The sequence below is a fragment of the Leptopilina heterotoma genome, unplaced genomic scaffold (genome assembly GCF_015476425.1).
Source record: "Leptopilina heterotoma isolate Lh14 unplaced genomic scaffold, ASM1547642v1 Lhet_253, whole genome shotgun sequence".
NCBI classification, from domain to species: Eukaryota; Metazoa; Arthropoda; class Insecta; order Hymenoptera; family Figitidae; genus Leptopilina; species Leptopilina heterotoma.
In genome coordinates, this window is record NW_025110966.1 from 1 (window position 1) to 205,138 (window position 205,138).

At 24.9% G+C, this 205,138-nt stretch overlaps 4 protein-coding genes and 1 long non-coding RNA gene across 6 annotated transcripts; 2 read left to right on the top strand and 3 right to left on the bottom strand.

The window, feature by feature from the left end:
• Positions 1-49,582: 49,582 nt before the first annotated feature.
• On the bottom strand, positions 49,583-75,014 carry LOC122503280 (nuclear factor 1-like). The gene is made up of 2 exons (XM_043613754.1): positions 74,043-75,014; positions 49,583-49,762 (listed from the first exon to the last, which is right to left on the bottom strand). The coding sequence occupies exons 1-2, from the start codon at positions 74,121-74,123 to the stop codon at positions 49,583-49,585; spliced, it is 261 nt and encodes an 86-aa protein (XP_043469689.1). The 5' UTR covers positions 74,124-75,014.
• A 5,958-nt stretch (positions 75,015-80,972) lies between these two features.
• On the bottom strand, positions 80,973-83,948 carry LOC122503276 (actin-related protein 2/3 complex subunit 4). Its single transcript, XM_043613749.1, has 4 exons — positions 83,746-83,948; positions 82,936-83,262; positions 82,319-82,489; positions 80,973-82,193 (listed from the first exon to the last, which is right to left on the bottom strand). Exons 1-4 carry the CDS (start codon positions 83,746-83,748, stop codon positions 82,188-82,190), a joined length of 507 nt encoding a protein of 168 aa, XP_043469684.1. The 5' UTR covers positions 83,749-83,948; the 3' UTR covers positions 80,973-82,187.
• Positions 83,949-84,047: 99 nt separating this feature from the next.
• LOC122503279 lies at positions 84,048-171,750 on the top strand. Its single transcript, XR_006301724.1, has 3 exons — positions 84,048-84,176; positions 107,256-107,401; positions 171,688-171,750. It is a non-coding gene; the product is annotated as an uncharacterized LOC122503279 (long non-coding RNA).
• Positions 85,500-88,487, bottom strand: LOC122503278 (transmembrane protein 45B-like). Its single transcript, XM_043613753.1, has 2 exons — positions 88,165-88,487; positions 85,500-86,467 (listed from the first exon to the last, which is right to left on the bottom strand). The coding sequence occupies exon 2, from the start codon at positions 86,453-86,455 to the stop codon at positions 85,697-85,699; it is 759 nt and encodes a 252-aa protein (XP_043469688.1). The 5' UTR covers positions 86,456-86,467; positions 88,165-88,487; the 3' UTR covers positions 85,500-85,696.
• Positions 108,230-155,908, top strand: LOC122503277 (fez family zinc finger protein 2-like). Of its 2 annotated transcripts, none has more exons than XM_043613752.1 (2): positions 108,230-108,997; positions 153,653-155,908. In XM_043613752.1, the coding sequence occupies exon 2, from the start codon at positions 153,660-153,662 to the stop codon at positions 154,872-154,874; it is 1,215 nt and encodes a 404-aa protein (XP_043469687.1). In that variant the 5' UTR covers positions 108,230-108,997; positions 153,653-153,659; the 3' UTR covers positions 154,875-155,908. The 2 variants fall into 2 exon arrangements, with proteins under 2 accessions (XP_043469687.1, XP_043469685.1); XM_043613750.1 differs by lacking the exon at positions 108,230-108,997 and adding an exon at positions 152,515-152,658.
• Positions 171,751-205,138: the final 33,388 nt, after the last annotated feature.

Here is a 205,138-nt window from a genome sequence, read left to right on the forward strand (position 1 = left end):
TCATCCTGAAAATTTACCATGAGTTCTGAGTAGGGGACCAAGCCCTAGCCAATCCTAAAAAATAGAGAATTTTATTTCAATTTTTAAGTAGTAGCACCACCACCCCGAATGGCTAATCAGACAATTGAAATTTGTTTTAAAATGAAAATAAAAATTTATTTCTTCCAAATTTAATATTTCTAATCATCTGAAAATTACCTGAGTTCTAGCAGGACCGAGCCCTACTCAATCCTGAAGAATAGAGAATTTTATTTCAATTTTTAAGTAGTAGCACCACCACCCGAATGCTATCAGACAATTGAAATTTGTTTAAAATGAAAATAAAAATTTATTTCTTCAAAATTTATTATTTCTAATCATCTGAAAATTACCTGAGTTCTAGTAGGGACCGAAGCCCTACTCAATCCTGAAGAATAGAGAATTTTATTTCATTTTTTAAGTAGTAGCACCACCACCCGAATGCTATCAGACAATTGAATTTGTTTAAAATGAAAATAAAAATTTATTTCTTCCAAATTTATATTTCTAATCATCTGAAATTACCTGAGTTCTAGTAGGGACCGAGCCCTACTCAATCCTGAAGAATAGAGAATTTTATTTCAATTTTTAAGTAGTAGCACCACCACCCGAATGCTATCAGACAATTGAAATTTGTTTAAAATAAAAATAAAAATTTATTTCTTCCAAATTTAATATTTCTAATCATCTGAAAATTACCTGAGTTCTAGTAGGGACCGAGCCCTACTCAATCCTGAAGAATAGAGAATTTTATTTCATTTTTTAAGTAGTAGCACCACCACCCGAATGCTATCAGACAATTGAAATTTGTTTAAAATGAAAATAAAAATTTATTTCTTCCAAATTTTATATTTCTAATCATCTGAAAATTACCTGAGTTCTAGTAGGGACCGAGCCCTACTCAATCCTGAAGAATAGAGAATTTTATTTCAATTTTTAAGTAGTAGCACCACCACCCGAATGCTATCAGACAATTGAAATTTGTTTAAAATGAAAATAAAAATTTATTTCTTCGAAATTTAATAATTCTAATCATCTGAAAATCACCTGAGTTCTAGTAGGGACCAAGCCCTAGCCAATCCTAAAAATAGAGAATTTTATTTCAATTTTTAAGTAGTAGCACCACCACCCGAATGCTATCAGACAATTGAAATTTGTTTAAAATGAAAATAAAAATTTATTTCTTCCAAATTTAATATTTCTAATCATCTGAAAATTACCTGAGTTCTAGTAGGGACCGAGCCCTACTCAATCCTGAAGAATAGAGAATTTTATTTCAATTTTTAAGTAGTAGCACCACCACCCGAATGCTATCAGACAATTGAAATTTGTTTAAAATGAAAATAAAAATTTATTTCTTCCAAATTTAATATTTCTAATCATCTGAAACTTACCTGAGTTCTAGTAGGGACCGAGCCCTACTCAATCCTAAAGAATAGAGAATTTTATTTCAATTTTTAAGTAGTAGCACCACCACCCGAATGCTATCAGACAATTGAAATTTGTTAAAATGAAAATAAAAATTTATTTCTTTAAAATTTAATATTTCTAATCATCTGAAAATTACCTGAGTTCTAGCAGGGACCGAGCCCTACTCAATCCTGAAGAATAGAGAATTTTATTTCATTTTTTAAGTAGTAGCACCACCACCCGAATGCTATCAGACAATTGAAATTTGTTTAAAATGAAAATAAAAATTTATTTCTTCCAAATTTAATATTTCTAATCATCTGAAAATTACCTGAGTTCTAGTAGGGACCAAGCCCTAGCCAATCCTAAAAAATAGAGAATTTTATTTCAATTTTTAAGTAGTAGCACCACCACCCGAATGCTATCAGACAATTAAAATTTGTTTAAAATGAAAATAAAAATTTATTTCTTTAAAATTTAATATTTCTAATCATCTGAAAATTACCTGAGTTCTAGTAGGGACCGAGCCCTACTCAATCCTGAAGAATAGAGAATTTTATTTCAATTTTTAAGTAGTAGCACCACCACCCGAATGCTATCAGACAATTGAAATTTGTTTAAAATGAAAATAAAAATTTATTTCTTCCAAATTTAATATTTCTAATCATCTGAAAATTACCTGAGTTCTAGTAGGGACCAAGCCCTAGCCAATCCCAAAAAATAGAGAATTTTATTTCAATTTTTAAGTAGTAGCACCACCACCCGAATGCTATCAGACAATTGAAATTTGTTTAAAATGAAAATAAAAATTTATTTCTTCAAATTTAATATTTCTAATCATCTGAAAATTACCTGAGTTCTAGTAGGGACCGAGCCCTACTCAATCCTGAAGAATAGAGAATTTTATTTCATTTTTTAAGTAGTAGCACCACCACCCGAATGCTATCAGACAATTGAAATTTGTTTAAAATGAAAATAAAAATTTATTTCTTCAAAATTTATATTTCTAATCATCTGAAAATTACCTGAGTTCTAGTAGGGACCAAGCCCTAGCCAATCCCAAAAATAGAGAATTTTATTTCAATTTTTAAGTAGTAGCACCACCACCCGAATGCTATCAGACAATTGAAATTTGTTTAAAATGAAAATAAAAATTTATTTCTTCCAAATTTAATATTTCTAATCATCTGAAAATTACCTGAGTTCTAGAAGGGACCAAGCCCTAGCCAATCCTAAAAATAGAGAATTTTATTTCAATTTTTAAGTAGTAGCACCACCACCCGAATGCTATCAGACAATTGAAATTTGTTTAAAATGAAAATAAAAATTTATTTCTTCAAAATTTATTATTTCTAATCATCTGAAAATTACCTGAGTTCTAGTAGGGACCGAGCCCTACTCAATCCTGAAGAATAGAGAATTTTATTTCAATTTTTAAGTAGTAGCACCACCACCCGAATGCTATCAGACAATTGAAATTTGTTTAAAATGAAAATAAAATTTATTTCTTCCAAATTTAATATTTCTAATCATCTGAAAATTACCTGAGTTCTAGTAGGGACCGAGCCCTACTCAATCCTGAAGAATAGAGAATTTTATTTCAATTTTTAAGTAGTAGCACCACCACCCGAATGCTATCAGACAATTGAAATTTGTTTAAAATGAAAATAAAAATTTATTTCTTCCAAATTTAATATTTCTAATCATCTGAAAATTACCTGAGTTCTAGTAGGGACCGAGCCCTACTCAATCCTGAAGAATAGAGAATTTTATTTCATTTTTTAAGTAGTAGCACCACCACCCGAATGCTATCAGACAATTGAAATTTGTTTAAAATGAAAATAAAAATTTATTTCTTCCAAATTTAATATTTCTAATCATCTGAAAATTACCTGAGTTTCTAGTAGGGACCTGAGCCCTACTCAATCCTGAAGAATAGAGAATTTTATTTCAATTTTTAAGTAGTAGCACCACCACCCGAATGCTATCAGACAATTGAAATTTGTTTAAAATGAAAATAAAAATTTATTTTTTCCAAATTTAATATTTCTAATCATCTGAAAATTACCTGAGTTTTAGTAGGGACTGAGCCTTACCCAATCCTGAAGAATACAGAATTTCATTTCAATTTTAAGTAGGAGCACCACCACACCCCAATGCTATCAGACAATTGAAATTTGTTTAAAATGAAAATAAAAATTCATTTCATCCAAAAATAAAAATTCTAATCATCTGAAAGTCACCTGGGTGCTAGTAGGGACTGAGCCCTACACAATCCTGAAGAATAGAGAATTTTATTTTAAGTTTCAAGTAGTAGCAGGTCCACCCGAACACTATCAGACAATCGACATTTGGGTAAAAACACATTAAAAATTTATTTCTTCGAAATTTAATAATTCTAATCATCTGAAAATCACCTGAGTTCTAGTAGGGACCAAGCCCTAGCCAATCCTAAAAAATAGAGAATTTTATTTCAATTTTTAAGTAGTAGCACCACCACCCGAATGCTATCAGACAATTAAAATTTGTTTAAAATGAAAATAAAAATTTATTTCTTCCAAATTTAATATTTCCAATCATCTGAAAATTACCTGAGTTCTAGTAGGGACCGAGCCCTACTCAATCCTGAAGAATAGAGAATTTTATTTCAATTTTTAAGTAGTAGCACCACCACCCGAATGCTATCAGACAATTGAAATTTGTTTAAAATGAAAATAAAAATTTATTTCTTCCAAATTTAATATTTCCAATCATCTGAAAATTACCTGAGTTCTAGTAGGGACCGAGCCCTACTCAATCCTGAAGAATAGAGAATTTTATTTCATTTTTTAAGTAGTAGCACCACCACCCGAATGCTATCAGACAATTGAAATTTGTTTAAAATGAAAATAAAAATTTATTTCTTCCAAATTTTATATTTCTAATCATCTGAAAATTACCTGAGTTCTAGTAGGGACCGAGCCCTACTCAATCCTGAAGAATAGAGAATTTTATTTCAATTTTTAAGTAGTAGCACCACCACCCGAATGCTATCAGACAATTGAAATTTGTTTAAAATAAAAATAAAAATTTATTTCTTCCAAATTTAATATTTCTAATCATCTGAAAATTACCTGAGTTCTAGTAGGGACCGAGCCCTACTCAATCCTGAAGAATAGAGAATTTTATTTCAATTTTTTAAGTAGTAGCACCACCACCCGAATGCTATCAGACAATTGAAATTTGTTTAAAATGAAAATAAAAATTTATTTCTTCCAAATTTATATTTCTAATCATCTGAAAATTACCTGAGTTCTAGTAGGGACCGAGCCCTACTCAATCCTGAAGAATAGAGAATTTTATTTCAATTTTTAAGTAGTAGCACCACCACCCGAATGCTATCAGACAATTGAAATTTGTTTAAAATGAAAATAAAAATTTATTTCTTCAAATTTAATATTTCTAATCATCTGAAAATTACCTGAGTTCTAGTAGGGACCGAGCCCTACTCAATCCTGAAGAATAGAGAATTTTATTTCAATTTTTAAGTAGTAGCACCACCACCCGAATGCTATCAGACAATTGAAATTTGTTTAAAATGAAAATAAAAATTTATTTCTTCCAAATTTAATATTTCTAATCATCTGAAAATTACCTGAGTTCTAGTAGGGACCGAGCCCTACTCAATCCTGAAGAATAGAGAATTTTATTTCAATTTTTAAGTAGTAGCACCACCACCCGAATGCTATCAGACAATTGAAATTTGTTTAAAATGAAAATAAAAATTTATTTCTTCAAAATTTAATAATTCTAATCATCTGAAAATTACCTGAGTTCTAGTAGGGACCGAGCCCTACTCAATCCTGAAGAATAGAGAATTTTATTTCAATTTTTAAGTAGTAGCACCACCACCCGAATGCTATCAGACAATTGAAATTTGTTTAAAATGAAAATAAAAATTTATTTCTTCCAAATTTAATATTTCTAATCATCTGAAAATTACCTGAGTTCTAGTAGGGACCGAGCCCTACTCAATCCTGAAGAATAGAGAATTTTATTTCAATTTTTAAGTAGTAGCACCACCACCCGAATGCTATCAGACAATTGAAATTTGTTTAAAATGAAAATAAAAATTTATTTCTTCCAAATTTAATATTTCTAATCATCTGAAAATTACCTGAGTTCTAGTAGGGACCGAGCCCTACTCAATCCTAAGAATAGAGAATTTTATTTCAATTTTTAAGTAGTAGCACCACCACCCGAATGCTATCAGACAATTGAAATTTGTTAAAATGAAAATAAAAATTTATTTCTTTAAAATTTAATATTTCTAATCATCTGAAAATTACCTGAGTTCTAGCAGGGACCGAGCCCTACTCAATCCTGAAGAATAGAGAATTTTATTTCATTTTTTAAGTAGTAGCACCACCACCCGAATGCTATCAGACAATTGAAATTTGTTTAAAATGAAAATAAAAATTTATTTCTTCCAAATTTAATATTTCTAATCATCTGAAAATTACCTGAGTTCTAGTAGGGACCAAGCCCTAGCCAATCCTAAAAAATAGAGAATTTTATTTCAATTTTTAAGTAGTAGCACCACCACCCGAATGCTATCAGACAATTAAATTTGTTTAAAATGAAAATAAAAATTTATTTCTTTAAAATTTAATATTTCTAATCATCTGAAAATTACCTGAGTTCTAGTAGGGACCGAGCCCTACTCAATCCTGAAGAATAGAGAATTTTATTTCAATTTTTAAGTAGTAGCACCACCACCCGAATGCTATCAGACAATTGAAATTTGTTTAAAATGAAAATAAAAATTTATTTCTTCCAAATTTAATATTTCTAATCATCTGAAAATTACCTGAGTTCTAGTAGGGACCAAGCCCTAGCCAATCCCAAAAAATAGAGAATTTTATTTCAATTTTTAAGTAGTAGCACCACCACCCGAATGCTATCAGACAATTGAAATTTGTTTAAAATGAAAATAAAAATTTATTTCTTCCAAATTTAATATTTCTAATCATCTGAAAATTACCTGAGTTCTAGTAGGGACCGAGCCCTACTCAATCCTGAAGAATAGAGAATTTTATTTCATTTTTTAAGTAGTAGCACCACCACCCGAATGCTATCAGACAATTGAAATTTGTTTAAAATGAAAATAAAAATTTATTTCTTCAAAATTTATTATTTCTAATCATCTGAAAATTACCTGAGTTCTAGTAGGGACCAAGCCCTAGCCAATCCCAAAAAATAGAGAATTTTATTTCAATTTTTAAGTAGTAGCACCACCACCCGAATGCTATCAGACAATTGAAATTTGTTTAAAATGAAAATAAAAATTTATTTCTTCCAAATTTAATATTTCTAATCATCTGAAAATTACCTGAGTTCTAGTAGGGACCAAGCCCTAGCCAATCCTAAAAAATAGAGAATTTTATTTCAATTTTTAAGTAGTAGCACCACCACCCGAATGCTATCAGACAATTGAAATTTGTTTAAAATGAAAATAAAAATTTATTTCTTCAAAATTTATTATTTCTAATCATCTGAAAATTACCTGAGTTCTAGTAGGGACCGAGCCCTACTCAATCCTGAAGAATAGAGAATTTTATTTCAATTTTTAAGTAGTAGCACCACCACCCGAATGCTATCAGACAATTGAAATTTGTTTAAAATGAAAATAAAAATTTATTTCTTCCAAATTTAATATTTCTAATCATCTGAAAATTACCTGAGTTCTAGTAGGGACCGAGCCCTACTCAATCCTGAAGAATAGAGAATTTTATTTCATTTTTTAAGTAGTAGCACCACCACCCGAATGCTATCAGACAATTGAAATTTGTTTAAAATGAAAATAAAAATTTATTTCTTCCAAATTTAATATTTCTAATCATCTGAAAATTACCTGAGTTTTAGTAGGGACTGAGCCCTACTCAATCCTGAAGAATAGAGAATTTTATTTCAATTTTTAAGTAGTAGCACCACCACCCGAATGCTATCAGACAATTGAAATTTGTTTAAAATGAAAATAAAAATTTATTTTTTCCAAATTTAATATTTCTAATCATCTGAAAATTACCTGAGTTTTAGTAGGGACTGAGCCTTACCCAATCCTGAAGAATACAGAATTTCATTTCAATTTTTAAGTAGGAGCACCACCACCCCAATGCTATCAGACAATTGAAATTTGTTTAAAATGAAAATAAAAATTCATTTCATCCAAAAATAAAAATTCTAATCATCTGAAAGTCACCTGGGTGCTAGTAGGGACTGAGCCCTACACAATCCTGAAGAATAGAGAATTTTATTTTAAGTTTCAAGTAGTAGCAGGTCCACCCGAACACTATCAGACAATCGACATTTGGGTAAAAACACATTAAAAATTTATTTCTTCGAAATTTAATAATTCTAATCATCTGAAAATCACCTGAGTTCTAGTAGGGACCAAGCCCTAGCCAATCCTAAAAAATAGAGAATTTTATTTCAATTTTTAAGTAGTAGCACCACCACCCGAATGCTATCAGACAATTAAAATTTGTTTAAAATGAAAATAAAAATTTATTTCTTCCAAATTTAATATTTCCAATCATCTGAAAATTACCTGAGTTCTAGTAGGGACCGAGCCCTACTCAATCCTGAAGAATAGAGAATTTTATTTCAATTTTTAAGTAGTAGCACCACCACCCGAATGCTATCAGACAATTGAAATTTGTTTAAAATGAAAATAAAAATTTATTTCTTCCAAATTTAATATTTCCAATCATCTGAAAATTACCTGAGTTCTAGTAGGGACCGAGCCCTACTCAATCCTGAAGAATAGAGAATTTTATTTCAATTTTTAAGTAGTAGCACCACCACCCGAATGCTATCAGACAATTGAAATTTGTTTAAAATGAAAATAAAAATTTATTTCTTCCAAATTTAATATTTCTAATCATCTGAAAATTACCTGAGTTCTAGTAGAAACCGAGCCCTACTCAATCCTGAAGAATAGAGAATTTTATTTTAAGTTTCAAGTAGTAGCAGGTCCACCCGAACACTATCAGACAATCGACATTTGGGTAAAAACACATTAAAAATTTATTTCTTCGAAATTTAATAATTCTAATCATCTGAAAATCACTTGAGTTCTAGTAGGGACTTAGCCTTACCCAATCCTGAAGAAAAGAAAATTTTATATTTAAACGCATTTAATTGATTTAAATTTCAAATAAAAATAATTTGGTTTAAGTAAATTTTTATTTGAGAATAGACAAGTAATCGGTCATCTGAGTTAAATAATTTTTTTTTAAAAAACTATTTATTAAAATAATAATAATATTATATTAGGTAAATATTATATTATATAATACACTGAAAAAAATTAAATTGATTTAAATAACCGATTAATTGACTATTATCAATTAAATATTTAATTGAATTAAATAATATTTATTGAAGTCGATAAAATGGTATTTGAATCAAATAAATTTTTTTTCTGTGTAATAATAATAATAATAATAATAATAATAATATTAAATTAAAAAAAAATTTTGAGCCGTCTCAAATGGAGAACAACAACAATAGAAACAAAATTCTTTATTTCGCCCATTTCAATAAAATACCCAAATTATTTATTATCCCTAAAAGATTTTTTACTTCCCACAATAACCATTATTCATATCGAGAGAGAAAAAAATGGTAGTTTGCAACTTTTTTTTCCACGAATAAGGTTCATTACGAAAAGGAGCTTTTATCTCACCGTTTAGAGGCCGTGGCAAAGAGGAAGAGAGGGGAAAAAAAGGGATCATAAAACCGTATCATCATATAGAGGCAATGTCCACAAAGAAGTAAAGAAAAAAAATAGAAAAAAAAAATGAAGAAGAATCGAAAAGACTGCGATAGTTCTTGGAATATATAACTCTTCGGTGTAGCTGAAGAGGACGAAAATGAGCTGACCGTCGCTCTTAGGCTAAAAATGCAGTCTGCGCTTTATTTCCCGCGCTTGAAAATAGCCCGTGAGGCTTTGGAGCTTGCGAGAGAGGAGGGGCAGGGAGGGGGGGGGGGGAACAAGACGGGTAATGACGTCGCATGGTCGGGAGAGAAGTTGCGGGGCGTGAATACTATGTCAGACTCTGTGGGATGCTGCGTACACAAATGCAATATTTCTCCCCCCCACCCCCTTTCTCACTCTTACTATATATATATAGATTATTATTATTATTACTGTATATATATATATATATATATATATATATATATATATATATATATATATATATATATATATATAATAATAGTAAAAGAGAAAGAGAGAGAGAGAGAGAAAAGAGAGTATATAGAGAGGGAGAGAAAATGCAGAGAGAGAGAGAAACATTTACGGGGTCATATACGTATACTTTGTGTACACATCAGTAAAAACTAATACGCAAACATAGACAGAAAATTTTTAGTGAGTGTATGTCTATGTGTGAGAGTGGAAAGACAAAAAGCACATGTAGATGAACTTTTTCTAATACAAACAAGCGTATAGTCACATATTCGCGAATGGTCCCCGCACGAACTAAACGAAATCCAAAATAAATCGGTGGCAGCTGTTGCGTTCGCGTTTTGCGTTAGTGTCAGAATCAGTGTCCACGGAACTGAGCAAACGCCATTGCTTTTTATCACTTTCTGCAAGACGTGCCCTCGTGTCTCTCTATATAGTGTATGCGGTACCTTGTCTCACATGACGATATTTCAGATTCTCACAGATATATAAACTTTGCAACGAGCGCAAGACGAAAATTTTCGAGAAAAAAAAAACAGATCTCTAATTTTAAATTATAGTAGTATTTTTACTAATTCGCAATCAGTACTATCTACTAAATTAGTATCAGATAAAACTAACTGATTTAGAAGAAAAAAGTCAGTCACTAATTCAAATAGTAATATTTCTACTGATCATTCAGTTAAAAGTAACTGATTGTTAGTAAAAAATAACTGATTATCAGTTAAAATGACTGATTATCAATTAAAATAACTGATTATTAGTTTAAATTTAAAATAATTTATTATTAATAATTTATTATTAGTTTAAATTAAATAACTGATTGACAGTCAAAAATAACTGAGGTTTCAGTAAATTTTTTTAAACTAATTCAATTATTCATAGTTTAACTAATTTTTTAGTAATTTTTCTTTTACTGAAAATCAGTCATTTTTTAACTAACAATCAGTTATTTTTAACTGATTCAGAAGCTGAAAGTCAGTCACTGATTGTCAGTTAAAACAATGATTTTTAATTAATTCAAATTTAGATAGAATATTTCTTTATGTTATGGGGAAAATTTTACTGAAATATTTTTCGGGAATTTTCTGCAAAAATTTTGAAAAATTCCACAAACAATGGTAATTCTTTTCTAACTTTTTTTTTTATAAATTTCCACGAAAATTTTGTGTAAATTAAGTATAAATATTGTTAATTAAATCCTACGAATTTTTGTGAATGTTCTACAAAATTTTGAGAAAGTTCTACAAAATTAGTATTAGAAATTTTTTTCCCAAAAATTTTTTGATGAATTTTCATTGAAATTTTGAGTCAAAAGTGAGATGAAATATGACGAATTTTCTAGGTTTAGGAAAGTTAAAAGAAAATTAAAGAAAACTTAAAGAATTTAAATTAAATAATAAAGACATTTAATTTTTTTAGCAGTTATATTTTGGTAATAAAATATATAATGAGTATTTTATTATTTCACATTTAGAGAGAGTGTCAATTTCCCTTTAAAGTTGTGATTTTTCTTTTAATTTTAAATTTAAATAATTTTTTTTTTTTTGAAATTACTTCTGGATTCTTGAATTAAAAACCGAATTTTCTGCAAGGAAAAAATTTTTTTGGTATTTTTTTATCAATTTTTACTTCACTAAGCCACTCATGATATTGTTTTAAAATTCAATAAATTTTCCTTAACCGTTCTCCAAAATTTAAATTAGTAAAAACTAAAAATATTTACTAATTTGAATTAGCGACTGAATTTTTGCCTTTCAATTTGTAAATTCTACTAATAAGTAATCATTTCTACTAATTTATTAGTAAAATTTACTAATTTAAAAGCAAAAAATCAGTTACTGCAACAATGTTTTTAAAAGTTTGAAAAAACTGAAAGAAACTAAAATAAAAAAAAATTGGGTATTAAAGTTCCAAAAAACCAAAGATTTTATATAAAATTAGCGTCCAGGTCAATTTTTTATTCTAAAAGCTTAAAACCAGTTGTATATGTTTCTTTTCAATTCGTTTTCTTTTCGAAAAAATCGTTTTCGACCCGCTCATCGTCGACTTTAATTTCAAGGATCTAAAATTTCTCTAAACCCTCTTTCAGGAAAAAATTTCTCTAAAAGTGACAATTTTTGTGAGTTTTTCTTGGAAAAAAACCAAAAAGGGCAGAAAATTCACGATTTTAAGTGTCTTCGGGAATTTAATTAATTTAAGGGGGAAAATAAGGGAAAATTGGGTAAAATTCGATAGATTTGGTAAATTTGGTAGATTTGATAAATTTTTCTATAGATTTGACAAAAAAGTGACCAACGATTCCTGGAATTCGGAGAAAGGGACAGAAAACGTATAATATTGAGAAAGAATGATTATTTTTTTTTTTTTTTTGAAAAATTTTTGTCACATTTTTGGTAATTTTTTTTTCTCTTTTTTTTATCTTTTATCGCAGCATCATGAGAACCAATATGTGAGCCAAACAAGCACGAGGCTCTTTGGCTTGTTGTCAATGCATTTAGATCAGAAGAATGTATGTCGTTAGACAAACATTATCGTGACCAGTGTCCTATGAAGGAACCTACTTTCTGCAGTTGAATCAATAATAAAGAATTTTATTTTTAACTTAATCATATATCTCCTGAAATGCAAAATGATGCTTCCGAATTTGTCAAATTGTTGGAAAATTAAAGAAACAAATAAAAAGAAGTAAAAAGAAAAGAGACAAAAAATCAGTTTTTCTTAAAGGTTATCAAATTGAGACGAAAAAAACGTATTAAAATCGACATTTTGATACGTTTTTTTTGTCTCAATTTGATAACGTAACAATTTTGTTATGATTTTTCAACACAATTTAATATCTTTCGAAAAATTATATTTTTTTTTTCTTACTTATTTTTACTCCTTTTTGTTTCCTTTTCTACCTATTTTTACTTCTTTTATTTCTTTTTGATACTTATTTCTAGTGCCTTTTATTTCTCTTTCTTACTTATTTTTACTCCTTTTTGTTTCCTTTTCTACCTAATTTTATTTCTTTTATTTCTTTTTGAAACTTTTTTTAGAGGCCTTTATTTCTTTTTTTTACTTCTTTTTGAACAGCAAAAAAAGAGATAGAAAGAATTAAAAAAAAGTTTAAAAAAAGTAAAGAGAAGTGAAAAAAGCAATAAAAGAGAAATAAAAAAGAAAAAACTGATTTTAATGTAGAAATTCTTCTCTAAATTTATGTATGGAAGAGCAAAAAGAAAAAAAAATGTAAATTTAACTCTATGGAAAAATTTCCAAATTTCTCTCTCTCTCTCTCTCTTTCCAACCCGGAAAGAATTTCAGAACATATTGCTTCGATGAGGCTCTAATTACAGTCCGCATTGCTCTCTCAAGTTTCTTCCCATTTCGTTGCAGTTTAGCGGTTGCATGAAGCTTTTTTATTGCCTCATTTGCCTTTTTCAGGCCGCAAAATGAGTACAGTCGAAAAATAACAACCCAAAAAAAAGAGAGAGAGAGAAAAAAACGAGCGAATGTAAAAAAAACAACCCTTTAACGCGCTAGAGAGTGCGAGACATCCCGTAATTTCAACGGTGTATAGCTTTAAACGATATTCCCACTGTTATATAGAAACGAGGCGTCGCGTCGGAAAAGTTTCTCGTTTCCCACCATTGTAGAGAGGGGGGGGGGGGGTGAGAGAAAGAGTGAAAAGAGTGCAGGAAGGTTGGCTGATAGAGAAAAGGCTTGTGAAATATAAGGGATGGGGTACAATAAGTAGCGGGAGGAAAAATCAAGAAAGTCGGCGCCAAAGCCAGCGGGAGTTTTAATATTTAGATTCAATTACGAAAAGAAAGGAGAAGACATCGTTATGCGGCAAATTGTCGCATTGAAAAAAGAGAGAAAAAAAAGTGGAGGAGGAAGAGGTGAGGAAAAAAATACCCTTTAACTTTCATTTTAGTGCCGTCGATTATCACACTTTAATCATAATTTTCAATTACTGTGTGAGGGGAATTTTTGCTTAATTTACGATTTTATTATACGTGAAAATAAAAGAGCGCTAGGATTTTTTTTCAATTTGAAGTTTTATTCCGAATGTCAATTTCGTTCCGATTTATTGAAACTAGAAACATTTTTCCGAAAAAATTTAATTAATTAAATATAATATTTGACAGGCTTCGCCCTCATCTACTAAAAGCTACTATTTACTATTTTTTACGTTAAGATAATATTTCTGTTTTTTTTTAGAATTTCTACTACTTTAAATTTGGTAATACTAGAAATCAAAAAACTAAAATTCACAAAAATTATAATCAAATTTTTTAAAACCATTTAATTATTTTCAAACAATATTGAAAATTCAATTATTTTCAAAAAATATTCGAAATTCAATTATTTTCAATATCAATATTTCAATAACTCAAATATTTTCATAAAATTTCACAAAAGAATTCAATTATTTAAAAAAAAATTGCCAAAATTTATCCAAAATTCAATTATTTTCACAAATAAAGTTTTTCACTAAAATTCATTTATTTAAAAATTTAAAATAAAATTTTCATAATAATTTATTATAATTCAAAAATATTAATTACTTAAACCAATGTTTATAAAATTGTTATAAAGAATTCAATTATTTTCAAAAATAATAAAATTTTTCACAAAAATTCAAATCTTTCTTTCTTTTGAAACATTTTAATAAAATTTTTCGCAATAATTCAATTATATTCATAAATAATAAAATTCTTCTCAGGAATTCAATTATTTTTAGGAATTTTAATCAAATTTTTTGCAAATATTTAAATATTTTCATAAATAATAAAATTATTAAAAAATGTAATTATTCTTAAAAATTTATTTCAATTTCTCGAAAAAATCAGTTATTTAAAAAAAATTTTTTCAAATTCTTTGGAAGAATTCAATTATTTCCAAATATTTTAATAAAATTGTTTGAAAGAAACTAATTATTTTAAATACAATTAATTTCAATTTCTTGAAATAATTCAATTATTCTTTTAAGATTTTATTAAAATTCTTCCCAAGAATTCAATTATTTACATAAATAATTCTTCGAAAGAATTCAATTATGTCGATAAATAACAAAAATTATTTTAATTATTTTGAGGCATTTTAATAAAATTTTTTACAAAATTAAATTATTTTCATAAACAACAATATTCATCACAAGAATTCAATTATTTTTAAAAGTAATAAATTTCTTCTCAGAGATTCAATTATTTTAAAAAATTCTAATAAAATCGTTTGCAAGAATTCAATTATTTTCATAAATAATAAAATTCATCGCAGGATTTTAATTATTTTTAATACAGTTTTACAGGAATTGCTGAAAAAATTTAATTATTCTTAAAAATTTAATTTCAATTCTTTGGAAGAATTCAATTATTTACAAAAATATTAGAATTTGTTACAGGAATTCAATTATTTCCAAATATTTTAATAAAATTGTTCGAAAGAAATCAATTATTTTACATACCTATAATTTATTTTAATTTTTTTGAAATAATTCAATTATTCTTTTAAGATTTTAATAAAATTCTTCCCAAGAATTCAATTATGTGGATAAATAACAAAATTATTCCCGAAAATTCAATTGTTTTCTGGCATTTTAATAAAATTCTTTGCAAAAATTCAATTATTTTCATAAACAATAATATTCATCACAAGAATTTAATTATTTTTAAAAGTAATAAATTTCTTCTTGTAAATTTAATTATTTAAAAAAATTCTAATAAAATCGTTCGCAAGAATTCAATTATTTTCATAAATAATAAAATGCTTTTTAAGAATTTAATTTTTTTTAAAAAAATTTAATAAAATACCACTTAGACATTCAATTATTGTCAAAAGTTTTAATAGAATTCTTTGTACCTAAAATTTGATTATTTTTAAAAACTTTTCGCAATTCAATTCGATAAAACAAAATTTTTCGGTTATCAAGTTATTATTATTATTTATTTTTTTACGATATTATAAAAGAATTTGTTACAGTTTTTAGAAACTACTTCAGAAAACTCTCGCGGCCATGAAAAATTTTGTTTCTCCACTTGAGAACGCCAAGGTCGCCACTAGGTGTCAGAAAAAATTCCAAGAAAAAACTAAACTGCCATCTAGCGGTGACCTTGGCGTTCTCAAGTGAAGACCAGCATCTCCATATTGAATCTCAAAACGTTCGTCAATATTCTTAATTCTATAATTATTTATAATCAAATTTAGAGAGATTGACAATTATCTGAAATGGGTCAATTTTATTTAGTTCATTGAATACTAACCAACAATTTTAACTTATTAATTTAACTCCTTTATTAGAAAAAGACCTTCAATTCGATGTAGTTTACCTGCTGACGGAAAATTTACGATAAAAAATTGTTAATTAAAAAATTTAATTCAAAATTATAATATTAATGATTATAAAATTTTTTTTTAATATATTTTTTAAGAACGTATACAGTAAAAAATAAAAGAAGAAGAAATAAGAAAATAAAGAAATGAAACATTAAGAGTTAAAGGAAAAATTAAAAAGTAAAATAAGGAGATATTAAAAAATAAAATGATGATAAAAAGGGAAATTAAAATTAAAATAATGAGAGAATGGAAAATAAAAAAAGGGAAATTAAAAAATGAAAGAATGAAAAATAAAAAAAGAAATAGTACGACAATTATTGCAGTTAATTTTTTTTTTGCGTTTCCTTCTTCTTCGTTTTTTTTTGGGTGCAACTAAAGTACCATTAGGTCATGTAGATAAAAGTAATATCATAAAAGAAATGAAGGAGAGGAAAATTTATTAGTCGTGAAAAAAAGGTGCTTGAAAATGTTTGAAAATTACAAAACATACAAGGCGCGCTCGATATATAAAGGGGGCGTAAAGTGCATTGATCGTAGAGCAGTCGCTTAAATCTGCGTTGAATGTGTACACCGACGCTTTTAGAGCCATTCAAGATCTCGAAAAGGAACATAAGCAAAGAGCACTTGGCTCTATACCATAAAAAGAAAATGCCATAAGGAACTCTTGGCATCATATCATAAATACACGAATACCGACATGATTCAAGACAATGTTATAATTTACAGAAACAAAAAAAAGCAAAAAAAAGAAAAAAGAAAAAAACGAAGAAGAAGAAGAAGAGAGAAACAAAACGAGCAAAAAATAAAGAGGAACATCGCATTTCTCATTCGGAAAGAAGAAAAAATTTATCCAACGCAAGCAAAAATGTGCAATCTGATTGTTTCTTGGTACTATATGTCTACTTCGTACTATATATCAACAAAAAAAAAGTGGTTTTGATAATAAATTTTCCGTCTGCAGGTAATCGAAAATTTAAAGTCTAGTTTGAAGAAAGATTTTTGATTTCTTTTTAAATAGAAAAATTTGTTTTCAAAGAAAGATTTCTTTTTACGAAAAAAAATATTAAATTTTCTAATAAGTATTTTACAACTTGGGGAGAAAATTCGACACAGCAAAATTTTAATACAAAAAATACTAAAGTTTAAATAAAACTTTCAATTAATTTTTTCTTTTTTAATTTTCGTATTTTCTAAATCAACATTTTTCTTTGTCGCATTTTCTCCTCAAATTGTAAAATACTTTTACAAAATTTAATATTTTTTTTCGTGTTGAAAAAAGATTTGTTTTCGAAAAGCAATAATTTTTTTGTGAAAGAAAATTTTCTTTTTCAGAGAAAAATTTATTTTTAAGAGAAAGATTTATTTTTGAGCAATTAAGTATTTGAATTGTTGTTCAAGACTAGAAAGTTTTTTTATTTTTAAATATAAAGGTAATGTTAGAAATGTAATAAAAAGAGTCTTAACAATCAATTTCGTCTGCCTGTATACTTTGAGTTAATATAGTTTTTGTCACGCGATGATATTTACAGTAATGCCAGTCTGGTGTGATCTATCGTCTGTCCATTATTCTTTACATTTTACATGAAAGATAAGTAAATTTGACTATAATAGGAAACAAATTATTACTGAAACTTTGAATCCTGGAGAAATAATTTTTCAATCTTTTCTCTTGTTATTTAAAAAACAAATTTATATTTTTTCTTTCTACTAAAATTTTTTTTTTTTTTATTGTTAGAAACTTTATTTTAGTGTTTACATTGATGGAAAATAATTAGCGGTTTTTTAAAAAGTATTTTTCAATTTAAAGACACATTCTTCAATTTAAAATTTGTCTTTTAAGTATTTTGCAATTTGAAAATGTATTTTTTAATATAAAAAAGTATTTTCTAAAATAAACCAGTGTTTTCCAGATTAAAAAAGTATTTTCCAATATAAACAAGTATTTTTCAATTTGAAAATGAAATTTTTATTTTAAAAACGTATTCTTCAAATTTAAAAACGCTTTTTTTATTAATAAACGTTCTTTAATTTAAAAAAAGTATTTTCTAGTTTGAAAACTTATTTTTCAATTCAGAAAATAATTTTTTTAACCTAAAAGTGTATTTTTAAATTTTAACAAATATTCTCCAGTATAAAAACATAATTGAATTGATAAAAGCATTTTTCAATTTAAAAAAGTATTTTCCACTTTGAAAACTTATTATTAAATGTAGAAAATTACTTTTTTAATCTAAAAATACATTTTTAAATTTAAACAAGTATTTCCTCCTTTGAAATTGTAGTTTTCAGATTCAATGCGTAATTTTTCAATTTAAAAAGTATTTTTCAATCATAAACGTATTTTTCAATTTAAAAATGAAATTTTTATTTCAAAAAAGTATTTTTTACATTTAAAAACGCTTTTTTCATTAATAAACGTTTTTTTAATTTAAAAAAGTATTTTCTACTTTGAAAACTTATTTTTCAATTTAGAAAATAATTTTTTTAATCTAAAAGTGTATTTTCAAATGTTAACAAATATTTTCAAGTATAAAATCATATTATTGAATTGAAAAAAGCATTTTTAAAAATTTAAAAACGTATTTTCCACTTTGAAAACTTATTATTAAATTTAGAAAATTACTTTTTTAATCTAAAAATATATTATTAAATTTAAACAAGTATTTTCCCCCTTTGAAATCGTATTTTTCAGATTCAAAGCGTAATTTTCCAATTTAAAAAAGTATTTTCCGTTTATAGACGTATTTTTCAATTTAAAATTTTTTTTTAACTTAAAAAATTATTTTTCAATTGAAATAAGTATTTTTTAATTTAAAAAAAAATTTCCCCTTTGAAAACTTATTTTTCAATTTAAAAAAGTATTTTCTAATTTAAAAAAGTATTTTTCCCTTTGAAAATATATTTTTCAGTTTCAAAATGTAATTTTTCAAACTAAAATCTTATTTTCAAATTTAAAAACGGAATTTTTAGTTTAAAAAAAGTATTTTTCAACTTACAAATTTTTTATAAATATTTTACAGATGAGATTTTGATATAAGAAATTCTATACGATTTAAAAGAAAAGTTTTATACAATTAAAATTTTCTTTTCAAAAAAAAAAAAATTTACAGTCTTTCTTTATCAACAATTTAGAAAAGAAAAAACTTTTTAATAGAAAATTATTGATTTCTGCGTAAAAATAATTTTGTTCTTCACTAATATTGATCATAATCGTGAATTTATTAATGTTCCTTGTTTTAATAATAAATAATGATAAAATAATAATAATAAATAATAATAAATAATAATGAATAATAATAGTAAATAATAATAAATAATAATAAATAATAATACAAATTTTTTTAAGCAGAAGCCAATAATATTTTTTGTTTAAAACTTTTTCTGTTTTAAATTGTTAATGAAGAAATACTAAAAATTGTTTTACACAACGATTTAATGTGAAGCGTTTTATTAAGTGCGCAATGGAGAAATAAATAGAGGATAATGAAGGATGAACATAAATTAAAAAAATTATAAATAAACTTGTTACTGATTCGTCTTTATTTAAATAATTATATTGAAACAATTGTTTATATAATTTGAACTAGACACAGAGAAATGTTGGCCAATTTTTTCTATTTTGTAGTAAACAATTTGAAAATTATAAGAGCGTTCTTTGATTTGAAAAAGACCACGTGTCTGATTCTTGGCGTTCGCCAAATCAACAAGGCTATCCTGCGTACGAATTACGGGTTTACGAATCTTTGGCAGCGAGCGCAAACCAAGGTTGTAATAGCCACGTGCACGCGAGAGATTCATTTTCAAAGCCACGTGTTTTGTTTCACATGAGAGAAATTTGTCATATTCCTCGTGTTCGCGCACAGAACTTTATTAAATAATATTTCATCCTCTATTTACAATAATACAAAAACAAAAATATTACAAAACATTCAAAAAGCACATAATTCAAAGTCGGGGAAAATATTTTGTCTTTTGTGTATTTTTATTTTTCTGTATTGAAAATCTAATTTCCATTCCATAATGAAATTGAATTTATTCCACAATTCTATTTCAAAATTTATAATTCCTAATATTCTGAAAATTACAATTATTATAAATATTTAAACTATTTGTAAAAAAAAACTATTGTAACCGAAATTTAATTTAATTCGCAAAAATTTTTCATTTATAAGTGTGCAGTTGTAAACAAGTTTTTGAGGGATAAAATTAATTTCTCCACTTGAGAACGTCAAGCTCGCCACTAGGTGGCGAGAAATTTGATTTTATCAACTGAACTGCCATCTAGCGGTGACCTTGGCGTTCTCAAGTGGAGAGTAGCGTCTTCATATTAAATCTCAAGATGTTGGTAATTATTTATTTGAATTAATTTAATTCATGAAAATTTTTCATTAATTTAATATTAACAATTTAACTGTAATACAGAAAAAGTACATTCACTAAAATGCACATCAGAAAAATGCATGCAAAAAAATTTTAATTGTGTAATTATTAAAATTAATTTGAAAACTGTACAAATTTAAACAGAATACGAGAAAAACGTACACGATTAAAAATTACTACCAAAAAAAATAAAAAAAGTTATAAATTTTAATATTTATAATTTTTTTTAATATTTGTAATAATTTAAATCAACAGAAAATTGCGGGAAATTATTTTAACATCAAAATTGGATTAAATATCTGCGACTCTTTAATCCAGCAGGGATTAAAATAATCTATCGAAGGATTATTTCTTCAAAATGGTTCCAAATGATTATATGAGTTTTTAGAGACGCATTTTTGTCACAGAAAAAATTAATCCAAAGATGGATTATTATTTTAATCTTCTTCGGTGTAAATTTAATCTACAAAGCTTTTTCTCACCTCATAATTTATTGTGATATACGTAATTATAATAATTAAAATACAATAATTAATTAATTTTAAGTTTTTAATTAAATTTTACTAACTTTATTGTGTAGTTTAAAATATTTTATTATTTTTCCCTAATAAATTACTACATCCGACTTCAAAGAAATTGTACTATTCTTTTACTAAAGTTGCCACACTAAAAATTGAGAATGATAAAATAATACTAAAACTTTAGATATAAATTGTACTGAAAATTAAAAGAATTTCTACTAAAAATTTAGAATATTTCTTCTTTTTTAGAGAATTATTAACTTGTTTTATAGTTTTAGAATTAAAATTAAAAAAGTTAGAAAACCTCCTAAATATTATATACTATAAATGTATTTGTAAAATTTAACTATATAAAATTTCCCACTAATTGTAGAACTTTCGCAGAATTTTGTAGAAAATTCACTAAACAATTTTAGGAATTAATTAACAATATTTATGGGAAATTAACACAAAATTTTATTGAAAATTCACTAAAATAATTGTTAGGAAAAAAAATTGTCAATGTTAGTAGAATTTTCCACAATATTTGGGGAAAATTCCCCAAAAATATTTCTGAATTACTATATTAATTTTCATATTCATGAAAAAAATTCCTACTTTCACTAAAAAAAATATTTACATAATATCACTCGAAAAATGTTCATATTTACTTAAAAAATTTTACTTTCCCTAAAAAATTCTCATTTTTGCTCAAATAATTTTCACATTCATTTAAAAAAAATTCTTACTTTCAGCAAAAAAAAAATTGACTTTCATTCATTTAATAAATTGTCACTTTCACTCAAAAAATTTTTAACATTCCTTAAAATCTCAAATTCTCACATTCACTAAAAAATTATTAACTTAGAGTAAAAATATTTTGACTTTACTAAAAAATATTTTCACTTTTATTAAAAAATTTTACATTCCCTAAAAAATTCTCATTTTTGCTCAAATAATTTTCACATTCATTTAAAAAAAATTCTTACTTTTATTCAAAGAACGTTTACTTTGACTCCAATTATTTTCACTTTCACTTGAAAAATTTTGAAATGAGAGCGAAAATTTATTGAGTGACAGTGAGAATTTTTTGGTGAAATTGAAAATATTTTGAGTGAAAGGGAAAATAAGAGATTTTAAGAAAAATTAATAGTGAACATTTTTGAGTGAAAGTCAAAGTTACGTAAACGCACCCCAGGGTTAAAATTTTCCCTAAAACTTAAGGAAATATTCTCTCTAAATTTGTATCAGTTAAAAATCATAGTTTTAACTGACAATCAGTTACTGACTTTTTGCTTCTGCATTAGTAAAAAATAACTGATTGTCAGTGACAAAAAAAATGACTGATTTTCAGCAAAAAGTAACTGAAAGAAAAATTAGTTATACTTGCTTAATTGAATCAGTTTAAAAAAATCTACTCAAACATCGGTTATTTTTAACTAAACGATCAGTAAAAATACTATTTGAATTAGTATTCGAATCAGTAATTGAATATTAATTTAAATTAAAATTAAAAATTATTAAAGACTGAAAAAAAAATTTATTTGATTCAAATAATCGACTACTTGACTATTATCAATTAAATATTTAATTGAATTAAATAATATTTATTGGAGTCAATTAAATTGGTATTGGCTTCAAATACTGAAATTATTGGTTCAAATACCATTTAATTGACTCAAATAAATTCAAGTAGACTCAAGTAGATTCAAGTAAATATTTAGTATTGATAATAGTAAATTAATCGGTTATTCGAATCAAATAAAATTTTTTTTTCCAGTATAAAAATTATTATTACCAAATTTTCATATTTTCGAAACAAAAGTACTTATATTTCCTTGTTTCTTCAATAATTTTTGATTGAATAACAAAACACTGCTCCGCCATAAAAGAAAGTCTAAAAGGAAAAGAAAAAAAGCGAGACCCGGAGAAAATGGGAAAAATACATTAAACAAAGAGAAATTCTTCTTTAACGGATGATAAATAAATAAAGAAGGTACGTTTTTCCCTCATAAAATCTGTTATGTGTTTCGAGCGTGTTCCGTTTGAAGAAGAAATAATTCAACTTAAGGGCTAATAAAAAAAAAAGAAATGAGAGGAGAGGAGAGGAGAAAAAAAGGAATAAGTTGTTTCTATGGAATTGAAGGTAATCCTTTAAGGCAAGAGGAAGTGGCCGTCGTTTGACTTCTATGCAATTTTTTCGTAAGTCTGAAGGCGGATTGCGAATGGGAAAAAATGTCTTTAACGGCGGGAGAGTTGTGCCTCCCTCCATCGTTCAAAGGAGACGAGAGTATGAGGCAGGAGGTTAAATTCAAGCCACCCCCGTAAGTATACAGTGTGTAATCTATAGCCACGCGGTTCGTATATGTAATGTATAGATATAGTGTATATCTATACTTTACAACTATAGATATAGTTACTATTACCTATTACTATATCTATATAGTTAACTATAACTATATCTATAGGCATAGATATAGGTATAGAAATAGGTTCATATATAGGTATATATAGATATAGGTAAAGATATAGATATAGATATAGGTAGAGACATAGGTATAGCTATAGATATAGAAATACGTAATGTATAGATATATGTATAGATATATGTACATATAGATCGTTCTGGTACATGCATGTCACACATACTTACAAGTATACATATATCTCGCGCTATGCGCCTATCGATTCGGTTTTTCGGGTGCAGGCCTCGTTTCGGCACTCGCGATGTACGTGACTCTCTCAATCGTCTCTGTCTCTCTCTCTCTCTCTCTCTGTGTGTGTCTCTGTCTATGAATGTGTGTGTCTATATCCTATCAAAATTATATACCTTGCCTCTTTGACTTTACGGGATAGCCGCTTATGCTAATTGGCGAAACATCCCTTCCTAAAACGATCCCATTTCCGTAATGAGACGCTAATCCTCCCTGATAATAATGGAAATTTCAAGACAGTTTATTGTTCACAGACACACTAAAAATTAGGAAATTAACACCGAGAAACATTTCAGATTTTGTTCTCTTCTCGAATATAGTCTTCGAGGAAGGAGCAAAAAAATAACTTTTTTTTTATACCAACTTGAGGAGTAGAGTCTAAATTGTCGCACTATTGTCAGGAATGGACATTTTTGTGTTTTTGGAATTTTTTGTTCTTCTGGGAAAAATTTACTAATATACTTAGAAAAATTTATTTGATTCAAGAGATTAATTACTTGTCGTCAAATAAATATTTACTGACTTGAATCGGATAATTTTTATTCTCCTACAAAAATTAGAGAAATTCTACTGAAAATTTACACTGAGAAAAATTTTTTTTTAATCCAAAAAAAATATGTTTGAATTAAACATATTTTTGAGTTAAATAAACGAATATCTGTCTCAGAAGAAACTAGATTATTTATTTGTTTTAAATAAAAATTTAACTCGACATAAATAAAATATATATTTGAGCCAAATAAAATTTTATTTAAACAAAATAAAATTCATTTGAGCCAAATAAAATTTTATTTAAACAAAATAAAATTTATTTCAGCCAACTAAAATTTTATTTAAACAAAATAAAATTTATTTGAGCCAAATAAAATTTTATTTAAACAAAATAGAATTTATTTGAAACAAATAAAAAGTCAAGTTCTTTCTGAGACAAATATACCTTTTCTCTGGGTGTACTTGTCGACAGATAAATATTTTCTTGAATCGGATAAATTTTATTCTCCTAAAAAATTAGAGAATTTCTACTGAGAAAAAATTCTTTTTAATACAAAAATATATAGCCAAAAAAATATATTTAAATTAAACATATTTTATAATTTAATTATCACCCAGAGAAAAATTTTATTTAAACCAAATATATTTTGCTTGAGTTAAATAAACGTATTTTTGTCTCAGAACCAACTAGAATAATTTTTTTTTTTTTAATAAAAATGTTATTCGATATAAATAAAACTTTTATTGTAACTAAATAAAATTTTATTGTAACCAAATAAAATTTTATTTAAATCAAATAAAGTTTATTTGAAACAAATAAAAAGTCTCGTTGGTTCTGAGTAAAAATCTTTTCTCTGGGTGTAAAAGTAATTTTTATTGAATCAAACTTGTTATGTTTAATTTAAAAATAACTTTTGAAATAATGAGAATAATTATGTCTAATTCAAAAATAATTTTTGGTACAATAAAGATAATTTTGTTTGATTCAAATACAATGTTTTCTCAGTGTAGTATTAGTATTCATTAAAATTTGAAAATAATTAAAAATTTCGATAATGTAGTGAAATTCTCTAGCTGATAAAGATAAAAAATTTTTTCCGTGTAACTAAATAAATATTTTATTTTAATTACCTTTTCTCTTTTCTTCAGTAAATTTTATGAATATTTGAACACAAAAAAAAAATTTCTGTCATTTTAGGAAAATTATAGTATTTTTTCTGTAAAGAAAATTTAAAAATAATAATTTATAGTAAGACTTGACTAATTTTATTTCTATATCCGGAAAAATGAATGAAAAATCCCTTTTACTACTTTCCGAGTAAAATCTAAATTGTTCAGGAATTTCTGCACATTTTTGTTTTGCAATTTTTACTATTTCCTATTGAGTAAATTTTACTTTCTTCAAAATAAATTTTTGTAAACTTTGCTAAAATGTACTTCGATTGTACAAGCGAAAATTTACTCTAAAAATAGTAAAAGTTTACCAAAAAAAGGGCAGAAGTTTCTGAAAGTTAAAATTTTACTTTGTTAGTCTAGTAAAAGTGACTTCATATTTTTTCTTTGTAAAAAAAACTCTTTAAATTTAAAAAAAAATCAAAATAATTTTTTGAAAATATTTTATTTTAATAAAATGAGACCTTCCCCTTTTTTCTAGACTATTGCAACAGAATTCCAAACATATTTTTGGTATAAAAGTTCAACTTATTTTGATATTCATAGGACGTTTGTCCTAAAAATGAATAATGAATGAATGAAATGAATAATAAATTCGCGAAAATAAATGTTAAAAATTTAGTTTTACATATTTTTCAAAACTTCCTTTTAAGTCTGATTGTTTTTCTTTATAAACTTTAGAATTTCTGTAAATCACAAATTTCTTTAGTTTATTAAATAGAGAAATTTTTTTCTTCAAACATTTTGGTTATATAAAATTAAAAACTTTTTCTGAAGTCGAAACATTTCCACATTTGTAGTAAAATTTTACTCATGCCATTGAGTAATTTTAATTTTTTACTCAAGTTTTACTGATGAATTATTAAATGAAAAACTTTGAAGAAATTTTACTACTTTAGACAAATTATCATAAAAAATTTAGTCTGATAAAGTTTTTGTATTACAAATTTTGATAATTTGTGCTAGAAATTTAAAGAATTTAAAATTCACTTCAAAAATAGTAAAAATTTCTGGAAAACGCAGAAACTAGAAATTCCATATAGTTTGTTTTACTTTTGAAAATAGTAAAAGATACTCTATATTTCCTCCCACGAATAATATAAAATTTTCTGCAGTTAATTTATAGTAAAAATTATTAAACGATCGTTTTACTAAAATCAAAGTAAAAATTCTACTAAATTCATAGTGAAACTTTTCCTATTTTATTTCCATACGGTGAAAACGAATAAAGTTACTTCTTCTGACAGGAATAATAAAAATTCCCCACAGGAATTTCTGCGCATTGCTGTCAATTTCTATAATTTCCGGATGAGTAAATTCTACCATTTCCGACGTAAATTCTCCTAAAAATTAGTAAAAAAAATCCGTTCAACTTCTTTTAAATTTATTTAAATTTCGAAAAATTTATATTTTTCGTATATTTCAAAAAATTGCGTAATAAAAAAATAAAATATTTATTTATAATTTTGGGAAAATTCCTTAAAATTTTGTTTTGGCTTTTTCCATTTCTCCTTTTTTTTGTATAAAAAAATTGATATTTTTGTTTAATTTTGTCAATTTCTTTATGTCAATATACAGATATATAAAGGTACTAACGTGCTAAACGATTGTCGCAATGGCGAAAGTCTCTTGTGACTAGCCCTCCAAGTTGATCGACCTCCTAGACGGAAACCCAAGAGAGTTACTTATCGAAAATTTCACACACGTAGAAACCACTCGAATAGAGACAAAAATAAAATCGTGCCTTTAAATAAAAGAATTTTCACAGCCTTCTTTTTTTTATTGTATTTCCCACAAGAACATGTTTCTCGAAAACAAAAAGTGGAGGAGAACAGGATTTTTATTTTATTGTACTTGTTCATTTATTTTTTACTCGGTAACTAACTTGACAAGTATTTACTGTAATTTTCTTTTTTACAATTTTCTCGAAAGTGACAAATTGATACCAAATCGAATCAAAATTTTAAACAAAAAATTTGGATTTGTTTTTGAAACAATTATAGTTCTAAATGAATAAAATTTTATTTTATTTATAAATTAAAAATTAAAATAAAAAATAAAACAAAAAAAAATGTTTGCTAATTTAATACTTTTAACCAAACAAATTAAAAACTTTCTTTTCGAAAATACGTTTTTTATTCTTCACTCGTAATTCAAAAAAATTATGTTCTTTTTTCTATGAATTCAATAAAATGTCAAAAACAGTGAAAAGTTCTGTTTTTGATCGTAAAAGTTTGTCCAGTCGATTTAAAGTTTAGAGATGAAAAATCAAAAGTGAGAAAAAATTTGGATTAATTTATCTAAAAGGGAATTTTTTGTGTCCCTTGTGAGAAAGAGTGAAAAAGAGTCGCAATTGTTGAACGAAAAAAATTCTTATTTTAATTTAAAGAAAAGTTTGATAATTCTAAGTATTCAACTTTTTGAAGTTAATTTCATTTTTTTTCCTTTTCTTTTAGAAAAAGTATTTGCTCAACTACGTTAAGTGAAAAAAGTTGTAAAAGTCAGACTTAAAGTCTCATTTTAAGTAGAACAAATCCCGCAAGACAGATTCTACGTTAAGTAGAAATAACCACAACACCAAGAAAGTTTTTCTATAAAATATTAAAGTTGTACCGAACTAAAGTCCTAATTTTACGAGGAAAAGAAAAATCGGAAACTGAAAAGAAAAGTGCAAAACTATAGAATTTTCGTATTTATAAACAAATGTTTTTTTATGTTTTTAAATTATTTTTTAAAAGCTTATTCTTATTGTACACAGAGAAAAGAAAAATTGTTGAGTCAGAGACATCTATTTTTATTTAGTTCAAATAAATTTTTTTTTGGTTAAACAACAATTTTTGTTGAGTCAAATACAATTTTTATTTGAAGCAAATGAATATTTTTTTTTAACTCAAATAAATTAAATTTGGTGCAAAAAAAATTTTTATTTGCACAAAGTAAATTTTTATTTTTTTTATTTTTAGTTTAAAAAAAATATTTTCAAATTTAAAGAAATAATTTTCAATTTGGAAACCTTTTTTCAATTTAAACAGTATTTTCAAATTTAAGAACTTTTTCAATTTAAAAAAGTATTTTCCACTTTGGAAACGTAGGTATTTTTCCATTTGGAAAATAATTTTTTTTTTGTAGAAATGTATTTTTCAATTTCGAAACGTAATTTTCAGTTTAAAAAGTACTTTCTAACTTGAAAACGTATTTTTTTATTTACAGAAGTATTTTTCAATATGAAAACGTATTTATTACCTTCAAAAATATATTTTTTAATTTACAAAAGTGTTTCTTAATTTTGAAACGTGGTTTTTAGTTAAAAAAATATTAATAAATTTTAAAAGAAATTTTTCAAATTAATAAAGTATTTTTAAATATAAAACGTAAGTTTTTAAGTTAAAAAATTATTTTTCAAATGATAAACGTGTTTTTCAATTAAAAAAATTATTTTCTACTTTAAAAACGTAGATATTTTAAAAATGAAAAATTAATTTTTTATTTAAAAAAGAATTTTACAAATTGAAAACTTATTTTTTAATTTACAGAAGTATTTTTTTTAAATGAAAACGTATTTATTAAGTTTAAAAATGTATTTCTCAAGTTGAAAACTTATTTTTTAATTTACAAAAATATTTTCTGATTTGGAAACGTATTTTTAAAGATAAAAAAATATTATTAAATTTTAAAACAAATTTTTCAAGTTAAGAACGTATTTTTCAGCCATGAAACGTATTTTTCGATTTATAAATTCTTTTCCAAATTTTACACGTATTTTTCAATTTAAAAAATTATTTTCCGCTTTGAAAATAGAGAACTTTTAAATTTAAAAAATTAATTTTTTATTTAGAAAAATATTTTACAATCTATAAATTTAATTATTAGCTTAACAAAGAATTTTTAATATGAAAACTTATTTATTTAGTTTAAAAATGTGTTTTCTAATTTGAAAACGTATTTTTTAATTTATAAAAATATTCTCCAATTTGAAAACAAATTTTTCAAGTTAACAACATATTTTTTAACTATGAAACGTATTTTTTGTTATAAAATTTTTTTTCCAAATTGTACACGTATTTCTCAATTTAAAAAATTATTTTTCACTTTGAGAACGTGAGAATTTTTTATATTAGGAAATTAAGTTTTAATTTAAAAAAATATTTTACAATCTGAATAGGTATTTTTCAGTTTAAAATATTATTTTCTAATTTTAAAACAAATTCTTCAATTAAAAAAGTATTTTAACTAGAAAACGTATACTTCAATTTAAAAAATCAGCTTTTAACTTTAAAATGTATTTTTTTATTTTAAAATATATTTTCGAATTCCAAATATAATAAATTATATATTTGACTCAAGTAAATTTTATTTTCTTGAAGTAAAAATGTTATTTGCATCGATTGAATTTTTATTTAAAACAAAGGAAATAATTTAATAGACTTTGTGACAAATTTACTTTTATTTGATTCAAATAAAATTTTTCTCTGAATGCATTTTTATTTAGTTCAATAATATTAGAATATAATAGACTTTAATTTGAAAAAATTTCACTGAATATACTTTTTGGATCACTTTCCAAATTTTTACTTTCAATTATTTTCTCTACACTTTACTAATTCACTGAAAAAGAATTTTTTGATTAAACTAACCTTATTACTTGTCTATTATCAAATAAATATTTACTTGAATCATATAATTTTTATTTGAGTCAATTAAATGACATTTGTTTCACATTTCCGAATTTATTGATTCAAATACTGACTTTATTGGTTCAAAAAAAAATTTATTTCATTTAAATAAAAATTTGATTCAAGTAAATATTTATTTGACAATACACAAATAATCGCTTATTTGAATAAAAAAATTTCCTCTTTCAGTGTAAAAGAAATTTGTTTGATTTACATAAAAATTTCTTGATTCAAGTAAATATTTATTTCACAACAGACAAGTAATCGCTTATTTATATAAAAAAATTTCCTCTTTGAGTGTAGAAATTTATTTGATTTTTATAAAAATTTCTTGATTCAAGTAAATATTTATACTTGAAAATCGCTTATTTGAATAAAAAATTAATCTCTTTCATTGTAGATATAAAACAATTATCAAAACCCGAAAAAAATTTGTCAATTTCCCTAAGAAAATATAATATATCATCGACATAAAATGATTAATCCATAAAATTGTAATTTATAGGAAAAATTTGAAAATATAGGAAATATATTATTAAAGAGAGAGAGAGGAAGGAAAAGATTATTACAGCGTGTGTAAAATGTCAATTTAAAATTTATAGCATAACCATAGAGAGAGAGAGAGAGAGAGAGAATGAGAGAGATGTAGTGAGGGTGAGAGATGAGAGAGAGAGGTAGGGTGGTTTTGGATATAGGTTTTGGAAGGAGTTAAGCATATAGAAGAGGGGGAGAGGATGAGGCCGGATAGACTGGAAATATATTTATTAATTTGGCAACGATCCCGAGTGTATAGCTGGTGGCCCCTTACGTTACAACGTTATGACGCGAACAAAGCGACTCCACGATTTCTTTATAGGCAATTCCGGGGTCTGCATAGAGTGTTGTAAATATTGCAGCCCCCTCACTCTATAGACACCCCTTTTTCTAGAAAATTTTCTTCGACTCTATGTGTATATATCTGTATATGTGTATGCCTCGAGAGTGCCGAACGCCGAATTCAAGACTTCACCTCAGTTCATTCCGCCTCTTTGACTCTCTTCACTCTCTTACGGATTTCCTTACTTTTTTCCACTTTATGGCCCCGCGCACATATCGTTACTTCCGGTTTTCTCAGGCTCGGGAAGTCCCGTAGTGAAAAGCCGTTCCGCAAGTGTGTTTCTTTTTGTATTTTTTTTTTTTGTACTACGTAATATAATAATAATAATTTTTTTCATTGTTGTGTAAATTTATTATTTTTTATTTCATTTGATTCATTGTTATTATTATTTATTTATTTATTTGTGAAAATAAACGGAACTATTATTACTAATACTATTCATACTATTTTCATAATTAATATTTTTATTATTAAAATTATTACTACTATTGTCACTATTAAAATTATTTTCATTTTTAAATGAACTTAAAGTTTTAAACGTTCAAATGAACAAAATTTATTTATTTCTTCTTCAAATTAAATTTTTTAAATTATAATTTTGCGTCACTATCGAACGAATTAATTAATTATAAATTAATTATAAACTTTCTAAATGTAAAATTTGAGTTTTTAATTTTAAATGTAATCAATAATCTATGGAAATATTTTTAATTAAAAATATTTCGTTCATTTGAACGTTCAACCAGAGAAAAGATATATTTGACTCAGAACCAACTAGACTTTCTATTTGATTCAAATAAATTTTATTTGGTTTAAATAAAATTTTTTGGGCTCAAATATATTATTTATTTATATTGTATAAAATTTTTATTTATAACAAATAAAAAGTCTAGTTGGTTCTGAGACAAATGTACGTTTATTTAACTCAAATAAAATATATTTTTGGTTTAGATAAAATTTTTCTCTGGGTGTGGTATCATTATTATTAAACTTATTAAAATTATTTTTAATAGTTATGTATTTATTTATTTATTTTATTTATTGTGTTTAGTTATTTATTTTTTTTAATAGTTCAATAATTTGCTTCCTGTTTCTTAATTTTTTGATAATTTTTCTTTTCAAATAAGATTTGACTTTTTAAAATTAATGTATTTGAAATAAATAAATTCTTATTAATAATTTTATCCAAATTTGTTAGAAATATTTCAATTTATTCGAGAAATTTTATGAAAATGCATTGAAAATAAATGAATTCCTGTGAAGACTTTTATTATTTATGAAAATATTTAAATTGTTTTTAAGGGTTTTATTAGTTTTTAAAAATAATTAAATTCCTTACAAGAATTTAAAAAAAAATTTTCTAAATAATTTCGTTGTTTCAATAATGTTAATTGAAAATTTTAAAAATAATTTTGTTTTTTAAGAAGGATATTTTTAAAGATTTATAAATAATCGTGTTTGTTAATAATTGTAATTAAAATTTTGATTGTTAGATTTTATTAAAATTTTTTAAATTAATGGAATTATTACCAGCATTTTATTGAAATTTTTGAAAATATTTTAATTCTTTGGAGAAATTATATAAAAATTGTATTAAAAATAATTAAATTCTGCAGTAGAATTTTATTAAAAATTTTATAAATAATTGAAGTCTTGCAAAAAACTGTATTAAAAGTTTTAAAAATAATTTTCAAGAAATTTTATTAAAATGTGTTGAAAATAATTGAATTTATTTGAAGAATTTTATTATTTATGGAAATATTCTAAGTTCTTTTTGAATTCATTAAATTTTTCAAAAATAATTAAATTATTTTGAAGAATTTTTTTGAATTTTTTGTAAATAATCAATAATGTACCTAGTTTTTTCAATAATATTAATTGAAAATTTTGAAAATAATTCAATTTACGAAGAATTTCTTTGAAGATTTAAAAATAATCGTGTTTGTTAATAATTATAATTAAAGATTAGATTACTATACTTTTTAAAAATTTTTTGAAAGTAATTGAATTCTTAACAATATAATTTATGAAAATTTCCAATGTAAAATTATCCAAAGACTGAAGTTGATATTTAATAATATAAAATTACAAAATTAAATATTGAAAATTAAAGAAATTATTAAAATCAAACTAATTTTTTTCAGAAAAGAAAAATGGATAAAGAGAGAGAGAGAGAGAGAGAGCTACGTTACTTTTACCATCCGACTCTGGTAAGTCTTTTTTTTAATCAAGATAAATTTTTCGATTCATAAAATGTAAGGAAACTATTTTAAATAATAATTATGTTTTAAAAAGTTTGTCCCTTTTATATTCTAAGTAAAATATTAAAATACTAAAGTAAAAAGTAATAGAAACAAAATAAAATAAAAAAATAATTATTCCGGTTACTACTTAAACACAAAAAAATAATTTATAAATATTAATACCTAAATTATAAATAAAATAATAAATAAAATAATAAATAATTTAAATAATAAAATAAATAATGAACAAAATTAATTAAACAATATTTAACAAACAAAAAATGCGTAAAAATAATCCGAGAAGAAATAACTAAAATGATCATCTGGAAATCCTGAAAGATCATAATATTTTTTTACCCCAGATAAAAATTCATCTTACGAAACTTTATCCTCATCGAGAGGAAGAATATGTTTCGACAGTTGTACTTTTTTCCATTTACCCGGTAAAATTTGTCTTATCAAACTTTATTTATTTCGAAAGGGCAGAAAAAAAGTCTGACTATTCTAGTTTTTTCTACTTAAGGGAATAAAATTTATCTTGCGCAAAATTTTTCACACTTGAGAGAGAGAGAGAGAGGGAGAGGAAAACTAATGTCTTGACTTTAACGTATCTTTCTACTTAAGTTAATGTTACAGAAATCTTATAGAATTTTTTCTTTTTTTTTTATCCGCACATATTCTCATCACATGAGAAAGTATTAGTTTTATACTTGAAACGAGAAACATGTGTCTGACTGTCGCGTGGCTTTTTCTACTTAATGTGAAACTGCGGTCTTGCAAGAATTGTTTTCCACTCTAAAGGAAAGTAGTTTTGTTTTTTTAAAAATAGTAGTTTTTTCCAAAGTTTTCCTCGTGATTTTCTTTTTATTTATGGCTGTACATCTGTCTTTTGGATATAAAAATTTTACGGTGTTTTATTTTTGACCAAGGTTTTTATTTTTCTAACGAAATTTTTTAAACGTAAGGTTTCTATATTTTAAACGAAATTTTTGACAGAAGTGTTTTTACAATTTTAGGAAATTTTTTACGCAATTTTTTGTGTAACTATTATATTTTATTTTATTTTTTTTTGAAACTCTTTTACGGAACATTTTTATTTTCTTCACGAATTTTTTCACAGAATATTTTTATTTTCTTTTTAGAAAAATTTTTACGGAAATTTTTACATTTTTATAAAACGTTTTTATTTTTTATGGAAATTTTTTACGGAAAGTTTTCATTTTTTTAATATGGAATTTTTTTGGAACAGTTTTTTTATGCAATATTTTACGGAGCATTTTTATTTTTTTATGAAACTTTTTACGGAACATTTTTATTTTTAATTTTTTATTAAACAATTTTAATTGAATTCCTCGAAAGAATTCAATTTTTTAAAAAAATTTTAACACATTTCGAAAAAATGAAATTTTTTTTTAAATTCTAATAAATCTTTCGAAAAAATTCAACTGTTTTTATAGATACTAAAATTCTTTGCAGGAATTAAATTATTTTCTTAACAATTTTAATTAAATTTCGCTAAAGAATTTAAGTTTTAAAAAATTTTTTAACACATTTCGAAAAAATTCAATTTTTATCAAAAATTTTAATAAATTCTTCGAAAAAATTAAACTATTTTTATAAATACCTACTAAAATTCTTTGCAGGAATTAAATTATTTTTAATCAAACTTAAATAAAATTACACGAAAGAATTTAATTATTTTGAAAAATTTCCATAAAATTCAATTTCAACAAGAATTTAAAATTCTCTAAAAAATAATTCAATTATTCTCAAAATATTTTTAAAAAATTCTATATAAAAATTAAATCACTTTTAATGTAATTTTTCAATGTAATCAAATTCTTGTGATGAATTCAATTATTTTGAATATAATTAATATTAATCAAATTCTTTAAAGAAATTCAATTATTTTCGAAACAACATTAATTGAATTTTGTCGAAAGAATTTAATTATTTTCAAATATTTCTATAAAATTCTTCATAACAATTTAATTATTTCTTGAAATTTTAATAAATTTTTCGAAACATTTCAATTATTTTTATAAATAGTAAAATTCTTCGCAAAAATTCAATTATTTAAAAAAAAATTTCACGAAAGAATTCAATTTTTTTTTAATTCGTTATAAAATCTTTGCAAAAATTCAATTATTTTTAAAAAAATTTCAATTCAATTTCTTGGATGAAATCAAACATTACCATAAATTTCAAGTATTTCCTAAAATTTTAATAAATTCTTCGAAACAATTCAACTATTTTTATAAATAGTAAAATTCTTCGCAAGAATTCAATTCTTTTCAATTCAATTTTAATAAAATTCTTCTTCATAAAATTCAATTGCTTTCAAAATTTTCAATCAAAATGATTAAAGAAACTCCATTAGTTTAAAAAAAAAATTGAAAGAAATTCTTTAAAAGAATTTAATCACGATTTTTAAAAATTTTAATAATTCGCGAGAATTCTGTTATTTTCCTGAATAATAAAATTCTTTGAAGGAATTCTATTAGTATTAAATTTTTTTAATAAAATTTTTTTGCAACAATTCGATGCTTTTTAATACATTAATTTTAAAATTGAAAATATTTGAATAGAAAAATTAGAAAAAAGTTAAGAAACAAAAAAGCAAACAACAACTAACTTCAAGCTTTATTATTATTAATTAATAATAATTAATAATAATTAATAATTATAAAAATTGAATTTAAAACATAAATTTTCGTTTATTTGAACGTTCAAAACTTTAGAGAAATTATCAATTAGTAATTGTAATTATTTGTATTAATTAATTGTTTATTTCAATAAAAATTCTTTTTGTTAATAATAATAATAAATAAACTTTTTCTACTTGTCAGCAATAATAATTATAATAAGAGTAATTAATCATCAATTATTAATAACAATACAGTTTTTCTAACGATGTCAAATTGAGACAAAAAACGAATCAAAATGTTGCTTCGCAACACTTTTGATTCGTTTTTTGTCTCAATTTGATATCCTTAGAAAAATTGTGTAATAATAATAATTATGATTTTTTGAAATAATTTTAATGTGTTTAATTATTATAATTATTATTATTAAAAACTATTTTTTTATGAATTTTTGAATTCTTGAATACTATTATTAATAAAAAAAATTAATGCCTATTAATTATATTATTACATACTATTAAATTTAATTAAATTTTTAGAATAAATTATTATTAATAATAATAATTAATAATTACAAAAATTGAATTTAAAACATAAATTTTCGATTATTGGAACGTTGAAAATTTAGAGAAATTATTAATTGATAATTGTAATTATTTGTATTTACTAGTTGTTTATTTCAATAAAAAAATTTTTTATTTAATAATAATAATAAATAAACTTTTTCTACTTGTCAGCAATAATAATTATAATAAGGGTAATTAATTATCACTTATTAATAACAATACAGTTTTTCTAACGATGTCAAATTGAGACTTTTGTTAATAATTTTAATGTGTTTAATTATTATTATTATTGAATATACTATTTTTTTTGAATTTTTGAATTTTTAATAATAATAATAATTTTTATTATTATAATTATTATTAATATAAAAATACTCAAAAGAATGGAAAAACGATTTTCACCGAAATTTACATTTTGTCAAGGACTGCAATTTGGGAAGTGAAAATTGTATAAATCAAAATTCTTTTAGCGCAGAACGAGTGAATAAATCAACAAATATCGCAAGTTCTATATATATAAAGAGAGAGAGAGAGAGAGAGGGAGATACAGTTGACTTTTGAGGGAGTTCCAATATTTTCAAAGCAATTGTGCGCGAGATGTCGTGTCATGCGATTGACCTCTTTAATGTTGTATATTTGGCAAGTTTTACGGCGGAAGAAATCGCTGCTTAGTTTCTGGCACTTGTCTCCTTTTCATTCAGCTATCTCACATTGATATATATACCAAGATAGATGTGTGTATACGATTTGTTTCTCGATTTTTTTTTCTTCATCTTCTGTTTTTTTTTTTTGTTATTGGAGGGGGAGTGAGGGAGGAAAACAAAAAGAAAAAGAAAGAATATAAAATATGTCCCTTTTTTTTCTCATTTTATGTATGACTGTAGAGAATTCATAGGACTCTTTCTCCCACTCTTTTTCTCTCTTTCTCCCCTCCCCTATTTCTCTCTCTGTTTCTCTCAGTGTTTCCCCCTCTCTTTCTGTCTTACTTTCAGCCTCTCTCTCTCTGTCTCTTTCTCTCGGTGCTCTTGGGAATTCTAACGATTTTACATAATACACAGATTGAACCCGCCTTTCGCGACTGGATGCTGGTGCTTCAGACAGACGGGATGAATTATATCTTCGAAGGAAAACCCCATCTCATTGGAAAGAATCTGCAGATTAGAAAACTCGGGAAACGCACGACTCAAGGCACTGGAAGAATTGTTTTTTCCGGGTACATCCTTTGCCCGTAATTCTTTATCGGAGACAAGAAGATTTTTCTTCTTCTACAATCTCTCCCTTTCTTTCTTTCTTTTTTTTATTCTTTTCCTTTTTTTTTTTTATTTTTACCTTTCTCGAGAGTTCTCTGCACAATTGTCTGGCTGTAAGTCCTAATTGCGTTCAAGTACTCGAGCTAGTCGCTATTGTAGTGGGATAACATTGCTGAGTTCTTCATTTGATGCTGTCTTTGTTGCAAGACAAGTCTAATTGGAAAGAAAAGCTAGAAAATTTCGACAAGATTTCAGTTCAATTTCCTTTCTTTTCATTTTTTTCGTCTTTTTTTTATTTTTATATCCAGAACTAGGTTTTAAGAAAAAAGTTTTGTAATTTCTTCTTTTCTTTTCATAAATTCGTTTATGAAAAAGAGATTCTTTTCGGGAGAGTGGAAAATTTATGGTTTTTGATGAAGTTGGGAATTTTTTCCTGAAAGAGAGTCACACGTGTCTGACTATTGTGGTTTTTTCTACTTAAGAAGAGGGTAAACCTATATTTCTCAACTATATGAAGAAAATATTTTAAATATTTAATAAAATTATTTTTATAGTAATTTTTTGTGAGGAATTTAATGGTCAGAAAATATTTTGACTCTTATTGACTTTTTACTTTTTCTAAAAATTGGTACATTTTGAAATCCATACGCAATTTTGCAGAAAATATGTTTTTGTATCCATAAAAAAATTGCTGAATGAAAAAATTAATATTTACAAAAGTTTTAGCATTTAGAAAAAAAAATATTTTTCAGGTTAAAAATTTAAAAAAATATGATTATTATTAAATTTTATTATACGAAAAATCATTTGTTTTTTTTTCTAACAAATTTCAGTACATAAACTTTTTCAAAAAACTATTATAAATTTATTCGATAAAACACTTTTTTGAAAAAGTTTATGTTCTAAAATTAGTTAGAAAAAAACCTAAAAAATATTTTTTTTTTTGAAAAAATGGTAAAACTTTTGTAAATATTAATTTTTTCGATCAGCAATTTTTTTATGGATACAAAAACATATTTTCTAGAAAATTACGTAAGGAATTCAAAATCTATCAATTTTTAGGAAAAATAAAAATTCAAAAATGGTCAAAATATTTTCTGACCATTGAATTGCTCTCAAAAAATTACTATAAATATAATTTTATTAAATATTTAAAATATTTTCTTCATATAGTTGAAAATATACGTTTAACCTTCCCTTAAATTTCAATTCAAAAAATTAGAAATTTTTTATTTTGGTTTTGGCAATTTTTTTGAAAAAAAGACACGTGTCTGACTATTGAGGTTATTTTTTAAGTTTCAATGAAAAAAAAATACAAATTTTTATAAAGCCAAACGTGTCTGACTATTTTGATTTTTTCCACTTAAGTTTTAATTCGAAAAATTCAAAATTTTTTGTTTTTTGTTGAGGATTTTTTTTTACAAAACGAAACGTGTCTGACTATTGCGATTTTTCTACTAAGATTACAATTCGTAAAAATTGGAGAGTTTTGGTTTTTGTTTTGGACACTTTTTTAAAAATAAAACACGTGTCTGACTATTATAATTTTTCTACTTAGATTTAAATTCGAAAAATTGTAAATTTTTGGATTTAAATTTAAATTTAAAATTTTTGGATTTTAAAAAATTTTGGAAATTTTTTTGAAACGAAGAGATTTAAAATTTTGGATTCAAAAAAATTTTGGAAATTTTGTTGATAAGTAAGAGACGTGTCTGACTATTGTGGTTATTTCTACTCAAGTTTTAATTCGTAAAATTGGAAATTTTTGGTTTTTCGGTTTGGAATTTTTTTGAAAAGAAGACACGTGTCTGACTATTGTGGTTTTTTCTCCTTGGAAATTTTTGATTTTGGTTTTCGAAAATTTTTTAAAAAGAAAACATGTGTCTGACTATTATGGTTTTTTCTACTTAAGGTTTCAATTTGTAAAATAAATTTTTGGTTTTGATTTTAAAAACATTCTTGAAATTGAGACACGTGTCTGACTATTGTGGTTTTTTCTACTTAGATTACAATTCGTTTTACCAAAATTTATTTTCTCTAAAAGGAAAAAAAAATTCTGGTTCTAATGACTTTGTCCCGCTAAAAGTAAAACTTATGTCTGACTTTGACGTCTTTTTTTTAACTTACAGTAAAATTTTCTTCACTAAACTTTTTTTAAGCAATTTTTTGTTTATTATTAAATAAATATTTACTTGAATCAAATAAATTTAATCTGATTTTTAGAAAAAATGAGAAAAGTCAAATGAAATTTATTTGAATCAGAATTTTCATTTTTTTCATTTAAGTCAAATGTCATTTAGTTAACTTAAATAAAAATTACTTTTTACAAATATTTATTTATTTAATAATAAATTTCAGAAAATGTTCAAAGTTGAAATAAACGAATTATTTTTCAAAAAAATGTTTTTGAATATTATTAAATGCATTAAAAATTAAAAACGTTTGTCTGACTCTAATGGCATTTTCTACTTAAAGTAAATTTTTTTATCCAACTTCGGAGTGTCTTTTACTTCATCTAAAAAAATTATCGAAACCTTTTCTTTTTGAGAAGATCAACATTTTTTTGACTTTAATTACATTCCGTAGTTAAATTTAAATTTAGTTTAAATTTAAACTTAAATTTAAAAAATTACCTTAAAAAATAATTTTTTTATTTAGAAAGTATAAGGGTTTGGGAAAAATCATAAAACAAATTTAAAAGAACGAGTTTTTAAAATTAAGATAAGTTCCATTATAGGAAAGTTTCTCAATGTAAAAAAGTGTCTGACAATTGTAGTTTTTGCTACTTAAGGTAATATTCGTTTTTCCAAACTTTTTTCCACTTGAAAGTAGTAATATGTCTTGCTCTAATGACTTTTTCTACTTAAATTTAATAAATTATGAAATTAAATTCAATTGAAAAGTAAATTGAAAGATTTAATTAAATAATAAATTAAAAGTAAGATACATATTTAAAAATAATATTAAATAGTAAATTATGTTCTTAAAGTTTCGAACATTTAAATAAATGACGACACTTTTTTATTTCCTTTAATTGTATTTTTTATCTAAGAAAACGATTTTCTATTTCTAAAAAGTAAATTCTTAACTAAAAAATGTTCAATTTTTAAATTTTTTAAATTTTTTACAGTTTTTAAAAAAATATTTGAACAGAAATTGATTTAAATGGAAAATTCAAACCAAAAATGTAATTTGAAAAATTAAATTAAAAAAATTACATTTAAAATATAAATTAAATAATCGAATGAAAGAATTAATAATTAAGTTTAAAAAAATTTTTTTTAAATGGTATTCTTTTACATGAGACAAGTTTCACCTTGCGGAAGTTTCTCAACATAAAAATAAATGTCTGACAATTGTAGTTTTTTCTACTTAGGGAAAAATTCGTTTTTCCGAAACTTTTCCCCACTTGAGAGGAATAATATGTCTTTGATGCCTTTTTCTACATAAAGTGAAACTTTTATTTGACTTTAAAGGTTTCTTTGACACACTGTGCAAAAAACTTTGTCGAAACTTTTTCTACTTGACAGCAAACAATTTGTCTGACTTTGACGATTTTTTTTTTCATTGAAGGCAAAATTTTTCTCCCACACCAAACTTTCTCAACGTACCATTTTTTTTTAATCGAAAATACTAAAACTAAAATCTTAAAATTAAAAATACTAACATTAAAATTTAATAAATATAAATAATTTTTTTTCCTCTATAATCTATAATCTTTCCTCTTTAAGGAAGCAACAGTTAAAAAATAATTTAATAATTAAAAACTAAAAAACTAATAAATGTAAAATTAATTTAAAAAAATCTGTAGTTTTTGCTCGTTAATTATTCTTTCATCGCAAAACATTTCCTTGTTGACAAAAAAACTGTCTGTTCTTGACGTCTCTTTCTACTTAAAATAAAAATATAATTTGAAAAAAAATTAATTTAATTTTAAAATTATAGTTTTTATTTTACATTTTTAATTTTATAATTATTTTACTAAATTTATACAAGGCATCATTTATATTAGTTTTGTTTTAGAGTTTTCCCTTCAAGTATTTTCCAGAAAGAAAAATTTACATTTGATAAGCAAAAATGCAGAAAATATTCCAAAAAAAAGCAGAAAAAAAATTCCCCCATTAATGAAAATATGGGAAAGATGAGAAATAAAATATTACCTTTCCTATCTTTTTAAAAGCAATGGAAATATTTAATATTTTTCCCGAAGGAAAAAAAAAGAGTCCCCCTCTCTCCAAATCGTAGAGAGGTTTTTCTCCTCCTCCTCCTCCTTCTCCTCTTGCACTTTTCTTTTTCCTTCTCTTTTCTCTTTTATCGTCACACTCTCCCGAAATTCATAAATTTCGCTTATCCCCCGAAAGCAATTACATCTCGTTCCCTATTAAATTTCTCTTAATTATGAAATCGAGATTCGTTTAAATGGACTTTATCGTTTGTTATTCTTTCTGACTTTTTCGTTCCATTTATTTTTCTCTCCCTCTCTTTGCAAAAAAAAAAAATATATATATAGTTATAAGAGTTATGAAAAGATAGGTGAGACAACGATAGTGATGGGGGTGTAGAGGTGGAATGGGAGGGAGGGGGGGTGAGGCTCGTTAGATGAATGGGGCCGACATACGTAGTAAGGGGGTGCTAGTTTGCATAAATTTAGGAAATACAGGGTGGAAAATCGATATCCGCATAGAGATTATAGATGGTGGTTGGTAGGCGCCGCGTAGCCGCAGCCTCCGTCGCGACGGCGTATGCGCTACATGTCTACACTCTCCCGCCTCTCTCTCTTTACTATCGCTGTACGTATATATATATTTTATATATATACACATATATAAATATATATATATATACATACATGTATATAAATATATACAATGCATACTTATATATAAATATATATACTATATACATACAATACATACATGTATATAATATATATAATATATATATATATACATATATATATATATATAAAATATATATATTCTCTCGACTGGTTGTACTTGTCTGCTCAAATATTTCACTAGGTGTTGGTAAAACTACTACACTCGTTTCGCTCTTAACCGTGTAAATATATATACATTCATTCGTTTCCGTGTCTTCTCGTCGTGCGCCGGAATTAAAGTAGTCGATATCATCCTGTGCGGCTTGTGTCTTGAAATTAAGGAAAACGAATCTAAAGGGCCCTCGCCACTTTGCGCTAAACTGCTTCAGACTCATCGTGCGTCTAAATCACAGTTACACCTCCTTTTATTTTTTGCTCTCTTCCGCAGAAGGTCTTTTCTCTTTTATTTTTTTCCTCGTAAGGATTTGTTAATTTTTATTTCCTTTATTTTTGTACTTCGTTTAGTCTTTATTTATTTTATTTACTTTTTTTCATTTTTATTTTCACTGACTACTTAATTTATTTTAACTTAATTAATTTAATTTATTTTCTTTTTTCTTTTTGCTATTTATTTATGAATATTTTAATTATCTTTAATTATTTTAATTACACAAAAAATTTTTTTTATTACACAAAAAATTTAAAAAAAAATTTTTTTATTACACAAAAAATTTTTAAAAAAATTTTTTTATTACACAAAAAATTTTTAAAAAAATTTTTTTATATTACAAAAAAAAATTTATTTGATTCAAATAACTGATTACTTGACTATTATCAATTAAATATTTACTTGAATCAAATAATATTTATTGGAGTCAATTAAATGGTTCAATTCATATTTGCTTCAAATACTGAAATTATTGGTTCAAATACCATTTAATTGACTCCAATAAATATTATTTGATTCAAATAAATATTTAATTGATAATAGTCAATTAATCGGTTATTTGAATCAAATAAATTTTTTTTTTAGTGTATTTATTTATGTATTTATTTTAATTATTTTATTACAATAATTGATAAGTATCTTTTTGTTAATAATTATAATAAAAATATTTATTATTTATTTATTTATTTTATTTATTTGTTTAATTTAATTACTTTATTATTAAGAATTGATAAGAAATCTGTTTATTACAATTATGATCAGTATGTTTATTATCTATTTAATTACATTATTTATTTATTTGAATTACTTTAATATTAAGAATTAATAATTTTTTTTCTATTATATCAGTATGACCAGTATATTTATTACTTATTTATTCTAATATTTTAAGCTAGAATAATAATTGATTGAATTGAATAATAATAATAATTGATAAGCACCTTCTTTTATCACTATGATCAGTATATTAATTATTTGTTTCTTTAAATTAAATATTTATTTACTTCAATTAAAGATAATTAACTATAATTAACTACAGTAATTTGAATGTTCTCTTTCATTCTTTCATTCATTCACTTTTTTTGACCCTCATAGTCTGAAGTTGTCTTTTGTTTATATACTTTTGTTTTTTGCTAACTTTAGATAGATTGTATATTTTATTATTGTTATAAATATTTTTATTTTACAATTAATTCAAAATTGTAATGACAAATAGAAATCATCAGAATTTTTTTTCACTTCTTTTCATTAAAAGACTAAAATTTTGTTAAATATTAGGTTTTGTCAAATTGAAATTGTGCAGATTTTTGTTCTTTACTTTTAAAGAAAATTAAAAAATTGTTAAACATCTGTGGAAATTTATTTTTTTTGCATTATTTTTGTTTATGAATCACAATTTTTTTAACAAAATTATTATTTTGTTTTAGAAAAAGAAGAAAATTATTTGCACAATTTCTATTTGTAATCTTATTTTTGGAACAGGATTTTCCACAGGAATTAAGACATTCAAAAATTTCAAATTCAAACCTTTTTTAAAATTAAAAAAATTTATAAAAGTATTGTTAGAAAACATGAAAATATTGATTGCTCCGAGTAGAAGACTCGGAGTGATCGATTTTTTCATGTTTTCTAATAATTAAAGATGATCGAGAGATAAAATCATTATTTTATATCATAAGAATATTGTTACTGTAACTTTATCAAAATTATTTTCATCATTTTAATTTAATTATTATTTTCTAGAATTTAAATTACTTTTTATGAAAATAATTGAATTCCTTAAAAAAAATTTATTATTTATAAAAATAATTGAATTCCTGCGAAATTTTTATTATTTATGAAAATAATTAAATGTTTGCATACAATTTTATTAAAAAATTTTTTAAATAATTGAATTCTTTTTGGGAAATTTTATTAAAATAGTAGATATTGAAAATCATTGAAATTAGAAAAATGCATTTTATTTTTGAAAATAATTGAAAATTAGGATAAGAATTTTTTTGACATTTATGAAAATAATTGAATTTTGGAGAAGAATTTTGTTATTTGTAAAGATAAAATTAGGATTTTTACGAGAATTTTTGTCAAATTTTGAACATAGTTGAATTTTATAAGAAGAATTTTTTTTTTTGAAAATAATTGAATTTCTGCAATTATTTATAATTTCTCCAAAATTGAATTTTTTCAGTGTTTTCAACAAAAATTTAAATTAGAAAAATTTTAAATTCTATTATTTTTAAAATTACTAATTTTATTTTAAAAAGGCAGTAAGAATTGTTGCTAGTTACTTTATTATTAATAATTGATACACTAAAAAAAAATAATGAATTCAAACGACAGATTACCCTAATAATAAAAAATTTACCTATCACACTGATAATAATAGAATACTAATCATTTGTTAGTAATAAAAAAATGTTAGGCCTATTAATAAAATAAATTATTAAGAATAAAAAATACTAATTATTCAGTATTAATAGAAAAATTAGTAAATTTAAGTAATAATAGTAATAATAATAATTAATAATTTAAATTTAAATTCTCGAAGGTATGACATTGGTACCAAATTGGATGAATTAAATAACAAAATTCGAAACAATTTATAATTTGATAATTGATAGAAATATCGGTTATGAATTTCGATCCAATATGGTATGCTGTCAAAGTAATAGTGATCTGTAAATGTGGTCCGAAATTTTGCAGAAAATTAGCAATATTTAACTAATTAGAATGTCTCTCGGAAAATATAAAATTTGTTAACTTAAAATTTAAAAAAAAATTAAAACTTAAGAAATTCTTCTTTTTCTAGATCTTTAAATGAAAAAAAACTAAAATGTTATAAATAAAGGTAAATTATTATAGGAGAAACTATTTTTTCGTCGCATTATTTATCTTGTTTATATAGGTAAATATATAAATTAATAAGTAAATAAACTAATTAATAAGTAAATAAATAAATGAATATATGAAATAAAATCCGAAAAACCCAAAAGAATTTATGTTTATAAATAATTATTTCGCTTTGAATTTTTTTTTTGGCTATTTTATTTCGACTATTTTGTTTTGACTAAAGATTTTTTTAAGTTAAATTGTAGTTAATTTTATTATTATATTTTTTTTTATTTTTTGAGTTTTCAAGTTCTAAAAGTGACTTTCTCCATAAGGAAACAGAAAGTGATTTGAAGGTTTATAGTTCATAAACACAATCATATCCTTTGCCAACTGTGATGCTAGTTCAGTTAAGGCAGTCAATATATCGCCTAATTTTAAATCACTGACACAGATATTAACACAAAACGATTCATTTCATAAACATGGAATTTGTAATTGTCAATAAATTCTCATCGCTCATGAATTACACATTTAATTATTAATAAATACTCAAATAAAAATTAATAACTCCCAACTAAAGAAGCAACAAACAGAAAAAGAAAACAAAAAAAAAGAAAAAAGAATAGAAAAAAATAAATACACAACTAGAAATTATTAATAATAATTAATAAATAAATGAATAAATAAATAAAAACATACAGAAAACTAAAAAAATAAAAAATAAACAAAAAATAGAAAAAAAGAAAAAAATTTAAGGAAAAAAATTTACATTACATATACGAAATAGTCCGCACGTGTATGCAGATTCGCGCAGCAAAAAAAGAAAAGAGAAAAACTAATATCGAGTAATTTAAAATATGAAAAATCCCCTCAAATATAAAGTATAACGAAAACCACAGATTATTTGATTAAAATATATAATCCAGAGAAATCGATCGATTTGGAAAGAAAAAATCCTTTTCCGCATAAGTGTGTAAATCCAACCGTCTACCCGCTAAATACCGCAGCATCGCGGGATTAAAATATTGATCGACCGGCGTCGCGAGGGAGAATGCGAATTGCGGTAGAGAGAAGAACTAGTGGTAGGGGGATTCGAAAAAAAGAAATAAAAATTCAGCCTATTTCGAAATCCTAAATCAACAACTTTTGAAACAAAATTTTGGTCAACGCTCTCTCTGAATTTATAACAATAAATTTTAACCAAGACTAATTGAAATTTTATCAAATTTTAAAAAAAGTACTGCAGCAAAGAAAAAATTCTCTTCGACTTTAAATTTCACTGAAATTTGTTAAACAAAATTTTTTCTTCTATATTAAACGTTTAATTAATTTTTAATTTCTTTATCAATTAATTTACTATTCTTTAATTTATTTATAAATTATTTCGATTCAGTTTTACTTCGTTCAAATAAATTTTATTTCATTTGAATTAATTTTATTTGGTTAAAAAAAATTCTATTTGTTGCAAAAAAATTTTCTTTGATTCAAAAAAATACTCAACATTCAACATTTACTTATTTAAAAATTAATTTTTTCTAATATACAATAAATAATATTTTTCAATAAAACAAAAAGTAGGGATAGAATTAAAAAATTTTTAAAATGAAAAAAAAAATATTTGAACGTACAAAATTTTAGCCGCATAACTTTAATCAGATCAGAATACAATTGATTCAATTTTTTCAACCAAATAGGGGACCATTCGAGTAGAGATAATTTTGATTGAAGGGAAAATAAATATCAAATGGACCTGTCAACCCTCGAATTATTTAGACTAATGTAATATTTGAACCAAAAAATTACTGTCTTCACAATATTCGAAAGATAAGAAGAAGGAGAAACGAGAAATTTATAAATATAATTTTAGAAATTTTTTTTGTGGAAATAAAAATTTAAATGGAGGATAACTTTTTCGAAAGTTCAAAATTATTGATATTTTTTTACTTTATGTAAAAATAAATCACAAAAGTGAATTATGTTTGGAGAATGTTAATAAATAATTTTATATTTATTTCTACTTGTTTCTACCTTTTTGTTACTATTTTCCACTTTTTTTCTACATTTCTTGCGACAGCAAATTGTAGAAATTTTTCTATTTTCTGTTTTTTTTTACTATTTTTACATTTTTACCAATTTTCTATTTTATCGCTGTCCCTACTTTTTTCTATACTTTGTTTTATTATTTTTCTGTTTGTTCTCCTTTTTTTAATTTCTATTTTTTCTATTTTTTCTACTTCTTGTGCTTTTTCCTACTTTTTTTACTTTTTTTAACTATTTTTCTAATTTTCCATCCTTTTTTCTATTTTGTTTAAATATTATTTTATTTTTTGGATTTTTTCTACTTTGTTTTACTATTTTTCTATTTTTTCTACGTTTTCCGATTTTTTTCTACTTTATTTTACTTTTTTTCCTCCTATTTCCCATTTCTTTCTACTTTGTTCCACTATTTTTCTATTTTTTCTCATTTTCCCCACGTTATATTTTTTAACTATTATTTTATTTTTTTCACTTTTTTTACTATTTTTTTACTTTTTTCTACGTTTTCCTACTTCTTTCTACTTTATTTTACTATTTTTTGTTCTATTTCCATCTTATTTGTTTTAGTATTTTTCTATTTTCTTCCTTGTCCCTACTTCTTTCTACTTTGTTTGATTGTTTTTCTATTTTTTCTCCTTTTTCCATTTTCTTTTTCTATTTTTTCTGTTTTTCTACTTCTTTTTTATATTTTACTATTTTTTTATTTTTTCTCATTTTTTTTCTTCTGTATATTTTTTAACTATTATTTTATTTTCTCTATTTTCTTCTACTTTGTTTCACTATTTTCCTATTTTTCTACTTTATTTTACTATTTTCCTATTTTTTCTACGTTTTCCGACTTCTTTCTATTTTATTTTACTATTTTTCTATATTTTTCCTATTTTCTTATTTTTTTCTACTTTTTTTTTACTTTTTTTCTAAACTCTAAATTTAAATTAGTAGTTTTCTACTAACTAAAGAGTGCGGATTCATTAATAAATTAAGGGCATTTGAACCATGATGACGTCACAGATTTAAAACTAATGCTTTGCACAAACTGTGACGTCATCAAGGTTCAAATCCCCTTAAATAGTAAAGAATTTTACTAATTTTTAGTACAAAATTTATATCTCAATTAAAACTACTAAACTTAATTAGTAGAATACTACTAATTTGATAATAGAAAACTACTAATTTTATAGTAAAAAAAATTATTAATTTCATAGTAAAATATCTATTAATTAATATAGTAAAACTTGGCTATTTCAATTAATAAATTTTTTTACTTTCAAATATGACATTTTCTACTTCAAAGTAGTATAATTCGTTCTATTTAATTGGTAAACGAATACGCACTCTTCAATTAGTAAAAAAAAAACAATGTAGACTTTGAGAGTAAAAAAAGTAGAAAAAAATAGAAAAATAGTAAAAAAAAAAGTGGAAAGAAGTAGAAAAAAGGGAGAAAAGATAGAAAAGTAGTGAAGAAAAGTAGAAAACAGAAGAAAAAAAAGAAAATAGTAGAAAACTAAAAAATAGTAAGAAATAGAAAAAATGGAAAATAGTAGAAAAATAGGGGATGGTAGAAAAATAGAAAATTGTACAAATAAAGTCTAAGGAAGTAGAAAAAAATGTATCAAGAAGGAGAAAAAATAGAGAAACATTTTTTTAAAAAAGTAGAAAGCTATAGAAATAGGGAGGAAAAATAGAAATTAGTAAAAAGTAGAAAACATCAGGAAAAATAAAAAATAGTAGAAAGTAGAAAACAGTAGGAAAAATAGAAAATAGTAAAATAATAGAAAATAGTAGTAAAAGTAGAAAATGGTAAAAAAATAGAAAATAATTAAAAAAATAGAAAGTAGTAACAAAATAGAAAATAGTAAAAAAAACATATGGTAGTAAAAAAATGAATAATTAAAATAAAGAGAGTTGTGGAAAAAGTAAAAAAAAAAAGTAGAAAATAGTAAATACATTAAAATAATTGAATATTACTCACTTGGAGTTCCTCTTTGCACTGTCGTTCCTCTTCGAGACTCATCCGTTTCTCGTGCTTCTTATAGTAACGCCTTTTTGCCGCTTGTAGGTTAAACCACGTGTAGGAGAATGACTTCACGAATGGTAGGAGGGCCTCAATGAATGGATGGAACTCATCCTGAAATCAAAGACGTCCATTTCACGTTCCACTTCACCGTCCACTTCATTTAACCATCGCTCTTAATGCCTCTCCACCTATTTAAAAACCATCAGACAATAGCTACTTTCGGTGTTACGGGCATAACAGTCACTATTTCCATGCATCTTTTTTTTTATTATTATTATCGTCATTTTTTTCCTTTCTTTTCTTTCTCTCTCAATTTTCTCTAAGTAAAAACAAAGAGGTGGGTTGGAGACAGTGTGGCTTTTTTTTGTCATAAGATCGAGAAGAAAAGGGGTGCCTTCAAGGAAGTGATTTTAGGTTTATTTCCCTCTTTTTCCGGAATAAGAAGCAATTTTTATAAATTGACGACAGCAATTTATAAATTGAAGGAAACTGATATTTTGTTTTTTCTTTTTTTTTTATAATTACGCAATTGGATATTTTATCAGACGGATAATTGGTAACAAAATACCAATTAGATAATTAGCTGTTAGTCGAGAATGGTAATTAGGAGTGAGTAATTAGAAGTAAATGAACTTGAGAGAAGGATTACGGAGGTGGAGGAGAGAAAGGGGAGAAGAATTTACTTTTTTTCTGGGGTAATTCGATGGAAATTTCACTTCGCAAGGGAATTTTACATTGAAAATAGTTTCACGCGTTTACTTGAAAATTTTACATCAAGTAAAGTTTACTCATAGAAAACTTTATCTGGAAAAAGTTTTTACTTTGTGGAACTTTACTTAAAGTACAATTTACTTTGGAAAAAGTTTACTTGAAGTATAATTTACTTTTGAAAAAGTTTACTTTAAGTACAATTTACTTTGGAAAAAGTTTACTTAAAGAAAACTTGAATTTAGGAAAATTTTACTCCAAAAGTTTTTACTGTAAGAAAAGATACTTTAAGAAACTTTTACTACAAATAAATTTTACTTTAAAAAGCTTTTACTTCAATTAAATTTTACTTTAAGAAACTTTAACTTCAAATAAATTTTACTTTAGGAAACGTTTGCTTCAAGTAAATTTTACTCAAAGAAAATTTTATCTGGAGAAAATTTTGACTTTAAGAAACATTTACTTCAAGTAAATTTTACTATGGAAAGAGTTTACTTAAAGAAATCTTCCCTTTGAGAAAAATTTACTCCAAAAGCTTTTACCGTAAGAAAAGTTTACTTTAAGAAAATTTGTCTTTAAGAAACTTTTACTACAAATAAATTTTTACTCCAAAAAAATTTTACTTTAAGTAAATTTTAAGTAAAATATCACTTTAGAAAAGTTTTACTTGCAAGAAATGTTACATTCAAAAACTTTTATTATTAGAAAATTTCCAGAAAGTAAAATTTATTTAAAGTAAATAGTTTCAAGAAGAATTTACATTAAAATTTTTCCGGAAAAATTAGTATTTTTATAAAAGGTCCGTAAAGTCCGTAAAGTTCGTAATTTGATTAAAAAAGGAAAAAAGTTCGTAAATTGTACGATATAAATTGGAAAATTTTGGAGAAATTACAAATGATTGCAAAATTCCATTATTTTCAAAAGTAATAAGATTCTTAGCAGAAATTTAATTTTGTTTATAAATTCTTAAAAATTCTTGTCAAAATTTCAATTATTTTCAAAAATTTTCCTCAATTTAATTATTTAAAAATTTGTTGATAAAATTCTTTATGAGAATTAAAATTTAGGAAACATTCAAATATGCATAATAAATTATTTTTTGTATTTAAATTATTGAATTCTAGTAGAATTTTATAGTAAAAATTGATTTAAAAATTAATTTCAGTTAAAAACAAATGAATTTGAAAGTTCTCAAAAAAGTGAAAAACTATTTCAAAAATTAATTAAAATTTAAAATAATGGATATATAGAAAAATTTTAGTTAACACTAAAAAAATTTAATTTTGGAGAAGTTACAAATTATTGCAGAAATTCAATTATTTTCAAAAGTTATAAACATTCTTCACAAAATTTCAAATATGTGCAAAAATTAAAAACAAATTCTCGTCAATATTTCAATTATCTTTATAAATAATAAAATTCGTCTTCGAAATTCAATAATTTTTAAAAATTTTAATAAAATTTTTGGCAAAATTTCACAAGAATTAAATTATTTACAAAATTTTTAATAAATTTCTTTTAAATAATTCAATTATTTTCATACGTAATAAAATTTTCACTGGAATTAGTGGAATTCAATTATTTTCGTAAATAAAATTTCTTTTAGGAATTCAATTATTTTCATAATTAATAAAACTCAATACTAAATTTCAATTTTTTTAATACAATTTTAATGGAATTCCTTGAAAAGTGTAATTATTCTTAGAACTTTTATTAAAATTCGTCAAAAGAATTCTATTAATAAAAATTTGTTGATAAACATTTTTCTGAGAATACAATTGTTCAATAAATTATTTTTTTTATTTAAATAATTGAATTCTAGTAGAATTTTCTAATAAAAATTTGATTTAAAGATAAATTTCACTTAAAATTTCAGTTATGTTCAAAAATAAAAAACAAATTAATCCAATAAATTATTTATTTTTGTATTTAAATAATTGAATTCTAGTAGAATTTTCTAATAAAAAATTATTTAAAAATTGAATTTCAGTTAAAATTTAAGATAGTAATTGAATAATAATAGAAATATAGCGTAAATTTTTAGAAATAATTGAATTTTGAAATTAATTTTTTTGAAAACGTGTAATTGAATCTTTTTTATATTATTTGCAGTTTTTATTTTCTAATATATATTTAATTGAAGAATTTACGAATAATTGAATGTTTGTAAAATTGAATATTGTAAATAAATGGATTTTGAAAATTGTAGAGGAACTTTTTTGAAAATTAATTGATTTAAAGAAATGTTTTAGTGAAAAATTCTTAAAAATAATAATTGAATAATTGAAATGATGAAAATAATTTTAAAGAAGCACAATATTCTTATAATATAAAATAATTATTTTATCAATTTGCCATTTTTAATTATTATAAATAATTAACTATTATAAATAATAATTAATTATTATAGTTATGAAAAAATTTAATTTGTACTTTTATTTTAAGTAAAATGTTCTCTTATTTGTCTCGGAGTGGTTAAATTTTTGTCAGTAATTGGTCCGTAATATCCGTATTTTTAAATACTTTCACTGGTTCGAGTCCTGTTACTAAGTTAAATATATATTTAAATGATAAAAACAATTTTTACCCTAAATTTTGTCATATAAATCAAATGTAAAATTTAAATACACAATAGTATAAAGTTGAAAAATGTTATTTCATGCATTTAAATTCTGTTTAATTAAAAATCAGTAGAATTCATGTAGAAATTGTATAGAACCGTTCTAGTGAAATTCTATAGAACTTTTTCATCTGCGGGCACACGTCACAGATTGGAGACAAAGTACTTATATGAAGGTAATGTTTGCAAATTCAAGGTCCCTTACTACTTGACCTTGCACGTGTAATACAAGGCATTTCTTTTCCCTTCCTATATGCATGACACAAACTCTTCCCGTGAGTTTTATCGTGGAATCTCGGCCATTCAACTGCACTTGACAGAGTGCCGGAACCAGGAACGAATACTAGACGCGCTTGGGGCGATGCCACATGCTACGCAGAAAGGGGGAGGGGCGAGGGGGCTAAGAAAGGATAACATTCAAATGTTTTAATACATATGCATATATTATCCATCTAATTTCCATTTCTATGTATATAAAATACTGGCCACAATTATTTTTCAATTGTTCCTTTCATTTTCATTTTGACAAAATCACTAAATTGTTTTCATTTACCGCACTTAAATGTTTACAATTATTGATGTTGATTTAGGAGAGGTTAATCTTGATTTTGAGAGAGAAATTGCCCATGTAACACGCGATGTTGTTTTGTAAATATTTCCATTGTCTGTATGGAGTGGAAAAAATATTTTTTTATGACTAAAAAAATATTTTTTTTTTAACTAAAAAACTATTTTTTTATAACTAAAACTAAATATTTTTTTATGACTAAAAAAATATTTTTTTTGTAACTAAAAAACTATTTCTTCATAACTAAAACTAAATATTTTTTTTCAACTAAAAAATATTCCTCTACAACTAAAACGAAATATTTTTTTGTAACTAAAATATTTTTCTCAATAACTAAAACTAAATAGTTCATAAATAAATATTCATTTCATAAATATTTATTTAATACTTAAGCCAAGTATCTGATAAATTAATTATCGAATTATTACTGGTAATAATAATAAAAAAGCTTTCTGAACATTAATTAATATTAATAGAATAAAATAATTATTTAAAACTAATAAATGCAAGTTGAACCAAAATAAAAAAAATATATAAAAAAATTTGAATTAAAATGAAGGAAAGTATAAAAAATTATTCTTCAAATTTCAAGTGAATAATATTTCAACAATGGAAATAAAAATCGTAATTTATTGTCTAAACTTATTTCAATTATTTAATCTCAATTTATTATGGTCGTTGCTATTATAAAACACATGCTCGGCATTAAAAAAATTAAAACAGCGAACACGAATAATGGAAAGCAGAAATAAAATTATCTAATTTGCCCCAAGCTGTAGAAAAAAACTACATTCAAATAAAATTGCTATGAAATAATAAATTTCACTATTTCGAAAGACTTTATATTTGACATTTATGAAAACAGAATTGTTCCATCTGCAAAAAATTTTTTATTCTTTTTTTGCTTTTTATAACTTTCACACTTTGGTCCATTTAAAAATTCTGCTTATAGTGAAAAAAATTTCATTTCATCCCAAATTCTATCGGAAATAATAGAAATATCTTTTTTGAAAAGGTATTTTTTTGCAGACACCGCATTTAAGAAAAAATAAATAAATATTAATTTAAATAAATATTAATTGAAACAAATATTAATTGGCATAAAATAAATATTTATTTGATGATAAAGTTCTAAAAAGTAAAATAAATTAAACGATTGCTTAAATAATCTTTTATTTGAATAAAATATATTTATTTTCAGTCTAGTAATAAATAAACAAAGAATAGAAATAAATAAATAAAAAATAGTAATAAAAAACAAAGGATAGTAATATATAAATAAATAAATATAGAATAGCAATAAATAAATAAAGAATAGTAATAAATACTGGAACACTAATAAATAAACATAGAATAGTAATAAATTTTTTGAAGCAATAATCTTAAGGGCTTGATCTAATAAATATTTTTAGCTGAATTGACGATAATTTAGCAAAACGACTTTCTTGTCTCAGCAATACATTTCATCGAAAAAGCTTCGCTAGGCAAATTTCCCCAAAAGATAGAACAACTGAAATAGTATATTTCTGATTTATCTCAAGCTTGCATCTTTGAATTCCAAAGTAACAGATGTAGAGAAACTGAGTCTCACATCGCTCAAGCGACACAAACTTTATGAAATGCGTCAGAAAAATATTTTACTCCTTCAGGCGAAATGTAAAATTCCCACAATTATTACAACTCCTACAGTTTAGTAAATTTGAAAATTTTCCCTTATTATGGTAATTACATAATAATGGAAAATAATTATAAAAATTTTTAAATAAAATAATTTTTACACCCAGAAGAAAAGAAATATTTCACATACAGTTTAATTAACTTTACCTGGTTTAAATAAATTTTATTTGCTTCAAGTAAACTTTATTTGTTTCAAGTAAATTTTATTCCCCTCGAATAAATTTTATTTGCTTTAAATAAATTTCCTTTGGTTCAAATAAATTGTTTGGTTCAAATAAATTTGGTTTGCTTCAAGTAAAGTTTACTTGTTTCAGAGTAATTTCATTTGCTTCAAATAAATTTAATTCGAATCAAATTCATTACATTTGGTTCAAATAAATTTTCTTTGATACCAATAAATATTTGGTAACAATAAATTCTATTTGCTTTAAGCACTTAAATTTTAATTCTTACGAATAAATTTCATTTACTTTAAGTAAATTTTATTTCGTTCAAAGTTTAAACAAATTTTATTTGGTCTAATTAATTTTATTTACTTAAAATAAATTTTTTTTTTGGTTCACATAAGTTTTATTTACTTTAAAGAAATTATTTGGTTCAAATAAATTAGGTTTAGCGGAAATAAATGTAATTTATTTTAACTAAATTTTCTTAGGTTTAAATAAAAGTGTATTTGCTTTAAATAAATTTTATTCGATTCAAATAAATTTAACTTCCTTCAAGTAAATTTTGTTTCTTTCAAATAAATTTTATTTACTTTAAGTAAATTTTACTTCGTTCAAAGTGTAAACAAATTTTATTTGATTCAAATAAATTTTAATTGCTTTAAATAAATTATATATGGTTAAAATAAATTTAATTTACTTGAAGTAAATTTTCTTTGATATAAACAAACTTTTATTTGCTTTAAATAAATTTTATTCGATTCAAATAAATTTTACTTGCTTCAAGTAAATTTTGTTTCTTTCAAATAAATTTTCTTTACTTTAAGTAAATTTTATTTCGTTTAAAGATTAAACAAATTTTATTTGGTTCAAATAATTTTTATTCGTTTCAAATAAATTTCATTTACTTTAAATAAATTTTCCTTCATTTAAATAAATTATATTTGTTTAAAATAAATTTATTTGCTTCAAGTAAATTTTATTCGATTCAAATAAATTTTACTTGCTTCAAGTAAATTTTGTTTCTTTCAAATAAATTTTCTTTACTTTAAGTAAATTTTGAGACATTTATAATTGGTTTAAATAAAAATTTTCTTGGGTTTAGCATATAAAATAGTTTTTATATAAAATTATTTTCGTATAAAATTCTCTTTAGATATATAAAATACTTTTTATATCAAATAATTTTTGTATTATAATTATAATACAAAATATTATTGCCAATTCTTTATAATTATAATATAAATATATTGGGACATTCCAAATTATTATTTAAATTTTTGTATACTTTTTTTATTGAATAATTTTTGAGTAAAATAATTTTTATCTAAAATATTCCTTATAAAGAACGATTTTTTCTCGTTTTCGACAAAATTAGACGCGTAAAAGCGTTAACGACACCAACCATCGAGTATTCGCAAGCACTGCGGCCGCTGTTGCACACTACCGTCTCTCTATTCCACTGTCGGTCCAGCTGTCAGAAGCACTGATTCTTGTAGTATCCGTAATAATCACAACACTCCTCCGCCTCTTTAATGTAAGATGATCGAGGCCTCATTTGTTTGTCGTGCGCTCAATTTCGCGCACGAATTTTAATGTCTATTAAAAATTAATAATTCTCCAATATTTTCTCACTTTGAAAAACACTGCCTTCTTTTTTCGTAAACTTTTCCAAATTTTTTAAAAACCAATTTGCATTTTTTTCCGCCTGTAGAATCTCTGTCAAAAGAAGAGAGAAAAAAAATTCAAATTTATTTTCTAGCAAGGACAATAGGGAAAAAATTCGCCGAAGAATATTTGCAAATATGACATTTGTATTACAGATGAAAAATAGTATGTAAGCCGAAGAAAGTTTCAAGAAAGTTTTAAATCTTTTAAGAATTTTTTTTTTTTTTTGAGTTAAGAGTTTAGAAAGCAGAGGGATTTTGCTTTGTACAGAAATAAATTGTACTATTTTTGTCGGTCCTCAATGACGTGGAAAGAGAGGAGCTATTTTTTAATGACACTCGATGTGAAGACGACACAGTGTGGCAGGTTGTTGTTGTATTATTCATTCCTCTAAAAGCCATTTTATTTTTATTCGCAAATTTTGTCCTTTAATTTTTATTTTATTTTATAAAAATTTTTCACTCGTTTCATTCGAAATGTGAGAATTGAAATTAATTGAAAAAATAGCTTTTAGTTGATAAATTAACTCAATGGTAATAAAATTTCAAAGTTCTCTTCTTAATAAAATAACTTTCCTTTATAAACTTCATAAACTAGGGACTAGTAACATAAGAAAAATTATAAATTAGAAAACTTGTAAACTACAGAACTCGTTAAATGGAGAACTTGACAATAATAGAACCCAAAGAAAAGGGAATTTCTAAACCAATTTAAAATTAACTTAGAACAAGAGGTGAACAAATTTTTGGTTGAACAATAAATTCTTTTAATAATGGACTAATAAAACTTGTGGAGGGTGAGCAAAAAGAAGTACATAGAACTTAACAAAGCTCTTTGCCTTAAATGCGCTCCCTTGAATGTTGAACAAGTCATTGTAAAGTTAGTGGAACTAAAGTTTGAGGATCCACAATTGTGGTTGTACAACAGCCCTTGTAACTTCTCTGCTTTTCAGGTATGTAAGCTCACCTTAAGTTCAACATCAGATTATTTTGATGGTATAAACCACTATATAGAATAGTGGAGTGAGAGAATAACGATTAACAAGTTCTATGAAGTCTGCGCAAAATGATAATGAACCGAAATTCCTTCGTGTCAATAATTGAAAGTCTATTAGATACCCTTAGACAACGAGGTAACTGATTGGTTTTATTTGATTTTTTTTTGCCAAAACCGAAAAAAATCCTTTGGATGATTAAAAGTCTGTGGATCTTGTAGTTTAGAAGCTAACAGATTTTTGACGAAAGGAAGAGTTTTATGAATGGGTTGCAGGAGTTCATGCTGTACTATGTATTGTACTGTTTATCAATGGTAGTTTAAGTTTGCAATAAAGGCAAAAATCTGCTTGGTAGCGGATTATGATGCATTAGTGGCAAATTATGCTCCTTTAATAGCAGATGATGCTATACAAATAGAAAAGTATGCTACATCAGTGGAAAACTGTGATGCATCAGTAGAAAATTGTTGTGAATTCGCAGATAGCAGCTGTACAAGTAGCAGATTATTTTATACAAGTGGAAGAATATTTTATACAAGTGGTCGAATATTTGATACAAGTGGTACATTATACTGCACAAATATAATAGCAGATTGTGATGCATTAATTTTTTATGCTGCATTAGCAACAGTTGATGCTGTACGATTAGCAAATTATGCTGCATTGGTAACAGATAATACTGAACAATTAGCGAATTATGCTGCATTAGTAGCTGATTATTCTCAAGTATCAGATTCTTCTGTAAAAGTAGCAGATTCGAATGAATTAATAGCAGATGATGCTGTACAAGTAGAAAATTATGCTGCAACAGTAGAAAATTATGCTGTACAAATAGAAAATTATGCTGAATTAGTAGTAGATTATTCTGCACGAGTGGAAGATTATTCTATACAAATGGCAGATTATTTTGTACAAGCAGCAGATTTTTATGCATTAATTTTTTTATGTTGTATCAGTAGCAGATGATGCTGTATAATTAGCAAATAATACTGCATTAGCAGCAGATTATTCTCTATAGGTAGCAGATTCTTCTGTACGAATAGCAGATTTAGATGAATTATTGTCAGATTCAGATGCAGTAATGAAGGTTTATGTATAGCATTAGTAGGATACAGTAGCATGATGCTGTGTAAGTATAAAATTATGTTGTATTAGTAGAAATTAATGCTGCATTAGTACTAGATTATGCTGCAGTAGTATCAGGTAATGCACTTAGAACATTTACAATAAAAAACCTTTACATTAAAAATGTATTGATAAAACGGTGTGCTGTAATAACATTACATCTTGCAATGATAAGAGAACACGCTACGTTAATAGCAGAGTATATTTCACAAAATGTAGGATAGTATTTTATCCTGTAGTAGTAGCAGTAGTGATAGCAGTATTTTATGCTGCATCAATTGTATGCTGTGCTGTATTAATAGCATCGTAACTGCAGTAATGGTAGTATCATACAATACGAGCAGAATTCTACAGTAAAATTAAGATTTCTTGCTGTATTAGCAAAAGTATCTTTCAATTAGTTTAAATCTTTCAAGTATCTATCAATGAATATCAGAATATTAGGAGATTAGAATTTTCTGTTTGTACAGCATTTGTTACTAATGCAGCATGAACAGCTACTAATTCATCAGAATATTCTCTTTGTACAGCATCATCTGCTTTTATAACAGAATACTATGCAATTATATTAAGATATGTTGTTTTAATTTCAGAAAATGCAGCATTAACAAAATTAAGATATGCTGCTTTTGTAACAGAATGTGCTGCACTATTAAGATATGATGTTTTAATAGCAGCAACTTCATCATTAATATTAGAACATAGTGCTTTTGTACCAAATTAAGCAGCACTAAAATTAAGATATGCTGTTTTAGGAGCAGAAAATGCTGCTCAAAAATTAATAAATGTTGTCTTAGTACAGTAGCAGAAAAAGCTGCATTAATATTCAGAAATGCTGCTTTAGTAACAACATGCTGCATTAATATCAAGATATGTTGTTTTAGCTGCAAAATTCTGCATTAATGTCAAGATAAACTGGTCCAATAGCAGAATCTTCTGCATTAACAACAAAATTTGCTTTCAGCAGCAAAATTCAGCATAAGAAAATATGCAGAACAGAATATTTACTAATTGCAGATAGATTATAGAGATACTGCTTTAATATCAAAAGCTTCTGCATTAGCATCGAAGTCTGATGCTTTGAGTAGCAAAATTCTGCTATCAGAATATGCAGCATCAACCGTACGATGTACCACAGCAGCCTATATATATACCAGGACACAACATACAGACAATATTTGAAGATGATGCTGATGACAAACGTGTTGTATTTATATCATAAATTTAGAAACTTTATGATTTCAAAATCAAGAACAAAAAAATCGCTTCCCTTTAATGATTTTCGAAATAAGATATTGTAGAAAAGAATGCTATATGTTTCGGCTATATTTAGCCATTCTTGTGTCGAAAGCAAACAGACAGCAAGGACAAATGAATTGATGATTCATGAATTAGACAAAATGCAATATAGTGAGGAATGCTTTCACATAATTTATCACATCTCCAAACAATAAATACAACAACAAAAAGAAGTTGACCAATAATCACTCTATTTCACCAATTCTAAGTCCCACAATTATTAAAGAATTGAATAAGGCACTTAATTTTCAAAATAGTTTTTCCGAACAGGAAAAATTTCCCAAAAATGCAAACAGTGTATGTTAATTACTCAGAGAATGCTCCACTCAAACCGATTAAAATTTCAGATAATCAATAATACGGATCACTGATTCAAAAATTATTTGCTAATTTATAATTGCGAATCAGATTACAAAAGGTTTAGTTTAGAAACAAGAAGAGAAAACCCCAAAAAATTGGAGCAATGTTGTCAAAGAAAAAGAGAATTCCAAAAAAAGAGAATGAAGTATTTCTCTTTCCACGCGTAATAAAATAGAATTCTAAAAATAAATAAAAATATTTCTATTTATTTCTCCATTGGATTATTTGATACACTTTCGTTTAGAAAAAAATGTGATTCACGACCCACTGGGTAAGAGGGTGGGGGGGGGGTTTATTAACCTTTTAGTTTCGTGACACGTTTTTTTTTTTGTTCCTCTCTTCTTTTCTTATTTTGACTTTGAAATTTTGAATTTTATTGAAATAAACCGTGTGGTAGACGTTGGCACAAAACGGAGACGACGTTGATCGTCGCGACGACACTGAGACGCCGGTGGATGAAACGCGCGTATCGAGACGCAAGTCGCGCCGAAGGCACCGCGCGGCGGCCAGGTACGGCACCCCAAACAGTTATTAATAGCTCTTGTCCTAGCTTACTAGATTTGCCCTCGAACCGACGCAACCTCTCTCTTACTCTCCCTCTTCTCTCCCCCCCCCCACCTTTTTAACCGCACAAAACTTTTGCCTCCTCTCTCTCTCTCTGTCTCTCACTCTCTCATTCCTCTTCTCCCTTTTTCACTCCTCCTAAAAGACTCGCGTTTGCTCCCATCTTCATTTCTCCGTTTTGGACTTATTACTCCCGTTATTACGTGTGTTTCATTCTAATTATAATACAAAAACGTTGAAGAGGAAAATACCGGAGACTTAAAGTCTAATGAGAGAATTGAAGGGGGTTTTTTCTTTTTAGCTTCGTACATTTCTAATTTTTTGAATATTTTTAAACTATATTTAAAAATATAAGAAAACATGTGGAAAATTATGCTATTTTTAAGATTGAAACTAGATTCAGTGAAATTTTTTTTTTTTTTGACTTAAAATTATAATCCTATGGTTAAAATTCAGTCAAAGGGGATTTAAAAGTAAAATGGGTTTTATCGAAAAGCAGGCAGAAAGTGAAATTTATTTTTTTCACTAAAAAATTGCTAATAAATAAAAAGAAAACTAATTGATTCTCAGTAATTCTATTCTCACTATTTTAAGGTGTCAAATTTGACTGAAAACTAGTTAAAAACGACTGAATTATCAAACAATATTTACTGCTTGAAAAATTGAGAAATAAATGAAATTTTTAATATTTTTTTCTAAAGATTTTCTTATTTTCTGAATAATTAATTAGTTAAAAGAAAATTATCGTTCAGTGAAATTAGTTAAATTGAAAATTAGTTAAATTTCAAGACTGAAAAAAATTAGCGTCTTTAAGCTCATAAGTAGATTAAATCAATTTTAAGACTTAAAATCATAATCTCAACACTAAAATTCGGTCAAAAGTGGTTCTAATTTAAATGTTTTTATTCAAAAGTGTACAGAAAGTAAGATTTATCTTTTCCACTGAAAACTTACTGATTTTAAATAAATAAAACTAACTTATTTCCAATAATTCTATTCTCAATAGTTTAAGCAGTATAATTATACTGAAAACTAGTTAAAAACGACTGAATTATCAAACACTATTTCACTGATTGAATAATTGAGAAATAAATGAAATTTTAAATATTTTTTATTGAAATGGTTTTTTACTTTCTAAATAACTAATTAAAAATAAATAAAAATAAAAAAATGAATAATTAAGTAGTTAAAAAAATTATCTCAGTAATTCAGTGACTTTTTAGGATGATTTTCATTGTTTGAATGATTGAAATCTTGAGAATAGAGTCTCTGAAAAAGTGTCAAATATCAACAATTAAAAAAATTATAGCTCGATAAATCTGTTATTTTTAAAAATGATTTTCAACATTTTACTGATTGGAATCTATAGAATCAATGAAAATCAGTCTATATTCACTGACTTCCGGATAGAATTCTGTTTCAATTAAAGAGTAGAAGAGAGATTTGTTAAATTTTTTTTTGATGAATTTATATATTTTTTTGTATTAAAAAAAAAAATTTTTTTGTAAAAAATGAAAAAAAATAACAAAAAATTTCTATTTAATATTTTTTTACTATTATTTTCAATAGAATTTTTTTAATAAAATAGTATAAGAATAAAAATTTAACAAAAAAATTTATGATTCTCTCTTCTTCTTTCTGAATTTCAATTAATGAAATCCAACAGAAAATCAGTAAAATTTGACTAATTTTAAGTGAATCTATTCAAAGGAAAAGAAGACAGAATGTTTAAAATTTTTTTTTGTTATTCACATTTTTTTTTTTATTTTTTTCATTCACATTTTTTTTAAAAGTCATTTTTTAAACTGATTTCAATGCAACTTCACTAATTAAAGACGAGAAAATAGATTTATTGAAAATTAGTTAAATTTTAATGATTTTTAGTGGAATTTCACTGAAATTCATATTAATTAGTTTTAAAAAGAAAAAGAGAAAAAGATTAAAATTTTTTTTTAGTAAATTTGTATTTTGTTTATATTAAAAACAATTTCTATTGAAAATCCAAATGCGAATCAAAAATTTCCAAAAAGTTTACAATAAAAATTTGAACAAAGTCACAGAAAATTATTCTAATTTCAGAAATTTTCAGTGCAATTTCACTGATTTAGTTTTAGACTGGAAGAAGAGAGAATGCGGTTTTAGTTTTTGTGTTAAATTATTACTCCTTTTTGTATAAAAATAAATTTCTCTAGAAGTGAATGGAGTTTTTGGAGTGTAAAAAATTAAATTTAAGAGGTAGAGAGATATTCCTGCAAAATAATTTTAATTCTCGAGGAAATTCAGAGAAGAACTCAATTTTGACAGAAATTTCAAAAAACTAACAACAAGTTTATTTTTTTTCAAAAATGTTTAAATCTTTCAAGTCCAAGAAAAGATGAAATGTCAAATAAGAAATTGAAAATTAATTTCTAATTTTTTTAATTTTTAGTTTTTTTAATTTATAATTTTTTTTAAATTTCTAATTTTGTATAGTTTCTAATTGTTTTAGTTAATAACTGTTTTAATTTCTAATTTTTGTAAATCCAAACTTCTTAATTTCTAATTTTTTTATTTAATAATTTTTTTAATTTCTAGATTTTTAATTTCTAATTTTTCAATTTCTAATTTTTTTTTAAGTTAATTATTTTTTGTTTAGAAATTTTTTTAATTTTTAGGGTTTTTAATTTTTAATTTGTTTAATTAAGCATTTTTTCAATTTTTAACTTTGAAGTTTCTAATTTTTTTAGTTAATAATTTTTTTAATTTCTAATTTTTCAATTTCTAATTTTTTTAGTCAATAATTTTTTTAATTAGAACTTTTTAATTTCTAATTTTTTTAGTTAATATTTTTTTTAATTTATATTTTTTATAATTCAGAACTTTTTAATTTCTAATTTTTTTAGTTGATAATTTTTTTAACTTCTATATTTTTAATTTCTAATTTTTCAATTTCAAATTGTTTAGGTTAATAATTTGTTTTGTTAAGTAATTTTTTTTTAATTTCCAACATTCTAATTAATAATTTTTTCAATTTCTAATTTTGTAGTTTTAAACTTTGGTAGTTTTTAATTTTTTTAATTTCTAATTTTTCAAAATTAAATATTGAATTCACGACATAGATAAAAAAAAACTAATCGGAGAAAAATAAATGGCTTCTCCATTAATTTCTCGAAAAAAGAGGGAGAGAAAGAGAGAGAGACGTTTCACTTAAAACTTCCACTCGCTATCTCCTAATAAAAAGACATTTCTCTTTAATTAAAAATTAAAGAAAGAAATGAAAAAAAAATCCGCAGTAATTCAGAAATAATGCTTCCTCACATCATCTGGAAAGAATGTTATCTTAATAGTGTCATAATATCGTGTAAATTCACGAAAGATCATGACAATGGATTTTAGGAGAATTGAAATAAAAAAAAAGAGAGAGAGTGGAGAGTAAAAAAAAAGTGAAAAGTCCAGGACATTTATATAATAAAAAAGTGCCCCTTAAACATTTCAAGAAAAGTTTGAAATTTTACGTCTCTCGACGTCCATACCTTGGACCATGTTACCGAAGGCAATGGAGTACGAATTGAAAGAAAGAGAGTAAGAAAAAGGAACAAGAGAGAAGGAAACCACGCGGTTGCTGCTGCTGCTGCTGCTACTGCCGTTGAAAGTCGATCGATAGCCAAACTCCTCTCTGTCTGGCGGGACATAACATAGACACAAGCACAGAAACGAAATGCACAGTTCCTAAGGAAAGAGAGAGAGAGAGAGAGAGAGAAGACAAATGAGTGAGAGAGAAAGAGAAATAGACAAGTGAGAGAGAGAGAGAGGAGAGAAGAAAGCACAACGTGAATTGGCCAGAAACAAGAATTCGTTTCTTACACAATTTCACTGAGAGAAAAGAGAGATGATTATGGTATATATACACAGTATATTTACTTCCACATGAATGAATGTCATCTTCTCTTGAAACAAGTTCAAAGGAGAAACATTCCTCCATGTCTGTATGATAAAAACAAAATAGAGATTTTCGTTTTTCGAGACCATTACAAGACTTATCAAATTTTCAGTTTCGTGCCGCATTGTTTCCCTCTGTTTTTTGTTTTCCTTTTTATTTCGCCAATAAAAAAAATTACCTTCTCATTTTTGATACTATTACAAAGGTCAGATCGAACGTTTACTTTTACTACTGAATCGAGGAGGGAGAGAGAGAGAGAGACAGAGCAGTTTGACCAATTGAAACTACTTCTCCTAAATTCGACCAATTTAACTGATTCTTTAATTGACTTAATTAATTTTTAATAGTCTCAAATTAAAACTCTTAATTGTAATTTCGATCTGTAACCTACTTTTTGCTTACAAATCAATTAAAGTTTACTGATTGATAAATCAATAATTTGTTGTCAATTAAAATTTCATGATTGATAAATCAGTAATTAGTAATCAATTACAATTTCCTGATTGATAAATCAGTAATTAGTGATCAATTAAAATTTCCTGATTGATAAATCGGTAATTAGTACTCAATTAAAATTTCCTGATTGATAAATAAATAATTAATAATCAATTAAAATTTCCTGATTGATAAATCAGTAAATTTTAATTCAGAGGAAAAAAAATTTCTACTGCTGAATTAGTAAAATTTTTAAACTGATTCAAAAACAAAACGTCTGTCACTGATTTAAATTTGTTAAAATTGCAACTGATTGGAATTCTCCACATTGAATATTAAACCCAAAAATTTATTTTCAGAATTTTTAAAAATTGTCTTACTAAAACTTGCCTTTACTACTACTCAGAGAAAAACTTAAATATAAAAAAATGGAATTTTATCATTTTTAATTGTCTGACTGAAATTGACATTTACAGGGTTGCCACAAAAATTTAACTTTGTTTTTCCCTGACTTTTCCCTGATTTCAAGACAAAATTTTTTACTTTTTTCCTGACCCTAAAGAATATTCTGTTCCACTCTAAAAATGATTATACTCAAAAAAATGTTGAAAGTATTACAAATTTTAAACTTTTAAAGACTTTAATTTGAAACCTTTTCAAAATTTAATTATTTTTAAAAATCCATGCTTTTAGTATTAATTTATTATCTAAAATTTTAACCGAAATTCATTTTTAATTCAATTTTTATTACAAAATTCTGAGAGAATTCAATTATTTAAGTACAAAAATAAATTATTTATTTAATAATTTAATGCTTCTACAAATTTAAATTATTTTAAGAAATTTAATTCAAATTTAACTGAAATTTATTATAATTGAGGAATTTTATCACAATTTTTGAAAATAATTAAAAACTTAAAGAATTTTATTTAAATTTTTAAAAACAACTAATTTTAGGAGAAGAATTTAAATAGAAAACTATGAAAATAATTGCATTCAAGAGAAGAATTTTATTAAATTTTGTTTTAATAATTGGAATTTTGCCAAAAATTTTATTAAAATTTTTAAAAATAAATTAATTCTTGAAAATAATTTCACTATCTATTTATAAAGATACTTTAATTTATGACTAGAATTTTAAAAGAATTTTGAAAATAATTTAATTTCTGCAAAGTATTTTATTACTTTTCAAAAGAATTGAATTTTCGTCATGAATTTTAATATTTTTCAAAATAATTGAATTTTGGAAAAGAATTTTATTAAAATTCCTTAAAATAAATTATTTTATGAGAAGAATTTTGTTGTTTATCAAGATAATTGAATTCTTTTGCTTAATTAAAAATTTTTTGAAAATAACTGATTTTCTGCGACGAATTAAAATTTTTTTTATGAAAATAATTAAATTATTGCAAAGAGTTTTATTATTTTATTGAATAATTGAATGTTTCTTAAAATTGAATTCTTTCGTCAAGTTTTAATAAAATGTTTAAGAATAATTGCCTTTTTCGACTAATTTATTTAAAATTGTATTCCAAAAATTTGAAATTCTGCAATGAAAATTATTGAATTCCTAAATGAATTTTTATTATTTATGAAAATAATTGATTATGTTTTCGTAGAATTGTATCAAAATTTTTTTTCAATAATTAAATTTCTTGATGAATTTTATATGAAAATAGTGAATGTTGAAAATCATTGAATTGCAAAAAATTTTTGAAAATAATTTAAATTTTGCAAAGAATTTTATTTAAATTTTTGAAAATAATTGAATTTTTGGCGAAAATTTTTTTCTATTTTATAAAGATAATTGAATTCTTGACCAGATATTCGTTAAAATTTTTGAAAATAATTGAATTTTTTTAAAGAATTTTATTACTTTTGAAAATATTTGAATTCTTGTGATGAATATTGTTATTTATGAAAATAATTGAATTTTGCAAAGAAGTTTATTAAAATTCCTAAAATAATTGAAATATAATGAAATTAAAGCAAATAAAAATTTTCTTTTGACAAATAAATTTTGTTGGACGGAAATTGATTTGAACCAGATAAAATTAATTTGATCTCAATAAAATTAAAGTGATCCAGATGAATTTTATTTAAAACGAATAAAATTTATTTGAAATTTTCAACCGAATAAAATTTACTTGAACCAAATAAAATTTATTTGTGACAAATTTCCATTTGGCTGTGAGACAAATATATACCTTCTGTCTGAATATATAGTCTGACTGAAACTGTCCTCAACTACTGTTAGAAAATTACGAAAAAGTATAAGAAGTCTGATAGTAAATTTCCTTTACTACTGGTGCTAAAAAAGTACAGGAAATAACAATAACCTTCTGACTGACTTGAAACTGACCTTTACTACTCATAAAAATAACAATCTTAGAAAACTTCTGCTTGAAGTGTCGCTGACAATGGGCTTATTAGATTTCATCCGATTTTTGTCTGAATGAAAGCGCCTTTAACTACTGTTCCTCAAAATTGTATTAAAAAATAAATTTCAAATTAACTTATTTGGAAAACAAAAATTTAAAATTAAAATTCGAATCATTTTTCTTGTTTCTTCTAATACCTCAATAAACTATATTAATATTTGAATTTTGTCTGACTGATATTTACTCTTACTACTTAGAAAAAATATCCTCCTTCAAATATCGATAAATTTTTACTGTGGAAAAAAAAAATTTGTCTGGCATTAAGATTGGAACAATTTTGACTGTCTGACCACAAACTTCTTTTACTACTAGTATAAAAAATTAACAAAGAACAAGTAATTTTCGTCCATTCGACGTTGACTGAAAAAATGTCTGACTTATATTGACTTTTACTACTGATGCAAAAAAATAACAAACCTCTTTGAGTCTGACTATAATTGTCTTTCACTACTAAATTCTTACTAATAGTAAAATTGAAAAAAAAATTTTGTCTAAACATTATTTTCCTTTGCTACTGTTATTTTCAATTTTTTTAATTAATTCGAAACAAATTTCTAATGTCTGACTACTATCGACTCTTGCTACTAAAAAATTAAACGGTTCTTCAAGTCTGACTATAACTGACCTTCACTACTACTAATAAAATTACAAAAAACTTTGAAAATAACTGTTAGTTTAATTCTACAAAAAGAAAATAATTTTTGTCTTTCCCCAATCAACGGATATTAAAATTCGAAACAAATTTTCAATGTCTGACTATAATTGACCGTCACTACTAATAATAAAATTACAAAAAACTTTGAAAGTTCTTGTCTTTCCTGAACTTTCTTTTCATTCGAGAGAAATTTATATTAAATCGGAATTCTTTCGTCTTTTTTGAATTGTCCTTTTCTACAGTTATTGAATTATAGGAAACTCCAAAGAGTTTCGTCTGACTGAAATCGTACGTTACCACTAATATTAAAAGTACTAAAAAAAATTGGTGTCTGACCATAAATTGAAAAATTAAACAAAAATTGTTACAATTAGAATCCTAACTCTAATTGTTTCAATTTTTTTTAACCTTTTTAGACACAAATTTTTTTGGACGGAAATAAAATTTTTTTGCACCAAATAAAATTTTAATCAAACAATTTTGAACCAAACAAAATTTTTTTGAACGAAGGATTTTTTTTTATTTAAACGTTTCAAAATTGAGTTAAGTTGAAAAGGAAAGGAATTTTCACCACGTTATAGTTTGTCTCTGAATGGAAAAGAAAAATGCGTCTCAAATGATTGGTATGCATTTTACACGAGTTTTCTCTTGTCAGAAAATGGAATATGGGATGAGACGGTGAAAATATAGAGAGAGGAGAGAAAAGCTTTTAAATTGTTTTGGTAATGGCTGGTTATTAGTTGTTAGATGTTGTTTGGAAAGCCGAAATGTTTGGATTCAAATCTAATTTTAAGGAAAGCCCCATGTAATATTATGCAAACGGAGTCAAAGGCAGAGGGAAATAACGTTTGAAGCTTATGCTTAAGGTATATCAAGGGGGAAAGAAAAGAGGATGCACCACCCCAAATAAATGTCGTGTACGACGCGCTAATGACTGTTCTAAGTTTGCTGATGACGCGGGTTTACCGAGAGGACAATGAACTTTCATCTCCAATCCAGCTCTCTCGTCTCAATTTTTTTTCTTCTTCAATATTTTTCTCTATATATGGCAAATAAATATATTTACAGGAAGAAAATCGAGACTCCCAAAAATTGTAAATTGACCATAAAATGGAAAAAATTACTTTACAAAAAAATGTCCAAAACATATTCTTCTTGCTTAGCTTTTTATTTCAATTTTTAATTTGACAACAAAATGAAAAATTTTACTTTACATGAAAATATCCAAAATATATTCTTATTACTTTTTATTTTTATTTTTAATTTACGACAAAATTGAAAAATTAACGTATGAAAAAAATTTTCAGAAATATTCTTCTTGCTTTTTATTTTTTTTTTCTATTGACGACAAAATGGAAAATTTTACTTTAAAAAAATGTTTAAAAAATATTCTTCTTGCTTTTTATTTTCATTATTTTTAATCATCAATTTCTTTAATTTTTACTATTTTTATTTTTATTTTTATTGCATATAATTTTATTGTATTTTTATTTAATTACTTCATTTTTTTTTATTTTAATTTTTATTATTTATTATTTTTTCTATTTTCCAATTCTATTATATTTTACCCTACAATTATTATTTTGTTTCTATTATTTTTTTATCAACTAAACGAATTTTGATTTGAAATGAAAATCTGTATCGATATTCCTTTCCGTCATTCAAAGAAAATTTCAGCGCAATGTGAAAAGAGATATTTTTCTATCAAAACAAAACAATTTTTTTTTTCATATCCGATTCAATTTTGTCGTCAATCGAAATAAAATAGAATATTCATTGGACAATGTTTATCAAAAGCCGTGTTTTTCGATTCAATTTGAATAAAATAAAATAAAAAAAATATATTTTTCGAACAAAATTGATTTTTTAATGAAACGGAAGAAATTTTTAATTTTTTCTCCTCTGTTTTTCTGTATTTTTTTTATCTCTCAAATAGATTTTTTTACTCTCAAATGGATTTTTATATGCTATTCGATACTTTTTCAAATTTTCGTTTTTTAAAATATATTAAAATTTTTTAATTTAAATAATATTTAAATTTAGATATAAAAATTATAACCAACTTTTTCCACGAAAATTGAAAATAAAAAAAAATTAAATTAAAATGGAAAAAACTTTTTCCGTTTTTAATCTTTCACTAATTTCTCCGCTCTCTAGAATTTTTCACATATTTTTTTTCTAACAAAAAAACCTACAAATATATAAACATTTTTCTACTCTCCTCTTCTGTATTCTTTTTTTACCCTTTTTTATTTTCTCCACTACTTGTTTTAATACCATTTCATCGTTTTTCTTCGGGTAAAAAATTAAAATCCGAACTTAATTTGCCAGATTAGACTTTCCTGCTCTATTCAAAAAAAGAAAAAAAAGAAAGAAAGTTTCTCACTTTCGTGATTGCAAAACGTTTGAGAGAATTAAAAACCCTTTCTTTTAATTGCGATTGCCGTCGGTTTGGTTTCAAGACAAGTTGTAAAAGTTTTTTTTTTTTTTTTAATAAAGCGATCTTCTTTTATCACAATAGTATTTATAGTACCGGCGGTATATAGTGTGATTGCTGCACTGCTGAAAATCAGCTGACGAGACTTCCAAGAATAGGGTAAAAAAAAACGTGCGATCGGGATGACAAGCACGCGGAACAATTGGACAGGTTTGCGTGCATTCATGATATTGTATAAGAGTCCCTCGTACGTGTTCAGCAGTCTATATGCCTTATTAATCTTCTGATTTTTCAAAAAAAATTGTCAACTTAACTTCAGAAAACAAAAAAAAAAATTTTTTCTTCAATTGATCTTTCGAAATTTGTGTTTTATTTTTAAGTAAAGAGAAATTAAAATTTGTTTATAAATTAAACAAGATTTTTGTTAAATAAAAAATAATTTTAAAAAATTAGATTAGATATTAAATTATATTAATAATTATTTAATAATTCATAATATAACAATAATATAAATAATAATTAATGATTTTAACATACATTTATAATATTACCATTATTATTATTATTATTGTTATTATCATTATTACTGCAGATAAAAAAAATTTAGTGCGCTGCGAAATTTTCGCTCAAGCGATAAATTTTTGTTATAATTAGAAGATTATGATGCATTTTTAGTAGCATGAAAAAAAGAGAAGCTGACAAATTTTCTATCAACTATCTAATTATGTGAAGAGATAATTATTCGCCCATTGCCTACAAGCCGTACAGCGTTAATTATAGGGAAAAAAAACTTGATAGTGACCTCTAAATACATTTTCGGAAATATAAAATTAATTTTCCCTTTTTACCCTCGTCAGAAAAAATTAATTTTCCTTTCTAAAAATTAGATTAATTACTAAAATTCTACAATTACTATTTGATTTTTAATTATCAATATTTAACTATAATTACAATAATTATTAATTACGCAATTACTGAAAAAAATTAGTAAATAAATTTTCGCCTAATCTCAGAGAAAATAAGACAAAAAAAAGAAATAACAAGAAACAGAAAGAAAAGAGAATCAAAAGAAATTTTTATTCCTGTTTCTTTCTTTTTCTGTAAAATACACTGAAGAAAAAATTTATTTGATTCAAATAACCGTTTACTTGACTATTATCACACTGAGAAAAAAAATTTTGTTTGATACAAAAATATGGAGCCAACCAAAAAAATATAATTTAATCAAAATTTATTTTAAAAATGAATTAAACATAATTTTTATTGAATCAAACATATTATGCATTAAATCAAAATTTAATAATTTAAAATCAATTTAAAATTAATTCAAAAATAATTTTTGATTGACTGTATAACAAAGATAATTATGTTTGATTCAAATATATCGTTCTCTCAGTGCAATTAAATATTTACTTGAAACAAATAATTTTTATTTTGAGGCAATTAAATGGTATTTGAACCAATAATTTCAGTGTTTGAAGCGAATACCATTAAATTCAATTCTTCAATTAAATAATTTATTATTTAATTAAACAGTTTATTATTTAATTAAATAGTTTATTATTTAATAATAAAACTTATTTGATTCAAGTAAATATTTAATTGATAATAATCAAGTAATCGGTTATTTGATTTAAATAAATTATTTTTAAGTGTAAAAAGAGAAAAAGAAAAAAAGGAAAACGAAAAAAGAAAGGGAGAAAAATGGAATAAGAGGAATAAAAAAGAGAAAATGAAAAAAGGAATGCGGAAAAGAAGAAAATGAAAGAAAAATGGAATAAAAGGAATTAAAAGAGAGATAAGATGGAAAAATTAAATGAAAAGGGAGAAAGGAAAACAGGAGAAGAAGAAAAATAGGATAGAAGAAATAAAAAGGGAAAAGAAAAAATGAAGAGAGGAAACAGAAGGAAAAGTGTAGAAAAAAAGGGAAAAAAGAATGAAAAGAAGAAAAAAAAAGAAGGAAAAGAAGAAAAAGACAGATGAGAAGGAAAAATTGAATAAAAAAGAAAAAGGAGAAGAAGAAGAATGAAAATACAAGACTGAAAATAGAGGAAAAAGGAAAAGAAGAAAAAATGGAATAAAAAGAAAGAAGAAAACAGGAGAAGAAGAAAAAGAACAAAATAAAATACAAGAATAGAAAGAGAAAAAAGAGGAAAAAAATGGAACAGAAGGTATGAAAGGAGAAAAAGCAAAAAAGAAAAAGAAAGAAAACTGTAGTAAACTGAATAAGAAGAAAAAGGAAGAAAAGTAATAAAAACAAAAAACGGAATAAAAGAAACAGGAAAAGTGGAACAGAAGGAATGAAAAGAGAAAAAGGAAACGCAAAAAGAGAAGGAAATATGGAAAAAGTGAATAAAAATAAAAACGTATAAAAAGGAATAAAAGGAAAAACGTATAAAAGGAGAAAAGGAGTAAAAAGAGAAAAAGGAAACGCAAAAAAAGAAGGGAAAACGAATAAAAGGAATAAAAGGATTAAAAGAAAAAAAGGAGTAAAACAAAAAGAAAGAAACTGTTACAAAAATAAAGGAGCAATATAAATATCAACAAAAAAAATGAAATAAAAAAAATAAAATTAATAAAATTAAAAATTAATAACAATAGTAAAAATAGTAAAAATAATAAAAATAAAAAATAAAAATAAAGAAAGCAATAATGAAAATAAACAGAAAGCGATCAACCCCTCATAGGAAGCTTATTTTTCTCTGAATTAAAAAGCGGCCAAGAAACGAAATAAGCAAATGAATCTAATCTAAGCACCTGTCCTACGGAAGGGGCCTGCAGGTAAGTCGAGACATCCGGTTCCACCATGCAGCTCCTCAGAGTATCCGGGATGAACATGAGTAGCTGGGACGGTGGTGGTCCAGGCTGATGCCGGTTGACACCTGGCTGGCACTCCTCGGCCTGGAACTTCAGTTTTCTAAACGTCGTGTCTGCCAAATTGTAAATGATGGACTCGCAAAAGAAATCTCACTCTCGGTTTCAATTGGTCCCGCGGAACAATTGAATCAAGAAAAATCGTTGGTCCCCGTGTGTGTGAGAGCGCGCGGGACCTTTTTTATTTTTTTTTTTTTGCAAAAATAACAAAAACAAAAACAAACTTCTCTTTTTAATTTTATTAAAGAGAGAGAGAGAGAGAAAGAGACAGCGAAAGATTCGTAAAAGAAAAATTATCTCAATTCACAATCGTATTCTCTGATTCCACAAAATTTTCTCTTCTCAATAATTTTTTTAATAACGGAAGGACCAAAGTGTCCTTCCGTTCTGAAAATCCTAATTTTCTGCTGATCTAAAGACCTTGAATGTTGATGATGATAGTGACGAAGAAGATAATGATGATTATGATGATGATTAGTTCCCCTAAATTGATGATGTAGCCTGGAAATTTCCTGACTTTTTTTGAAAATATTTTCTTGATTTTTATTATTTGTTGTTAATTGATTGTTATTGTTGGGTGGTGGCACACCGCACCCAGGCACACGCATCCTATCTAACGCGAGCCACACTCCTCACTCGACTATCCGTTGTCGACGGTCTCGTTTCCGTTATTCGAATAATCTTTCTCCTCTCTCTCCTTTCTCTTTTGTGTTATAAACCCCCGTGCGGTGGAGATTTTTCCCCCCGAACGGAGAGACGTCAGGTCCCAGACTACGCCGACTCGAAGCTTTTGGATTTTTGCTGCGTCGGCGTCGGCGTGGTAAAAGCTCTCTGATCTCGCGCAAACTCGATGCCCACTCACTCACTCACTTCCTCGGGAAGAAAATCTCAGTACGGCAAGTTTCAAGCGATAAAATAAAAGGCGCACACTACACCTCTCTCTGACTTTTTAAGAAAAATATATACCCTCTTGTCTTCACTATATATTCTCTTTTACAATATTTCTTTTCATTCGCTGCATAACATTTTGTTTAGGTCAATCAATTTTTCTTTTCTTCTAGATATATATTTGTATGTTTGTATGTGAATAACATTCATACTTGTTTTTGTCTTCTATTTATAGGGAATATTTCACTGAAATTCGTTGGTTTTTGAGATTCAAATTTTCGTAGCAAATTCTGGATTTATTTTTGAGGTAGAATTTTTGTTTAACTGGATTTTATTTTACTTAACTGGAAAATATTTCGCTCAATTAATATTATGGCTATTTGGCTTAATTTTCTAAGGTAGATTTCTATCTAATAAAATTGTATTTTACTAAAGAATATTTAGAAAATTTTTTATGCTGGCTATTTAGATATTTGGCTTAATTTTGTATAAAAGATTTCTATCTAATCGAATTTTATTTTATTTAACCAAAGAAAATTTGGAAACTTGGCTAAATTTTCTAAAGTATAGATTTCTATCTAATCAAAAATTATTTTATTTAACTAAATAATATTTGGATATTTGGCTAAATTTTATAAAGATTTCTATCCAATCAAATTTTATTTTGTTTAATGAAAAAATATTTGGGTATTTGGCTTAATTTTGCAAAGTACATTGATATCTTATCGAATTTTATTTTATTTAGCCTAAGAATATTTGGTTAAATATATTTTATGGCTGTTTGGATATTTGGCATAATTTTGTAAAGTAGATTTCTATATAATCGCATACTTTTTATTCAGCCAAAGAATATTTGGAATTTGTCAAAAATTTATAAAGATTTTTATATACTCGAATTTTATTTTGAATAACTACAGAATATTTTAATATTTGGCATAATTTTGTATAGTAGATTTCCATCTAATTAAATTTTATTTTTTTTAATTATAGAATATTTGGCTGAATTTTATAATAAAGATTTTTATCCAATCAAATTCTGTTTTAATCAAGAAAAGAAGATTTGGAATTTAGCATAAATTTATAAAGAATAATCCAATCTCATTGAATTTTATTTCATTCAGCCAAAGAATATTTGGAATTTGGCAGAAATTTATAAAGAAGATTTCTATCCTATCGAATTTTTTTTTATCCAGCGAAAGAATATTTGGAATTTGGCAGAATTTTGTAAAGTAGATTTCTAGCTAATAGAATATTATTTTACTTTACTAATGAATATTTAGCTAAATTTTTTATGGTGGCTATTTCACCATTTGGCTTAATTTTGTAGATTTTGAATTTTATTTTATTTAACCAAAGAAAATTTGGATATTTGACTGAATTTTATAAAGAAGATTTCTATCTAATCAAAAATTATTTTTTCAACTAATAAATATTTGGATATTTGGCTAAATTTTTTAAAAAAGATTTCTATCTAATCAAAAATTATTTTATTTAACTTAAGATTATTTGGATGTTTGGCTTAATTTTTTACAGAAGATTTTTATCTAATTAAAATTTTTTTATTTAACTAAAGAATATTTGGCTAAATAATATTTTATGACAATTTGGATATATGGCTTAATTTTGTAAATTTTTAATTGAATTTTTATATTATTTAACCAAAGAAAATTTGGATATTTGGCCTAAATTTTAAAAAGTAGATTTTATGTAAAATGTAAAATGTAAAATTTTATAAAAAAATTACACTTTAAGACAATTTTCATCAGTCCTCATAAGTTTCTATTAAACAAAATTTTATAAACTAGAATTTATAATTATTTTATATTTAACCAAACTTTATAAAGTAGAATTTGTATTAAAACGAATTTTATTAAAAAGATCTTCAATTCTAACCAAATTTTATGGAGAATATATATAAATAAATTTTATAATAAAGCAATAAAAAAACTAGATTTTATTATAAATATATTTAACATTATGCCGAAGTTCATAAACTAGAATTCGTACTAAAATTAAATTTTATAAAGTAAAGTTTAGATTATTTTCAAGTTCATAAAAAAAAAATTTAATTTCACCCACTTTTAAAAATTGAACTGTATATTAAACCAAATATCATAAACTAGTGTCAAATTATCATAAATATCATAAATTAAGCCAAATTTAATAAATTCTTAAGAAATTAGAAATAAATTGTGAATTTAAATAAATAAGACAAATAAAATAAATTCGAATTTATATTCAACCGAATTGCACATGTTGCAAAAATCTGTAGAAATTAATTTAACAAAGTGGTTCATAGTAAACCAATTTTTATAAATTGAAGTTTATATTGAGCCAAAAGCTATAAAATAGAATTAATATCCAATCGAATTTTAAATTGATCGAATAAAAATGAATTAAAATTTTTTAAGTATTTCCAAATTTAGTTTCACTAAAAATTTATAGCAATAGAAAAATCAATAGTTTTCGAAAGTAATAAATGAAGTAATAATAATTGATTAACTTTAATCATGTAAATTAAATTTATTTACAAATAAATTGATTAATTAATTATAATTCGGTTATTAATTAATTCGATGGTAATTTTTTTTAATTAATTGAATATAATTAATTTATTAACTAATTACTAAATTATAATTAATTTACTAATCAATTATTTTTGAAAAAAATTAATTTACTAGTCAGTTAATTGAATATAATTAATTTACTAATCAGTTAATTGAATACAATTAATTTAATAATCAATTTAATTGAATATAATTAATTTATTAATTAACTGGTTGAAAGTAAGTAATTTACTAATTAATAAAAAAAATGTCTTAATTTTTAAACTGAATTAACAGATTTAATTATTTAATTTGCAAGTTAATTTGAATAAATCTAAAAAAAATGTTATCAATTCAATTATTCCTATTGATCGACTTGGTGAGAACAATCGCAGTAAAAAAATGCAATTAAAAGAAGAAAAATGAAAGAACCAAGAAGAAAAACATCGCGACTGGGAAATGATACGTGAAGAAGAAAACTCGCGATTGACACTGACGAGAGCGATTGAACACTGACCAGTCGACGGACCCTACCCTCAAGAAAAAGTACGAGAGTAATCGTAAAACGTGTTGAATTCCTTGCAGTTGAAATAAGCGAGAAGGCACTTGGCCAGGAAAGTCGATCCACGATATTTCACTTAAACAACGTTTGTCTTCAGGTGACTTCTCATACAGAGTCTGTAGACAATATATACATGTATATATATACAATATACTTATAAACATTGGTCGCATCGTGAGGCGAAGACCGTTCGCGAAGACCTGTTGTGCATAACGATCAAAAAAGATCATTGTACCAACGAATGCTGCTGGTGTATTTGCTATGTATAAAACTATTACGTTCGCATTGAATTCTTTATTCCCAACAATTATTCTAAAACGATCCCTGCTTTATTTTCGGTTCAAGATTTTATTTTATTACTAATATATATATTAAATTAAAAATTAACTATAAATAAGCGCGCAAGTTGGGAAAGAAATATTTTCGTGAGGTAAATAATAAAGGAAAGTGAAAAAAATGTAGGTATAAAATTATAAATACCTTGACAGCCAACGATGCGATGCCTGAAAATAAATTGAGGAAAAAAAATTAGTTTTTTTTAATAGGAATAAAAATAAGAATGATGATAATAATAAAAATAATAATAATAAAATAATAATAATAAAATAATTATTATAATTATAATAGTAGTATGTAGTAATATTAAATATAACAAAAAATATAATAAATATTTTTCATTTCATTTTCTTAAACTTAATTAACACAAAAAATGTAAATATGAAATTTATAACTCATATTAAAAATAATTAGTAATTACTAATTAATAAATTAATTAAATGTCATTAATTCAGGGTTAACACAAAAATTTTATTTTGTTTTCCCTGCTTTCCAGACCAAATTTTGACTTTTTCCCTGGCGAATTTATAATTCACTCTAAAAATGACTAGATACTCAAAAAATGTTCTATTACATTTATTTACGAATTTCTTTAATTGTAAAATTATTCGAAAACATCACTAGTTAGTTAGAAGTATGAAAAATTCATATTTTCAAATATTTTAATTTGAAACCTTTTTTAAATTCAATTATTTCTAAAAATTCGTGTTATAATGATTTTATTCAATTTTTTATTCAATTATCATCTAAAATTTTAAGTGAAATTCATTTTTAAATCAATTTTTATTAGAAAATTCTACGAGGAATTCAATTATTTAAATTTCTCAAATAAATAATTCATTGAATAATTGAGAAAGATTTTTGAAAATAATTGAATATTTCAGCGAAGAATTTTGTTGTCTATGAAGATAATTGAAATCTTGACGAGAATTTTTTTTTTTTAACTTTGAAAATAATTGAATTCTGATGATGAAAATTATTATTTATGAAAAGAAATTAATTTTTGGGAAGAATTAGTTCTACATAATTATTAATTAAATGTATGAAGAATTCAGAACTTCAAAGATTTTTATATGAAACCATTTCAAAATTCAATTATTCCTAAAAATTCACACAATAGTGCTTTTAATATTCAATTAATATATATGAAATTTTAACAAAAATTAATTTTTAAATCAATTTTAATTAAAAAATTCTACGAGAATTCAATTATTTAAATTCAAAAATAAATAATTTATTAAATAACTGAATGTTTCTTAAATTGAATTCACATAAAGAATTTTATGAACTAATTTTTAAATAATTGAATTCTTTCGACGAATTTTGATAATATTTTTAAATTACATTTTTCGAAGAATTCAATAAAAATTTTATAAAAAATAATTGAAATTTTGTGATGAGTTTTATTATTTATGAAAATAATTGAATTCCTAAAAAGAATTTTATTATTTATAAAAATAACTGAATTATTGCGAATAAATTTATTAAAAATATCGTAAATAATTGAATTTCTCTAAAACTTTTATTAGTGATAGAAATAATTGAATCCCTGTAAAAAATTGTATTAGATATTTATGAAAACAATTGAATTATAGCGAAGAAATTTATAAAAAGTTTGTAAATAATAGAATTATTCCTCTAAAATTTTTATTATTTATGAAAATAATTAAATATTTGAGTAAAATATTTAAATATTTTATCAAAATTTCTTTTTAATTAATAAAAATCTTTTTGAAAGTTTTATTAAAATAGTATATATTGAAAAACATTTAAATGAGGAGAATTCTTAAAAATAATTGAAATTTTGATGAGAATTTTTTTTTAATTTTTGAAAATTTTTAAATAATTTAACAAATTTTTTTGAAATTTTTTAATTTAGGAGAAGAATTTTGTTAATTATAAAGGTAATTGAATTTTTGAAGAGAATTTTAAAAAATTTTTGAACATAATTGAATTTCTACGAATAATTTTATTATTTTTGAAAATAATTGAATTTCTGCAATTATTTATAACTTCTCAAAATTCAATTTTTTTGTTAGTATTTTTAAATAAAATTTAACTAATTTCAGAAGAATTTGGATTATTAAATTTTTCTAAAATCTAAGTTCATTCAAATTTCTAATTAAATTTATTCAAAATTGAAATTACTCAAAATTTCATAATTAATTTACTAATTATTTATGTAAATATATTTAATTTACTACTTAATTATTTTAATGTAGTTAATTTCATAATTAATAAATTAAATGTATTCAATTTGCTTATTAATTAATTAAACGTATTTTGTACATTAATTTATTAATTAATTTAAAGTATGCTATTGGTTTAATTGATTCATGAATTGAATTTAATTAATTTACTAATTAATTAATTAACCTTATATTTTGCCATCATTAATTAATATAATTAATTTTTTAATCAATTAATTAAATGAAACAAATCAATTCATCAAATTTAGGCAATGAAAAACGAACGTAATAATTAATTTCTAAATCGAAGTTTATTATAAATATAAGACGGTGATATATAGACGTAGATTTAAAATTTAGCAGTAACAATTTCAAACTATGACTGCAAATCTTAACCGCATATATCTTATAGTTTCAGTAATATTAATTAACTATAATTAATTAATTTACTAATTCTAGTTTTATAATAAATCATTTCTCATATTAGTTTTGGCAGTTAATATGACATCTATTTTTATTTGAAGTTGAATTTTCAACAATGTTTTGTGACCTCTTCGACATTTAAATCAAAATCTTATTATTCTTTTTTTTTATACAAAAAACGGTTATTGAGTAAGCTAATTAACAGCAATTGCGAATATAATTGAGCAATTATAATGAAAACTATATTTCATTTATCCCATTCAATTCGCTCACACCCAACGTTCATTAACCTTTCATAATTACAGTTATTTATTATTTTTTTAATTACTCCGTTAGCATTCAACAGGCGAAATTCAGTACAAATTTCTCTACCTCATTTTTTTTCTTCTATTTTTTTTTATGAAAAGAGAATATTCTTTTCGATTCATTGTTGGTAAGAAAATGTCATAATTCGACCTTTTCTTTTTTGTAAAAATTCGAAACTCTCAATTCGATGAAAAGAAAGTATCATATTTAAAGTAACGTGCAGACATTACAATCTTTAGTCGAAATATTTTTCCTTTGTATTCGTTAATACTGTGTTAAAATCGCTAAATCCCTGTTTTATCCATCATGTAAATTAGAATAAAAATAATTTTGATTAAAACAAAAAAATAAATCATTAACAAAAAAATTTCATGTGTCTGTAAAAATAACATTCACTGTGTAAATTTTCAAACAGGTGAATATTAATTTTAAAATAGAGTAAAATTAGCTACAATTACATTTTGTAAATATAGTAAATGCTCTTTTTCTCATTCTTTTCTTTTTTCACTTTAAAAAAGTGAACTAATTGTTCGTAGAGCACTCCCTGTTTTTTTTTTTCATTCTTTATATAGTAAACGGACAATAAACTAATATTTATAATTAATTTATAATTGCACCAACGTAAAAAAAAACTTACTTATAATTAGCCTTTGTGCTTAGAGCATATTTGTTATCAACACGTAGTAAAAAATGAGATGAGAACAAAATATTCGACGGGATACTCGTTTTCCTTTCATTGGTAATGACTCATTTTACATTTCCGTTACTCCTCCTTCGACTAGAACTGCAAAAAGTCACAAATTACAATTTACAAAAATTATAAATTTTTTTCCTTAAAAGCAAATAATTATGTATTGTTAACAATTTTTTTTTATATTAACTAATTTATTAATAATTAATATTATTTACCTTCTTTAAAAATTCTTCTGCACACGTACGAGCTCTGGCGTTCATTGAAAGTTTCATTTCGCTAATTTCTCGATCAATTTCCTCCATGAAATGAATGACGAAATCGACAATTTTGTGTTTGTACATTTGTTCGGTGTGAATATTCGTGATCAGAAAACTAATATCGAAACCCTGTGAATAAAGAAATAAAAACTCTTTTCAATATAAAAACAAGAGAAATATTGTCGAAATATTAATTGTTGTTAATTAAAAATAGAAAAAAGAAAGAAATAATGAAAGAAGGAAAAATATCGTTCAGGGTTGCCACAAATATTTAATTTTATTTTTTCCTAACTTTTTCCTGATTTCCAGACGAAATTTTCCCTTTTTCCCTGACCCTAAAGAATATTCTGATTCACTCTAAAAATTGTTAGATACTCAAAAAAATAGTATTTATGAAAATTCTAAAAATTATTCATTAAATAATTTGTAAGTCATAACATGTTGTCGAAATATTAATTATTGTTAATTAAAAATTGAAAGAAGAGAAAAATAATGCAGGAAGGAAAAATATTGTCGAAATAATAATTATTGTTAATTAAAAATTAATTTAATTATAAATAAATTAAATTACGAACCTCGACGGGTTTCCTGCGTAGAATCATAAAATTTTCAGCTCGCATCATCATAAATCTTGTGAATTTATGACAGAGAATTTTTTCCAAATCATCGGCTTGTTTAACAGCAATGCTGATTCGCATACTATTTATACTCGATTCAATTAAAATTTTCTCCTTATTATTTCTACTGATGAGAATTGGAGTCAAGAGAAGTTCCTTGCTTGCTCTAACTTCAACTTCTGGTTTATTGTGCTTTTCGACAATTTGAGATGAAAAATTTTCCACACACATTGCGGCTGTCAGTGTTCGCCTCACGGCTGTCAAATACGGTTTCAGTGATCCAGACTGTAAAATTAATTAATTATATTTTTTATTAAAACAATAAATTTTAATTTAGAAGAACTGAAAGAAACGTTCTTCGGGAAAAGTCAAACGAAAATGGTAACGTAAACACAAACATTAATATTGAGTTATGAATCCGAAAGTGATTAATATTTATTAAATTATTATTATTTACGAATTCGTATTATTTATAAAAGAGTTAATTATTTCATTAGGTGTGTCATTTTTTATGCAAAGAAACAGATGACATCGGTTATTTTGTACATCATTCGTACTTTTGTATAAAAAAAGACAACTCATGCTAGAAATGTCAAAATAATAGTTTTCTATGAAAAAAAACCCAATAATTAATAATAGTAACAAAAGAATTAGATTTCCTTCAATTATTTTTCATATTTACTGTCTAAAAAGTGGCTAATTTAGATAAAAAAAAGATAAGTAATGTTTGTGTAAGGCGTTCCTAACCTCAAATTGCCAAAAACTTACCATCTTAATTAAACTGTATGTATAATTATTCCTTCAGAATATTAATTCTCCTTGTAATTAATGCCAAACGCTAGGATCCTATTGTATATTAATTTGTGTAAAAAGTAGAAAATGACATTACAAAACGGTATTTATTAAACAAGTTTAATTTTTGACAGTAGTTTCCGTTTTTCAGCGGAGAGCGGACTTCTGATATTTCCAATGTAGCCACGTCTGTCCACCAATCACAATTCAGAGCCGTCAATGAATTTTGATTGGTTGGCAGAACACGGTACGAGAAATTCAAAAGTTTTAATCTGACGGTTAGAGTTACTCAGTTTACAAGTAATTTTAGAAACAGTTTATTAATTTGTGTAATTTTTCAACAGTGTGGAGATATTTAAAAGGGAATCAACATGGATTTCGAACGACGCTTCAGAATAAATAAAGAGGTTAGTAAGTTTTTTTAAATTATATAATTATATTGCAATAAATAGAAATGTGTCGCTCTCGGAGAAAAAAAGTGCTTGAGAAATGAAAAATTTTAGATTGTTTTTTGGAATGAAAATAAACAGAGGCAAACAACTGTAAATATAAACGAAAGTTTAATTCTTCATTAAAATATTTAATAAGAACTGATTTTACTTTTATAGAATTGAATTTAACAAAAACTTTTAGTAAACAAAACGCAAACATAACCTCAAAATAATTTGCTTCTTAGGAATTTTTCTTCGGAAAAGGTAATAAATAAATATAAAATAAATGAATATAAAAACAAATAATTAACAAAAAATGAATTACAGTACATTTTTATAATTATTATCGTATTTTTCTCAATGTCAACAAAATATATCGTCGTTATCGTTATGAAATAAAAACAAATGAAAATTAAGTAGACAAGAATATATTTTAATAGAAAAAGATTACACAGATAGTAGAAAATACATATTTTCAGTGTTTTAGACATAATCGTTAATTTCTATTCGTTGTCATGTGGTAAAAATAGTGTATAATATTTTTTTTATAAATCACAAGGCACTATATAAAGGCACAGAGTATATTTCATTGCATATCGTAGACAATAAGAGTAAAATTTTAAAAATCTAAAAACTAATTCTTTGATTCACTTTGAAAATAAAAACTCTTACAAAAAGTTAAGAGTTTTTATTATTGTACATACTTTTCGATAAAAACAATTAGTGAAAAAATTATATTATAATAATTGTAATTGAACAATTGTACAATAATAGAAAAAATTGATTAAAAAAATGCAAAAAAAAAATTACATTTACATATTAATTAAAGCAAATTAGAATTAATTGGCTAGTTTGATCACATTAAATAAATAACAGTAGACTACAAAAAAGAATTCGTAGTGTGAGCGGATAAAAATCGAAATAAATAGTTATAAATCTACTTCGTCACGGTAAAAGAGAGACTAATCACTGGTATAATTAATATTGACTATAAAATTAAAAATTAAAAGATAAAAATTAAAAAATGCGAATTAAAAATTACAAATTGAAAAGAAAGAGATTCATTACTTGAAAAATTAAAGTAAAATGAAGCAACTTTCCCCTTAATCGATCCTTAAAATATTGAGTAATGTTTCGTTTCTAATCTCATTTCAAAAGCGTCAACAGGCAAAGAAACCAGTCATTAAAATTAAATTTAAAGCTACATTTTTCAATTCTCCAAAATTTGATTATTCCTTTTTTTCTGTTTAAAATTCTTTTTAAATTCGTTTTCAATTCTTTTTCAATTCTTTTTCAATTCCTTTTCAATTCTTTTTAAAAAGAATTTTAATACTAATATTTAAATTAAAATTTTATTTCAAAACAAAAATTTAATTAAAATATTCCTCCCTTCGATCTGAATTTCAATCTTTTTTTTAATAATCATGCAAAACTATATTTCTTATTTGCGCGGAAGACTTATTTTCCAACATTCCTGTAACTTTTAAACTGACAAATTAAGGTCGACCCGGTTCTTGGCAGTAATCATAAATTGGAATTTCCGGTGGAATTTCACGCGACGAACGAAAAGTCGAGCATCGCGTTATTCCAACAATACAAAGTGTCACTGTCGATGCCACGGCAATATGCCATGAAAAATTCACGGCAATCTCTTCGGATGTTAAATAATTTGTCCCATGACTACGCACCATGTGCGCAATCCAAGCACCATGCAATAAAGTTGTTACACCCGTTAATAATTTCACTTCAGGCCAAATTATTTCCAATGTCACCGACAATGCCGACATCCAAACAATTCCAGCGAGAATTGCATCGACCATTGAATTATCGCCGATATTCGCCCAAAGAAAGAGGAAACCCTCGACGAAAAAACTTTGAGCAAGACCCATTTTAACTAGACCAATACTAAAATTGTGGGGAAAATAGAAATTAAATACATCGACTAGACCGGAGAATGCAAAGAAAAGATATATCGTTGCGTATCTAACTTTGGCTGAAATAATTCCATTATTTGGTGAATATGTTAGTGTACCAGTGAGACCAATTACGGTGGCAATTAATTTTAATCCACCCTCCAGTGGATAGCGGGATAATATTTTTCGGAAACCTCCATTTTTTCTTGATGGACCACCACGACTGTCGAGTGTTGTTGGTCTGCCTGGTGAACAGAAAATTGCGTATTCGAAGCACCAGATTAGTCCGAAAATGTAGAAAATTGCTCCGGTGAGGAGGTACGAAATGTCACTTCCTTGCATGACTAAAAATACCTGTTGATGAAAAGATTTTATTAGAGTAATTTAAAGAATTTTTAGGGCAAATTAAATTAATATATTAAAAAACAACAAGAAACATTCATCTATAATTAAGATTTAAATTCCTGCAATAAATTTTATTATTTATGCAAGAATTTAAATATTTATAAAAATAATTTAATTCTTGCGAAGAATTTTATGAAAATTTTTAAATAATTGATTTCTTTCGACTATTTTTATGCAAATTCTAATTTTAATAATTGAATTCCTAAGAAATTTTTATTATTTAATAAAAAGAATTGAATTCTTACGAAGATTTTTTTTATGAAAATACAAAGTAGATTTTAAAAATAATTGAATTGAGAAAAGTTTTTAAAAATAATTAAATTTTACAAAGAATTCAATTAAAATTTTTGACAATAATTGAATTCTTGCGAACGATTATATTAGAATTTTATAACATAATTGAATTTATAAAATAATTGAATTGAATGAAGAAGTTTATTTCATTTAAAAATAATTGAATTCTTCTGATGAATTTTGTTATTTATAAAAATAATTGAATTTTGCAAAGAATTTTATTGAGGTAAAATAATTGAATTCTTGGAAAGATTTTTATTAAAGTCTAAAAGAATAATAATTGAATTATTTAAAAAAAAATTTAATTAAAATTGTATTTAAAATAATTGATTAGTTTCCAACAATAATATTAAATAGTTTGAAAATAATTGAATTCCTGTAAAAAATTCTAATATTTTTGTAAATAATTGAATTCTTCCAAAGTATTTAAAGAAAATATTTTTTTAAATGCCTAATTGTTTTTTTCGAGGAATTGAAATTAAATTTTAAAAAATAATTACATTTTTTGATCAATTCTTGTAAAATTGTGTTAAAAATAATTGAATAATTGCTAACAATTTTATTAAAATTTTCAAAAATAATTGAATCCCTGAGAAGAATTTTATTATTTATGGAAATAATTAAATTATTGCGAAATTTGTTTTAAATGTTTAAAAAGAATTCAATTCATTCAATTATTAAATAAAATAATAAAATTCGTTGCAATAATTCAATTATTTTCATAAAAAACTTTTAATTCGTCGCAGAAAATCAATTATTTTCAAAAAATTTTAAACAAGCAAAATAATTTAATTATCTTGATAAACAAAAAAATTCTCCCTAATAAAATCAATTATTTTAAGGAATTATAATAAAATTCTTTTCCAAAATTCAATTATTTTAATAAATATCATCAAAATTCATAACAAGAACTCAATTCTTTTGAAAGATAATAAAATACTTTGCAGAATTTTACATTATTTAAAAAATTTTTTAAAAATTCTCGTCAAGAATTAAATTATTTTTATAAATAGATAGCGAAATTCTTCTCAAGAATTAAATTATTGTTAAAAATTTTTATAAATTTCTTGGCAAAATTTCAATTATTTAAAGATTTAAACAAAATTTAATAAAATATTCTTCGCATGAATTCAATTATTTTTATAAATTATTATTTACCTATATTCTTCTTAGAAATTCAATTATTTTTAAAAATTTTACTAAAATTCTTCAAAAAGTTTCCAATTATTTTCAAAAATTTGTTGTAAAATTCTTTAATATAATAAATTTTAGTAAAATTTTAATTAATTTAAATTCTTTTGACAAAGAAATAGCAATCAAGCAGTAAAAATAATATAAAAATACATATTTACCTTTTTTTTAATATGGCAAAATTAATACTTTAACTAGTCAATATTTTTATTAACTAGTTCATACTATTTTTCTCAGTGTACAAGGTATTATTATTTATTAAAAATAATCTTCTAAATACTCCTGGTATTATTAATTTTATCACAATACATCACGTTCTTTTAAAAGAATCTTTTAAAAGAACTATTCGAAGATGTATAACTTCAATGACACAATGTACATTATTATCTAGAGTAATTGGCACAATATCACATTATTAAAATATTTTTATTGTTTAATAAGTTTTAATAAGAGCAGAGAAAAAAAACATGTTTCCTATTAGATTTTTAAGGTTAGACAGTCTATTGAAGAGTTTCCAAATTAAGGCGGTTGGTAAGAGAGAGTCGTTTACTGATAATGTAGAACATGGCGGGTTTTATTTGAATTTTTGAAAGGAAGATATCGTTCATTAATAAGGAAGATTATCGATTTGATACTTAATAATTATTTTAATTAATTTCAAATATTTACTGGATAATTATTTTTATAATTACCTTGGATAATTATTTAAATAAATTTTATAATTACTGGATAATTATTTAAATAAATTTCATAACTACTGCGGATAATTCTTTAGAATTAATTTCATAATTTTGAAAAAATATTTAAATTCGATATAAATTAATCTAAATAAATTTCTAATATTCAAAGAAAATTAATTAATTACTTTGTATCTTTAAATAAATAAACATAATTAATTACATAATCTTCATAATTAATAAATATAGAGTCATACACTGTAAAAAAATTTATTTGATTTATTAAATATACAATTTATAGAGTCAAGTAATCGTACTTGACTATATAATCAAATTAACATTTACTTAAATCAAATGATTTTTATTTTAATCAATTGAATGGTATATTTGCTTCAAATAATGGAATTATTGTTTCAAATACAATTTATTTGACTTAAACAAAATTTATTTGATTTAAGTAAATATTTGTTTGATAATAGAAGTGTAATCAGTTATTTGAATCAAATAAATTTTTTTTCAGTAGGTATAAAAGAATTATTATTATTATTATTATTATTTATTTGCAAAACTAACGAGCTATTCATTCAGTTATTATAATTATAAATGAAATATGAAATAAATTGTATATAAAATAAAAAAAAATGAAAAAGTCTGTAAATATTAAATTCTACGCAATTTTTTACATACTTTTTAAATTCGTATATATTTTGAAATTAATTAAAAAATATTTAATTTTTAGAGTCGTTGTACATATGTATATATAGGTATATATAAATCTTTAAGTTTTTTTGCAAATAAAAAAGGTAAACAAATTTCATACGTTGAACATCAAAGTATATATGGAAGTCGAATTGATTTTCATGATCCACAGCTCAGTTTGCAAATATAGTATAGATAGTGATGGGAATCCCTTTCATGTATATATATCTCAATTATCGTTCTGCAAACTAAGCTTCATATGGAGTGAGAAGCAACCACTGACTGATACATAAATTCTAAAAATTTATAATGACAGTATTCAACATATTTTCATTAAATAATAATTAATAGTATAATAGTAAAATCGTAGATAATAAATCTTAATAATTTGCGATCTAAGGAACAATTTTTTCGAAATTTTTCAATTTATTACATCCAGAGGTTAATAATTAATAAAATAATAATTAATATTAATTAGCAACAATTCGCGCGGCTATCTTCTTACTGATTTTTTAAAATAAAATTAGCAATTTTAAAAATAATAGAATTTAAAAATTTTCTAATTTAAATTTTTGTTGAAAACACTAAAAAAGAATTCAATTTTGGAGAAATTACCAATAATTGCAGAAATTCAATTATTTTCAAAAACAATAAAATTCTTCTTATGTTCAAAATTTGAAAAAAATTCTAATAAAAATCCAAATTATCTTTATAAATAACAAAATTCTTCTTCAAAGTTCAATTATTTTCATAAATGTCAAAAAAATTCTTGTCCTAATTTCAATTATTTTCAAAAATAAAATACATTTTTCTAATTTCAATGATTTTCAATATTTACTATTTTAATAAAATTCCCCAAAAAGAATTCAATTATTTAAAAAAAATTCTAATAAAATTGTATGGAAACATTTAATTATTTTCATTAAAAATAAAAATTTCAAAGGAATTCAATTATTATTTTCATAAAAAATAATTTTAAATTCTAGAAATTGTGCAAATATTTTTCTTCTTTTTCGAAAACAAAATAATAATTTTGTTAAAAAAATTGTGATTCATAAACAAAAATAATGCAAAATAAATAAATTTTCTATTTCTTAATCACAGTTGTTTAACAATTTTCTAATTTTCTTTAGAAGTAAAGAACAAAAATCTGCATAATTTCAATTTGACAAAAACATTCAATTTAACAAAATTTTAGTCTTTTAATGAAAAGAAGTGAAAATAATTCTGATGATTTCTATTTGTCATTAAAATTTTGAATTAATTATAAAATGAAAATAGTTATAACATAAATAGTATTCAGGCCTTTTTATGATGAAATAATTACAAAAAACTGTTTCAACAAAATCAAAATATTAAAAATTAAAATACAGTTATATTTAATTATTATAATATTATTAATAGAAATAACGATACATTTTTGTAATATTCATAAAAATAATAATTTTGAATTTATATTGTAATAGGATTTTTCAACATCTATTATTGTCAATTTTTATATATATACATATATATAAATTTTCCAAATAGACGTATAAATTCGTTATGGAAATAGTTTGGAAATTGTAGGATTAATACAAAATAACCAACCCATCTGTCACGTACAAAACTTTATTTCATATCAATGTTACCTTCACTGCTAATCCATCGTTCATAATTCCATATGCGGATTTGTCTGTAATCCTTCAATATATACCTATATATATTGAGGGGTCATTTCAAATAATAGAATTATTGTATTTGACATTGCATTTAATTTTCATATACGAATGCACTCGAAAATTCATTCTATTTTCTGCAATTCAATGTACGTTTGGCATTTTGCATATATTCGTTTTTTTCTCTTCTCTTTTTTTTTAAAAATAAAAAATGGATAAAATATTTTTTGTTTATAACAAACAATAAAAATATTAAAAATGATAATAATAATAATATTAAAAATAAATAATAACAAAAATATAAATAATAATAATAATAAAAACAACATGTCCCGTTAATCAATAAATTTTAGTAAAACATAACTGACTTTTAGTACACTGAAAAAAAATTTATTTGATTCAAATAACCAACTAATTGACTATTATCAATTAAATATTTACTTGAATCAAATAATATTTATTGGAGTCAATTAAGTGGTATTTGAACCAATAATTTCAGTAGTTGAAGCAAATATGAATTGAACCATTTAATTGACATCAATAAATATTATTTGATTCAAGTAAATATTTCAATAATTAATTTATCAATAATTGATAATTAATATATAATAGTCAATTAGTCCGTTATTTGAATCAAATATATTTTTTTCAGAGTATAGTAAAAAATAAATGACTTACAGTAAACAATAACTGACTTTTAGTATAAAGAATAACTGATGTTCAGTAAAGAATAACAAACTTTCAGTAAAGAACATAACGGACTTGCAGTAAAGAATACTGATTTAAAGAAAACCAAGTCTCAGTGGAAAAATAACTTTGTAGTTTACCGCGATCATAATCATTAAACAACAAAGTGACAAAACATTTCGTGCATCGTCATTTTAAAGAGAGAAGGAGAGCATCAAGTAAAGAGCCTCGTCTTTTGAACATTTTTTCTTCATTTTTTTTTTGTGTTTAACAGAAAAGAGAACGAATTTTTTGGTCTCTTTTTCTTTCTGGTATATAATATGCTTTTGGAAAAGCACTTTTTTTCCATTTTCATCTTTATAGGACGATGGGGTATCAAAAAATAAAGGGGGAGTGGTGGGTGGGAAGTATCAGGGGTGCAATTCATATTTGTCCGCAGGCAGCAGCGGAATTGCACCTTTAATCAAGATTTCTACCAATTTGCGAGAGCCGACGGCGCGAAGACAAAGCCTATTGTTGCCGTAACTGGTTGGGGCTTCAAGTGTTCCAACGCAACAGCAAAACTCTGATGCGCGCGTGTACTATAACGGGTGAACAAAATATTCAACTTAATGGAATTAGTTTCCTCTCCTTTTTTCTCTTTTTCTTCATTTTTCATTTCGTAGGAATATATTCTTCTTGTAGCACTAAAGCACTTCAAAGTGCCTTTATATATATATAAAATAATCACCGCAGCGTACGGTGGTAAATTTTTAAAAAATTCAGAATTCTATTATCATAAAGAAGGAATTTTTTTACTGAGAATAATTCTCGATTCTGCAATTCTGAATTCTACAGTTACTGTATATAGTCCAAGAGAATTATATATTTATTGTAATTAGACAAGAAGTGTCGGGGATTATTTAATCTTTATCGTATAATTTTCTCTGAAAACGGAATCTTTGGTATTTGATGCATTTTTCTGCACATATTTTCTCTGCAATAAAATAAAAATCTTTTCTAGAATATACAATTATGTTTTTCCTCAGTTTTCAATTTGCTCATAAATTGAAACTAAATTCAATTAAATTGAGTCTGATTGATAAGAAATTGAATAAAAATTGCGTCGATTTGTACCATATCAAACAATTGTTTCAAAATTTAAACCGATTGGTAGCAAACTGAAACAATTGGTACTAAATTGAATAAAATCGCGGTACCAGATTGAAGCAGTTTGGTACCAAATTGAAATAATTGGTTCTAAATTGAAACAATTGGTACCAAATTGAATAAAATCGGTACCAGATTGAAGCAAATTGGTAAAAAATTCAAATAATTGGTTCCAAATTGAAGCAGAGTGGTAACAAATTAAAACAGATTAGTATAGCAAATTGAATAAAAATATTGGTACTAAAATAAATAAAATTGATACCGATTTGAATCAAATTGATTTCAGATTGAATAAAATTGGTACCGCAAGTTCAATAAAATTTGATAACAGATTAAAGTAGATTGATACCAAATTGAATCAAATTGGTATCCAATTAAATAAAATTGGTACTAAATATAATAATTAGATCAGAATTTTTAATAAGGGTTTGGTATTAATTCAATTTAATTTAGTATCAATTTGATTCAATCTGGTATCAATATAATTCAATCAGGCATCAATTTTATTAAATTTAGTAACAATTTTATTCAATTTGGTACCAATCTGATCAAATTTGATGCAATTTTATTCAATTTTGTATTAACTTCAAGATCAATTACTTCAATTTGGTGATAATTTAATTCATACTTGTATACATATTAAAATTTTATTTAACTTGGTACCAATTTTATTCAATCTGGAATTGTTTTCATTAAACTTCATTTCAATTTCATTCCATTTGGTACTAATTTGATTGAATCTGACGTCAATTACAGTCAATTGATACCGCAATCAGCTTTAATTTGAGATAAATTATTTAAATTTGGCACATTGAGAAAAAAAATTTTTAATCCAAAAAATACCAATTTTATTGAATTTTGTGTACCAAATTTATTCATTTTGTTTATTTGTTACCAATTTACATTAATTTGAGGTAAATTATTGAAATTTGGTACATTGAGAAAATTTTTTAATCCAAAAATTTGTTTGAATTTTAAAAAATATTTTATAATTATGAATTAAACATAAAATAAGACAAATAAAACGAAAACATTCCAAGATGGCAACATATCAGTAAAGTCAGGGAAATGTTAGGGAAACAAATTTTTGAAGAATTTTAATTGCAAATTTTGAAAATAATTGAAATATAGATCAATTGTTTTTGAAAAATTACATTAAAATATTTTTATAAACTAATTATTAGATTTATTTTATAATTATTTTTTAAAGATTCAATTATCTTAAAACAATGTAAATAGAAATTTATGGAAATTTACTTTTTGGATTTATTAAAATCTTTGAGAAATCATGGTCCTGCTTATAATTAAAATTCTTCAAAATTTGATCATTTTTATTTATATTTTTCAAAAATTCAATTATTTTTAAAAGATTTTACTAAATTTTAATTGTTTGGAAATTTTTTAATATTGAAAAACTATTATCTTTGAAAATATTATACCTTAATAACCTATGAAGAGTTACAATTATTATTAAAAATTGAGTTTTTTTATTTAAATAAATGAATTCTAGAAGAACTTTTGGATAATTCAGGAAGGGTTATAGTTTTAATTTTTAGAAATTATTAAAATTCATAAATTTTACTCATTTTTCGTAAAAATTCATATATTTTCCTGTAAAAAGAATAATTTGTCCAAGGAAAATAATTTTAATGTCAGTAAATTGGGAAATTGATAAACTGAAACTTGTGACGACCCTGCATTCGGACAATGAATTGTCAGAATTTATTTAATTATTAAATAATTTAATTTATTATTTTATTTTATATAATATTAATTATAATAATATTAATTTTTGCTAAGATAACTGATATTTATTCATTAATTTTTATTTTATTTATTCAATTATTGTTAAATTATTGTTTTTTATTGCATATTATTGTAATAAAATAAATATTTTAATTCATTGTCCGAATGTTTTCGTTTTATTTGTCTTATTTTATAAAAAATCTTGGACTTTAAAGATTATTTAACTAATGAATTAAACATAAATTTTATTGAATCAAACCCATTGTGAATTGAATCAAAATTATTATGTTTAATTAAAAAAAAAAAATTTTAGTTGACTGTATATCAAACATGATTGTGTTTGATTCAAGTATATTATATTATTGTTAATTTAAAAGTATCAAACTGCAATGAATTGATACCAAACCGGTATAAAAATTTTATTAAACTTGTTATCTTGACTTCATTGATAATTAAATATTCAAAACTTTCAAAAATAATAGCACAATGATAACAAGAAATAATTATAAAATTTTCACACTGCAATTCCGTTTTCTTCTTTATTTTTCTTAGAAGAAAAAAGAGAAGTAAAAGAGAAGTAAAAGAGGAGATAAAAAGAGAAGTAAAAGAGAAGATTTGGCGAAACAGAAATAAAGTGAAGGAGATGGTTGAAAAATCGGTACCCTTTTGCTTGCGGGTGTCTCTTAGCGGGTGGTGCGCTCTTGTATATAAGCCAGTGACTAGTGAGGTAAACTCGAGTGTCTAGGATGCCCTGAGGGGCAGGGGGAATATGTGGATATAGAAAAAAGGGTTGTGTGTTGGCGAATAAGAAAAGACAGATGTATATATATATTATTAGAGAGCAAGGAGTATATATTTATGTGTGTGTGTGTGTGTGAGTGATCCCCTTAGGGGATGCTTTTTCCTCAGTCTGAGCATTCCTTCAGTAGGCGACGCTCAACTATCAACTTGGCTTAGGCGCTCATGACAGCTCACATGCGGTGGCAACGGCCCAAGCGCAAGAAGTAGACAATTCACAATTAGCAAACACAAACAGAACCACGAGTGGTTTCAAGTTGCTGTGGGACGCGGTGGTGTGTGCAGGATATATGGTCTCTGCTTGGCTTTGCTCTGCTGACGTTGTGGGGTGATCTTCAATTTATGTCTGTGTGTATACATATATTTGTATTGAATAATTATTTCATTCGCTGAATAATTTGCACTTGTCTAATTTTTAATCGATTTTTATTGTTTTACTGCTGCTCCCACCTGAAAAAGTTCTATAGAATTTCACTAGAATCATTCTATATACGAATTCTGGTGAATATTCTATAGAATTTCACTAGAATAATTCTATACGAATTCTAGTGAATATTCTTTACGAATTCTAGTGAATATTCTATAGAATTTTACTAGAACGAATCTATAGAATTTTTACTACTAAATTTTAATGATTTTTAATTGGAAAGAATATAAACGGGAAATAATTTTTTTAACATATTATTATATGGTTAAGGGGAGGTTCCCATCGCGGGAGTCAAAAAAATTGATTTCTTTTTTATTGTATTTTTTGAAAGCTATATATATGTAGAATATGTGTGTATACCGATTTTTTGATCCGAAGAATATTTTCGATTTTATAGAGTCTTGAACTAACCGACGTCCCGAGCACTAAGTATCAAATGTCAGGCAAATCACATCGATTTTTAAAAATTTTGCAAATCTGACCTCAGAATCGTAAAGAGAGACCCTAAATACCTATAGATATTTATCATATACGCAAATTGAACAAAGAATTGCAAAGAATTCAATTATTGCACAAAAATGTTTTTCAAGCTTTAAACGCGTTTTTCTCGAAACAAGATTTTTTAAACTGGTGGGCATCGTAGCGTCTAAACTATATAATCAATCAACTTCGGGTTTGTGGTTTATTAAAGGTAACTAAATTCTACAGGGGTTATACCTATAATATGATAAAATTGTTAACAATAGAGATTTTTACAAGAGGTCAAATATGGAAAAATAATGCAAAAACGCAGTTTTTTTAAAAATGTGTCCGCCATTTTGTCATTTTGTTAACTTTTTAACTATTTTATAGGTATAACCTATTCTTTAGGATGTCATCTTTATAAAAAATTTTGAGTTTCTGTTTTAGACTAAAAATTGCGCAGTGTAGAATGCCCACCGTTTTCCTTATTTAAAAAAACATTATTTTCTAGATGCGCCATATTGGCCGCCATTTTGCATTTTTTTGAAAATGAAATATATGTTGTAAAAGTTCAAGAATGTATCTTTATTTAGAAAAAAACTACATCGCTAAGTCATAGCCGTTCTTTGCAAAAAATTGTCAAAGTTTGTGTTTATTTTGGTCTCTGCAATGAGAACCTCCCCTTAATACAGGGCTCGAACTAGGTCCGTAAATTCTGTAAATGTCCATAAATTTGCTTCCAGTTCGTAAAAGACAGTTTTTTAAAAAAGGTCCGTGAAGTCCGTAATTTGATTAAAAACGAAAGTTCGTAAATTGTACGATATAATTTGGAAAATTTTAGAGAAATTACAAATGATTGCAGAAATTCAATTATTTTCAAAAGTAATAAAATTCTTAGCAAAAATTCAATTCTGTTCAAAAGTTTTTTTTAAATTCTTGTCAAAATTTCAATTATTTTTATAAATAATAAAATTCTTCTTCAAAATTCAATTATTTTCAAAAAATTTCCTCAATTTAATGATTTTCAATATCTATTATTTTCATTATATAATAAAAATTTCCCAGAAATTCAATTATTTACAAATTTTCTATAAATTTTTTCGCAATATAATTCAATTATTTTTCTAAATAATAACATTTTTCCAGGGATTCAATTATTTTTTTAAATAATAAAATTCTTTTTAGGAATTTAATTATTTTCATAAATAGTAAAACTCATCGCAGAATTTCAATTATTTTTAATTAAATTTTTATCAAATTCCTCGATTAATGTATAATTATTATTAAAAATTTTATTAAAATTCGTCAAACGAATTCAATTATTTAATAATTTGTTGACAAAATTCTTTATGAGAATTCAATTTAAAGAAACATTCAAATATAAGTAATAAATTATTTTTTGTAATTTTAAATAATTGAATTCTAGTAGAATTTTATAATAAAAATTGATTTAAAAATGTATTTCAGTTAAAAACAAATAAATTTGAAAATTCTCAAAATACTATTTCAAAAATTAATAAAAATAATGGATTTATAGAAAAATTTTAGTTAACACTAAAAAAATTTAATTTTGGAGAAATTTAATTATGTTAAAAAATAGTAACATTCTTCTTAGGAATTCAATTATTTTTATAAATAATAAAACTCAATGCAGAATTCCAATTATTTTCAAAGATTTTAATTTGAAACCTTTACAAAATTCAATTATTTCTAAAAAATGGAATTATTATCTTAAACTTTAATTGAAATTAATTTTTAAATAAATTGTTATTAGAAAATTCTACGAGAATTCAATTATTTTAATACAAACATATAGATAATTCATTGAATAATTAAATGTTTCTTAAAATTTAATTCTTATACATAATTTTATAAACAAATTTTAAAATAATTGAATTCTTTCAACGAATTTTAATAAAATTTTTAAGAATAATTACATTTTCCAAGGAATTTGATTAAAATTGTTTTAAAAATAATTGAAATTCTGCAATGAATTTTATTATTTATGAAAATAATTGAATTATTCCGAAGAATATTATAAAAAAGTTTTAAACAATTGATTTTTTTCAAAAAAAATTTATGTAAATTCTATTTTTAATAATTGAGTTTCTGTGGAATTTTTTATTTTTTTGAAAAATAATTGAATTCTTTTGAAAAATTTATTGTATTAAAATAGTATAATATTAAAAATTATTAAATTAAGAAAAATTTCTGCAATTAAATAAAATTTTGGCATGATTTTTATTAAAATTTTTGAATATAATTGAATTTTATTACTCTTGAAAGTAATTGAACTCTTGTGATGAAATACTATATTATTTATGAAAATAATTGAATTTTGAAATGATTTTTATTAAAATTCCTGAAAATAATTGAATTTTGTCGAAGAATTTTACTATTCATTTATAAAGATAATTGAAATGTTGACGACAATTTTATTTAAAATTTTTTGAAAATAATTGAATTCTTGTGATTCTTGCTATTTATAAAAATAATTGAAATGTTGACTAGAATTTTTTTTTAAATTTTTGAAAATTACTGTATTTCTAAAAAGAATTTTGATATTTATTAAGATAGTTGAATTCTTTCAAGAAATTGCGTTAACATTTTTAAAATTGAAAATAATTTCAACAGAATTGAAATTAAAATTTTTCATAAAAATACTTCATTAAATAAAATTTATAAATAATAATTTTATGGTCTTAAAGAATTTAGTTATTTAAAATGAAATTATAATCAGAAATAGAAAAGATTGAAGGTTTTGTATTATAGAATTTGTGTCATTTTCATATTATGATGGAAACAAAACAAACAGAAAATATAAGAAATTTTTTCGGTGTACAAGAAAAATAATGAATGTAAAAATAAAGAGAGAAAGAAGAAGAAGAAGAAGAAGAAGAAGAAGAAGAAGAAAGAGAAAAAAAATGGGGAGCTAAAACAGTGGGTGAAAGAAAATTAATGAAGAAATGAAGAGGAGAAGATATGAAGGAGATGAAGAAAGAGAAAGGAAAACGAGAAGATAAAATAGTAGATAAAGAAAACTGAAAGAAAAGATAAAGAGAAAAAGACAAAAGAGTAGAAGAAAAATTGCAGGTAAAAGAGTAAATGAAGAAAAAGAAGAAAAATGATCGAAGAAGAAAAGGGAAAAAGAATGTAGGAGATAAAACAGTCGATGAAGAAAAGTAAAAGAAGAAATAAAAGGATATAGGAGAAAAAGGAGAAAGAAAAAGAGTAGGAGAAGAAAATAGTAGAGATAAAACAGCAGTTAATAAGGACAGAGAAGAAAAGTGAAAAAAGAAATTGAGGGAAAAACAAGAAAGAAAAGGGAAAAGAGGAGATGAAACAGTGGAGAAATAAAGAAGAAAATAATTAAAGAATAAATAAATAAAGAAGAATAGAAAAAGAAAAAAGAAACAGGAGGAGAAGAATGAATAAATAGACAAAGCAGAATTAGATGAGGAAAAAGAAGAATAAAACCGAAAAGAAAAAAAAATGTTAACTAAAGAAGAACACGCCATCTGGAAATCGAAAATTGCATTATTGCAGACGTAATTTGAAGTTAATTGGAAAGTCGGAACATTTATACGGTGACAACAGTGAAACGTGTATGACCAAAACATTATATCTCTCGGGCCATGAGACATATACATGGTACAGTATATATATAAAAGTATAGCATATAATGGTATATCTATACACTTCCACTATATGCTATTATCTATTTTCTCCCGCGCAACCGAGCTCGAAATAAAGCGAATGTTTTTTTTTCTCCTTTTTTTGTTATATATATGTACATCTTGTTTCGTGGTGAAATTATTGTCCATAAAGAAATCGTATTTAAGCATGGGGGACTGGTCGAAAACTCTCCAGCATCCCCCATGAGACGTGAGCGCGAGAGAGGGACATATTGTTTGGTTCAGTAATTCCTAGCGTTATTTCCCATGTTTGCTTTTTATCACTGTAAACTGATATATATTGTCCGTGGCTATTCGCTCCCTTTATATACGGGACATACATTCGCAGTTGAGGGATGATATATGCACATGGGGCCACATATACCTATATATATAAGATTACAAGTAACGTTATGAGGATAATGATCCTTTTAGGTTAGATATACTGAAATAAAAAAGAAAACACTGAATAATTTGACATTATTGGATCATTGGATCTGTATTATCAACATTTGGAGGAATTAGATTTTTTGTATGTGTACAAAAGTCTAATTCCTGTAAATAACAATAAGTATTAACAGCAAATGTATATCTATTGTTGTTAATATACTTATTTGTTATTTAGACGAATTAGATTTGCAAATTAATTAATTTTAATATTATTTCAATATTTGTATCATGATTATAGTCTAATAATAAGTTTTGTTGCAATTTATTTGCAAAATTCGTATTTCCATCGTCGAAAAATTCCATGGAATTTCCGTGGAAATCCTGCAAGTTTATGATTAGATTAGAATATTATGATTAGGGTTTATATAATAGTAAGTTTTGTTGCAGAATTCATTTGCAAAATTTGAATGAAATACGCATTTGGAAAAAAAATTGAAATCAAATTTATTATTAGATTCTAATCATAATACAAATGTTAAAATATTAAAAAATTTACAGAAAAATAAAAAACTTACAGAATTTCCTTGACTTGTCCCTGATTTCCGAACAAAATGTCGAATTATTCTTGACTAAAGAATATTTTGATTCACTCTAAAAATGATTAGATACTCAAAAAAAAACTGTTCTATTACATTCTATTACGAATTTTTTTAATTGTAAAATTATTCCAAAAAGCAACCAATAAATTCTTTTTTAAATAAATATTTAATCATTATTATTTTTCTATATAAATTAAGCGATTTTCAAAAAATTTCAAATTCAAACCTTTATGAAATTCAACAACTTATAAGAATATTATTATAAAACATGAAAATATCGATCACTCCGAGTCGAAGACTCGGAGTTATTGATATCTTCATGTTTTGTAATAATTTAAATTTTTATAAAATTTTTCAAAAAAAAAATTAAATTATTTATAGGTATAAATTTTAATAAAATCCTTCTCAAGAATTCAATTATTTTTACAAATATAATAAAATTTCTCACATGAATTCAATTATTTTTACAAGTAATAAAATTCGTTCTAAAAATTCACTTATTTTCATAAATAATAAAATGTTTCATAGGATTTCAATTATTTTTAATACAATTTTAAATAAATTCCACAAAAAATGTAATTATTTTCAAAAAAATTTTTGCAAGAATTCAATTACATTTCACAAATAATGAAATTCTTCGCTGAAATTCAAATATATTTTTAAAATCTACTATTTTAATGAAATTTCTTAAATGAATTCAATTTAAAAAAGAAAATTTAATAAAACGCGTTGCAAGAATTAAATTATTTTCATAAATAATATACAATTCTTTACAAAATTCGAATTATTTTTAAAAAAATTAAATAAAAATTGGTTGCAAAAATTCAAATATTTTTATAAATAATAAAATTTTTCATAGGACTTCAATTATTTTTAAAAAATTTAATAAAAATTCTTTACAAGAATAAAATTATTTTTCTAAATAATAAAATTCTTCACATGATTTTAATTACTTTTAATACATAATTATAAGTACATTTTTCGAAAAATGTAATTATTTCCAAAAATATTCAAAAATCAATTATTTTTTAAAATTCATGCAACAACAAATTTTTAAATAATTAAATTTCTTCGACGAATTTTAATAAAATTTTCAAGATTAAATACATTTTTTGAGGAATTCGATTAAAATTGTTTAAAAAATAATTGAAATTCAATTATGAGTTTTATTATATTCATGAAAATAATTGAATCTCGGTAAAAATTTTATTATTTATGAAAATAATTTAATGTTTGCTTTAAATTTTATCAACACTTTTTTAAATAATTGAAATCTTTTAAAAAATATTATTATAAAATATAGTAGATATTGAAAATGATTGAATTGAGAAAAATTTTTGAAAATAATTGCTATTTTTTTTAAGAATTTTATTAAAATTTTTGAAAATAATTGAATTTTGGATAAGAATTTTATTATTTTTAAATAGATAATTGAAATTTTGACGTGGCATTTTAAAAATTTTTTGAACATAATTGAATATCTGCGCGAAGAATTTTATTACTTTTCAAAATAAATTTGAATTTCTGCAATTATTTGTAACTTCTTTTAAATTCAATTTATTTCAGTACTTTATAATAAAAATCCCTGACTTTTTCCTGATTTCTATGACCGACAACCTTGGAAATGTTAAAATATATATTTTTAAAATAAAAAACTTGCAAAATTTCCATGGAAACTCCACGGAAATTTCATGGAGAAGTTCCATGGAATTTCCAGGGGGTATATACTTCCATGGAATTTTTCGACGTGGGCAAAAAATGTGGATCAAATCATGATTTGATGCAAATTTTTAGTATCAATTTAATCTTTTGCTGTTCTACAGAAACTTTTATTGCTATTAGGTATAAAGCTTATTTATTTCCTGGTACGTACGTTTTCTAATGGTTCCTAATATATTGATACTTTTTTATAATGGTTTCTAATGAATTTATACAGTTTTATTTTTTAATGCTTCTTAATGGATGAATATGCGTTTTCTAATTATTTCTAATGGATACATTTTCTAATAGTTCCTAATGGATTAATAAACAAAAATACCAATGTTTGTTGTCATATTGAAAATGATAAACGCCCTTAATAAGATTCGACGTCGAGTCGAATTCAGATAATCCCGAATTTAAAACCACTTTATAAGTCTGCAGTAAATTTCTGCAAGGGATGAATATTTACATTTATCCTCTGGCTTGGCGCACGCTTGTCACATGGCAGAGCACGTGCACCAACACCTAATCTGTCGTGAGCAAACAATTATCCACTATCAACATTATAAACTGCATAATGGTTCCAAATATAATTCACCTTATAAAAAACTCTTCTCACCAGCTTTTTTTTAATATTTATGTACATAAATCCCTTTTCACTCTTGCTGTAATTTTAAAGAAAATCTTTTGCTAAAGTATATAAATGTTAAGGAATCTTTAAGGAACCTTTCGCTTCATTTGAAGACACGTGCTATTTTTGAAGCAAAATCTTTTTCTTCGATTTTAGGGAATCTTCCGCCATATCTTAAGCGATCTTCTGCTATTAACAGTACCCCGCATATCTGTAAATAAAATCTTCTAAATTAGTGCTAATTTTCGGTATTGAAATAGAACCAAATTTAGTATTTAGTAATTTAGTACCCAAAATTGGTACTAAATTAGTACCTTTCTTTTTACAGTGTAAATTATTGAGTATATCTATACATTATTTGGAGTACATACCTTGATCCAAAGCGGTAACTCGATGATTAAAAAGCAAACAACGAATTTGACGAGAAATTGTGTATACAATATGGAAAATGTAGATGTAGACATAGAGAATGTACATCAGATATATATAGAAAATATAGATGGAGAAAATACAGATACAGAAAATACAAATGCAGAAAATACAGATACAGTAAATACAGATCCAGAAAATACACAAATATATGAAAATACAGATATAGAGAATAATACATATACAGGTACAGAAAATATGGATATAGAGAAATACAGATTTACAGAGAATATAGATGTAGTTATCTGAGACGGTGAAATATCTTCGAAACGAGTTTAGTTGACATTAGTAGGTCGATGTTAGGGGGGTCTCGGAAGTGGAGGGTGGATGGAAGGTGTCAAGGAATGCCTGCGCGCGATGGCAGGGTCGACCGCTATCGGTCGTTAATGCTGGCTTGATCCAAAACTCGAATGTCTGTCTTTATCAGCCCAACATAGGCGCAGGGGCAGCTGCATCATCTCTCTGTATATACATATATACAGTGAAAGTCACCCCTGCGCACTTTTCCACCTCCGAAGATCCGCGAGGGTGGAAAATGCTCTCCGATTGGCGTAGAGCACTTGAACGAGGAAGACTATCTCGCTTTCCCATTGGCCTCACGTAAATCCATACTCGGTATTCATTCGCTATCCCATTCGTCGACCTTCCACCGCCACTGATTCAAAAACCCTTTTCCCTCCCTCCCTTTAACCCCCATGAAGTTTCCCAACTGATTCAATGCATTTCGCCGCCACTGACGTGTATAGTCGTCATGCTTTTCCTTTTCTCATACCAATACTTATATACACAAATGCGCGTCGCGCTTAACATGATCTTTCATTTCTATACCTGCAATCGTGGGTGTTATCGAGAATTCCTATACTCTTTTGGAAGTTTTTGCTTGGACTGTTTCAACTTTCTGCTTATTTTTTTAGGTTTGGACTATTCCTACCTTTTTTTTTTTGACTATTCCTACTTCTTTTCGTAAAAAAACGTTAGACTATTATTATTTTACACTATGCTAACTCGAAAGTATCAAATTGCAATTTCGATCAGTAACTAAAAATTAACAATTCAAACATAAATTCTTGTCTACACATAAAAATACGTTCTGAATCCGATCGAAGACTGACGTCTTCGATCGAATTCACAACGTTTTTATATAGTTTTTGACGATTAATAATAAATGTTTAATAATTTTGTCAATTAACTTAACGTTCTTTCTAAGATAGCTGTTGTTCTGCTTAATGATACTCCGATTAAAGACGTTGGTCGTCGATTGGGTACAGAACGTTTTTATAATAGTTTTTAATGATTCATAGATGAAATTTTTAGTAGTCAATTTTTTTTCTATTTCTGACAATAATTTATATTTAAATATAACTTTTAATTCTTCAAGAACTATATATCATAAAATTATTACTTAGAAATTATTTGAATTATTTTTAATATCTACTATTTTAATAAAATTTTCCAAAAGAATTCAATTATTCAAACAAAATTTTACAGGAATTCAATTACTTAACAATTTTTTTTTTATAAATTTCTTCGAACCAATTCAATTATTTGTAATTTTTTAATGAAATTTCGAAAAAATTTAAATATATTCAGAGAATTGAAAAAAAAATAGTTCTGAAAAATTTAATTTATTTTGAAAAATTTAAATAAAATTCTTTTAAAAAAATTCTATTATTTAAAAAAATTCTGACAAAATTCTTTACAAGATTTAGTTAGTAATTCAATACAATTCTTCTTAAAAATTCAATTATTTTCACAAATAATACCTTTTTTATGCGGGAATTAAATTATTCAAAAAAAAATTTAAGAATAAAACTCTTCGCAAGAAATCAATTTTTTTCATAAAAAATCAAATTTTTCTCAAGAATTCAATTATTTTAAAAAGTTTTGATAAAATGCTATGTATAAATTTGAAAAATTATAATAAAATTGGTCATACAATACAATTATTTTCGTAAAATATAAAATTCTTTATAGAAATACAATTATAATATTGTCAAAAATGTTTGTAAAAATCTTTAAAATAAATAAATAAATAACATAAAATAACATAAATAAATAATAACATAAATAATAATAACATAAATAATAACATAAATAAATAACAAATAAATTATTTTCGTAAAAAATTTAATTCTTCGAAGCAATTCAATTATTTAAGAAATTTCAATAAAATTCTTCCCAAAGAATTCAATATTCTTATCAAAAATAAACATTTTCACAAGAATTCAATTATTTAAAAAAATTTAATACAATATTCTTCGTCAGAGATTTCAATTATTTTCAATTTTTCAATGAAATTTCTCGATAGAATTTAATTATTTTTAAAAAGTTTTAATAAATTCTGAAATTCAATTGTTTAAAAAAATTGATTATTTAAAAAAATAAGAATATTTTTCTCCGGAATTCAATTATTTTTATAAATAAAATTCTTTACAGGAATTTAATTCTTTAAAACAATAATTTTTAATAAAAATCCGTTGCAAGAATTCAATATTATTTTTATAAATAAAAAAAGCTTATCGCAGAATTTCAATTATTTTTTATTCAATTTTAAATAAAATGATAGAAAATTGCATTTATTCTTAAAATTTTTTTTTAAATTCGCCAAAAGAATTGAATTATTTTTAAAAATTTTGATAAAATTCTTCATAAAAATTCAATTATTTAATAAATTATTTATTTTTGTACTTAAATAATTGAATTCTCGAAAAATTTTCTAATAAAAATTGAATTAATAATGAATTTTACTTAGAATTTATTAAATTATAATTTGAATATTAAAAGCATTATAGCGTGAATTTGTAGAAATAATTGAATTTTGAAAAGGGTTTAAAATTAAAATCTTGAAAAATTTGAATTTATTTACAATATTCTTATGATATAAAATAATGATTTTATCACTCTATCATCTTAAATTTATCATATAAGTTATTGAATTTCAGAAGGTTTGTATTTGAAAATCTCAATTCCTATAGAAAAATAATAATGATTAAATAATTATTTAAAAAAGAAGTTATTGGTGTTTTCGAATAATTTTACAATTATAAAGAAATTCATAAATAAATAATGTAATATGTAGAACATTTTTTTTAGTATCCAATAATTTTTAGAGTATTAATCAGAATATTCTTTTGGATCAGGGAGAAAGTCAAAATTTTGTCTGGAAATCAGGAAAAAAGATAATTAAATTTTTGTGGCAACCCTGTTGTAATTTACACAATCGAATGTTGGGCCACTTTTAGGCGTTTCAATTCCAAGAAGGAACAATCTAATCCTTAAGTTTATTGAAAAAAAGATTTGTAATTTATACACAATCGAATAAATATTATTTATGTTGGGCCACTTTTAGGCGACAATTTCAAAAAGGAACAATCTCAAGTTCATTTGGAAAAGAATTTGTAATTTACACAATCGAATAATTATGTTAGGCCACTTTTATAGGCATCAATGTGTGTACTAAAAATGTAATGAAACTGGAAAGCTGAGTTCTATTGTCATTTAATATTGCTCATTTTATGTTTTCAGAAATCATCGAAACAGTGTAGCAAAATCAACGATAAATTGAGACACTTGGCGAAAATTGGACTCTCAGAAAGCAGTGCAGGACACCAAAGGCATGAAAAGCTGCAATTCCAACCCAGAGATGAATAAGGACCAAGGGCACCTAAAGGGTAAGTACTCTTACTTCACTTAAATAGGGCGTTAATCTCTAAGCAATTCAAAGTATAGCGTCGCGATTGTAAGTTTAGCGTTATTTTACCCTTAATTTAGCCATAAAACTTTAGTCTTTATTTGCTCTTAAAAATGTTTAGTCTTATTGTCGCCCATTAGGATAGAAGTTTATAGCCTAAAGGCTATAATTTTTAAGACAATGTGGCTAAACATTTTTAAGGTTAAATGAAGGTTAGTGTAAATTGTCGTCAACCGGATGTAACTTCAGTCAGCTTTAGTTTCAAAAAGAGTTTATTCTACAAAAAAGTTAAGTCTTAAAAACCCCAATACCTCATTTAAAAAGCGAAACAGGTTCGTTCCAAAAATTAACGGAATTTGACCGGAAATGTCGTGTGTATGAAGTTTGAAAGCTAAACAATCTCGAAAGATAAAAGGGGGGCGTTAAACTAAAAGTACAAAAAAAAAGAAAAAGAAAAAAACACGTAGAAAATTCTCACCCAAGACACTACTATTCAACGTCTCTGGTTAAGGTACACATAAAGAGAGGATCGATTGAGTGTGTCAGAGTTTAAGGAGCTAGACTGCTCCGCCACTTTTGACGTTGGCGAGAGGACGCCCTTCACAGGCGATGGGGATGAACTCGTGTGTCAGGGTGTTGCTGAGCTTGGAATGGTAATATAAGGCATTTGAAAAGGGAAGGGCGTGTTGCTGGTTGCTGAATAACTCCGCCTCTCGCCACGCCTCCCAAAACGTTGCTATCTTTGTTAAAAATATTCTCTCCATCTCTCCCCCTTATACACAACCGTTCCTTTCAGCCACGCTCGACGACCTTCCACCACGTCGTCGAAAATCGCGTTCCCTACGTTCACTCAACATACTTTTGCTCATCTATACACAAACCATATAGATTACGACGAAAAATTCGCGTTGATCTTTAATCACAAAATCATCGCGGGGTACGAACAATAAGAAAAAAATAAATAACAAAACTGAAAGCTGTCTTCGGACTAAAATCTCGCCATCGGGTCCTTTTGGAATAAATCAATTGACTAAAGATTGCTATTATTTTTTTCGAAAAAGTTGATCTTGATCATCATGTACGGATGCGGACGGTAAAACCGTCCATTCTTTGTTCTCGAGTGAAAAAAGAATGAAAAAAAGATATTGTTTTGAAAAAACAAAAGATAAAGTGTGTTCTGTGAATTTAAAAACAAATTTTTGATGTGTTATAAATTTTTAACTAAATCAGAATCAGTAATTTGAGAAATGCTACTTGTGGAATTTTTTAGTGTTTTCGATTTGAAATATGAGACAAAGGAAGACAATGATTTTAAAAGTGTTGTTAATATTTATTGGCGAATGGACCTACAAAATTGGATTGCGTTCTGATAAATTTAGTGTCAAGAATGGAACGCTTCTTGTATCTTCAGTGAAAGTTAATTTTTAATAATTACTGAAGACTTTTGATTCAGCAAGAAAAAAAAAATAACAGAACAAGAGCGACAAGAGACGCTGAAATAAATTTTAGTGTTTGTGCTGGAGAACATTTTCGCTAAATCGAAAATTAGAGGAGTTTTAATCATAAAACGTTGACAGTAAGTACAGAGATGACTTCTTATTTTTTTTACTTCTATTTTTTTTCTATAATAGAAGAATTTTTCTATAATTGATATTTTGTACTATTTTGCATAAATATTCCCGCTATATTATTGTGTATACAGACAATATTTTGAAACTTTACTATTCTTTTAAATGATTTTTTGAAACATTTAAAAAATGTTTGTTTAAAAAAATCTATTATTAGTATTATTAAAAAAAATTAAAACCTTTTGAACAAAGGCTTCTTATAACCAGTACATCAAAAAATTAATGCTTTTTAATAAATAAGGTATCAAATTATATCATATTTAATTGCATTAATACCGAATTGAATCATATTGATACCAAATAAAGCCAAAAATGACAATTTTTTAAGATTTAGAAAAATTAAAACCTTTTAAAATAAACGTTTTTTAACGAATTCGTTACTGTTTTCTTAAACTACCGAATTCTGTCAAATTGATACTGAATTGAATCAAATTGGTGCAGAATTAAATCCAATTGGTACAGAATTAAATCAAATTGGTACCGAATTGATTCAAATTGATGCCAAATTGATACCAAATAAAATGAAATTGCTATTTTTTTATCATTTGAAAAAAATTATGAACCTTTTTAAACTAAATTTTCTTCGCAAATTCGTTGAGGAATTACTACTGTTTTCTTAAAGATATCAATCAAGTTGATACTAAATTGAATGAAATTGATACCGAATTAAATAAAATTAGTGCCGAATTGAATAAAATTGATACCATATTAAATCAAATTAATATCATATCGATATTAAATTGGATTAAATTAATACCAAATTAAATAAAATTGATTTTGAATTGAGTCAGATTGGTATACGAATTGAAGCAAATTAGTACCAAATTAAATCAAATTGAATCCGAATTGAATAAAATTGGCGCAGAATTGAATCAAATTGGTACAGAATTAAATCAAATTGGTTCCGAATTGAATTAAATTATAATGTCAAATTGATACCGCAAATAAAATCAAATAGCTATTTTTTATCATTTAAAAAAATTAGAACCTTTTAAAACTAAAGTTTCTTAACGAATTTGTTGAGTAATTATACTGTTGCCTTAAAGATATATCAAGTTGATGCGAAATTGAATGAATTTGATACCAAATTGAATTAAAATAGTGCCGAATGGAATAAAATTGATACCATATTGAATCAAATTAATACCGAATTGAATCAAATTGATACCATATCGACATCAGATTGGATCAAATTGATACCAAATTAAATAAAATTCAATTCGAATTGAGTCAGATTGGTACCGAATTGAATCAAACTGGAATCGAATTGAATCAAATTGACGCCGAATTGAATCGAATTAAATTCAATGCATACCAAATTAAATTGGAATAATAACAAATTGTATAAATATATATGTATACAATAAAAATAATTAAAATAATTATAATTATATCAAATTAATACAAAAAAAGGATTAAATTAATACTAAAATGTAGAATAAATTATATTTTATTGACTCAAATATATTATTCCAAATATCAATTATAGTTATAATTTAATATACTTTGAATAAGTTAAGAGTGAACTCTTAATTTTTTATTATCGTATATCAAACTTAAGATGTTTTGTATTAATTAAATAATTATAATAATCCACTGTCAACTCAAAAGTATAAATAAAATTCCAACAAATACCATAAAAATGTGAATAAAATCGTATAATCTAATCGAAATTTTTCCTATCAATTTGAATCCAAATTGTTATCAGTTTGATATATCATTAAAATTATACCGTCAAATGGGGGTAATTAGTAATATTGGGTAATAATTGTAACTGGACTATAAATTTTTATTCAAGATATGTTTATTATCAACGTTTTTGTTGTCTCGATAATAAGCATCTTAAATCAAAATTTGAAGTTCTGTTACTTATTACCCCATATACTGTTACTAATTGCCCCATTTGACAGCATTATTTATATTATTATATTATTATTTATACAATAAAATTACAAATATTAACATTAAACTTTGCAATTGCAGAAATAAATTAAAATTTTATAAAAATAAAAAAAAATTCTCACATGAATTACTATACAAAAATATGATTATAAAACCTTAGAATTCGTTTTACAAGTGAAGTGATAAATGAAAGGAGGATAAAATGAAATGATATTTGTTAGACAGAGCGAATAATTGATAGACATTGGTTTATCACAATTAGCCAGATTTTTATAAATGGATTGTCGACTGATTTGCGCACCCCACATCTCATAAAGATTAAAGAGCAACTTCCGTCGCCTATGCTCAAATTTCTTTTTGGGGGTTGACTTTTATATACTGCGCGGGAAATTGCATCAGGGGTGAATTGATAATCATTTTATAAAACACCGCATACACATATAATACAGTTTTCAAGAAAAATAATCTATATGGTGTGTGTAAAATTCTCAATTATTTGAAACTTCTCCATTAATTTTCTTCATTTTTTCTCTTTTCCTTTTCTTTATATGTATTTTTTAATTCACATTTTATTTCCTTTATATTTTCTTTATATATATATAAAGAAAACGTAATGAAAATAAAATGAGAATTAAAAAATAGTTTTATTCTCTTTTTGTTTTCTTTATTTATTTTTTATTCTCTCTTTATTTTCTTTATATTTTTTATTTTCTATTTATTTTCTTTATATTTTTTATTCTCTATTTATTTTCTTTATATTTTTTATTCTCTTTTTATTTACTTCCTTTTTTTCATTGTATATAGGTCGATTCAATACACGGAAAAAAAATTTTACTTAGAATACAAATTTTACTCTATTAGCAAAATTTTTTGTTCTATTTAAAACTTTCGTTATTTTAGAGAAACTTTTCGCTATTCCAGGTAAAGAATTTTTCTTCCATAATGAGTGTCTTTGAAAGAAACTTTATTTTACTTATTTCTTATTTGTTTGTATTTGTATTAAATATGACTTTTGTTCATAAATCAAAATGCTACATTCACAGTTTTCTTGGAAGTATCAAATTGATACCAAACTGGATTAAATTGATAACAAAAATTTGGATCAATTTATGATTTGATCCACTTTTTTGATATCAATTCGTTATGATTTGATCCACTTTTTTGATATCAATTCGTTGCAGTTTGATATTTTTTTCAAACAAAACATTTTTTTTTAAATTTTTTAACCAATTAAAATTAATTTATTTCGTTTATTAATTAAATTTAATTCAAATAATGAAATTTGGACTTTTTCGTTTTGATACTGTCCGCACAGATAGTAATTGAATATTTGAAGCGTTCAATCAAAAATGGCGAACCGTCGCGTCGGCCGACGGAAGCCATAACAAATGTCGCGTTTTTTTGTATTTTGTCGTGATATAAACATATATATTATGATAAGAGACCCTGGTAAAGATAAAATTCGTAAAAAATTAATGTTTTATAGCAAAATAAAAATTTTCCTGTAAGTTTTCATTTTTCTTTCTTCTTCTTCTTATTATTTTTTGTTTTTATCAAATTAATAGCGAACTAATATCAAATTAATACAAAAAATTTGGTCCTTTTCCAATTATTTTCAAAACTTACTTTGGAAAATTCGATTATTTTCGATTAAATTTTATATAGTAATAAACCAGAACTATAAATTTTGATTCAAGATGTTTTACCGCAGCAACAATTCGAGCGCTAAAGCGCGCGGCTAACTACTTACTGCTTTTTTAAAATAAAATTTGCAAATTTAAAATAGAATTCCAAAATTTTCTAATTCAAATTTTTGTTGAAAACACTAAAAAAATTCAATTTTAAAAAAATTATAAATAATTATCAATAAATAAATTTTCTATTTCTTAATCAGAGTTGTTTAACAATTTTCTAATCTTCCTTAGAAGTAAAGAACAAAAATCTGCATAATTTCAATTTGACAAAACGTAATATTTAACAAAATTTTAGTCTTTTAATGAAAAGAAGTGAAAAACATTCTGATGATTTCTATTTGTTATTAGAATTTTGAATTAATTGTAACATAAAAATAATTATAACACAAATTATATTACGATCCAAAAACTGACTTTTAACAAAATAATAATATAATATACAATCTATCTAAAACTAACAAAAAACAAAGGTATAAACACACTAAAAAAAAAGTTTTACTTTCAGCCTATTTTTGAGGCTGAATTTAAGGTGTAAACGGAGTCAGCCCCGTTAAACAAGGACAGACTTATGTGAAATACATGGGCTGAATTTAAGGTGTAAACGGAGTCAGACTTTTTTTTTCCTGTGAACAAAAGACAACTTCAGAGTGTGAGGGACATCAGAAAAAGTGAATGAATGAAAGAACATTCAAATTATTATATAGTTAATTATCGAAGTTTTTGTTGTTCGATTATTTGTAATATGAACAGTTTTTGTTAATTGTTTGATTCATAAATATCGGATAACAAAAACGTTGATAATTTATATACTAAATTAAAATTTAATATCCTGTTAGTCTGTTACTTTATTACCCCGCTGTTGCCAATTGCCCCATTTGACGGTACAGACAAAACGTAAAATTCTGTATAGAGTTTTAGTAATTGTAGTTTGCTTAGTTTTGTTTAGTTCTGTTTAGTTTTGTTTAGTTTTGTTACATTCTGTTTAGTTCTGTTAGTATTTTGTTTCATTCTGTTAAGTTCTGTTTAGTTTTGTTTAGTTTTATTTAGTTTTGTTTAGTTTTGTTTCATTCTGTTAAGTTCTGTTAAGTTCTGTTATGTTCTGTTTATTTTTGTTTAGTTTTGTTTCATTCTATTTCATTCTGTTAGTTTTGTTTATAGTTTTGTTCTGTTTAGTTTTCTTTAGTCTTTTTTAAGACTTTATGTTAAGTTTCGTTTTGTTTGGTTTGTTTTCGTTCAGTTTATAGTTTATAGTTCTGTTTTGGATAGTCTTCTTTAAATATGTTTAGTTTATTTTACTTCTATTTACTTTAGTTCAGTTTCGTTTAGTTCTATTAGTTTTCTTTAGTCTTTTTTAAGACTTTATGTTAAGTTTCGTTTTGTTTGGTTATTGTTTTCGTTCAGTTTAGTTTAGTTCTGTTTTGGATAGTCTTCTTTAAATATGTTTAGTTTATTTTACTTCTATTTACTTTAGTTCAGTTTCGTTTAGTTCTATTAGTTTTCTTTAGTCTTTTTTAAGACTTTATGTTAAGTTTCGTTTTGTTTGGTTTGTTTTCGTTCAGTTTAGTTTAGTTCTGTTTTGGATAGTCTTCTTTAAATATGTTTAGTTTATTTTACTTCTATTTACTTTAGTTCAGTTTCGTTTAGTTCTGTTTAATTTAACCTTGTTTGGTTTATTTTATAGTTCTGTTTCGTTTAACCACCCTTACATATAATACAGAGTATTATATGCACAGAAAAGACATATACACAAAAAAGCAAAACAAAATTACCCCGTCAATTAACGAAAAAAGAAAGAAAAAAAATTCATCACTCTCGAGAGAAGGCAGGAATCGAATATTAAAAATTGTATAGGACCTCCTAATCGGCCATTTATCCAGGACACGATACAATGAATAAAGAATGAAGTAGCAGTGTCGAACAGCCTCCGGGAACAGGAGATGTTGAGTTGCATTGGGATATTAATCGGTGTACTAGGCAAACGCCCTGCTCCAGGAGTGTTTGCTCGAGGTTTCAAGAGGTTCGCATAACACCGAAGCCTTGCCAAAGTCTTTTCCCTCTCTGTCTTTCTCTCTCTCTCTCTCCCTTTACTTTCCACTTTAAGCTACTGCAACGAGAAACAGTATGTGTGTATGCCGCCCGAGACCCTTTTCGTTCTCGTTACCCCAGGGTCTCGGGGTCTATAAGGTACTCGAAAATCTACAAGCAAAAGCGAACCCCCCGATCGCCTCGAATATACTTAGATTATACTTGATGTATATATGTATATACTCGAGTGATCGGCACTAACTCAGGGCACTCGAATTCTTTAAAATAATGGACTCGGCTTCGTTCGATAAGCTCACTGTTTATAAAACACTGAGTTCAATTCAATGGTGGAGTAATAATTGTTCGCTAATTTCCGTTGGCACTACATAGTATGGGCAATGTAGGGAGTTTCTTTATAGAGTAATATACACATATGGCTTTCGCCTTCAACCTTTAGATTATAACAAGAATTGCACTCTCACGTTATTATGTGTATTAGCTGATACAATCTGGATACTGATATTATTGTGAATTTGCATGTGTTTGTGAGAATAAGTTCAAGAGCATTTTGAGAAAAGGGGATCAAGGAAAATGTTTTCTTATTATTTGGAGAATTGATTTTTTTTTATTTTTTATATTTTTTGTCTCAATTATTGTTATCCTTAGAAAAAATATGAGTGAAAAATAACTAATTAATTAGTTAACTAATTACTATAGGAACTTTTTCTAAATAAATGAATATTACAAAAAATGATTGGTAAAAATTCCTGTTTGAAAAATCGATTATTTCCACGATATTTTTTGGGGGGGTGGGGGTGGATATTTTAGCAGGGTGAAACAAAGTAATATATTTTGTTATATATTACATGACTGCGAATAAAAATGGAGAAATACAAAAATGAAGATCCACGTGGCAAAGTAATGAAAAAAAGGTATAATATATTCGTTTAGCGCGCATAAACAAGCGTGGTATTGTTATTATCGTGTACCGACCATTGCGATTAATCGTCTGCCGTTGATTCATTCCGCTTAATTTATACGTAAATTATACCCAGCCGCCCTTTCGGTGCTCAGTGAATAAGCATGAACTTCCGGCCCCTGTCCGCTCATTTATTCTCAATGCTCGCTCTCAGAATCATCGTTAAATCACAAAACTCATCCAAATATTTCAGGCATTTAAAAATTAAAAAAGAAACATCATTTTTTCATTCTTTCCCCTCGAGGGAGACTAATTAAATTATTAATTATCTGCTTCTGAATTAGTAAAAGTGTATCCTATTTAAAATCTCAGATTTAAATTCGCAGTTTCTACTAATTAGTAGAATTATGTTTTACTAAATTGGTAAAGTGTTAATCTCTAAATTTAAAAAAATAGTTAAAATGTTTACTAATTTAAAAAGAAAATTTTATCTGGAACAGCGATAAGTTTCTCTAGAATATCGAAAGTCTTAACTTGAAGTAAATAAAAATTTCGCTAAACTAGTAAAATTTATAGCTGTACCAGGTAAATTTTTTTTTCTGTGTTTGAATAAGTGATTTAAAAAAACTATTGTTACCCAAAAGAAAAATACAAATAGGAAACTCGAGAAAAAAATTGTAATAAAACTTCACACCCCATTTCCTCTATCTTTGCGATATAATTAAAAAGATATAATAACTATTTCTGAAGGATATGATTTAGAGAATGTGAATAGGGTCGTTTTAACGTATAGATAATATCGGATATTCGTTTAACTATATAGTATATACACTCGAATATTGAAGATGGTATAGAGAAAATCGTTTATCCGGTCACGTGTGTATATACACAATGTTTATTAGTTAGTTGCTTTTTCGCCTCAATTTATACATTGTACATATATATATTGAGACATTAATTACTTGCGTGCTCAGGCAGTATATAGGGCTTGCTTGGACACCCACCGTGACCCTAGAACTCAATTTTTCCCTCTAACGACCTGGGTCACCCCACAATGCGTATACGTCACACCGCATCCCATAAAATTTGATACCTTGAGAACCGATACTTCATACATTACGTATACAAGTGTCCAGTTGATTGCTTTTAAACTACATTCACAACAATTTCATTAAACATTTTTCACACTTAAAGAAAAAAAAAATAATTCAATCTATAAAAATCGAAAAAAGTATTTATAGATTTAATATCAATTAATAATATACTAATCATTTTGAAATGCATTAAAAAGATTTGACAATAATTTTAATCTTTAAATCTGAATTAATCACGGAAAAACCCTCACAATTTCTATATATTTTGATTTTATGGTCAAAAACTAGTGAACCATATGGCCAATGATAAAAATACTTAAAACCCTCAAAATTTATATATTTTTGACCAATGGATAAAATCCAGCATACTATGGTCAACGATAAAAATAGTTTAAAACCTGAAAATTATTTTGATTATTTTCAAAATCTAGCAAACTATGGCCAAAGGCAAAAATAGTTTACTCTTTTAATTTAAATTAGTGCGAAAAGTCGTCCACTAATTTAAATCAGTAGGTACTAATTCTTTGTAATTTTTTATTAAAATACCTCAAAATAATTGAATTTTCGGAAATATTTTCGTTATTTATCGACATAATTGAATTATTTCGAAGAATTATTTGTTAAAATAATTGAATTTTTTCGAAGAATTATTTGTGTAAATAATTGAATTCTTTCAAAGAAATATTTATGTAAATAATTGAATTCTTTAAAAGAATTATTTATATAAATAATTGAATTCTTGAGAAGAATTTTATTAAAATATTTGAAAAAATTGAATTCCTGTGAAAAATTCTAACATTTTTGTAAATAATTAAATTCTTCTAAAGAATTAAAAAAAAAATTTTATAATTAATTTTTTTGCGGAATTGAAATTAAATTTATAAAAATAATTACATTTTTTTAGCAATACCCGTAAAATTGTATTAAAAATAATTGAAATCCTGCGATGAATTTTATTATTTATGAAAATAATTGAATAGTTGCTAAGAATTTTATTAACATTTTCAAAAATAATTGAATTCCTAAGAAGAATTTTATTATTTATGAATATAATTGAATTAGTCTGCGTGAATTCTGTGAAAAATTTTGTTATTTTTGAAAATAATTGAATTCATCATAAGAATTTTATAAACATTGTTTTGAATAATTAATTTTTTTGAAATATATGTAATAAATATTATGGAAATTTTATTTTAAATAATTGAATTTTGCAAAGAATTTTATTAAAATGCCTCAAAATAATTGAATTTTCGGGAATACTTTCGTTATTTATCGACATAATTGAATTCTTTCGAAGAATTATTTATGTAAATAATTGAATTTTATTAAAATCTGAAAGAATAATTGCATTATTTCAAAAAAATTTAATTAAAATTGTATTTAAAATAATTGATTTCTTTCGAACAATTTTATTAAAATAATTAAAAAAAAATTGAATTCATGAGAAAAATTCTAATATTTTTGTAAATAATTGAATTCTTCCAAAGAACTAAAAAAAATTTTAAATAATTAATTTTTTCGCAAAATTGAAATTAAATTTTTAAGAATAATTCAATTTTTTGAGCAATACCTGTAAAATTATATTAAAAAGAATTGAAATCCAGCGATAAATTTTATTATTTATGAAAATAATTGAATAGTTGCTAAGAATTTTATTAAAATTTCAAAAATAATTGAATTCCTAAGAAGAATTTTATTATTTATGAATATTATTGAATTATTGGGAAAAATTGTATCAAAATGTTTGAAATGAATTGAATTTCTGTGAAAAATTTTGTTATTTTTAAAAATAATTGAATTCTTCATAAGAATTTTATAAACATTGTTTTGAATAAATAATTTTTTCGAAATATAATAAATATTATGATAATTTTATTTTAAGTATAATTGAATTCCTGTGTAAATTTTATTATTTATGAAAATAATTGAATTTTTGATGAATTTTTATAAATTTGTTTTTAAATAATTGAATTTTTTTGCAAAACTTGATGAAAATACAAGATATTGAAAATAATTGAATTTCAAATATTTTTTGAAAATAATTGAACCGTTTTAAAGAATTTGATTATAATTTTTGATAATAGTTTTTTGATTTCTAGTATATTAGCAAAATAAAAATGAAGTAGTGGATATTCTCAAAAAAAGACAGAAATAGTATCTTTTAGTGGCTGGTATCTAAAAAAAAGTACCCAAATAGTAGCATAACGTAAAAAAAGGTAGTAAATACAAGTAGTATAGGTTTTATAGTAGATGAGTGCGAAGCCTGTTAATGTTAATGTTAATTTTAATGTTAATAATAAAGTTTTTAATGGAATAAATTAAGAGAATCTAATTTAACATGATAAAAATGGAGGGAATTAAAAAAAATTAAATGGCGATGTTGAAGAAAAATTATGTATGGAGTTTGGTGATAACAAGTTGCGGCGTTTTCAGTGCGATTGTAAGTTATGTCTAGAGGAAGTAGCGCATTAATTTCAGGCTTACCCTCGCACCTCGACTCTGTGTGAGAGCATATAATACGCAATACGCAACGCAGGTTAGCAAGTAGCAGTTATACGAGGTGTTTCAAGACGGTTGATAATTTGTTAGTCAGATATACGATAGACACTGTAACATCGTTTGCTTCCAAAGTATACTATCTGCGACTAATTTCTTTGTCATATGCTTATTCTAATTTATTACCCAAGAAAAAAAAACCCCTTCGCACTTATCGCTTATACATAAAGAAACGTTTTTAATTTCAATTTTTCTAAAACTAAAGAGTAAATAAAAAATAATTAAAAAAAAATTAAAAATTAATTTAATATTTTTCAATTTAAAAAAAAGGAATAATTTATTCAATATACACCAAAAAAAAATGGATTCAAAGTTAGACCCTGTTTTTTATAATTTTAATTTTTCAAGTTAAATATTCGTTAAAAATGTAAAATGGTAAAAATTTATAACTAAGAAATGGTAGAAAAAGAAAAATTAAAAAATTGTAAAAAATGTAAAATTAATAATCAAGTTTATTATTTATGGAAAATTGAACCAATTTTCTTTATATAAATAATAAATATGCGTATAAGGAAAAAAGAGGCGAAGATCAAAGACAAGTGGAGAAATAGAGTAAGAGAGAGAGGGAGAGAGAGAGAAACCTAGGCAAAGTCCGATATATAGGCCCCGAAGCTATATTATAAGGCCTCCTCAAATATTAGTCGAAGGATGATAGGGGCCCCCCTGTTTTGAACAGGAATCCCTGAAAATTCTATGGCGAATAATCGTAGACAGCTGGGCTCGATGCAAAATCAAGTAGCGTAATAATGTGTTAGGGTCTGTAGCATCCAAAGAAAACGAGTAAAATGAAAAATTCAGATTGTCTCTTGAAACTTCTGGTTTGCTCATTCAGCGATAGGAACATATACGCTCTATATATAGAGTGAATTCACCTTTCATAAATGTTCCTCTAATTGACATGTAATTCAAATTTATTCACCAGCATGAAATATATTAAATATGAATTATACTTTTTTTTCGCATCTCATTTTTTTCACTTTCAAAAATTTATCGATCGATATATTCAAAGTAAATACTGTGTTATTTTTTTTTACATTTTTTGCAATTTATATATATATATATAATGTTTACATTTATGTGTTATTATTTTGCAAAATGATAGGATTATTTTATTGAGAGAATGATAGAAAGAGAATATAAATAAGTGCCTTGAAAACGATAAAATTTGCGTAAATAGTGTCTTCTAAAACACGCAATCACGCAATAATTTTCTGTTTGGAGGAATAAGAATTTGTGTCTAAAAAGAGAATATAAAGGAAATGTTAAATTTGTCAAGTCAATAATAAAAATTTTTATTATAGTTATTTCACGCATAAAGAAAATATCTTTATTTTAGCCCAATGATAATAGGGAACGAAAGACGAATTTAAGTGCGAAGCATTATTGCAAATGGATTTAGATAAGTTTTAGACCGTCGACAATGCCTTGAATTGTAGTCTCGTAAATGAAAAAATAAAAAATGAAAATCAGATTAAAATAAACAAAAAATTAAATTAACATAAAAAACTAAATTAGTTGAACTCCCATTGAATTAGTAAAATTGTTTACTAATTTGAATTAGTGACAAACTTTTTGCTTTCGAATTAGTAAATTTTACTAATAAATGGAATATATTTAAATTTAAATTTATAGAGAAACAAAAAATATATTTGCTAAATAAGGAAATGTTTACTTTAGTAAATTTTAGTAAAATTATGGTCCGAATTTAGTAAAAACAAATTAGTATAGTAAAGTAACATGAACTTATAAATAATTTTTACTATAAACTTACTGTATATTTTTATTAACATTTACTCATTCGAAAAGAATAATATTTATTCTGAAAATAATAGAAATTAAATTTTGGTAAACATTAGTAAATTTTACAACTTTCAAATTAAATTTTAGTAAAAATTAGTAATTTTCGTATTTTCGAATTAAATTTTCGTAAATAATTTACAGTTCGGTACAAATAGAAAAATTTCTTGGCAGTTTTGACTTTATTTATTTATCTTTTCTACCATAAAAGTGTAGTTTACTTTATTCTTTATTTTCGAGTAGAATTAATGTTAGAAAATTTTTTCTATCAATTCAGTAAACTTTGTTCTACAGATTTCGTAAAATTGTATTAATAATATATAAATAATTCAAATAGAAAATTTCAATTTTGTAGTGCAGTAATTTTATTTACAAAAAAATATAAAGTAACTTCTACTATTGCCGGAGTAAAATTTGCTACGTTCGAAGTAAATCTGTTTAATTTTTACAAAAATTTAATTCGAAAATGGAAACTTTTACTAATTTTTATTGAAATTTAATTTAAAAATAGTAAAAGTGACTAATTTTTACTAAAATTTAATTCGAGAACAAAAAAATTGACTAATTTTTACTAAAATTAAATTTAAGAGTAGTAAAATTAACGAATTTTTACTGAAATTTAATTCAACCCAGCTGAAAAAGTTCTAAAGAATTTCACTAGAATCATTCTATACAAATTTTCTACACAAATTCTACTAAATTTTAGTTATTTTTAATTAGAAAGAAAAGAATATGCATTAATTAAAACAATTTTTTCAATTTTATGTTATTGTAAAATTAAATTTCACTTGCGATTTGAATCAAAAATTTTTTATTTGTAATCATACAATAATATAATGTTAAAAAAGTTATTTTACGAAATTTATATTCTTTCTAATTAAAAATTTTCTAAAATTTATTCGAATTCATGTAGAAATTCTATAGAATGATTCCAGTGAAATTCTCTAGAACTTTTTCAACTGGGAAAAGAAATAGAATGAATTATTTTTATTAAAATTTAATTCAAAAATAGTAAAAGTTACTAATTATTACTAAAATTTAACTTGGAAATATTCAAATTTACTAAATTTTACTAAAATTCAATTTAGAAGTAGCAAAAGTTAGTAATGTTTATTAAACTTTAATTCAAAAAGTTGTAAAAGTTACTAACTATTACTAAAATTTATTTCGAAAATAGTCAAATTTACTAATTTTTACTAAAATTCAATTTAAAAGTAGTAAGGTTAACGAATGTTTACTAAAATCACGCTAATAATTAGTAGGTACTACAATAAATGTTAAAGGATAACTTTATTGTAAATTTATAATGAAATTATACTAATAAATTTTATATAATAAATAATATTATTTCTTTAAATTTTTATCGTAAAATTTCTTTGAATTTTATTCTTAGTATAATTTCTCTTATTTTTTAGTTTCATTCTCTAAATTTTGAGTTGAATTCACAAAACAGAATTTTTTTTCAAAATTTTTAGTAGTATTCCCCTAAATAATATTATTTCTTTAAATTTTTATAGTAAATTTTGAGTTGAATTCACAAAACAGAATTTTTTTTCAAAATTTTTAGTAGTATTCCCCTAAATAATATTATTTCTCTAAATTTTTATAGTAAAATTTCTCTAAATTTTTAGTAGAAATTCTTCTTATTTTAAGTTTCGTTTCTTTAAATTTTTAGTTGAAATTTTAGTACAGTATTTTTTCTCGAAATTTTTAGTAAAATTCCCCTAAATAACATTATTTCTCTAAATTTTTATAGTAAAATTCCTCTAAATTATTATTATTATTTTTCTAATTCAGTAGAATTTCTGTAAATATAGTATTATTTCTGTAAATTTTTATGGTACAATCCTCTAAATTTTTGCACAATTCCTCTAAAATTTTTAGTATAATTTCTTTAAACTTTTAGTACAATTTCTCTAATAGTTTTAGTATTATTTCTCTAAATTTTTAGTAAAATTTCTTTAAAAGTTTGGATATTATTATTTCTCTGAATTTTTGTAATAAAATTCCTCTAAATTTTTAGTACAATTTCTTTTAACTTTTAGTATAATTTCTCCAAATTATTAGTACAAAATTCATCAAAATTTAAAATAAATAAATTGTGACTAAAATACTCAAAGTTCTTCAAAGTCAACCCTGAATCAAATAAAATTTCATAAAATAAATCCCTTTATCAATAAAAAAAACAAGCAGTTCCCTTTTCCCTCTAAAAAAAAAAACAAGTCAAGGACGGAAATAAAAATAAAATTAACATCGAGTGTTTCGGATTTCCGGAAATGTCGTTTACGGGAAAGTTTGATTCCCATGGTGGAATGGAAATTGACGCAAAACAAGGGGGGAAATGAATAGGTGTATAACATGATATTCTATATACTTATATATATGTATGTATAGATCGTGAAGGTAAACAGGCCGTGAAATTACCTTTTAAATATTATATTATGATTAAATGTCTACCTACCTCGAAGGCATTAAATGTTCGTTCGCCACTCAGTCCACCAATTCATAAAACTATGGGGGTCGTTGAGAGACTTGTGCTGAACCCCAGCTCATATCACAGTATCAATCAGCTCTCGTCATCAGATAAGATTGGCTGCTCACAATCTGAGAGCTTCTGTTTTTTCAAAAAAAAAAGAGGAAAGAGAAAATTCAAATGAGTCTCCGTTATCCAATGGACCACCAACAAGCGGAAATCTCTTACTCCGCACAAGCACCGTATCCTATTTTTATATTTATAATACGGTGTGAGCACCTGTAACAATTTTTACGTTATATCCGTACTGGACAGAAAGGATTCAAAAACAATTTTTTTTTACTATTACTAATTTAAAAGCAAAATTTCTGCTTTTTAGTTAGTAAATTTGACTAATAAATAATAATTTTTACTAATTGATTAGTAAAAGTTACAAAACACAAGCAAAAAGTCAGTCACTATAATTTAAATTAGTATACATTTTTATTAATTCAAAATTTAGAGAGTTAAATACATTGTCCTTACGACAAGTTTGTTGGGTGAACAATACTTTAACGAGTACTTAAGTTTTTTGAATTGATTCCTAATGTTCCTGGCCAATTTCATTGTTCCTGAATTTTATTAATTTTTCTAATTTCTGGCAACCCTGATTAATTAAATCGGCTATAAAATATAAATAGACTTAAAGCCCGTTATAGTACCATATATTGATCAAATATATATATAGTAAAAATAATGAAATTATTCAAATCGTAAAAATAATAAAATATACAAATAAATTCTCATTATAAGTGGCAGCAAATTGGAGTTAAGCTTCCGTTTCACAACAATTTGTTTTTTATTCCGCATTTATTTTTTTCAGTCCTTAGAATTTCATTGGACGTGAATTCCCCTTGAGGTAATAAATTTTTCTCGGACCTCTGACAGAATTTTAGAGGGTGTGTTTCACACGCGTGAATATATGCGTATATATACATATAGAAAAACGGTTGTTAAAGTAGAAGTGATAGGCAGGTGGTTATATCCGGCCAAAATGCGGTGTAAATATTGTGTGCGCATTTGTATGAGAGTTTGAATTGCATATATATGCATATATTTGTAGTGCTATAAAGAAACGATGCCCACTGGCCATTGTCCACCCGCGCTCATATGCTTATATGCGCGGTAAAACTTAAGCATATGCATTGCTCACTTGGTTAAGATTGATATATTGCGATAGGAATGTTTCGCCTCATATATACATATGTGTATATAAATTTTACCTTCATAGATTGTGCGCGACATGTGCAAAAAAAATAAGGTGCCATGTACACCCATAATTAATGCAAATGAGCGAGAATGAAAATAAGAGAAACCTGTTTCAACGTTTTTATAAATGTTGCGTCCAAAATACTCGCGCCGTGCTTAAAATCAGCGAAATTTTTTGTTTCCTTTGTTTGAGAATAGGATCACTCACGCATAAGCTGAGAAAAAAAATTATCAAATAAAGGTTTACTTGAATCCGGTAAATATTTACTTGAATTAACTATATATATTTTTTTAATCAAATAAATATTTACTTGAACCAAATAAGCATTTACTTTAAGTAAATAAATATTTACTTGAACCAAATAAGCATTTACTTTAAGTAAATAAATATTTGAACTTGAGCCAAATATGTACATACTTGAACTAAATAAATATTTGAACTTGAGCCAAATGAATATTTACTTGAACCAAATAAGTATTTACTTGAACTAAATAAATATTTACTTGAACCAAATATGTACATACTTGAACTAAATAAATATTTGAACTTGAGCCAAATAAATATTCACTTGATACAGATAAATTGTATATGTGAACCAATAATTTCAGTATTTTAGGGTTCGAACTAGGTCCGTAAATATTCTTCAAGCCCGTAAAAGTCAGTTTTTTTTTTAAAAAAGATCCGTAAAATTCCTAATTTGATAGAAAAACGACGAAAAATTCGTAAATTCGTAATTCGTAATTCGTATAAGTTATAATTTCAAGAATTTTATAAAAATTACAAATGATTGCAGAAATTCAATTATTTTCAAAAGAATAAAATTTTCTTCGAAAAAATTCAATTATGTTCAAAAATCTTTAAAAATTCTCCTCAAAATTTCAAATTATTTTTAGAAATAATAAAATTCTTCTCCAAAATTCAATTTTTTTCAAAAATTTTTTTTTTAAATTCTCGTCAAAATTTCATTTATTTTTAGAAATAATAAAATTCTTCTCCAAAATTCAATTCTTTTATAAAAATTTTAAGAAAATTCTTGTCAAAATTTTAATTATTTTATAAAAATTTTCCTCAATTCAATGATTTTCAGTATCTACTATTTTAATAAAAAATTTCCAAAAGAATTTAATTATTTAAAAAAAATGTTGATAAAATTCTACGCAAACATTTAATTATTTTCCTAATTAATAAAAAATTTCAGAGGAATTAAATTTTAATGTAATTCCTTGAAAAGTGCAATTATTTTTTAAACTTTTATTAAAATTCGTCGAAAGAATTCAATTATTTAAAAATTTGTTAATAAAATTTTTTATAAGAATACAATTGTTCAATAGATTGTTTTGTTTATTTAAATAATTGAATTCTAATACAATTTTCTAATAAAAATTGATTTAAAAATAAATTTTACTTAAAATTTTAATTTTTAATTGAATACATTAAAAGTATTGTAGCTTGAATTTTTAGAAATAATTGAATTTTGAAAAGGTTTCATATTAATATCTTTAAAAATTTTAATTTTGCCCACATTTAACTAACAATTCTGTAAAAGAATTAATTTTTTTGAAAAAGTTTATTTCAATTTTACTGGAAATTATTTTTTTGAAATTCGTTTCGTTTAATATTATTTTAATTTTTTATTTTCTAATATATATTTAATTGAAGAATTTACGAATAATTGTTACTAATAATTAATTATTTTTAACTAATTCAGACGTAGAGAGCAAAGAAATATTTAATTTTGTCAAATAAATATTTTTTTAATCAAAGAAATATTTACTTAATTCAGAGAAATTGTATTTTAATTTTAACCATTAATTTTATTATTTGAAGCAAATAACATTTAATTGCGACTTAAATTAATGGTAAAATAAATATTTCCTTGAATCAAATAAATTGTATTTTAACCACAAATTTTATTTATTGAAGCAAAAAGCAATTAAGGTATTTTAAACTATATTAGGAAAATAATTTAAAAATATTACATAAAATTGCTTTTATAGTAAATTTTTTAGAGAAATTCAATGGTTACAAAATAAAATAGGTCTAAAAATTGTTTTGATCATTTTTAAATTTTTCTTATTCTTAAAAATTATTCGATTTTGAAATCCGTGCATAATTTTGTAATAAATATTATTTTAAATTCACAAAGAAATTGACAAACAAACAAAATTTATTTTTATAATTTATATAAAGCTTTTTTTATATTAAAAAATTATGATAAAATTATCATCTGAAATTAGTTAGAAAAAAAAAATGAATTTTCAAATAAAATAATTGTTTAACAATGGTTTTTTTCAAACATTTTCAACTTAAATAAAGTTTTTTTTAAATATACTTCAAAAATTATAAAGATCAATTTTTTTCATTTGGGATAAAAAAATTATTTTATATACAAAATTAGTCAGATTTTAACAAATAATTATTTACTTTTTTAAAGAAATATTTCCTTGAATCCAATAAATTGTATTTTAACTTTAAATTAATAAAATATTTAATCAAATCAAATAAATATTTATCTGAATCAAACAAATTACACTTGAAATAATAATTTTAGTAAAAATTGAATACATTTTATAAAAAAAAATAAAAATAAAATAAAAGTTAAATAATATATTATTTAATTGTAAATTCAAAAGTAATATTCAATAATTTTTTATACTACTAGTCACAAATCGTATTAAAAAGTAAAATAACTCCCTTTACCCAACCAAAAGTATATGAAAAGTGTTTAAAAGCAATCGCAATTTCCTTAAATCCGTACATTTCATATATGAGTGAATAACAAGAATAAAAAAAAAGAAAGAATTACAAATTTAAAAAGAGATTCTTGAAAATGATTTTATCGTAAGGGAAATGTCGAGTCGAAATGCAAACAAAGAAATGAAAACGATTTCTGCGAGGAATAAGCGGTTACGGTAAGAGTGATAGAGAGAAAGAGAGGGGGGAGGGGAGGGGGTGGCTATGAAAAGTGTGGGTGTGTAAGTCAGAGGGAAAAACTCTTCAAGATCTTACAATGTTTCGTCGTTGGGAATTACGAAGAAAGAGTGATAAGAATTGGCAGGAGAGGAGAGAGGGAGGGAGGGGGGACAGCATCAACGTCAAACTTGGGATACGACTAAAGTACCACAAAGTTCAGAATCTCAGGGGACTATAACCCCCCTCCGATTAACTGTCGTTTCCTTGTGGGGTGGTCTACAATACAAGCAATAATACGAGCTACCCCCAATCGTACCCTCTTTCTCTCTCTCTAGCTTGCTATATAAAAGTACTTCCTTCTCGCTCCTTCCTTAATCGACAACAGATGATTTCGTCTTAAATAAACTTCTCACCTTCATATATAGATATATATATTCTTCACAATTCAACAAGGGTACAATTTTCCTCCCTTTAATTCGAGATTTTTTTTTTTCTATTTTCTCGTCAACGAGCTTTTCAACTATGGCCATTTTTATTGACCTCAACACGTCAGTGTTAAATAATGTCTGTGAAAATGGCCCGTGAAAGTGGTTTTCTTTTCAATTGAATTATTGTCTCTCGATTTTGGTTCGAAATTTCCTCTGTGCGCTTTTTTATGTTATAATTGTTATATAGTGCAATTCGAAATCGCGGTGTTTGTTAGCATAGTACGACATAGGAACTAATTAGCAGTTGATGAATTTTTTCTAGAATTTTTTTCTCTTTCTTTCTCTTTGCTTGTAATAAGATAAATATTCATAATTTATTTGTGAAAAATTTTTTTCACCTCCGCTGGAAAACGAAGCTTGAATTTTCTTTTGCAAGTCGAAAGCTTTACTCATTGTACTACAAGTGGTGATTTAGTATTCATAACCAAATTATTTGGTTAAAACTAAAAAATAGTTGACTGGAACCTTTGAGTTTTCTTTCTTGTAATTAACTTTTTTTTTATTAACCTGTATGTTTAATTGTTTACTATTTAAATTTTTATTAATTTAATTAGTTTTTTAAAAAGTTTTTTAGTTTTAAAGATTTTTAGTTAAGTCAACCAAAGTTTGTTTTTGGAAACACAATTTTAACGAGATAATTTTTCTGGTTCTCCAAAATCTCCAAAAAAGAATATATGTTTCTTTTTTATATAGAAATGGTCAAACATTTGTAAGAGGTTTGATGAAGCGTAGTGACGTAAAAAGGCAGTATTTTTACGTATGTATGTGCCACGCATGGCGGAATATACGCGAACAGCCACTCCCTCGGAATTGAATTTTGGCTTGGAGCACTGGCAGCTGCTGGCCCATTCGTGAATTTTATTTGAATAATTCACTGTTCCCGTGGCGCGTGCCATGTAGATTTCGATGTCTCGCTTCTTTTCCACTGCACCGAGATCCAAACTCCTCCGTTTGGGTCATTTCTTCTATACTTTGCGTTTAATGCCAAAATGCGTATATATAGAGAGATTGTTGAACAAGTATATGTGCCTCCTTAGGAGCAGCCACGTGGCCGGAAGTTGCCCTTCCAGGCGTTTCCGTTATGCAATGAATACCGTCTCGGGTTCTATCGTGTCGCATAGAGGCGAATATCTCACCTCATCCACTGCACATGAGTCGAATCGCGTTCTTTAATCGAACCAGTGCGATATTTATCTTGAATAGCCAGAGGTGTTTTTATTTATTTTTATTGTCTTTATTTATTATCATTATTATCACTATTATTAATATTAAAATTATTATTATTATTATTATTATTATTATTATTATTATTATTATTATTATTATTATTATTATTATTATTATTATTATTATTATTATCATTAATGTTATTATTTATATCCATTGTGTTTATATTGGTTTTTATTTACTATTTTTATTGTTTCAAATTGTACAACAATAGTGTTTAATTAATGATAAAAATTTGATCAGGAAATTTTATAAAATTGACCGGGAATTCAAAATTTAAAAGAACTCTCCACCCTGTCGGTGGTTAACAGTCTATAAAAAAATAATAGAATAAAAAAAAATTTAATTTAAACGTCTTTTTATGACAATTATTATAATCTTCTGCTAGTGTTCGGCTGTAGCTGCTAATACTTAAAATTAAAATAAAAATTTCTATCCTGCAAGATGTTGTTCAGGAACATCTCAGCAACCATCTAGGTTGTTAACAATCCATAATCCATAAAAAATAATAAAATTAAAAAGAATTTAATTTAAACGTTTTTTTATGACAATTCCGATCTTCTGCTAGTGTTCGGCTTTGGTTACTAATATTTAAAAGCACTTAAAAGTTACAATAAAATTTTCTATCCTTCAGAATGTTGTTCAGGAATATTCCAGCAACAGTCTAAATAGGTCGTTAACACTCCATGAATAATAATAAAATTAAAAATAATTGAATTTATACGTATTCTTATGACAATTTTGATCTTCTGCTAGTGTCCGGCTGTGGTTACAAATATTCAAAAGCGTTTAAAAGATTCACTAAAATTTTCTATTCCTCAGGATGTTATTCAGCAACATTCTAGCAACAATCTAGATTGTTTACAGTCCATTAAAATCATTACAATTAAAAAGAATTCAAATTAAACTTCTTTATATGACAATTTTGATCTTCTGCTGGTTTCCGGCTGTGGTTACAAATATTCAAAAGCGTTTAAAAGATTCCATAAATTTTCTATTCGTCAGAATATTATTCAGCAACATCCCAGCAACAATCTAGATTGTTTACAGTCCACAAGAAGTATTAAAATAAGAAGGAATTTAATTTAAAATTATTTTTATGTCAATTTTGATCTTCTGCTGGTTTAAGGCTGTGGTTACAAATATTCAAAAACGTTTAAAAGATTCACTAAAATTTTCTATTCCTCAGGATGTTGTTCAACAACAATCTAGCAATAATCTAGATTGTTAACAGTACACAAGAAGTATTAAAATTAGAAGGAATTTAATTTAAACTTCTTTTTATGACAATTTTGATCTTCTGTTGGTTTTCGGGTGTGATTACAAATATTTAAAAGCGTTTAAAAGTTTCAATAAAATTTTTTAGTATTCAAGATGTTGTTCAGCAACATCCCAGCAACAATCTAGGTTCTTTACAGTCCACAAGAAGCATTAAAATTAGAAGGAATTTAATTTAAAATTATTTTTGTCACAATTTTGATATTCTGTTGGTTTTCGGGTGTGGTTACAAATATTTAAAAGCGTTTAAAAGTTTCAATAAAATTTTTTAGTATTCAAGATGTTGTTCAGCAACATCCCAGCAACAATCTAGGTTCTTTACAGTCCACAAGAAGCATTAAAATTAGAAGGAATTTAATTTAAAGTTATTTTTGTCACAATTTTGATCTTCTGCTGGTTTTCAGCTGTGGTTACATATATTCAAAAGCGTTTAAAAGTTTCAATAAAATTTTCTATTTTTCAGGATTATATTTAGTAACATCCCAGCAACAATCTAGATTGTTTACAGTCCATTTAAATCATTAAAATTAAAAGAAATTTAATTAATCTCCTTTTTATAACACTAATGATCTTCTGCTATAGTGTTCGGCTGTGGTTACTATTTCTTAAAAGCGCTTAAAAGTTACAATGAAATTTTTTAACTTTCAGGATGTTGTTCAGCAACATCCCAACAACAATCTAGGTTGTTAACAGTCCTTAAAAAATTATAAAATTAAAAAGAATTTAATTAAAACTCCTTTTTATGACACTTATGATCTTCTGCTAGTTGGCGGCTGTGGTTACTTTTATTTAAAAGTGCTTAAAAGTCACAATAAAATTTTCTACCTTTCAGGATGTTGTTCAGCAACATCCCAACAACAATCTAGGTTGTTAACAGTCCTTAAAAAATTATAAAATTAAAAAGAATTTAATTAAAACTCCTTTTTATGACACTTATGATCTTGTGCTAGTGTTCGGCTGTGGTTACTATTTCTTAAAAGCGCTTAGAAGTTACAATAAAATTTTCTATTCTTCAGGATGTTGTGCAGCAACATTGCAGCAACAATATAGGTTGTTAACAGTCCATGACAAATGATAAAATTGAAAAGAACTTAATTTAAATTTTTTTTTTTTTGGCAATTTTGATCTTCTGCTAGTGTTTGGCTGTGGTTACTACTTCTTAAAAACGCTTAAAAGTTACAATAATATTTCCAATCCTTTAGGATGTTGTTCAGCAGCAGTCTATCTTGTTAACAGTCAGTAGTCCATAAGAAATAATAAAATTAAAAAGAATTTAATTTAAAGTCCTTTTTATGAACTCAGAACAACAACAAAAACACTAAATATAATCCGTTAAATAAAACTAATTGCAAATTAGTGATAGTAGTGAAAAAAAGTAGGAAAGAAAAATTTATATAAATTTGAGTATCAAAGAAAAGCTGAAAAGATACAGCCAAAAAAAGAGGGAAAAAAAGGAAAAAGAAAAAAGTGGAAAGAAAAGGTCATGTTGTTTTGTCGCCTCAGTTGGGGTGAAAAAAACGAGAGCAAAGAACGAGGAATCGCGACATTTAATGCGTAATATCCTATTTAATCTTGTATGAAAAGCACGGAGTGATGGTTCACGGTAGAATAAAGACGTTGAGGGTTTCCCAGGGGGTGGTTAGGAGACGGTTAGGGCATTGAGCCGTCCAAGCCACTCGCTCCCGAGCTTCCATAAGTTGCCTCTGAGACTAGAAAAGCCCTCGGGGTTGGGGGCGGCAGATGGCAGTCGACGGACCAGTTTTATCCAACACTTTAACCCTTAGCTTCAAAGAGGAAACGATACTTATTTCCTTCGTGATAAAAAGAGACACGAATACACTGTGGCTGTAAAAAAACTGACGTCTCGGGGAAAATTTTTCCTTCAATTTCGCTTCAAGACACCACATGTGTCACATTATTTCACGTACAATTTTTTTCTTTTGCATTGCTTTTAATTTTTTTTTCTTTTTTTATTATTATATTTTTTGGTTTCTTTTCTATTTTAGTCTAAATTCATTAATTAATTGAATGTTTTTTTTTGACTAATTGCAAAAAGTTTTAGTAAATATTTTTTTATCTAATTAAAAAAAATATATTATACATTTTTTTAACTAATTAAAAATAGTGTTAGCAATTTTCTCCTTTTTTACTCTCTTTTTTTTCTCCTTTCTTTTTTCTTTCACTAATAAAGTGTTAGTAAATATTTTTTTAACTTATTTAAAAAATATTACTAATTTTTTCACCAATTAAGAAAATGTTACTAATTTGATTAACTAATTAAAAATAGTGGTCATCAATTTTTCTTTCCTTTCTTCTTTTTTTCACTAAAATACTGTTTGTTAATTTTTTTTGAGCTAATTAAAAATAGTTATTTAATAGTCCACTAATTAAAAAAGAATTACTAACTTGTTTAGCTAATGGAAAAAAATTAACAAAATTTTTTCAACTAAATAGAAACAGTGTTAGTAAAATTTTCTTAATTATTTGCTAAAATTTGTTAAATATTTCCTAAGAATTTTACAAAAGTTTGACAAGAATTTCACATAAAAATTATTTGACACAAAAATTATTTGATTGATGATAATAAATTGTCAGTAAAAAATTATATAACAATTATTTTTAATAATTTTATTTCAATTAAGAAACTTTTATTATTCTTAATTTTATTTGCTAATTAATTAATTGGTTTATTTGAATAATTTATTATTGTAAAAACATAAATATGAAATGTAGAGAAGAAACTAATCCATTTGTCAAAATCAATGACAGATAAAAAATCACAATTTTCGCTAAGTTGTTGTCAAGAAAATTTTTTTGAAATCGATTTTATTCGATAGAAAGAAAAGCGAAGTCAGTTGACAATCAGATTTAGAAACTGTCGGTGAAAAAGAATTTTAAGTGAAAAAATTTCTCTTGCGCAAAAACCGAGAAGAAGAAAATAAAAATGCACAAAAATTGGATTATTCTACTTTGCTTGTACCATTTTTTCTTCTTCCTCTATTGTTATTTTAAATTAAAAATATTTTATGGAAGTTCAATAATGAGTAAAATTTTCGAAATGTTTCTGTGGAAATAAATATATTATTATAGTTGATACAAATTAATTAATGGAGATAAATAAAAATGCTTCATTCAGAAAACAGAAGGTAAAGAGAATTAAATTTGTAAATATATATTCATTACACACAGTTTTCTATATTGGATAAAGTCATTGAAATATAAATTAAAATTAAAATGAAAATAATATGAAAATTAAAAATTTTTTAAAAATGTAAATATTCCATCTCAATATAACAACTTGTATATTTAATTATTTAAATAAACAATTTAAATTGGTTTTTAATTTAATTTTAATAATAAATAATTTGAATTATTTTTTAATTTGATAATAAACAAATTAAACTGTTTTTTAAATAGGTTTTAATAATAAATAATGTAAAATGCATTTTTTAATTTAATTTTTATAAAAAAATATTTAAATTCAAATTCATTGAAATAAAAATAAAAATAATATGAATCTAAATAAATAATTTGTAATCTAAATATAAAAATTTGTAGTAATAAAAAATTTAAATTGCTTTTCAAACTAATTTCAATAAAAAATAATTTAAATTATTTTTTAATTTAATTTTTATAATAATCAATTTAACCTGTTGTTTTAATTAGTTTTGATAATAAATAATTTAAATTGCTTTTTTAAATCTAATTTTAATAAAAAAATATTTAAAATTTAGTTTCAAATTGAAAATTATGAAAATACTTTCGTGTTATTTTATTTTGTTTCAGAAATTTAAATCATCCGTTAATTTATTACAGTAAAACATTAAAATAATGAAAAAAAGAAATAAACACAATAATGATCAAGGTATTAAAATTATTTATTTACCTATTATTATAAATTTTTATTATTTTCTCTCTATGCACTTCAATAATATTTTTTAAGATTGACCCAAAGAGCCTTTTGCCTATTTAAAATACTAAATTAAAAACAAAAAAATATAAATAATCAAAAACTAATTAAACAGAAATAATTGAAATAAAGAAAAATCTTTTAATATCCAGACAAATTTACGATTCTAATATTTCTAACGATGTTTTAATAGCAAGATTAAATTCTTTTGCATTCAATCACAGAAGTTGAATTTCGTGATCGATCTGAAGTTATTTTGGAAAGGCAAGGTGGTGAACGGTGAAGAGGAGTAGGGGGTGGGGGGGGAGTTTCACCGTTCTGCTTGGTAACCACGAAAGTGTGTTGTTGGCGGATTTGACGCCCTTATCAATAGATCGTGAAGGTAATAGACTGCTCGCACCCTGAATTGAGTACATAACTGATATCAGATAAGAAAACCAATAGGCCGAAGAGTGATTTCCAAGAAACACTATAAACACGTACTTTTTGCAATAAAAATAAAAATCAATATGCACATATTTTATTTCCAATCCAATCATTTTCTCTTTTCTGCTGATAAAAATCTATTGTTCTGTAGTTAGCTTTTTTTTATTGCTGATCAAAAAAAAAATCAATTTCGTGTGTTCAAGTTGATATTTTTCTAAAGGGTTCTTGATTCAGTGCTTTGAAATTTTGTTCTTGGAAATTTTGTTCTAGTATTCAAATTGGTCGGGTGGTTAAGTGCTTGACATTGTAATAAGGAGACTTGAGTTCGATTCCCGCTGACTTTTGGTTTTTTTCTGTGCACTCTGCGCTGCAATTTTATTATTTTTAATTTTGTGCGATGTGATAAAATTTAAAAAAGTAATTTTGTACTGGTTAAATTTTAATTAGTAGTTTTCTACTAATAAAATAGGGCGGATTCCTTCACCAATTGAATTAGTAACAGTTCTGACTAATTTTTAGTATTTTTCTACTAATTTCTAGTAAAAAACTACAAATTCATGTAGTAAGTTAGTTTAGTAATTTAAAAAAGTAAAAAATACGACTTACTAATGAATTAGTAGTTTTCCACCAGCAAATAGTAGTTTTATTTACTAAAAAATAAAAATCAGTCAAAATTGTTACTAACTCAATTGATAAACGAATCCGTACTATTTTATTAGACACTAATTTGGATTTAGAGAGTAAATTAGTATCTTAGTAATTTTGTTATTTAGTAATTTAGTAGTTAGTATGTTAGTAGTTAGTAATCTAGTAAACTACTACTTAGTAAAAACGTTAATAAAAAAATATTAATTAAAACTAAAATATCCGATTAAAAAATACAAAATATAATAGAAAATAAAATTTTTAATGATTAATTTAGTAGGTTATTAATTAGTAGGTAGTAATGTAGTATAAGTTAGTAAATTAGTTGTAAGTAGTAAGTAAGTTAGTATATTCAGTAAATTAAAAAAATAAAAAATAGTTTTAAAAGTACAAAATCCAAAAATGAAATATGATGAAAAATAAAATGTAAAATATTAATTGAGTAAGTTAGTAGTTTTTAAGCTGACAGTTAATAGTTGGAAATCTACCAGTAACTTGGTAATTGATTAAAAGTTAAACTAAAAAATATTAATTAAACTTACAAAAAATCTTAATGATAAAATTAAAATAATAATTTTATATAAAATGCAAATAATACTAATTTATTATTATAGTAGTTAGTAGTCTGTAGTTAGTAAGATAATAGCCTAATAGTTAGTTAATTTAAAGTTAAATACAATAGTTTTATTTAAAAGTAAAAAATCCAAATATAAAATACAATATAAAGTAAAATGTAAAATATTAATTTAGTTATTGAGCAGTTAGTGAGCTGGTAAATTAGTAGTTAGCAGGATATTAATTTAGTAGTTTTAACTAGTAAATTTGTAGTTAGTAGTTAGTACCCGAGTCGAAATTTAGACCCTACTTAGCCTCTAAAAATGTAGGGCTTATTCAGGTTTAGCAGTCGTAAAGTAGGGTCTGATTTCAATACAATTTTTAAAAACTAGACCCTACTTTGACTCCCAAAACAGGCTGAAATTTGCCAATCTTCCATTTGGAGAAGCAAAGGAGGGTCTACTTCTAAGAAACCTATACCGTACTTTTATACCTCGTAGACCCTACTTTCATACTCCTAGACCCTACAATTAGAAAAAGAAAAATTTGAAGATTTGCTCAGATTCAATTGAAGCACTTGGGATGAGTAAAAGTGGAATTTTATGTGTTTTATAGCGTCTATATACACGAAGTGTATATAGACGCTATAAAACACATCAGTATTTATGAATTTGGAGTACTTTTTGCATTTGCAGTGTTTCAAGTAATGCATTAAAAAATAATTCTAAATTTTCTTTTAGAATGTAGGGTCTAGGAGTATGAAAGTAGGGTCTACGAGGTTTAAAAGTACGGTATAGGTTTCTTAGAAGTAGACCCTCCTTTGCTTCTCCAAATGGAAGATTGGCAAATTTCCGCCTATTTTGGGAGTCAAAGTAGGGTCTAATTGTATTAGAATTAGACCCTACTTTACTACTCCTAACACTCAATAGACCCTGAAAATTCAGGGTGAAAGTAGGGCTTAAATTTCGACTCGGGTAAGTTAAAAAATTTACTAAATTAAAAAATTAAGAAATAGGTTTAAAAGTACAAAATTCAAATATGAAATGTGATGTAAAATAAAATGTATAATATGAATTCAGTAAGTTAGTAGTTAGTAGGCTGACAGTTAGTAGTATGAAATCCAGTTACTTGGTAATTAATTAAAAGTTAAACCAAAATATATTAATTAAGCTTACAAAATCTTAATGAAGAAATTAAAATAATAATTTTATATAAAATGCAAATAATACTAATTTATTATTATAGTAGTTAGTAGTCTGTAGTTAGTAAGATAACAGCTTAGTAGTTAGTAAATTTCAAGTTAAATACAAAAGTATTATTTAAAGGTAAGAAATCCAAATATAAAATGCAATATAAAATATATAATGTAAAATATTAATTTACTAGTTTGAGCTAGAAAATTAGTATAGTTAGTAGGCTAGTAATTTAGTAGTTTGAGCCAGTAAATTAGTAGTTAGTATGGGCTACTAAATTAGTAGTTAGTAACTCAAAAAGTAAAATAAAAAAATACTAATTAAAAATTCAAAGCCGGAATAAAAAAAAACAGAATAAAAATGATTATTTTCTTCTATTTTTATTCAGATTTCCAGACATTAATGAAAATATTTACCAGGTGCAAAAAAGTAAAAATTGATAGATCTTTAAGAGAGCAAAAAAGCATATATATTCGTCTCAAGTGTGTGTATATTCGAGACAGAAGAGAGAACTTGAGAACTCAATGTCCAACAAAGTAGAGATTCCACAGAGACACTGGGCACGCGCCACTCAAGAAACGCCCTCGCTTTCTTTTTCTTCTTCGTCTTCGTCTTCTTGGCAGTGATTCTCTCTTTATAAGGGGGATATAAGTATATCAGGACTCGAAGCAAATGGCACGCGAGACTTCCGGGCCCCGGTATCAAATTTGTTCTATTCTCCTTTCAAGAATCTAAGGATCGCGACCCGCGATCTTTACCGTATGTGAATGAAAGAAAGCGGAAGCTGGGGTCCTTTGGACCCCTTTTTATAACTCACATTGTCTATTCGAAGATAGGGGGAGGAGGGGGGGGGGTGGGTAACACTGTAAAGTTGAATGTCGTGTGCCCTTATATATACGCACGCAAACCGTCTGGTCGTGCACAACAAGGTCACCCCCGTTTTTACTCCCCCTCCCCCTCACGCCCTATCAAATCCTATAAAAAGATCAGTCGACTAATGGCGAGAGCAACGCATATTATAAGAGCAGTTGGACCGGTTTCCTATCAGCTGTTACTCCTTGCATTTCTTTTTATATAACTTTCATTATATTTTCTTGTGCAGAAGATAGTTGAAATTTTTGCGAGGAATTATTTTTAATTCAAAATTTTAATTTTAATTCAGGTTTTATTTTGTAAGAAAATTGCACAAAATTGTTAAAATATTTTTGTTTTCATTCAAAACTATTGTTGTTTTATTGACGAAAATCGAAAGAAATGGAAAAAGATGGGGAAAAAGTTATAAATATGCGTCAGTGGATCAGTTGGTTAAACGACTGTATTCATAGCGAGAAAACTATCTTCGGTTCGATCCCAACCACCTTAGGAATATTTTTAGAAACTTTTAATATTTCTTTGGCGTGAAATTTAAATTTACTTAAACTCTAATATTAAAATCCGAATAGTATAATTGCACAATTTTATTATTGCTGATAAAAATAATATTAATTATACAATTCAGGTTGAATTTATTAAAATGTACAACGAAGTTGACAAAAAAATTTTATATTATTAAATAAATTTGATTGTAATTGCTGAAAATCGAAAAGAAATAGACAAATGTGAAAAAAATTATAAATGCGTTAATGGATCACTTGGTTAAACGGCTGTATTTTTAGCGAGACAAATATTTGTGGTTCGATCCCAACCACCTTTGGAATATTGTTAGAAAATATTTTTAAATTAAATAAAAAAAGCAATGTTGCAAAAAATTATTTCACCATAAACTAAGAAAATTTCAATTTGATATTAAAAAATTATCTCTCGACCTCGTTGAGGGGAAGAGAGGGGGAGGGAGTACATGTAGAAAATTATATTGTAATGAAGAAAATTTCAATTAATAATAAATAAAAATAATGAAATAATAACTAAAAAAGATCAATTTTGATGAAAATTATTCAATTGATAATAATAGAAAAATTTTGTAACACAATTTTAAAAAAATGCCTCACTTTCAAGAAGGGAAAGGTGAATAGAATGCAGAAAATTCTACTACAATAAAAAAATTTGTTTAATTAACAATTAATAATTAAAAAAATCCAATGTTGATAGAAATTATTTAATTGACGATAAAAAAAAAAATTTTGAATTGAAATTTAAAAAAATTTCTCGCCCTCGAAGGATGGAGGGAGAGAGTGAGGAGGGGTAACAATAGAACAATTTATTGTTTTCCTGACTTTTATCCAGATCTTATTTTCCTGAATGTATTATCTTGTTATTACGACTATTTGACGGAACCTCGAGGTTTTAGGTTACAGCCTATTGTTAAACGAATGTCGGAATCAAAATGAGCGCACAGACGGCAGACGGCGGGTGAAAATGTATATATGAACCGTTCGCTCGAATAACGGCTTAAGTGTTTTTGAGGCATTTTGGAAAGTCTTAAAATTAACACTAATTTATAAATTATAGGTAATTTAAAGCATTACTATTTAATTTAATAGGTTTTGCTTTAAACAATTCCAATCAAACATTATAATTTAGATGTTAATTAACAGGATGGTAAGCGTCTTTTGAAAAACGGCTTAAATCAACTTAAGCCGTTGTTCGAGCGAACGGTTCATATAACGTTTACACACATTCACATATATACAAACAAGGGAACATTCCGTTTGTGTTTGTGCATACACACGGCCTTAATACATATATGTATACATATAGGTCCGTCACTATTTGACGAAACTTTAATCATTTAGGGATTCAATTGAATCGAAATCCCAGAAGACTGTGCGACGATAGGACACCTTTTTATCGCTGCATATATAAAATAGTTGATGTGTGGAAGAAAGAAAACCGTTAATTCTTTCTGAAAATAGTTAAAAAAAAATTTTTCGACCTTTTTTTTTGATTTTAAAGTTGAGAATCGAGAATTAATTTAGTGGTTTTAATTCGAAAAATAGTTTTGCTTATGAGGATTTTAAAAAACGAATTCAATAGAAAATTAGGAATATGGAAAAAATGGATAGTGGTCCAGGGGTAATTTAGATGGTTTCACAATTGTAAAACTAGGGTTCGATTCTTCGCAGGTTCAAATTTTTTTCCCTTTAATTTTAATTTGGTATTTATTCGTACATGAAAATTAAAGTATTATTAAGTAGCACAAATAATTTTTAATTCCCTCTGCGAATTTTAAATAACATTTAATTATTTTTTAGCAACCGTTTCTTTTTTCCTGTATATTTTTTTAACGAAATAAATTAATTAAAACAGCAACGAATTGTAAAAGAAGAAAAGTTACAAAAATAAATAGAAAGAGCAACAAATTTGTAAAATAAGAAATAAGTTTAACAAAACTTGTAAAGTAGAAAAAAAAATTTAGAACCAGGGTTTTTGGGGTTAATTAAGGACGTATTTAATAAATAGAAGCAATTAAGGGCGAGACAATAGACAGTGAAAAAATTTTAAAATGCAGAATTGATATAATATTATAAAAGAAAAAATAATACGGTGCTCTAGAGGAAATGTGCTTGACTTTGCAATTGTAAGGCCCGGGTTCGATTCTTTTCAAAGTCAAATTTTTTTTGTACCAGAAAATTTAAAAACTAAATCGTATAAATAATTCTTATCAACAAATTGATAAACAAATAGTAAAATAATAAAAATAAATAGATAAATAAAATTAATAAACAAATTAACAAACAAATAGTAAAATAATAAAAATAAAAATAAATAGATAAATAAAATAAATAAACAAATTAACAAATAAATAGAATAAGTAAACAAATAAACGGAAAGAGCAACAAATACCAAAATAATAAAGATAAAAAAGAAAAATTCTAAAATATCGAAGAAAAATTAATAAAAAAAAAAATCCAAAACGAGGATTTCTTTTATTTTAGGGTTAATTAAGGACGTATTATAATAAATGAAAGCAATTAAGGGCGAGGCAACAAACAGAGAAAAGGCGAAATTTGACATGTACGTGCGCTTTTAAATGACGACGTTTCCCATGCATGGCTTGTTGTATTTATGAAAGCACCGACAGGCATTACACAGCGTGGGGCGTTTTTTCAAGTTAAAAAAGAAGGAGTGAAAAAAAATCAGTGATAACGAGGCACCTCCCCGGAACTCAACGTGGGGTACATTTGAAGGGAACCCCTGTTGACTGCGCAGCTGTGAACCCCCCCTCTCTCAACCCCCCCAGGGAGTCTCATGAACTCGAGATATCGAGCGAGAAGCGGTTTCCAGATATCGAACACGGTGTGCAGCCCGTGCCATTTTGTCAAATTCGCTATTCAACTCGAGTTGCACACGTGTGTAATGATTCTGAACCCATGACCGTTTGCTCATATGTGCGGTTTTTAGATCTGGATCACTGCACCTCTTCTTGTTTCACTCAATCAAATCAGTTTTCTTTTTTTTTTCATTCATTTTTGTCTCGTCTCTTCTCATCTGTATGTAATAAATATATTATATAGTTATCAATGGCGAGGGGGAGGCGGGGAATAATCAATATTCTGATAGAAATATTACCAATTTTTAGTTTTGAAATTATTTTTTTTTCTCTTTTAAAATATTTTAAAGTTGAGAAATTTTTAATGAAATAAAAATTCACTTGGGGAGAAAACGAATGTTTTTGACACTCTCTATGTGGATTTTTTCCAAAGTTTTCTAATTTTTATTAATTTTTAAATTTATTAAAGGTATAAAATTTTTTAACTCTCCGAATGTTCAAAAACCTCGAAAATTCAAATACTCGAAAATTCAAAACCTCGAAAAATTCAACTCCCCGAATTTTCAAAACCTCGAAAATTCAAATCCTCGAACGTTCAACTTCCCAAGTGATTTAAATGAAAGTTAAATTTTTTTAGAGTAAATGAATTTATTTAATAATTTATTTATTTATTAATTTTTTTATTTTTCTATTTAATTATTAATTTTATTATTTACCTATTTATTTGTAAATTTATTAATTCATTCATTAAAACATATTTTGCGATTGGATTTAAAATACAGGATCATATTCCCTAATTGAATTTGTTAAATAATGTCGAATATAGTTTTAGAGAGATAATTCCAGTTTCTCACCGCATCAAAATGAATATCCATAACGAAAACTTTTATGTCAAAGAAAGTTTGTAAATTAATTTTTTTTTCTCCCCGTTTTAATTCAAAATTTCCTTGCATGTATGTATCACCAAGATAGCAATCTTGGTGAATGAGAAATCTGAATGAAAATTCAACTGGGAAGGTAAATAAACTTGGGAGAAGTAAAAGGACTTAATTCAGAGATCCCTGATGGGTTATATAAAACGAGACGTCTGGCAATTTATTCCTCACTTCCCTCGGCAAATCTCCGCGCACAGTTCTCCAATTAACTTTAAATCGACCATCCGCCTAAAAACCTTCTAACCTCGGAACAATCAAATTCAATCCTTTCGGTCATGCCCGCATCGAGTCGACTCGAATTTGAGTCAAGTCGAAAAAACAAATAAATAGGGAAGGAAAATTAAAAGTAAATAAAAAAACAAATCAAAAAATAAAAAAAACCAATAGGAAAATAAATAAAACAATAAATAAAAAAATTGATATTTAAATTAAAATAGTTTAAATAAAAAAACAAGTAAAATAAATGAATCGTGAAAATACGAAAAGAGAAATACTTTTATTTGAAACTAGATAATTATTATTATAATATTAATATATTATAAACAGAAATCAGAATTATAAATAATAATAATAATAATTACTATAATTTTTCTTTCAATAATTTCTACAAGTAAATTTTATTATTCTAAAATTATTTATTTGTTTACCAGCAACAATTCGCGCGCTGAAGCTCGAGGCTTTTTTCTTACTGACATTTTAAAATAAAATTAGCAATTTTAAAATAGTAGAATTTAAAAATTTTCTAATTTAAATTTTTGTTGAAAACACTAAAAAAATTCAATTTTGGAAAAATTACAAATAATTTCAGAAATTTTATTTATTTGTTGTTTATTTGTTTGTTTATTTGTTTATTTTACAATACAAAACGCGTTTCAAAAGGAAAAAAAAATATGATTATGATAATAAATAATTATTTCGACTGTTGTTTTAATCTCATCAGTATTGGATTTATCATCAACGTTGATTGAATTCGAAAATCGTGACAAAATATTTTGCGCTCCTCCCACGCCCCCCGCGTTATGTTTAAGACCAGCTAAACTTTGAATCGGCTTAGAGTAGATATGCGGTGAGAGAAAACGACTAGGGGAAAGTTTGTGGCCGAATTATGTGACAGGGGTTTTAGTATTGTGCCTCCTGTCATCCTCAGCAGAACCTTCCTTACCCCAAATGCTAATTATATGTCACCCGTTCACGCGCCAAATCGTCAAACGCCCAAATCATCGCTGGAACAATAAAGGGTTGTTCTAATAGGCCCGATATGTATAAATAGAATGTGAATTTTTTTTTAAAGTCCATTGTTTATTTCTATACACAGCAGTTAAAAAAACGGCTATTTATTTATTAATTTATTTATTTACTTATTTATTTATTTTATTATATTTATTTATTTAAATTTATTTATTTATTTATTTATGAAAATGAAAATGAAAATAAAAATGAAAATGAAAATGAAAATGAAAATGAAAATGAAAATGAAAATGAAAATGAAAATGAAAATGAAAATGAAAATGAAAATGAAAATGAAAATGAAAATGAAAATGAAAATGAAAATGAAAATGAAAATGAAAATGAAAATGAAAATGAAAATGAAAATGAAAATGAAAATGAAAATGAAAATGAAAATTAAATTAAAAATTAAATTAAAAATTAAATTACATAATCGACCACTAGGAATTTGATTTTAAGAATTTACACTATTAAATTAATTAATATTTTACAATAAACTTATCGGCAAGATTGCTGAAAGCTTACAACTTAATTTCGAGTTTATTCAAAAAACAGATTATTAGATTTTATTTCAAAAAGTTTGTTTTTTGGAGGTGAACAAAAGGAAAAAAATGTTTAACACCGGACAAATTTTCTCTCATTTCGTATATTTTCTTATCGCCACTTAAAGGCGAAGAGCGATGGGCGAAAGGGCTTCATGAGCAAGTATATCTATTCTGAGAAGGGGATAGTGATTGATGTACCAACAACACGCGAAAACAACCCCTGTACTTTTCTCTTTCGCCCTTCCTCTCTCTCTCTCTCTCTCTCTCTCTCTTTCTTTTTCACCCACTTACTCTGGAATGCTCATGCATGACATGCAACGATTAACCTTTACCACACACTATTTTTAAGACATCATTTTTAAAACGTGTACAAGGGAAGAAAAAGTTAAATCTAATAGGTCAAAAATGTCTATTATCAAGAATTTCAAAATACAATTTACAATAGAATGCAATACAGTTTAGATGGTTTAATATAAACATTTTAAGTAGAAAACTTCTTGTTCGGTCAGACAATTTGTTTTAAGAGTAATTTCAAAATAGAATAGTTTAGCAGCTTTTACTATTTACATCGAAATATTGTAATAAAATATAATTTAATATATTATATTATATATTATTATTATATATATATTATATATTATTATTAATACATTAATATTATTATATTATATTATATTATATTATATTATATATTTTGATATAAATAAAAAATGCTATATACGATATTCTATGTAGAAATTCTTAAAATCTGTTGTCTGACCACATAAATAATTTTCTACTTAATTATTAGGAAATTCTATATTATAATATATATTATAGTTTGTTCCATTATATTTATTGTATTATAATATTTTGATGCAAAGAAGAAAGGCTGCTAAACTGTTCTATTTTTAATATTTTTATATTCTTCATACTGAAATAAGAAATAGAAAATAATCTTATAAAGTGTTATAGTAAGTAGAAAAATCCCAGTGTAGTCAGACAATTTGTTTTCACTTTGTTTTAAAAAAGAATATTTTAACTGTATATAATATATTATAAACTTATACTATAAACGATTCAACAATTTTCTATTAAATGACTCAAAACAACTTGTCTGACCACACATGGAATTTTCTACTTATTTATAATAGTGAGCTATATTATTTACTAGTTATATCTAAATACATAATTAATAATTATAAGAATAATTATAAGACTATAGTAATGTCAATATTATTGTATTATGTCATACTATTATAATTTATAAATATTATAATACAATATAATACCTATATTTAGTTATATCTCTATATAGGCGAAAATACTGAAAACAATGGAAAAGAAAAAACAGAAAAAAATATTTTTCAATAAAAGCAAAAACCTTCGGCCTAAAAATAAATAAATAAATATTATATTCCCGCACGAATAAATAACGAAAACTAAAAGAGACAATTTCTTTTATTTTGTTAAATAATTAAATTTTTAAAAATTTTTCAACCGAAAATATAAAGAATATATATTAATTTCTAATGATTATGGTAAAAAAACACCTATATAAGTTGAAAGTAAAAAATGTATTGTTTGTTTTGTAAAAAGGTTAGGAATAATAGGATATATATATAGAGAGAGAGAGAAGGAGAGGAAAGGGAATAATAGAAAAAAAAATGTGACGATTGGCTGCGGTGGATAGTCGTTGTGTGAAATTGTAACAAAAGTGGGGAGATGAGGAGAGGGATGACACATTGTTACAGTGCTTAACGAGCAGCCAGGGCAATCAGTATTGCTCCCCACAGCCCACATGGCAATTCTACCAATTTATTTCAATCCAAACGAGACATGGCCGATGCGAGGGGCCATTTTGCGATCATTTCAATCCGCAGTCAGACGGAAAATTCGACAAAATCATTTCAGAAAATCGTAACGTGTCCTTTCATTATTATTGAACTATATATCATTGTAACAATATTGATATATTCTAATGTTTTTTCGGGGTTTTTTTTTTTTTTTTGAAAATGGAAACGAAAAATTAAATTGCAAAAAATGCTATTTTAAATACTGTGATAGTCAACTTTATTATTAACTATTATTGACTATTAACTACTGTCAACTATCTATTAACTAATATTTTCTACAAAGTGTTGCGAAGCAACGTTTTAATTCGTTTTTTGTCTCAATTTGATATCCACAGAAAAATTGTGTACTATTAACTTATATAGTTAATAGTACATTAAATATTGGTTCTATAGAACCAAATATAAAAATGTGAACCTCTCTCTCTCTTTTTTTTTTTTTTTTTGTTGAAAATTTTCAAGACAAATATTTCGCATGGAGATGGATTTTCGAGGTGAATTGTTAATCGCAATCCTTTGGGGGGATAATCGATGCTTAATAAAGGAAATTGAAGAGAGAGTGAGAGTGGAGTGCCGATGATAAGACGATGGGAATAGAGACAAGGACTTGGAGGTAATTAACGATTTCTCACAAACGCGACGAGCAAATTTACAAAACCATTTCAAGTTCCTTGAAAACTCCTTCAACTTTCTTTAAGTCTTTGAATATCCGTTTGCCGCCGCCGCACTAATAGTTTACTGGCTTGATTGAAATCGACGGGCCATTCGTAACAACGTTAGTAAACTTTGCACATTAAACGCCCTGGAACTACCCTTTCAAAATCTTTGAGGAGGGTAGGTTATAGAAACTTCATTATTCACCTGGTACGAAGACATTATTTCCGAATTCTCATATGTGTATACACATACACATATTAATATATTATACATTATAATAATATCATTCTAAGTCTTAATTAGTAAAAATGTTTACTAATTCGAATTGGTGACTGACTTTTTGTTTTTGAATTAGTAAATTTTAACTAATAAATAGTATTTTCTACTAATTTATTAGTAAAATTTACTAATTTAAAAACAAAAAATCAATTATTAATTTAAATTAGTAAACATTTTTACTAATTCAAACTTAGAGAGCACAATATATGTAATATAACATGAATATTTTTCGATTATCAACAATATAATAGATAAAAAATTTTTTTTACCTAAAACAGCTACAAATTTCATAACATTAGCGAAATTTTTACAGTTGTTACAATAATTACTTTTGATATTCTAGAAAAACTCATTCCTTTTCCAGATAACGTTTTTTTTCCGTATCCATAAAATATAACATAAATATTTTCCGATTACCAAAAATATGCGGCTATAAAGTTACATATATTCAAATGTTGACAATTTGCTATAGTCAATTGTATAAGTTTTTTTTTCTTCTCTAATCTGAATGCAACATAATGATATACTTTGTTGTGAGTATTTAGTCGACAGTTGCGCTGTTGTATGGCGTTCAAGCCGCATTTTATGGCCGTTGGGGCGTTACAGAAGGGGGAAGAGGGGGGGGCAAAAACAGAGAAAGAGAGAGAGAGTCTTTACCTCTCCATTTCTCACCAGGGGAAATGCTGCTCTCCCTCTTTTAACCATCCCCTGATTATTAGGGTTGGCTTCGGTGCAGGACAATTGAAAGTTACAAAAGAGGCGGAGCTCCCAAGAGCCTTCTTGCTCTCCAGATTGTCGGTCTCGAGTTGTTTAAGATTTTTTTTTTATTCTTTCTCTCTCTTTTTTTTTGAAATCATTCCTTTTTTTCACAAACAAAGCGTATCCCAAGATTTAACAGTCTTATTTTTTCTTTGCCCATCAAGAAAATTAATTTCTGCCCCCTCCTCCCGCCTTTGCACTTGTCGATTTCTGAGCTAATGAAGATAAATATTTTTGGCAATTACAAAAGAAAACGGAAGTTATATGTATTTTTTCTTTTAAAAATAGAAAAAGATTTTTATTAATTCGAAAACAAACATTATTTCAGGGTTGCCACTGGTCAGGGAAATCAGAGAAAAGTCAGGGAAATTAGAGATTTTTATTAAAAGTACTGGAAAAAATAAATTTTTAGAATTCATAAGAAAATTTCGAATTTTTTGTGTCTTTTTTGTTTGCCTCATGTTTGCCTATGAAACTACCACGAATTCTAATACAAAACCTTCAAAATATCTTTTCCTATTTCTAACAAAAATAAATTTTTTAATATTATTTAATTATTTCAAAAGTTTTAACGCAATTATCGCAAGAAATTATTTGAAAATAGAAGAAATTATTATAGAAGAAGAAATTGAATTATTTTTAGGAATTTGGATAAAATTCTTTGCAAAATACAATTATTTTTAAAAGTTTTTGTCGATTCAAGAATTTTTAATATTTACTATTTTTCTAAAATTTATCAAAAGATTTAATTATTAAAAAAAAATTTTTGATACAATTTTACGAAAATATTCAATTATTTTTATAAATAATAAAATTTCATTTAGGAATTCGTATTATTTTCATCGCAGAATTTCAAATACTTTTAATGCAATTTTAAATAAATTTTTCGAAAAATGCAATTAATCTTAAAAATTATATTAAAACTTGACGAAAGAATTTAATTTTAAGAAACATTTAATTATTCAATAAAATAATAAAATTTAGTTGCAATAATTCGATTATTTTCATAAATGACTTTTAATTCGTCGCAGAAAATCAATTATTTTCAAAAATTTTTAAGTATAATTCTGCAAAAGAATTCAATTATCTTGATAAACAACAAAATTCTTCCCATAAAATCAATTATTTTGAGGAATTTTTAATAAAATTCTTTTTTAAATTTAATTATTTTGATAAATATATCAATATTCATCACAAGAATTCAATTCTTTGGGAAAATAATAAAATACTTTGCAGAAATTAAACTATATTTTCAAATTTTTTTTTAAATTCTCGTCAAGAATTAAATTATTTTTATAAATAAATAGCGAATTCAATTCTTTAGAAAAATAATAAAATACTTCGCAGAAATTAAACTATTTTCCAAATTTCTTTTAGATTCTCGTCAGGAAAATTATTTAAACAAAATTTAATAAAATTCTTCACATGAATCCATAATTATTTACATAAATTATTATTTAAATTCTTCTCATGAATTCAATTATTTTCACAAATTTTAGTAAAATTCTTCAAAAAGTTTTTAATTATTTTTAAAATTAATTTTAATTAAATTTCTTAAAAACAAATTAATATTTTCAAAAGTTGTTAATAAAATTCTTCTTAAAACTTAAATTTTAAGTTTTTATTTTCTAATCTAATATATTTAACTGAAGATTTTTCAAATAATCGACATTTCAAAAAAATTGAATTGTGAACAAAACGGATTTGAAAATTCTCAAAGAACTTTTTCAAAAATTATTAAAAATAATTGATTTAAAGAAGAATTGTAGTTAAGAACTTAAAAATCCTAGAAAATGTTTATTGAATTGAAATGATGAAAATAATTTTGACGAACTTAAAGGAAAAATATTCTTTTATAATATAAAATTAAAAATAATGATTTTATCACAAGGTCATTTTTAATTATTATAAAACATGAAGAAAGCTATTACTCTGAGTTGAAGACTCGGAGTGATTGATTTCTTCATGTTTTATAATAATTTCCACAGTTGTTGAATTTCAAAAAAGTTTAAATTAAAAATTTTTAAACATCTTAATTCCAATGGAAAAATAATGATTAAATAGGGGAATGTAGTCAAGGTTGGTCTACTGTCTAGGTAGGCCACTCGCGTTTTTTTGTCAAGTTCACTAGCGCCACCTACGCGCATGCTTGTCGAAGCTTGTCTTAGTAAAACCTAACTTTTTGTTCAATTACATTTTCGGAGGATCGAAAATTGTGTTTTCTGTGACGTCGGTACAAAAAAAGCTCAAAAAAAGTTTTGTGCATAATGTGAAAAACCATTAATAAAAGATAAAAAACAAATTGAATCGTCAAGGCAAGTATGCAGAACATTTGTGGGACTCATGGTTGAAAGAAAAACAAAGTAAAAGAACGAATCCCGAAACGTATTTCTTTATGGTTACAACAATTCGGTAATGTTACTTACTGTCAAGGTCGGCCACTATGTGTTTAAAATGCGCAAAGATGAGGACGAGCTACTTCATTTGCAAAAACTGCAATTCTGTATAACTCATAATATAATTGATCATCTTATTAATATTTTTATTTAATTTTATTAATATTTTAGTGCAAAATTTTTTTTTATTTATATTTATTTTTTTATATTGTTTATTTTTATTATTTTGTTATTTCATTAAGTTACAAACTGTAAACAATAAAGAATCAATTTTCCGTAACTCCAAACATGTTATTTTATTTTTTAAAGATTAATGCCCTTTAAATTTTAAACATGGCCGACCTTGACTGTAATGGCCAACCTGGACTACAAATTTTTTTTTTTTTAAATCTTTATAACTTTTTCATTTTTAAACCTGTCAATTTACTTTGTACAGAAAAAATGTTCCTATTAAACAGGACTTTCCAACCATATACTTCAATTGTCCAAATTCATTTTTTAAAAAAAGTTATAAACAAAAGTCAAAAAGGTGGCCGACCTAGACTATGTTCCCCTATTTATTTAATGAAGAAGTTATTGTTTTCAAATAATTTTGCAATTAAAAAAATTACTAAATAAATGCATTAGAGAATTTTTTTTGACTATTTAATCATTGTTAGAGTGAATCAGAATATTTTATTACACGGAGAAAAAAATAAAGTAACTTTTACCATACTTTTATATAGTAAAAAATTTCCGATAAAGCATTTCTGGTAATTTTTGCTATTTTTGGAGTAAATTTTGCTACGTTCGAAATAAATTTTACTAATTTTTTACAAATATGTACTTTGAACGTAGCAAAATTTACTCCAAAAGTAGTAAAAGTTACTTTATATTTTTCTCGAGTTAGGGAAAAAGGGAAAATTTTCTCTGGAAATCACGGAAAAGTCGTGGAATAACAAAGTTAAATTTTTGTGGAAAACCTGTATTTTCTCTTAGAATAATTATTTCTTCTAAGAGTAATAATTATTTTCTCAAAGAATAATTAGTTTTTCCTCAGTGTAAATAAAAGAACTGATTAAAATATTTTTTTTTTTGCAAAACGTTCTGTAATTTTCTTTCGCCCTTCTTTTTTTCAAAGAGAGAGAGAGAGAGAAAGTATATTTTCGAGTCAATGTAACCATTGGGGTCCCAACCAATTTCAACCGTCATTCCAAGTTCAAATATAACGCCATTCCGCGGAGCAAACATTTCTACTTTCGTCGTGTAAACCTTGAGAATATATATGTATATATATACCTCGGGGAAGCTTTACTCTTGAACCGTGCTGACCATTTTGCATCTCATTCACTTTCATTCATGCCCTTTTTGCTGAATATATAGCTGAATATATAGGTCCATTTGTATGTACTGGTTACAAGACTACTCGACATATGAACAATATATCTCAACTGAAATCTCAGTGCAAATTGCATGCCCTCTGGGATAATGCTTCATTCGTCAAGGTCCGCAGAAGGAGAAAAAAAATAATAAAAACTTTATACCTCTCTCTTTGAGAAAAAAGTTATATACGCAAATATGAATGCTCAGACATTCGGAGTTCTTACCACTTTTCAGATTCTTTTATACTATTCACGAATGTGGACACAGACATTCCTTTTTTTCTAATTCATGCGCGAGAGCGGCGCACTGCGAAACTAAATAATGCTCAAGATATGTTTGTTTTTCCTTTAGAGAAAAAATATATGGAAATAAAGTCTTCAATTTTATTTAGTATACGAAACAATTTTCCCTTTTTGGTTTTTGGCTCTCATTCGGATCAAACTACAAATTGATCCAAGTTCTTGGTATCAATTTGGATCCACATTTTTGGTATTACTTTGGATCATAAGCTATATATATATATATATATAAGTTGATCCAGATTTTTAGCATTAATTTGAATCAAATTATTAGTTGATCCAAAATCAAATATTTTATATATGTTTGATAATTCAAAAAATGTTTTTGAATCAAAATAAAAGAAAGAGAGAAAGAATTAACATTCAGTTATAAGAATTAAGTGGTATTAAGTAATAACGAGTGATATTAAGTGATAAAGAATGATGTTAGGAAGGAAGGTGAATTGTATTCTGTTCCAAAATGCTGGTAGCAGTCCTTTAGAAAATTGTAAAGTAGGAGGGCAATATGAGAAGGAAGTTACTCGCCCCACTCCTTGTCAGGTGACCGCCCTCTCATGGCCCCTCTCAGTCGGCTAGTTTCACGTGCCCCTATATCGTCAATCTTCAACGGAACATTCACATGCACACACGGAAGTTTGTTCCACTCACGTGAAACGAGAAATTTAAATATAATCCGTAAAATGTTACGACCTTAAAGTTCACAGTCTTTTTTTTTTGGTGCGCATATTTAGTTTTTTAAGTTTTATCACCATGGTTGTGTTATTGTAAGTGAAAAAAGTGTTAATTACCAGTGAATTTTTCATTAAAAACTCGAATACATTTCGAATATTTCTTATATATTTCGAAGTACTCCTAAAAAGTATCTTTAGGAATGTTCATAAAAAATTGAATCTTTAGTGTCCAAGGAATGCTTTTTTGGAATACTGAACAGATGTCTTTTCAAGATATGCATAGGACTAAAACCTTCCGCTAATTTTTGTTTAGAACATTAAAGAAATATTTGTTTGGAAACCCATTTTGTCTCAATTTGATATCCTTAGAAAAGTTGTGATGCTAAAGAATATTTGTCTTACATGCTCAGGAAATGTTTTTCATTTCATTTACGTTTGTTATGAAGTTTGTTTGGAATACTAAAGAAATGTTTGGAATACTAAATGAATTTTGAGAAATACTAAATGAATTTTGAGAAATATTAAAAGGATTTTAGAAATATTAAAGGAATATCTATAAGATTAGTAAAGAAAAATATGTTTGCACTACTGAAAGAATTTTCATTTGGATCAGTGTTGCAAAGTTTTTTTTTTGTATATAGGTACTCCAAATTGTTAGCTATTAGCACTTCGATTTTTATGATTAATTACAATATGCAGAGTAACAAATCATTTTAGTGGTATTTTAATAAAAGTTAAGACTTTTGTTAAGGAATTTTAGTGGAAGCTCAATAATATTGATGCTACAGAATATTAATATTAATAATCTTATTAATACTGTGGAACATTAATATTAATAATAATCTTAGTACTACTCTGAATCATTAATATTAATAATCTTATTAATACTGTGAAACATTAATGTTAATAATCTTATTACTACTATGAATCATTAATATTAATAATCATATTAATACTGTGAAACATTAATGTTAATAATCCTATTAATACTGTGAAACATTTTTAACAGCATCTGGGAATATTTATGCAAAATATCAAACCAATTATTAAAAGTAGCTTAACCTCCCTGTTTTTTCTACTATTCCAGATCCATAATGCAACCATTTTCAACGAGCACAACAATGGCGACAGATCCACCGACAAGTTTACCTCCAGAACGTGGACCATCGCCAACGCCATGTCGAAATTTAACATTTTCCATAGCAAAAATAATGGAACCCGACAAACGTCTCACCGAGTGCAATCAATCATCACAACAAAATGCCGCAACAATAATTCATCAATCGCAAACAATTTCAACTCTCACCTACTCGGCCCATTTGGAATCAGCCTTTAAAAAATACGTCCCCACAATACGACATCAAAGTCTTCTTCAACACTATCCCCTTCTCTACTATCATCCAAGTCCCCTATTAAGAGCATTCCCCAATCCAGGACTCCCAACACCGCCATCATCAACAACAACAGCATCAACAACAACATCTTCATCATCAGCAGCATCCACTCAAAATTCCCCACCACCACCAAATTTTCAAGAATCATCACAACATAATCATTCAACAACCGATCGACGTGGCAAAAAACGACCCCTATCACCATCGCCACCAGTAACAAATTTATCAAAACAAAAAACATTCACGTGCAACGAGTGCGGCAAAGTGTTCAATGCTCATTACAATCTCACCCGACACATGCCCGTTCACACTGGTGCAAGGCCATTTGTCTGCAAGATATGCGGCAAGGGTTTTCGTCAGGCGAGCACCCTATGCCGTCACAAGATCATTCACACCGCCGAGAAACCCCACAAGTGTGGAACCTGTGGAAAAGCCTTTAATCGTAGTTCAACATTGAATACACATACGCGAATACACGCAAATTTTAAGCCATTTGTCTGTGAATTTTGCGGCAAGGGCTTCCATCAGAAGGGCAATTATAAAAATCATAAATTAACGCACAGCGGTGAGAAGGCATATAAATGTAGTATTTGCAATAAGGCATTTCATCAGGTTTATAATTTAACATTTCACATGCACACGCACAATGATAAGAAGCCATTTTCATGTAAAATTTGCGGTAAGGGCTTCTGCAGGAATTTTGATCTCAAGAAACATATGAGAAAATTGCACGATGCCGGTTCACCGATTATGAATGGTTTAGGTGGAACATCGGCATCGCAAAATCATCATAATCATCATGGTCAACATCAGGCTGGCTATTCGTCGGTTCATCATTCGTCGGGTCATCCATTTGTCAGTCCATTTCTATTGCCACCGCCGGGTTCAACGAGTTATTTATGCAAAATGTTGTGACATGAGAATGTTCACTATGTGAGAAACAAGAGTCAATATCCATTAATGATTGGATCATCGTCATCGTGTTATCCTTCGGATATTGGTGCACTTGTTCAATCTTCCAAGTGAAGATGAAATCTTCATTTGATCAGTGATATATATATATTATATGATATAAAGTAAGGGAACATTAGGAAAGTATTGTATATGTAAATGATTAAATTGATTCAGGAGAGAGTGGAGGATTATACAGTGCCGATCATAATTTTTTATGTTCTGGAAACTATTATGAAAACGGTTGCTATCGTAATGGTTACGATAGCGACTGTGAATGTGGTAATCGTTAGTATACTAACGGCTACTATGGTAACGATTAATATACTAACTGTTATTGTGGTAATTGTTACTGTACTAACGGTTACCATGGTAATTTTTACTATACTAACGGTTACCATGGTAACGATTAATATCTAGCAAGGTTGTTATAGTAACTGTTGCTTAGAAACGATTTCTACAGCAATAATTACCATAGCAACCGTTACCATACCAAAAGTTTTCGCAATAGTGATTACTGTATAGCAACGGTTACCATACCAATAATTTTCTTGTAACGATTACCATAGCAACAGTTGTTACAGCAACTGGTACCTAGCTACGATTACTATGGCGATGACTACTATATAGTAACCGTTACCATACCAACAGTTTCCATAGTAACAATTACTGTAACAACGGTTACCATAACAATAATTTCCACAGCAACGATAACCATGGTAACAGTTTTCATAGTAACCACTACCTAGCAACTATACCCTATTAGCACAGAATTATTCCATTCACATTCCTGGAATATTCAGTCGAATCTTAAGTAATATTCCAAAGAAATATTTCTATTCAGTTGGAACACTGAAAACATTCCGAAGGTCGGCAATTTTAATATAATTAAAATGTGGACGGAATATTCCTTCAGAATAAAGTGGAAATATTCGACTTAAATATTGTGGGAATATTCCATTGGAATTTTGTGAAATTATTTTTTTATTACTATTAATATTAATGATGATACATTAAACAATTTTCTCAACATTGAAATTAATTATCAATTTAAATTGAACTGAAATAGTTTTTTGAATTTAAAGAGTATAATATTCATGTTATAATATTCCAATAGAATATTCCTGCATAATTCAAAAGGAACATTCCAAAGATTGTCCACATTTTAATAATCCTAAAGTCTAAAATAGAATTTCTAAAATTATTAAAAACAGTAAAAAGTAAAAACTAAATTGGAACATAAGGAATATTCCTTTGGAGTATAATATTAAATATTCCAGGAATGTGAATGAAATATTCCGTGTTATTAAGATATTACAATAGTTATTTTTAATATTCGAATCAAAAAATGAAATTAAAACCCAATTCTGACAATGTAACGGTTGTCTTATAGTAATCGCAACGACGTTAATAGCAAGAAAATATTCCATTAGCATTCCGGGAATATTCCATTAGAACATTGTGAATATTCCTTCGGAATATTCTATGCACCTGTAGGGATAAAAAAAATCACCGACTTTTGTAAGCTTTCCTTGGAATAATGTGGAAATATTCCATCTAAATATTGTGGGAATATTCCATTGGAATTTTGTAAAAATATTTTTCATTATTATTCGTATTCTTGATAAAAAAATAATCAATTTACTCGACACTCAAATTACTTGGAAATTTACATTGAACTGAAATAATTGTAAATTTGAAAAGTATAATCCCCAATGGTACGGAATATTCCATTTCTCATTCCTGAAACATTCCATTGAATCATTAAAAATATTTCTTTCCAATATTCTATTCACATTTTAGAAATATTAAAATGTCTGACCTTTGGAATATTCTTTTGAAATAATATAATTAAGCAGTAATATTCAATTGAAATATTGTTAATTAAATACTATACGATCGGTGGAATATTCGAATATTTCACCGAAATATTACTTTTTAAATTTACCTCTTTATTTAATACTTTAAATTAAATATTCATGAATTTCTTCAAATGTACCGAAAATTAATTAGTATATCATCAAAAATACTAACAAGAGAAAATATCTTTACAAAATTTCAATGGAATATTCCAAAAGTGGAAATAGTATTTCAAAGGTCATATATATTAATATTACTCAAATGTGGATGGAATATTTCAGAAAAATATTCCAAATGATTCAATTGAATATTCCAAGAATGTGAATGTAATATTCAGTGATATTGGGAATATTTCTTCTACAATATTCCAATAGAATATTCCTACAAAATTCGTAAGGAACATTCCAGAGTTTGAATATTTTAATATTCTTAATGTCTAAAATTAAATTCGAATTCCTAAAATTTCTAAAAGCTATATTGGAAGATGGGAATATTCGAAAGGAGTATTCCTTATATTTCGAGTGAATATTCAAAGAAAGTGAATGGGATATTCCATTTTTATTATTTTTTAAAGGATTTTGTTTACTGGATTAATAATTATGACCGGTGCTGTAATTTTTGCGGAATAAAGTGAGGATCGATTTAAAATAACAAAACTCGACTTTGACACGTTCAGTGACAAAAAAAATATTTCAATTTCTAAAAAGAAAACACAATTGTAATTATTAATGTTAAAAAATTCTGTTTAATATTTACAAAAAGAGAACAATTCCGTAGAGGAATAAAAATTCGAATACTATGTGTTATGTAATATCTACGAAATTCGACTTAAAAATTACTGAAATATTTTTCTAAAATGTTCTTTCAATAATTCTCAAAAATATTTAAGAAATATTTCACAAGAATATTCAAGAAAAATTTTAAAAGAATATTTAATATGCACAAAATTATTCCACAAGAATATTTCTTAAATACTTCACAAAAATATTCCTTGAATACTACTAAAACATACTCGCTAAATACTCCAGAGGAATATTCCTCTAATATTCTACAAAATAATTTTTAGGAAATTTGTGGAAAAATTAAAAAAAAATTTTTTTGAATCATTTAAAAAATTTTTTAAATAAATCCTTAATATTTCTCTGAAATAATTCTACGGATTTTTCACCAAAATATTCCCAAAAATAAAAAAAAATATTCAAATATAATTTGTTCTCTCAAGTGGAGTAAAAAATTGATTCATTTCGGTAATGTTTACAAAGAGAAAATTAATCTTGTAAATTCTGGTTTATCGACAAATTATAAATTAAATTTAATATTAACTGACAAATTTACTTACCTGTTTCAAGATGAATATCAACAAAGTGAATATAATTTACTCTCTGAACGGCACGTGTAGTTTTGTCACTGACAAGTCACTAATGAGATTGCTGATTTGCTTTAATAACCAGGGGAGGAGATGCAATTGACTTCCGCGATATATAGTTATCTTGTAAATATTTGTAAATAATCGTCACATATGAAAATCAAATAATTTTATGCGGAGGACGAAAAAAAGAGAGAAATGTGTAATTATTTTTCATTGAAACGCTCAATTTAATTGAATAAAAATAATTCAATTAAAAAACAGTAAAAATTTCCACCAGACAAACAGTATTTTTTTGCGAAAAAATATTTATTCGAATAAACAGAATTTTAGTCAATCAATTTAATTGGAACTAAATTAATCCAAATTATATTAATACTCAAAAATTTTATTTTTGTTATTTTATTAAATAAAAACAAATTTTTATTCTATTCATTTGGAATAAACTTTAAATAAAGTAAATTCTTTTCTGATAAAATAATTACACGAACTAAAAGAAACACGACGTATGTAAATCATTTTAGATAAGTGTATAAATTGGTGTGATAGTAGAATTAAGAAATTTAGATAGAAAATAAAATGTTGGTCATTATTATCGTTACCATTAAAAAAAAATTATTACAATGTGAAATATCATCGATAATAACCAATATTTGCGTATATTAATTATAAGCACAACGAATGTGCTTGTGAAACAAAAAGTATTACCATTGAAAATTATTTTTTTGTAATTATACTTATTACACTATTTGACTAAAATGAAATACTCCCTGAAATTATTATACCAAAAATAAATTATAAAAATTCTCCTCTAAAAAAAATTACTAGATTAAATTTATTCAATAGTAACACAAAAAAAAATTTTATACAAAACTGAATAGAAATTTTTACTGAAAATATTCACAAAGAAACATTTTTTTTTATCATAGCATTTTTTTACCATAGAATTTTTTTACCTTAGAATCTTTTTACCTTAAAATTTTTTTACCATGGAATCTTTTTTACCATAGAATTATTTTTTTCTCTCTTAAATTTTAAATTTTTGTTAAAATTAATCAAAGAATTTTTTTCTGTAAACTTTTTGTCTAAAAAAATGATGATTTTCTTTTATTATATTCTAATTTTTTCAAAATGGTTTTTATCTTCAAACAAAAAGTTTTTAAAATTTACTAATGTTGTTATTATTAAAAAAAAGTTTCGTATAATGAGTCAGGGAACATTGAATTTTGGAGAAAATCTCTTACTAGAAATCGATCATAAAATGCTACTATTTAAAATTTAGTCAAATTGCAATAATGATGAATTAAAAAATCATTAAGGCAAATGCTACATATTGAAAAAATAATATATGTAGATACATGATAAAGTAGAAAAATTATATGTATGTATGTGTCCCCTCTTGTAAATATAAGTCACTCCAATGCAATAAATTTATCGATATATGAACAATCAGAAATAACGTCTATTTTTATTTCACTTCTCTCGATTTTTATTATAAAAAGAATTCAATTTTTTTATATACTGTAAATTATTATATTATATATTTTTAAAATGTTATTAAATTAATTAATTTCTCTATTTCTTAATTTCTTAATTTATTAAAATTATTAATTTATTAATTTATTAATTTATTAACTTATTAATTTGTCAATTAATAAATTTATCAATTTGTTAACTTATTACTTAATTAATATTTATTATTTCATATTTAATTGTTATTACACTAAGTAACAAAAAATTTGTATTGATATTAAAAATTAATAAGTTAATAATTATTGACTTAATAATTTTTTTTTGTTAGTCGAATTTTATTAAACGTATTTTTATTAAACTAACAAAATTTTGTTTTTCATTTTGTTGAAGTTTAAATCTAACGCCAACGAATCGATATGATAAAGTTTATTAAATGTCAGCTAATTTCTTAAAGACGTCATCAAACTTAATCTTCTACAACTTTGGTATTCGTATGTATATAGGAAATTTTATCTAGAGCATATCATACCCTTGAGATTGATACCATCTAAGACGCAAAATATGCAGAGGAACGTAAAATCATTTTTTTGTATTTTTTTTTGGAAATTTTTAGAATTTTAATAAATTATATAAAATTATAATTTTTATTTTACTTAATATTAAAAGTAAGTATTTAATTAGCTAAATATTAAATGTAGGTATTAATTTTACCAAAAATTAATATTAAAAGAAATATTTTTCAAAATTCGTATTTTCAAATTAAATAAGTATTTGGAAATAAATATATATTTGAACAATAGTATTTGCCAATTAATATTTGAAAATTTATATTTGCAAATTAGTATTTGACAAATTAATATTTGAAAATTTATAATTGAAAATCAGTATTTGCCAATAAATGTTTGAAAATTTATATTTGCAAATTAGTATTTGACAAATTAATATCTGGAAATTTATAATTGAATATTAGTATTTGCCAATAAATGTTTGAAAATTTATAATTGAAAATTAGTATTTGGCAATAAATGTCTGAAAATTTATATTTTCAAATTAATATTTGGAACTAAATGCAAAAATATTGTTTTCAATATTAGTTTTCTTTTCATTGTAGAAAATTATTTATTGTGACGGATAAAATTACATTTTTTTGTAAAAAATAATTTTTTACTCAGAAAAAAAATTGGAGTGAAGCGCAAATTTTCTTTTTACTAAGAAAATTATATTTTTTGCATAAAAATTAATTTTTTATACAGAAAACAATTGGAAAAAAACACAAATTTTCTTTTTATCAACAAAATTATATTTCCACAGAAAATTTTTAGTTTTATAGAAAAAATATTTTTTTACACCAAAAAAAGTGTCAAAAGCGCAGATTTTTTGTTAAAAATTGTTAATAATTTTGTGCACAGCAAAGCAAGTGGAAAAAAGGCAATTTTCTTTTTACTAAAAAAATTATATTTCTATAGGGAAAAAATTATATTTCTATAGGGAAAAATTCTTTTATACAGAAAAAATTGAAAAAAAGCAAATTTTCTTTTTACCAAGAAAATTATAATTGTTTTATATAATCAAATTTTTTAAACACCAAAAAAATGGAAGAATTTGTTTCTTTCTCTAATTTGTATAATTTTCTTGATTATATTTCACATTTTTTTCTGTATGAAAGAATATTTTTTCTACAAAAATTTAATTTTTTCTGGTAAAATGAAAAATGCAGATTTTCATTTTACCAGAAAAAATTATACTTTTGGTGGAAAAAATTTGTTTTTCGACACAGAAAAAAATGGGAAATATAATCAAGAAAATTATACAAATTAGAGAAAGTAACGAATTTCAATTTAAAATCAAAACTCGGAATAATGTTTCATAACAACTGTATAGTAAATAAAATACATTTGATTTGGAAAGGGGGGATTTGCTGGGGGTTGATTTTCTTAAAGGCAAAGAAAAAAAAACCTCTCGTCATTACTTTTTTCTCTTTTTTCAGTAAAGAGGTGTTAAAAATTTTCTATCGAACTGCAGGGGTTGTATACAAACAAGGATTTAAGAGACGTTTAATGGGAATTATTCAAGAGTCGGGACAATTAGGGTAGGATTATTAACACCTGGAACTGACGTCATGCTGTTTCTCAAGTCGTTTGCCTCTCCTTGCTTATTTTATACAAGTTTCACCCTCCCCTCTCCTCCCTTTTTCTTCTTCCGCATAAAAAAAGAACTTCTCTTCAAATAATAATTCTCCTCTTCATCCCTCCTTTTAAATAACGAATAAAAACCACAATTTTTCCGTATGTTCTCTATTGGTACGATTCATTCTACCGCGATTCCGGTTTTTGAATTTTGTCTTCGCGTGAAAGAGAGAGAGAGAAACGCGGGTGCGGAATTCAGGAAAGCGTGAAATCGTTTGAGGATATAAACCACATATTGCATAGGTTCGCACGCTTGACCGCAGAATTCAGATTATTCTCCCCTGCCTCTGATTCTTCCTTTTTGGTAATTTCAATCTCAAGGAAGTGGAAACTGCCTTTTATTTGCGGTTTCATTTATAATATAATATATATAAATAATAATTATAACGATTCGTTTCATTCTTACTGGTATAGTTATTTTCTTTTTCTATTATTTTCAGCAGAGGGAGAACAAGAATTATTTCAATCAATTTTTTTTTTTTATGAAAAATTTTAATAAAATTTTTCGCAAAAATTCAATTATTTTCATAAATAATAAAATTTTTCTCAGGAATTACACATTTTTTACAATGTCGAAAAAATGATTTCAAACTTACATAAAAATTTCTTTTATTTTTATTTTTCTTAAAAATTGATTATGACAGGCTACGTCTAAAAAAAACTCGTCTTAGACGATTCACAAAAATCACAAAAATTTGATTCTGACTTTTTCCTAATTTTCATAAAAAATATTTAGGTACTTTTTCTCATATCCTGTTAATAACTTTAATTCGAAATTTTTGCAAAATTCAATTATTTTCGAAATTTTAATATAAAATTCACCCGAAATACAATTATATTTCAAAATAATTTTTAAATATGTGAATAAATAATATTCTTTAAATCATAAAATTTATTTCAATTAAATTTGACAACATTTCCAAATAATTAGAAAATAATCTTTTTAAATTATTTTACCTATTTTGAAAAAATTTTAATTACAATTTTTCAAAAGGCTAATTTTTTCAAATTAAATTACATTCGAAACTTGAATAATAATTTTAATTAAATAACTATATTTAAATACTTATTTATCTTTTCAGAGAAACTTAAATATTTTTAATGAAATTCAACTATTTCTAAAAATTACAACTGTAATCATTTCTTTGTTGACATTTTTAAATATAAAATTCTTCAAAACTAATCATTTTTTGAAAAAATAATAAATTAATAAATTTCCAAAATAAAATTTTAAATATTATTACAATTTTACAACAATTAAAATTTTCAAATATTTCAATTTAAAATTTAATTATTTCTAAAAACTCATAATTCTGAGAAAGATTTATAAAAATTGTAGGAAAAGTGTAAATTTATTTAAAAGAAATCTTTTAAAAATTGTATTAAAAATAATTGAAATCCAACCATCATTTTTATTATATATGAAAATAATTGAATTCTTGAACCGAATTTTATTGAAATATTTTTTTTAAAAAAGTTGAATTTTAAATAAATATTTTATTAAATTTTTTGAAAATAATTGAATTCGAAAGAAGAATTTTATTAAAATTTGTTTAAATAATTGAATTTTCGTAAAAATTGTATTATTTTTATTTGTGAAAATAATTTATTTCCAGCAAAGAATTGAATTAGTTATGAAAATAATTGAATTTTTGCAAAAAATTTTCTTTCAAACTTGAAAACAATTGAATATTACAAATTGTACAAAAATTGTAAATAATTGAATTCTTTGAAAGAATTTTATGAATATTTTGCGTAAAATTTAATTATTTATTAATTTAGTGAAAGTATTTAAAATGGTATTAAAAATAATTGAATTTTCGTAAAAATTGTATTATTTTTATTTGTGAAAATAATTTAATTCCAGCAAAGAATTTAATTAGTTATGAGAATAATTGAATTTTTGCAAAAAATTTTCTTTCAAACTTGAAAACAATTGAATATTACAAATTGTACAAAAATTGTAAATAATTGAATTCTTTGAAAGAATTTTATAAATATTTTGCGAAAAAATTTAATTATTTATTAATTTAGTGAAAGTATTTAAAATGGTATTAAAAATAATTGAATATTTCTGATGATTTTTATCAAAATTTTGTTTATGTAAAGAATTGAATTCTTTCGAGAAATTTGATTAAGATGGTAAATATTGAAAATAATTGAATTTCAGAAAATTTTTGAAAATAATTTAATCGTTTCAAAGAATTTTATTAAAAATTTTTAGAATTATTTTTATTTTAACTATTAGCGAATTTAATGTAATACAAATTGTAAAATAAAGAAAATAGTAGCATTTACTGTCACGAATCTGAACCCGAAATTATATTATTGTATCTGCAGTAATCTGCGTAAAATTTTTCACAGCGCAAAAACTAATTAATAGAAAAATAAATAAAAATTATTTACAAAAAAAGAAAAATTAGTAAATTGAAAAATTTAGTAAATAATAATTTCATTATTTAAATACAAATAATAATTTGTAAACGTTATTTAAATAATAATTTATTTTTAAATCTTTATCCGAATTTGTATGAAGTCTACCGACTTTATAAATTCACGTAAGGAAACATTTTTGACAGAGCAAAGATTAATTAATAAAAAAATAATAAAAACTATATTAAATAACTTTGTGAATCTGATGAGAAATAAATAAATAAATGAGATTTCTAAAAAGACATTTTAAGTTTCAGTCACAAAAACAATTTCCAGACTATCAATCAAGAATGTAGTTTTTAATCACGAAAATATTTTCTCTTCCATAAGAATTGTTTTTGATTTACAGAAATATATCCTCGACATGATTTTTTTTCGTATTGTTTTGCATAAAGTCAAATCTTGAAATATATATTTTTTTGTTTTACATTTTTTTTTTCATTTTTTTTTTTATTGAAATAGGATGAAAGTCTGGCTTTTTGAAACAGAGTTTTGAAGCGTATCTCTCAAACAAGCGCGAGAGAGGTATCGGATCAATGTCAATCTCTTTGTCACCAATCTTCTCGCTTTTAACACGTCAGCTCGACGTTTTCCAATGCAAAATTTTCTCTCGTCGACACGAGTACTCTAGGGTCCATCATGTAACGGCCTGGCATCGTTTGATACGAGAGTTGAGTGGAATGAAATAGGGTTCGGATGATATAGAACTTAATGGATAGAGGACAGATTCGAAAGATACATCAGAAGGCTCATCAGGTATCGCGAGTTAAGATCAGAATTGAGGCACGTCGTCGTTCTCTTTTCGTCTTTTTTTTTTTTTGTTTTTGCACTGTGCGAGCAAATTTTCTTTTCTCGACCCGCAATCAGTGATTATAGGAGGCACAAGAAAAATTCTGAGGGACAAGAAAAATTATAGAAAAGACAAGAGAGAATTAGAAAGAGGAAAAAATGTATTTTGAAAAATTGCAACTTATTTTTTGAAATTTTTCGCTGAAGAAGTTTATTTTTTATTTGATAATAAAGTCCCGGGAGGGAAAAGTAACTTTTTCTATTTGTCGTGAGAAAAAATTCACTTTCTTCCCGTTGTTAACGAAACAGTCCTTTAAAAAACGTTTCTTTGAAAAAAAAACTTACTTTCCGCACGTTAAACACGTAAAAAATGGTTTACTTTCGATATACGTGTTAGAAAAACTTCTTTTTTAATAAAAAATGAAGTAGAAATTTTACTTTTTTTCCTTTTTAGAGAAGAAAATTCTTTATTAGTGAGAAATTAGGTAGAAACATTTAATTATTTTATTTTTTTAGAAAAGAAAATTCTTCCTTAATAAAGAATGAAGTATAAACTGTTATACCAGACTTCGCACTTGATAATAATTAATTTTAAAAAAGTAGCAAAAAGTAGCTTTCAAACTGAAAAAAGTAGTAAAAAATTAGCTATCGAAAAATTAAACTTGTCGACCAAAAAAACTCGTTTTAGACACTTCACAAAATTGACAAAAATTACATTCTATATTTCATTTTCCTGATTTTTTCCTAATTTTGATAAAAAATATTTACTTCTTTTTTGTCCTGCTAATAAATTCAATTCCTGTAACGAATTTTATTATTAATGAAAGAATTCAAATATTTATAAAAATAATTTTATAAAATTTTTTAAATAATTGAATTTCTTAGAAATTTTTATTATTCATGAAAAGAATAATTGAATTCTCAGGAAGAATTTTACAAAAATTTTTTTAAATAATTGAATTCTAATTTTCCTAATTTTCATAAAAAATATTTACTTCTTTTTTGTCCTGCTAATAAATTCAATTCCTGTAACGAATTTTATTATTGATGAAAGAATTCAAATATTTATAAAAATAATTTTATAAAATTTTTTAAATAATTGAATTTCTTAGAAATTTTTATTATTCATGAAAAGAATAATTGAATTCTCAGGAAGAATTTTACAAAAATTTTTTTAAATAATTGAATTCTGTTTGGAAATTTTATGAAAATAGTTGATATAAAAAATCATTGAATTGCAAAAAGTTTTTTAAAATAATTAAATTTTACAAAGAATTCAATTAAAATTTTTTACAATAATTGAATTCTTGTAAACGATTTTGTTAGAATTTTTTAAAATAATTGAATTTCCAAGAAGAAGTTTATTACATTTAAAAATTATTGAATTCTTCTGATTGATTTTTTCGAGGAATTGAAATTTCAATTTTTAAGAATAATTACATCAGAAGAATTCAATTATTTTCAAAAATAATAAATAAAATTCTTTGCAAAATTTCAATTATTTTAAAAAGTTTTTCACAATTCAATGTTTTTAAATATTTACTATTTTTCATAAAAGTTATCAACAGATTTAATTATAGAAAAAACTTGTTGAGATACAATTCTACGAAAAGATTCAATTATTTTCATAAATAATAAAATTTCATTTCGAAATTCAATTATTTTCATCGCAGAATTTAAAATATTTTTATACCTACCATTTTAAATAAATTCCTTCAAAATTGCATTTATTCTCAAAATTATTATTAAAATTTGACGAAAGAATTCAATTTTAAGAAACATTCAATTATTCAATAAAATAATAAAATTTGTTGCAATAATTCAATTATTTTTATAAAAGAAACTTTTAATTCGTCGCAGAAAAGCAATTATTATTTTCAAAAATTTTTAAGTAAGAAAAAGGCTTACTTTTTATTTTTACTACTTTTTTTTTAAATAAAATTAGCGATTTTAAAAATAATAGAATTTAAAAATTTTATAATTTAAATTTTTGTTGAAAACACTAAAAAATTTAATTTTGGAGAAATTACAAATAATTGCAGAAATTCAATTATTTTCAAAAAAAGTAAAATTCTTATTATCTTTATAAATAACTTCTCCAAAGTTCAATTATTTTCATAAATGTCAAAAAAAATTCTTGTCCTAATTTCAATTATTTTCAAAAATTTTTCTAATTTTAATGATTTTCAATATCCACTATTTTAATAAAATTTTCCAAAAAGAATTCAAATATTTAAAAAAAATTTTAATAAAATTGTATTTAAACATTTAATTATTTTCATAAATAATAAAATTTTCACAGGAATTCAACGGGGCCGAATTCAATTATTTTCATAAATAATAAAATTTTTTTAAGAAATTCAATTACTATTTTCATAAAAAATAATTTAAAATTCTAGAAAATAATAATTAAATTAAAATGATGAAAGTAATTTCGATGAAGTTACAGTAAAAATATTCTTATGATATAAATTATAAAATAATGATTTTATCTCTCAGACATCTTTAATTAGAAAACATGAAGAAATTAATGACTCCGAGTCAAAGACTCCGAGCAATGGATATCTTCATATTTTATAACAAAACTTTTATAAGTTGTTTAATTTAAAAAAGATTTGAATTTGAAATTTTTGAAAGTCTTAATTTCTGTGGAAAATTCTGTTCCAAAAATAAGATTAAAAATAGGAATTGTGCAAATATTTTTCTTATTTTTCTAAAATAAAATAATAATTTTGTTAAAAAAATTGTGATTCATAAACAAAAATAATGCAAAATAAATAAATTTTCTATTTCTTAATCACAGCTGTTTAACAATTTTCTAATTTTTCTTAGAAGTAAAGAACAAAAATCTGCATAATTTCAATTTGACAAAACATAATATTTAACAAAATTTTAGTATTTTAATGAGATGAAGTGAAAAAAAATTTGTCATTACAATTTTGAATGAATTATAAAATAAAAATAATTATAACATAATAATATAATATACAGTATATCTAAAGCTAACAAAAAACAAAAGCATAAACAAAAGACAACTTCAGAGTGTGAGGGAGGACAGAAAAAATGAATAAATGAAAGAACATTCAAATTATTATACACCCAGAGAAAAATATTATTTAAACCAAATATATTTTATTTGAGTTAAATAAACGTATATATTTGTCTCAGAACCAACTAGACTTTTTATTTGTTTTAAATAAAAATTTTATTCGACATAAATAAAACATATGTTTGAGCCAAATAAAATTTTATTTAAACCAAATAAAATTTATTTGAAACAAATAAAAAGTCTAGTTGGTTCTGAGACAAATATACCATTTCTCTGGGTGTAGTTAATTGATAAATAACAATATTACGTCAATTACGTAACTAGCATAACTTACGTAAGTTAAAAATAACACAATTTCGGAGCGTGTATTTTAAAAATAATTTCTTTTTAGTGTAAAAGTCGTATAAATATAAATATAAATTCGTTTCCAAATCGAATGTAAATATTAAAAAAATTATTATAACATAAATATACCACTTTTATGGAAATCTGCGCGTAGGATGAAATAAAATGAGAGGGAGAAATAATATATAAAGTATTATATATAATTATATAGAGAGAAAAACCACCCCCGTTTTCTCGCAGCAGCGATCCCTTCGTTCGAGTTAATATCTTGTAATTGGTTAAAACCCGTAACTGATGAGTGAACTGTAAATTATTATGTAGGAGACCCTTGGTTCTCGTTGCAATGGGGTTTATAGGGTACGGTTCAACACCTCTTCATTAGGCTCTTCATCTACAGTTGTATATCGACACCCAGGCTTTATGGTCGCTGAACTATCATTGTGTGATTATCCACATATACCTTGCCTGGGAAACAGAATTTTCGATGCGTGCAAGGATTTCAGTTCACTGAATTTATTGGTGACTGAAAATTTATCTTAATCTCTCTCTCTCTCACTCTCTCTCTCATTCTCTCTCTTTCTCACTTTCCTTCTTTTATATCCAATATTATTGTGACACACGCCTCAAAATTTCATTTACAGAATTCAGACTTCTATTCAAATTTAGATGTAAAAAAAATTCCATTCATTATAAAATCTATCAAAATTGCAAGCATTGTTTCGTTAAAAATTTGAGAAAGAATGTATAATAATAAGAATACAATAAATAATATTGATAAAATATTTGAGAATAAAGGATTAATGAAATACGAGAAATATTAAAAATATATATATATATATATATATATATATATATATATATATACAAAAAACTATTAAAGAAATTCGAGAAAGAAGAAGAAGAAATTTTCCCAATTGAGTAAAAAAAGATAAAAAAATCTATGATAGAAAATATTAGCAACGAAAAACAATAAATAATTTAAGAAAATATTTTCAAGTGCACCCAGAGAAATAATTTATTTAAATCAAATATAATTTATTTGAGTTAAATAAAAGTATATTATTTTTTTAATTCGAGCCAACTATAGGTTATTTATTTGTTTTGAATAAAAATTTTATTTCATATAAATAATACTTTCTTTTAACCACATAAAATTTATTTGAAAAAAATAAAATGTCTATAGTTGCCTCTGAGTCAAATATAATTTTTTTCTGGTTATGATAATTTAAAATAATAATAAAAATAATGATGATAGTAATAATAATAATAATAATAAAAATAATAGTAATGATAATAATCCCTGAGAGGAAAATAAAAGGAGAAATATGTAATTAAATGGAATTATAAACAAGGAGGAATTCTAAGCGACTTGGGATGATGAGAGTTTGATCCCTTCGAATTACGAAAACCTTGTAGGCGTCGAAGCGTAGATAATGGCCATATCAAAAATACAATAACGGGTAGGACAAGAAGAGGAGATTTTGTACCGATGGCACACCTGATGACTCAATTATTGAATTTCACTTACCAACACAAAAATCAAAAAACAATTTGTTTCCTTCTCAAATTTATTCAAAATCTAAAAAAAATTTAATGTTAATTACAAGGGAATATTTACTGTTTTTTTGGGGTATGCTTTCAGAGTTGTTTTTCTCGATTCATGGAGTAAAGAATATTCCTTAGTAACGTTAAATATTCTTTTCGAGTATTTAATATTCTTTAAAAATATTAAATATTACTTTGGTGCATTTAATATTTTTTTGGAATATTTAAGTCTCTTTTGAAATATTAAACATTCTTCTAAAAATGTTAATTATTATTTTGGAGTATTTAATACCCTTGGAATATTTACTATACTTTTGGAATGTTAAATATTATTTTGGAGTATTTAATATTCCCTTAAAATATTTAATATGCTTTTGGAATGTTAAATATTATTTTGGAGTATTTAATTTTCCCTTGGAATATTTAATATTCTTTTGGAGAAGTTAATATTCTCTTGGAGTATTTGATATTCTCTTGGAATGTTAATAAATTTATGAAAAAAAAATTGAAATTGTTTTGAAATTTTTTCTATTGGAATGTAAAATATTCTTTTGAAATATTAAACATTCTTCAAAGGATGTTAAATATTATTTTGGAGTATTTAATTTTCTCTTCGGATATTTAATATCCTCTTGGAATGATTAATATTCTTTTGGAGTATTTAATATTTTCTTGGAATATTTAATATTCTTTTGGAGTATTTGATATTCTCTTGGAATGTTAATAAAATGTTAATGTTAATAAAAAACAGAATTTGAATAAAAATCAAATGAACATGAAACAAAATGAAATGATTACGAAATAAAATAAAATAAGATTCAATAAAATGAAATAAAATGTAATTAAGAGAAATTTACTAATTATTATACTATAGTGAATGGATATCATCGAATAATTTTTCCGCCACCGAGGATAAAATTATCCCAACATAAAAAAAAAAGAAAAAAAGAAAAGAAAAGTATAATTCAAGAAAAAGATATTCGTGAATGATATACGTATATATAAAATAAAATCGACGAGTGAAAAGTGGTGGAGCGTAAATTTTAAAATGCAGCCTAACGATAAAAGAGAGAGATCAAAAAACCGATATATTATAATGACGCTCTTCTCTCGCCAGTAACAGCAAATGTGAAGAGTTCATCATCTCGTTTTTCATCCTCAAATCTCACTCTGAATTGATTCTTTTTTTTCCTTTTATTTCCCTCATTCTTTGCAATTTCTCCGTCTCTGCTATTTTTCCTCATTACCTGTGTATCATTCTCTTCATACACTTGAAAGAAAGAAAAAAATCAAACATTTCAAAAACTCTACACACTAAGTATATATTCATCATCATTGAATAAGAGAGTTAAGCTCTCGAAAATTTGTGATGACTCATTATTACTATACAATCAAACAAGCACTTAATAAAAAAATTAATTTCAACTATATTTAGTAATTAAAAATTTGTGAAAAAATTGAGTGTCAATATTTTTCAATTCATGGTAAATAAAAACTTTCTTCTTCTCTCACTATAATAGGAGGAGGGAAATTAATTTCTTTAATATTTTAAAAATATTTTTCTTGTATTTAGCAATTTAGTTAAAAATTTATATTTTCCAATTTATTCAATAATTTATATTTGTCTCCCTTTTCTAATTAATTCAATTTTTTAGTATTAGTAGTATTGTTTAATTATTATTATTATTTTATTATCTTTTGTATTTTATTTAGTATTACATTTATTTACAGGTGATGGATTTTTCTTCAGTTTTCAATAAGAAGTCGAAGAAAATACAGAACCAGAAGTAATGGGTAAGTCAAAAAAATTTTAATATTTCAATTCATTCCTTATTTTCGAATTTTTTTTATTTTAATATTTTGAGTGTAAAATTTTATTATTTAATTTATATTTAATTTATTTTATTTACTGCTTAGGGAATAGGGAAATTTTTTCCACTGCCTACTTAATATTCGACTGGAATATTTCTGAGGGATATTATTAGTATTCCACTGAAATATTACTGAGAAATATTCCTAGTTTTCTATTAAAATTTTTTTTAAATAATACTCTTGGAACTCCTTTTGAATATTTTTATTATTCGATGGGATTATTTTTAAGGAATATTATTAGTATTCCAGTGGAATTTCACTAAGGAATATTTCTAGTTTTCCGTTTAAATATTTCTGCATAAATTTTAAATTTTACTTAAATTTTTCTAAAGAATATTTTTATTATTCGATGGGGGAATATTTTTTTTAATGACCATTTTTACTATTCGACGAAAATATTTCTGAGAAATATTATTAGTATTCCACAGTAATATTATTGAGAAATATTACTAGTTTTCTACATAAATAATTTCTAAATAATGTTAGAGCATTATTAGAATATTTTTAATGAATCATTCGACTGGAATATTTGTAATAAATATTTTTATATTTTCTGAGGGATATTATTATTAGTATTCCACTAGAATATTGATAAGAAATATCCCCCGTTTTTCATTTAAATATTTTTAAATAACTCTCTGAAATATTCCCCGTTTTTCATTTAAATATTTTTGAATAACTCTCTGAAAACTCCTGTCGAATATTTTTATTATCCAATGGGAAAATTTTTGAGAAATATTATTAATATTCCACTGAAATATTACCAAGAAATGTATCCAGAATTCTACTGGAATATTACTGGTTTTCCGATTAAATATTTTTGAAAAATATTCTTAGACTTTGCTTTTAAATATTTTTAATAAATATTTGTTTTTGACGGAAATATTTCTGAGAAATATTATTAGTATTTTAATTATTCAACGGGAATATTTCTGAAGGATATTTAAATTAGTATTCCACGGAAATATTATTGAGAAATATTTCTATTTTTCCATTAAAATATTTTTTCTTTTAGATTAAATATTAGGCTTCCTCTCGTATATTTCTAATGAATATATTTTTTTTCTTTACGAATTTTGGAATATTTAGGTGCCAAAAAATTTTTATAGAAACTCCAAAAAATGAAAAAATTTCAGGGACACAATAATGTCTGAAAATGATCAGGTGAAACATAATAAGAGGTGTAAAAAATAAAGGCATATAGTAGTGTATTTTGTGAAAGAGTGAATTTTCAAGGGACTCATAGAAAAAGGGTGGCGAGAGACATTTTGAAATCTGTTTAATCTTGGTCCGCAGAGCGTAAGTGAAAGCTATCTCTGTGAATAGAAAATCAAACAAAGCGACAAACAAACTCGAGTCAAAGTTTCGCCACCGGGCGAGAAAGGAACCCTCCCGAACCCTTTGATGTATGTGTGCTCGACACCATCGCATTACACTCGAAAGTGTTTATGAACTACTCTCTCTATCTCTCTTTCTCTCTTCTGATCGTTCTGAATGCACCAACAAGTCTCACTCACAGTTCACTTTCTGTGGATAATTAACCAGTATTCTTTTATCCGACTCCTTATCGTTCAACTGTATTAATTTCAAAATCCTATACGAGGCCCAATTTTTTTCGTAAGAGAGAAAAAAAAAATTTTTTTAACAATCACGACGAGTTAGAAAAATAATTGTACTATCAATCTGTGTGGAATATTCCCTTGTTTATATTCTAAAAGGAATATTAGAAACTTTGGAATATCAGAAAAGTATTTTTTGTTAAATATTAGTAAAATATTTTTATTAAATTCTACTAAAGTATTTTTTGTTAAACACAAGAATACTTTTACTAAATAATTCTGGAATATTCTCTTAAATATTTCTGAAATATTCTTGTTAAATTAAAGAATATTTTTCTTCAAATAATTTGACTAAATTAAGAAATTGTAACAACTCCAGATTTTAACTTTTCAATTTAACTGTAAAATTTTTCTCCCAATTTTTTTTTCTTTCCTTCCTTGTTCAAACAATATTTTTGCAGAATATTCTTATGGAATATTTTTAACGAATTTTTCTTCTGTTTACAAATTTTTTTCATATCATTTTTCTGTTTTTAGCTTCTATATTTTTTTTGTTTTGTGTTTTACTTTTTTTTTTTGGTGTTAATCTTTTTAATAGTTTTCCTCGAATACGTATATTTGCAAAATCTCATTCGACTGCATCCGAATTGAAAAATAAAATACGCGAGGAAATAAAAGATATCAGAGAAAGTCAACGCGCGCTCGGATCGAATGGATATACGAGCAAACATTATATACGTTTCCCGTTTCATTTCAATTATTATAGTGATGTCAAAACGACAATTTTGGAAAATTAAAGATTCACGATTCATTTAGGATTTTTCCATTTTTATTTGTTTTTTTTTCGCCTAAACGAGATGTGGTGATAAGGGGAATTATTGTTTTTATTTAATTGGACATAAGACAAAAGAAATAATAATATTAATTTGGTAAATTTTTCAAGTATAGAAAAAAAATTTAGTTCTCAAATATGTCGAAGTAATAAATATAATAATAATAATAATAATAATTAAAATTTATTTTTCTCTAATATTTCAATCATCATAAATAGTTAAATAAGTTAATGTAATTCGGTTGATTTCAATTTGACTAAGGTTTATTAAATAATTAAATATAAAAAGACTTCCTTTTATTCCTTTTAAATAAATAAATTGTTGACCTGAAACAGAAGAAAATATTTCTACATAGCATATAATATTTTAGAATAAAACAGCAAAAAACTTAAACCAAAGTAAAAAATATTTTCTTGACAAAACAAAAAAGAAACATGTTAACCTGAAACATAAACAAATATTTCGACAAACATAAGAAAAAGATTATAAAATTGAAAAGTATATTATTAATTTCTAAATTATTTGCAATAAATTGCAACATGAAATAAAACATAGAACGGAGAAAAAACTTAATACGAGAAAATAAACATTAAACATAATAAAAAAACATTAATAAAAAATAGAGGAAAAAACATTTAACAAAAAAACATTAAAAGAAAATTTTATACAAAAAACAAATAAGTATGTTAAACATCATAAACATTATATGATAAATTTATTATAAATTAGGAAAATTTTTCAAGAATAGACAAAATGTTTAGTCCTAAAATATATGGAAGTAATAAATATAATAATAATAAAATTTAATTTTCTCAATTTTAATAATCGGTTTCCAAAGAAATATAAAATTTTATGTTCTATTCCGCGTCACCCAGGAGGTTGAACATTAGACGCGCTTTTATGTGGTTTCCCCTTGCACACAGTTCTTCCAATCACAAATTTATAGCAAAACACGTTTACAATTTTAACGCATTTGAATTTGTGATTGGACCAATGTGGCATAGGCCTACTCCACTCCTCCCTTCAACGAGAGAAAATTTTTTATTTCAATCAAAAATAATTTCTTTGAATCAAATAAAAATGAATATTTGTCTTAGTAATTCAAGATTTATGTTTGTAAAATAAATATTGAATACTATGATAAAATATGTTTTTTCTCCGATTGAACACATTAAAAGCAAAGTCTTTAGAATTCAATTCAGTATGAATCTATGGTGTAAAAATTAAAAATTTATACTTACAATTTATTTACAGATTTCTGCATTATTAAATTAAATTGAAAAATAAAACTTTTTTTAGACTTTGTTTTTAATGTGGAACACAATTTATTTGCGTCAATATTAATAACATTGACGGAATTATATTATGTTCCGAAGGAACGCTGAAAAAATATTAATTAGTATACAATAAATATATAAACCAGACAAATTTATCTTCACCTGAAACAAAAAAAAACAGAAACAGAAAAAATGTGACAAACATGAGAAAAAAGTGGCAACATGATACATAAAAATATTTTGCTATGCAAAAAATTTTGTTAATGAACTAAAAATGCCATGTAACAAAACAGTTGATCTGAAACAGAAGAAAATATTTCTACATAACAGAATAATATTTTACAATAAAACAGTACAAAATCAGAACCAAAGTAAAAAATATTTTAATGACAAAACATAAAAGAAACATGTTGACCTGAAACAAAAACAAATATTTCGACAAGCATAAGAATAAAATATTAAAATGGTAAAGTACATTTTTTAATTTTCGTAAATTATTTATAAACATTTATTATATTTTTATTTATATTATTTATTTTCTTATTATTTATATTTATTTATTTTTTTTAAGAAAAAGAGTTAAAAATGGAAAAGTATATTTTTATTATAAAATTATTTGCAATATTATGCAACATGAAATAAAACATAAAACGGAGGAAAAACTTCATACGAAAACATGAACATTTAACAGAATAAGAAAATATTAATAAAAAATATTTTTTTGACAACATATAAAAGAAACATGTTGACCTGAAACAGAAACAAATATTTCGACAAACATAAAATTATATTAAATTGTAAAGTATAGTTTTTCATTTTATAATTATTTGCAAAATCACGCAACATGAAATAAAACATGAAATAAAACATAAAACAGAGAGAAAACTTAATACGAAAAAATCAACATTAAACAGAATACAAAAACATATTAATCAAAAATACTTTCTTGAAAAAACATAAAAGAAACATGTTGACCTGAAACAGAAACAAATATTTCGACAAGCATAAGAATAAGATATTAAAATGGTAAAGTATATTTTTTAATTTTCGTAAATTGTTTATAAATATTTATTATATTTTTATTGATATAATTTATTTTTTTATTATTTATATTTATTTATTTTTTTTTAAGAAAAAGAGTTAAAAATGGAAAAGTATATTTTTATTAGAAAATTATTTGCAATATCATGCAACATGAAATAAAACATAAAACGGAGGAAAAACTTAATACGAAAACATGAACATTTAACAGAATAAGAAAATATTAATAAAAAATATTTTTTTTGACAACATATAAAAGAAACATGTTGACCTGAAACAGAAACAAATATTTCGACAAACATAAAATTATATTAAATTGTAAAGTATAGTTTTTCATTTTATAATTATTTGCAAAATCACGCAACATGAAATAAAACATGAAATAAAACATAAAACAGAGAGAAAACTTAATACGAAAAAATCAACATTAAACAGAATACAAAAACATATTAATCAAAAATACTTTCTTGAAAAAACATAAAAGAAAACTGTTGACCTGAAACAGAAACAAATATTTGACAAGCATAAGAATAAAATATTAAAATGGTAAAGTATATTTTTTAATTTTCGTAAATTATTTGCAATATCTTGCAACATGAAATGAAACATAAAACGGAGAAAAAACTAAATACGAAAAAATAAACATTAAACAGAATAAAAAAACTTATTAATAAAAAATAGAAGAAGAAAAATGTAACAAAAAAAAACAAACAAAAAAATTCATACAAAAAAAATAAGTATGTTAAACTGCAACTGGAAAACGTTGAACTAAAAGAGAAAGCATACTTTAATTAGAAAACAGTGAAAAAAAAATTGTAAATAAAAAAATTGTATACCTGAGAGAATAAAAAGGAATTTGTGAATGTTGATTTGAAACTAACATGAAATTTTCACTAAAAGCAGACCTCGGATTGACTTTTAAGGGGCGACCAATGTTTTTTGTAATTTAATTTTAATTCATTTGAATTTTAATTGACTTGAATTTTAATTGACTTGTATTTTAATTGACTTGAATTTTAATTGACTTGAATTTTAATTGACTTGAATTGTAATTGACTTGAATTTTAATTGACTTGAATTTTAATTAACTTGAATTTTAATTGACTTGAATTTAAATTGACTTGAATTTAAATTGACTTGAATTTTAATTCACTTGAATTTTAATCCACTTGAATTTTAATTCATTTTATTTTAAATCATTTTAATTCATTTTAATTTCTTTTAAAAGATAAAAGAAGTTACATTATTTTTCGCGTTTAATGAAGCAAAAAAATTTTTATTTAAGGACATTCCTTCTGTGAACTTAGGTATAAAAAAGCGTGAAATTTGAAAGTAATATGATATTTAAATAAATTAACGGTTGTTTGAAATTTCCTAGTTTTAAACGATTAGATAGATTCTACAAATATTGAATAATTATTTATGATGAACTTCTAAAACATCGAATTATTATTTGTTCGAATTTTAAAAAAAGGTCGAATGTTAATTTAAACGAATTTTAAGAACATCGAATGCTTATTTTAATCGAATTTCAAAACATCGAATATCAATTTGATCGAAAATGTTGCAGTTGTTCTATATTTTCGAAAAATTTACTTTTTTATATAATCATAAACATTGACAATTTCAGTCTGAGTAATAATGTAAAATTTAATGTAAATAGTAGGTATATACCTATTTATCAAAATTTTTTTTATACTTTTCTATTATTTTTTCTTGTTTTATTTGAATGTAGACAAAATGATTTTGTACGCTACTGACAAGCATAGAGGCAACTTTGTATGCATATCTTTTATTAAGTAATAAAATATTAATGAAAAAAGTTTACATTGACAAGGAAAAAGAAAAAAGTAAAATGTAAATATGGAAGCAATTTTTTTTAGTATGAATACAATTTTTAATTTCAAAATATAACTTTTTTTAACAGGAATAAGTAATCAAGCGTGTTGAAAGATTCACTATTGTTATTGTTTCTTTGTTATTATCAAGACAAAAATGTAAAATATACAAATATTAAAGATAAAGTTAAGTAGCAGTAGATGATTATTTTTTTCTCTGCTTCTTATTAAAAAATTTCTTTCTCAAGATAAAAAAGATAAGAGAGTGAACCGAAATTAGTTTACAAAAAACGACATTAATTCTTGTCAAAAGAACGTAACCTCTTCAAGTACTCGTCAGTGTATACTATTCTCTACCGAATGTGAATTGATACCCATCGCTTCACATCTTTGCAGTGCATCACCGTCAAAAGGCTCATTTTGTCATTTTTTGTTTTTAGACATTTTGTTAACAAATGAATTGACGTACACAAGTTAACAAGAATATCATTAGATGAAGAAAGTCAAACAATCATCACCAAACGTATGGCATTGCGTGAGACCCCCTGGGGTGGCTAGACCTAGCCACGCAGAGTCCGCTTTTTCCTTTTTTCGGAAATCATTCTTTTGACCAGGAAAAATGCCGTTTATTTTTTATCAATCTTTTGTTAAGTGCAATTTTGAAATAAATGTATATTTACATATAATGTATGAATATAATAAAGTTTGTGAATATAAGATAATAAAACCAATGCATTGTTGGGTTTAAATATTATACTTCTTTTTTCTTGTCATTGTAAACTATTTTTTATAAATATTTCATTGCTTAATAGTAGAGGAGACTGAGGCTAAGTGTTAAATTTAGAACAACTGTTTTTTTAGACAACAAAAAACAACAAAGAAAGCCAAAAGTCATTTGCTTAAAACCAATTTCTAGCTTTTACATGGTAGTAACCTGTTAAAAGCTGATAGCAAAAACTACTTCTGCAAGGGTTACATGCCAATATGACCTGTATATCTCCTTCGATGGTTTACATGCTATAATGTATTTTTGGTTCTTAGCAAAGACAAGTAGGGTTTATTACAATATTACAATATAAATGGAAATTTTGAAGAAAAGTTTACCAGTCAGTCTAGAATTAATAAATTTCAATAAAATTTTAAAGTCGAATTTTTTTGTATTTTTTATAAGTATATACTTTATAATTTAGCAGTAGATACGCGCTTTAAAGAGCACGTACACATTGTGCTTTTGTTCCTGATAGAATACAATTAATCATAAAATAAACATTACGATGTTCTTAAAACTGTGAATTTGTTTTAAAATAGTGTGAAAAAACTAATCAATTATACAAATTTTAACATTTTTTAAAAAATACTTGAAATTTTTGATAAATAATTATCTAAATTTTTTCGAATTAAATTAAGAATAATTAGGAATAAAAATTCAAAATTTAATAAAATAAAATGTTTTAAATTTTGAAAATATTAACAAAAGAATATTAAAAATTAATTAAATTTAGAAAAATGAAAATAAAATGATTTAAAATGTGAAAAAATGAAAATAAAATGAATTGAAATTTGAACAAACAATTTTGGTGTTATTTTAACATTTTTTAAAAAATACTTGAAATTTTTGATAAATAATTTTCTAAATTTTTTTCGAACTATATTAAGAATAATTTTAGAATAAAAATTCAAAATTTGATAAAATAAAATGTTTTAAAATTTAAAAATATTAAAAAAAGAATATTAAAAATTAATTAAATTTAGAAAAATGAAAATAAAATGATTTAAAATGTGAAGAAATGAAAATAGAATGAATTAAAATTTGAACACAGAATTTTGGTGTTATTTTAACCACATTAAAAATTTATATTAATTTTACTCCCTCTAAAGTTAATTTTACACGCCCTATTGTTATTTTAACACGAATAAAGTACTAAAATCACACAGTATAAAAATAAAATTGTTTTAAGTTTATAAAAAATTTTTTTGAAAATTTAAAATAATGAGAGTAAAGTAATAAAAATTTTGAAAAATAAAATTAATTAAAATTTAAAGAAAAAAAAATTGAAATTAATTAAAATTATAAAAAATTAAAATAAAATTGAAATAAATTAAAAATAATTAAAATTAAAAAAAAATTAAATTAATTATTAATTTGAAAAATAAAAAAAAATTAAATTTTAAGATATGAAAATAAAATTATTCAAAATTTTGAGAAATGAAAATAAATTTAATTAATATTTGAATAAGTGAAAAAAATTATTTAAAATTAAAAAAAAATTATTGAAAAAATGAAAGTAAAATAGTTGAAATTTTTAAAAATAAAAATGAAATTAATTACAATTTAATAAAATAAAATTTAAATTTTTGACAACTTTTAAATAATTATTTAGAAATTTCGCAGGTAATAAAAGGGAAAAAAGGTTGCAAGTAATAAACAAAACAAAAGCAATGACGTTGAGCAGATAATGACGTCATATTTCTTGTAAATTAACTTTATCTCTTTCTCTCTCTCTTATGGAGAAAAAAAATTTCAAAAACATTGTAAAATTTTGTTTAATTCTCGCAGGAAATACAATTTGAGAAAATAAAAATAAATATATTTAAAAATGGAAATGATTTAAAATTTGAAAAATTAAACCATTAAACATTTTTAAAAATCCATTTAAAATTTGAAATTTTAATTAAAAAAAAATACAATTTTTTTCCAAACTTACTGCGGACAATCACATCCTATGTCCAACCTTTATCCCAGCAGGCACTCCTTCGACGTCATGTTTGGTGACTCATAAAACACTCACTCAATTTCACTTTGTTGCAGCCCCACGACACTTTCCCAAAAGCGAGGTGTTGCATGTCCCGAGGTTAATTTTCAACTGAAGAAATGTCTGTCCCTTCAAATGACTATTAACGTTAATTGCTTATTAATGAGTTTTTAATTTCTTGGAAATTTACTCATTTTTCGCACTCTAATGGAGAAAATCAAAATTTTCGAAAAATTTTTAATAATAATTTCCACTTTTCGCGTGCAATAAAAGGGACAATAGTAATGACGTAGGGGGGGGGGGTAATGACGTATGGAGGGGAGTAATGACGTCATACTTTTTTGGAAATTTACTCCTTCTCTTCCTCTATCACTCTTATAAATAAAATAAAATTTTTGAAAAATATTACAAAAATATTTTTACTTCTCGGAGGAAATAAAAAGGACAAAAGGAATGACGTTGAGGAGATAATGACGTCATATTTATTCAAAATTTACTCCTTCTCTTCCTCTATCACTCATATAGAAGAAATAAAATTTTTCAAAAATATGACAAAATTATTTTCACTTCTCGGTGGAAATATAAAAGACAAAAGGAATGACGTTGAGGAGATAATGGCGTCATAATTCTTGGAAATTTGCTGTGTTTCTTTTTCTTTTACTCTTATAAATAACACAAATTTCAAAAATATTACAAATTTTTTTTTAATTCTCGCAGGAAATTAATGGGACAAAATCAATGACGTAGAGGGGTTAATGACGTATAACGTCTTCGAAATTTACTCATTCTGTCTCTCTTACTTTCAAGAAAAAAATTTAACTTTTGAAAAAATTTTCATTGGACATAAATGGGACAAAAAATGGGAGTAAAATTATTTAAAATTTGAAAAAATGTAAAGAAAAATATTTAAAGTTTGAGAAGACAAAAATATTTAAAAATTGAAAAGATTTAAAATTTGAAAAATTAAATCGTTAAACATTTTTAGAAAATTATTTAAAATTAGGCATTTTAATTCAAATAATTAAAAAATATTTTTTTTACTTACTGCGGACAGCCTCGGCTGATGCCCGATCTTTATCCCGGAGTGGTACTCGTTCGATGTAACTTTTAGACACCAAAGAAAAAAATACTCATTTTCTAGAGTTTTTAAATAAATTCTTGGAAAATATCCAAAAATATCCAAATTTGTTCAAAGAAATCCGATATCTCCAAACTTATCCAAAAATTTTCAGTTTATCCAAACTCATCCAATCGTATCCAAAAAATATCCAGAGTATCCAAAAATGTCCATTTATCCAAAAATATCCAAAGTAAGACAAGAGCGAGGTGTTGCACGTCCCGAGGTTAATTTTCAACTGAAGAAATGTCTGTCCCATCAAACGGCTATTAACGTTAATTGCTTTTTAATGAGTTTCTAATTTCTTGGAAATTTACTCATTTTTCGCACTCTAGTGGAGAAAATCAAAATTTTCGAAAATTTCTCAACAATTATTTCCACTTTTCGAGTGTAATAAAAGGGACAATAGAGATGACGTAGGGAGGATAATTACGTAATATTTTTTGGAAATTTACTCCTTCTCTTTATCTCTCACTTTTATGGAAAAAATAAAATATTTGAAAAATATTATAAAAATTATTTTTACTTCTCGCAGGAAATAAATGGGACAATTGGAATGACGTCAAGGACACAATGACGTATCACTCCTTGAAAATATAAACATTCTCTGTCTCTCTCTTACTTTTAAGATAATAAAATTTGAATAAATGAAAATAAAATTATTTAAAATTTGAAAAAAAATAAAATTAATTAAAATTTGAAAAAATGAAAATAAAAGTAATTCAAAATAGAAAAAAATGAAAATAAAAGTATTTTAAAATAGAAAAAATGAAAATAAAAGAAATTCAAAATAGAAAAAATAAAAATAAAAGTATTTCAAAATAGAAAAAATGAAAATAAAAGTTTGTTAAAATATAAAAAGTGATAATAAAAGTAATTCAAAATAGAAAAAATAAAAAGAAAAGTATTTCAAAACAAAAAATTAAAACTTTTAAAAAAATAATTTTCAATTAAAAAAAATAAAAAATCTTTTCTAACTTACTGCGGTCAGTCTCCGCCCTTTGCTCCAGACAATTCCTGGTGCGGTTCTCGTTCGATATCATCTTCTGGGCACAAAAAAAAACTCACTCACTCACGATTTTAAATGTTTTTGGTTAAATGTACTTTCTTCTTGGAAAAATATCCAAAAAATCCAACTTTATCCAAAAATGACCGATACATCCTAACTTTTCGAAAAATTTCCAGTGTATCCAAACTTATCCAAAAATATATCCAAGGGTATCCAAAAATATCCAGAGTATCCAAAACCATACAATCGAATCCAAATATGTCCAACAACGAGATGTTTCATGGCCCGAGGTCAATTATCAACTGAAGAAATGTCTGTCCTATCAAACGACTATTAACGTTAATTGCTTTTTAATGAGTTTTTAATTTCTTGGAAATTTACTCATTTTTCGCACTCTAATGGAGAAAAACAAAATTTTCGAAAATTTTTTAATAATAATAATAATTATTATTTTTTTTAATAAAAGGGACAAAAGAGATGACGTAGGGGGCAACGTCATCTCTTTTGTCCCTTTTATTACATGCAAAAAGTGGAAATAATTATTAAAAATTTTTCGAAAATTTTGTTTTTCTCCATAAGAGTGCGAAAAATGAGTAAATTTCCAAGAAATTAAAAACTCATTAAAAAGCAATTAACGTTAATAGTCATTTGAAGGGACAGACATTAAATGTCTGTCTAAAGTAATTTTCTTCAGTTGGAATCAATTAATTCTAGTTTTTATAAACAAGACAAAAAATTAGAATAAAATTATTTAAAATTTAGAAAAATGTAAATAATGAGGGAAGTTGGAGTAACGAACGGTTTAAAATATTTTTTAGTTTGTAAAATATGCTGCTAATTTTTTTTACATCGTTATTACTAAAACTTGTTATTTTTTTAGTTGATTTAACTTTTTTTGTCGGTCTACCTATTTAATTAGTTACGACATTAATTAAATGGCTAGAGTAAGTAACTTATTCCTACACTCAGAAAACAAAAGTTATTAATCCAAAACTAAGTAGTAAAACTAAAAAATATATTTGAATTAAACATATTTTTTAATTGAATTAAACATCATTTTTATTGAATCAGACAAAAATTATATTTTAATAATTAATAATTTTTGATTAACTGTAACAAATATCAAAATTCTTTTCCGAAATTCTATTTATTTCAAAAATTAAAAAAAATATTCGCGTCAACATTTTAATTAATATTAATTATATTAAGGAATTTGAAAAAGAATTCTTTGCAAAATTCAATTATTTTCATAAATAACAATATTCATCACATAGATTCAATTATGTATTTTCAAAATTAATAAAATTCTTCGTAATAGGAATTTAATTGTTTTCAAAAATCTGAAGAAAAACTGTCAACATTTCAGTTGAAAATATTTTGAAAAAATTCTACACGAACTAATAATTGCAATTTTTAGGAAAAATTGAATCTTGTAAAGTTTCAAATTAAAATTTTTGAAACTCTGAATTTTTCATACTTTTAATTAAAAATTCTATTCTTCTGCTTATATAAGATTATTTTTACCATAAATTTTGAATATATTTTCCAAAATTTTTGGTTTTATAAAATAACAATAATTTTGTAATTCTGGTCGAGTTAGGTTATAAAATAGGTCAATCAAAACGATTTTTAAAGTTCTACAATTTTGTTGTGCGACTTTTAAAGTTTACTCCTACATTTCCTAATAAAATTTAAAAAAAAGTCTTTTTTTCCAAAATTTTAGATTTTTAAGTTTTATATCCTATAATAGTTAATAATTATTGATATTATATTGATAATAATTAATAATATTATTAAATTATTATATTGGAAATGTTGTTTTTATCATGATTATTATTTTAATTATTATTTTTATTATTGTCATTATTATTATTATTATTATTATTATTATTATTACTATTATAATTATAATAATAATAAAAAAAGGGAGAGTACAATTTTTTTTCACGACACTGGCAAATAAGGTTCATTGAAGAAGACTCACTATTGTGTACCTGTCCCTATTCGAGCGAACATCCTGAATTTTGAATCAAGTGAATGGGACTCGCGGCAAGGGGCGAAAAAAAGGAAGAAGGTATCGAAACGGAACCGGCATCTTTTTTCAAAAATATATGAATCGGTAATGACTGTTCGATTCGGTTTTTCCTAATCTTCTTATATAGTTCATTTTTGCGCAATGCCCTTGGAATTTTTTTTTCACTTCTTCCATTCAAAGGCAAAAAAAAGAATGAACGAGTCAAAAACTAAAATAATTTTTTTTTCTAATCAAATAAATTTTTTAATGGTTTCTAAAAAAAAATTCATTTCTTTATTTACGAAAAGTTTAATGCAATTTTTTTACTTTACAAAATTTTTCAATATATTTTTGTTTTGTTCAAATTTTTATTTTTATTAAAATTTTTTAATTTATTTAATTTACGTTTTTTTTAAATAATAAGAGAACAATTTAAGGAAAATTTAATTTACTAATGAAAAATTAGTTAATTTAAAATCAAAATATTTGAGGAAAAGACTATTTTTCGTAAAGTAAGAAAAAAATGCAAAAAAAATAAAGAAAGTTCTCTCTAAATTCGAATTAGTAAAAATGTTTACTAATTTTAGTTACTGACTTACTTTTTGCTTTTGAATTAGAAGACTTGACTAATAAATTAGTAGAAATTACTATTTATTAGTAAAATTTAATATTTACAAAAGCAAAAAATCAGTTACTAATTCAAATTAGTAAAAAAATTTTACTAATTCAAATTTAGAGTAAAAATAGTAAAACTAAAAATAACGAAACTTGAAATAGCGAAACTTGAGAATCTGTTGACTTTTATCAAAGACGAAAAATTTGTTTATTTATCGACACGCCTTTTTTTATTATTCAACGTTATTTGTAAACTGATTCAAAAAAAAAAAAATTGCGACCAACAATAAGAAATCAGTCGAGTTTATTTTTATAATAATAATCCCCGAAAAAAGGAGAGCGAAACTGTAGCGAAAAAAAAGAGGTTAAAACCCTTATTGTCAACTTCCGGAAAGGGATTTTTAGCATCAATTAAAGCAAGCAGGTATTCGAACAGGAAAAATATATCAATTGTAAAACTTTTAGAAAACACACTCGAGAGAGAAGGAGTGGGGGCAGTAGCTAGTAAGAAAAAATGTTGAAAAAAAAAAAAAATCTTTCGCCCAGTCGTGATGTCGATGATCTTGATGGTTAAAGGAGCCGACGTCCTTTTCCTCTTTTATATCTAAGGACTTTGCCTTGGCAAAGAGATTAAAGTTCCGCCGGCAACGGCAACAATAACATCACCAACAACAACAAGGAATCGTTTCGACAATGGGACCGGTAGCCGAGATTATGACCAATAAATTGGCCCATGGTTCATTTCACTAATTCCCATAATAATCTAATAGATTACGATTATCTGTTTAGTGCGGTTCGTTTACGTCCCACGGCTACTTTTCGCTTTCTATATATGTACATACAACACACTCTTAAATTTCATTTCACAAAAAAGTTGTGAACGAATTTTTCGAAAGGTTGGACTCAACACTCTATAATGTTCTGACGTTTCTCGTTCGATGTCCAAATAGAGAAATCCAAAATGAAGGGAAATACTTTGACTATCACTTTGATAAATTTTTATTTTCACTTTCCTCTTCACTTTCACTTTGCAAAATTTTTTTTTTCTTTCATTTTCACCTTTGATAGATTAACAGTTCCACTTTTCTTATTAACAATTAATTAATAATTATTTATATAACCTATATATTAATAATCGTTGTTATAGTAAATTATTTTCAATTTTAAAATAATTTACTGAAAATCATTGAATTCTTGCCAAGAATTAATCAAAAAATTTGAAAATAATTGAATTCATTTCAACTATTTTATCAACATTTTTTTCAATATTTGAGTTCTTTAGAGATTATGTAATTAAAATTGTATTGAAAATAATTAAATTCTCACAAAGAATATTATTATTTATAAAAAGAATTGAATTCTTCCAAAAAAGTTTTTAAAATTTAAAAAAAAAAATTTATTTCGTGGAAAGAATTTTATTAAAATTCTTGAAAATAATTTAAGTCTGGTCAAGATTTTTATTAAAATTATTTAAAATAACTCAATTAAAAATAACTCTTTTGTAGAATTTATTTCAATTTTCTTGAAAATAATGAAATTTTTTTTGAATACTTAATTTTTACTGAAAAATTTAAAAACAATTGAATTTTATGAAGAATTTCTTCTAAGTTTTTAAAATAATCGTGTTTATTATTAATTACAATTAATAATTTTTCGATTAAATTATATTAAAATTATTGATAGAAAATTAAATTCTTCTTAACAATTTTATTAGAGTTTTTGTAAATAATTACATTTTTTGAAAAATTTCATTAAAATTCATAAAAAATGTAATTTTTGTAAAATAATTTTAATTCATAATTTTGAAAATAATTGAAATTTACAAAGAATTTTATCAATAAATTTTAAGAACCAATGAATTATTTAAAACAATTTTATTTCAATTTTTTTAAATAATTGAACCTGTTCGAGAAAATTTATTAAAATTATCTCGAATATAATTGAATTTTTGCCGAGGATTGTACAATTTATAAAAATAATTGAATTTTTTCGAAAAATTTTATCAGAATTGTTGAAAATAATTAAATTTAAATAATATTTTTAAAATCAATTGTATTCATTCGAGAAATTTTATTAAAATTGTATTGAAAATAATTGAATTACATCGAAAATTTGTATTTTATATGAAAATAATTGAATTTCTATTGAAGAATTTTATTTATGAAAATATTTTAACTCTCGCAAAGAATTTTCTGTTAAATAATTGAATTCTTGCGGAGAATTTTACAATTTATAAAAATAATTTAATTCCTGTGGAGAATTTTACGATTTATAAAAATAATTGAACTATTTTAAAGAATTTTATTAAAATTGTATTGAAAATAATTGAATTATACCGAAAATTTTTATTATTTATGAAAATAATTCAATGTCTGTTGAAGAATTTTATTATTTATAAAAATATTTCAATTCTTGCGAAGAATTTTCTGATTTATAAAAATAATTGAATTCTTGCGGAAGATTTTACAATTTATAAAAATAATTGAACTGTTTTAAAGAATTTTTTTTTAGAATTGTTGAAAATAATTTAATTACACCGAAAATTTTTATTATTTATGAAAATAATTGAATTTCTATTGAAGAATTTTATTATTTATAAAAATATTTTAATTCCTTTGAAGAATTTTCTTATAATTATGTAAATAATAAAAAATAATAATAATATTTATTATTTATAAAAATAATTGAATCGTTTTGAAGAATTTTATAAAAAAAATTTATAATAATAATTTTTTTATTTAAAAAATATTTCATCAAAATTGTTGAAAATAATTGAATAATTGAGATTATATTAAAATTTTTTAAATTAACAAACTTTAATTAACTTTTTAAATATAGTTGTTATTAAAATTGTATTAAAAATAATTGAATTCCTCTAAAGAAAGTGAAAATGCAAGAGAAAGTGAAAGTAAAAATGAAATTGCATAAAACCGTTTTCAGTCGAAACGACTGCTTGATGATTTTATGTAATTTTTACTCTCAGTAGTAAGAAACAGTATTAATCAGACATTTTATTGCAAGTAATAAAAAGATCCTTGACAATCACAATAATAGAAACTCTTCTATTATTGTGATTGTCAAGGATCAGAATAAATTATTTTCTTGTTTTATAGAAATTAGAAGAAAACTCAAAATTTTTTTTCCCCTAAGGAAAAATATTCAGAAACAGAATCCCAAAAATCTGAAAGGCATTGTTTGTTGATCGATGACTATCCAAAAAGTCAAAGATGAAAAACACTTTTAAATGGCGAGAAGAGCTCTTCTTTTAGGAAAGACTGGAAATGGAACGAGAGGAGATTTCGATTTATATATACGTTCGCCACCACTTGAGTCAACAATTCGAAGAGGTAATTAAAAGGATATGTCCCGTTTAAATCTGTAAGAGCAGAAAGAGTGAGAGAGATGAGAAAGTCGATCGACAACAATAAATCGAGAGGGGGCCGCGCGGGAAAGTTTTGATGGCTCAAAATGCGAATCTTTTTTGTTGTGAAGTAGAACGGCCAAAATTTAGGGTCCAATTTAATTTAATAGGGGCAAACGGAGCTCAAGCGGGGCAAAAGGAGATTGAAGGGGGTGAATCGTGCAAAGACCGTCGATCGGTATTTAGTGGTGCCTGCGAGTGACGTGTACGAGTTGCCGACGTTCCCTATAAACCGGATAAGAGACATTCCCAACGATCATCCATCATTATTATACACGTGCCCAAGTTTCCTGCTAATACACACTCGCACTCACACACTATATTCCATGTACGAACCCGTTTCTATATATAAGCGTATTATAATTTCTATTTACCGAAAAGTCGAAATTTAAGTCAATACTTATTTGTACTTTATTTCCTAACAAATGACTTTTGGAAATAAAAATGTGATTTTTAACTAATTTTGCATTTCTTTTCTTTTTCATTCGTTAAATATTATATAATTCCTTTACTTTGGAAATTTGTTATAAAAATTAAAATTTTTTCGTTTTTATATGAGCTTACTTTCCGAAAAATGAAAATAAGAAAACAGATACATAAAGTTTTTTACTTTTTATAATAAGTTTCAATTAAAGACAGTCAAATTGTTTATAAGTAGTACAAGTCAATAATAGTCGGACAACAGTCGAATTATTGTAAATTCAGTTAATTACTGTTAAAAACAGAATTAACTAGACTAGTTTTTATAACTTTTTAACTTTCAGTAGTAAAAGTCAATCCTTACTACTTTACAATTTAATATTAGTAGTAAAATAAAATTTTAGTACAAGATAGAATTTTTTTGGGACATTTTTTCTGTCAGTGAAAATTGATTTTTGTAGTAGTTGTCAAAAGCAATCTTTGTCAAACAAGTTTTTGAATTCTTATTATTCTTACAGTCAGTAGTAAAATTATCTTCTAGTCAGACGAGAGTTTCAATTACTATTTTTATTATCAGTAGTATAAAACAGTTTTAGTCAGACTCGATGTTAAATTAATATTTACACTGAACGTAGTTTTAATCAGTCACATTTTTAAATTTTCATCAATTTTTCTATCAGTGGAAAAATTCAGTTCTAGTGAGACATTGTTTTAAATTGGCATTTTTATTATCAGTAGTAAAATTAAGTTTTAGTCAGACAATATTATGATTTTTTTCCTATTTGTAAAATTAGTTCTAGTCCAAGATGGGTTTGAATAATTATTTTTATTATCAGTAGTATGAAACAGTTTTAGTCAGACAATAGTTAAAACTTAAAATTATAGCTCTTAACGTTTTCCGCGTCTTAGACAATAAAAGTGTCTTCATTAAAGACACTTTCGTCCCAGCATTTTGTGCAGTGTAATTCTGATTATTTTTGTTGCCAGTAGTAAAAATCGGTTTTAGTCAGACAGGGGGTAAAATTCTAATTTTTATTTATTTTCCAGTAGTAAAAATCCATTTTGGTCAGACCTGATTATGGATTTTTGTCTTTTTCGCAATAAGTAGTAAAATTCAGTATTAGTCAGGCAAATGTTCGAATTATCGTTTTTATAGACGGAAGTGAAATTTAATTTTAATTAGAAAAATATTTAAAGTATAATTTTCTACTGTAAGTAGTAAAAGCAAATTTTAGTCAGTCATTACTCTTAATTTCTTTTTATTTTTAGTTAAACAAGGCTCCTAATTCTTATTAGTTTTTCTGTCAGTAGTAAAAGTCAGTTTTAGTCATACATTCTTTTTAGAAGTCTAGTTTTTACTATCAGTGCAATAAGCAGTAAAAATCGAGTTTATTTCAGCAAAATTGTTGTTTTTTTATTTTTGAAAAATGATCTTTAGTAGCATTTTTACAATCAGTAACAAAAACTGAATTTTTTCAGACATTTGATTGTTATTAGTAGATCATATTCATATAATTTGTAAATTATGAATTACTATATTTATTTCAAATAGTGAAAATCTAAATTTAATGAGACATTAGAAAATCAGTAGTAGGTATATTCATTTTATCAAAAAATTTGAATTCTTGACAAATTTCCACTATCTGCAAAATTTAATAACAACTATTTAGTTTAAATCAGACCAGTGTTTTTGAATTTATGATTGTTATTTTAAGTAGTAAAAAATAGTTTTAGTCATTCATATTTTTATATTCTTGTTACTCTTACTTTCAGTAGTAAAATTTAGTTTTAGTCAGGAAAGGTATTTTGATTTTTATATTTTATTCTCAGTAGTAAAAATTAGTTTTAGTCAGACAAGTTTTTAATTTGATTTTTGTTTTCAGTTGTAAAAATTAGTATTAGTCAGAAATGTTTTTAATTTGATTATTATTTTCAGTGGTAAAAATTAGTTATAGTCAAACGAGATTAAAATTTTTAATTTTTACTTTCAGTAGTAAAAATTAGTTTAAGTCAGAAAAGGTTTAAATTTATGATGTTTATTTTCAGTAGTTAAAATTAGTTTTAGTTAGACAAGTTTTAAATTTTATTTTTATTTTCAGTATAGGAAAAAATAATTTTAGTCAGACAAGTTTGAAATTTCATTTTTATATTCAGTATAATAAAAATTACTTTCAATCAGACGAATTCTCGATTGTCATCTACGTTTTCCCATCAGTAGGAAAACAAAACTCCATTACGTCAGACACGTTATTGACAGCAATTTTTTGTCAACAGTAGTAAAAGTCAATTTAAATTTTAAAGTCAGACTCCAAAAAATAGGATCCTCTAGTGTTATTCTCGAATTCTTTTACATTATTTATTTACCAAAATTTTTTTAACAAAAAAGCAAAAACACAATAATTTACCATTTTTTTAATCAGTAAAAAAATTCCATATGCCTTTCATCAACTGCAATTACATTGAAAAATGAAAATTGACGACTCATATTAACTAAAAGCTATTGAGTGATTTTCAAGTGCCGTGGAGAATTGTCTTTTAGTATAAATAGAGAGACGGGGAAAAAGATTTCTGCGGTTGATTGGAACAAAAGGCAGTAAAGGCGTTCTCGATTGAGTGTTTGTGGGTGAAAACAAGGAAAGAAAGAAAAAGTGCATTCTTCCTCGACTTGTGTGTGAGTGTGTGTATGCAAGTATTTAAGTATTTTTATATTCATATTTGAATATATAAGTATTTGTATATATATATACATATATACATGTACATAAATATATAAATATATATATATATATATATATTTATACATGAGTGTTTATATGTATAAAATTCCAAGTACGTGTGTGTATGTGTCATGTGGGTGGACAGGTTATCCCTGAAAGAGGGGAGTGTGTTGCTGTGAAACGCTTAGCGAGATTGCAGGCGACAATACAACAATACAACGTGCGTGACACGCCCGATGGGGCTTTAAGGGGTTGGGGGTTGGAGCAGACACTGAAATCTCGCCAATTCTAGGGGCGGTTTGCCACACCCCTGCGTTTGCTTTCATCTCTTCGACTCCCGACTCTTGGTGCTCAGTTTTCACCCTGTTTTCCCTGCCGCTCTGAATTATTCCTTTCCAAATGGAACTAGGAAACGCTTGTTAACGAAGAATAACCATCTCTCTCTCTCTCTCTCTCTCTCCCTCTCTATCTCCTTCTCTCTCATGCATACAACACATTCTTTTGCCGCAAATGAAACAAAAAAAAAAAAAAACGAGGAAAAATTTTTATCCCTTTTTTTATTATCATTTAGATATAAAACATCACAGAGGATGTACTTTATTTCATGTTAACTTTTCTTTTTATTCTCCATTTTTTTTCCTTTTTTTGTCGTTATTGTGTAATTGTATATTTGAATATATATTTGTAAAATTTCTGTTGTTTATTTATATATTTATTTAGTTTCACTGTTTTTCTAAGGATATCAATTTGAGACAAAAAACGGGATGTTTTTTTGTCTCAATTTGATATCCTTAGAAAAACAGTGTTTTTATTTATACTTTTCATATATTTATCAATTTTTGTATTTGTATATTTTTATGTTTATACGTTTCTATATTTATCCATTTTTATATTAATCCATTTTTATATTTATGCATTTTCTATATTAATTCATTTTTATATTTATACGTTTCTATACTTATACATTTCTTTATGAATCTATTTTTATATTTATAAGTTTCTATATTTATATATTTCTATGTTTATCCATTTTTCTATTTGTATATTTTTATATTTTATTATATTTTATTACATTAAATTTTTTTAGTTATTTATTAAGTTATTAGAAGAAAGAAAAAAGAAAGAAACAAGGGGAAAAATAAAGAAGAGAAAGAAGACTAAAAAGAGGGTTAAAAAAGAAGAAGAAGAAGATAGAGGAAAAAAGAAGGAAGAGAATAGAAAAAGAAGATTAAAAAAAGAAGAAGAAAGAGAAAAAAAAGAAGAAAGAAAAAAGAAAGAAAAAAAGAAATAAAAAAATAGAAAAAAGAAAGAAAAAAGAAATTAGGAAGAGAAAAAGAAGAAGAAGAAAGGAAGAAGAAGAATGAAGAAAGAAGAACAAAAGAGAGAAAAAGAAGAGGAAGTGGAAGACAAAGATTTTCATTGTTGCATTAATTTCCAAAAAAAAAAATAGAAAGAAAAAAAAGGAAAAGCAAAAATAAAAATTGCCGCTGGAGGAAATCGATGAGAGAATAAAAGCACCATCTTAGGAGAGAAGAACTGCAAACATAAAAAAGCAGTCATGGTACAAAATGGTATTCGAAGTTCTTTTCTCTATTTCCAATCCTTACGATGCGATGTATGTATATATATATAGTATATTACGTGTATCCTTGCGCACATCTAGCTCGAGATAAAATAGCCGACAATAGTGGTATATAATGCACGATAGGTGAACACACACGGGCTCTTGAGTTTACATTGAAGATTTAGTATCTCTATCTTTTTGTGTGCGAGTACGTGTGTTTGCTCCGCTAGGGTTCAAATGGACAATCAAAAATTCAGCCCCATGTGAGCATCAGCAATAAGGGAACTTGTACACCTATCCAAACCGTCATTGAGTTTACACTATATATATACAATATACATATATATACGTGTATACATTGTGTCATGCTCTTGACATTTTTTTTTCTCTTCCTATTCATCGACTCATCCATCAATTTACGGGAATTTGGTCAATAAAAAAAAAATTATTCGAAAATTTTTGCTGAATTTTTAAAAAATGTGTGGAAAGTGGAATGTTGGTAGATATTACGCTGAATGTTTCGAAAATACTTGAGAATATTCTGGGAATACTTCTTGTAGTAACAGTACTGAAAATATTAAAATTTAATTCGCAATACACTTGGCAAAAAAAATTTAGAAACGTTCTCGAATTCTTCTGAATAATTTCAGAACGAGGAAAAATATTTCTAAACAATTCGATAAATTTTGGAGTAACAAAAAAAAGAAACATTTAAAGTAAATAAAAAAAAAACTTTTAGTTATTCATGAAATACTTTTAAGTACTTAAGGACACTTTGAAGTAATTTTAAGTACTTTAAGACACTTTGATGAATATTTAAGTCCTTCGAGGGCTTTAGAATTATTTCATAAATACTCTTATTACTTCATTGTATTTAAAAATATAGCCAAAAGTATTTTAGAGACATTCAAAGTATTTTTAAGTACTTTATTTACATTAAAGTATTTTTGAAGCACTTAAATACACTTTAAAGTATTCTAAAACACTTCAAAGTATTTCAAAATACTTCAAAGTATTTTGAAGTACTTAAAATCACTTCAAAATATTATAAAGAACTTCAAAGTATTTTTAAAGAATTTAAAAACCCTTAAAAGTATTTTTGAAGTACTTAAAAACACTTTAAAGTATTTTTGAAGTACTTAAAACACTTCAAAGTATTCTTAAAGTAGTTCAAAATATTCTTGATGTACTCAAAAACCCATCAAAGTATTTTTAAGTACTTAAGGAAACTTTAAAGTATGTTTTAATACGTTTCTGACTGTTTATCGTAATTTTAAGTCCTTCGAAAGCTTTAGAAATATTTCAAAAATACTCTACTTACTTCAAAGTAATTAAAAATACTTCCAAAGTTATTCAGGGACTTTGGAAGTACTTTTAGTTGCTCAAATACTTTAAAAATTAATTTTTAAGCACTTTAAAACACTTAAAAGTACTTCCAAGAACATCAAGACACGCACAAAGTATTTTTAAATACTTAAAAAGTCTTTAAAGTATTTTTGAAGTACTACAAGACACATCAAAGTATTTTTTAGTACTTGAAGACACTTCAATATACTCTTAAGTACATAAGAAATTTCTTGAATATTTTAAAGCATTCTGATAACTTTTAAGTAATAAAAAATATTCTTAAAAGTATTTCAGAGACTTTAGAAATCATTTTTATGTGCTTCAAAATTCTTTAAAGTATTTTTAAGTACTTAAAGTTCTTTAGAAATATTTTTAAATTACTCTATTTACTTCAATGTGTTCAAAAATACTTGGAAAAGTATTTTAGGGTCTTTGGAAGAATTTTTATGTACTTCAAGATACTTTAAAGTATTTTTAAGTGCCTAAAGGCACTTTCAAAGTACTTTTAATTATTTTAAGGCTGTTTAAAGTAGTTTTAAGTGTTTAAGGACACTTTAAAGTATTTTTAAAATACATCATGACTTTTTAAAGTATTTTAAGTCGTTAATGGGTTTAAGGAATAGTTTTGAAAAAAACTCTGATTACTTTAAAGTAAATAATAATATTTTTTAAAAGTATTTTAGGAAATTTAAAAACATTTGCAAGTACTTCAATACTTTTTAAAGTATTTTAACTACTTCAATACTTTTAAAGTATTTTTTAAGTACTTCAATACTTTTTAAAGTATTTTTTAAGTACTTCAATACTTTTAAAAGTATTTTAAAGTTTTTTAATACACTTCCAATTATTTTAAAGTACTTGAATACACTTCCAAGTAAGATACTTAAAAGTATTTTTTGAGCTTTTAGGCATTTAGAAGTATTCTTAAGTACTTTAAGTCACTTTAAAGTATTTTTTAGTACTTAAGAACACTTTAAAGTATTTTTAAGTAATTCATGACTTTCCATAGCATTTTTAAGTTCTTCAAAGGTTTTAGAAAATTTGAAAAATTACTTCTAAAGGATTTTTAATTTTCTCAAGGTTCTGTAAAGTATCTTTCAGTTCTTCAAGAGTTGTAGGAACATTTTTAAAAAAATACTCTGATTACTTCAAAGGAATAAAAAAATTATACAGCATTTCCGGGACTTTAGATATATTTTTAAGTCTTTCAATACTTTTTATTGTATTTTTAAGTACTTTAAGATACTTTAAAGTATTTTCAAATGCTTCAAGTCTCTTCGGAGTATTTTTAAGTAGTGCATGACACTTTATAGTATTTTTAAGTGCTTCCAGGCACTTTGAAGTATTCTTAACTACTTCAAGGCACTTGGAAATATTTTTGAATACTTTCAGATATTTTAACGTATTTTTAAGTTCTTTAAAAACTTGAAGAAAATTTCAAAATTATTCTTTTCACTTCAAAAGTAATAAAAAATATTTTTTAAAGTATTTTGTGAGTTTAAAAATAATTTCAAGTAATTTTTCACACACTTCCAAGTATTTTTAAGAACTTAAAGACATTTTAAAGTATTTTTAACACAGTTTTTTCTAATGATATCAAATTGAGACAAAAAACGAATCAAAACTGTACAGATGCAAAAAAAATCTTCTTTTTAATTTTCCCAAATTGGAAAAAAAAATTTATTGAAAAAAAAAATAAAATAAATTTTTGCGAATAGAAAAAAAAATGATATCCCACGCCAATGAGAGAGAAAAATAGATAAAGCCAGCTTAAGAGTGAATGTGTATGCTGCACGCTCACATGTTACATACTTATATTTGTACCTGATGTTTGGCCACATATAATTCCACACATCCTGGCAGGGATTCTGGCGAATCTTCAATGACGATGATGAGGGGAGACGGATTCAACAAACATCCAGTTGAAAACGTCTGTTCAAGTTTAATGCCAGAACTGTTACATACTGCCCCTCTCGCATATACGAATTATTTCACAATCGGCCAATTTATTTCCCTAATTAATCGCACATAATTCATCATTGATTTTTCATTTCTCAATTAATTGGAAAAAAATTTATATAACAAACGAATTACATAAAAATAATATGTAAAAAAATATTTCAAAATATTATTTCAAAATATTTAATAATATTATTTCAAAATATTTAAAAATATTATTTCAGAATATTTAAAAATATTATTTCAAAATATTTAAAAATATATTCCAAAATATTTAAAAATGTATTCCAAAATATTTAAAAATATATTTCAAAGTATTTACAAATATATTCCAGAATAATTAATTAAGAATTAATTTAATCAAATAAAAAATTTAAATGAATAATATTATACAAAATTAATTAATTAAATAGAATTTGAAAAATTATAAATAAAGTACATAAATATTTTTCGGTGCAAGAGTCCTGGCGTAAGAGTTTTACTAATTTTTTTAATTTCCTTGATTTTTTTATTTTTTAAAAATTTTTTTTGCGCAACAACTTCAGACACAAGAGTTTCAATAATTTTTTTTAAGTTTTTTGGTTTTGAGTATTTTAAAGTTATTTTCTGTTCAAACAAAATTTTTTCGCGCAAGATTTTTGCTCAAGAGTTCCTTATAGCGCAAAAACAAAAATATTTCTTCATTCAAAGTATTTATTACAGTTGAATAAATTAATAATAAAATTACCAAAAAATTGTTTCTAATAAAACCAAAAATATCAAAAAAAAAAAAAATAATTTTCCATATTTCCCATATTTCTTCTAAAAGCCGACAAAAGAAAATGGTGTTTACGATTATTAGCCTCTCCTTTTGACCAAAACTCTAGCTTAAATAGAGTTATATATATAGACACGTATGTGCCATTGTCGATTGTAGGTGGACAGTTTGAAAAGGGCGAGTGACATACACGTGTGTGCATTTATATATATATATATATATATAAATATATATTTGTCGTGTATTGGAGATGCGTTTTGAATTAGGGAACTAGGTGAATAGAAATCTCCGTAAAACGTAAACGGGGTCACAAGATCGAAATTCGAATAAGGGGTAAGTGCATTTGTGGTAATACCCAGTCGAAGCCAAAGGATTACCAGCATTAGGGAGATTAGTGCGAGTAGTCTTTAAGCCGCATCCCTCTATATAGTCGGAGAGTAAATCTCTTTGAGAATTGAATCGCGCTACTTTCTGAAATGGAGCCCATAAAAGGGTTACCTCATGTAACGAACTAAAGATGCTACTGCTACTGCTATTTCCTTTATTATGCATTTTTGATCTTAAAAAAATTACCGACGTGGACTTTTTTAATATTTCCCCTCTCTTTCTCTCTCTTGGGCGCTCAGCACGCCCAAGTTGGAAATGCGGATCCTCCAAACTAGAGTCGTATCGCATTCGTAAATTATAACTTTTCACCTGTGCTAGATATCATGCTCTAATTACAACTAAATGAAAGCTTGAAAGTTGCTCTACATTTCCCATTTTGTTTGAATTGGCTGGGATGAAGATTTCGGGATTTTTTTGGCAAAAAACAAAAATTTTTAAGAATTTCCCAAAATTTTTCATCGAGATCATTTTCAAAGCACTATAACTTTTCACCTGTGCTAGATATCATGCTCTAATTAGAACCAAATGAAAGCTTCAAAGTTGCCCTACATTTATAATGTTGTTTGATTTGGCTGCGATGAAGATTTCGGGATTTTTTTGGCAAAAAACAAAAATTTTTAAGAATTTCCCAAAACATTTTTTTCTTCAAAAGGGGGGGACCTTTCCAACTTTTTTTTTTTTTGCAAAAAAATCGAGATCATTTTCAAAGCACTATAACTTTTCACCTGTGCTAGATATCATGCTCTAATTACAACTAAATGAAAGCTTGAAAGTTGCTCTACATTTCCCATTTTGTTTGAATTGGCTGGGATGAAGATTTCGGGATTTTTTTGGCAAAAAACAAAAATTTTTAAGAATTTCCCAAAATTTTTCATCGAGATCATTTTCAAAGCACTATAACTTTTCACCTGTGCTAGATATCATGCTCTAATTAGAACCAAATGAAAGCTTCAAAGTTGCCCTACATTTATAATGTTGTTTGATTTGGCTGCGATGAAGATTTCGGGATTTTTTTGGCAAAAAACAAAAATTTTTAAGAATTTCCCAAAACATTTTTTTCTTCAAAAGGGGGGGACCTTTCCAACTTTTTTTTTTTTTGCAAAAAAATCGAGATCATTTTCAAAGCACTATAACTTTTCACCTGTGCTAGATATCATGCTCTAATTACAACTAAATGAAAGCTTGAAAGTTGCTCTACATTTCCCATTTTGTTTGAATTGGCTGGGATGAAGATTTCGGGATTTTTTTGGCAAAAAACAAAAATTTTTAAGAATTTCCCAAAATTTTTCATCGAGATCATTTTCAAAGCACTATAACTTTTCACCTGTGCTAGATATCATGCTCTAATTAGAACCAAATGAAAGCTTCAAAGTTGCCCTACATTTATAATGTTGTTTGATTTGGCTGCGATGAAGATTTCGGGATTTTTTTGGCAAAAAACAAAAATTTTTAAGAATTTCCCAAAACATTTTTTTCTTCAAAAGGGGGGGACCTTTCCAACTTTTTTTTTTTTTGCAAAAAAATCGAGATCATTTTCAAAGCACTATAACTTTTCACCTGTGCTAGATATCATGCTCTAATTACAACTAAATGAAAGCTTGAAAGTTGCTCTACATTTCCCATTTTGTTTGAATTGGCTGGGATGAAGATTTCGGGATTTTTTTGGCAAAAAACAAAAATTTTTAAGAATTTCCCAAAATTTTTCATCGAGATCATTTTCAAAGCACTATAACTTTTCACCTGTGCTAGATATCATGCTCTAATTAGAACCAAATGAAAGCTTCAAAGTTGCCCTACATTTATAATGTTGTTTGATTTGGCTGCGATGAAGATTTCGGGATTTTTTTGGCAAAAAACAAAAATTTTTAAGAATTTCCCAAAACATTTTTTTCTTCAAAAGGGGGGGACCTTTCCAACTTTTTTTTTTTTTGCAAAAAAATCGAGATCATTTTCAAAGCACTATAACTTTTCACCTGTGCTAGATATCATGCTCTAATTACAACTAAATGAAAGCTTGAAAGTTGCTCTACATTTCCCATTTTGTTTGAATTGGCTGGGATGAAGATTTCGGGATTTTTTTGGCAAAAAACAAAAATTTTTAAGAATTTCCCAAAATTTTTCATCGAGATCATTTTCAAAGCACTATAACTTTTCACCTGTGCTAGATATCATGCTCTAATTAGAACCAAATGAAAGCTTCAAAGTTGCCCTACATTTATAATGTTGTTTGATTTGGCTGCGATGAAGATTTCGGGATTTTTTTGGCAAAAAACAAAAATTTTTAAGAATTTCCCAAAACATTTTTTTCTTCAAAAGGGGGGGACCTTTCCAACTTTTTTTTTTTTTGCAAAAAAATCGAGATCATTTTCAAAGCACTATAACTTTTCACCTGTGCTAGATATCATGCTCTAATTACAACTAAATGAAAGCTTGAAAGTTGCTCTACATTTCCCATTTTGTTTGAATTGGCTGGGATGAAGATTTCGGGATTTTTTTGGCAAAAAACAAAAATTTTTAAGAATTTCCCAAAATTTTTCATCGAGATCATTTTCAAAGCACTATAACTTTTCACCTGTGCTAGATATCATGCTCTAATTAGAACCAAATGAAAGCTTCAAAGTTGCCCTACATTTATAATGTTGTTTGATTTGGCTGCGATGAAGATTTCGGGATTTTTTTGGCAAAAAACAAAAATTTTTAAGAATTTCCCAAAACATTTTTTTCTTCAAAAGGGGGGGACCTTTCCAACTTTTTTTTTTTTTGCAAAAAAATCGAGATCATTTTCAAAGCACTATAACTTTTCACCTGTGCTAGATATCATGCTCTAATTACAACTAAATGAAAGCTTGAAAGTTGCTCTACATTTCCCATTTTGTTTGAATTGGCTGGGATGAAGATTTCGGGATTTTTTTGGCAAAAAACAAAAATTTTTAAGAATTTCCCAAAATTTTTCATCGAGATCATTTTCAAAGCACTATAACTTTTCACCTGTGCTAGATATCATGCTCTAATTAGAACCAAATGAAAGCTTCAAAGTTGCCCTACATTTATAATGTTGTTTGATTTGGCTGCGATGAAGATTTCGGGATTTTTTTGGCAAAAAACAAAAATTTTTAAGAATTTCCCAAAACATTTTTTTCTTCAAAAGGGGGGGACCTTTCCAACTTTTTTTTTTTTTGCAAAAAAATCGAGATCATTTTCAAAGCACTATAACTTTTCACCTGTGCTAGATATCATGCTCTAATTACAACTAAATGAAAGCTTGAAAGTTGCTCTACATTTCCCATTTTGTTTGAATTGGCTGGGATGAAGATTTCGGGATTTTTTTGGCAAAAAACAAAAATTTTTAAGAATTTCCCAAAATTTTTCATCGAGATCATTTTCAAAGCACTATAACTTTTCACCTGTGCTAGATATCATGCTCTAATTAGAACCAAATGAAAGCTTCAAAGTTGCCCTACATTTATAATGTTGTTTGATTTGGCTGCGATGAAGATTTCGGGATTTTTTTGGCAAAAAACAAAAATTTTTAAGAATTTCCCAAAACATTTTTTTCTTCAAAAGGGGGGGACCTTTCCAACTTTTTTTTTTTTTGCAAAAAAATCGAGATCATTTTCAAAGCACTATAACTTTTCACCTGTGCTAGATATCATGCTCTAATTACAACTAAATGAAAGCTTGAAAGTTGCTCTACATTTCCCATTTTGTTTGAATTGGCTGGGATGAAGATTTCGGGATTTTTTTGGCAAAAAACAAAAATTTTTAAGAATTTCCCAAAATTTTTCATCGAGATCATTTTCAAAGCACTATAACTTTTCACCTGTGCTAGATATCATGCTCTAATTAGAACCAAATGAAAGCTTCAAAGTTGCCCTACATTTATAATGTTGTTTGATTTGGCTGCGATGAAGATTTCGGGATTTTTTTGGCAAAAAACAAAAATTTTTAAGAATTTCCCAAAACATTTTTTTCTTCAAAAGGGGGGGACCTTTCCAACTTTTTTTTTTTTTTGCAAAAAAATCGAGATCATTTTCAAAGCACTATAACTTTTCACCTGTGCTAGATATCATGCTCTAATTACAACTAAATGAAAGCTTGAAAGTTGCTCTACATTTCCCATTTTGTTTGAATTGGCTGGGATGAAGATTTCGGGATTTTTTTGGCAAAAAACAAAAATTTTTAAGAATTTCCCAAAATTTTTCATCGAGATCATTTTCAAAGCACTATAACTTTTCACCTGTGCTAGATATCATGCTCTAATTAGAACCAAATGAAAGCTTCAAAGTTGCCCTACATTTATAATGTTGTTTGATTTGGCTGCGATGAAGATTTCGGGATTTTTTTGGCAAAAAACAAAAATTTTTAAGAATTTCCCAAAACATTTTTTTCTTCAAAAGGGGGGGACCTTTCCAACTTTTTTTTTTTTTGCAAAAAAATCGAGATCATTTTCAAAGCACTATAACTTTTCACCTGTGCTAGATATCATGCTCTAATTACAACTAAATGAAAGCTTGAAAGTTGCTCTACATTTCCCATTTTGTTTGAATTGGCTGGGATGAAGATTTCGGGATTTTTTTTGGCAAAAAACAAAAATTTTTAAGAATTTCCCAAAATTTTTCATCGAGATCATTTTCAAAGCACTATAACTTTTCACCTGTGCTAGATATCATGCTCTAATTAGAACCAAATGAAAGCTTCAAAGTTGCCCTACATTTATAATGTTGTTTGATTTGGCTGCGATGAAGATTTCGGGATTTTTTTGGCAAAAAACAAAAATTTTTAAGAATTTCCCAAAACATTTTTTTCTTCAAAAGGGGGGGACCTTTCCAACTTTTTTTTTTTTTGCAAAAAAATCGAGATCATTTTCAAAGCACTATAACTTTTCACCTGTGCTAGATATCATGCTCTAATTACAACTAAATGAAAGCTTGAAAGTTGCTCTACATTTCCCATTTTGTTTGAATTGGCTGGGATGAAGATTTCGGGATTTTTTTGGCAAAAAACAAAAATTTTTAAGAATTTCCCAAAATTTTTCATCGAGATCATTTTCAAAGCACTATAACTTTTCACCTGTGCTAGATATCATGCTCTAATTAGAACCAAATGAAAGCTTCAAAGTTGCCCTACATTTATAATGTTGTTTGATTTGGCTGCGATGAAGATTTCGGGATTTTTTTGGCAAAAAACAAAAATTTTTAAGAATTTCCCAAAACATTTTTTTCTTCAAAAGGGGGGGACCTTTCCAACTTTTTTTTTTTTTGCAAAAAAATCGAGATCATTTTCAAAGCACTATAACTTTTCACCTGTGCTAGATATCATGCTCTAATTACAACTAAATGAAAGCTTGAAAGTTGCTCTACATTTCCCATTTTGTTTGAATTGGCTGGGATGAAGATTTCGGGATTTTTTTGGCAAAAAACAAAAATTTTTAAGAATTTCCCAAAATTTTTCATCGAGATCATTTTCAAAGCACTATAACTTTTCACCTGTGCTAGATATCATGCTCTAATTAGAACCAAATGAAAGCTTCAAAGTTGCCCTACATTTATAATGTTGTTTGATTTGGCTGCGATGAAGATTTCGGGATTTTTTTGGCAAAAAACAAAAATTTTTAAGAATTTCCCAAAACATTTTTTTCTTCAAAAGGGGGGGACCTTTCCAACTTTTTTTTTTTTTGCAAAAAAATCGAGATCATTTTCAAAGCACTATAACTTTTCACCTGTGCTAGATATCATGCTCTAATTACAACTAAATGAAAGCTTGAAAGTTGCTCTACATTTCCCATTTTGTTTGAATTGGCTGGGATGAAGATTTCGGGATTTTTTTGGCAAAAAACAAAAATTTTTAAGAATTTCCCAAAATTTTTCATCGAGATCATTTTCAAAGCACTATAACTTTTCACCTGTGCTAGATATCATGCTCTAATTAGAACCAAATGAAAGCTTCAAAGTTGCCCTACATTTATAATGTTGTTTGATTTGGCTGCGATGAAGATTTCGGGATTTTTTTGGCAAAAAACAAAAATTTTTAAGAATTTCCCAAAACATTTTTTTCTTCAAAAGGGGGGGACCTTTCCAACTTTTTTTTTTTTTGCAAAAAAATCGAGATCATTTTCAAAGCACTATAACTTTTCACCTGTGCTAGATATCATGCTCTAATTACAACTAAATGAAAGCTTGAAAGTTGCTCTACATTTCCCATTTTGTTTGAATTGGCTGGGATGAAGATTTCGGGATTTTTTTGGCAAAAAACAAAAATTTTTAAGAATTTCCCAAAATTTTTCATCGAGATCATTTTCAAAGCACTATAACTTTTCACCTGTGCTAGATATCATGCTCTAATTAGAACCAAATGAAAGCTTCAAAGTTGCCCTACATTTATAATGTTGTTTGATTTGGCTGCGATGAAGATTTCGGGATTTTTTTGGCAAAAAACAAAAATTTTTAAGAATTTCCCAAAACATTTTTTTCTTCAAAAGGGGGGACCTTTCCAACTTTTTTTTTTTTTGCAAAAAAATCGAGATCATTTTCAAAGCACTATAACTTTTCACCTGTGCTAGATATCATGCTCTAATTACAACTAATGAAAGCTTGAAAGTTGCTCTACATTTCCCATTTTGTTTGAATTGGCTGGGATGAAGATTTCGGGATTTTTTTTGGCAAAAAACAAAAATTTTTAAGAA

What these genes read in the sequence shown, in the direction of transcription:
- LOC122503280 (XM_043613754.1), bottom strand. Translation starts at nt 74,123, where the DNA reads ATGTTCATCCCGGATACTCTGAGGAGCTGCATGGTGGAACCGGATGTC. An exon ending in AGGCCCCTTCCGTAGGACAG is followed by an intron (nt 49,763 to 74,042) that starts GTGCTTAGATTA and finishes CTTTGATTTCAG; the next exon opens with GATGAGTTCCATCCATTCAT.
- LOC122503276 (XM_043613749.1), bottom strand. An exon ending in TACGCAGGAAACCCGTCGAG is followed by an intron (nt 82,490 to 82,935) that starts GTTCGTAATTTA and finishes CTTTATTCACAG; the next exon opens with GGTTTCGATATTAGTTTTCT.
- LOC122503278 (XM_043613753.1), bottom strand. Translation starts at nt 86,455, where the DNA reads ATGCAAGGAAGTGACATTTCGTACCTCCTCACCGGAGCAATTTTCTAC.